The sequence below is a fragment of the Schistocerca gregaria genome, chromosome 4 (genome assembly GCF_023897955.1).
Source record: "Schistocerca gregaria isolate iqSchGreg1 chromosome 4, iqSchGreg1.2, whole genome shotgun sequence".
NCBI classification, from domain to species: Eukaryota; Metazoa; Arthropoda; class Insecta; order Orthoptera; family Acrididae; genus Schistocerca; species Schistocerca gregaria.
In genome coordinates, this window is record NC_064923.1 from 707,686,405 (window position 1) to 707,974,762 (window position 288,358).

Consider the following 288,358-nt stretch of genomic DNA (forward strand, 5'->3'; position numbering starts at 1 on the left):
AAATTTATGACAGTTCCCGATGAATGTGGCAACTCCTCCTTTCTCCATTTCTGATCTACAAAAGTGAGATGGTAACCTAAATCCTGTAACACTTAAAAGTTCTATACCAGTGGTCACATGATGTTCAGAGAGGCAGATTATGTCAGCTGGGTTTGAAGACTCTAATTCATCTATGCAGGTAGTTAATTCATTAATTTTATTTCTCAGTCCTCGAATATTTTGATGCAATAAAGGTAGCTGACATTTCACATTCACTGAGTTAAAATTGGGTAGAGTTAAAATATCTGCTGACTGTTGAAAATTTTGAACCAACAGCTGTTTATGCTGATGTAATGAGCTGTAATCGTTTTTTGATTTCTTTCTCAAACTGAAGGTTTGTCTCAGTTCTAACCTCTCTTAAAATTTGTTTTCTTTCTGTCCTTCATACCCTAAAAAGTGTCTTTTCTGAACCCTATAACACAGGTATTTTACCACTCATGACAGTGCCTCCCTCCTTTAACTTTCCTGCTATTTCCCCAGCCAATTTACCCTTCCTGTTGAGGTGAAGGCCATGGCTAGTATAATCCTACCTACTGAGAGCATCAACAAGAACCACACCAATGTGTGACCCTGCACCCGACATAAGCAGCCGTTCCAGCTCCAAATTAACTCTCTTGACAGAAGAGTTCAAATAAGGTGGATCATGGCGCCCAAGAACAGATACAAACTCAACGCTAGTATGCTTCTGTGATCACTTGTAACAACGCGATGGAAAGTCATGAAAGCTGTTTGTACAATAGTCACGATCTCAGCTGCCTTTTCTGCAGAGTATAATGTCTAGCTGCGACGGCAGCGACGTGTGGCTGAAGTCATCGTGCAGTCGTTTTTGAACTTCCAGGATACTGTAGCTGCAGTATCGTCCAAGATGTGTCAGGTTGACTCTTTCTTCAAGCGTTGCTTCGGAATCCATCATCCTTAATGCTCACGATCACTACCGTCTACGTCTCCGTTGAGTGCACACCCCCACAACATGTGCTTTGGAGTGCCCAAACTGCCGCAGGCGCAACTGTCATTCATCTGCAATTTGATTTTGTACAGATACGTAGCATACGGTACCTGACCGGGCATGAAATGTACCGTGGCCGAGGGGTTCTAGGCGCTTCAGTCTGGAACCGCGGAACCACTACGGTCGCAGGATCGAATCCTGCATCGGGCAAGGATGTGTGTGATGTCCTTAGGTTAGCTAGGTTTAAATAGTTCTAAGTTCTAGGGGACTGATGACCTCAGCTGTTAAGTCCCATAGTGCTCAGAGATATTTGAACCAAGCAATGTTTCAGTCCGCTCGACAGGAGAACAAATCTCATTTTTGTAGTCTCTCCCTGATGTTACAGAGAAAGTCGTGTTTTTCACATTCACTTTGCCTGAGATGTAATGTGCCATCGTAAATTACTTTTTTGTGTCGGCCTCAGTTCCAAGTATCCTTTGCACTTCCATTTGATTGCCTCTCTTTACCCGATAAAGGGCTCCCCTTTTACTGACTTTCAAGTGCAATGGGCATATTCCTAAAATGACTAAGAGTGTATCGCTTGGGGCGTACAGTAGGCGCCCGTTAATCTTAGTAGCACTCCTCGTTAAACGCTTCTCACTAATGAGGCTGGCTTCATAAGCTGGAGTCTATGAACCCAGAGCGCTCGCTCATGTCCAACAACAGCTGCTAATATAGATTGGTAACATACTATCACTGTTTTCAAGTGAAGTCGAAATTGCCTATTTTCGATAGTTATAATTTTCTGCATCACTTTTGTGACTTTTCTGCCTACCTCAGCTATCTAATGTACAAAATCACGACATTAATCAAGGAATACCCCTAGATATCTCCTTTCTACGCTTCTTCTAATCGTTACATTGTTTAATTTTATTTTAATACTTCTTGCTAGGTTCGCTTTCAGCAGGATGTACGTAGTTTTGTGCTCTTCGACACCATGACGTCATCCTTCTCACGCAGCACTACATCAAATTTGTCTTCTACAATTCTTCTGGAGTCACCGCTTACGACGAACAATATGTTAACTTCAAATATTAACAGTCCGCTTACGACGAACAACATGTTAACTGCAACTACTAACAGTCCGTACGTTACCGCTGTCACGTAAGTTCAATAGTACGCACTCAAATCTACAGGAGTCGGCTGAAAAGTAATGCCCCTGAATTTTTTATTCAGTTCTCAGTATCTGTTAAATGTTCAGGTATTACAAGTGACATATATTAATCGGTCGACTTTTCCGTTTGGCTGGACAAGTTGCAACCCTTTTCTGTTAGAAAGCTACGAATTATGGCGTGTAACACGATATTGTGTGACGTAACTATGTCGATACGTGAGAAACAGCATGCTGTCATCGGATTTCTAACAGCAAAAGAGTTTCTCCGCACACGGGGAGCCCTCTTCTTCAGCATCACAATGCCAGACCGCACACAAGTGCTGCGACATCTGCAACAACCCAACATTTAGTGCGATCTTGTCGTTTGCTTATTTTACAGCATAACATCAAACGTAAGTTTCCTTTCTAGTGGGTCCTAGACGCTCGTTCGAGACTTTTATTTCGAGCTGCGCATGATAGAACCATTCCCTTGGCTTACTATTTTTTCCTTTCTTCTTTGTTTGTAGAAAATCTGATGATGTCCTAAAAATGATAATTATTGGAAGCAAGACTGTTTTTCTTGAAAATAATCTTTATATGGTTGCTGTACCAGTCAGCATGACGGAGTGGCAAAAGTTTCAACGTCTTAGGTTCACTGGCGTCGATCATACTCCATACTGTCCCGACTTACCCCCATCCGATTTTAATCTGTTTTCAGAACTTCAATAATATCTTCGAAGACTTCACCTTGATCATGGTGAAACGGTGCAATCAGAGATGAAGTTGTGACTCAGTCAACAAAGTCAAGCATTCTACAGTGAGGGTATCAAGAAACTGGTCTCTCGCTGGGGAAATGTGTACGTCGTCAGGGTGAGTATGTTGAGAAATAAAATATGTAGATATGAAGAATAAATATGTAGAATGTTAACAACGTTTTTTATTTAAAAAACTTTAAGAGTTTTCACATAAAAAGTTCGGAGGCATTGCTTTTCAGCTCACCCTCGTATATCTCAAAAGTCTGTACCCCACACTGATCCCTGTGGACAGACTTTTGGCTTGGTTTTCATTATTTCCCTTCATGGGCATGCTGAAGATGTTTATCCCTCGCCGCAATAGTCTCTCAGGCGGCTGTACAGCGTCTCTGGATACACCAACGCCCTAAAGTGATCAGAGAAAGACGGCTACCATAGGTTATTGAAAGCGCCAGTAATATCTGTCTCCAGCTGATTTGCTTCTTATAAAACTGTACTGAGGAAGGCACATCCCCTGTAGCAGTCTATGGTCTTCTTTTCTTTTACATAATAGTTTATCAAATATCTTTCCGAAAAGGCTCAGAAGGCAAACTGGTCTGTTGAATATGGGTATCATCGGATCCTTGATTTGCCCTATCAACTAATAATCACCACCTTCACCAAATCAGCGTTCTTCCATGGCGTAAGGACCCTTCCTTACAAGAGACATCATTGTACAGTTCAAATTGATAGATATCCAATTGATCACATAAGGCTTTTAGCTTTTACTACTAAGGCAGGGATCGCATCCTGTCCTCGAGATGTTTTACTTTTCAGTCCTAAAATTATTCTCTAATTTCTTCTTGTGCAAATGGCTACACAAGCTTATTGCTTGTGTAGTCTTCTCATTACATTTTTCGTATCCTACTATGATTTTCTGTCTTGTCTTCATCGTCAGAAAGCAGTGTTTCCATTACATGGCCAGCTGACTGTTCCCAACATTCTGCTATCGCCTTTTTTAATTTTTGTGTATTTATGTTTTTATGTATTTTTATGTATTTATGTATTTTTTGCGTATACAAGATTGTTCGTATTATTGAAGACTCTTATGTATGGTATTCCAAAGAAATAGATTTATAAGTTAGTCTCCACGATGTCTCTGTCGTTCCAGTTTTGTTTTCTATAGCTCTTCCTTAAAACGTTCTCCTATGCAGCTTTCAGATTACTTCTACCTTGCTCAGGCTCTTCTGGTATAGCTTCTTGGTTCTTCTTGTTCCACATCTTAATTTCCGCAGCACTCCGGTCCAGATACAACGTACACCTTCCGTGATAGATATCGACGCTTCCATTGCTATACGGATGATTACTGTCATGTTAAGTATAATCACCCAGCAAAGAACTTCTAGACAATGAAACACCCTTCTCAGTTTTTCCCCCCAGTTAGCCTACTTGAAGTTATATTTGGGTCTTATGCGCACGTTTTCCGTGATGTCTTAAATTTTCTGATACAGTGTATGACATTGAGATCACCTGATGTCACTCCACTCTCAACTTTCCGGTCTTTCATACGGCGTGCCACTGCCGTATTGGCTTCAATGACTGCCGTTGAGCCTTAGCATATACTTGTCGATCTCATCACTAAACTGAAAATAAATGGAGAGTTATCGCGGATACGAAGTCTGCTTTGCTGCAGTTAAGTAGTCGGGCTGTCATGTTCCGAGAGCAGATGATAGTTAATGAAGATCCGTAATGATAGGAAGGCCACATGGAAAATTGTTTCCTATCAGAATCATGTAGAATATTTAAATTAAAGTCACCAAAGACTATTAACTGATTGCAGCTGACTGACAGATACCACACTAAAGAATCCAGATTCGTCATAAACAGTTCGAAATTTCCTAGTGGGAATCTACACTCCTGGAAATTGAAATAAGAACACCGTGAATTCATTGCCCAGGAAGGGGAAACTTTATTGACACATTCCTGAGGTCAGATACATCACATGATCACACTGACAGAACCACAGGCACATAGACACAGGCAACAGAGCATGCACAATGTCGGCACTAGTACAGTGTATATCCACCTTTCGCAGCAATGCAGGCTGCTATTCTCCCATGGAGACGATCGTAGAGATGCTGGATGTAGTCCTGTGGAACGGCTTGCCATGCCATTTCCACCTGGCGCCTCAGTTGGACCAGCGTTCGTGCTGGACGTGCAGACCGCGTGGGACGACGCTTCATCCGGTCCCAAACATGCTCAATGGGGGACAAATCCGGAGATCTTGCTGGCCAGGGTAGTTGACTTACACCTTCTAGAGCACGTTGGGTGGCACAGGATACATGCGGACGTGCATTGTCTTGTTCGAACAGCAAGTTCCCTTGCCGGTCTAAGAATGGTAGAACGATGGGTTTGATGACGGTTTGGATGTACCGTGCATTATTCAGTGTCCCCTCGACGATCACCAGAGGTGTACGGCCAGTGTAGGAGATCGCTCCCCACACCATGATGCCGGGTGTTGGGCCTGTGTGCCTCGGTCGTATGCAGTCCTGATTGTGGCGCTCACCTGCACGGCGCCAAACACGCATACGACCATCATTGGCACCAAGGCAGAAGCGACTCTCATCGCTGAAGACGACACGTCTCCATTCGTCCCTCCATTCACGCCTGTCGCGACACCACTGGAGGTGGGCTGCACGATGTTGGGGCGTCAGCGGAAGACGGTCTAACGGTGTGCGGGACCGTAGCCCAGCTTCATGGAGACCTCGCCGATACCCCAGGAGCAACAGTGTCCCTAATTTGCTGGGAAGTGGCGGTGCGGTCCCCTACGGCACTGCGTAGGATCCTACGGTCTTGGCGTGCATCCGTGCGTCGTTGCGGTCCGGTGCCAGGTCGACGGGCACGTGCACCTTCCGCCGACCACTGGCGACAACATCGATGTACTGTGGAGACCTCACGCCCCACGTGTTGAGCAATTCGGCGGTACGTCCACCCGGCCTCCCGCATGCCCACTATACGCCCTCGCTCAAAGTCCGTCAACTGCACATACGGTTCACGTCCACGCTGTCGCGGCATGCTACCAGTGTTAAAGACTGCGATGGAGCTCCGTATGCCACGGCAAACTGGCTGACACTGACGGCGGCGGTGCACAAATGCTGCGCAGCTAGCGCCATTCGACGGCCAACACCGCGGTTCCTGGTGTGTCCGCTGTGCCGTGCGTGTGATCATTGCTTGTACAGCCCTCTCGCAGTGTCCGGAGCAAGTATGGTGGGTCTGACACACCGGTGTCAATATGTTCTTTTTTCCATTTCCAGGAGTGTATATACAGTTACAATTAAAAGTGAACTATTTTTCAAAATTAATTCACAAGCACACACTTCTATATGCTGATCATTACATTATCTACTTGCCTCAATGTTTCTGAACTTGTGCTCTGTCTCAATGTACGTAACAATTCCTTCTTTTCCTATGTCACCGAGCGAGGTGGCGCAGTGGTTAGCACACTGAACTCGCATTCGGGAGGACGACGTTTCAATCCCGTCTCCAGCAATCCTGATTTAGGTTTTCCGTGATTTCCCTAAATCGTTTCAGGTAAATGCCGCGATGGTTCCTTTGAAAGGACACGGCCGATTTCTTTCCAAATCCTTCCCTAACCCGAGCTTGCGCTCCGTCTCTAACACTAACCACCACCATCCTATGTCATTTCTGCATGAGTAAGCTGCAACAGTGTATCTAACCCAATGATTATGTAGTGCTCAGACAGGAACAGGATGTCTATTCATTCGGAGCTCTGTTTTCCACACGGACAAGATGCTCTTCTACCTTATTACCCAACCCTCCAACATTTTGATGAAATAAGCTAACCTTACTTTTCTGTGCATCATTAAACATTCTGTGGGATTCTTCTGTTATTTTCATTTCTTTCAAACCAGGGTGCCTGAATACTGATTATAACCTAAAAAAGGCGCCCGTCTGACACCAGTAATCACCTCCACAAAACTCACATTAGCGTGTGTAGTTGCTTCTCCTATTTCATCCAGGTCATCCCTCACGCTGTAGCTACTGTTCCTAGTCAGGCTGTTACCGGTTCCATCAGCTATTATAATGTGATCCTCTTTCCCAAAATCTTTGCACAAATTCCCTATGTCCTCTGTCACCTGGCTGAGGTTAGCAGTTGGCTTCACAGTAGGTGTTGTAAGTAGGCTGTTTAGGTTTTTTTATTGGTAACGCCACGTAGCGCTCTGTATGAAGATCACTGGCTGTCCTGTGTGCAGTCTGTGGCTGGTTGACATTGTTGTAATACTCGCCATTGTAGCGTTGGGCAGATGGAGGTGAACAGCGCGTAGCGTTGCGCAGTTGGAGGTGAGCCGCCAGCAGTGGTGGATGTGGGGAGAGAGATGCCGGAGGTCCGACATTTGTAAGACTGGATGTCATGAACTGATATATATATATATAATATGACTTTTGAACACTAGTAAGGTAAATGCATTGTTTGTTCTCTATGAAAATCTTTCATTTGCTAACTATGCCTGTCAGTAGTTAGTGCCTTCAGTAGTTTGAATCTTTTATTTAGCTGGCAGTAGTGGCGCTCGCTGTATTGCAGTAGTTCGACTAACGAAGATTTTTGGTGAGGTAAGTGATTTGTGAAAGATATAGGTTAATGTTAGTCAGGGCCATTCTTTTGTAGGGATTACTGAAAGTCGGATTGCGTTGGGCTAAAAAAATATTGTGTGTCAGTTTAAGCACAGTCTTGTATAATTGTTCTAAGGGGAAGTATCAGTGTGATCTGGTACCCTGTCCCTAATGTGTCCTGTACCGTCTCGCCTACACTCCTTCTGTGATTACTATCTGCCAGCAAGACTCTTTTCTTCCTACATTCTTTCAGTACCGACCTACATTAAGTTTCTTTGCTAGAAGTCTGCAGCACCCTACGGTGACCTGCAGCTGGATGAGACTCTTCCCCCCTACTTCAGTAACAAGTCAAATTTATTCGTTACTGGTAAATCAAATGTAGATAAAGTCGAAGAGCTGTTCTCCTTTCGCCTATTACTTGTTACCTTTACCCAGTTCTCAATATCTTCTTTCCCCTTTAATCTATCTAGTTCAAATTTATCTAATTCAGCCGGAAGAGCACAAATCTTTGCCTCCCCCTCAGTGATTCCCTTTTCTTGTTTGCAAAGCCTACAGTTCCAGGGAAGAGCGTCACTGAGTTCCAGATTCAGTTCCTTACTACAGTCACCCCAATGAAATTCGAGCCCACAGTCTACACATACGACTCCTTCTTTGACCGTCCTGCGGCAACATCCACACTAACCATGTTTTGGAAGACAGATTACGTGCTTGGAAATAGGATAAATCACTTAACGCACTTTACCCCACACGAATTTTCATTACTCGTGCGCGGCAAGAATTAGTGCAACAGGTTAGTGCTGTAGGTGTATCATATAACATACAAAGTTACTCATTTCTGCTTACAATAAGAACTTAGCGCTCACTCAACTGCAGTATCCATTAAATTATCTTAATCATAATATGGTTCAAATGGCTCTGAGCACAATGGGACTTAACATCTGAGGTCATCAGTCCCCTAGAACTTCGAACTACTTAAACCTAACTAACCTATGGCTATGTAAGGGATCCGTGATCCCACGAACATAGATACTAGTATCCGACGCGCAGGTCAATAGTAGACAGGAGTCGATTGTCAAGCGCTGCAGGAGGCAGTGAGACGAATGTTGAGTGCGTAGTAGTACTGGAGAATGTCGAGTGACAAGTGGTGTTGGAGAGACGGGCAAGAATGGTGATCGAGTGAGTTGTAAACGGTAAAATTCACCGGAGTATGACGAGTGAGCACGTCCCCCTGATCACCGTGGAATTGACACTCACTAATACCGATTCGCGAGTGATATGAAACAGAAAGTGACAAGTGCCGAATTACGTGTTTCGCGTCAACCGCGCCGGCCAGCAACAACCATGGATTGCAGTGAGGATTGTTGTGAATGTTAACCATCATGATTGCGTGTGACGAAGTACTGAAAATCAGCAACCAATAAAAAGATATAACGGTAATTAGACGAGTAAGGCGAATGTAGCAACTGCCTCAGAATTTGTGTGTTCGTAGAAAATACAATACAGTTTGTACATAGCAACCTTTGTGGTCCTTAATAATAGACTAACTTTCAATCATTCCACTATTCAGCTACAAAACAGCCGCACTCGGTTGAAATACCCCCGAAACCACAGCAAAAAACCGATAGCCTTTCATCCATTAAACACACGGTCATATAAACATAATAATTAACTGTTTGGCGGCTTCGGTAAATTACATAAAACCCAATAAAAGGAATTAAACGGGGGTGTTTCAGATATCACTCACATCCATGCCCGAGGCAGGATTCGAACCTGCGACCGTACCGGTCATGCGGTTCCAGATTGTAGCGCCTAGAACCGCTCGGCCACACCAGCCGGCTTAATCACAATAGGATGTATCTTTATTGTGCGCAAACTGCTAATAAACAACAGACTAGTGCGAAAGATTTTAAACCAAACAAATTAATATTTACGCTACTTTCCGGAAATATGAACTTAACAGTGAATGGACACGCTTAAATTAAATTGTGGAATGCAAAACAGAACAATTAAGTCGGATTCTGTGCCAAAACGTAAACAAATGTCCCACTACAACTCGACCATACAATTTTTTCGTCTTTTCTGGACTAATACATAAAAGAAAGTGATACCTTTAATAGAAGGCTTAAAAATCGCTGATACATGTACTTAATGAGTAATTTGTACTAAAGTAACTTTTATTACAATTTAAATAATTTATCTTTAGGAGAGCGCAAAAACTCGGATGTCTCGCCTGATTCAGGGCAGGGCATTATGATTAATAAAAGTGACTATATTTTACGTCTTCTACATATAAGTTGTGTGATGTTGGCTCTTGTAATTGCGGCATGAACCTAAATTGATTCCTGCTATCTTGTGAAATCATATTGAACTTAACTGTTACAAAATCTGTTACGGAACTGTAAATATAGCTCAGCAAAATCTGATGACAGTCAACATTATTGTGAATACTGTTGCTCAATCTATGCCGCGTTTCATATTGAGAGTAGCTAATCATAATTGGTTGTCACTGATTCTGAAGTGTACAGCACAGTGACATTTAAATTTCATTCGTGTCACTAGCATGGAGATTTCTTGTGAGCTTCCACGTGTGCAATTCCTGTCGTCGCCTAAGCGCATGTCAGTAATTTTTAAGTAATACCAGTTTCAAACAAATCTACCAAAATTCTCACCTTTTGCTCAAACACGAGCTGGCGACCGTATATTGTTGTTCAATAATTAACATTTCGCGGAATTTCAGTTACATAATTAACTAATTTCGAGACTGACAAACTACACATTAGCAATTAACTTGATTTCGCAGTTTGTTTTCGATCGTTTTTGTGCATTATAATTATCCGTGCTTTGACGACCAGTAGCACTATCGCCGGCATTTGTTTGGTCAAGTTACTCTTCGGAATAGATGCCTTTTCTGGAAGGCACAGAATATCAGGCCATACATGTCTTTAACATACAGGAGGATGCTGCACGCGATACACGATCAACGTGTCTTCTGGTTATTGTTTCACGTATATAACTCACCGATTCTGCCGAGAACCCATTTGTTTTCTTATCAGCTCACTTAATTTTCAGTATCTTCCCTTAACATGACGTCTCAAACGCTTAGATTCTTTTCTTTCCTTATTTGCCCATAGTCCATGATTTACTCCCTTGCAATACTGTGCTCCAAACGTTCATTTTCAGAAATTACTTCCTCAGATTAAAGCCGATATTTGATACTAATAGGCTCATTTTAGCGAGCAGTGCCTCTGTCAGTCTGCTTGGTATCCTCCTTGCTTCCTCCGTCATGCCTTATTTTGCATATAAGGTAGCAGAATTCTTAAATTACTTTTGCTTCGTTTTTATTGTAAGTTCGTCACTGATTTCGTTTCTGCTGTCCCTAGTTTTGTCTGTAGAAACTGTAACCTTTCTCACGTCCGCTGAGGACAGCTATTTCATCAGTGAATCTTATCGTTGATATCCTTTCACCCTGAATTGTAATCCCACTCCTGAACCCTTTTTTTTTTTTTTTTTACTTACATCATTGCTTTCTCGATGTACATTTAAACTGCTGAGGAGAAAGAATGCATCCGTACCTTACGTCCTTTTCAATCCGAGAACTTCTCTCTCCCATTATTATAGTTCCTACTTGCCTTTTGCACATATTGTCCGTCTTACCCTACACGTTATAACTACTTTTCTTCGAATTGCAAACATATGACACCATTTTACGCAGCCGAACGCTTTTTTCTGGGTAGACAAATCTTGCGGAAGTGCCCTGATTTTTCTTAAGTGTTTCTTCTAATATCAAGGGCAATGTCAGGAGTGGCTCTCTGGTGTCTTCATGTTTTCGAAAGACAAACTGCTCGTCATCCGAAGGACCTTCAGTTTTCTTTTCCAAACGCCAGTATATTATTCTTGTCACTAACATCGATGCATGAACTGGTAAGCCTATTATGCAATAGTTTTCATATTTATCTGTCCTTGCTACCTTTGTGACTGTATGGAAGATATTTTTCCGAAAATGTGATGGTATGTTCCCAGCTTCATACAGCCTATACATTAACTTCAGTGATCTCTTGGGTGCGACTCCATTTCTCGCAAAGATTTTAAAAATTAGGAGGGAATGTTGTCTACTCTTTCTGCGTTGTTTGATCACTTTAGAATAAGAAAATGTTCAAATATAAACCAGAGCGTGTTTGTTCTATTTTTTCAACACATATAGGCAAGTAATTTATTCTACTCCTCTCAGAAAGACAGCTGAAGACCACGTCTTCGAATATATGAGTCGCAATAACGACATACCAATCTATTTTCGACTAACTCGAATGAGAAGCATATATAAAGTAAAACGACTAATGACCAGCATGTGTGGAGATAGTACGCGTTTCTTACGCGGTGAACTGACAGAAATATTTCGTTTTCGTGTTGAACTACTAAAACAATGTCGATTTCCATGAACAATCAATTTCCAGCCACGCAGGGAAATTTAACATATTCGCATATTATTGAAAGCTTTTAATTGGATTCAAACATAATACGGACTTATATGACAAATGTTTCATACCATATGAAAAGTGAGAAGAGTTTCAAAAATGTTCAAATGTATGTGAATTCCTAAGGGGCCAAACTGCTGAGGTCATCGGTCCCTAGACTGACACACTACTTAAACTATCTTATGCTAACAACAACACACACACTCTCATCCTCGAGGGAGGACACGAACCTCCGGTGAAAGGGGCCGCGCAATCCATGACATGGCGCCTCAAACCGCGCGGCCACACGGCACGGCGAGGGGAGTTTCACCAAAGATTAGATTAGGGTAGATTAGATTAATACTTGTTCCCTAGATCAAGAATACCACACTTCGTAATGATGTGGAACGTGTGAGGTTAATAAAAGATGTCTGTACAAGATATTACATTACACAAAATATTGAATGACACTAATGTTTAGTTTTTTCCCCCTTAATTTATATCTAAAAATTCAGCCAATGAGTAGAATGAGTTGTCATCTAGAAATTCTTTTAATTTATTTTTAAATGTTAGTTCGCTTCCTGTCAGGCTTTTGATGCTGTTTGGTAGGTGACCTAAGACTTTTTTGGCAGCATAATTTACCCCTTTCTGTGCCAAAGTGAGATTCAACCCTGCATAGTGAAGATCATCTTTTCTCCTGGTGTTATAGCTTATCACACTGCTATTGCTTTTGAACTGGGTTGGATTATTAACAACAAATTTCATAAGTGAATGTATATACTGCGAGGCTACTGTGAGGATCCCTAGATCCTTAAATAGATTTCTGCAGGATGACCGTGGGTGGGCTCTAGCAATTATTCTGATTACACGTTTTTGAGCAATGAATACTTTTCTGCTCAACGATGAATTACCCCAGAATATGATGCCATACGAAAGAGTGAATGAAAGCAGGCATAGTAAGCTAATTTACTGAGATTCTTATCACCAAAATTTCCAATAACCCTAATAGCATACGTAGATGAACTCAGACGTTTCAGCAGACCATCAATGTGTTGCTTCCAATTTAACCTCTCATCAATGGACACGCCTAAAAATTTTGAAAATTCTACCTTAGCTACAGAGCTCTGTTCAAAGTCTATATTTATTACTGGAGTTGTGCCATTTACTGTATGGAACCGTATATACTGTGTTTTATCACAATTTAAAGAGAGTCCATTTGCTGAGAACCACTTAATAATTTTGTGAAAAATATCATTCACAATTATATCGCTTAGTTCTTGGTTTTTGGATGTTATCACTATACTTGTATCATCAGCTAAAAGAAAGAACTTTGCATCTTCATTATGTGGAACGGTAGGTCATTAATGTACATCAAGAACAGTAAAGGACCTAACATCGAACCCTGTGGGAACCTATACTTGATAGCCCCCTAGTTTGAGGAATCATCTGTTGTTTTAACATTACATGAACTACTTATTTCAACTTTCTGCATTCTTCCAGTAAGTATGAATTAAACCATTTGTGCACTGCCCCACTCAAACCATAAAGACTTAGCTTATCTAAAAGAATTCCATGATTTACACAAACGATGTATGAGTAAAGCGCGAAAGAAAATCACTGAATAAGTGCACAATATTACTACGCATACCCACGTAAAAATGCAAACGCTTCCCACTGGACAAAAAAAACTGTATTTAAGAATGAGGAATAACTATCTCCTCGCTGAAACAGTTACAACGATTTTAAATTTTCGCTGTGTGAGTAAGAATCAAACATCCTGACTTTATCAGCGCTCTGCGCCAAGCAGTTTCGCCACACTGCGCTTACGTTGTCCTGCTTCCTGACTAAGAGGACAGGAAACGATTCTGCGGAAAACTACCGGCTCTCGCGTACCGGAAACTTGATAGTGATAACGGTCTGTCCCGAAGTAGCTGGCTCACGTTCCACAGTGATTCTTTGCACAATAGCTCACCAAGAACCTCATTTGTCATCGCAATCTGTTATCTTTTACTGTAGCGTCAACGTATCAGTATCAAGAGTTTCAGTCATAATGCTGCAACTAATTACAAATATACACATTAGTAAGATTAGTTTGCAGACATTGAGTCTACAAGATTAAAATTCTACTAAACTATTCTTAATAGCAATCGTAGCATAAGGAAAAATTTCTGAATAGATGTACTTACAAATTCAGACAGTCGTATCAGGACATAAAACATTGTCCAATACGTGAAACCTTTTCTCAGTTTGCATTAAATTTATTGATTTTAAGTTTGCTGCACTATATAAACACGGGAAAATTAGCTGTAAAGAAAAACTGAGTAGCGGATACAATCCACAAAGGTTAGGTAAGTGTAAAAGACTAATATTTAATCCAGAGACACTCTCACACTAATAACTGAATAATGTTAATCATTGCCCTGAAGATGAATAGGCAAAAATAGCGTAATTCACAAAAGTGGAACTAAAAGAGTTTTCGATACGGTATCTATTAAGCCTACACTCCCTAACCTCGACGAAACGTAAATTATTGTGTACCTCTGGGAATGTATTCTACTAAGAAAGGTACACTATTTGCAGGAGCCATTGGAGATAATGTATTTGAAACAAACAGAACGTGACACACGTGACTCATTAGAAAAATATCGCTTGAAATACACAAATATTTGTAACCAGCTACTTTTATTGAACTTCCCACTACGTATTTCCATGAATTATATCTCCATCAAGTGGATATATGAATTGACAGAACATAGGCGCTTTGCACCTAATTGTATTTCAGGGAAACTAGTTGCATTGCCTGGCTGCGGAGAACAAAAATTGTTTCACTCCATGCCTAAAAAGAAAAAAACCGTTTAGTGGCCACAGTTGGTTGGTTGGTAGTATGTATCAGTGATCTCCACCTATTTTACAACTTGTATTTATGTTATGTACAAGAGAATTTAATTTGCACTCGTTGGCTCGTACCACACAAATTTATATCATTTCAGTTTATAAAAAGTGTGTGTTATGTAAAAAGACTGTATTACTACTCACCTTTAAAATTAAGGCGTTCCCATATCTTCGAACCACGTATTAAAATTGCTTTTTGTTCTTCCTGCCAGACAGTGTACCAGGTTGCCCAGAAAATATACAAATCGTCCATGCCTCGTTAACTTAAATAAAACTATCTGATGACGGAGGTAAATCGCACGAAAATCGTAATGATAGGGCAATAAAAGCGACTAGTTACAGTTATTTGTGTATTTCAGTCGATATTCATAACAGTGATGTTTAGGTCCAACTTAAAACGTTATAACGCAAAAAAAATTCTGTAAACAGAAATTTCCAGCCACCAGCAACAACACTAAAGGTGGAAGGATCTGACAAAAACCTGCTTTATTATGTCAAAATGTTTATTGCGGATAGGTAGTGCAATTTTCTGTATAGTGTTTTTTGTTGAACGACGGAGCAATGGATGCAACAAAATTTAATGTTGATTTATCATACACAACACAAAACAATACAATTATAACTACGTAAGTAACAACGATGTCTGCACCATACGTGGACACAATTAAATATGATTTATTCGCTCACAACGTTTCAAGACAAATACGACTGATGCCAGTTTCCTGCAGAATTGTTAAACTTGCATTTTGCTCTCGTGTGTATACTTCTTTGGATTCCGATCAGATTCAGTATAGGCTCTGAAGAAAAGAATCGTCTGAAACAGTGATTGCCCAGTCTTTCAGAGCCACCGAAAGCTTCAGCTGATGCTTCTACATCTGTATCTGAGCTCCGGGGTACCAGTATCATTTCCCATCTTCCGCTTCCATTCGCAAATGGTACGTGGGTAGAAAAACTGTGTCCTTCTGTATGAGCCTCAACCGCTTTGATTTTAGGGTCGTGGCCACTACGCGATACATGGAAACACCGCGATAGATTCATGTTTGAACATAAATGCAAATGCTAGCCAAGCTTGCACGTTGCGCTGTTATATTTGACCACGAACGTCATCTGTGCAATGTCCAAGAGAAGAAAAGGAGGTCAGTATGATTCAGATGATGCTCAGTATCGTGCTTGAAAATATTTTGGTAAGAACTTCCCATCAATAACTGTACTAGAATTGCAGTATTAAACTTTAAATGGATTTTTCTCAAAACTAATTGATAAACTAATGGAGTTAGAAACATGAAATATGGTCAATTTGTTCTGGAGATGGTAATAAGTTATTATAAGTAAATTGAAAACCGCCAAACAATCAGAAACTGTTTTATAATAATTAATGTACAAAATAGTTAAATTTTACTAGTGAAAGAATAAAATTTTTTCTACAAAACCATAAGAGGTATTATGTTCATTTTACTTGTTATCTGAGGTATATATATTGTATGTATGCTGCAAAAATTTCATTGTTTTATCACTTATAGTTCCTTTGAAAAGTGTACCTACTCAAAGGGTAAAATAGCATTGGCAGAACAGGGATAAAAATTGCCTCCGTCTCCCATTAAAGTTTCTACTTCTAGAATGTACAATTAACCAAGTAAAATTGGGGATGGGACGAAACTCCCTATAAGAGAAGATAGTAAATTATTACATTTAAACATACGTATGTCACTCAGTGCCTTTTCTACTAAGAAAGGAAGGAAAGAAGAGAGACGCATTTTTTTTACTAGCATTCCAAATTGCTGTACCAAGGAAGGGCGCGTGTTACTCACATGCATACACACACATACACACACCATGTTGAATAGCTGTGTAGTGACAAGCCGGTATAAAAAAACACTGTCCTCAGGTAATCGCTTTGTAATGTAACCGTGTCAAATTTCTGAATATTCCTAAGGAAATATTACTGAAAATAAAATTGTTACTGAATGTATTAAACGGGTGGCATGTGTTTCTTGATAATAAATGAGTGCTTAAATGTTAAACTCTTTACAGTGGAAAAAAGGCTTTATTGTCAGACGTAAGGACATCTGAGACAGACTATAGTTTTCTATTCTGCTCCTTTCTTTACCTACTTTCGTATGACTGAACTGCTGTGAAGATAAAATGAGAACACTAATATAAAGATTTAACAACAAAAAATCGATGCCCGTGACGCTGAACTCATTCGATACCGATACTAGTCGATTCCTAGAGAATCGGCGATTCTTGGACTCGTGGAATTGGAATCGGAACTTGGCTCATCCCTAATAAAATCATTATGGATAAACATTATTACCCTAGTCTTTTGCAGTCGTATAGTATGAGTAAAAATACCACCCACAGACTACGTACTTAATATAAACTATACTTTGTTCAAGAATTACATTTAAACTTGAGATTTTTTTCCTTTTTTATTATGTACTATCCCAAGAACTGGCTTCATTAAAGATGTATAGTTGTTTTTACAGTCCCATCTGTTTCCCCTAATAACCGTTCCCTAACTCTCAACCAGCTTCTGCAATTGGTTACTCAACCACTACAGAAGCAGTGTTGCAAAACACCATTTCCAACACAAAATATCACTTTAAATTTCTTTCATAAGCGCTGCTTATCAGTCTGATGTGTATGACAGCTGAAGAAAACTTCAACAGCTAAAATCGCTAAAAAAAGCAATTTATTGGATGACCTGTTTCGACAGACCTATGTTTTCGTCATCGGATGCTTTAAAACTGAGACAGTATGTTGATGGACAACATGTTGTAAAAATTTTAAAGCATAACATCCGACGTTGACAGCTTAGCACTGTCATCCAATAAAATGCCATTTTAGCTATCTTGGTTTGTGAAGTTTTCATTTTCATTTATTACCACCACATCGCATTTTTGTTTCATAATCTGCCTGTCTTGATCGGGTTCCTTCTTATTTAACTGTGTCGCAACGTTGTTTCTTTTTATTAATGTGTTCCATTAAACCCACTCTGAATATAAATTTTAAGTTATGTAATGAGTTTTAAAATTAATTGGCCTTTTGTGGTACCGGGAGGTGTTCTGATATCTGGTGCATCTTGTCAGATGATCTGTTGATTGAAATTACTTTAGTGGCCAGACATGTGCACAATTTCTGAAGTAAGTTCCATGTAAGAGTAATTACAATTATTGTTAAATATCGTTGTGTTCAGCCCCATGTTCCTTGCACATTAATACTTTAAATGTACTTCAAACTGTTTTTGGTACGGCTATTTTTCCTGGCTGCCGATGAGCAATTTTCACAATTCAAGAACTTGTAGAATTATTGATGGACTTTGTTGTTTTTGTGTCTTAAGATTATTTTGGCATACCAGTGGTGTGTTGTTAAGCACTGACAGACCTAAGAAAAAACAAGGTCCCGAGTGTAGACAACATTCCATTAGAACTACTGACAGCCTTGGGAGAGCCAGTCCTGACAAAATTCTACCATCTGGTGAGCAAAATGTATGAGACAGGCGAAATACCCTCAGACTTCAAGAAGAATATAATAATTCCAATCCCAAAGAAAGCAAATGTTGACAGATGTGAAAATTACCGAATTATCAGTTTAATAAGTCACGACTGCCAAATAGTAAAACGAATTCTTTACAGACGAATGGGGAAACTGGTAGGAGTCGCCCTTGGGGAAGATCAGTTTGGATTTCGCAGAAATATTGGAACACGTGAGGCAATACTGACCCTACGACTTATCTTTGAAGCTAGGTTAAGAAAAGGCAAACCTACGTTTGTAGACTTAGAGAAAGCTTTTGACAATGTTGACTGGAACACACTCTTTCAAATTCTGAAGGTGGCAGGGGTAAAAAAACAGAGAGTGAAAGGCCATTTACAATTTCTACAGAAACCCGATGGCAGGTATAAGAGTCGAGGGGCATGAAAGGGAAGCAGTGATTGGGAATGGAGTGAGACAGTGTTGTAGCCTCTCCCCAATGTTATTCAATCTGTATATTGAGCAAACATTAAAGGAAACAAAATAAAAATTAGGAGTAGGAATTAAAATCCATGGAGAAGAAATAAAACTTTGAGGTTCGCCGAAGACATTGTAATTCTGTCAGAGACAGATAAGGACTTGGAAAAGCGGTTGAACGGAATGGACAGTGTCTTGAAAGGAGGATATAAAATGAATATCAACAAAAGCAAAACGAGGATGATGGAATGTAGTCGAATTAAGTCGGTTGATGCTGCGGCAATTAGATTAGGAAATGAGACTCTTAAAATAGTAAACGAATTTTGCTATTTGGGGAGCAAAATAACTGATGATGGCCGATGTAGAGAGGATATAAAATGTAGACTGGCAATGGCAAGGAAAGAGAAATTTGTTAATATCGAGTATAGATTTAAGTGTCAGGAAGTCGTTTCTGAAAGAATGTGTATGGAGTGTAGCCATGTATGGAGTGTAGCCCTGTATGGAAGTGAAATATGGACGATAAATAGTTTGGACAAGAAGAGAATAGAAGGTTTCGAAATCTGCTGCTACAGAAGAATGCTGAAGATTAGATGGGTAGATCACGTAACTAATGAGGAGGCATTGAATAGAATGGGGGAGAAGAGGAGTTGGTGGCACAACTTGAGTAGAAGAAGGGATCGTTTGATAGGACATGTTCTGAGGCATCAAGAAATCACCAGTTTAGTATTGGAGGTCAGCGTGGAGGGTAAAAATCGTTGAGGGTGACCAAGAGATGAATAGACTAAGCAGATTCAGAAGGATGTAGGCTGCAGTACGTACTGGGAGATGAAGCAGCTTCCACAGGATAGAGTAGCATGGACAGCTGCATCAAACCAGTCTCAGGACTGAAGATCACAACAACAACAGTGGTGAATTACTTTTTTTTTAATAGTGACATTTAATTGTGGCCCCCCTCAGTATTGAACTGTGAAATTCATTACGATGTATAATGCAAATTTACACTGAACCATATAAGTTTGCTAACCTTTTTTAAGGGTAACAGACCACTCATTGCCAGCCCAGTCCCATCACGTCCCGTAGTGGCACACAATACAAGAAGATCTCACGCAAAATACAGGTACATACAACAAACGATTAGTGTAAAACACCCAGTACCCATGCACGGCACTAGAGTGTGTTACTGCTGCTGGTTAATGCCCATTCTGATACAGGATAGAATAAAAACCTCTATAACTATTTTTACCCCAAGAGGTGTGTCCCAACGTCAAGCTTCTAAAATAGACCAAAAGTAGTCAGAGTCGTCCTGAAGAGTACTCATATTGTTGTATGTTGGAGTGGAGTGCAATAGTCGTTGGTATCACAACATGAATAGTCAATAACGTATTGTTTAATTTCACCACTGTAAGCAAACTACAGCACTGACACAGCGAAGCACAACTTGGTCTTACACCAGGTTACATTTATTTTGTAACTGATCGTCTAACCACAGAAGTTACAGAACAAGGTAACGAACGCCAAACAGATGTCAGGTCTAACCTTTAACAGAATTTTATTTATTCGCAAGTTCCACGAAGGTTAATCAGAAGTTATCGATGAACAAGAATAATTGAGCTACAAAATTATAGCAACAAAAGTGATGCTAAAATTGTGGGATGTACACAATAAAAGGAAGACTGCATGGAGAATGATGTACCAAGATAACTTTATTTGTATAGCTCACAGATTCAAGATTAAAGCAACAAAATACAAACTGGAATCAAACCAACAACTCAGATTGCGTACTCAAACCTATAAGAAGTGAGGTGCTCAGATTACAGACCGCATTACTATGAATTATGAAAACCTACATGTTCTCCATATCAACAAAGTGTGCCAGAGAGTCTCAGATGGCGGTCAGCTTTTAACTCCTCCAACGGTCCATCCCCAAATGCCGCAAGTATTGTTCCACCTGCCCAACTACAAACCACTCAAAAATTCAACTTGAAGGGACAACTCCAAGCTATAGGCGATGTGGGAGACGAGAAATGTAACAAAATTTTCGAAAACTCTAGGGAAGGACAGCCAGCTTCCCACTTTTTACGTACAAGACGCACGTTTTACCACAATGAGATTGGAACTGGACTGAAGCACTGTTACCTTGATTGCTCAGTCCACGCACACCATGTTTATTGGGTAAAACACAATTTCACAGGAGAAAGCAAAGTTTTGGATCAAATGGGAATCGACGCACGTACACTATGCTGAGATGCCCCGCGGTGTCTAAGCCTTAGCAGAAAGGCAAAAATGTCAGCTCAGTTTACTCCGAAAGCATGGCAAGGTAGGTCCAGTGTTCAGTCTCCAATATGTGTACTGGTGCCGGTAGTGTTCACACAAAAACCTTGATCCCTCAAATGTAGTTCAACACTTCAGGGAGACGTGATTGGCCTAATGAAATACGCAGACTGCCCTCTGTCGACAAAAGAGACCGGAGGCTGCACCACGGTCCATCTGCACCGCTAGGAGGCCGCAAAGCTTCCTTTCCAAGTGCCCATTTCCAGTGCTCAAAAATGTGGTCACGAAATGGTAGCCAAAAAAATGAATTGATATTGCACAGCGATATGTGACAGTCATGTCACAGCCCTTAGAAAATAACTAGACTGCACTGTCATGCCGGCCAAGGTGGCCGAGCGGTTCTAGGCGCTACAGTCTGGAACCGAACGACCGCTACGTCGCAGGTTCGAATCCTGCCTCGGGCCTGGATGTGCGTGATGTCCTTAGCTCAGTTAGGTTTAAGCAGTCCTAAGTTCTACGGGACTGATGACATCACAAGTTAAGTCCCATAGTGCTCAGAGCCATTTGAACCTTTTTTTTTGCGCTGTCCATATAATAGTCCCATTCATTAATGTTACTGCTACAAGAGATATGATAATCATGCTACAGAGCAGAAAGCTGACACTGTTTCATCGAACAAAACACTGATATGAAGATAACATAATAAATGATATGTTAGTCATTCTTAAAGTATTGCCAGTAGATTCACGCAGCTTCACAAAACTCAGCAAGAGGATTTGAGATTTTAAGAAATAACAACAAAATTGTCCGCGCTCGTGGTCTCGAGGTGGCGTTCTCCCGTCCGGAGCACGGGGAGCCGGATTCGATTCCTGGTGAGATGAGGGACGCCAGAGGAGAACGGACGTTGCACTATTGCAAGAAGTGGTTACGACTAAAATAAACCAAATACCAGGATATGCGACAATGACAAACATAGACCCAGAAGCCCAATGCGCTACGACAATGACTGTAAGGAACGGGATCGACTTTGGAGGGACCAAAATGTTGTCAAGCGGCCGAGGAATAGCGCTAAACATAGAAGAGAAGCTCTTTATCAACATATATGCACCGTCTGACACAGACAACAAGCAAGCAAGAAGCACCTTCTATAATGAAGAAATAGACGAATTGCTGATACAAAACAATAACAACATCCTCTCGCCGCAGCTCAAGACCAAACGTCCGTACCAAACATATGGCCAGAACTGCAAGAACTATTCGACGACTGAAAACAGAAGATTCGTGACGCCTCCTCCATCCAACGTACACCGAATTTACATACTACCATAAAAATGGTAAAAGTAGACTGGGCCGTAAATACACTCTTGGAAATGGAAAAAAGAACACATTGACACCGGTGTGTCAGACCCACCATTCTTGCTCCGGACACTGCGAGAGGGCTGTACAAGCAATGATCACACGCACGGCACAGCGGACACACCAGGAACCGCGGTGTTGGCCGTCGAATGGCGCTAGCTGCGCAGCATTTGTGCACCGCCGCCGTCAGTGTCAGCCAGTTTGCCGTGGCATACGGAGCTCCATCGCAGTCTTTAACACTGGTAGTATGCCGCGACAGCGTGGACGTGAACCGTATGTGCAGTTGACGGACTTTGAGCGGGGGCGTATAGTGGGCATGCGGGAGGCCAGGTGGACGTACCGCCGAATTGCTCAACACGTGGGGCGTGAGGTCTCCACAGTACATCGATGTTGTCGCCAGTGGTCGGCGGAAGGTGCACGTGCCCGTCGACCTGGCACCGGACCGCAACGACGCACGGATGCACGCCAAGACCGTAGGATCCTACGCAGTGCCATAGGTGACCGCACCGCCACTTCCCAGCAAATTAGGGACACTGTTGCTCCTGGGGTATCGGCGAGGACCATTCGCAACCGTCTCCATGAAGCTGGGCTACGGTCCCGCACACCGTTAGGCCGTCTTCCGCTCACGCTCCAACATCGTGAAGCCCGCCTCCAGTGGTGTCGCGACAGGCGTGTATGGAGAGACGAATGGAGACGTGTCGTCTTCAGCGATGAGAGTCGCTTCTGCCTTGGTGCCAATGATGGTCGTATGCGTGTTTGGCGCCGTGCAGGTGAGCGCCACAATCAGGACTGCATACGACCGAGGCACACAGGGCCAACACCCGGCATCATGGTGTGCGGAGCGATCTCCTACACTGGCCGTACACCTCTGGTGATCTTCGAGGGGACACTGAATAATGCACGGTACATCCAAACCGTCATCGAACCCATCGTTCTACCATTCCTAGACCGGCAAGGGAACTTGCTGTTCCAACAGGACAATGCACGTCCGTATGTATCCCGTGCCAACCAACGTGCTCTAGAAGGTGTAAGTCAACTACCCTGGCCAGCAAGATCTCCGGATCTGTCCCCCATTGAGCATATTTGGGACTGGATGAAGCGTCGTCTCACGCGGTCTACACGTCCAGCACGAACGCTGGTCCAACTGAGGCGCCAGGTGGAAATGGCATGGCAAGCCGTTCCACAGGACTATATCCAGCATCTCTACGATCGTCTCCATGGGAGAATAGCAGCCTGCATTGCTGCGAAAGGTGGATATACACTGTACTAGTGCCGACATTGTGCATGCTCTGTTGCCTGTGTCTATGTGCCTGTGGTTCTGTCAGTGTGATCATGTGATGTATCTGACCCCAGGAATGTGTCAATAAATTTTCCCCTTCCTGGGACAATGAATTCACGGTGTTCTTATTTCAATTTCCAGGAGTGTATGTCAGCAGAGCAGCAACTGAAAATGTAGCGCACGTCGAAGTCTATTCTGTCATCTTTTCGGATCACTGTAGCTACGAATGCAGTTTGCATCTCCAGAAAGGAAAGACCGTGGGCACAAGAAGCACGTGGAAGCTAAATACGGAGCACCTGCAGGACGCGGAACTGCGCAAGCAAATAGCGAAACCGTGGCAGGAATGTCTGGCGCAGCGCGCACGCTACAGCAGCGCGACTGAGTGGTGGCTGGCACGAACGAAACCGACAATGCGCAGCCTGTTGATAAGATACAGCGCGGAAAAGCCATTCTGGAAGCGAACCACGTCCGAGTTCTATCAGCAGTGCCTGAAAGACGCACCAGCATAATACCAGCAATACCTGCCCCGGGTAAGGAGAATCGAGCCAAAACTCCTGCAAATAAAAAGAACATCAAATGACGTCCTCACTAGAAGCGAAACATACGGCGAGGTGGAAGAAGAGCCACTCACCATGCACCACCTAAACAGGGAAAGGGAGAGAGCCGCAGGGAAGTGCGTAAGTGAGTTGCAGGACAAGCGGGGGAAGACGCTTAAGATTAAAACGGAATTGACAAAACACATCGAAGACTATTTCCGAGACATGATCCGTCGGGAAGCGACAGACGACGCAGCAACTGCTGAAATTCTGCAGGAGACGAGCAGCGTGCTGACAGAAAGTGTCGACGAGGAGGACGTCAAAGAAAAGCTGAAGACCAGCGCCAGAGGAAGAGCACCGGGCCCCAGCGGCCTCCCGCTCGTGTTCTACCTGGCGTACTGGGACGTTCTAGGAGTGCAATTCATGGAGATGGTGAACGAGGTACTCAATGTCGCGAAAATTCCACCTGGGCTGACAGACGGGACCCTAATCCTCATCCCTAAGAAGAAAGCCGCCCGCCGCGTTGAAGAGTTTTGCCCAATTAGGCTCCTCAACGGCGACTATAAAATAATAGCGAAGTGCATCGCAAATAGCCTGGAATCGGCGATGAGGAAAGTCATCAGTCCGTGGCAAACGTGTGCGGTACCAAGGAAAAATATATTTGACGCCACATGCACCTACAGGGACATGATAGCACAGAGGGACACCACCAGAAGCGCAGGTGCCATAATTTCGGTGGACTTCAACAAGGCTTTCGACAGGATCGATCGCAGACACCTTGTAGAGAAACTAAACAGACTCGGGTTTGGGCAAAAATTTATCACAATGGTACAGAAGATACTAAGCATTGAGAGATTGACAGTGACAGTCAATAGTTGAAAAAAAAAAAAAAAAAACTGGACGGATCCGTGAAGCAAGGTTGTCCATTGTCAATGGCTCTCTTCGCTACAGCACTGGACCCGCTGCTGCGGAAACTCACAAATGACATCAGAGGTTTCTCCGTAGGAGACAAAGCAGTAGCATGTATAGCCTACGCTGACGATCTAGGCATGTTTACTGAAGATCAGGAGGTACTGGGCGAGTAGAAACCATCATGAACTTATTCCAAAAACCAACCCCAGAAAAACAGTACTACTGCCGATACGGAATCAACGACTCAAACCAGACAGGCAGTGGTACAAAATAGCAGAAAGCCATATACTTCTTGGAATATTTACACAGTCTTGTCCACTTAGAAAGGCCACACACAACTGGAGAGATGTGCTACACACCATAAGAGGACTCTCCAGACAGCAAGCGAACCGGAAACTAACAATCCACCAGAAAATAGACCTGATAAACACGACGATCCTGTGGAAAGCATGGTACCTGGAGCAAATCCTAAGCATCCCGATCGAAAATGCGCGAGCGCGTACGAGCATAGTGTACTACCTGCTGTGGCGTCGAAATATATTCAAAGTGGCGCAAGCAACATGCTCGCTGCCAACGAAGGAGGGGGGACTAGGTCTCGTTGAATAAAGACCAAATGTGCAGCATTTCTATTAAAACGCTCGCCATCCAGAACAAGAACTCTGACAGCGTCACAGCCACGATGATTGCAGGATACAAGCCCGCATCAGAAGAAGCGTCGGTCGACACGAGGCACATCCCCTACAGAATGCGACACGTCAGGCTGCACTGCGTTAACAAAAGTTACGCTCTGGACGCCGTGGCGAGCCCCGGCCACAGAACAGCCAAGAGAATATACAGGGCCCTCAGGGGAAAGCCAGCGAAAAACAAAATTGAAAACAAACTCTCGTGTACAACTGGAAACAAATATGGTTAAATATCTCGGAAGACGTGTTGCCTAAAGATGCAAAGGAGGCATGGTACAAAATCGTAAACAGAATGGTACTAAATAAACAAAGACTGGCGAAGATAAAACTGGTCGCAAGTGAGAAGTGTGACGTATGTGCCATGACCGACACCCTCGAGCACCATTTCACCTGCGGGAAAGCCACCAACATATGGGAAGCGTGCCAGCAATTGGTGGCCCACATCAACAGAACAGCACCGGGAAGCATCACAGTGGAAGCAATCACCACCCCAGACTCCAACCCATTTCCACGACCCAAGCGACTGACGTGCGGTTCTAGGCGCTCCAGTCCGGAGCCGCGCTGCTGCTACGGTCGCAGGTTCGAATCCTGCCTCGGGCATGGGTGTGTGTGATGTCCTTAGGTTAGTTAGTTTTAAGTAGTTCTAAGTGACCATAGCAGTTGAGTCCCATAGTGCTCAGAGCCATTTGAACCATTTGATGCACCTCTGGGAGGAAAACAAGATGGCCCAGCAGCAAATGCACTACCGAGAGAACTTCTAAAACTTCTTGCAGATTCCACTGCAGACAGCAATCGGCCCAGTCCTCCCCAGCCTGTGACCCTCAGCACCTCCACCAGCCACCTCACCAAACTCACCGCAAGGAGAAAGTGTGCCGCGAAAGTGAATAAGTGCAAATAGTGAAGTATAGTAGTCTGAAGTGTTTCCTCTTAGTGAAATCAATCCTACAAAGTGCTTCTCACTAAGCATCTGTCATGCTCACAGCCAAATCAGAGTCAAAAGTATGCCCAATAGTACTACCAGTGTTTTTCATTACTTGTACTATATTGTCTAAGATACAAGCAGTACTTAGTGAAAATTGCCAGCTTCTCATAATTTTTTTGAATGTTTTCCTTTACTATGTGCTTTATAAAATTTATCTGATTTTTGACTGATCTGGCCTTGTAACACTAACCAAAACAGCCTTGCCCTGCTGGTACTGCGAACGGCTGAAAGCAAGGGGAAACTACGGCCGTAATTTTTTCCGAGGGCATGCAGCTTCATGATTAAATGATGATGGCATTCTCTTGGGTAAAATATTCCGGAGGTAAAATAGTCCCCCATTCGGATCTCCGGGCGGGGACTACTCAAGAGGATGTCGTTATCAGGAGAAAGAAAACTGGCGTTCTACGGATCGGAGCGTGGAATGTCAGATCTCTTAATCGGGCAGGTAGGTTAGAAAATTTAAAAAGGGAAATGGATAGGTTAAAGTTAGATATAATGGGAATTAGTGAAGTTCGGTGGCAGGAGGAACAAGACTTCCGGTCAGGTGACTACAGGGTTATAAACACAAAATCAAATAGGGGTAATGCAGGAGTAGGTTTAATAATGAATAGGAAAATTGGAATGCGGGTAAGCTACTACAAACAGCATAGTGAACGCATTACTGTGGCCAAGATAGATACGAAGCCCACGCCTACCACAGTAGTACAAGTTTATATGCCAACAAGCTCTGCAGATGACGAAGAAATTGAAGAAATGTATGATGAAATAAAAGAAATTATTCAGATAGTGAAGGGAGACGAAAATTTAATAGTCATGGCTGACTGGAATTCGTCAGTAGGAAAAGGGAGAGAAGGAAACGTAGGAGGTGAATATGGATTGGGGGTAAGAAACGAAAGAGGAAGCCGCCTGATAGAATTTTGCCCAGAGCACAACTTAATCATAGCCAACACTTGGTTCAAGAATCATAGAAGAAGACTGTACACATGGACGAAGCCTGGAGATACTGACAGGTTTCAGATAGGTTATATAATGGTAAGACAGAGATTTAGGAACCAGGTTTTAAATTGTAGGACATTTCCAGGGGCAGATGTGGACTCTGACCACAATCTATTGGTTATGACCTGTAGATTAAAACTGAAGAAACTGCAAAAAGGAGGGAACTTAAGGAGATATGACCTGGACAAACTGAAAGAACCAGAGGTTGTACAGAGTTTCAGGGAGAGCGTAAGGGAACAATTGATAGGAATGGGGGAAACAAATACAGTAGAAGAAGAATGGTTAGCTTTGAGGGATGAAGTAGTGAAGGCAGCAGATAATCAAGAGGTAAAAAGACGAGGGCTAGTAGAAATCCTTGGGTAACAGAAGAAATATTGAATTTAATTGATGAAAGGAGAAAATATAAAAATGCAATAAATGAAGCAGGCAAAAAGGAATACAAAACGTCTCAAAAATGAGATCGACAGGAAGTGCAAAATGGCTAAGCACGGATGGCTAGATGACAAATGTAAGGATGTAGAGGCTTATCTCACTAGGGGTAAGATAGATACTGCCTACAGGAAAATTAAAGAGACCTTTGGAGAAAAGAGAACCACTTGTATGAACATCAAGAGCTCAGATGGAAACCCAGTTCTCAGCAAAGAAGGGAAAGCAGAAAGGTGGAAGGAGTATATAGAGGGTTTATACAAGGGTGATATACTTGAGGACAATATTATGGAAATGGAAGAGGATGTGGATGAAGATGAAATGGGAGATACGATACTGCGTGAAGAGTTTGACATTGCACTGAAAGACCTGAGCCGAAACAAGGCCCCCGGAGTAGACAACATCCCATTACAACTACTGACAGCCTTGGGAGAGCCAGTCCTGACAAAACTCTACCATCTGGTGAGCAAGATGTATGAGACAGGCGAAATACCCTCAGACTTCAAGAATAATATAATAATTCAAATCCCAAAGACATCAAACCAGCATACACAATATTCCTGTGGCATCACATACATAAATTTGAACTCATAATCAAAGTGTAGACGCGAAATATAAATCATTATGCCTGTCCTGCAATGGTTTATCCACAAAAAAGACGACAAATAGAAATGGAAAGAGTTCGAGGAACAACAATAAGAGAAAAATGCAAATGAAAAGAATATACAAACGAAAACCTATAAAACGACAGTAATGTTAACCAACTGTAGGAATATAATGGCTTAATAGACAGAAATGTTTAAAAATGTATCGTTCTTAATAATTAGAATAAGTATGGACGGTTGCAAAAAAAAGATGACTGGGTGTTGTTGTGTCGTCTTAATCATCATCACTCATCCCTACTACGGTCGGAGGAAGGCAACGGCAAACCACCTCCATTAGTGCGTTGCCTAGTAAGGCGGGTTTCCCGCATCATTCCCCTACGCTCTGTCAAGCAGCATGGGACTTCACTTCCAACAACAAAATTACTGTAGTTAGTGGTTAATCACCTTCTTTATGTCAGGTTCCATAGCCACTTTGAGCGTGTTAAGCATTAAACCTACGGCAGCAGGCTGCAAGCTTTTTGGTAAAAAATAGATTTACTGGTACTCTCGACTTTCAAGTAATAGCACGAAACTGCCAAACATACCAGCTGATGAAGTTTATCAATGCAACCATGGCTGGAAGCTTTCTAAGGAAATTGTATACGAGATGCTTGTGCCACCACTTCCAAAGAGCTGTTCCGGAAATGTCCGGAAAACATAAATAGCAATCCTTGGAAGAAAAACGATGGCGTAGTTTTCGCGAAAACGTGTTGGCTAAGTTTAGGGAACCTATATTCAAAGAACACAATTCAACCATAACGCTGCCACATCAAATGTTTCGCGTAGGGATCATGAAATAAGATTAGAGAGATTAGGGTGCATGAAATAAGATTAGAGAGATTAGGGTGCGAACAGAAGAGAATAGTTATTTCTTCCTCGCTCAGTATGCTAATAGAATAGGAAAGAAGACACATCATATTGGTACAATATACATGTAATGCGCATGCTGATGTGTTGTACTTGGAATGCTTTGCTCAGAGTTTAGAAACAGGTCCACTTGTTTACCTGTGAAGCATAACAAAATTATCGTCGTTGGATCATAATAGCACAAGGCAGAACTACTTGGATAATATTTCCTCTCGGCACTCTATGGTAGTTTTTTCATATACAACTTAAGGCAAGATGACACCCGTAATATCGGGACATATGCCGAAATTATGTGATTATAAGATTAGTAAAAAGCATTAGAGTTTACCGTCCTAAAAGATCAGTGCTGAGCTTCTGGATCCTTTCACGCTAATTATGCAACTACAGATAATGATGTGGTGTGAAAAGAGAAAAACGCGAGATCAGTAGAAGATAAAAAGAGTGGGAAACACAGGTTTTCTGGGAGAGTTATGGGAAGAGCAGTCCATCTATAAGTAAAATTGCGTAGAAGAAGCTAGTACGACCAATTCAAAAGAATTATTCTATTGTTTGGAGTCCTTATCAAAGAAGTAGATTAGGAGATAAGCTGTTAAGATCGTAACATGACAATAGGGCTTGTATGAAATGTATCACACATGATCGGGGAACTTAAATGGGAAGCCATCAAGAAGGACAAAATGCTCCTCGCGAAACAATGTTACGTAAATTCAGAAAAATTTGACTCGAGGAAGACGTGCAACTCCGCTGATACTATCGTATAACGCGGGTAGGGATCATGAGATTAAAATGAGAAAGATTAGGACGTGTAGAGAGGTATATAGACAGTATAATACAGGAATTGAAAAAAGACAAAAAAATCGTTAATATTGGTATAAATAAAACTCTGTCTTAAGGGAGCGAGTGAAATGGCATGGCAACTGGAAACTTACTGCAATGTTGGAGCATGCAGGACATTGCGGTTCTTGTGGGCAAAACGTCTACATTTCAGATTCGCCATGAAATTCTAGCAGTATATGGACGAAATGCAATCTTGCATTCAACCGTAGTAAAATCTGACGAAGCTCGAACAGACGCGGTTAATGCTGGTAGTGAAGTCCAGATCTCATCCATGCGATTTCCATCTTTTCAGCAAGCTGAAAGAACATCTCTGGGGGAAAGAGATTTTCCAGTAATGAGGAAGTTCACAAAGTGGTTCCCGAATGGATCCTTGACGGAGAGCCGATTTGTGTCGTAGAGAAAGTGAACAGATTACTAGAACTTTCCACCTGTTCTTTACAGAGAACTGGTAGCTATGCTGAAATTTATCAATGTCACTATGAAGTGCAATGCAGCATTCAGTAAAAGTTACTTGATCTGCGATAATAACGTGTATCTTATCTTTTGAAGTGCCCTGTATATAGAGGACGGTGTTGGTGTAAGTGTAAATGTTGTAAGAGGTCCATGACTAAGGAATTTATTGCTAGCGCATTCGAGCAGATGTAATTTCGATGGACTGCTCAGGCGCTGGTTGCGATATGTAAGCTATAAGAGAATCTCAGACCAGAGATCAGTGTTGGCTGCAGTAAGAGCAGTAGTAAGACTAAGTAGTAGCTAGCAGTCGGGTGTATGGAGTTGGCTGGGCCGGTCCTGTGGAGCGATGACAGTGCTTGAGCGATGTACACTCCTGGAAATTGAAATAAGAACACCGTGAATTCATTGTCCCAGGAAGGGGAAACTTTATTGACACATTCCCGGGGTCAGATACATCACATGATCACACTGACATAACCACAGGCACATAGAGACAGGCAACAGAGCATGCACAATGTCGGCACTAGTACAGTGTATATCCACCTTTCGCAGCAATGCAGGCTGCTATTCTCCCATGGAGACGATCGTAGAGATGCTGGATGTAGTCCTGTGGAACGGCTTGCCATGCCATTTCCACCTGGCGCCTCAGTTGGACCAGCGTTCGTGCTGGACGTGCAGACCGCGTGAGACGACGCTTCATCCAGTCCCAAACATGCTCAATGGGGGACAGATCCGGAGATCTTGCTGGCCAGGGTAGTTGACTTACACCTTCTAGAGCACGTTGGGTGGCACGGGATACATGCGAACGTGCATTGTCCTGTTGGAACAGCAAGTTCCCGTGCCGGTCTAGGAATGGTAGAACGATGGGTTCGATGACGGTTTGGATGTACCGTGCACTATTCAGTGTCCCCTCGGCGATCACCAGAGGTGTACGGCCAGTGTAGGAGATCAATCCCCACACCATGATGCCGGGTGTTGGCCCTGTGTACCTCGGTCGTATGCAGTCCTGATTGTGGCGCTCACCTGCACGGCGCCAAACACGCATACGACTATCATTGGCACCAAGGCAGAAGCGACTCTCATCGCTGAAGACGACACGTCTCCATTCGTCCCTCCATTCGCGCCTGTCGCGACACCACTGGAGGCGGGCTGCACGATGTTGGGGCGTGAGTGGAAGACGGCCTAACGGTGTGCGGGACCGTAGCCCAGCTTCATGGAGACGGTTGCGAATGGTCCTCGCCGATACCCCAGGAGCAACAGTGTCCCTAATTTGCTGGGAAGTGGCAGTGCGGTCCCCTACGGCACTGCGTAGGATCCTACGGTCTTGGCGTGCATCCGTGCGTCGCTGCGGTCCGGTCCCAGGTCGACGGGCACGTGCACCTTCCGCCGACCACTGGCGACAACATCGATGTACTGTGGAGACCTCACGCCCCACGTATTGAGCAATTCGGCGGTACGTCCACCCGGCCTCCCGCATGCCCACTATACGCCCTCGCTCAAAGTCCGTCAACTGCACATACGGTTCACGTCCACGCTGTCGTGGCATGCTACCAGTGTTAAAGACTGCGATGGAGCTCCGTATGCCACGGCAAACTGGTTGACAATGACGGCGGCGGTGCACAAATGCTGCGCAGCTAGCGCCATTCGACCGCCAACACCGCGGTTCCTGGTGTGTCCGCTGTGCCGTGCGTGTGATCATTGCTTGTACAGCCCTCTCGCAGTGTCCGGAGCAAGTATGGTGGGTCTGACACACCGGTGTCAATGTGTTCTTTTTTCCATTTCCAGGAGTGTAGTATAAAATAAAAGCAGCTGCGCGCATGTATAGTTTGTTAGAACCAAATTTGTACTATTGTTATATTGAGTCCCACGTATATCTTTCAAAAAAAATCTTTTAATAATAATTTTTATATAATTAACTTTTTGACAATCATTCATCTGAATTCAAAGAGTTTACTAATTTCTACAATCCACAGTCATCCCGATTATCAGTTGTTTCTTTTTATAGATGACAAACCTAGCGGTCAGCATTGCACTGGGCTGTGCCACAAAAATTTCTTATAGGAGCGGATATATATGCATTATCTAGCATCTTCGTTGAGGTAAGAATTTTTAATTTATTCAGAATGATCTTTCAGGACCATGACGCAGCACTGCTGACGTCCAAATTTACCATTTTATATTAACAGTCAGTTAATTATTGAAAGGTTGCATATGAGTCACATTTTTTATTGGCAGGTTAGTCACATTTTTATTGCGAGATTACAGAAGTAAACAGTTGGGAGGTTACACTGAATGGGAATCCTGGCAGGGTCACCAAATGTAACCTTCGAACAGAAAAAATAAAGTGTAACGTTCACATTCAGTGTAACCTCCCAACAGTTTACTTCTGTAATCTCGCAATAAAAATGTGACTAACCTCCCAATAAAAAATGTGACTCATATATAACCTATCAATAATTAACTGTCTGTGGATATAAAATGGTAAATTTGGACGTCAGCAGTGCTGCGTCATGGCCCTGAAAGATACTTCTGAATAAATTAAAAATTCTTACCTCAATGAAGTCGCCGGTTAACGCATATATACGTGGTCCTATAAGAAATTTTTCTGGCACAACCCTGTGCAATGCTGGCCGCTAGGTTTGTCATCTTTAGAAAGAATCAATAGATAATCGGGATGACCATGGATTTCAGAAATTAGTAAATTCCTTAAATTCAGATGAATGGTTGTCAAAAAGTTAATTATATAAAAACTTATTATTAAAAGATTTTTTTAAAGATGTACATGGGACATGATATAACAATAGCACAAATTTCGGTGCAACAAACTACATATGCGCATGGCTGCTTTTACCTTATACTACATCGCTCAGGCACTACCATCGCTCTCCACGACCGGCCCAGCCAACTCCATACATCTGACTGCTAGTTACTACTTACTCCTATTACTGCTCTTACTGCAGCAAACACTGCTCTCTGGTCTGAGATTCTCTTATAGCTTACATATCACAGGCAACAAGTGGGCAATCCATCGAAATTACATCTGCTCGAGTGCGCTAGCAATAAATTCGTTTGTCATGGACCTCTTACAATGTAGAAGTAGATGCTGTGCCATGACCGTCACTTATCGCTGTCCAATATTTGATTATTTTTCTGCTCATTCCTTGGCGTTCTTTGAGGTGGGTGCAAGGCTTGCTAACTCAGGAAGAAGACTTCAAATTATCTTGTTAAGAAACAAGCTTGACCACAGGAGGTCACTAACAAAGGCTCTAGAGAAGGGAAACGGATGCCCACGGTATTGCAGTTCGAGGAAGCAGTTGCAATAATCCTCTGCTCCTCTACTGCAGCGAATGCGGTAGTCTCAAGGCAGTTGCCGCTAAACCACTGCAAGTCCTTAGAGTATGATTTTGCATGATGAATTCACCTCCCTGTACTCAGATTTAAGAATAGGCTGGAAAGGTGCTGCTTGGACACTGTGAGAAAATTCGTTGCCTTTCCCTCCAAATCTTGTTATCCAATTATCTGAGTCTCGCTTGCCACCGTATTTAGGTTTGAAGGCCTCAATCAACGAGTGAAACATTTCTAGCAGCAGTTACCAACCTGTAGGGAAGCAGCACACTCACGCCTTATAAAATTCGCATCAGTCTTTCCATTGCGTGCCAGCCTAGTCCGCTGTAACTAGCTCTGACGTCATAAATATTGCGCAATACTTTAAAATGAAGTAAATAACCTGAAACGTTTCTAACATGTAAGGAGTAATACAAAATCAATATGTGTTGGATATCAGTTCAATAACTTTAACCATTTTCGAAATTTAGACGTTTTTCTGTAAAAATCATTGGCGCAACAGCAAAGAGCTAGAAACTTAAAAAATTATATTTAGATTCCTTTTGCATAATAATTTAGTAGAAACAGTATTCTGGATCTCACAAATTAAAATTTTAGTTGAAATTCATGATTTTCTGGTTTTTACCTTAGAAATTAAGGAAGCAAGATAGATTAAGTAGGCGAATAAATAAAGCTAGGATGTTTAAGTAGAAGGGAGATCCGCTATAATCATAAAAATGTGAGAAGTTTCAACAGAATAACTATAAAACTATAGGTACAGCGTATCTCCAAAGAGCAAGTTCAGAGCTCGTCTACTGCGTGTAGTGTAATTAAATTAATTCTCTCGCCCAAAATATTTGACTTAGCCACGTCAGACTTTAATTATGATTACTTACGTGTGTACTGATTGCACACTTAAATTGAAAGCTTCATCGGCCATCAGCAAAGGAAGCAATGATTTATTCGACAACTTGAAGTGGTGCATTACTAGCCCAGCGGCTAGTCGGGAGAGCAGATTTGATCAGGCATTCCCTTAGCCGTCCGCACTGGGGCTTTATATGTAAGAACGCTGCGCGAAAGAAAAAGGCCCCAGTTCTCTCCAGACGCTGATTAGCGCACCACCTGTGCCGGGAGTCGCGTCGCGTCGGTATAATTGATATAAACAGCCTCGGATGCAGTAATAAGTTACTCGGGATACCCGTAACCATGAAATCGTTTTCGAGTGAAGTGTTAATTTTGGGATGACGTTAATGATCTATCTTTAGTTTGCGTATGTCGTATTTTCACGTGCCGCCGCAGGACAGACATTCTACCATTATTAGCGTGGCGTTTGATGAACATTATCATCAAATTATGTCGAGCATTCACTTCAACATTTAATTTGAACAGTTATAGTTGCATCAGCACATTATACTCTGAACTGCTCTGGTAGTTGGATTATGTGGTTTCTTTTTGGTCTGTGACTTTCAGAATATAGTGAACATTTTAGAGAGAATGGTTTTTGATTATGAATCCCAGACAATCTCCTAATTCCTCAGAGCTATAAGCTGTAGCTATAAAGGTATTTCTCAGATGAAGTGGGCACTAGGAATTCTAATTACAGGCTTCACGTTTTGCAAATCACTTTCTCGTTGCCAATATTGTAGTTAGAGAGCCAGTGTTGAGAACGACAAACAACAGCATTAAATAAATAATAGGAACATTAACAATTATTCCACCCGCCGCCCCACAAACCTCTTGTATGTTACGATGCATTCTGTAATCCAAGAACGGGAAATTTCCGCAGTGCTCCCGTTTTTGTTTTCATGTAAATAAAACTATTGCTGAGTGTCCTCTCTTCCGTGTAGACCTTCTTAAATAGTCGGGAGATGGGAGTATGATGGAGGAAAATTTGGCCACTAGATATCCGGCCGTGGAGGGAGAGAAACTTGTGGCCCTGATGCACAGGGAAAGAGAGTTCTAGTTCTTGCGCAGATTGGGACGCACGTCCGCCGACATTTGAGTAAGTGTCGCATTTCGCATTACAGATATTCACTTTCTAAGCAGCTCACAGATTGCGGGATTTGGTACGCAACTTGAATTGACTGATTAATTGTACTGTGTCGTATGTCTTGGACTCGTTTATTTTGCATTTGCGAGTTGCACCGATTAGGAAAGGTTGTAGCATTTCCCTAGCAGGCTTCCACACAAATGATGTATCTCCCCAGAGTTAGCGGAACATTCATGATCAAATTCACCATCTAGAAAACTTAGTATTTCATTATTTTAGGCTACTGTGCCTATTGTGCTGGAGAAATTACTCAGTCAACACAACTAGACTTTGTTTATTTCGTAGGAAAGTTATTCACTGTCACTTTAACATGGTATGTGTCGAGTGACTAAATGACTTATTTAAGCCTGAATTAATTTGAATCTTAGTACCAAACCTTTGGCCTACAATTGATCCTGGTTAGGTGACCCTCAAAAACCAAATATCACCACTGCATTCCTAATCTGTTTGTTTCACTGTGGAGCTTGATGCTGTACCATTGGAAAGCTGGTGTCATCATTTTTTTTAATGTTACACATGGTAGTATTTTGATCTGTGATTATGATGTTTCATTTACGTACATTGAATTGAGCTCGCCACCGATGTGTTAAAGGCTGGTCACAGAGAGATACAAGAAATATAGGCTGGGCAGGTTCTGCTCATGTCAACCTGAACAAGTTAATGATCATTCAGTAGAGTCAATAGTTTGTGTAATTCATGAAACAGGAAAAGCAATGAGTACTCATCACCTTAGAAATGGACTTCCCGTAGAAAGTGGCTAATAATACGAGAAGCTGTACTGTACTGATAAATGCAGCTGATACATAGAAGTTCTCTCGAAGGTGTGTGTGTGTGTGTGTGTGTGTGTGTGTGTGTGTGTGTGTGTGTGTGCGTCATTCAGACAGGACAACCGTCTGCATTTATGTTACTGTTGTGTTCTTCAGTCCGAAGACTGGTTTGGCGCAAATCTTTTAATCTGCAAATAACTACTGCATTCCACCTCCATTTGAACATGTTTACTGTATCCATCACTTGGTCTCCCTTCTGCATGCTCGTGGAGGCCTACACAATATTGACAGGTGTACTGGTTTCTTTGGCTCTTCAGTGTAGTTCCTAACACTTAAACCTATATTCGATGATAATAAATTTCTCTTATTCAGAAGCGCTTTTTTTATCATTGCCAGTCTGCATTTTATAGACTCGCTACATCGGCCATCATCAATTATTTTACTGCTCAAATAGCAAAATTTGTCTGCTGCTTTTAGTGTCTTGTTTCTTCATCTAATCACCTCGGGGTCGCCTGATTTAATGCGACTGCATTCCATTACCCTTAGCTTGCTTTTGTTGATAATCATCTTCCAACCTCCTTTCACCGAGTGATGTGGCGCTGCGGTTAGCACACTGGGTTCGTATTCGGGAGGACTACGGTTTAAATCCGCGTCCGACTATCCTGATTTAGGTTTTCTATGGTTTCCCTAAATCGCTTCAGGCAAATGCCGGAATGGTTCCTTTGAAAGGACACGGCCGACGTCCTTCTCCGTCCTTCCCTAATCCGATGGGACGGATAACCTCGCTGTTTGGTCCATTCCCCCCAAATCAATCAACCAGCCCATCCTCCTTTCAAGACACTGTCCATGGCACTCAACGGCTCTTCCAAGTATTTGCTATCATTGACAGAATGAACTGCAAGCATAGCCGGAACGGGAAGTATGCCAGCCGCGAAACGAAACCATCCTGAGCATTAATGATGTGGGGTCACTGTGTCGGCCAGCGTGGATGTAATATTTAGGCCGTTTCCCACATCCCACAAGGCTATACCGGGCTGGTTCCCATGTTCCGCCCCAGATACACACTACACATTTAGAGCAGTTTCCTACAGCTGCACACAGCAATTTACTCCATACACAGACAGATAGGGTACACTGCTTCTGTAATGCACGGTGAATAGGAGACTGATGACTTACCTGATTTTTCTCATTAAACACTTACTCAGCATCTGAAAGAATACTTACTTCACTTTCCATGTCAGAGTGAGAACACCTAACCTCTCTTCCTCCAAAACTCCGTAGTTTTAATGGCCTTATCATTGCACAAAAATAGATGGTTCAAATGGCTCTGAGCGCTATGCGACTTAACTTCTGAGGTCATCAGTCGCCTAGAACTTAGAACTAATTAAACGTAAGTAACCTAACGACATCACACACATCCATGGCCGAGGCAGGATTCGAACCTGCGACCGTAGCGGTCGCTCGGTTCCAGACTGCAGCGCCTAGAACCGCACGGCCACTCCTGCCGGCACAAAAATAGATCTGTCGCAATATAGACAAACTCCATTCGTGAGTACAGGTGCAAATGTTCATTCATCTGTGTTTCTCCACATTCACAGTGATCACCTTCAGAGTAACCCCACTTAACAATGTCTACTATGCGTTTTGCAACTCTTGTTCTTAAGCTACTCAGTGGTCTCCGTGTACCACAATGTAACTGCTGCCCTTACGTAATTTCCCCTTCGGTGTGCACGTTTGTATCTTGCAGAGTCCGACCATAAAGATAGCCTACGGGTCTCAGGTCGGCCGTCTAGCCGTTCTGTCCGTTGGATAAAGCTCTTCTTTAACTTAAGACGAGTTGAACTGTTTGGTGGATATATATTAAATGCGGTGGATCGATTTACTGCTTTTCCGTTTCTATTTCACTGACCGCTTTGCCTCTGATATTTAGTGGTGTTATGACCGCAGGTGTGTAAATTTGTAAACAGTTGTACGCCTCAGGTATCTGTTTGTCAATCCTGACAGTCTCATTTGAAACGACGTCTACTTGTTTAGAGGGGCTAGACGCTTCTTGCGCTAGTGCCGCATACTCTCCGGCTGCAAAACAGAGTCCAACCGCTGATGGCTGAAGAACTTCAGGTTGAGCTCCCCACGTTGAACCAGTCAGATTATGCATAATATTATCTCTTGCCTGTATTTTTCCTTTTAGATCAGTGCAAAGTTTTTTAAATGACACTGTACGGTCTAGGGTGATTTCCAAGTATTTTGGTTTGGTGCACTGTTGTAATGTAACCCTTCTCCATTGTATTTCCAACTGTCTGAAGGTTTCTCTATTACGCAGGTGTAATGTGCATATTAGCGATTTTTTCTGGATGAGATCGCAGCTATCAAAGGCTGTGTCAGTTCTCTTTCAATCTCTTCAAATATTCTTCTTTGAGCAGTAATGGCAGTGTCGTCCGCCTATATGAATCTCTTTATTTCCGGCTGGTCATTTGTGTACATATTGTGTAAAACAGGGGCACGAACCCTCTCTTGCTGTAATCCATTCTTGGAGGGCTACGTAGAATCTTCGATTCTCAACATGTCTCTTACCAAGTAAGCCAGTGGAGTGTTTTATGTTACTTCGTAAACTTTAGTGAGGACTGGTGGGTACGTCAGATATAGTATTGACTACAATATACTTTCCCTGGTCTGAATCCAGCATGTTGAGGAAGTTTTGTATCGATTTTGGCTGCTTTTCTTACCAGATTCATTCTTTCAATTAGCTTATATAGGTGAAAGGTTAAGAAAATAGGATGGAAATTTTTTTGGTTCAGTCGGCTCTCTGCCAGGTTTTAGTAATGCTAGTACTTGTGCTTTCCTCCACAGTTCGGGAATATGAAATCCTCACTAGCCATTCACTATCTTTTAGACCAAACTGCTTTATTTGTTTAGTTTGCGTATAAACAGTGCCTGCTGCTTTATTTTCTTTCGGTTCTCCCACTGCTCCTCCTAGTTCTTGAGGTGAGAATGGAATTTCTGGAAATTCGCTCTCTGCTGCTATGTTTCGCTTGAGATTCAACCTAGTCGCCTTCTGTCTTATCTTGCCATTGAGTAGCCGTCTGTGACCAACCTGGTTCGCAGTAGACTTCGTACTCAACAGCGGGCACGTAGATTCATTGCTAAGATTTTGTATCAGCTTCCTAGCTCTTCGACTGTTCTGTTCCATGTCCAGATGGGATAGTAATTTAGCTCATTGGTCTCTTCTTTGTTGAGCTAAAATTCGGAGTAGTTCTTCCCCTGCTTCACTTGTGTCTGCTAAGAAAGGATTCGCTCAAGAGGTCTTGTGAGCTTGAGTCACGGCCAAATATAAATTGGTTCCTGCATTTACGAGGAATATGCCTCCCTGATGTTTTCTTTACAAGTTCGATAAATTCTTTGTAATTTTTTGGATCTGCTTCTATGTTTTCAACTTAGAGTTCCAGTTCTTGTCTGAAAATCTTTCATTTCAATTTTTTGAAATTAAAATGGCGTTAGAAATGTACATTTTCTACTCGGGCAGCCCCAGAAATTACTCAAGATATAGGGCAATGTTGCGTCTTGGGCAAAGAATTACAATATCATAGGCAAACCTCCAAGTTTTTATTTTTTATCTCTGAACTTTAAATCCTTCTTCAGAATTTTTTTATGTCCTTTACTGCTTGCATAATGTACAGATTGAATAACATACTATGGAGGCTACAGCCCCATCTCACTCCTTTCTCAACCACGGCATCCTTTTCGTACCCCTCGATTGTTACAAATGCCGTCTGATTTCTGTACAAGCTTTAAACAGCATTTTGTTCCCTACATTTGACTTCTGATACATTCAGAACTTCAAAGAGTGTATTTCATACAACATTGTCTAAAGATTTGTAAAAGTCAACAAATGAGATAAAGTATGTTTGTCTTTCCTTAACCTATCTTCTAAGGCAAGTCGTAGGGTCAGTACTGCCTCGCAGGTACCTACGTTTCTCTGGAATCCAAACTGATCTTACCTGAAGTAGGCTTCTAACAGTTCTTCCCTTCTTCTGTAAAGAATTTGTGTTATTATCTAGTAACCATGACTCATTAAACGGATAGTTCGGTAGTTTTCACACCTGTCAGCAACTGCTTTCTTTGGAATTGGAATTATATTCTTTTTGAAGTCTGAGGGTATTTCGTCTGTCTCATACATCTGGCACACTAGATTGAATAATTTTGTCACTGCTGGCTCTCCCAAGCATATCAGCAGTTCTGACGGAATGTCACCTACTCTATGGGCCTTGTGTCGACTTAAGTCTTTCAGTGCTCTGTCATATTCTTCTCACAGTATCATATCTCCTATCTCATAATCATCTACGTTCTCTTCTCTTTCTATAATATTGCCTTCAAGATTGTTTCCCTTTTGTAGCCCCGCTATATATATATTTCTTCCACCTTTCAGCTTTCACTTCTCTGCGTAGTACTAGTTTCCCATTTGAGCTCTTCATATTCATACAGCTTATTATGTTCACCCAAAAGCCTCTTCAATTTCCCTGGGGAGGTACACATATCTTACCCCTTACCAGTTATATATTCTTTTATATCCTTGCATTTGTCCTGTAGCCAATCCTGCTTCGCCATTTTACACCGCCTCTCAGTCTCATCTTTAAACGTTCATATCCCCATTCAACAGATTCTTTTGCAACATTGTTATATTTTCTCCTTTCATTATTACATTCAGTATATTCTGTAATATCCAAAGAATTCTGCTACGTCTTCTCTTTTTTAACTATTTGATCCACTGCCGCCTTCACTATTTCCTCTCTCAAAGCTAACCATTTGTCTTGTAGTGTATGCCTTTACCCTATTTCAGTCAATCGTTGCCTTATGCTTCCTCTGGAACGCTCGACAACCTCTAGTTTTTTTTTCAACTTATCCCGTTATAATATTTTTAATTTCTTACTATTTTGCAATTTCTTCAGTTTTAATCTGTAGTTCATCTGTAGCACCTACTGCTGCACCTTCACGTGCACTGACAATGTTGAGTGTTTATGGAAAAAGTTCAAGGCAATCGTAAAATGGGTTTTAGACAGGTACGTGCCGAGTAAAACTGTAAGGGACGGGAAAAACCCACCGTGGTACAACACCAAAGTTAGGAAACTACTGCGAAAGCAAAGAGAGCTTCACTCCAAGTTTAAGCGCAACCAAAACCTCTCAGACAAACGGAAGCTAAACGATGTCAAAGTTAGCGTAAGGATGGCTATGCGTGAAGCGTTCAGTGAATTCGAAAGTAAAATTCTATGTACCAACTTGACAGAAAATCCTAGGAAGTTCTGGTCTTATGTTAAATCAGTAAGTGGCTCGAAACAGCATATCCAGACACTCCGGGATGATGATGGCATTGAAACAGAGGATGACACACGTAAAGCTGAAATACTAAATTCCTTTTTCCTAAGCTGTTTCACAGAGGAAGACTGCCCTGCAGTTCCTTCTCTAAATCCTCACACAAACGAAAAATTGGCTGACATCGAAATAAGTGTCCAAGGAATAGAAATGCAACTGGAATCACTCAACAGAGGAAAGTCCACTGGACCTGACGGGATACCAATTCGATTCTACACAGAGTACGCGAAAGAACTTGCCCCCCTTCTAACAGCCGTGTACCGCAAGTCTCTAGAGGAACAGAAGGTTCCAAATGATTGGAAAAGAAAAGAGGTAGTCCCAGTCTTCAAGAAGAGTTGTCGGGGAGATGCGCAAAACTATAGACCTATATCTCTGACGTCGATCTGTTGTAGAATTTTAGAACATATTTTTTGCTCGAGTATCATGTCGTTTTTGGAAACCCAGAATCTACTCTGTAGGAATCAACATGGATTCCGGAAACAGCGATCGTGTGAGACCCAACTCGCTTTATTTGTTGATGAGACCCAGAAAATATTAGATACAGGCTCCCAGGTAGATGCTATTTTTCTTGACTTCCGGAAGGCGTTCGATACAGTTCCGCACTGTCGCCTGATAAACAAAGTAAGAGCCTACGGAATATCAGACCAGCTGTGTGGCTGGATTGAAGAGTTTTTAGCAAACAGAACACAGCATGTTGTTATCAATGGAGAGACGTCTACACACGTTAAAGTGACCTCTGGTGTGCCACAGGGGAGTGTTATGGGACCATTGCTTTTCACAATATATATAAATGACCTAGTAGATAGTGTCGGAAGTTCCATGCGGCTTTTCGCGGATGATGCTGTAGTACACAGAGAAGTTGCAGCATTAGAAAATTGTAGCGAAATGCAGGAAGATCTGCAGCGGATAGGATCTTGGTGCAGGGAGTGGCAACTGACCCTTATCATAGACAAATGTAATGTATTGCGAATACATAGAAAGAAGGATCCTTTATTGTATGATTATATGATAGCGGAACAAACACTGGTAGCAGTTACTTCTGTAAAATATCTGGGAGTATGCGTGCGGAACGATTTGAAGTGGAATGATCATATAAAATTAATTATTGGTAAGGCGGGTACCAGTTTGAGATTCATTGGGAGAGTCCTTAGAAAATGTAGTCCGTCAACAAAGGAGGTGGCTTACAAAACACTCGTTCGACCTATAGTTGAGTATTGCTCATCAGTGTGAGATCCGTACCAGATCGGGTTGACGGAGGAGATAGAGAAGATCCAAAGAAGAGCGGAGCGTTTCGTCACAGGGTTATTTGGTAACCGTGATAGCGTTACGGAGATGTTTAGCAAACTCAAGTGGCAGACTCTGCAAGAGAGGCGCTCTGCATCGCGGTGTAGCTTGCTCGCCAGATTTCGAGAGGGTGCGTTTCTGGATGAGGTATCGAATATATTGCTTCCCCCTACTTATACCTCACTAGGAGATCACGAATGTAAAATTAGAGAGATTAGAGCGCGCACGGAGGCTTTCAGACAGTCTTTCTTCCCGCGAACCATACGAGACTGGAACAGGAAAGAGAGGTAATGACAGTAGCACGTAAAGTGCCCTCCGCCACACACCGTTGGGTGGCTTGAGGAGTATAAATGTAGATGTATATATAGAATTAAAGTTAAGTCATTGTATACGTAACATGTTAGGGGAAAGCCTAACATTCATAGTAAGTATAAATACCATGCAACAGATTATCCGCAAAAGAGGCGTGTGTCCTGAAGGTTTACAAGCAGTGTGTCAACGAAATTAGACTGCATTGTAAGTGTTCCCACTACAACGAATAACTGGTAGGCGCCGATGTGAGGAAGTGCATACCAGAATGCCAACGCATATAATAGTGATACGAGGTGTCCCGCACCACGCCTCATAAGGTGGCTTGTGAAGTATGACGTAAATTTAGACGTAGAACTAGAGCAAAATTCTCCCTGAGCTTTCTGCCTGGGTAACAATAGCGACGTGTTCTAGAGTGGGACAAGACTTACGAAAAGGCAGAGGATTACTGACTGCAGGACTGGTCGACAGCCAGGTGTCGCCGGCTTCCCGACAGTGAGGCTGGGACACGTGTCGTTAACGTGGTGTTTCCGACCACAAATGTTTGAGTCGTGGGTTTTCCGACCATTAAAGAAAGCAGGAACAATGGGTGAGGCATCGCCGACCGTTTTTTAAAAAGAACATCCTTTCACATTTCATCCAGACTTAGGACTGGATATGCACCTTGTACACAGACAGGTTTTAATGCTTTATTTATTTACTTAGTAGCTGGCGTACCCGGCTTCATTCCGGGAGTTGACATGAGATTGTGTGGTAGATGGAATAAAAGGATGAACTTTAAAGTATAAGAGGTGAGAAAATTATTGAAAACATATTCTATTTACAGTACTTGTTTACAAACAGCATTTTTCACTTTGTTATGCGGGGTACATTGCACAAATTTTTCGAAGTTCCTACTCGAGAGAAGCAGGAATCTCTGAGGTTGATGCAGCAATATATTTAAACTTTGCCCTTGCCCTTTGTTAACTGTAAAACTATAGGCTAATTAGATTGGAAATTACAGTCTTTTAAAATGGAAAGACAGTTCAGCAGAGATCAGTGGTATTCTGGAATCTCTGAGGTTGATGCAGCAATATATTTAAACTTTGCCCTTGCCCTTTGTTAACTGTAAAACTATAGGCTAATTAGATTGGAAATTACAGTCTTTTAAAATGGAAAGACAGTTCAGCAGAGATCAGTGGTATTCTGGGGATAAACAGTGTGTGCCCTTTGTACTTTCCATTCGATTATGTTATCCAATAGCTGTTTGATAGTCGTCCTTGTTCCTTTACACAGCTTTGTTGAGTTGAGATTTCTGAGTAGTATGATCGTATATCCAATTTTATGTTGAAGGTAGTGTAATGACATTCCTGGTACTTCGGAAGAGTTTTGAAATTCTTTAGGGAAGTTCACATTTTCTTAAACGTTTAGCACCGTGTCGATCGATTTGTATATTCTCTCTTCGCAGGGAGTTTTTTTTATGTTAAAGTTGATATCGTCGACAATACTATTTTTAGTTGCCAAAATTTCCCTTTGAAATAGCCAGTCCGGATTAGTATAGTTGTGAACAATATAAGGAAAAATTTGGTCGCTGAGTTCGTTTTCGGCAATAGCTATGTTGCAGAAATCACTGTTGAGTTTAATGGCCGATCGTATGGTTAGTAAGATATGTGCCTCCGCCTATTTGTAAAAGTTGTTGAGCAAAATGTGCTGTTGTTTCGTCTGTGAATAGTTCAAATTTCATATTTTTTTGTTAGTGGCCAGAGATATGATTTTTTTAAGCATGCATTGATTTCGTCTGCTGGTGTTGACTTGGGGATAACTGCAAGTGTTTGTCGAAAATCTCCTGAGAGCATTAGTGGAGCTCCTCCCATCACTTCAGACTTTTCTCATAGGTCTTGTAATTTTCTGTCTATGGCTTCGAGTGACCTTTTTTTTGTGCCACTGTGTATCCCTCCCAGAAGATAATTTTAGCTTGCTTCAGAAGTTCACCCTGTCCACCTGCTCTTGAGATTTTACATGCTGGGAATTGTTTTTCGGTTATATTCAACGGTAGTTGTAGAGCGGAATGTGCAGTTGGTCTTCCTTCCGCAAGTGTGGCTGCAATGCCAGATGATACCAATGCAAGTGCGATGTGTTGTTTAGCACGTATTACCGTCAGCAACAGGTTTCTTAAAAACGTTTTCCCGGTGCCGCCTGGTGAATCCAAGTTAATAATCCCGCCAGTGTTGTTGTCGATCCGGTCCATGATAACGTTGTAGATTTCTTTTTGATTGCCAATGACGAGTGGTCTGTTGTGAGCAACGTTTTGGAGTAGTTCGTTGATGTTGTAGTTTTTTCCTTTGTAATATCGAAGTTTGGCACACTGATAGCATCTTTTCGTAGTGCTTGCATCCCAAGTTGTACAAAGGTCTGGTTATTTATTGCTAAACATTTACCTTCTAGGTGAATGAGTGTTTCATTGAAGATGTTGTTGAATTCAATGGTCAGTTCAGGGTGAGCTTGTCGGATTTGGTACAGTATATCATTACTCAACTCTTTTTGAAGGAGTCCCATAGCTGTTTTGGATTCGATGGGTTACATGTTGTTAGAATTATGGCGAATAAGTCTCTTCTTGTAGTGTTAATTCTCACTAGTTGTCGTTTTCCAGTAGTCCCAAGCACTGGCTTGCTTCTCTGTACGTCTAGCATAGGTAGCAGTCAAAAGACTTGAGATTGTGGAACTCGTTGGTCCCCGTATTTTCCGTAGCAACATCCGGAGATAGAAACATTCGGCTTTTTCGGATGTACGGTGAATATATACTCGGTATAGTGCGCAAATTTTCGTAATTCCTGGATGATGTTCTGCTGGAATTCCTTATTTTCGTCGCTAAAACATTTTCTTATTGTGTTCCACGCATAGTAGGTAGGACGTCGACATACGGTAATGTTTTCGCGAATGGAACCGTTTAGCACAGCTGGTAAAAAGCTGTTAATGTTGTGTTCTGAGGAGGTTCGCTTCAATTTTTTCTGGCGGTTTCTTTAGTGGACTAAACTGTCTGTCCATTCTCCATATGTACTGCTAGATGTTGCACAGTTGGTTCGTGTTCGTGTAAGGGAAAACCGAAAATCCGCCACGTTGCTTTGTTACTGTTGATGTAGGTTCCCATTTGGTACATGAAGATTCTGTTTTGTTGTTCGCTGTCTTTGGCTATTTGAAATACTGCCATTATTCACATACTTACAAACATATTTGATGGATTTCACTAAATTGCAGTATTCTACGTTTATGTGTGCTTGGAACATTTTGGAAAGTAGTGTGTCATATGGTACTATCCATTCCAGTTCGTTCTCACCGTATTCGTATTTTTGCTGCTAGCCCACCATTGTTGGGTGATCATCTTCTGTATTTGGGATAGCTATCAGCTCCGGTTTGTTTTAGGTATTTTTTTATTTTTTTACATTATCCATCACTCACACCTGGGGAACAGGAGTTTAATGGCCCGCATGGTCCGTGAATCACGTTTTTTCACTACTATATCGTACAGTTCCGGATCTTATTGTGGATTGGGAAATTCAGCTTGGACGATTTTCTCGATATCCGTAGGATGAATTCTGTCGTGTAGCCATATGAGATCGTGTGACTGAAGCAGTCCTCGTTTTTGCCATTCGATTGTGTACATACAGCACCTAACGGTTCCAAAGATGTAGTATTTTGTGATGACTTCAATGAATGTTACTTGTTTTTGTCGGAAAACTCGGGCTATTATGCCCGGCCTATGCATGGGGGCTTGTCCGTATCTTAGTTGTTCTTTGATTTCTGGTCACGAAGAGTTGCGTCTGAATGTTATGAAGAGGTCGGGTGCTCCATATTTTCTTACGTAGGTCACGGGATCCCGAGTGGATTCGTGCAAGTGTCTCGGACTTTCTATGTACCATAGTGCTAAGATTACCATTCTTCCAATGTCGTCAATGCTTCCGTCATTTATGACTATGTCTCGAAGGTGGATGTACTCTTCCGTGTGTAGTTCTGATTCAGCCCTATGCAAAGCAGCCGTTCCGCTTCTATTTTTGCGTATATATATCCACGAGGAATTGTTGGAATAAACGGAGAGTGTTTAAAATTTAGCTGCCTCTGATCGTTAAGCGGTAAGCACAACTCCTTGGAAGCAACTTTTGTTTGTTTTTTACGCCTGGTTCATGTGGATTTATTTCACATGAAAATGATATCTGTCCTCACCGTGAGGACACATTAATGGAAATTGGACGACATCATGTGAATGGTGTGTATCTGCGATGCGTTGTAGTCCTTCTCTTCTTCGTTGTACAATTATGTCACGGCTTGTGTTTTTGTTGTTACAATTAAGATGGCGACTTCGTCTATCTGAGGTGCATGAAATCGACGTTCGTGTTCTCCGAGTGGTCTTTTGTCGGCTCGAATTATCACTTTATGGTCATCAGAAATCATTAGGATCATTGCTGTTTTGAATATCTGAATCAATTGATTGTATTTGTGCAGGATCCTCTGCACACCTTGGGCTACTTCTCGTCTCAATACACTAATATTTGTGCATCGTTGATCAATTACTGTTTCTTCATTCCCGATGTAATATACTTGCACTCATGGTCTTCTTCGTTGGGTAGTGGTAATAATGACCCCATGTTGTGAAACTTTGTCCTTGTATGGAAAAAACATAATGGTTCATCTGTGTTGGGGTTGATCGAGGTGAACTGAAAGAAGTAATTTAGAAGCAGGTGTTGTACGCTTTTGTATTCTGAAGAAAGTGTTTTGATTCTGGAGTTTCCCCAGTCATGTAATGTAAAAATCCCTTCGGAGGTGTTTCCAGTGGGGGTAATCGAATTTTTCCATTCATGCAACAGAATCCTGATGTTTCTCTACTGATTTTTTTCGCTTTGCAAAATTGGCAGATGTTATCCATTTTTCCGATTTGTCCCCTCCCCAGAAATCAAGTCGTTTTAAAGTGAGTGCTAGGGGTTACTTCTTGTTGAACCATATACTGCTGTTCCTTTTTGTGTTATTGACAGTGGAAGCGTGAGAAGTGTGATTTCCTATATGCCTCTTTTGGAGCTCTTATTGGAGTAGTTTTTGTCTTCACCATCTCTACGGCATGAGTTTGCAAAATTGTTGGAAAAAATTAGTAGTTTCAGTAATGACCACTGACTTTTAGGAAATTTCTGAGCAGTTTTCGCGATTTCCACAGCATCTTCCTTGGAGTGGATGCCGACAGACATTGCAGCACTATTTTTTACTCATTCACGAAACAAGCCTATGACCATTTCCACTGTTACTTTTTTCCGTTTTACATTCATTGTTCTCTGTTAGGTCACAGTGATATGTAACCAACAAACTTGAGCAATAGTCCAGTGAGGAGCGTAAATGTGTTTTGTAAGCGATATCTTTCGCGATCAAATTGCAGTTTGGCGGTATCCTACCAGTAACTAAAAATCTTACGTTTGCTTTACTTATGACACACTTTATACGACAGTTCCAGTTTATATCCCCAAACAGGTTGTTGTATGAAACGATTTACTTTAGTTTTATCTCAGAAACTGTGTAGTTAAAGGTTACTGCATTTTTATGTTCCGTGAAATGTGTAACTTGACATTTCACCGTTAGTTACAAGTATCTGTACTAAACCTACACTTTGCTAGGTGTAAATGAGGGTAACGAGGCCGAATGCTTTTATTCCATGTTTTTATAATACTTTGCTTTTAACAACAAGCTGTCAAAGCTACGTTTACACAGTCGACGTTCTGATAACGCACGTTCTGAAGTAGAAATTTATCTCGCAAAGATAACATACTTTCACCATAACGGAATGTTTAACTTTACTGATAAATGCCAAATGCAGTAACTTTAGTGTTTCCTGCAACAGACTGTTACGTTTCCCTCTGTAAGGTCTGACTTATTTACATCATTCACACTCACGTCCACATCAATAGCAACAACCAGCATTTCTCTCTGAATAAAAACGCAAAGCAGATAAGGAAGTGCTACAACACCACTTCTCAGTGAGATTTTATGTGTTATTGTGTTTCACATTTCCGATAATTTAGGATCACTAGCTGATTGTTATCTACAATACTCAAGAGTTAGTACAGAGCGGTTTGAAACTGCTACTTACGATCGCCGCCATTTTGCGGTGGTGAGAGAAAATGTTCGACATGAAAGCTTCTCTTTCTTTCTTTTTTCCGTCATCAGTCTTCTTATAGGTTTGATGTGCTTGTCACGACTTTTTCCACAGCTCAGAGCAGCACATTCAGCCAACAGCCTCAATTATTTGATAGATATATTCCAGTTCTGACTTCCCATACAGCTTCCTCTATTACCATGGAAGTTATTTCCTGGTATCTAAATACGTGTCTAACCATTTCCCTTCTTCCAGCGCGTGTTTTCCACATATTCCTTTCCTTCTCGATTCTGTGGATATCCATTTAATTCTTCATAATATTTCCTGATGGGAACGCCCTTTTTTTTGCTTCCTCTGTGCAACAAATTCCCTCTTTACCCTCTACTAAGCGGATCAACATCTTTAAGCCCTTAGTGTTTAGGCGTGATCCGTTCTAGTCTAAAAATTGATCCTTTGGAGATACTACCATGCTTCAAATGTTCTAATTAGATGATGATTTGAATAAAGCTAAGTTCCGGGAAGAATTTTGGTTCACTTCCCACTAGAGTATAAACCGCACTGAACCTTGCTCCATAGATGTATAATAAGTGATGGACCGGAGCTCAAATCAGTTTCTTTCGAAGGCAACGATCCGACATCTGAATTATCAGATAGTTCTACACAAATCTTCTATATGAAATAATTTATCTCAGACTTTCCGAGAATTTTTGCGGACTGTTGTACATTCTTTAAATTTGTGATGTAATGTCATCGAATCAGTCAAGTAATTTCATCGAAGCCAATGGTCTTGCCATGTTAAATACACAGGCCCGCGCCCATTCACCGAAGTTAGGTATCGTCGAACCCAGTAAGTAGATGGGTGAATGAAAGGCTCAGAACAACGAATGCAGTTGGTTCAGGTACTTTCCACGACTCTATCCATTTATCATATATAACAAAATGGTTTGACGATAAGCGGGCTTCTTGGGAAACAATGCAATTTTGCGGACTAATGTACTAGGCTAACCTCAAACTTTTATCACTCTGCTGTCGGTTTAGGCAACGTCATTCAGTAAAAGCCGGCTTGTGTGATCGAGCGGTTCTAGGCGCTTCAGTCTGGAACCGAGCGACCGCTACGATCGCAGGTTCGAATCCTGCCTCGGGCATGGATATGTGTGATGTCCTTAGCCTAGATAGGTTTAAGTAGTTCTAAGTTCTAGGGGACTGATGACCTCAAATGTTAAGTCCCATAGTGCTCAGAGCCATTTGAACCATTCAGTAAAAGAAGGTGATACATTAGCATTTTCCTCTATTATTTCCAAAGGTCATATTATAAAACGTACCCGACTGGAAGGAATGAAAGTAATCTGTTAGCAAAGAAGTAAGAGTACCTGTAACCTCAGACAGATATGGATCTTAGCAAGGTAATTCGGTAACTTTGTTACATATCCCGTAGATAATTTATACGATTGTTGTCGAAATGATGTGGAACGAACTTAAGTATGCAAGGTTTGTTTTTATGTATGGCTGGGTGTTGGTCATTTACTGATAACAATGTAGCACAGTACTTTACGTCTAATAAAAATGAATATATGTAACTACCAGTTTGACAAGTGAAATACACTTTGGAAATAGAGTTAACCTCATTTTGTCTACTACGATGCACATGATATCGATGTACAGTTAAATATTAGTATATAGATTAGCAGGTCCCCATAATAAATAACTTCAGAAAACGTTCAAAATGGCTTTACTACGTATCATGTTTTAGGCTACTGGACAAATGATTAATGATTGTTGTGTTTCCATACTGAACTCCTTGCTGAGTCACAGGCAGATTTAGTAATGAACAACGAAGGTAATTTTTTTCTATTGTTATAATTACAGACATATCTATTCCTTTCAAAATGCGGTGGATTATTTATGACGAATATCATTAGCAAGTATAATTATGGTGAAGGTGAAATTAGAATTCGAAGTCCCTGAAGAGGGTTCCTACAAGAATACCACATTTCACTCTCACTGCTCGCTTTTTTTCAAGAAGTACGTTCTTCCTACGTGATGAATTACATCAGAAAAATTTAGCTAACAGACGTTAACGAGTGAAAAGATATTAAACACCCACACAATTTCGCTGTTTTGCAATGTTCGTTACAGTTCAAATTTTCAGATAGCCGCTTAATAATTCTATGAACAATATTTTTAACAAATTATTCTGTTCCGAATTATTTGCACTGAAGAGCCAAAGACACTGGTACACATGTCTAATATCGTGTAGGAGCCCCACGAGCACGCTGAAGTGCCGCAACACGACCTGGCATGGACTTCTGGAGTAGAGCTGGAAGGAACTGACACCATGAATCCTGCAGGGTTGTCCGTAAATAAAATAGATAAGAGTATCCGGAGGGGGGGGGGGGGGGATTTCTTCTGACAACACGTTGCAAGGCATCCCAGATGTGCTTAATAATGTGTTCATGTCGGGGGAGTTTGAGTTTGGTGGCCAGCGTAAGTGTTTAAACACAAAAGAGTGTTCCTGGAGACACTCTGTAGCAAATCTGAATGTGTGAGGCGTCGATTGTCCTGCTGTAATTCCCCGCCGCCCGCCGTAATGCACAATGGACGTGAATGGATGCAGGTGATCAGAAAAGACGCTTACGTACATGTCACCGGTCAGAGTCGTGTCTAGACGTATCAGGGGCCCATGTCACTCCAACTGCACCGCCCCACACCATCACAGCTTGAAGAGTCCACTGCTGACATGCAGAGTCCATGGATTCATGAGGTTGTCCCCATACCCGTATAAGTCCATCCACTCGGTAAAATTTGAAACGAGACTCGTCTGACCAAACAACATGTTTCCAGTCATCAACAGTCCAATGTCAGTGTTGAGGGGGCCAGGCGAGGCGTGCAGTATTTAACGATACACGAGTGGGCCTTCCGCTCCGAAAGCCCATATCGATGATGTTTCACTGACTGGTTCGCACGCTGACACTTGCTGATGCACCAGAATTGAAATTTGCAGCAATTTGGGAAACGGTTGCGCTTCTGACACGTTGAACGATTCTCATCAGTCATTGATGATCCCGTTTCTTTTTTCCGGCCGCAGTGATGTCGGAGATTTGATGTTTTACTGGATTCCTGACATTCACGTACACCCATGAGATGGTCGTGCGGGGAAGTCCCCACTTCACCTCTACCTCGGAGATGCTGTGTCCCATTGCTCGTGCGCCGACTAAAACACCACGTTCAAATTCACTTAAATCTTGATAACCTGCCATTGTAGCAGCAGTAACCGATTTAACAACAGAGCCAGACACCAGTCTTATATATGCGTTGCCGACCACAGCGCTGCATTCCGCCTGTTTACATATCTCTGTATTTGAGTAGCGTGTCTACAGCAGTTTCTTAGGCGCTTCAGTGTATAACACTTATGTCCTCTGCAAACTAGTACCAACTATTCTTGATAGAGGTTACGTGGGAACTCTTTCATATAATTATATGGACTCAAAATTGGACTCTGGGAAATTCAGTTTGTGATTTCAAACGTGTCAATAACATTTTCTCTTCCTTCGTGACATCTGAATCATTCAACAGCACAATTTTTCGTTCCTTCTGTAAATACTATTCAAAGCAGTTGTCTTTAACATCATAAATGACAGTAATTTTATATTTATGCTATTCCCTTTGAATCCTCCAAAATAAACCAGAGATGTTGCTACCCTTAACAATGTATCGCTCTGTTGAGCTGAATATGAATGGAAAACATATTCGTGATTACCTTTGGAAGGCTCTTTTACCAATCTCACTCGAAGTGTTTCAAATTCTATACAGGAAAATTTGCACAATTTTGAAGATCTGAGACATGTTAAATCTGTGGGCTAGACGGAGAGTCGAACCCGGATCGCTGACTTCAGCGGCCAGCGCTCTTGTTACGCTGTCCTTCCATGAGCCGCGCACTCAGTCTGAAAATGTAGAGGTTCGAGTCCAGTTTGTGCACGAGTTTTTAGTTCGTGTTGAAGACAAGTCAGCAGCCCAAAAATCGAGTAGCCATATACCCACCATTGGCTTGAACGCAGCAGGACAATTACTATTTAATATACAATTTTAAGATTTTTACATCATAGACCATAAAAAATAGACTTTTTAGGACCGGAACAGAATTACAGTTTCGTTGGGTGGGAAGTGTGAAGGCGTGGGGAAGAAGGGGGGATACTCACGAATGCTACAGATTACTGACAAGCGAGATGATCCGGCCAAAAATAGAGGAGACTTACTACCATTGCAAGGTATGGACCGGTTGCTTGGGACAGAGTCTGTGCTCCATTCACAATAGGAATAAAAGTTAAATAATCCTTAATATAATAATTTTATGTTTGAGCCCTACGGAAAAAAAAAGTCAATTTATGTTTTGTCCTATTCGCGTTTCGCCTTTCTACAGTAACTGAAATATGATTATATACATATTTTCAACTCTGCCTTCCTCCTGGTCTGCTGATCACAGAATTCGAAATAAATGACTCTTACAGAAAGCAGAGGAAACACTGTTATTGTCCCGTTGCGCCTTTCGTTGCCACCTTCGTCTCATTTCATTCGGGCTTCGTAAGATGACGTGGATTCACAGAGACCAGTTGCACGTCATATTTTGTCATAGAATGAAATTTTCACTCTACAGCGGAGTGTGCGCTGATATGAAACTTCCTGGCAGATTAAAACTGTGAGCAGGACCGAGACTCCAACTCGGGACCTTTCCCTTTCGCGGGCAGGAGCTCTATCACATGTCCGCGAAAGGCAAAGGTTCCAAGTTCGAGTCTCGGTCCGGCACACAGTTTTAATCTGCCAGGAAGTTTCATATTTTGTCCTATTTATCCAATTTTACACGCACGCGTTTTGTAGAGTGCGGCGTTGGTCAGCAATAGTATTAGAAAACGATGTAATTGCCGCAAGTTGCATGGACTAGTGTATAGAATAGAAGAAAAATACTTGACTGGAAAAATACTGAACATTTACAAGTTTTGGTTACGAAAACAGAGGAAGCTATACATTCTGTTACAATTTTTGTATTTGATGATTAAAATGCAGACAACAGGAGCTGAGCGAATATGGTACTGACGAAAAATATTATGATTAGTTGACTTGATTCAAAATCACAGGATTTTGAGTTGTTCAACGTGTCAGTGACGAACGTGAAGTACTTCACACAAAATGTGGTATTCTGAAAAGTTCCGGGTCCTAGAAAGGCCTGGATACACACATCACTCCTACCTGTGAGATAATGGCCGCAGCCTAGCAGCGGCAACAGTTATGAGCAGCAAAGCTTCAAGAAGGGCAGTAACGATGAGAAAATTGCTTAGACTGCACAAACGCGCCACGTTGGAGATTACGCTCTGTTTAGCGACGTGGAACAGCAATAAGCACGTTCCAGTGGATTTCGTTATTCTAAGAATGACTGAGAACGAACAGAACCAGACGTGGCGAAATGCTTGCCTGAGGCACGTGGAAAGTCCCCAGGAGCGGAAGCACACAGGCTGATGATCTGGGGGCGATAACGCATCCCGTAGGCACTTTGACTGCTGACCAGCCGGGAGACTTTCCGACGGCAAACAGCCCGTAACAAGCAGGCGCAGTGCTCTTCTGGGGACCCGTGAGTCAACCGCCCGACACCGAACCCTCGCCAGCGCGATGACGGGAACTCAGGCACTCGCCGAAACAAAGGTCCACGCCGCAAAAATCCATTACTACAAAAGAAATATTTTCAATGTTTTGTTTTCTCTCTAACCTCTACAAGTTGTTTTAGGACTGCTAACATAATGTCTATGCGCAGCAGCCACTCCAAAGATATAAAAAATTATTTATTAGTCGCAGTCGCGATTTAATTTAGGTGGTTTCTGATTTCAGTCGTCATATGCCATCTTCGGATCCTTTCAGACTAGTCACATTATACCGCGCCAGTTCGTAACGTTTATAGTTGTCTCAATACCGAAATTTTTAAACATATTAATGCTGAGGCAACCACATACGGTCACGAAGTTGTGTTACACTGTAACTAATTTGAAAAGATGGCGTATGAGGGCCGCAATCGGAAATCGCCTACATTAAGACCTAACTGTGACATTAACAAATAATCAGTTATAGAACATTATATGATGGTACAACCAGTTACCTAAATGAGACGATCATTAACTTTTGTTTTTTGACAGCTTGTTCGCCATTTACTTCATAAATTTATTATTAATGCCACAACTGCAATTTCGACTTTGAGTGTCTATCAAGTGGTTTAGATTCTCAGACTCAGCAATCGTCAACATGGGCAAAAGAAGTAAAGTGGATGTAAGAATTTCGACAAGAGTTATCCTTGCTACATCCATTTTATTTCTTTTATCCAAATTTATAGTTGTTGGAAATCAGCGATAAGCAGCCAAAAGCCACACATGTTCAAGTCTATTTTATTTCATTCTTTTTTTTTTTTACTTATGTACACAATTTCTGTAGCTCAGAATCTAAACCACTTGATAATCGCTTAAAGTAGAAATTACAATAATTGCAGAAGTTGCAGTAAACATGTGAAGTCAAAGGCGAAAGTGTAGTCAATCAAAAAATTCATCGAGGCTGTGAACCCAAGTCAAATGCTATGGTGATAGAATTGTTTGTTGGTGGCTATATAATTTTCAGTGGCTACAAATTGTAGGACGCTCAGCTGTTTAATTGCTTTTTGTGTAGTTGACATAAATTTTTCCACACTTCTAGAAAATGAGCACAGGAAAAGTACAGTGACTTGTGTGTCTGTGTTCATCTGTAAATAGGTCCCGTTTTCATATATATATTAAAAAAAAAACAAGGCAAAATATTTGTCCATTATAGTGCACAGCCAATGAAACTTCCAGGCAGATTAAAATTTCGTGCCGATCGGAACCCGAACCCGAGTTTAAGTCCAGGTCAATCCAATGATTTCCAGTTTCAGCCGTCTTATCTGAAGCTTCTCAGGTTTCCACTAACCACTCAGGCAAGTGCCCGGATAGTTTCTCCTATAAATCGATAACCTATTTCTGTTTCCCTTCTTTGTTAGCTGAGTTGTTTATTCCTACTTACTAACGTCACTGTCGTCAAAAGGTAGTAGGGGAGAAAAAAAATCAGATTTAAACGGAATCCATTGCGTTACGGTAAATATAACGCTTATTAAAAACGGAAAAGTTACAAAAATTCTTTCTCCGATTTTCAATTTGTACAAAACACTTACAGCTGTGAATGGGGCAAAACATATTAATAAGCCTGTTGGTGAAGTGTTAGGATATTAAAGCATTCATCTGACATTAGAACCAAGTTGATATATGATAATCACCCGGAATTTATGAATTTTGTTTCTCACAAAGTGAAAATGCCGTGTTGTATTATAGTTTGTAATTCTTCTTAAGCTGTAAAGTCCGGCACATTAATTTATAGATATTGAGCTATTTGTCTTGGTTTATAGGTCAAAGTACAATAAAAGAATTTCGTTTGTTCATCAAAGTCCGTGTAGAAATATACCAGGAACATTACTACTCGAAGCAAACACGCAGTCTCATTAATCCCCTTATGCTTCACATTTAAGCATATATCTTCATTATCATATATTTTACAGAGTTCCAGAACTCAAAATCTGATAAAGTGTTACTAATGTTCCTCGTACTATCACAAGTATATTTCTCCACAGGCTTGTCTTCTAAATGAAATTCTTTTATTGTACGTTGTCGAGTTACTGTGTAACACACTATTCAAATCCTTTGATAATAACTTGTTAGAAATTAAACACAGGTTGTGGTAGCATTTGTGAGACCTAAAGCTGCAAAACAAAATAAAAAATATATATTTATACCTTGGTCAAACTCAAACAGGTTTTCCTCTTTCGATTAATGGAAATGACCAACGTAGGAGATATATACACATTAGACAACTGACACAGTTTGTGGAAAACATGCACATCCCACTATACGTCGCGCTAATGAAACAAGTAGCTTATTACATTTACTTTGTGCACACTCTTACAGAATCACTTTACTGTAAAAGTATGACTATGACTTGCGAGTTGGAATTAACACAAATGAATATCTGCAAAGTGCAAGAATTTGCGACTTACATAATATAGACCTTCAAAACATTTTATCCGCTGTTGATACTACATAAACTTCGCCATGATAGCGAGACTTTCCGCTAGGCTGCAACACAATGAAGGCGGAACTTGTTCTCATCCTTCGCGAAACCAACTCCTACGAAAGCGAGTCCAGTGTATCGCATGTTGAGAAGCACACCATTGCCCCAAATGTTTTCATACGCACTTAAATTCTCTACGTAATTGATCAAATATAATGGTCCAAGCCAAAACAAGGAGAAATACATGCAGACCAATATCCCACCTCCACCCAATTTCCTGCCATCACGACGGGTTATGACATAATTCTCATGAATCAGCCGTTCTTAGAATTCAAACATCGAAACAAGCACTCGAACGATATCTGATCAGCTGTTTCTGACTAAAACGTTACTAGTTTTCTAACCTAAATTTTCACCTATTAAAAGTTCGTTCTGTTCATACACTTTACAGCACAACACAATATTTCTTTAAATTTCTACCTTCTTTGTATATCAATAATTTTACATACACTTACTTTATCAGCTGTCACCTTATGGCATGACGTTTAGGTTCCCTATTTCGAAGTTGTGCCTAACACTACTAAAACTAACCGACAATTAGGCCCACCTTTTATTCGCAGTGAAGTAATGTATTTTCTGATGGTCAACTTGGATGATCTACAGACATCAAATCCGATATCAAAACATAAACATTCTATTGAAGTAAGTGAACGATCTCGATCGAGACAAGAGATCGCAATACCCCGTTTAAGACAGAAAATGGCTACACGAAGAAGATATACTAACTAAGATAAATAATTTAAAATATTAATATGAAAACAAAAATGTTTTTTTTTAATATTACCAGGAGAATATCTGATCCCATTCACATATTCCCTACATCAAATGCTATTGTTTCATATGCATTACAGTGACATACCGTTCACTTTTTATTTTGGTAAAACAATGGTAATTTTGTTTTTATGTTTCTAACACTTCCGTTCTCATGTAAAACCAGTTCAACCAATATATCACAATTTTTTTAAGAAACTCTGTTTTACATTTTGAATCGCCAAATAAATTACACAGTAAATTAGATATCAGCCCACATTACAGGTATCCAAAATTCCAGTTGGATCGAAAGTCCTGCCCCTAGCTCGTTTGACGCTCTAATAATGACTTATCGTGTCCTGGTTAAAGAGAAGGTGTCTCAACTGTAAGACGAGGGTCTGGTTTTTTTTTTTTGGGGGGGGGGGGGGGGGGAGGTATATAGCAGGTACCGGTTTAGACATAATGGATGCCTGGCGTGTTATGTGTGTATTTTTCCATGAATTCACTAACCGTCTGGTCTCACAGCGGGATAAATGTGTTACCAAATATAGCGATAACTTTTGTAATTATTAGAGGTTTTCTTATTTTTCCTGCATCTGTCTCATTCGTTTGATTCCCCCTTGTATTATGTTTTGTTTGAATTCGCCAAGTTGTCTTCTTGATCTCACCAAATGAGTAGCTTAGTTTCACACTCACCACGTTATGATGTTTTTGGCCATAGAGAGTATGTCTAAAGATATATTATTAAGTTTTGACTTAGGACTTCATTCGTCCATATGAACAGAATTTTATGAGACTTATTATCGTGCAACACACTTATGTTCTTTTTGTGACAGAGTGGTTTAAATCATTCGAAGGTGTAACTACCACTGCCTGGTTTTATGAGAACGTAATTTTGTTTCACTGAATGTTATTGTGTATGCTCTATTGTGTTTTACATTATTTTAAGCCTGTAACCTCGGCATCTTTTCTTTTATAACTCCGAAGACGGCAATTTATGTTGTCGGAACACGTAATTCACTGGTGTGTTAACATAGTGAACTTACTAAATAAATGAAAGCTTTTATAAGGAGAACACAGTAAAACGTGATTTACGTATTTAAAATGTTAAGTATTTGTGTATGATCGATGCATACTCTTTCCTTAGGGCGAAAGATAATATTCAGTTCACATTAATCGCATTTCTTACGTAGTAAGGAAGATTAAGATTTTTTGCTGTGTATTCGATTATGTGTTCATATTACGTGTTTCAATCAGGACGGATTTAACAGAGCGAGGGTACAGGTTTTTCTAGTTTACTTGTGCTGTAGTATTTTGGTGCAATTAAAAAAAAAAGTAGCTTTTCTCAGTAAGCTGCAACAGCAGTCACGCAATCGTACTTCGCAGAAGGTCAACTACGTTTCTTAAAAACTTACATAACGTAGTGAAGATACAGGAATTCAGACATGTTGCCCTTCCTTTTTACGTTTTCGTGATTATGTTCTTGTTTACGAGTATAAGTTGTCGAAATATAGTTACTGCGTGAAAGGCTGAGTGTAAATACAATACAGTTTTCGTTATTTATCACAATTTTTATCATTATAACCACTATTTCTTGCTACATCTTCAACTTGTTTTGTAGTGTCCATCAATCGGAATAATTGTATTTGTGGGAAGTTGTTTGGTGAACAAGGTGGTGAAACAATAATGCTTTTATATTTTGCATAGGCGGTACCATACAGCTCAAACGCATTTGAAAGCGTCATAATTCAAAACCACCAAGAGCTCTTCAGAAATAATTATTTATTTATAAGCGCTTTGGGTATTCGGATCATCTACAAGTATCTTGAAGTTATAACTGCACACATGGCAATATTAAAGCTATGATGTCAAATAACATAAAAGCATACTGCGCCACTGCCGTCGATAGCAAAATACACAACATAGCCAACTGTAAAATGTACTGACACTGTTATTCCTCCTCTGCAGTTACAATCTGGTTCCACCTTTTTGTGTGGAGACTTTCTACCTATTCTGAGTATTAACAGTGTTTGTATATTTTACAATTGGCTGCGTAATGCATTTTATTATCGACGGCAGTGACGTAGGATGGTATTTTATGTTAGTGCCATGTAATATGTTACTGATAACTTTACACTACCTGCAGATGATCTGAAGATCGAAATCGTGCTAAATAAAGGCTTCCACAGTCCGTCCCATAGGAAAGGTGATTGTTATGAAACAGAATACAAGATGTGGTTATTTTAGTTAAGATGGCTTTTTATTCAAAAAAGGTTCTTTATGAATCGAAACACAACTACAAGTGTAGGGAAAATTCTTGGAAATCATTCTCAGTGCACACTAAAGATGACTATGTAATAGTTGAAATCTAGATCTACAGTAATAAACCCGACGGATTTCGCGATCGATTGCTATTCTTTTCTCCATTTCTAAACACCATATTCCTTGATTCCATATTCAGATCGAAGCCGAGCATTTGTCGACCACAAAAGATTTAAAACTCATAAATAGTCATCTGAATTCACCATTTGATCTCCTGGAGTGAATTCTTTACGGATAACTTCCTTTTAATCAAAGTAAACAGTGAGCAGCGTCTTGACACGGCTTTAATGCATACGCATTCTTTCCGCTCTCGCCGATTCGGAACCTTTCCATTCTAAGTGGTTCGTATCGAAAACATTATGTTTCATCCTGCCTTAAGATGCAAGACATGAAGTCTGCCTCCTCACTGATTGATCTTTTCAGGTCTCTGCAGTGCTCCACTCTTCAATCTTTTTGATCTTCACTGAGGGTGGGGGACACAAAGCAAAAATAGATATTCCTTGTGTCCGAATTTTCATTTAGAATTCGATGCAAAGTGGTTTCAGGAATTCCGAAGAGCTCTTCAGTCAACCTCATAGATGCACAGTGATCATTTCCAAGGATTTCTGCGACTCTATGAAAATTTTCGTCAACTCGACCTGTCGATGATGCTGCTGAACGAGGTTCATCTTCAATGGTGTCTCTACTGAAACCTTGCGTTTGAATACCATTCAAAAACTTTCTTACGTCTCACTGCTTCACTAGCATAAACAGTTCGTATCATTTCCAAAGTATCTGTGGCACTTTCAGCCAATTTCAAACAAAACTTAATGTTCGCATGTTGCTCCGTTGCTCCTTTCACGGCCGAAGCTCAAAACATATTGTTGAAGTTTCGGTTAGTACAAACAGCCTGTGGCCCCAGCGCAGTTAAATGTAAAACGGAAGGTAGTCGACATATCAAGCCAGTTAACTCAAGCATCCGTTCAGATGTCGATATCGGCAACAAACAGTAACAGTTCAAAAAAGTGAAGAATCACGACTTAAAGAATCAATTCTGTAAAACTTATATCGTAATAGTATTTGCAAGCTTCCTTTATATTTCAAGAAGTATTCTTGGCAGTAAATTCAAATTATATTTTTTAGGCACATTGGAGCATTTCATAAGTACTTTTCAGTGACTAAACTAAAAAATTTTCTTGGCGGCGTGCGGTATGGTATTAATAGTTACGCAAATACAAAATCAGTCACCCTTCCTATGGGACGGGCTGTGTATTTATTAGTAGGTCTCCATAGTAGAAAAATGACGTTTTGCTAAGTAATGCTTTTCATCCATGCTCTAGTTTGCATAGCTATATCGCAAGTACCGATGCCAATGTTGAAGATTATGATGTTGCGTACCTCAGGTTAGAACACAAGTTTCTTTATTTTTGTTACGCTTTACCACTATTGCTTATTAAGTGTGTGAAACATTGACCTATTTACGACTTATATAGAATGTTAATCAATGTTTCATTCTGGAGTTACAGTTCTGCATTACATGCATTTTCTTTAATATCAGGAGTAATTTGTAATTCGAAGTTCACAGTTACTTCTGTGTATGTCTACAAACATTCGCTAATGAAATTCGTCGTAAATAAGTCATCACAATTTGAGAAGAACAGTGGCGTCCATATCTACAATAGTAGAGGAAAAAACGACCTTTACTACCTATTATTAAAGCTATCAGTGGCTCAGAAAAAGAGTTCAGTATGCAGCAACAAAAATTTTTGATAATGTGCTCATGTCTGATAGGTAACAAAGCAAGTTTTAAATCGAATTTAAAATTATTTCACTTGTACAATTCATTCTATTCGACTGGCGAAATTATATTTAAAACAGGCAGAAAAATAAGAAAAAGACCTGTTTTAACTGTATTTATAAAGGCAGGACTACAAAAATTATGTATTCATTAATATTAACGCTAATCATGTATGCATATCTTGTAAAGTAACTCGTTCCACATTATTTCGCAGACGACAACATAATGCACTCCTTATTTACAATGTCACTCTGAAACTGAGTCACACATTTGTCACTCCTGCAATGTCAAGGGCACGCCATAAATGCTGTGCGTTCTTCCCCACCTATTAATGGGTTATATGCTGATGTTTCTAAATAATCCAGTAGTGATGCTATGTGGCTGTCGTCTCCAGGCGTACAACCCGGAAGCAAGTACAGATAGCGTCTCGACTGTACAATAGTGAATAGACTACGACAGCAGCTGCGTTCAGTTTTGCTCAAAGCGCCTCAGCTTTTTGTGTAACCTTGCAGGAAAGGTGGGGGGATGTGGCTGAAAAGTCGCCGGTATGCGACCACGCGGTGACTGCGTGGTGGTGGAGGGGAGTGCCTGCGGCCCGCCCCTCTCTCCCCACCCCTCCCTTCCCCTCCCGCCACGGCATGAGCAGAGGGTGCGCGCAGGGTAGCTCCGCCAGAAGCTCGCCGACGCCAGCCGAGTAGAGTTGCCCGCCATGCCTTCTGGAAAGTTCACCAAGTACTCCTCCCGCTATGGGTCCTCGAACCGCCGATACCACTCCGGGTACCGCTACACCCCGCAGGTGAGACGCCGCAGCTCCTTTCAGCTGTTTTCTTTCTTCCTTCCTTCTTTTTTTAAATCTCACATCTTTGTAATATGTACGGCGAAGGGTACAACCGCTTGTACTTGTACTTTTCACCTAAAAAGATTATCGATTGACTCCAAGTACTTTAACTTGAACGGTGAGGATTCGTCAGAAACAACTGGTTACTTCGCTACTGGGCTAAGGAAACTTAATAGCACCAATCGCCTTTTCAGTATTTGACAGTCTGAGTATCATCCTCTGCTTTCATTGTTGAAGGCTAGGAAGTTCAACAATTAAGTTACTACAAAGAAATTCAGAATGATTTACACATTGTATCTACGTAACAGTGGAAACTTTCAAATGCTATTAAGTGGCACATAATACTCAAGAGCAGGTGGAAAAACCCAGAAGCTTCTGAATGCCTGAGTAGAGCAATGCTAATGTGTCACTGCGTTTAATCACTTACTTACATCAGTTAATTATCTAAGCCGGAAGAGTTGCAGGTAGTACATATCGAAGAGTTACATTTATTGGAAGAAACCTGGGAAAATACAGTTGAGTTACAACGGCAATCTCGAACCTAGCCCCATGCACTGGGTACTCTTAGCTATTTTTTGGGTATATAACTTTCACATCAGCTCGGATTACAAAAAGAGATCCGAAGGATATCGGTATATTTGTAATCGGACGGTTTAGACAATACAAAAGCCTTAAAAATGTATTCGGAATAAACATTATTCTTGCGGCGAAACGTTACTGGGTACATTTAATGAACCAGTATTCAAGACCGCCTGTAATGCGACTCTGCTACCTCCAGCGCAAATTTCGTGCAAGAATGGGAGCAAGTGGAGAACAATTATTGTGCTTTTGGAGGCATACTTTCCCCGAATCCCATTCTCGAATGAAACAGAAACGGACCGACAGGTAATAGATGGAAGAACTCTCCACCATGCACTTTACAGCAGCTTGTGGAGTGTTCGTGTACGTGTAGATATTACAGGACAGTTGTTTCATTCCATCCAAGGATGAAGAAGTACTATGGTACTTAACTTCGGAGGTCATCAGTCCCCTAGAACTTAGAACTACTTAAACCTAACTAACCTAAGGACATCACACACATCCGTGCCCGAGGTAGGATTCGAACCTGCGACCGCACCGGTCGCGTGGTTCCAGACTGTAGCTCCTAGAACCGCTCGGCTACTCCGGCCGGCCAAGGATGAAAAGTCACAAGTTTTTCGTAAGAGGTGCGACATTACCAACAGTGTCCCTTTGTAAAGTACCTGTGTATCTACCGTCTTTAGTGAACAAATGACTATACGATATTGTTCACAGAGTTACGTCGGTGTTTCTAGACGATAAATTTCGAATCATCTGCCACTTTACGCAAATCAGGAAGCAGACTTAGTTTATTTTGCGAATGATGCAAGTTATTATTGTCAAAGCCAGCAAGCAAGTACCAAAACAGGAAATACTAAATGGTGAAATGTTGAAGTTGTTGATTTGTTGTACATAAATCGACTTGCTTTATACTTTTCAAGAATTACCATGACACTGATAAATGTTATGTGATGTGATAACAAGAAATAGTAAAGGATGAGACTGCCTCTCTGGCCATCCTGAGTGTCCGCCAACGGACTTCCACGGGCTTCCTACACTTACTCCTCGTAACTGATTCATAGTTTCTTCAACAAATTCAAGACAGATTTCTTCGCTCACCGCTATTCATCCAAGCTCGCGCTTCGTCTAAAACAGTCCCGATTATGACGTAACATTGGGTATAACCGTCTACTTCTGCAGGTCTCCTTTTAATGCAACCTTAGGGAGTTCCTTTTGGGCGGCATGTAGTGAATGACATTATGCACTTAGTTTATAGATACTCGTAAGCTGTTATGATCAACCTGTTTTTCTACTTTCTGCTAATTCCGACTGATGGTCATTCTCATCAAAAAACGCTGTAGCTATCTGTGCTGCCCCTTATCTCACGCGTTCGATATCCCATGTTAGCGTAACCTGATATGAATGCTACACGCCCATGCAATATTACGTGATAGGGGGTCCAAGAGTTTTGTAAACAGCCTCTTTCAAAGCGATTCGCGGGTTCTCAGTACTCCGCTAGTGAAAAGTAATCTACAACTTGGGTTTAATAGCAACCGAACCTAACTGGTCACCCACTTCGTATGCCGACATAAGGAAGGAAGGATGATTAGGGTTCAGCGTCTCGTCAGTGGCGAAGTAATTAGAGATAGACTCTAACCTCGAATTGGAGGAGGGTACAGGAGGACATCGGCCGTACCTTTTTCAAAGCAACCATCAAGGCCTTCAGAGTTTTTGAGAATCCACGGTAAATCTCGTTCTGGATGATTGCACAGAGATTTATTGCGTTGTCCTTCCCATTGTGAGTCCATGGTCTTACTACTACGCTACCTCGTTCGTCGTTTTGACTACATAACAGTGCAGATAAGAGGAGTAACATTTTCACATCTAGTGAATTTGCAGTAAGGTGCATTCACAGGCAGATGCGATCGAATACATAGAATCATGCGTACTTCCCCTTTCTCGACTCTGTCACCTGTAAAATGTATCAGCACAGTTTTGTTCTCTGCAACTGATTAACACACAGTAAGCAGAAAATTGGGCTTACGAGCCTTTGCTGGTATGAATTCGGAGCTCCTTCCGTGAAGTTGCCCGATGACAGAGAGTCAAAAATGCGGCAACTCTACCTTATGAAAGGAAAGTACTACATTGTGGTGCCGTTTTCAATCTTGTTGAGGAATACTGCTATCGAATATCACCCTGAAAGATCTATGAGGAAGAACTTATACTTTCACGTCCACATATAATATCACCTCATTCTCAGGCCTTGGCTTTTAAATACAAATAGTATTCAATCTCAGACATCCATGTCCTCTTAATATCCTGTTCGTTATGTGGTACTGTACTTGGCAGAAGACCACGGATATCGAGAAAAGGATATACTGGACTGCTTTGAAGTGCTCGATTTCTCATATGTCTGTTGAATATGGAAGCTTTCGAAGATGTGTCTAAATAGTTGAGACACCGAGTAGTTTCGGTAGTACTTCGCTCCACACACAATATTGGTTCACTTGCTGGTGTTTTCTCCTTTATCGAGCTCTTCATGCTCACGTATTTTCCTGTGAGCCTTGTTTTCATCCATAGACGAAATTCGCTGTCATCTTCCCTTCATTGTTCCCTAGTTCAGGCATGACTGGTTGAATAGATGACTAACAATGTTGTTTCTCCAAGCGGTGACTGCTCTGGACAGAATCTTTGTCAGTCATTAATTCCACATCATTAGGTCACATTTCCTTAGTTTGGCCTGACATTTTCTTCATCCTTTGCTTAACAGTTGATGAAGCTACACACATGGACGACATACTATCTGGTGAGCACACTGCTATCGAGATGGCAACTCACTGCTGAGAGAACAGGAATTGTTTGCTCCCCAGAAAGTTAGTCCTCTTCACGAGTTTTGAGAAGACGGCTCTTTCCCTGTGTCTACAAACATTATATGTGAAAAGTATTTGGTTCCACATCACTTGTGGCATGAAATATTGCGTGTTTCTCAGGAGCGGCCAGCATGCTTGTTGCATAATCGAGACGTGGGTCAATGTCCTCAATTGGAGAGCGATGTTGTAAACGACGTTGTGAGCTGGATTTCTAATGTTTTGATTTATCATGTTCTTGTTTTCTACCCTAGGATTTGGTTTCATATCAATGACAATTGTACCACTCAAAGAGGTGATTTTTTTCGGTCCGGTTGTGATGGATTTGTAAACAGACTAAATCTACATTCAGCCGCATTGAAATTCTAATGCGCGAAAATGAAGTTCTGCCACGGCAAGAGACTACGCAGTGAGCCGTCGATGGCTACTCGGCGACACCGTTCTTTATCTACCACAACTTCCGCTCGCACACTGCCCGCCATGGCAGCTGAAAATAGTAAATGCTATACAACCGCTCCTTCCACTCATTCGGACGCTCTCTTCATGTCAGTAACCGTGGAAAGGAATTTCTTCATTATCGGGGGTTATTAGAGACTGGGTAGAAATGTATTTGAACGAAGATGGGAAAAAAGCGTCTGCAGTGACCCGTTACATAATCGTCTGGGATGCGCCTCATTTAAAGAAATAATTGAGAACCTGATGTCAAATGACCGAAGCCAGTCCTTCACTCACACGCGTCACCACTCTTCATCATCGCTCCATGCCGCTAGGTAATAAAGAGCCCCTGCAAATAGTTTTGCTGAAGCCACTGATCGTTTTCACATTCGACAGGGCGTAGCATGGAAAGGAGCGGAAAAGAAAGGGTTACGTTTTCTTAGGTTCGTCTCGCTCGTGGGGAGAGTGTTTTTCAATTTCATCTCATACAAATATCAGAGCCTCAAAAAATGATTACGTTGTTACATGAATTACGACGTAACAAGTTTCGGGCGAAGCTATTCTCTTTTCAGTTGGTTCAGCGTGGTCAGGAATCAAAAGCAATTACACAAGCAGGCAAATGAAGACACCTATCAAATTACGTTCAAGGGGGAATCGGTAAACGTATCTGTTAACGAAACAGTCCTTCAATATGCTGGAGACTGAGACCTGACATATTCCAACCAGGGATATCCATCCAGGTGAAAATTTTGTATGTCAATAGCTTATCTTCAATAATGACTTGAGATAACAACTTTTACAAAAGACGCAGCAGAAAGGCAGGTGCACGATCGAAGGAAGTAAGTTCCTGTAGTTCATAAAATGTCCAAAAAAAAAAAACGATGCAACGTCTCCTTCCTCAAGGATAGGGCTGATCCTCCGACTGTGTAGACATAGACAACATGCCGATATAAACGACACACAACACGTTTTACTGCTGCCACCTTATGTTGAGAAACCAACGAGGACTTTATTCTACTTTCGCTGAATTCGTTGATAATCATTTGATCCGCACGGATAGACGTGCGGGTTAAAGCGACATTTCTGGTGTGGGAAGCTGCGCCGGTTCCGGATCGAATCTGTCCGATGGAGTAGCGACGGGGGTCCGGTATGCGGGCCAGCCTGAATGTGGCTTTCGGGTGAAAAGAAGGGCATCAGGCAGCCCCTTAAATTAACCACGACAAATCCTTTCGTAGCGCGCTGTCCGGAACCGTGCGACCGCTACGGTCGCAGGTTCGAATCCTGCCTCGGGCATGGATGTGTGTGATGTCCTTAGGTTAGTTAGGTTTAAGTAGTTCTAAGTTCTAGGGGACTGATGACCACAGCTGTTAAGTCCCATAGTGCTCAGAGCCATTTGAACCATTTTGTTAATCTTTGTTACCCTGAGACTTTTTTCGGAGAGTAAGTACTAGAAAACTGAGGCTCTTATTGGATGTGGAGGGGAGGATTCGTGCAATTGATCCCAAGTATTCATCTCCATCCATAAGAAAACATGTGTGATTTCGCTTTACTTATTGTCACGCCTATAAAGCCATGCCGTCTTCATTTATTCCATAAATAAAAAAGTAAGTTCTCATACCCGTCATTCACTAGGGACACAGTCCCTAAGAATACGTTTAATGCATTCTCCGGGCACCCTGCTCGTGTAGTAATGCAGTTCCCCAGCTGGCTTCGTGAGGCTGGAATGTCCCAGTTAGTGTGTTCCATTAGAAGCTGAGATAGTCATAAGAATTATTTTCAAGCATTTCGATATTAACTGCCGGTGATGTTTAATCACAAAGGTTTCTCATTTTCATGTCTCTTCTGTCGTTATAAAGCGTGAAATATAATGTTGGCATTATCTTATGATATAAATCTCATCTTCGCGACTAAATGAGAGGTAGTTTGTTTGCCTGACACATTTCGCTTCTTTTATTTTCGAATTGTCTTCAATGCCCCATAATACTCATTTCGTCTCTTACTACATTTATAGGTTATATATGTGATGAAATGATTATGAATTTACTTCTACGTTAGAGTTTTTTGGCTGTTTTTAGGTTCAAAAACATGTCTTCGTATCAGGTTACTTCAGGCTTTTAACAGCTTTTCAATGCGCTTGCTATTTCGTGTGCCGCAATGGAGCTGTGTCCTCGATGGAGTGGCATTGGAGCATCGTAGAAGTTGAGAACACTACAAGTATGTACACATAGCGTAAATACACGATTTTAAATGATATACTAGCAAAAAAAAAAAAAAAAAAGAGGGATCAATTGTTGTGAAATGTGTACCTCATTTTCAATAAAGGGACATACAGACATAGAACCAAAGTTATTTTTATGAGAGCGTCACTCGTGCCAACGGCATTAAAATCATACAAAATATTCGTACATGGCGCAGTTTCATCAGATGCCGAATGAATCGCCGTACCACCCCACACTGCCCACATTTGCAGTAGTTGCGAAGGTTTCGGCACGAGCTGGGCGTTTGTGGTGTCATTCTCTTTGGATCGAATATTTAGGCACTGAAATACGATTCAGTTTGCGGACACGTATTGAGTCCCTACGTCGATATTCGAGGGGTCACGTTCCACCCGCGCAGTGCAGATTGTCTGGAAACCACCTATGTAGTACTGGAATAAACTTTCATCGCTCCTTCTTCAAACGACAGCGCTGTGTCCATCTTTAGCAGAGCTCTTGAGATTTCAAATTACTTCAGCAGGCTCTATAACTCTTTTGCATGCGAATGTTCGTCTACGCATCAAAACTACAAGCATGTCACATGTGGCTCGTGGATGCAAGGCATACGTCGTCAATTGAGCAAGCAGCTATCTCCAATATCTGGTATTCTGTAGTGCGTCAGCATGTTGAGTAACGAGTGTCCAGCTGAAGTCAATGGGGCAGCAAGATGCGCAGAGGGACGTCGGCAGCAGAGACCGTGGACTGGGAGAAGTCCAGAGAACATGATAAGGGTCCGCTCTCTCATTAATTACGCACACAGTTTAGATATGATTGTGTCTTTCTGCGCCTGCTATTCTCGACGTTGGAGGAGTAAGACATGACGTCATTGTATATCTGGTGAAAGACAAAAAAAAAGGTCGATAAGAAACAGAAACAAGAAACGCATATAAACATGTAATGTAATGTGCGCCTCACTGCTTTTTTTTTAAAACTAATTTGTGCCTGATTTTATTCTGAGAAGGTCAGTAATGTATGTAAATATTGTAAATGTAAATGTGATTCAGAAAGTACTTGAAGTGAAGTGAAGCGCAGCAGGACAGCAAGAAACTCTTTAGCGCACAATCCCCGCAACGATAGTAGCTGTGAATCTTTGAATATGGACACTAAAAACAAAAACAAAATGATTTACTAAAAAAAAGAGGGCGTGTTGCTGGGCCGTCGCTCAGAACGTACTGTTAAATTTAATGAAAATTGATATTTTAGTGATAAAACCGAGTAAAGTATGTGTAAGAGTTGCCAAACATTTATGTATACAAATTTTATGGAAGTGAAGAATAGACATATCTTGTCTTTGGAATAGGAGGTGAACTTCATTGTTGTCGCCGTCTATCAATCGACAAAACTGAAAGTGTATGGTTCAAATGGCTCTGAGCACTATGGGACTCAACTGCTGTGGTCATTAGTCCCCTAGAACTTAGAACTACTTAAACCTAACTAACCTAAGGACATCACACACATCCATGCCCGAGGCAGGATTCGAACCTGCGACCGTAACAGTCGCACGGCTCCGGACTGCGCGCCTAGAACCGCGAGACCACCGCGGCCGGCTGAAAGTGTACAAAGTTCACCAAAATACAGGAAAAGATATGCACTCTCTATAGATTTCATTCAGTAAGTAACAACCTCTCATAATTTCTTAATTACAGTAAATGGATTATGTTCTTGTGCAATAGTATGGTGCTGAACTCCACTGACCAATTGTGATGTAGCAGAACTTGTAGTTTGAAGGAAGTTTGTGCGCCAAGCAATCTCCTTTTCTCACGAAAAGCAGATTGCTGTTTGATCTTATTTACTTACAACAGTGGTCCCTTAGGTATGAAAAACTACGAAAACTTGGGCTAAAAGCTATCCGCAATATGGCCTTGTAACTAACACAGTCGTATTTTAAACCTTAAAGAACAATAACTTCCTCCAAATTGTAATACGTCACCAAGTGGTGCAGAAGATGATCATTCAAGGAGGCAGCAACCAAAATTCAGGTACCAGTTACTACTTAAGGTAAAAAATCTCAATCAAAAATGAATCTCTCTCTCTCTCTCTCTCTCTCTCTCTCTCTCTCTCTCTCTCTCTCTCTCTCCAAACACATATATAAATATTCATATTATTAACATAAAAGTCATTTTATAAACATACCGTTATCAGATAAGAAGGGGCAAAACAGAAGCTTCCTCGTACTAGGACCAAAACTTGCTTACCAGTATAATGGAAAGGTTTGAAAATGCATAAAAACATATTAAGACACAAACTTACAGCCAGGATTTTTACGTACTGTCATCTTTACACTATAATAGTTATTTTTAACGACTAATAAATGCATGATTCCAAGAAACGTCAGAAGGATTTGCAATTAACGTCCCATTGACGTTACTGCTATTAGAGACGACTTTGAAGCTCAGGTACCACAGGGGTAGTGAACGAAATAGTTCACGCCCTTGTTTCGAAGCCGGCCGGAGTGGCCGTGCGTTTCTAGGCGCTACAGTCTGGAACCGCGTGGCCGCAACGGTCGCAGGTTCGAATCCTGCCTCGGGCATGGATGTGTGTGATGTCCTTAGGTTAGTTAGGTTTAAGTAGTTCTAAGTTCTAGGGGCCTGATAACCACAGCAGTTAAGTCCCATAGTGCTCAGAGCCATTTGAACCTTGTTTCGAGAATCACCCCAGTTTTCACCTCAAGTGACTTAGGGAACCGTAGGAAACCAAAATTTGAATTGCCGCACGGGAAGTCGAACCTAACACTTCCCAAAAACAACCTAATCATTTCAACTCTTTGCTAGGTTAAACAATGGCTTGTGTTAGACCTAATTTTTTCGTAGACTTTAGACAGTGCAGTTGTCACGGACAGCGGACATGGCTTCACAATAATGTTTGACTGCACCATCGAAGGAGGCAGCTTACAAAACTATCGTTCGGTTGATTATTGAGGGATGGCTGCTCTTCTAGGAACAGTTTACCCTTGATATCCGTTATAACGGAACATCTCCTATGAATACAAAACATCAGTTTTGCCAGTTTTTAAGAATGAGCGAAGACAGATCTGCAGAGCTACACGCCTACATCACCGACGAGAATCTGTTATTATGGAAGAAACATTGTTATTTTACATGGTAATTGTTGTGTTGGCGAAGAGCCAACACCGTGTTACTAATGGAGGCCGAAATACACGCGTTTTAGCTCACGCAGGCTGGCCTGAGGAGGGAAGGACTATACTGGCGTGAGGTCTGGAACATGACAAGGAATTAGACTTCAGAAAGTGGACGTAATTAGTTTGATACTTTAATCCATTAATGATGAACGTCGCTCTTGAAAGTACATGATTCACAATATCAGTATCAATAGTAACTGAATATGGCGCCTTGCTAGGTCTTAGTAAATGACGTAGCTGAAGGCTATGCTAAACTGTCGTCTCTGCAAATGAGAGCGTATGTCAACAGTAAACCATCGCTAGCAAAGTCGGCTGTACAACTAGGGCGCGTGCTAAGGAGTCTCTCTAGACCTGCCGAGCACTGCACCTCATCCACTACTTACGTATTGCGAACCTAAAACAGAAAAAAAAACTTTGATAGTTGTAAACAATTCGACAGAAGTTTCATATTTGTATCTTATTCTAGCCTGAGTTATCAATTTATGTAATCAGGGAATGTCTTTGCGGACACCCTGTATGTTACTTTTTCACTCAGTCCTCGATTTGGTACGCATTTTGAATCTTTTGTCGACGGTCAGTGTTGGTCGAGACACCAACCGAAGTATCTTAGAAAACTTCTTGCGTGTCTTGCTTAAATAAGAATACTACTTCTGACACGTCAACAACACGATAAGGGTGTGTCGACAGAATGAGACAAAGTAACAACAACAAGACGTACGTCTTGTTTAGAACTTCCACTGTGCTTGGATGAACGTAAACACCAATTACGTTTCAGAAGAAACGGCTAGCTGCTTATTTCCAGTGATTCTCTCGGAATAATCGGTAAGTTTCCTTTATGCAACAAAAAAATGGCTCTGAGCACTATGGGACTTAACTGTTGAGGTCATCTGTCCCCTAGAAAGAACTACTTAAACCTAACTAACCTAAGGACATCACACACATCTATGCCCGAGGCAGGATTCGAACCTGCGGCGTAGCGATCGCGCGGTTCCAGACTGTAGCGCCTAGAACCGCTCGGCCACTCTGGGCGGCCCTTTATGCAACAGCGGAAAATTGTAGCTGTTGAAGTTGCAAAGCACAATGTCGCCAGCTGTCATGCCTTCTAGTGACGCCGATCTTGATGAGCAATATCACGACAGAGGCTAAGATCATGGTGCAATTTCAACATTTGTGCGTCTACGTTAATGACTGTAGAAGTAAACAGCAATTGAATTACGGGACAATGCAGAAATTCTGCGTAAATCTTCATAACATTTTCTTTCTCCTCCCCCTCCTCCTTCATTTTTACGATTCTCTGCACCGACACTTTGAAAATTGAGATTATCTGTGATTCTGTGATAGCGACGAATCGGTTAAATCCCTCACGATGAAGTTTTTTGTAAACCTGCATGATTGATTTTGGTCTCTGTATGGAAACACAACGGATGACAACTTTATCATCCCTCCCGGGTTTTTTTATTTGCGAGCAGTTCAACGTTTGTTGTGGACAATCCCTAACAGCCATATTAGGGGTAAACTGTACCAGAATAGTGGTGAAAATGCAGGACGTTTGCGTAACAAGTGAAACTTCTGGCAGCTTGTGGCAGTCGCTACTTTCTCTCCTCATTGAGCGACTGGAGGTCACTGACACGAGGGATTTATCTTTTATGTTGTAGGAAAAATAGAAAACACAAGTCGCTTAAAGCGTTTATTTGCACTGACATGAGGAGTGTAGCTGCAGCATAGCACCTTAATCCAGCACTATCCACTTTCCTGAACTGCTTCTTTCATTTATATTTACAGTCACCTCCCAACGAAAAAAGGAAGCTGATAGGGAATTACAGCACTCGTCCATACTATAAAAAGTTCTATTATGCACAGAATACTGATGACACTGAAGAGTTTGATAGCTGATCAGAAGCGAGAGAACCACTAGTGAACTGATACCTTGCACACAAGATCTGCCAGGCGTAACTTCTTGAGTAACATAACTTAACATTCAGGTGTGCTGCCCAAGAGTAATATTCATGCGCCAGAAATTGACTTAAAAATCGGCTTATTCTCTAGCGTCAAATTCTAAAACTCCCATAATGGTAACGTGGATAATTAGAACCACAATATAAACCAAACCACAAAATACGCTTCTTCGAAACCAACCCTCTACTTTTGTAATGTAGGAGATGAATTAGTAGCAAAGAAAGGAATGAAGTGTTGGCGGGAATTCGACTAATTATAGGGAAAACAGACGCCAGTGTGAGATTTATTCCGTAAATGCTAAGCATCTGTACTTGGTTTCTCCCAGGATTTGTGTAGTAAACGCGAAAGCGTCAAGAATTAATAGAAAGTATAGAGAAGATTCATGGAAGAGTGATGTGTTAGGTCACGGGTCCGTTTAGAAAGTGCAAGATCGTTAGGGATTTGCTCGTCAAACTCCGGTGGCAAATGCTTCTAGAAAAGCGATGTGCGTCACGGAGAGGTTTATTGTTAAAATTTATGGAGCTTACGTTCCGAGAAGAGCCAAGCGGCACATACTGCAGGATTAAAGATTACTCAAATATTCTGTCCTGATAACCGGTCGTGGAATCTTCTAAACATTTATTCTCGAGATACTAAGAGTCTTTCGTTGAGTATTTACCAATTCAGCATTTCTGTCAAGCACTCTCGCGTAGCAGAAATGCCTGTAAGGTTTGTTTCTTCCTATGCTTATTTGTAAATGATCTGGTTCCACCAAAATCCAGTCTACTTTGGATCACACCCTATTGAAAGGTGCTTCTTTTTTATGTGTGTTTTTTTAATCGTGCCCAAATTACGTGTGTGCGTGCAAGTAAGTCTTCATCTAGGATAATATGCAGTGTCGTATCTCCTCAGAAGTGCTCATTCCACTTGCAAGGGTACAGCCTTCGTCCCCACCCATGAGATTTGCATGCTGACTTTCCGTCAGGACACTGATGACCATGATGTCGAGCACCCCTTCAATCCAAATCATCATCATCATCATCATCAACATCATCCACTTGGGTACTAAATCAACAGTTTGGGCAAACCAAATTCATCGTGTCACCTTCAGTGCATTATGCATGGAGAATGTGAGTACAAGTTCGCATAATTATTATTTCCAGAATCCTTGTCGTTTGCCATTTAGAGGGTCGGTCTGCCTCACATAGGTCATTATATTAGAATGCCGATGATGCTGTAGGATTTTGCTAGACTGAAGTTGGTGATGAGAGATGGTGCCTCTGTGGACCACTTCTGTCATCTTTTTTCGAAGGGGCGTGATCTGTGCTACATTTCAGTAGCTAGGAAGCGTTCTGTGCCCAGGTGATTCTTTGTAAATTATGGTTGAGAGTGGATTTAAAACATTGGTTAATCCCGTAAAGAACTCATCGCAGATTGCTTCAGGATCTGTTGCGTTTTGGAGGTTGCAACTGCTAGGCAACATAAGCGGTGCTGTGCACCACCGTATACGGTAACTAAATGTTGACAGTTATCTATTTTTATCTCAGTGTCATCGACTCGAATTACCGACTGATTTTAACCGAGTAATCTTGGTCACCGTCCTGTACAATATCTCAGTTATTTCTGCTTCTGTTACCGTTGCACCTACCAGCATAAAGGTTGATGTGATGCTGCTCTCAACGAAAAAGGAAGGAAGGAAGATAAGGGTTTCACGTCCAGTTGATAACGAGGTCATTAGAGACGGAACACAAGCTCGGATTGTTTTAAGGATAGGGCAGGAAATCGCCCGAGCCTTTTCGCAGGACCTATTCTGGCATTTACCTGGAGCAAATTACGAAAAAACCTAAAAAGAATGGTCGGACGCGGATTCGAACTGTTGTGCTCTCGAATACGAGTCCACTGAACTCTCAACGCTACTCTTGTCTTTTCATGTGTAACTACAAGCAGAGTACATTCATTTGAACTTTTTACTGTAACCAAGCCTTGATGTCTCACTCCAGTTTTTACCCCCATCCCCCTAGTCAATCTATTGCATTTATCTGTTGCGCCACATTTCAGAAGTTTCTATTTTCTTCTTGTCCATATTCCATATGAGGCTACATTATAAATACGAGGGCGTGCTGAAAAGTAATGCCTCCAAAAATTTTTATTCTGTTCGCAAAATCAGTTGAGGTTTTACAAGTCATGAATAGTACCCGGCCGAATTTTCCTGATTCAAAGTTGCAACCCTCTGTCGCTAGAGGACTCCGAATTGTAGCGCGAAATTTGGCGGTCTGTGACGTAAGTACGTGAGAAACGGGGTGCTGTAATCGAGTTTCTAACAGCAGAAAATGTGCCTCCAGTTGACATCCATAGGAGAGTCAACGCTGTGTACGGTGAAGATTGTATAGACTTCAGTAATGTGCGACGGTGGGTTATCCCTGCTCATAATGAGGAAAACGGTGTTGCTAACATCAGCGTCTGTAACACAGTTGCATCTGTTGATAAAACTTAAAGCACACATTCGAGGACCTCTTTTTGATGGCGATGAAGCAGTGCAAGCAGAGGTAGGATGTGGCTCCGTTAACAAAGTCAGATATTCTACAGTGATGGTATCAACCAACTGGGCTCTCGTTAGGAGAAATGTGTTCATCGCCAGGGTGAAATGCTGGGAAATAATTATGTAGGCATGAATAATACAAACACAGATGGTTAATAAAGTCTGTTTTATTTAAAAAACTTTACGAGTTGTCATATAAAAAATTCCTTGGTATTACTGTTCAGCATGCCCTGGTAAATACTTCCAAGAACAAAATTCCTAAAACATTTGCATTAGTATTTCTGTTATTTCAGCAAAGTTTTTATTGGTATTGCCAGTACACATTTTATATCCTCTTTACTTCTACTTTCGTCCGTTTTTTTACGGCCCGAATACTGAAAATCGCCCTCTACTTTGAGTCACACATCTTCTAATCTAGTTCCATAATCAAATTCCCCATTTTCTTCGACAACACTCCATGACCCATGTTCCACTTTTGTTGATGTAAGTCTCACAACCTCCACTCGACACACTGTCCACCCCTTTCGAGTGATCTTCCAAATCCTTTGCTGTCATCGGTTACCTCAATTATTTTATTTAATCTTCTGAACTTTAGTTCCCTTTCCACATTTCTTACTTTCCACAGTTAGAAATTTGGATAACATATGATGACCCACTCCCTTTGCCACTGGCCGTTATTTATTGCCCTTGAGCTGTCAGTAGCGCTGTCTGGTTCAGTACCTCAGAAGGTAGCTGTTTTGGAGTCGTTTAGCTCCGTCAGGCACAGTGGCGGCTGAGCTAGCACAGCTGCCGTGAGTGTTTCGCAAGCGCTGTGCTGCGCGGCGCTAGAGTGCATGCAGCCTTCCAGCGCGCTAGCTGTGCAGCGGCGGCAGCAGCAGCGACGTGGCCGTGCCGGTCCCTGCGAGTGGAAGTTTCCACTGCTGCGGGCGCTGGACACACGCCGCGTCAGGCAGCTGTCTGGCGCCGGGGCTCCCGGTGGAGGGGGGGCCGAGGTATGCCAACACGGGCAGCTCGGCGCTCTCTGCCCGCACGTGGGAGGAAAGCCGATGCGAGACCGAGGAGCAGATAAGTGGGACGGGCCACGGGTGGCTGGCGAAGGACCGCGCCCTCCCGAGAAAGCGTCAGCGGAGGGCGGCTGGAGGACCGGACGTCCAACAGACGCACTCCCACCGGGCTATTTCTGTCCGCGCAAAAAAACTGCACGCCGCGTGCAGTTCAAGGCCTCGCTGGGGCTGTGAAGGGACGCCCGGCGCCTTTCCAGCAACAAACAGGTTGTCGGACTGCTGCTTTTTTCTGAGTCGGGCGTAGGGGGCTCCAGGTAGACTGACATAATAATATGCCAGTTACTGCAACTTCCCATTTTGCCACGGAGGGACGAGTTGAGTAAGTTACTAAAGTTGACATGCGAAGAGAAATAGCTCCCAAAAAATGGAAGACGGAAGCAATACCAACTGAACCCATCCTCTGTTTATTTTACCAGCAAGCGCGTTCACGACTGAAATCGAGAAAGAGTTTTAAAACACTTACAGCATTCACAGTATCACAACAGCAAATGAACGTGCAGAGGGGGTGTGCTAGAAGCCAACATCTTGAAAGATAGACAATTCCTGAAGGAATTCCTAATGACCACTCAGAAAAGTCGACTGCATGGAAGTTACTCAGACGAATCCATTCTGGTTTCACAAGATGTAAAACTAATTTCCAGACATGAGAGCTCAGTGCAGAAACTATGTTTTGTGAATGGTGGTCTGCCGAGCGGGATTAGCCGAGCGGTCTTGCCGGCACGGTAGCTCAGCGTGTTCGGTCAGAGGATTAGTCGCCCTCTGTAACAAAAAAACTGAGTTAATCGATCAACAACGAACTTAAAACGGATGTCTTACGACGTCCGCCCAGAGCAGATACAACGAACAAGAGCGAACACAATGAGATTAAAATATAAAAAAAAGAGCGTTCTAAGACGCTGCAGTCATGGATGTGCGGCTGGTCCCGGCGGAGGTTCGAGTCCTCCCTCGGGCATGGGTGTGTGTGTTGGTCCTTAGGATAATTTAAACTAAGTAGTGTGTAAGCTTAGGGACTGATGACCTTAGCAGTTAAGTCCCATAAGATTTCACACACATTTGAACAATGTTGGTCTGAACTGATTCTAAATTCATTTTTTAACTGTTGTTTACGCAAACTTCCGTGTACCATTACAAACCTTAGCGACAGGTACCTTCAGACCTCTTGAGGTAGCCAACTTCTGATCCGAAGTCGGATTAAGATTCTGAATACTCATATTTTGTTTTAGGCAATAAGCAGTTCATGTTTTTGTTTTGAGTCGTTTGATTCTGATACGATAAATAAAGCTTTCTTCCTCAATACACTCACCATGTCTTTAACGCTTGTGTCGGACTGTACTATCTCGGTAAGTGTTTCCAGTCGCCAGTACGTCTGTAGTCGTTGAAGGACAACAGCTACAGCATCTAGCACCACAACAGCATGTAGAGTTCTCAGGAAAGTTTCGCCTGCGTAAACATAGTAGTGGAAACAAAACTGTGCGTTACAGTGTTTTAGCTTCAGATAACTGCCTCAGAAATCATTACTATAATACATATCTAGAAAATACGACGCCAGCGAACTATCCGAACACTGAATCGAAGGGTTACTGTGGAAACATACATACGATTTGTGTTGACCATGTCCATTCCATTGCACAGCGTTCCAGGCAAGGAATGACCTTACCAAGATGATAATGGCATATTCACACGACTGGCAACGTTCAAGTTTATTTTGATGAGCTTCGGAGTGAATTAACAACGTCCCTGGTCTCCGTAATGGCACGATCTGAATAATATCGAGCAACTGTGGTCAATATTGAAAAAAATGATGAATCAAGGGCCCGGTGCTATCATGCACTATCTAGTAAGCGTATTAACACAGAATTACATTCAAGAAGCGGTGCCACTTCTTTACCTCTGAAGCACAAACAAAAGAAATGTGTTGTCGCTGGAGAATTGTAGGTCAATATTTCCTCTATGAGCAGTGAATGACAACTATCTTCAAATGTGACTTAACGCACGATAACACACACAACAGATAGATATACGCGGAGAGTATTCGATTATAAGATTAGTGTTGAACTGCCGGATCCTGTCACGCCGTTTATACAACTAAGAGTGTGAACTGAGACGATCACATGAAATCAGTAATGGGGAAAGACAATAGGAGATTCATGTGTGTTGCGAGACTTGTAGCGAAGTGCAGTTAACCTGTAAAAAAACGTCTGCAGAACTGCTTTTGCGTTGGAATCATTATCTAGCAGACGTGTCATCAGATATGCGAGGAATTCAGAGATACGTTGATAGGAATGTAACTGGTTGTTACTGCTCACGCGATACTGGGGATCTTAAATGTATATCTTTCGAAGACCGGTGACATTGTTCTCGCGGAACTGTGTTAGATAAACTTGGAGTATCGGTATTCTGGGAAGACCGAGCCATAATTCTGTTGTCTCAATCGTATAACTGGAATCGATAACATAAGAATAGTATAAGAGATACTACATATTTTTCTCTTGCTCCATGCGCGATCCGAATAGGACTTAACAATTGTTAACGTAGGTAGGAAGTACTCTCCTCCACGCACTTATAGGAGTGCTTTGCAGAGTACATCTGCAGAATTAGATGCAGATAAAACGATACAGAGCTGCCAAGCATACAGCTTTAGGACAAGAAAAAGGTCATGAAACTGCGAGTGCTCGGCTAATGTACATTTATTTCACTTACAAGGCCAACGCCTGAGACGACTTTGCACGTCGAAAACTGGATCGCAGAATGGAAAAACAGTATTAGAATTTTACTAGTTCTGCGTTTCTTATTATTAAATTCTAACCTTTCTACCAAAACGAGAATGAGAAACGCTTTTACATAATGGTAAGTACTATTGCTGGTAATGGCCTTGTAATTCGAAATCTTATTCGCGAAATAAACTAACAGCTCTAGAAATTTACCATTTTATGTACTATATTTTTAAATGTTACGTTGCTCTGCGAAGAACAAATATAAATCGGGCGATATGATAGTACTGAAAGACGAACTATTATGATATTTAAAACTTTGGCGCAAGATATTTGGAGTACTTTCTTTATCTTTACTAATGACAAAGAATAAGCTACAAGATATTGCAAGTCTCTCCTTCATGCTGATATCGCGTTTCGGGATCAGTATTTACACGTCTCCCCTCTTATTCCTATACGTTCTACAGGGTTAGCACATGTACTGGTTTATTTTTTCTAGGGTGAACAAGTTAAAGATTTAAAACCTTCTATTTATTTGCGTTGATTAAGAGCAGCGGTTCATTGGCCATTTTTGTTGTTGTTGATACTATTGTCCTCTGCATTGTTTTGGTTTTCCAGTTTGTCTACAACAAAGCACTTTATCTATTCACGTTCTTGTGTCTCCCTGGTCTCATCTGTGTTTAGCCTGTATGAGGTGAGAAATTATTCTTCTATGGCCTTTCCATTGCCAGTTATTCCGTTGTCGTTATTGCTGTTATGGTCGTGAGTCCGAAGACAGGCTTGATGCAGCTCTCCATGCTACTCTATCCTGTGCAAGTTTCTTCATCTCCGAGTAACTACTGCAAACTACATCCTTCTCAGCCTTCTGAATATGTTTTCTGTTTTCATCGCTTGGTCTCCCTCTACGATTTCCCCCCCCCCTCGTTTCCCCCCCCTCCCCTCCACCGCGCTTCCCTCTTCCCTCCAGTACTAAATTGGTGACTTGATGTCTCAGAACACATCCTACCAACTGATCCCTACTTCTAGTCAGAATGTGCACAAATTTCTTTTCTCCCCAATTCTACTCAGTACCTCCTTATTAGTTACGTGTTCTACCCGTCTAATCTTCAGCGTTCTTCTGTAGCACCACAGTTCAAAAGCTTCTATCCTCTTCTTGCTTACACGGTTTATAATCCATGTTACACTCCCCTACGTGGCTACACAATATACAAATACGTTCAGAAAATATTTCCTGGCACTTAAATCTATACTCGATGTTAACAAATTGCTCTTCTTCAGAAAATCTTTCTTTCCATTGCCGGTCTACATTTTATATCCTCTCTGCTTCGCCCATCGTCAGTTACGTTGCTGCCCAAATAGCAAAACTCATCTGCTACTTTAAGTGTCTCATTTTCTAATCTAAAATCTTCAGCATCACCTGATTGAAATTGGCTACATTCCATTATCCTCGTTTTGCTTTTGTTGACGTTCGTCTTATATCCTCCATTTAAGACACTGTTCATTCCGTTCAACTGCTCTTCCATGTCCTTCGCTGTCTCTGACAGAATTACAATGTCGTCGGCAAAGCTCAAAATTTTTATTTCTTCTCCCTATGCTTTAGTTCCGACTCCAAAGATTTTTTTCCTTTACTGCTTTCTCAGTGTACAAATTGAATAGGCTACAGCACTGTCTCAATTCCTTCTCAACCACCGCTCCCCTTCCATACCTGCCATCTGGTGCCTGTACAAGTTGTATATAGTCTTTTGCTCCCTGTACCCCCAGAACTGGAAAGAGAGTATTCCAATCAACATCTTCTCTAAGTCTAGAACCTCTATATCCTCCTTCCACCTTTCAACTTTCCCTTCTTTGCTTAGGACTGGTTTTCCACCTGACCTCTTGACATTCAAGCAGGTGGGTCTCTTTTCACCAACTCTAAATTTTCTATACGCAGCATCTAACTTTCCCCTAATGATATATGCTTCTCAATTTTTACAGATGTTCTCTCGATATTTCTGCTTAGTCGTTTTCCATTTCCTATCAATCTTATTTTTTAGACGTTTGTATTCCCTTTCTCCTGCTTCATGTACTGCATTTTTATACTTTCTCCTTACGTCAATTAAATTCAATATCTCTTGTGCTACCTACGGATTCCTACAAGCCCTCATCTTTTTACATGCTTGATCCTCTGCCGCCTTCATAATTTCCTCTCTCAAAGCTACCGTTTCATCTTCTACTGTATACTTTTTCCCTGTTCTTGTCAATCACTCACTAATACTCTCTCTGAAACTGTCAGAAACCTTTGGTTCTTTCAGTTTATCTAGGTCCCATCTCCTTAAATTCCTACCTTTTTGGAATTTCTTCGGTTTTAATCTACAGTTCATAAGCAATAAATTGTGGTCATAGACCACATCTGCCCCTGGAAATGTCTTACAAGTTACAATCTAGTTCCGCAATCTCTGTCTTATCATTATATAATCAATCTGTAACTTTCCTGCGTCTCCAGGTTTCTTCCATGTATACAACCTTCTTTCATGGTTCTTAAACTTTGTGTTGGCGATGATTAAATTATGCTCTGTGCAAAATTCTACCAGGCGCCTCTCTCTTTCATTTCTTTCCCCCCCCCCCCCCCCCTCCATATTCACCTACTATTTTTACTTCTCTCCCTTTCACTAATACGAATTCCAGTACCCCATGACTATTAAATTTTCGGTTCCTTTAACTATCTGGATAATTTCTTTTATCTCATTGTAAATTTCTTCAATCTCTTCATCATCTGCGGAGCGGGATGGCGTATAAAGTTGTACTAATGCCGTGGATATGAGCTTCGTCTCTATCTTGGCTACAATAATGGGTTCATTATGCTGTTCTTAGTAGCTTATTTGCGTCCCAATTTTCTTACTCATTATTAAACCTACTCCTGCATTACCCCTATTTGATTCTGTACGCATAACACTATATTTACCTGACCAGAAGTCCTATTCCTCCACTCACCGAACTTCACTATCTCCCACTATATCTAACTTTAACCTATCCATTTATCTTTTTAAATTTTCTAACCTATCGGAATTTTCTAACCCATCGGATCTGACATTCCACACTCCGATCCGTAGGACGTCAGTTTTGATTCTCTTGATAACGATATCCTCCTGAATGGTCCCCGCCCGGATATCCAAATAAGGAACTATATTTTCTCCGGAACAAGGCCAGATTTGTCATTCATCCAGGAACCACACGTTTGTCTGGCCTCTCTGCAGATACCCATCCGTTGTGGTTGTACCTATCGTAAGGCTATCTGTATCGCTGAAGCACGCAAGTCTGCCCACCAATGGCATGGTACGTGCTTCATGGGTGGGACCATAATTTGTGATGGATACTTTATACGTCCTGCAGTGGAGGGTCTATTTCCTGATCTCCAATTTTCTCTTGCAGGTTTTTTTCCCGCCAGTTCTAGCGAGAATGGTCCTTGTTCTGGCCCACTCGTGTGTCCGAAATTAACTTTATTACATTTCTGTTGCTAGATAAGCTTCCGTCACCACAACATTATTTAACTTAAGGCGACAAGGAAACTGCCGTACACCCTGTATCTGCGAGTTGTTTAAATATCTGAGTTTTTCGTGTGATTGTTTGCGAGCCGTTTTTTTTTCTGATTTCGACGTGGTAGTCCTGCTCCGTATATGCCTAGACGGATGTGGGAAACAGCATTCCGCCAGGCTGGCGTAACAGAGCGGCGGTCGTTGACACAGCGCGTAGATTTTGTCGACGCAACTCTCTGACTCGCAAATTTTTCGATGTGTGAGCTTGTCAGAATACAGTCGTTAATTAGAGCAAAATTGCCGATGCATCACCAATATTACTTTCATAATTGTTGTCCATAAAACTACAACTAAACTCCGTACGAACAGGCCTTGGAAGGCCCAACGGTACCGACCGGCCGCCGTGTCATCCTCAGACCACAGGCGTCACTGGATGCGGATATGGAGGGGCATGTGGTCACCACACCGCTCTGAATCTTCCTGGCAGATTAAAACTGTGTGCCGCACCGAAACTCGAACTTGGGACCTTTGACTTTCGCGGCCAAGTGCTCTACCAACTGAGCTACCCAAGCACGACTCACGACCCGTCCTCATAGCTTTACTTCTGCCAGTACCTCGTCTCCTACCTTGCAAACTTTACAAAAGCTCTCCTGGGAACCTTGCATAAGTAGCACTCCTGAAAGAAAGGATATTGCGGAGACATGGCTTAGCCACAGCCGGGGGGATGTTTCCGCTCTCCCGGCCGTATGTCAGTTTACGAGATTGGAGCAGCTACTTCTCAATCAAGTGCTGAGTGCATCCTGCTTGCCAACAGCGCTCGACAGACCGGATGGTCTCTCATCCAAGTGCTAGCCCAGCCCAACAGCGCTTATCTTCGGTGATCTGACGGGAACCGATGTTACCTCTGCGGCAAGGCCGTTGGCAGTTGTTGTCCATGATAGAAGTAAAAAGAAAAGTTGTCCTCATTCTGACGGTTGTTTTCTTCTCATGTTAATCCTGGTAATGGTATGCACATCCCTTCCTCCGACATCTGAACTGACTTACAGAGTCATTTCCAGAGGCGTGGAGGTTGGGGAGGGGGAAGGAGAGGGGGTGACTGCAGTTCAGTGTACACATTAGAGTTTTCCGTTATCCACAGTAAATATCGTAAAGAGCCATCCACTTTTTACGACAAATTTCTTTAGTGTGAAATTACATTTACATCCATTTTTTGGTATAGTCTGACTAAAATTGCTTGATAGTTCGTGTTGGTCACTTGCCGCTAAAAAGTTGCTACGGTGACACGGAAACACGGCGGATGACTTCACAAATACTGTTAATGCAGGAAGTGGCCGCCGCGAGGTATGTCGGAAGTGTGAGGTGCTCTGTCGAAAGATGGTTTTAAGTGACCAAAGACTAAATTGCGGCGGACGTCGCGTGCTGTATCCCTGAATTTAAACTCATGTCCTAACCTAACCACAACCTCGTCATGCGCCATGTATCCGAGAAAACGACGGTCAACTTTCTGCGGTAGAACTAATTCACTAAAGGGCCAGATCCAGAATTCGGGATGCAAACACAACAAGAAAGAAAGCCGGTAAAGGTGAAGTTACCAATTGTTGTGGCAGTCTGGCAACGGCGAAGGGTGGGGGCGCAACGTTGAGCGCCCTGATTGCATGGAACCAGCTCCAGCCCGTGAAATGTCAACTACCATGTAATTTTAATCAGACTATAGTAACTCTCGTCTACATTGTAAACTTTCTGCATGCTTGTAATTACTCTTATACTAACTCTTCCTATATAGAGCAGCGTTACTTTTAGCACACACCGATTCAACTGGAAGCTATTCGACGCAATCACAAAACGTGTGATTGCAAACACAGAAACTAGTGTCTGATACTGACAGACTTAACAGATTCTGAAATTAATCTGTCGGTCTCTGTGGTCGCCAATATGAATTAAATGTTCGTTTGGATAGCAAAATTCTGAAGATAGTACCTAGACAGACATACGGGACCTAAGACCATTAAAGAATTATTCGACTGATCAGCGGCTCTGCAAGCAATTCGGAAAAGCAATATGGTTCACGTTACTCGTGTTGTTACAGCTTAATGTCCCATTCACAACAAGGCCAATAGAGATTTAATAATTGAATATGGAAATGCAGCGCCATTGTTCGCCTATCGTTATTAAGCTGATTAAAAAAACAGTAGACAGTCAGTAAACAAGATGGTCCAAGGCAAAGGGAAAGGAAACAGTTTCCAACACACTACTATTTCCACAGGTGACTTGAACTAATTTGGAACACTATATTTTCCATTGTACAGCTTTCGAGAACTGACCTAATCGAAGTTTAGAATCCAACGTCATTCCAGTATCTTGAGTGTCTTTGTCAAAATCGTATAGCCTACGAATAAACGTTCAACACAGTTTAAACTAGCGTCATGGTACCTTCGAAGACCACAAACTTTTCCCATGAACACGTCCACCTATCGACTCCAGCTAAAACACTTCATTAGTTCTATCGATACACACTATTATCTAAAGAAAAATATTAGAGACAGGTACCTAAAAATGTAGTAACATCTGCAAATTGAAGTTCCGCTTTCATTCATAGAAGAGTGTTGCCTGAAATTACATTCAGCTTAGTTTCCATCGGCAGATACTTTTGAGTTTTGTAGCTGCAAGATGCTGGTTATAAAACAAGTGTCAAAAACCGCCACTATAAAAACACAGAAACATTACACGATATAAATGAGGAAAACAAAACTCTAAATCAGCACTAGTTCTCGTGGATTTGAATCCCAGTTCTTCCCAGTACGGGTCCAATGTTTCGCCCCATCTCGTCCTGTGTGTGTATTGCGTGCATCCCCATTGACACAAAACACAAATTTTGATAACAACGTTTTGCTGTAGACAGTGAGTTTTAATTCGTTTTTTATTTTGCGTGTTTCTGTTTTGCAACTCTAAAATCTTGCGTATTACAATGTCAGGTGTCAAGTATAAATATTTATTCGTTTTTATACCCTCAATGCAAGAACATTCATCATGTACAAGAACAATTTTGGCGCACTATCTATCGACAGATGGTACAAAATTTCTGACAGGCGTAAATTATATCATTTCCTCTGCAAAATTATCTTTTATGGGGAAAAATTTTTATACTCCACGACGGAGAAATTTCGACACTGTCATTTTCAAGTGCACAATCATTCATTCGTATGTCCAATCAAGCAGGTTGTCTTAAATGATCGTATGTAGTCAGAATGAGATTTTCACTCTGCAGCGGGGTGTGAGCTAATATGAAACTTCCTGGCAGATTAAAACTGTGTGCCGACCGAGACTCAAACTCGGGACCTTCGCCTTTCCCTGGCAAGTGCTCTGCCAACTGCAGGAGAGCTTCTGTAAAGTTTGGAAGGTAGGAGACGAAGTACTGGCAGAAGTAAAGCTGTGAGGACGGGGCGTGAGTCGTGCTTGGGTAGCTCAGTTGGTAGAGCACTTGCCCGCAAAAGGCAAAGGTCCCGAGTTCGAGTCCTGATCGTATGTAGTGTTTGTAAGACATTCCACACATACGGTATCTTCACATTTATACGTATTATAGAAGGCCATCGAATCGAAACCACTATATAAACATTTCAAATGGGGTACATTTAAACCTATAGAGCACAGTAACGTACGTACAGCGAACATTTATACCTAATAGTCTTCTGGAATGTGTGTGTGTGTGTGTGTGTGTGTGTGTGTGTGTGTGTGTGTGTGTGTGTGTAACATACCATATCTGTTTCGTTGGTGTTTTAGTGCAAAGTACTATTTCAAGATTCAAAACGCGTCGGTCTTCACGGTCGTAGTCAAGTTACACGTGTAACAACACGGTGTTTTAAGTTGTTCTTTTTTTCAGTTTGATGATTTTGCCCTAATTAATGGATACTAAAGTATGAAACAAACGGCTATTCCAATGTCGATATGGCTAACATCGGATTATAATTAATTTGTACAATATTCGAAGTCTGGAATACAAGAGAGCAGTTACCTCTTGAGGTAGAGAGCAAATGAACTTGTGTTGTCCTGCAGATCTCGCTGCTGTGATTCCGATGTAGGTTCCCATACATCTACTTTATGTTCACACACTCTACAAAGAAAGGAAACAGAAAGAACCTGTTCAAATGTTTCATCGCATGTGACTTGACTGTCGACATCACGTTAAGCAAAATGAAAACAAAACAAAGGATTCAGACAGACTGAAGGCGCGTGTCAAGCTTTTAGAACGAGGCATGTCGTTTTGTGTACTATACCTGCAGACAAAAGAAAGAGTAGGTGTGATCTTTGTTCAGTGTTCTCACCTTGGACTTAACCGCTTCCCTGACACATTGCGGCAGAAAACCTGTATACTGTTTCGACACATCGTGATTGATTTACATACTTTCGAATGCATACCAGACGTCACAGTGGATGAATTCACTCTCCGTCCTTGAACTTGTGGCTTTCCTTATGTGTGAAGTCAAAGAGACAGATAAGAGAGCGCATTCTCGCACAGACAATGACTACAAACAATGACGAATGCTTTTTCAGTGGACTCATGCTGTTGTCGTCCAGTTGCGTTTTGTGTGACTGGAAATGTCTGCTTTTCACCATAATCGTTTTGGATTTAGACTTTAGAAAGGCAGAAGTTACTCCATGATTTCTTTTAATTATTGTCCCAACCATTCAAACCTTTGCGTAGTTACAGTTCACGGGTAGTGAGTATAATATATCTATGTTTTTTTTCGTTTTGTTCTTACCATGATGATGTTCATTTGGTTTTGCGATCCAGTCGACAGCTGTGCAAAGTTCCATGAAGAACATTCCTTAGGCAGGAGAGCCGTGAAACCACTGTTTGCGAAAACGAAAGACGCATACAAAAGACGCGAATCAAAGAGGCAGAGCATTCAGAGCAGGCTGTGATATGTAAATGATTAGAATTTAAAGTGCTTGTGCGTACGGCAGCTGAATGCTACCGCTGAACTATAATGCCAGGAGTAACATCGGTGGCTCTGTAGCAGTGTTGAATGTTGCTACCCGTGGTCAGCTATGCATGGTAGACTGACCACTAAGCCTCGTCGACACCGGAAGATAGATGTTTTGACTTTCAGTTGAGGTATATGTCCTACTTTTGAGAATGTAATTCGGAATGGTTCAAATGGCTCTGAGCACTATGGGACTCAACATCTGTGGTCATCAGTCCCCTAGAACGTAGAACTACTTAGCCTAGCTAACCTAAGGACATCACACACATTCATGCCCGCTGCAGGATTCGAACCTGCGACCTTAGCGGTCGCGCGGTTCCAGACTGAAGCGCCTAGAACCGCTCGGCCACACCGGCCGGCTGTAATTTGGAATATAAGCATTTATAGGACAGCACTCGCCCACTTTTTGCAGAGAATGTCGCTCGCTTGTATGCACAGTTCCATTCTCTAGTCATCCCATATCACTCCCATTTCGTCCGTTGTACATGTCTGGAGTAGCGCCACTCGGTGTCTCACCGTCGAAGCTAATCCAGGAGTGAATGCAGCTCAGCTCTGTTCTCGGATAAAAGCTACCTCTGTCCTCAGTCCTTGGGAACACATTCGAAGCTACTTTCATCCTCCTCCTTCCTCCCCCTGTCCAGGCTCTTATCACAATGTGCTTCCACCAACTGATTACTTTCGGTCAACAGTACTGCGTTGTTGCCCCGACATCACAATCATCTTCAAGCAGGCTAGATTGCAGACATGTTCCAGTCACCCATTCTAATGCTTCCTTGGCCTTTCAGGTACTTATTTGCTTGTCGATTTATACCCAGTAGATTATTTTTCGTAACCATTCATTTCCCTTTCGATGGGTACTGCTGTGCCAATTTTGCAATCTATTCTTCGATTTATTCCGAATCGACAAGGAATTCTATTACGTTGGAAGAAAACTAACGCATGACGGGATACGCAAGGAAAACGTAAGAATCGGACTAACACGAAAAGAGAGTACACTTCTCCAAATGTAATCTACTAGTATCAATTTTAGGCCTTAATTAGACAAAGAAATTTCTGAGAAAGTAAGTCATGAACACAATTTTGTATGAGAGTGAAGTATGGGCTGTGAGAAAATAGGAAAGAATAGAAGCATTTGAAATGTGTTGTCACAGAAGGACTCAGAAAATTAAGTAGACTTACGATAATATATGAAGAGGGAATAACTTCGATGGAACAAGAGGGTCCGCAGCGAGGAAAAATTACAAGGCAAGACCAATTACAATATATAGAACAAATGAGTGAGGATCTGAGATGAAGTGATTTGCATAGGAGAGGAAAACGTGACATGACACATCAAACCAGTACATAGTAATTGCTTTCATAAACAGTAGGTATCTTCACTATTCAATAATTCCATAGCTTGTGACCCGTATACGGCTGGGATGGCAGTGCTTCTACAGTAGAGAAAACGGCTGCAAACAAATGGCGCATTCCTGGTCTGCAGCAGTTGGCAGTTGGGAGTGTCAGGAGCCTTATATGTGAACAGAAATGTGAAGAAAAAAGGATTTGACAGAAGAACAGCTGTAGCCATGTTGTCATGCAAATGTTGAGTTCGTTAACGAGACTACTGGACTCTTAATGAGCAGGAGACAAAACAGTTTGGCGCGGCGTGCGTCATTCCGACGGGAACGCCTTGGCCTTTCACACGAGGTGTTATTGTAGTCCCAGTGGCAGGTTACACGCAACACGAATATTCTGGGAGCGACGCTGTCGCAATGGGTGTCATACACTGTCCCAGTGTTTAATGATAAACTCGGTTTAGATGACTGTATGTATGTGATGAATTTGTGGCACACTTGAGATCAAAGTTCGGTAAACGCTACGGTTTTCGGCGGCCAGTATGTTTCTGTGGTACTCAACGCGATCCGAGAGACGACTATTGCTTTCTGTCATTGCTGAAACTGCGGAAACAACCTTCACGTACGTACGGTCACTACAGATAACACCTGTGCTGTTACGACGCAGCGCCGTATCAATGTTTTCCTGGCAAGTTATTTCTGAGGTAAGCGCAGTTTTTAGCATTCCTTATAGTTGCCTTTCTGCTGTACATTCGACACGGGCCCCTTTAAACTCTCGGTATACTTAAAGTTTGGATGTAAGGCTAAGAACTAATGTCCTGCCAGAAACGACATGATGTATATGTAAAATTACGCCGCAGATTCGGTTTACGGTGGAGTTCTTATAAGAGTTCGCGACGATGACTTTAAACGTAGATAAGCGCACGAGGGTAGAACACCTTCGTACGAAGATGCTCGTAAGGCCGGGCGCTTCGTAGCAACTGTGCCCTACTGATGTGTATACATCTGTCTTTCTTGTCGAATTACTTTTACGAACTTGCAAACACCGTCACTGTTATAACTGCTTACCAGATAGACGTAACGCCTGATGTTGAACTTGTTGCTGTTTCAGTGCCTGATGATCAAGAGCAGTATCTTCTACAACAGTTGCTGGCACTAGATCTGAGAACCTGATAACTGTAAAAGACACTAAGCAACGAGTCGAGCTTTGGTGTTTTTTTTTTTTTTATCTGTGCGAACTTGGTAATGAAAATAACGCCATTGTGTTATATAAGACGGGATCATCAGTTAACTTAATAACAATTTCAGTTATTATAAATACACTTCACACCATAATTGAAGGAATACAAGTTATATTTTGTGCGTGGCAAAAAAACTGTCACTATTGTAATTATGAAATACACGCTTTCAAATTCATTACAAAATACTGCAATCCATCAGTTGCGACATCAGAGCCCCACATTGTGGTATGGCACAAAGCTTCATAGCTGATCAGTTGTACGTGAATTCCTACATAATATCAGAACCAGCCTCAAACGTTTGCTCGCTAGGTTTTTATTCGATGTATTCTGCAGGGGCAGACTTGGATGACTGGAAGCTCGCCAAAGACATGTTGACGTCCCGAGGTCGATCGCTGTTCGTCGATCAGATAGAACATGAAAGTTCCAGAAGGTCTCTCGGTGGAGGTCGACCACTTGGAAAATGGGCCACTGGACGGACGATACATTCGCCCGGTTGCTTGAAGTAACTGGCACACTGTATAAAGCCAGCTGTACGCACACCTTGTATTCATCTCTGTTAGCAAATGCGCTTCGTATCTGGGCGACCTGCACACTCGAAGTGTATACTATAAGTTACCCTGCGCCAAGGTACGGAACCCCCGTCGAAGAGCAGAATATATATGAACTGAACTGTACTGTCTAAAAATGTCTAAGGAACATCTTGATGTGCACAGACCTAGAGAGAATTGATAATTCTGCCACTGATTCAATATTACTGAAAGAGACGTATCATGAAGCGCAGGTATACCTCTTTCATGTGTCATTCTCTCGCTCCCTCTGTAATTCCCTACTAATAATCGATACTGACCATGGTAGCAACATTCACCACTCCACTCCCCTCCCCTCATTCAACCATCCCACCCCCTCTCTATCCTTCCTCTCTAGGAAGCCAGCAGGTAATAACGTACATTATTTTACATATTGCCTTCCTAATCGTCATTACAGACAAATGTCCGCCCCCGGTAGCTGAGTGGTCAGAGGGCTGCTAACCTTCGGCAATAAAAAAAACTGAGTAAAGGAATCAGCGATCAACTTGAACGGATGTCTTGTCACGTCCGTCCAGATCAAACGCAACGAACAATACCGAACAAAATGAAGAAAAAAAAGTGAGCATCGCCACAGAATGTCAATCCTAAGGGCCTGGGTTCGAGTCTCGACTGAGTCGGAGCTTTTCTCCGCTCAGGGAGTGAGTGTTGTGTTGTCCTAATCATCATCATTTCATCCCGATGTGCAAGTCGCCGAAGTGGCGTCAAATCGAAAGACTTGCACCCGGCTAACGGTTTACCCGACGGGAGGCCCTAGCCACTCGACATTTACATTACAGGTAAACAATTTCAAACTCAAACAACAAGTGAACTTTACTGTTTGCTGTAATGTGTACTATTGCAACAAACTTCGACTTCCCCGAAAGGTGAATAAAAGGAACGCAGCCGAAACGTCACGGGAAGACTGAACTTACGTTTGCTGAATTGGAAAAGAACTTCTCCTAGAATAAATTCCACCTACTTAATACATTTCTCTATAAATTTTTTTCTTTCAGCACATACCGTCCACAGGAGTAAAAAATCTGCCGCTCTTTCCCCAGTAAGACCCCGGATACCCTACTGAACATCGAAATTACCAGGTCGGAAACCCTAAGGACACAGGGGTAACATTCTCGCCTGTGGTAATTCACGCCTCAGATCGAACAATGGAATACAAAAATTATTTGCCCCTAAACTTAACAACATAAATGGTATCCAACAATTGTGGTTTTTCCCATCCTTTGCCATGATTCGTAAACAACAATACACTAAATATTTTTCCTGAAGTTCCTTTGGCTACTTTAAGTTCTTCCTTAACTTATCTCGATAAGTTTATTTGCAACGCTTTTTAGTTATAAGCGATTAAAGTTAACATTTCCTATCTCCGTGTCGTGTGACACCCTCTACCCAATTATAAATGAAACAGTTATCTTTGAGGAAATTATCTCGTGTAAAAATTTCAGTAATATCCAGTTAGAGCTAGATAAAATGTCAGTCTGGTCCAAAGATAGGCATCTGACATTTTATGTAACGGAATGAAAACTTCACGAAACACGAAAGCACGGTATTATTTGAGTGCCTGATTAACGAGTCGCAGTCTATGGTCAGTCACGTTAATCTACATCCACATCTACATGACCACTCTGCAATACACAATTGAGGACCTGGCAGAAGATTCATCGAAGCACCTTCAAATTCGAAGATCGCATGGGAAAAACGAACACTTAAATCTTTTCGTGCGAGCTCTGATTTCTCCCAGTTTATTACTACGATTATTTCCTGCTATGTATGTGGGCGCCAACAAAATATTTTCGCGTTTGTGGGAGAAAGTTGTTGATTGAAATTTCATGAAAAGATCGTGCCACAACTAAAAACTGCTTTGTTTTAATGATTGCTAACCCAGCTCGCGTATCATACCTGTGAAACTCTGTATCTTACTTTAAGATAATATAAAGCAAGTTGCCCTTCTCTGAACTTTTGCGATGTCCTCCGTCAACCCTACCTGATATGGATCCCAACACCGCACCAGCACTCTAGAAGATGACGGACAAGCGTAGTGCAGGCAATCTCTTTAGTAGACCTGTTGCATGTCTAAGTGTTCTGCCAATGCATAACAATATTTGGTTCGATCTCCCCACAACACTGTCTATGTGATCGTTCCAATTTAAGTTATTCGTAATTGTAATCACTGAGTATTTAGCTGAATTCACAGTCCTTAGATTTGTGTGATTCATCGTGATGTAAACTGGGGACAAATGTACAGATATGAAGTGTGAAGACCATGTAGACTCAGTTGTAGCTAAAGCAAATAGCAGGATACGATTCATTGTTACGATACTGGAAAACTGCAGTTTGTCCACAAAAGAAATAGCGTGATAAACACTTTTATTTCACGTATTTGAATACAAAATTGTAAGGTACTCATACCAGGTCGGACTAACGGGAGTCATCGAGCGGATACAAAGAAGAGCGGAACACAGGCTTGTGTGACTGGTAAGAAAGTGTAACACGAATAATGAAAAATGTTAAATGAAGTCATTCGAAGAAATACGTCGCACATCGCGCGAAAATTTCTTTAGAAAACAAACCGTCTCTCAGGATAGGTACTACGAGCATTCTTACGTCCCCTGTGTATCTATTGAGTAGAGATCCCGTACATAAAATTAACCAAATATAGCTCGCACAAAGGCGTATAAGACCTATAGTTCCCACGCTCTATCCCTGACTGAGACTCAAAGAGACCGTGACATACGATGGAATGAAACATTCTTCCTGCCACAAACTCGTAGAGTAGAAAGGTGTGTGGAGATGCAGATATTAGTTTATAGGATTTTCAACATAGATATGCTTCGCCTCTCTGGTTTCCTGTCGTGGCTTAGACCAATGAAGTATGAGGTCTGTGTACCCATTCGCGACGCTATACATTTCATGCTCTGCATACCAGAGGTTTCACAAATGTAGCTCGAATACCTCACTGTCTCTTCTCCGGAATTTGTGCCCCTTTGCATGCCAATAAAAAAAAGAGAGACTTTCCCACACAGTTTGCAAACTTACAACAAAGCAGAGGAAGAATTACTAGAAAACGCGAAACTGGAGTCTCCATCAAGTTCAGATAGTCTTGAATAACGTCATGGAGAGGATAAATAATCGCAAGCATAAAAGCGAACAGGAAGAAGAGTACATCGTCTTCCACAGCGGTCGTCAAGAACTTACCTTTTCAGGGAGTTAGGTATTTTCACTGCACCATCACAATACATGCATTTGCTAATGCAATCCGTCATAAATAATCCATCAGAATTTGAGAAGACTAGTGATGTACGCACATACAACATTAGAGGAAAAAATGTCATTTATTAAGCTGCCAGTGGCTCAAAAAGAAGTTCGATTTGCAACAACAAGAAGTTTTGATCATTTGTCCAATAACATAAAATTTCCAACAGGTAGCTAAACGAGTTTTAAATCTAATCAAAAATCATTCTCTCCGAGGTCCCTTTCTATTCCATGCACGAATTTCTATTTATATTCTAGCAGCCTATAAAAAAATGAAAAAGACATCTTTTTTAAGTGTAGTTGCATGATTAGGATTAAAAAATTATTGTTAATACTAATGATGAATACATATCTTGTAAATTGACTCGTTCCATATAGTTTCAATAAAAGAATCGTTCAAATGATCTATGAGACACGTAACTGTCTATAACTGTCTTTCTGAGAATTACGAAGTGCACACTTATTCCAAGCAGTATTTCAGAGTTAAGTCTCCCAGCAGGAGCGTCCGATAGGTGAAATATATACCTCGACATTAGTTACGAAAATTTAGAGACTTATTATTGTTACCGTTTTTGGAGCGAAAGAATCCACCCTGACTACAAGACTTTCAAGGAGTGATCCCGATTCCGCGGTTTTGGGACGTGTCTGATGTTCTGAACATTAGCCAGATATTAAATCGAAAATTTCATCTTGTTCACGGCTTTTAGCGGATACTGCAACCCAGTTTTGCAAACCCTGTTTTAATGTAAATCAGGTTATATAAGTTGTTATATTTGGAGAACAGAATAAAAAGTGGAATATGTAATATACATTACTTAGCAACCACATGCAACAGACGTACAGAAACTAAAATATAAGATACTGAGAAAGTAGAAAAACGAGAGTCAACATCTGACAAGGAGAATGAACAGCAATGGTTGCGGTATCAGGTAATACTGACGTTATTTTGCTTCGTGTTCTTGTGCTTTACTGACTCCCCATGGTAGCAAAAATGGAAGTTGAAGTGGTTTGGCTATTACGTGCTGTTGTTAGAGAGACAATGACTAGCATCTTTGAGTCTAAGTACACTGAAAGAGTTAATTGGTTCCTAACTGTCGCAATTCCGATAACTGTGTCCAATAAGCTGAGGTGAAAGGTTTCATAACTGGAAGTGGCATGGAAATATCGCACTGTCATCGCACCCATTAAAGAGAGTGCCGAGGTACTGAGGAGTAGAAACAGCAAGAGGGAGGAATTGATTGATCATCAGTAGTATGAGTCAGCCAGTTAACGCTGGCCATATTAAGCCACAGCCATTGTGCTTGTGAAGGTTACTTTTTGGCTTCCGCCTGATTTCTGGTACAGTCATTATCAAGAGCGATGATATACTTTCGGTTGGTTCTAACCTGTCTCCCTTAGTTTGTGAACTTCTAAAGGAATTATCATGAGTCACAAAGATTTGGCTGCAGCCTCGCAGAAGTATGATGACATTACCTATCACATCAGAGGTTGTCCGTGAATCTGATTTCTACCATTTTAAAGTGACAGTTACAATAGGTTAATACTTCCAGAAAAACTATTTCACATTTTTACAGAATACTTCAAAGACTGAAATACTGATCAGAAAATTGAAATCCAGTTGATCTATCAGAAATATATATCTCTTATCCTTCTGACACGTAAGTTACTTCATTCCGAAAACACAGCCAGCAATATCTCTGGCAATCTGACCTGAATCCGTGATTAAGGCATGTGGTGATGAATCACCATTTGTGTTAACAAGACAAAAGAAGTGGAAAATTTCCCTGAAATAGCACCATCAATTATACACACATTTCAATTACTGTCCACCAACCGACTCGACGCAACTGTGGATTTAGTCTAGTGCTCACAAAATTTGAATCGCCCATTCAGCATGGGTGACGCAGCGCTCAGTCACTAACAAATACACCTGACAAGCAGGATTTGTCAGATGCGATTAACAGAGCACTTCTATAAAATTACATCAAAATGAAATGCAAAAGCTATGGCCCATTTAAGCTACGACACATTCAAATGGTAGTACAACTCATGTAAGTCACTATCTGGCGATGGTAGGGTGAGTCATTCGTTGTGTCACAGGATGCAAAACGTGTATTCATCACATGAGTCATATTAACGGTTGTTTCTAGCTGATGAATCGCTTCAGTAATGGTGCTGAGACCATCCCAGCTGTTTGCCACCAAACGTTGTACACATGAACGGTGATTTCCCGCACGTCCATTATGTTTTCGGCTAAAGTAATTTGTATCCAGAGGTTCTACCTACAAAGACCAGGGGCTGGAAACTACTATGTAAGTTTCGTTTCTCTTTCACATAATTCATAGGTTGGTAAATTTCTTCAGAATAATTCATTCGCCCGTAGGGAAGAATTTTCTACAGTGATTCAGGCATTATCACGGCTGCCGCTTTGGCCTAGTATGAAACCAATCAAGCATTTATGGAGCGTGTTGGTGAGATGTATCTACCTGGGTCGCCAACTTGTAAATAAAAATGACATGTAAATGTCACAGGAACTTGTTATACTTGCCTCGAGATGCACGGAGTCATACATAAATTAGGCGATCTTCTCCAACATTACAGTGTTGACTGAACTCTTACTTATGGTGAGCAATAGAAACTGTGCTTATGTCAGAACCGAAAAGAGATCAATATCTCTGGAGGTGTTGTCCCAGTCTGCTAATTTCTGCCGCTACTATTGGACTGATTTCCGAACTGCTCTCCAGTAAATATAAGTGACAAATCAAATCTGTGTCAGATCACAGTTCGAACCCGAATACTTGTATTTTCGGGCACGCTCTCACGGACTGGCGCAAAACTTTTAACTTCCGACAGTTCCATACTCCACATACGTTCTTCCACCATCCTGCGGACGACAAGTAGGCAATTGGAGTATCCTTCCGACCACAAAACTTTTCACAGTCCTTGCTCGGTCTCTACAACAGCATCACAAGATAATAACGCTCCTCTGAGAAACCAACTGTAGTCCATGCTTTTATCAGAAACCCAGAGGCCACTTGTGATTCGTTTCCGTAGTTCAGCTGTCCTGTAACGTATGGTGCAAGGCAAGTTATATTTTTTTTCGGTACAATATGTAGTGTAAAAGCAAGTGCATGCTCGAACATTGAAAACTAACGTCATGGTACTTGGAACAGATGACGTTACAGTATGGAGATCTTAGCTGATGGTGAATACGGAGTAACGTCGGTTTCTCAGACTACTTACTTGACATTTGAAAGTTTCTAGAAGTCAGTACACGTTGTCGATTTTCTCACTTTGATTGCAGAGAAAGAAGAACTGATGCACCGAAGGCATTGCACATGGAAAAGTACTTCGGTTCGAGGAAAGTCTACGAGCAGTGTTTTGGATTCCTTCATGAATGCAACGCTAATGACTCAGAACGCAATGCCAGGAACACAGAAGTGTCCCTCTCACCCTTCTTTTGTTCTGTGCGCGTTCCTCCATAATCCACTTGAAGAGCCTTCTTACTTTAGCAGCAGCTAATCAGTTCGCTGCCCTGGGAATCCCTAACGTCCACAGCACTTTCTATTGGGGTCTCTCGCGCTGTCTGGAAAGTACAGGCACTGATATCGAAAAGCCTATTTACACCTACAGTGAAAATGTACTTAATTCATTAAATAACAAGTTATAAGCACCAGGTATTTTCTGTGGTTTGTCAAAGGCATTCGATTGTGTAAACCACAACATCCATTTAAATAAATTAGAATTCTATGGTGTCACGGGCAGTGCTGCAAAATGGTTCAAGTCATGCCTCGCTAACAGGAAACAAAGGGACTAGTGAATTAAGTCATCAGTCATCATCAGAATGGGAAGAAATTACATGTGGTGTCCCACAAGAATCCATCTTAGGGCCATTGCTTTTTCTTGTGTACTTTAATGATCTCTCATCAGTTACACTGCCAGAAGCAGAGTTCGTTTTGTTTGCAGATGACACAAGTATTGCAATAAATAGTATGTCGAGTGTAGTTCTAGAAAGATCTGCTAATGATATTTTCATGGATATTAATAAATGGTTTAAAGACAACTCATTGACATTAAACTTTGAAAAGACTCACTACATGCAATTCAGAACCTGTAAGAGGTTTCCACCCAGCATATGCATAAAGTATGAAGAAGAGCAGATACAAGAAGTTGACAGTCTTAAATTCCTGGGATTACAACTTGATAATAAATTCAGTTGGGAGGAGCACACCACAGAATTGCAGAAACGCCTTAACAAATCGGTATTTGCAATTCGAGTGTTAGCAGACATAGGCGACATAAAAGTGAAAAAGTTTGCATACTTTGCCTACTTTCATTCCATAATGTCATATGGTACAATATTTTGGGGTAACTCTTCAAGTCAAACAAAAGTTTTCGGAGTCCAAAAGCGTGTAATACGTATTATTTGTGGAGTAAACTCACGGACGTCTTGTAGAAACCTCTTCAAAGAACTGGGTATACTAACTACTGCCTCTCAGTATAGTTACTCCTTAATGAAATTTGTCCTAAATAATATATCTCTTTTTCCAACAAACAGCTCAGTTCATACATACATTACCAGGAACAAAAATGATCTGCACACGGACTTAAAAGCACTTACTTTAGTTTAAAAAGGGGTCCACTACTCAGGAGCACTCATCTTCAATAATTTGCCAGCAAACACAAAAAATTTAGTTACAAATAAAGATCAGTTTAAAAGGAGCCTGAAAGACTTACTAGTGGCCAACTCCTACTCCATTGACGAATGTTTTAATAGAAACAAATGATGTGTTGTATATATTTATACTATTAGTATTGTTATTTCAGCTTTAAAAAAAAAAGTGACATGTTCCACATCCACGAGGATCTCCTCAACACGGATCTATGGAACGAAAAACTAATCTAATCTCTAATCTACTAAGCCTATGTTCCGCGCAGCAGATTCCGGGGTCGCTTTGGGCGGCATTTAAGTATTTTAGATCACGTCACTTCCGCGAACATGGCATGTATGTCTACACGCAAAGCCCTCCTCACATGGAACGTGAGAAGTAACGTGGACGTGGAATGGGGCGATATCTAAGACGTCAGACGGTGGAACTTCACGTTTCGGAACATTCCCGAATGTGGCATACAGAATAATACACATGAGATACTCAGGACGTGTTACTAAGTCTGAAATAATGTGATGCAAGATCGCCTTCCACGTCATAGGCGGATCGAGTGGACGCCGTGGCAGGGTACAGCTTTCCTCAGTTTCAATGCCATATTTATTGGTTTTCGTAATTTAAAGGACAGTCAAATGAAAATTAGACAGATGGGAAAAAGTATGTAAACTTTTTATTATTTAAAAGTAATTGTCATTTCTGTTAATACATTATCCCCCTGCGAGACACGATGGTCGATGTCTTCATGGAAAGACATTTGCGGTTGCCTACGAAACTATGATTCTACCCAGGAGTGCACCTCTTCGTCCGAAGCAAAGCGACGGCCATGAATGTCTTTCTACACGGCTACAAAAATACAGAAATCGCATGAAGAGAGATCGAAACTCAGTGGAGCATGTGTAAGGACTTCCTAGCGAAACTTCTGCAGCGTTGTCGAAATAACCTTGCCAACATGTGTACCCACTTCGGACGAACTACAATCTTGGTTCCGTAGGTAACCGCTATCATTTTTCCGTGTAAGCGTTGACCGTCTCGTCTTACTATGGCATGTATTACCAGTCATGACGATCACTTTTGAAATAATAAATTTTCTTTGCTTTTTTTCCATCTAAGATATGGGACCAAACAACTCTGGAACATAAACTTCGATTATGAAAATTAGTAAAAGTGCAGACCGTATGGTTCCCGTTAGTCAATGTGGGAAATGAATATTGTTAAAGCCCTCTTTTCAATCTGTTAGGCGCCTTTGAATCCATTATTCGAGAATTTCTTCGCGCATCATTGAAAAGTTGGTAATGATGTTAACGCATCTATTTCACGCAAGTTCAGTTTGAGAAGGAAAATCAGAGCGGTTCGAGCACCAGACGTAGCCAACTACAGCTGACGAGCGATGTAGCAGCAGATCAGGCACATAACACGTCTCGTGTGTCCGCCTCTGAACGCTTACCATCCATCGTCATTCCACGGTAGTCTTAAGGCCTCGTGTGAGAGTGGAAGTCAGTAATCTCTCCACAACAAACTCTACAAACACGAAGTTGGCGACACTTGACGTGAGCGTATTTCCAGAACCACACCCATCTGCGGGGAGAGAGAGAGAGACGCACGTGAAAGGCCTCTCGTTACCTGGATACCTTTCCTTTCGCTCGCAGCTTACACTGTCAACAAACAACAAGATTTTTTTCTTTTTATCTGACAGTCTGCCGTGTGACTTACGTCACCACATTTCACACATCTGTGACAACCATTCTTCGATTCCACCTAGTCTGACATTTCCCCCCAGTAGGCAGCGCCACCCTGGAAATGTTAAGTTTTCACTCTGGCGTGACAGTATTAAGTAAATAGTTTCACACGCTGACGCTTAGTCTGCGTTACATGTTTGTTTTCAGCAATTTTTTTTCACGCAGTGATAAACTAATTGTAAAATATATACAAAAAAACATAGACAGAGAACTTGTGAATGCCTTTTAACAAACTTATGATGAGTCTTGTATAATAAGTTTATTTTGTGAAGTTAAACGCAGTGCTGTCCGTACGCCACTGTGGGAAGAAATGGATTAAACTGTGGATTTCCCTGTAGTTGATTGAGTAACACGTTTCTCAGGCCGGTTAAAAGCAGTCGCGCAGCATCTTCAATGGGACAGAATACGTCGAAGGACAGCTGTTTGATGAGTGGCCCAATTGTGTACTTTTGAAGTACTATGAACACGTTGCGTGAAATACTGCATAAATGTCCAATAATTTGCTTTTCCTTCCTACTATGGAGTAAATTAAAAGTTATTAATAGCGTATCTTCGTTTGTCAGTGTTACTGGGGCATTTATATCAGTCTTTTCGTTTCATACAAATCCTCCAAACGCAAGAGTTATGAGAGGCACTTCAACAGTTATACAGGTCCTGACGATCTAGGAAATACTTATGAAAGATCTATACATCAATGCATATAAGATTAGAGCTGTGATCAACCCGAAGGTTAATTTGACGACCGCGTTGCTTAGCTATGAACGGTCCTTTTGGATGTGGTATACACTTGAGCCAGTCCGACCATTAAACTAAAGTAAAACCTGCCAGTTAATCAGGTGGCCAACGGTTAACATGGTCTACGAACCATGAAACAGCGTGAAATTTTTCAGATATTCAAATCATTGTCATAAGTGGAAGAAGCAGTAACTAACAGATAGAATCCTAGGACCTTCGTGCTCGAAGTCTGACACACTTTTATTTTTTGTTCATTCTAGCCTTTTTATGAACTTACATTGTAAACGGGTCTGTTGAACAACAATAAGTAAGGGCGACAAATAAGCATTTCGTGTAACTAACTTACTGAGAGAGACGCCATTATTTAGTTACATAACTAATGAATTTCCATTGCGTAAGACGCGTTAGGGAAAACTACATCCATTTTAACGGCGAATATTTGTAACAAATATAGTCAGAGCTCTCAAAAAAAAGTTTTTGATCTTAACGGAGGACTCATATTACGACACACGCTTCGAATCTGCGCTTCCCTGACAACAGATCGCAGTTAGCTACGTGTATTCAGATAAAGAAATGGAGCAACAACAATGTTGACGAGTCTATTTGAAAGAAACGACAAATGTACATATTTTCTGTCTGTTAGATATCCTCATACAGCCGATGACAACGTAATCCTGATAATGACTCGGTAATATTACTGCTGCATCAAACCAGTCTCAGGACTGAAGACCACAACAACAACAACATTACTATGGAACTTCTGGCTTCTGCGTGTGCTATGACTATGAGTCAGTCTTCTTGGAGAACTTTTTTTAATAACCTTGACTGTTGATACTCTGGAATTCAGTCTACCATTGAGATTGCTTAGGTCAACCTGAGAAGAGCCGCCGTGTCCTTTCACGCATCGATAGGTCTCTTCTCCTCGGAGTGTGATCTGCGTTATGTATATCGACTTTGGAGAGGGAAGATTCGACTTTGGAGAGGGAAGACTGGATCGAATTCTAAACATGGAATGCTGGTACTAACATTAGACTGGTAGGTTTTTCTTACTCCACCCTCAATGACCAGTTAGGAAGAATCGGTTATTACGTTAGAGACGTGGACAGAATTTGGGGAGGTTGGGAGGGGAAATCGGCCATGCCGATTCCAAGGCATCCTCCTAGGGATTTGAACCACAGTATTCCTAAATATGAGGCCAACAGTAGTGAAGACGGTGAGAGAGAAAGCAAACACCAGATGCCGTTATGTATTGTTTTCCTCCCACACAGCCCACATAATCGTTTTGAAACGACTAAGGCTCACCATTAACACTCTCATATACCCACACCCCTACGAACACCTTCACGTCATTGACTGTCAGCCTGGTGTGCAGAAATACTAAATAACCGTATTATTGCTCTTCACAGGCCAAATGGCAACGGTGAAAATTTGCTCAATCAGCAGTCTTTGAACTGGTTATCCCTGAGTCAAGTTCCACCAAATAGCGTGTGTTAATGAAGTCGGTTGAGGAGCCAAGTGTACACCCTCCATCAAGCGTTGTAGGATGTTTTCTATTACAGGTACCTAGTGGAACAGCTTTCACCTGAGGAGGATTGGGATGCATTAATGGCATCGCTCGATTAGATAAGGTACCAGCAACTTAAATGATCAATATTTGTTCATTTTATTGCTCATTGCCAGTTTCGCATTCGGAATGAGATAATTCGTCTTCAAATGGTTGCAATACATTGAAGCATTTATGGAGATGAACAACAAAATTATGTAACTGTTGCAGGGATCTTGTAGATTGTAGATGTATTCATTTTATCATACAGGCACGGTCATGTGCAACATGTCATATGTTGATGGAACAGTCTTGCTTGGTGTGTGATTGTAAATTGGGTAGTAGACGAAATTTATGCGTCTTCTTTGTTTGTGTGGTTTGTTTTGAGGAGCCCCGATTACGGGAATAGCTTACAGCAGTGTTGCGTGCGATGGCCACAGATGAAGTTGATGCGTAGGTCAGCGCTCCCAACGGCCTTGACCCAGAGCATCCCTACCCCCACCCTTGACTGCGGGGGGCGGAGCTCCCAGCAGCTGCGCGCGCCGTCGCAGTGGAAAATCCCCGGCGCCGCTATCTGCCTCCCCCACCAGCCACTGGTTGTCTCTCCCTCTCCTCCCCCTCCCCCTCCGCCGTTCTTAACTGAACAACACGTAATGACCCCCCAGCTGCCACCACCTTTTACCTGCAGGAGGCAGGGTGAGGGTTAAGGAATGCATGGCGAGTCCAGTGACCGGTTCTGCAAATTCTATTAAGGCACTGTCTGCAGCTAAGAACGCGCGCGGGAGGACTGTGGCTGCGAGTGGGATAAGTGGTGTGGACCAGGCAGAATAGTACGCGCTGTAGTAAAAACATTTTCATCAATGTAAATACCTGGAAATTTTAAGTGTAACTGATTTATAGAGCTTCGAGCTTCGTAAATAACTGTACATTAAACTGTCTCATGCCTTCAGTGCACTGACATTTCCAAAATAATGTCAGTTAGACACTCCATTTGTATATATGGTAGCTGTTGCAATAATGTATGTAACTGCTAAAATGTGTCTTTTCGTTACGATGCACGTTTCGTTTTATTCAGTTAAAACATAGCCAATACTAGGATTTCCTTCTCTGTTTATTGCTTTTTAATAAGGATGTGATGCCTGAATTCACGTTTCACTTCAATTTTACCCTTTGACAGTCAATAAAAAGAAAATGAAAATAAACGTGAGACGATATACAGACTACAATGACACACAACAAAGCTGGCAATCAAGTCTGCTTGTAAGGCAATACTTTTCGGACTCCCAGTAACACACATTGTTGGCAAACGCGTGGCGGAAGGGAGCGAGGAGGGAAAGGCCAAAGGACTATTCCGCCACTTCCCTTATCTCCCCTCGCAGGCATTTTTCCCAGCTGTGTCGTGTGCAGAGCCAATGTCGTGACCAACCGATGTGCTGCGGGACAGTTCATACTCATTTGTCGTGGGACGACTTTTTGATTTCTCCCACTACAAAAAAACACAACAGAATTACATTAATGTGAACATTTCTCGTTAGAGAAACAATAACAAATCGATTCGCATGCTTTTAATTCGCCCGACACATTTCGAAGCTAAATTCTATTTTAAAGTGCTGCAATATGGGATTTTACACATGTTGCACCCTCTACCCCGTTCCCTCCATTTCAAATTCGCTCAGTCTTGAAGTTATTTAACTTTAGTGTCAGTACACAAATATCTCTAACTGGCCGCTTTCATTTCATGGTCCCAATACGTGTTTCAGAGCATTGTTCTTCCCTCACTTAATGTACTAATTTGAAACTGACCGTCATAAATGTTGATAATGATACATAACATTACGCGAGCAACCTTCGGCGTGCTCTTACATTGTTCATATGACAGTTTTCAAAACTGTATGCACTTTTCATAAACTGAAGTTGTAGAAGTGAAATGTGCGACATGTGTATGATTTTGAAAAGTAGTCTGTGACTAAGAAGTGACGTAGAGAAGTAATCCTTTCCTACAGAATCAAAATTTATAGAGCACAAATTTTAACTCAGTCCATCTGAGATGTGGTATTGTTGTCCGAAATGCGTTGAGAAAGCTTATGCTACAATTTCCTAAAGTCATATGCCGTGTCTCTCTGGTTGCTAGCGTTTATCCCGTCGAACGTCGTCTGCTGTTATTTGGCAAATTTATTTCAATTTTGTGATCCGGTGCCTTTTTGGTCGTCACAGTCGTAAGTAAAGCTAAAGTAGAGGAGTTATGTGCGTCATCTCTCAAGGAGACGTGTAAACTATGTTCTGTGTGTTACCGTGTTTTGTTTGGGTATCATGTGTCAGACCGGCCCACCATTTGCCTAGACGATCGTGGGAACCGCCTTAAAGCCACACTGTGCAGCAGACGTTAATCCGCTCCTTGTCTGGCTCACCTCCCGGTTTCGCAAGATAGCACATTGCAATGATTAGCATTTCAGTCACCTCGGTTCAGCATGCGTCCTGTTGTCTACTAGGCACAGGGTCCGCCATGGGCTCTGATGACTTGTTGCATGTGTGATGGCATCGACACGTATAAGGCGCGAACGGTGTCCTATGGTATAGGTATCCACGCTGCATTCACCTGGATCCAAAGTTCATCTGTAGTGGTTGGCATTGTGTCACAGCGCTGCACCTGTCGTTTGTCCATAAACCACACATTTCCGATTGGCGACAAGTCTGGAGATCTGGCGGGCCAGAGTAAAAGGCTGACATCCTGTGACACCAAGAAGGCATGTTTTCGTGTAGCGACATGTTGTCTTGCTGAAAAATATCGTCTGGGATGTTGTGCAGGAAGGGTATGGCTGTGGGTCGCAAATGTCATTCACGTAGGTCACATTGGTCACAGGGGCCTGGACACGCACCAGTTGTGATTTGTGGTTGTGTCCAACAGCACCCTACACCATAAAGCCTAGAGTTGGCGCTGTATGTCTTGTGCGGATGCAGTCACTGATACCGCTCCCCCTGTCTGTGGTGAACAGAAATTCGGCCATCATTTCAAACAAACAGAACTTTGATTCGTCCGAAAATACTATCTGATGCCATTCCTGTCCCCAATGACGTCGTTCCAGACACCATTGCTGTCTAGCATGTTTCTGCACATTCGTCAGAGGTACGCGCAGAAGTGGACGGCACACACATAACCCATGCCGTGATAAACAGCTACGTACCGTCACCCTGATAGTTATTATGTTACACTGTTTACTGTTGCGTCGGGACTGAGGAGGACGCAGATCTGTCGTGCAATGCCATTCGGATGAGATGTTGATCTTCTCGGGGGGTGGTCTGTGTGTTGCGACCTGAGCCATCTCGTCGTGTTCTACGGCTTTCTGTGAACCATTCTGCATACACCGTTGCACTGCCGATACACTACGTTCCACACAGGTACCAATTTCCCGAACGAATGCCTCACATTCTCTCATGCCAATAATGCGCCTCTTTCAAAGTCTCTGATTTGCTGGTACGGTCTGCGCATACGTCTGCGAGGCATCATCAACGTCTGCTGAAGTCACACTGATCCCTTACCTTCGGTTTACAGCTACAACGAGAGCCGCAGGCACATTTTACCGGTAGATGGTGCTGCACCGTGATATCGATGTTGATCTTGAACCCGCCGACCGACATGGTTCAAATGCCTATTATTTCTACAGAACACACTAATGTATATGTCCTGTGAATATGACGTCCTGTCTCTAGTCGTTCAAGGTGATTTTTTTTTCTGAACATGAATGTATTTAAGAAAATGTATCGGGTAAACATAGTGAATGTTTCCAGAATGTGTGTGTGAATATCCTGTGCTTTCAGGCATGAAGTCTGCTTAGAGAAGCTCTTCTCCAGCCCCTTCTCTGAGCGTCCTATGTCAGTTTAACCGACTGGGAAATCCTACGCAGTCAGTTCAGTAGAGCTGCAGTTGGTAGATTGCTCTGGTTCAAAAATGGCTCTGAGCACTATGGGACTTAACATCTATGGTCATCAGTCCCCTAGAACTACTTAAACCTAACTAACATAAGGACAGCACACAACACCCAGTCATCACGAGGCAGAGAAAATCCCTGACGGCGCCGGGAATCGAATCCGGGCAGCGAGAACGCCACCGCACGACCACGAGATGCGGACAGATTACTCGCTGTCGATACTCGTGGATATAGCGGCAAGTACTACTAAATAAGGGTGTCCCAGCAGGAATGGTCAGTATTCAGTGATAAGAGAGGAACGATGACGTGAAGCAAAAAAGGCAAGCAAAAAAGTCTCTAAAATGCATACCTTAAGAGCTACAAGTACGCTTCGTCTTCAGTTCAAATGGCTCTGAGCACCATGAGACTTAACTTCTAAGGTCATCAGTCCCCTAGAACTAAGGACTACTTAAACGTAACTAACCTAAGGACATCACACACAGCCATGCCCGAGGCAGAATTCGAACCTGCGACCGTAGCGGTCGCGCGGTTCCAGGCTGTAGCGCTTAGAACCGCTCGGCCATCCCGTCTTCAGTATTGTGAAAAACATCTCTTCTACTGAACAAATGCTAATAGCTCTTTAGATATGCATTTTAGAGCCCATGTTTACTAGAAAATTTTTTCTTGTTTGGTCCACACTACCTTCTCCTAAAATATGGAAACCAAAGCTCTTGCAGTAAAAGAGATTTTTTGCGTAGCGTCAGAGATAAAGAAGTGCTCATAGTTCTAAAAGTATGCATTTTAGAGCCCATATCTACTAAACTTTTTTGCTTCGAATGTTCATTCCTGTCACATCCCTAAGTATTGACCATTCTACCTGGGACACCCTGTGTATCGCTGCAACACATCAAACAAAAAACGTTCAAGGGCAAGCATTGTCTATTAGAAAGATCGTGGTTCCATCATCAGAACTTGCCGCAATCAGGTCAATTGCAATGCTCCGCAACATAGGGCGGTAATGTACTTGTAGGTTGAAGATTAATACCCCATCGTCTCTCGATCATTAGGCACGGAGCACTAGCTTAGTTGGACAAGAACGTGGCAGAAACATGGCTTGGCCTCGCTGAAGTAACAGTTTCGGATTTCAGTTAACGTGATTTATGAAAACCTAAGGAAAACCAAACGCTTTACGGTGCCCTCATTCGAAGATAAAGTAATTTTTGGCTCATGCGACGTTGTCTGTAAACATTTATATGTACACGATACTTAATGAACATCAACAACATATCGATCCCCGCAGGAATGGCATCAGATAGTATTTTCGGACGAATCAAAGTTCTGTTTGTTTAAAAGTGATGGTCCAGCAGACAAGAAGTTAGCTTCGACGTATACGAAGCGTGCCGTCAGCTCTCATACATTACCACAAACTGTAAACAGTGACGTTCCGCTGCAGTTTTCAAGTCTCAATCTGCCTTCCATGAAATGAGTTCGAGAAAAATTACGAATTAAATTTTTGGCTTTCTTTGGAAGGAACAATCGCCCCGTCTCTTGGCATACTGGAGTTTGTAGAAGTACACGTCTAACCGAAATATGAGTTACATTGCTGAGGATGTTAAATTTCTGTGCCAGACTCAAGATTTTTATACACTCCTGGAAATTGAAATAAGAACACCGTGAATTCATTGTCCCAGGAAGGGGAAACTTTATTGACACATTCCTGGGGTCAGATACATCACATGATCACACTGACAGAACCACAGGCACATAGACACAGGCAACAGAGCATGCATAATGTCGGCACTAGTACAGTGTATATCCACCTTTCGCAGCAATGCAGGCTGCTATTCTCCCATGGAGACGATCGTAGAGATGCTGGATGTAGTCCTGTGGAACGGCTTGCCATGCCATTTCCTCCTGGCGCCTCAGTTGGACCAGCGTTCGTGCTGGACGTGCAGACCGCGTGAGACGACGCTTCATCCAGTCCCAAACATGCTCAATGGGGGACAGATCCGGAGATCTTGCTGGCCAGGGTAGTTGACTTACACCTTCTAGAGCACGTTGGGTGGCACGGGATACATGCGGACGTGCATTGTCCTGTTGGAGCAGCAAGTTCCCTTGCCGGTCTAGGAATGGTAGAACGATGGGTTCGATGACGGTTTGGATGTACCGTGCACTATTCAGTGTCCCCTCGACGATCACCAGAGGTGTACGGCCAGTGTAGGAGATCGCTCCCCACACCATGATGCCGGGTGTTGGCCCTGTGTGCCTCGGTCGTATGCAGTCCTGATTGTGGCGCTCACCTGCACGGCGCCAAACACGCATACGACCATCATTAGCACCAAGGCAGAAGCGACTCTCATCGCTGAAGACGAAACGTCTCCATTCGTCCCTCCATTCACGCCTGTCGCGACACCACTGGAGGCGGGCTGCACGATGTTGGGGCTTGAGCGGAAGACGGCCCAACGGTGTGCGGGACCGTAGCCCAGCTTCAAGGAGACGGTTGCGAATGGTCCTCGCCGATACCCCAGGAGCAACAGTGTCCCTAATTTGCTGGGAATTGGCGGTGCCGTCCCCTACGGCACTGCGTAGGATCCTACGGTCTTGGTGTGCATCCGTGCGTCGCTGCGGTCCTGTCCCAGGTCGACGGGCACGTGCACCTTCCGCCGACCACTGGCGACAACATCGATGTACTGTGGAGACGTCACGCCCCACGTGTTGATCAATTCGGCGGTACGTCCACCCGGCCTCCCGCATGCCCACTATACGCCCTCGTTCAAAGTCCGTCAACTGCACATACGGTTCACGTCCACGCTGTCGCGGCATGCTACCAGTGTTAAAGACTGCGATGGAGCTCCGTATGCCACGGCAAACTGGCTGACACTGACGGCGGCGGTGCACAAATGTTGCGCAGCTAGCGCCATTCGACGGCCAACACCGCGGTTCCTGGTGTGTCCGCTGTGCCGTGCGTGTGATCATTGCTTGTACAGCCCTCCCGCAGTGTCCGGAGCAAGTGTGGTGCGTCTGACACACCGGTGTCAATGTGTTCTTTTTTCCATTTCCAGGAGTGTATATTCACTACGTCCAGTGGAAATCATTCCCCACATTGCTGTTTACAACGACTTATAAAGTTAGCGATACACTTCTCGCAGAAATATTAGCGGAAGCAAGAAATGGATGAGCAAAGACGCGATGACAGCAAAGTGACAGTTCAACTGGCGCTATGAAAGAAGCTTTTACTTCGCGAATGTTATAGTGAGCAGGAAAGCGGAGCAGAAGTAACTCCGGCTACACCCACAGCTTGGGCTGCACAGCGACGGTTTACTTCACAGCTGAGAGCGGCATTCGTAAACACGAACAGTAAACAGAACACACAGCTCGATCAAGTTTAATGCTTGCCTGGCGGCCAGATCAACATTCTGCCGTGCTGTGCCTTTGAGGGAATGGCTTGGAAACATTCGTTCACTCGGGCCAAATGTCATTCCGTAGTCTATGTTTTTCTTCTGTATGGAGAAGTAACAAAAGAGAACAGACCACTAAGACGCTCGTAGTATATTGCACCTGAGCTATTTCTGAGTAGATAAAGCTGTTATCAGCACGAAGTTTGGTTTGAACACTATAATACTTTAGAAGTAGGCATCGCCCTATTCGAGGTGGTATGCTGTTACGTTCCTCCCACCTATGAGCTGACTTAACCAGTCAGTTATAAGGGAGACTACAGTTTTATGTCGACTGCGAACGTGGGTCATTTTTCACATCACCAAACTTTGCCAGAGATGAAAGAAGTTATAAGTGACGGACAAACATCCCAGTACTGACGGGGGATCGAATCCCAGACCTTTGGATTCAATCATATTTTTTTACAAAAATAACATTACAAAAACAAAATATTTCACACAATTACATTAAATAACATAACGCAGTCTCGCTTTGTAGATAATACTTTTTACTGCTTGTTAAGCATCTTGTTTGTCTTCTTTTGGAAGGGCGTCTATTAACATTGTTTGTAGCATGTGTGTGCTGTTAGTGTCGTCTCCTTTCTGCTGTGAGTGTGCTATTTCCTTTCTTTGCTGGATTTCTTTAGAATTTGGTAATTTAATATCGCATAGCTACTATCAAGAATCTTGAGAACTTTTCGTTGTACATCTGATGTTCCTGTATTCTGTTATGCTCCGAAGTACCGTAGTATTTATAGATCGTCAGTAAACGCAATTTAGCCTGCCTGGTTAGCCGTGCGGTCTAACGCACTGCTTCTGGGCGGGAAGGCGTGTCGGTCCCCGGCACGAATCCGCCCGGCGGGTTAGTGTCGAGGTCCGGTGTGCGGGCCAATCTGTGGGAAGGTTTTTAGGCGGTTTTCCATCTGCCGCGGCGAATGCGGGCTGGTTCCCCTTACTCCGCCTCAGTTACGCTATGTCGGCGATTGCTGGGCGAACACTTTCTCCACGTACGCGTACACCACAATTACTCTACCACGCAAACATAGGAGTTACACACGTCTGGTGTGAGACGTTCCCGAGGGTCCACTGGGGGCCGAACCGCATAATAACCCTGGGTTCGGTGTGGGGCGGCAATGGGGTGAGTGGACTGCTGTAGCCTACTGTGGAGCCGGCCGGAGTGGCTGAGCGGTTCTAGGCGGTTCAATCTAGAACCGAGCGACCGCTACGGTCGCAGGTTCGAATCCTGCCTCGGGCATGGATGTGTGTGATGTCCTTAGGCTAGCTAGGTTTAAATAGTTCTAAGTTCTAGGGGACTGATGACCTCAGAAGTTAAGTCCCTTAGTGCTCAGAGCCATTTTTGAACCTATTCTGGGGTTGCGAAGCACTGAGGATTACGGCGGGGACGAAGCCTTTCCGTTGTTTCTATGTACGCAGTTCCATACACTGCAATACAAACACAGTTTCTTGTCGGAGCCTCTGTGGTCATTGTGAGAGCCGATACCTACACTTCAACAGCCAATTTTTCTTTCTATAGTATGTTGGTGCAGTGCCTGTGTTGTTAAGGAGAACGCTACAATGCAATGCTCGGTCTGCATGTCGTATTTCTCTTCCGTTACCAGGCAGGGACTTTCAGCTAAAATATCCTCCTCTGTACCGATGACGTACTGTAGTACGAGTACAGGTTGTGACGCAGGAACGACGAGATATGTAAATTTGCGTTTGGCCGTGGGACGCGTACTGATAGCCAAAGCTTTCAAGGCGTCCGTTCGCTTAAAGCGGAACATCCGGGTTCACTTCCCGATCAGGCACAAAATTTCATTGTCCTCATTCCCTATATAGCTGTTGGTCGTTCGTATTCGCAACTGCGAATACATTTCATGAATTTTCCTTTTGTCCATTTTCATATTGTCGGTGTATCACAAATCAGTCGGTGCTCTGTTCTATCTTACAATTTATACGACTGACACAAGGGCGACACCCTGAATCCTACATTGGAGAGTTTAATATATGTTGTCATTTTGCGATGCACCATTCTGCAGTACATCAAGCGAGAATTACAAACGATCAATGGGTTGTGTATTTTAAGCCTTACATGTCTCCAAGTTCTGTTTTTGTTACTATTTCGCATTTTTTGAATAATCTGTCGTTTTATGCCCTGCACAATTTTATAGGTGTTTGTCATACAACGGCCGGAAGGGCGTTGTGCTGGCCACGTGCCCTCCAATCCGCGACCAATGGCGCCAATGCAGGGGATGACACGGCGGTCGGTCGGTTCTGATGGACCCGCCACGACATTTGGACAGAGTTTACGTTCACATTTTGTTTATGGTTCGACAGATATAGTTGTGTTCTACAAATCACATTCAGAAATGATGCAGATGGTTCACATACTTCCGGATTTTAGAGGTACCAAATCCCCTCAAATCAATTTGTATCAATTAGTGCAGGCATCTGTCATTTATTTTCATCTGGAGCCCACGATAGTACCAAAAGTAAACTCCGCGAAAGGTGCTTGTGGCATATGCTCAGTGCCGGGTTCAAAGTGCCTCACATCCATAAAGGGTTTTAAAAAAATGGCTCTGAGCACTATGGGACTTAACTGCTGAGGCCAACAGTCCCCTAGAACTTAGAACTACTTAAACCTAACTAACCTAAGGACGTCACACACATCCATGCCAGAGGCAGGATTCGAACCTGCGACCGAAGCGGTCGCGCGGCGCCAAACTGTAGCGCTTAGAACCGCTCATCCACCCCGGCCGGCTAAAGTGTTTCTCATACTTTCCTGAACCTACCTTGTGAACAATGGACGGGGCCGGGGGAGGCTCATAGTCTTGCTGAGGGTTCTTTCGTCCTTTTTCACAATGGCGGTATTTCACAAGTTATTAGTCTGTGCTCTGTTCCATTTTACAATTTACATGACTGACGCATGGGTGAGACTAAATTCCTCTTCGAAGTGTTTGTTATTTTTTGTTATTTTCCGATGCACCACTCTGCACCACATAGAGCGAGAAAAAAACTGATCCATAGCTTGTTTACATTAAACCCTACACATTTCCAATTTCTGTTTTTGTGTTGTGTGTGTGAAATCTTATGGGACTTAACTGCTAAGGTAATCAGTCCCTAAGCTCACACACTACTTAACCTAAATTATCCTAAGGACAAACATACACACCCATGTCCGAGGGAGGACCCGAACCTCCACCGGTATCAGCTGCACAGTCCATGACTGCAGCGCCTCTGACCGCTCGGCTAATCCCACGCGGCTTTTATGTCTTTATTTTGCACTTTTTGAGGACTCTCCTTGACAAGCTTTGTGTCCCTCCGAGTGCTTCCCCGTTGTTGTTGTTGAGCACTGAACACATCGTGGCATTTATGGAAGAACGAAAATCGATTCAAAAATATTAACATGGATTCCGTATCCAGAAATCTTGTGTAACGCAACTCGTTCTGTCTGCCTAAAAACCCAAAGCACCATAAATACAAGCGCCCTGGTTGATGCCGTGTTCCTAAATTTACGGAAGGCATTCGATAACTGCCTGTTAGTGACCAGACTGTTGCACCCCAGAACTATCACGGAACCCAAGGAGTTTCTAGCGGATCGCTGTTCTTAATGGGACGAAATCGACAGATCTGAAGCTAATTTCGGAGTACTCTAAGGGAGTGTAAATAGGGTTGTTGCTGTTCGCAGTGCACGTAAAAGGTTTTGTGGGTAACTTCGGAAGCTCTGTGAGGATGTCCGCAGACAATACCTTTGTCTACAGGAAACTTGCAACGCCAGAACGCTGTTGGATGGGTCGCTACCAACAGCAAATTGTGCCTTAGTCCTTGACCTAAGTCAGTTATTAAGCTAAGGATGATACGGCAGTTAAGTAGTGTACCAGGAGACTGTTTCTTCCTGCCAGGCAGAGAACAACGATGAAACATTTTTCCGCGACGGAATTAGAACCGGCTAACCTTGGGTCGAGAGCCGCTGTATCCACGGAATTCTGTAAACTTGGTATCGCTACCGACCGTGAACTTACGTTGGCTACGAATGTTACTTAATCGGCGCTGTGAATTACATTTCTCAGAACTACATACTAACTCCAATGACGTCTGTAAATCTATTTGTTCTAGGCTACATAGGCATACAGTCAATGCTTTTATCCTGTCGGAGTGGCCGTGCGGTTCTAGGCGCTACAGTCTGGAGCCGAGCGACCGCTACGATCGCAGGTTCGAATCCTGCCTCAGGCCTGGATGTGTGAGATGTCCTTAGTTTAGTTTGGTTTAATTAGTTCTAAGTTCTAGGCGACTGATGACCTCAGATGTTATGTCGCATACTGCTCAGAGCCATTTATCCTGTTGATACGAAGACCAACAAACTGACCTACGTTTTATTTAAGTGAATTGGAGATAAGTCTGAAAAGTGTTTGACGAAAATATTCCCTCATAATATAGAGAAGAACCCACAGCAAAACAACAAACTTAAATTTTAAATGCACTTCAACTTCGTTATTTGTGCCATACATGTAAAATAGCCTTGCCTAATCGGATTTGTCTCATCAATAAGAACATTTCAAGCTTCATTATTCGCAAATTCGTTTATTCGCAAAAATAATTTTACTGAAACATATTGAGCATAAGTGAACAGAAAGAGAGAGAGATAAATGAATTTGGAAGACTTAGATTTTAAGTACAAGCAAAATCTTCAATTTGCTACTTGTAAGAAGAACCACGTTCGTTGGTGTAATTATCATTTCCAATCACATTTTTTTGCAAAACGTGACTACATCATCTACTTTGTACTTGAGTTATAGCTTCCACATCTCCAAAGGAATTTGTCACAAAATTTTAATTAATTACAAATATATCTTCATGCAGTAGTTAACATTTAACACTAAATTTAGACGACAGCTTTAATCATTATTTACAGAAATTATTCTTTTTTGTATTATATCTGAATAAACGTGTCAAAGCGTACATTTGGGTTTTTAATTTGAATCGCAGATTATGAAGTATGGTGCCAGTGTTGACAAGCAGATTCCGCATCTTTTTAAAAGATGGCTTTATTATGGTATTTTATGCGCCCTGTCTTACCTCCAAAAAAGTAAGTATATGGACGCCCATGTAATTTACGAGATGCTGATATTTCTAGTTTCCGAGTCTCACCACACGCGAACTAGAGGCAAACTATTCGCAAATCGTGCTCTTCTGCAAGGCTGCTAGTGGCAGTTCCTACTTCCACCGCTAGAGGCCACCGCAGGCTGGCCACACACGTTAGCGCCTCGCGCCTGCGCAGCCGCTATCTGGCGTCGTAATTTTTCGGCACTGAATATCCCCTCAGTTTCACCGCAACAACCGACTACTGCGGCCACTTGTTCAGCGGAGTCATTATTCAGTTTCTTCTATGAGAGAATCAGATGTTTCTGCAAGCCGTTCAAATGATTTCCTTAGTGAGGAAGCGGCAAAGTAACTATTGCTTGATGAAATTAGTCGGTTACTAATGGCCGTTGTTTCAGTGATTGGTAACATAGAGTTAAACAGAATTCATTGGAAACAGGATCATTAACGGGCGTTTTAGGTAGTGCATTGCCCACTAGCATTACATATTAACAGTGAAGTAACATGGGCAGCAGAAGACGACGAAGCCTAAATTCGACATCTTGAAATGTGGCTTTATACTGATAGTCTGGCCAAAACTGTCACCGAAACCAGTTGAAAATATGTCAGAAACGAGGATTATTAGTAATTGTGTGGAAAAGGACTTAGCCAAGGAAAAGGACTTAGGCATTGATGATTCATTTCCAAACTGTTGTCATTTTCTACAGATACTGGTGAAGCAGTAAGTATCTAAGTAATGGGATCTGAAAGTACTTTAAGCTCTACCCCTTCGCCAGAACTCCGTGGAAACTATGTTTCAAGTGGACACTGGATAATCCCCACCGGCCAAGACAGTTATTGAAATTGTTCGTCACAGGCTCCTTCGTATACGAGAAAATAATTTTTTACACAACTTTTGATTTTGAATTTGCGCTGCGATTGTTGTATGTTTTACTGCAGAGCAATAATTGGTTGGAAATAACAAGTACACTCATTTAAAGAAAATATGTTTAGCTGGTTTTAAATTACCGCTGCGTTTATAAGACAGAAAAATTGTTCAGACAGCAACGGCTATGACAGACGTAGAAATTATAATAGTTAGCACAAAATGCAGAGTAGCGAAAGAATAAGAACCGCTTAAGATACAATTATGGCTGGGAGGACTTCTCTGCAGTAACATTACGCAATTTGCTCCCGAGACCAGTTCGCGGTACTGCAGAGGGACGTGTGCAAGACGAGTGGGCGTTTCGCACTTATTTGCTGCATGCACGTTCCAGGAAATATGCTGTGGTAGCTTTCCTCTGCCCTATCTTCTCCAGCAACAAAACGTCATGCTATGCTTTCTGCGTTTCGGTAAATAAAAAAAGCAAACACTGCACTAATAGTAATCAGAGTTGTATCTGAGTTGCTCTTTAGGCCGTAAAAATCAGTAAGACAGCAAATTGCAAATAATTATTGCGATTTTTTTCTCAGGAAAGTCGACACCATGTATCCTGCCTTCCAGAAAGCCTTCGCTATAGTTTCGGAGCGTCTCCTAGCAAACAATACAGGTGTATGCGAAATACCCGAAGAATATACTATTGGAGTGAAGAGTTCCTATCAGGCACTGTCAGTGTTCGGCGTACCTCAAGGTATGGAGACAAGATCGTTTCAACATACAAAAAAAAAAAAAAAAAAAAAAAAAAAAAACTTTCACAACACATTTTTAGTTCCAGTGGTTGTTCCCAAACGATGCAGTATCGTACAGTATCACGTGTTTAGAAAATGGATACGAAAATCTTGAAGACTTGAAAATGACTTGTGCTTGGTGCGCATAAATAGGCGAAAGTACCTAATTTCATTTCAGTCACTTCGACCTGTCACAACAGCCAAAGATATGGGAATATCTGTTCCGAGTGATGCATCTAGAACAAAATCTAGACTTGAAGAAGACAAATGTCTCATAAATTTACTGCAAGGTCCTAAAGCGTAATTCCTCCAAGAAGACGCTTACAAAAAGCTAGATCTCCTAGAACTGAGTATTATTCATCGGTATGGGTCGCTTACATATTAACGGACTAGGTGAAGTAGATCCGGAGAAGAGCCGTACGATTCGTCATGGGCTTTTAAGTCTGCGCCAAAGAGTCACAGAAATTCTCTTCCACCTCCATTGGCAGGCACTACAAGAACTTGCTGTTAACTGCATACAGACTTTCTCTCCATGTTCTGAGATCACACGTTCAAATACAAGTCCATAAACATATTACTTCCTGTGATACGCATCTTGCTAACGATAACGAAGGAAAATTTAGAGGAATCGGGTCGTATACTGAGGAACACCTATAATATTTCTTCCTGCTCACTACCAATGAATAAAAGAGTAGGAAATTGGAAGTGCAGGATGATTCTCAAGCACCATACACCCTCTTCCACACACTGTGCGGTACCTTTTAGAATAAACACGTACATGCAGTGGCGATATCTATGGTAATGACTTACGTTAGCGTGATATATAAACATTGAAGGCTTCACTAACGGAGTGCTACTTTCAGATGTACGGCTTCATCTGGATGAAAATGGTATGTTTTGTGCCTGTAACCAGCGGTGCATCTTGAACCTGGTTTTCAGTAGGCAGTTATGTGCAGACCTTGGTAACGCATTTATTGTTGCAGGGGGATGATTCTTTACTGATGTAGCAATAAAATAACTGCTAACGTAATCAGCTTCCAATATTTTTATCTGATCATCGATTGTGCAGACTTTGCTACGCAAACGAGGTTGTAGATCTATGTTTCTATGCTTCTGATGACTTAGTCTGCCGTCCCGTTGATGGCCGTCGTTTTTAGACCGTGTAAGCGAAGTACAGTTGCTCTGTGGGGTCAGAGCCTATGTATTGCGTTTTGTGATTTGCGCAATTCAGTGGAAAGCTTCTAATTGACGTCAATTCTGCCAAGGTCAAATGCGGAAGCCTTATGACGCATGAATTTATGATCTGTTGTAACCATCAAGTAACAAGTCACCGATGGATAATTGCCAATTAGGGTACTCCTAAAGCAGCATTCCCCCTGCCTGAGTAGTTTCTTTCTGGTTGTTGTTCAGCAATGAATATGGGCACGTAACTTTTCCGTATCTGTTCCTAGCTACACTTCATCTAACGTTTTCCACCTGAATTAATAAACTTAATCGAGAATCGAACTGTCTTCCTAATAGTAGATTAACAATTACTAGTTTAAGGCGTCGAAGTAATAACAATGTTATTTCCGACTGAGAACCTCCCTGTGTTATAAAGCGGCTGACATCACTGTACCGCGGTGGTCTCGCGGTTCTAGGCGCGCAGTCCGGAACCGTGCGACTGCTACGGTCGCAGGTTCGAATCCTGCCTCGGGCATGGATGTGTGTGATGTACTTAGGTTAGTTAGGTTTAAGTAGTTCTAAGTTCTAGGGGACTAATGACCACAGCAGTTGATTCCCATAGTGCTCAGAACCATTTGAACCATTTTTTTTTGACATTACTGTAGACCGCACTTGGCATTACATGGTACCAGTATCTCTATTGCAAACGCTGATTCGACACTATTGAGATTTTTTGCACGGATCCATAGCCTGTAGTGAAAGTGAATGATAAGGATTGTGAAATGCTCCTATAACGGACGACACTGGCCTCAGGCGCCGAGCCTTCTGTCGGTGAGAATAGCTCGCTAATAGTCGCGAATTGCTGCGACCTCTAGGCGCTAGATGTTTAACGCAGTAGGGCAGACTGAACTTCCTGGCAGAGGGCAGCTGAAATTTCAGTTGCTGTCTGGCACCATAGCTATCTGAGTGGAAAATTTCACAGAACTAAACATTCTGTGATGACAAAGAGGTCTACGAGTGTTTATCGCCAGTAGTCGCCTTAACAATAAGGCCCTCTGAACGCGTCTCTTGATGGCTCACAGTTCCGCGGTCACCAATGTTATCTGCATCGACCCGTTTACTTCAGCGTTTTAATTTTTCGTAATGCACCTTAAACTCGTTTAACTCCCTTTATAACTGACTGAGAAAGTCATCTCAAAGATCGGAGAAACACACTGGGCTACCATCTCCATTGGTAACACGCCTAGCAAAGAACTGTAGTGTTCGAATCAACCTTTCGGTTGATGACAACTTTACTTTGTTTTCTTATTCCTTTGCTAGAGGTATACCACTGCGAATTCAAATATATTGTTCGTAATACAACATGAAGGCACTATGATGTCGTTGCCAGCGTGTATGTGTATCACAATGTCAGGTCCTCAGAGTTACAAAGTAAGACCCCTCTGGCCCAGCCTTCCAGACTCCATCTCTCCACACTCCAATACTAACTTGCTATCCATATTTTTCCTTGCCACAATATTATCCACTAAGTCTCTCATTTATTACACATTTCCTAATCGGTACCTACCTATTCTCATTCCTCTTTCTTCAGCCACAATATTCTATCAGTATCTTTCCATGGTTAGATTATCAGGCAAGCAAGCAATTTCGACAGTTTCACTAATGTCCATCGTCTTTCTGTTAAGAGTCCCTCAATTTTCGTAAAATCAAGTATCATGATTCGTAGACAGTGAACAACATTCTGAAACATAATTACGGCGAAGTGATAAAAGTGAAGTTGAAAGCTACCTGCACACTTCATCTTATTTTTTAAGATAATATCGCAGCCAACTACATTAAAAAAGTTGAGAATCTTAATACGATACTGAAAAGTGCCCTCCTCGTTACTTACTACAACTTACTAACAGCTTTCCTTTTAAATCATGATCTGATTGTGAAATGCCTTGTCCCTGAACTGATGCTGTACACACATAGTTGCCTCGCATATATCACGGATTTGTGGATTTGATTGGAGCGATTTAGCACAAATACTTGAAACATAAATCACGTTGCATGGAACGACTCTGCTACCAGCAAGGTGTTTTTCTTCTAATTGTACGGTTTTGTAACGATACCTTTGCTGGTTAACTCATAATTATTACTTTGCAGTCTATGAAATATTCCATTTTATGTCAGTTGGTAGACCAAAGATAATATTTGGAATGATACAATGTTGCGGAGATTTGGAAGGACCGGAGACAGTCATAGTAATGAAACTGATGTCTACGAGATCTTATGTGTCACTTTCAAAACGCTCAGTATTTGCTATAGCATATAATGTAGCAATTTTTGTAGTGTAATGAGTGGATTCTGAGGCCCTGAACAGGAGAAGGAAAAAAAGGTGGGACAACGACGATAGTTACGTAACATGGCGTGGATCGCACAGCCGAGATGGACAGTGTGAGCTGCTAACACAATCTTGTGCGTTTTGATGCAACTGTTAACTCTTCTTCGTATTACACTGACTTACTTTTCATAGCTATAGGTTATTAACGTTTTACATACTGCCTCCTCCTTAATACAAAATTAGACGTAGTTGTTGGAGGTAGAACGAAAAAGATGTTTCTTCAATAGAAACATACTTATGGACGACCAAAGGATGATTTCACTGACCGGTCGGTAGGATCAGCTAATCTGCTGCAACTGGTTCTGGCTGTGCTCGTGTTTGTCATACATACGTTCAGGGCAGGAATGCTTTGAAAATGCAGAACTCTCCGACATTGGTGTGCAAATGTGATCGAAGTAAAACTGGGTAATCTACCGTCGCCGATTTTGACTGCTTTAATCAAGCTGTAATATGAAGGCTTCGGCAGAAGAAAGTGCTAACCCATGCAAGCGTAGTTTTGAGTTATTGCAATGTTACACATTTGTTTAATTCAAATACAAGATCATAAATACAATAATACAAACCAATTTATATAGTTGACAGTTATTTCCAGAGGTAAATTTAGAATTCCTTGTACCCAGAGCTAATCCTTGTTAAATTGAGAGATAGTATTTTCTTTCGCCGACGCCTTCACATAAGAGAACGCTGAACAAAAATATTACCTGTTGATAATCTAATCTGATCACAAAGTGCCAAACATTGTTTGGTGTATGCAGTAACACTCGTATCATCTGGAAGAAGCAATCACGTTCAGTACGAGTCTAATTCGCAGGCAAAGCTATAAGTTCCGTCCGATGTAAATGAAACGATAGTTACATCATATAATGACAAGAAGGATTACAGGCATTTATTTTTGCCCCTGACAAACTGTCAGGAGACTGCACAAAATATGGCTTGATTTATCATCAATAAAATACTTTGACTTCATACGTTTAATTTCAGTGCGATCACCACATATCATAATCCCCTTCGGACGAGCTTGGGAATATTGAACTTATAAATCTTTTTTAGGTTTGTTACTGATGAACATTGGTCCTTGGAAAAAAGATTAAGTGACAGATTTGGACTATCATCATTTAAATGTCTCATAAGAAGGTAAATAATTTCCTGAAGTATTTTTTTCCCCGCTCAGGAGCCGCAACAATTTTGTGATTCATGTCACTGAACTCGTTAATTTCTCCTCTGTCCTCCCTGAAACTGTGATACTCCTTCATTTATACTGAACTTTTCCAAGTACTTTTTTTGTTAGATGAGTCATAGGAACCACTGTTCATAGACGTCATGATGACCAGCTTTGTCAGGTAACTTGCCAGTAAAGTTGCCCTGTAATATTTTGCAGAAGCTCCTAGTCCACGAATATTCTTGAGTCGTTCATTTCTCTACAGCTGAGGCGCAATGTATTTTGTGTATTTTCAACAACAGGAAATAAACGTATTGTGAATTGGATCGGGAACACGGAGGAATCCGTATGCCGAATTTTTTAATGTGACATTCTCAGTCACGCTGTGCTTCTTCATTCCTTTGTACTAGTATCTTACTCTCTTCCAGTGTAGCCTTCCTTACCAAGGCATATTATTCATTCACTTCACTTCAGCACTTCCGTGGCAACATTTGACTGTTATTTACATCTGATCTCTCCCCGGTCCTGACCAGTAATTGATGACTTAATTTGTTATATTTTATTTACCTTCTGTTTGTTAAAGAACGTCTACTATTCAGTTGGGAAAAACAACTGGCGTGCTTCAGTACATGATGTAACAGTCGAAAAGGATACAGACAGAGACTAACATAGCAATGAACTTAAACAACGTCTATGACACAAAGAGTTACGATTTAACGATGAGGACCATACGATGTATCGCCATGAGAGTGTAAAAGTCGAGAATGGAATCATGAAGACTTGTGATATGCTTCTGAGAAAATATCTCGCCAAAAAAACGACACCCGAAGCCCCAGTTTCCTCTTGATACTAATATTTGCTCGAAAAGTTATCTATGGATAAGTCTGACTCATCACGCTGTATGAACGCAAATGGCCTACTGAGTAAAAGGATTATGGCGCTGCTCCAGTTGAGGAAGCACGTAATGTCATTGAGTTACTTTGGAATAGCTCTGTACTTTCGTGTTTAAGGATCGATACTAAGGGACAGTAAATCGTTTGCAGTGGCATCCAGCACAATAAATCCACCTGTTCTGGCGGTATGATGACTCTCAAGGAATGCCTGATTGTATACTCACAGACGTCTTCTGAAGTGCACCCGTCGTTCGAAATCAAATAAAACGCCAAGTACGTCATCGAAAACTATTGGCCTCAATATAAGGAGCGTGTATGACACCACCTCAGAATAGCACCAACGAATCAAACGTCAGTTGGCTGTGAATGGAAGGAAACTAAAAGATGCACACAACGCAGATCTTACTGTTATTGCGCAAGGTGGTGTGCTATAGTTCTGAATGGGACAGACTGCCTACCTATGGTGCAATTTAGCACTGTCTGGTGGCATCAACAAACTTGTAGCGTAATAAACAAGCAATGGAAAGCGCCTATCATCTGATAGTGCCCATATCTGGTATTCTACTGGAGTTCTCTGAAAAATGGGTGTTCGACCTCATCCCTCCCATCCCTTATGTCGCTCTATGTTGCTACCAGAACAGTCGAAGTGACATCCGCAGCCTAGTCCAAGCGCTTCTTGTTGTTGAAAACTTTGACGAATGTTGCTTTTTGCTCCATCTTTAGTGATTATGGGCTGCTTCTCAGTCATAAAATGCACCTATTCGATAGGAAAACCCAAGTCTCTATGGCCATTATGCCCAAGCAGTTTTCATCAAGATGTAATCAGGGATGCAACCGCCTATGGACATACGCCTAATCAAGATTCTATACATTTCTTAGAGTCTTTCTGAATATTATTTTTCATTCTATGGGAACAAAATATATCACGTAATCAATGAAGATGTCAGCACATTAATAATAATTAAATACATTGCATAACAGTCAAAGCAAGCACCGACTAGTACACGAAAAGACACTTCTAAAATAGGACAAGCCTCTTCGCTAGTTTATAGACCAGGTATGCAATCCAAATACAGCTTACATACTACACGATAGGTCACTCGTTGCCTCGTCGTGTAACGCGGGATTTAAAGTATAGCGTAGGCAAGAGAGTACTTATTTCGAGGTGAGACTCGTTTCTAAATTATCAAAGGTAATTAAATGGGGGTTATGTCATTGTCTTTTGTGCAACGGATGTATGTGAAATAAATTAACATCATTTCCTGATCGGCCTTTTATTTTCAAAAACACCATCAGTGAGATTTTCTCTAAGGCCCTACATTTGTAAGCAGAAACATTCCCTGTTTTCGTGTTGTTGTTGTTGTTGTTGTTGTCTTCAGTCCTGAGACTGGTTTGATGCAGCTCTCCATGCTACTCTATCCTGTGCAAGCTGCTTTATCTCCCAGTACCTACTGCAACCTACATCCTTCTGAATCTGCTTAGTGTACTCATCTCTCGGTCTCCCTCTACGATTTTTACCCTCCACGCTGCCCTCCAATGCTAAATTTGTGATCCCTTGATGCCTCAAAACATGTCCTACCAACCGATCCCTTCTTCTAGTCAAGTTGTGCCACAAACTTCTCTTCTCCCCAATCCTATTCAATACCTCCTCATTAGTTACGTGATCTATCCACCTTATCTTCAGTATTCTTCTGTAGCACCACATTTCGAAAGCTTCTATTCTCTTCTTGTCCAAACTAGTTATCGTCCATGTTTCACTTCCATACATGGCTACACTCCAAACAAATACTTTCAGAAATGACTTCCTGATACATAAATCTATATTCGATGTTAACAAATTTCTCTTCTTCAGAAATGCTTTCCTTGCCATTGCCAGTCTACATTTTATATCCTCTCTACTTCGACCATCATCAGTTATTTTACTTCCTAAATAGCAAAACTCCTTTACTACTTTAAGTGTCTCATTTCCTAATCTAATTCCCTCAGCATCACCCGATTTAATTTGACTACATTCCATTATCCTCGTTTTGCTTTTGTTAATGTTCATCTTATATCCTCCTTTCAAGACACTGTCCATTCCGTTCAACTGCTCTTCCAAGTCCTTTGCCGTCTCTGACAGAATTACAATGTCATCGGCGAACCTCAAAGTTTTTACTTCGTCTCCATGAATTTTAATACCTACTCCAAATTTTTCTTTTGTTTCCTTTACTGCTTGCTCAATATACAGATTGAATAACATCGGGGAGAGGCTACAACCCTGTCTCACTCCTTTCCCAACCACTGCTTCCCTTTCATGCCCCTCGACTCTTTATTACTGCCATCTGGTTTCTGTACAAATTGTAAATAGCCTTTCGCTCCCTGTATTTTACCCCTGCCACCTTTAGAATTTGAAAAAGAGTATTCCAGTCAACATTGTCAAAAGCTTTCTCTAAGTCTACAAATGCTAGAAACGTAGGTTTGCCTTTTCTTAATCTTTCTTCTAAGATAAGTCGTAAGGTCAGTATTGCCTCACGTGTTCCAACATTTCGACGGAATCCAAACTGATCCTCCCCGAGGTCTGCATCTACCAGTTTTTCCATTCGTCTGTAAAGAATTCGCGTTAGTATTTTGCAGCCGTGGCTTATTAAACTGATAGTTCGGTAATTTTCACATCTGTCAGCACCTGCTTTCTTTGGGATTGGAATTATTATATTCTTCTTATTTTGTGTTATAGAAACAAAATGCACACAGAATGAAGCAGCCCTATGTTCACACTCAAATACACTTTGGTACACTGTAAGAGTGCATTGAGATTGGATATTGTGTCACTGACAGAATGTTCATTACAAAGTAATATCAGTACCTCAACAAATGACAATAGAAATCGAGAAAATTTCTGAACAAGAATTTCAGGACCAAATACGTCACAAAGGAAGCAACTTAGTTTTTGACAGGGTTCCACCAGGAACAGTCATTTGTCATACTCACTACTAAGGCACACGAAACGAAACCGAGCGCCGGACACGGTAAACATCGTGAGTGTACACCGAGCTCTGAGATGTGCGCCCTTTCGCAGAACAGGAAGCGGGACCACAAGAGGCACCGATCTTCCTCTGCGAGCGCTGAGTCTTATCAGCGGAAATGCAGCGCCGCCGCGGGCCAGTACTATTCCATTGGGAAGGCGCCGACCCCACGAAGCTAAACCCACCCTGCGACGGTCGCGGACCGTCTGGCAGGGCTGCGGGGCTGTCAGCTTTTTACGTCTGGCCTCGGGCAAGCGCATTATCACAGCACCGCCCCCTCACATCCCCCTCTCCCCCCTCCCCCCTCCCGCAGCTTGACTTGTGCCTGGCTGTACGGACTTGTGGTCATTCCCGTCCCGGCACCCGCAGCTGACACGCGCAACGGAACTACTTGTGCAGACTTGCATCTCGTCACATACAGTACAAACGCGAAAGGTAAGCAACCAACCGAGATCACCACCACTACTCTTAGCAAACAATCTTCTCCTTTTTAATATATTGAATATTGTTATTATTATAAATCATTACTGTTTATTCGAATGCCTTATGTTTAGAAGCTACTATTGTCATGCTTAACAGTGTCCCAGATAGGGCAAACGATTATAACGTTGACAATTTAACTGCACACCTATTAAGCACAAAGTCACATAATAGTTTCAATAATTAGCATTTCTATTTTTTACGAAAAAGTACTTTTTTCTGTCCATCTCTATATTGTAACGAGTCCCACACGGCTGTTGACGATACAGCGGTACTTAAAATTTAACCCAAAGTAAGCTTCTGTTTTCGAGTTCCCGTCTGGCGCAGTGTTTCCGGCTCAAAGTCACGACAAATTTCATTTGCTTAAAATAATGTGCGGTTCAGATTTCTCGAGTCTGAAGAGTGCATTGTCACAGTAGAACTCATTCAACTACAGAGTTCCAGGCTGTATCAAAACACTAATACTTAATTAGGATAATGTACTAAATTACAAGATTTTTCGAATTCTTCACACTGATTTCATAACACTGAAGACTTTTGGTTTTCTACTCGTTTATGCATGAAGAACTTTTGCATGTAGCTAATAGAGCATAATTGCAGAACAACTTTTCTAAAGCCCCTGTTTGTGAGGCTGTATTCAGACGTAGTGATGTCACCATTATTTCTTCATTATACGTCTGTTTCGCGAAAGAGTTACGTATATTCTAAATGAGCTTTTGTTCTCCAGATTTGCCTGTCAAGGTTATATTTGTGAAACCCTTAAAAGGCAGTGATGAGCAATTTATCAGATATAGAGTCAGGTAGATACTCCGCAGGCACCTTCAGTGGGGAATGCATGTGGAACTGGTAGCAATATATTCATCTCGTTTGTTTCAAATAAGGCTATGGCCGATAGTTCTGAAGCACAAAAATTATTAAATTCTGTATTTTTCTCTTTGTGAGTTGTCAGTCTTCTGACTAGTTCAATTTGGCCCACTATGATTCCCTGTATTGTGTTACCCTCTTCATCTCAGAGTAGTATTTTTACCTTAAATACTCAATTATTTGTTCCCTATGTCTGAATCTCTGTCTTTCCCTATAATTTATGCTCTGTCTTCTAAAACCATGGTAGTTTTCCTTGTTGTCTTAACACATGTCTCATAATCCTGTCTTTTCTTGTAGTTATCGTTTTCCATACACGTCTTACCTCGCAAATTCTGCGAACAACCTCCTCAATTATTGTCTTGTTAATCCACTTAATTTTCCGCGCTCTTCTGTTGCATCACACCTTAAACATTTAGATTCTCTTATTTCCAGGCTTTTTCCACAGTCCGTGATTCACGTCCATTCGCTGCTGTGCTCCAGGACATTATCAGAAATTTCATCATCAAATTAAAGCTTACGTTTGACATTAGCAGGCTTCTTTTGGTTAGCAATGTCCTCTTTGCCTTGCTGGTTGTTTTTTTATGTCCTCCTTCCTTCGTTCGTCATGTGTTATTTTGTTTCCAAAGTAGAAGAATTCTTTCACTTCGAATGCTAGTAGACCGCAATTTTGATGTTCAGTTGTCGCTAATCTCGTTTATGCTGTTCCTTCTCAATGCTTTCGGCGTTCTTCGGTTAGCTCTCAGTCCTTATTTTGCACACACCAGGCAGCTCATTCAACATATTCCGTAAATCTTTCTTATTTTCACAGCTGAATCACCAGCAAATACTTTTACTAATGTCCTTTCGACCTGGATTTTAATCCCTCTTTTGAAACATTCTTTTATTACCTTCACTCCTTCTAAGATGTACACCAATAGAGGAGAAAGTCTCATCTTTGCCCTGCGCCCTTCAGTATGAGCCAACGTATAAGATCTCTGCCGTGCTGGAAGATACTGTTCTTCATCAGTCTTCTTTTATTAGGTCATAGTACGCATTTCAACACTGTACAGGTACCCTGAGGGGCCCCAAATCCTTAGACCAACTAACTGCACTTAAATGAGAAGTGGGCTTCTGAGAATAATCTGCAGCCAGGGTCCATAAGCAAGCGGTTAACCATGTCCGTCTTGTCATTGTGACATTGCTTGACTACAGCTCATGGGTGGAGAGCATACGAGAAAAGATATAACATTCCTTCGAAAAAATAAAGCACAGGTGTTAGAGGACCAAATTAAATATTTGACTTCTAGTTGGTCATTACCACTATCAGCTACATAGCTGTTCCTGACTTTTTTCGCATTACTTCAAATATGGAATTACTACACATGCACCTTTTTCATGTCGTTGGACGGCGCAAAACGTAGGCACACCGTGAGACAGACTCTAAATGAAGTGCGGTACTTCCACATCTACTCTTCAACTTTTAGCAGCCGGGAGACAGCTTCATCTGTTACTGACCACAACAATTTAGAACGCAAACTTGGAAACTTAGGGGGAGTGCGGACAGCTGTTCATTAATACTGCGGTAAAGCGATGAGTCATCAGCGAGACGTTGTTTGTGCTTCCCGCAGAGTCTAATTCGAGGCGCACACACTCTAATTAAGTTATACTCTATTTCAAAATTCTCTCACATGGCTCTTCCCTCTGCGACGCAACGGGAGGTGCGAAGAGTCAGGTTAAAACACAATCATGAATTTAATACCATATTTTCCACGTATTTTATTGATACAAATTTAATGCAAAGTACTTTCCTTACAATTTTGTTCATTTTTACGAACTCTCTGGATGTACAAAAAAAAGAAAGAAAAAAGTGCCTCCTGTCAATGTTCCACAAAAGAATCATTGCGCAGTTTACTGGTTTCGGGCAGTTTTGCAATCTCCAAATGACTACTTTTTCTGTTGATACATAACAAGGAAGCTTTACTGTACAACTAACAAATAAATTTTATAATTAAATGAAAAAGAACAATTCGTTAACAGGAAACTAGAAACAGAATTCAGTAATACAGATACGGCGCCTCAGTTCTAAATGCAAACATGAGAACTAAATCACAAGTGTAAGAATTTTAACAGCTCAATAGGGCTTCATTCGTCTATACATCCTTACATATTTTTTTATCTACATCTACATGACTACTCTGCAATTCACATTTAAGTGCTTGGCAGAGGGTTCATCGAACCACAATCATACTATCTCTCTACTATTCCACTCCCGAACAGCGAGCGGGAAAAACGAACACCTAAACCTTTCTGTTCGAGCTCTGATTTCTCTTATTTTATTTTGATGATCATTCCTACCTATGTAGGTTGGGCTCAACAAAATATTTTCGCATTCGGAAGAGAAAGTTGGTGACTGAAATTTCGTAAAAAGGTCTCGCCGCGACGAAAAACGTCTATGCTGTAATGACTTCCATCCCAACTCGTGTATCATATCTGCCACACTCTCTCCCCTATAACGCGATAATACAAAACGAGCTGCCCTTCTTTGCACCCTCTCGATGTCCTCCGTCAATCCCACCTGGTAAGGATCCCACACCGCGCAGCAATATTCTAACAGAGGACGAACGAGTGTAGTGTAAGCTGTCTCTTTAGTGGACTTGTTGCATCTTCTAAGTGTCCTGCCAATGAAACGCAACCTTTGGCTCGCCTTCCCGACAATATTATCTATGTGGTCCTTCCAACTGAAGTTGTTTGTAATTTTAACACCCAGGTACTTAGTTGAATTGACAGCCTTGAGAATTGTACTATTTATCGAGTAATCGAATTCCAACGGATTTCTTTTGGAACTCATGTGGATCATCTCACACTTTTCGTTATTTAGCGTCAACTGCCACCTGACACACCATACAGCAATCTTTTCTAAATCGCTTTGCAGCTGATACTGGTCTTCGGATGACCTTACTAGACGGTAAATTACAGCATCATCTGCGAACAACCTAAGAGAACTGCTCAGATTGTCACCCAGGTCATTTATATAGATCAGGAACAGTAGAGGTCCCAGGACGCTTCCCTGGGGAACACCTGATATCACTTCAGTTTTACTCGATGATTTGCCGTCTGTTACTACGAACTGCGACCTTCCTGACAGGAAATCACGAATCCAGTCGCACAACTGAGACGATACCCCATAGCTCCGCAGCTTGATTAGAAGTCGCTTGTGAGGAACGGTGTCAAAAGCTTTCCGGAAATCTAGAAATACGGAATCAACTTGAGATCCCCTGTCGATAGCGGCCATTACTTCGTGCGAATAAAGAGCTAGCTGCGTTGCACAAGAGCGATGTTTTCTGAAGCCATGCTGATTACGTGTCAATAGATCGTTCCCTTCGAGGTGATTCATAATGTTTGAATACAGTATATGCTCCAAAACCCTACTGCAAACCGACGTAAGCGGCTTGTAGTGAAATTGCTTGCTTATGGAATGTCGTATCAGTTCTGTGACTGGATCTGTGAATTCCTGTCAGAGAGGTCACAATTCCTAGTAATTGACGGAAAGTCATCGAGTTAAACAGAAATAATTTCTAACGTCCCCCAGATAGTGTTACAGGCCTCTTGTTGTTCCTTATCTATATAAATGATTTTGGAGACAATCTGGGCAGCCGTCTTAGGCTGTTTGCAGATGACACTGTCGTTTATCGACTAATAAAGTCATCAGAAGATTAAAACAAATTGCAAAACGATTTAGAAAAGATATCTGAATTATGCGGAAATTCGCAGTTGACCCTAAACAACGAAAAGTGTGAAGTCATCCTCATGAGTGCTTAAAGGAATTCGTTAAACTTTGGTTACACTATAAATCAGTCAAATCTAAAGGCCGCAAATGTAACTAAATACCTAGGAATTACACTTACGAACAACTTAAACTGAAAGGAACATAGAAAATGTTGCGGGGAAGGCTAACCAAAGTCTGCGTTTTATTAGCATGACACTTAGAATATGTGACAGTTCTACTAAGGAGACTGCCTACACTACGCTTGTCCCTCCTCTTTTAGAATACTGCTCCGCGGTGTGGGATCGTTACCCGATAGGACTGACGAAGTACATCGAAAAAGTTTAAAGAAAAGCAACACGGTTTGTATTATCGCGAAATATGGGAGAGAGTGTCACATAAATGATACAGGATTTGCGCTGGACGTCATTAAAAGAAAGGAGTTTTTCGTTGCGACGGAATCTTCTCACGAAATTCCAATCACCAACTTTCTCCTCCGAATGTGAAAATATTTTGTCGACACCGACCTACATAGGGAGGAACGATCGCCACTATAAAATAAGGGAAATCAGAGCACGCACGGAAAAACATAGGTGTTCTTTCTTTCCGCGCGCTATGCGAGATTGGAGTAATAGAGAATTGTAAGGTGGTCCGATGAACCCTCTGCGAGGCAAGTAAATGTAATTTGCAGAGTATCCATGTAGAAGCAGAAGTTGAAGAGGAGTAGCACTTACGGTATTCAGAACTCTATAAGGTTACTGATTTTGCTTACGAAAGGCTGCACTGAAAATATAAGGTTAACGGTCACTTTTAGAACAGCAGCCACACACAGAGAAAAAGATGGCCAGTTTAAAAACCAACTCCATAGCTGTGTACTGAAGTGCGTTAACGTGCTTTTCCATTAGCATATTTGGTTACCGAGATCCGTAGATGCCCACCACCGACAAAAACATGTTACAGTTTGCACAATGTGCGACTACAGACTAGAATAAAAAAGGTTTTGCAACACATTTCCATAAAAATAATTTTCCATCTAGTGACACCAGAAGTTTCTCCTAAGTTTTTTGTTGGATTATTACCGACTTTGACCAGTCATGACCACCTTCTTGTGGCTACATTTTGTAATAATACATTCATTGGAACGTCAGCGGTATGTCCAGGCTGCTGAACTACCGTGCGAGTATCAGTCAAAAGTTAAACGGTGGCAGGTCAACAAATAGTGAGTGATTAACTGTCGGATCGTCTGACTGCACAGATCCGTCTTATCTGGAAGCAAGGCACTTACAGACGAATGTTGATTCTGGATCTAATTTGTGATCAGACACCTTGCTCCTAGTTTCTTCTGCATTACATTTCACAGACGCTGTCAGTGTATGTAAGTGGTATTTATGAACACCACTTACATGCAGAGCTAAAGACGCCAAAGAGATATATTTCTCTACGTGCAATGTTATGGTCATGTTCAAGAAGGGTAGTAGGAGTAATCCATTTAACTACAGACCTATACAGTCTAGACCAAAAGACTTGCTTTTATCAACTGATTTAAGTTGCTTCACTACTCCGAGGACATTTACTTCTACGTTACTCATATTGGCAGTTGTTCTTGATTCGAATTCTGGAATAGTTACTTCGTCTTCCTTTGTGAAGGCATTTCGGAAGGCTGTGTTTAGTAACTCTGCTGTGGCAGCACTGTCTTCGGTAATATCTCCATTGCTATCGCGCAGAGAAGGCATTGATTGTTTCTTGCCGCTAACGTACTTCACACACAACCAGAATTTCTTTGGATTTTATGCCGGGTTTCGAGACAAAGTTTCGTTGCGAACTGCAAAGCAGTGACAAAGTTTTCACAAATTCACGCACAAAGAAAAGAATAAAGACAGTGCTTTAATGGAGTTATTGTCCGAATCAACAATGTAGTGGTGCAGGAAGCTCCTAGAGCCATTATTAGTGTTGTATAAAAGCATGTGAGAGTATCAACCTTTCTTTTTCCACTTGCGTTGGTTCTGTCAAATGAACTAGCATTACTTTCGCCTAAAAAGAATCAGAGATACCAAGAAAATACCTATTCAAAATATCTGGTTTTGGACTGGTGTACAGTTCTGGTTTCTTTACAATATCAACTTTCTCGATTGCTAAGAAGACCACGGTACACAGGCACAATGAAGCTTTAAACACATCGTTTCCAAAGATACGAAATCTTGCAAAACGTTGCAGCGGTCCTATTGGAGGCATGACGACTTAGCTTAGATGAACGATAGGCGTGTGACACTGACGGGAATCATCCAAATGTTCCTTGATATGGATGACTGATTTCTTTAGCCAATATCTCTTCCTCATTATTTAAATAAAAGGCGGTAAATGACCAATTTTCGGCACTAAACAATCCCCCAAGGAAAACTACTGACCGTGAGTGGACTCTAAAGCAAAAGATCATCTGTCTGCTTCTCTGTCCACGTGAAGATTAAAATACTGAGAGGGACAATATAGTGCACACAGAAACGTACGAGAAAAATAAAGCTAATTTACGCAAGTTTAAGTCCAATGTCCTGCAACTCGCATTTTATGGGCGTACATGTTACCTTCAGAAAAGGACAAATATCAGCAAACGTGATTTATACTACGTGCAGTTGTAAATAAAAGACTTGAAGGGAAAGCTGGTACCAGCCAGGCATTCGATTAAGTGAATATGGAAAACTGTCTAAAATCTGCAATCCAACTCCCTGAGGCCTGGGTACTCGCTGAAATCAATTCGAGAACAGCCCTTCTTGTTCTGAGACAGAAAAAAATAAGAATTCTACGTGAATCATTGTTGTTGTTGTTGTTTTTGCTACGGTCTTCAGTCCAGTGACTGGTTTGATGCAGCTCTCCATGCTACTCTATTCTGTGCAAGCCTCTTCATCTCCGAGTAACCACTGCAACCTACATCCTTATTTTTACCCTCCACGCTTGCTTCCAATACTAAATCGGTGGTCCCTTGATGGCTCAGAACGTGTCCTACCAAACGATCCTTTCTCCTAGTCACGTTGTGCCACAAATTCCTCTTCTCCACAATTTTATTCCATACCTCCAAATTAGTTACGAGATCTGCCCATCCAATCTTCAACATTCTTCTGTAGCACCACATTTCGAAAGCTTCTATTCTTTTCTTGTCTAAACTATTTATCGTCCATGTTTCACTCCCATATACGGCTACACTCCATACAAATACTTTCAGAAGACTTCCTAACACTTAAATCTATACTAGATGTTAACAAATTTCTCTTCTTCAGAAACGTTCTCCTTGCCAAAGCCAGTCTACATTTTATATCATCTCTACCTCGACCATAGTTATTTTACGGGCCATTGTGGCCGAGCGGTTCTAGGCGCTTCAGTCCGGAAATACGCTGCTGCTACTGTCGCAGGTTCGAATCCTGCCTCGGGCATGGATGTGTGTGATGTCCTTAGGTTAGTTAGGTTTAAGTAGTTCTAAGTCTAGGTGACTGATGACCTCAGATGTTAAGTCCCGTAGTGCTCAGAGCCTTTTGAACCATTCAGTTATTTTGCTTCCCAAATTGCAAAACTCATCTACTACTTTAAGTGTCTCATTTCCTAATCCAGTTCCCTCATCATCACCTGATTTAATTCGAGTACATTCCATTATCCTAGTTTTCTTTATGTTAATGTTCATTCCGTTCAGCTGCTCTTCCAGGTCCTTTGCTGACAGAATTACAATGTCGTCGGCAAAGCTCACAGCTTTTTTTTTTTTTTTCTGCGTGGATTTTAGTGCCTACTGCAAATTTTTCTTTTGTTTACTTTACTGCTTGCTCAGTATACAGACTGAACAACATAGAGGATAGACTATAGCCCTGTCTCACTTCCTTCTCAACCACTGCTTCCCTTTCGTGTCGCTCGACTCGTAACTGCCATTTGGTTTCTGTGCAAATGGTAAATAGCCGTTCGCTTTCTGTATTTCACCCCTGGCACCTTCAGAATTGGAAAGACAGTATCCAGTCAACATTGTCAAAAGCATTCTCTAAGTCTACAAATGCTATAAACGTAAGTTTGTCTTTCCTTAACCTATGCTCTACGAGAAGCCGTAGGAGAATTGCCTCGCGTATTCCTACATTTCTCCGGAATCCAAACTGATCTTCCTCAAGGACGGCTTCTACCAGTTTCTCCATTCGTTTGTGAAGAATTCGTATTAATATTTTGCAATCATGACTTATTAGACAAATAGTTCGATAATTTTCACACCTGTCATTATCTGCTTTCTTTGGGATTGGAATCATTATATTCTTCTTGAAGTCCGAGGGTATTTCGCCTGTCTCATATATCTTACTCACCAGATGGAAGAGTCTTGTCATGGCTGGCCCTCACAAGACTATCAGTAGCTCTAACGGAATGTTGTCTACTCCCGGGGCCCTGTTGAGACTTAAGTCTTTCAGTACTTTGTCAAATTCTTCCCATACTACCATACTCCGTTCTCATCTTCCTCTACGTCCTCTTCCATTTTCATAATATTGACCTCACGTGCATCTCCCTTGTATGGACCCCCTATATAAGCCCTCCACCTTTCTAATTTCCCTTCTCTGCTTAGGACTGGTTTCCAACCTGAGCTGTTGGTATTCATATAGATGGTTCTCTCTTCTCCGAAAGTCTCTTTAATTTTCCTGTAGGCAGTATGTATCTTATCCTAGTAATATATGCTTCTACATCCTTACATTTGTCCTCTAGCCATCCCAAATTAGCCATTTTGCACTTCCTGTTAATCTTATTTTTGAGACGTTTGTATTCCTATTCGCCTGCTTCATTTACTGCAATTTTATTTCTTCTCCTTTCCTCAGTCAAATTCAGTATTTCATCTGTTGTCCAAAGATTTCTAGTAGTACTCGTCTCTTTACCTACTTGAACCTCTGGTGCCTTCAGTATTTCATCTCTCAAAGCTACGCATTCTTCTTCCACAGTATTTCTTTCCCCTGTTCTTATCAATCGTTCCCTAATGCTCTCTCTGAAACTCTGTACAACCTCGGGTTCTTTCATCCTATCCCAGTCCCATCTCCTTAAATTCCTACCTCTTTGCAGTTTCTTCAGTTTTAATCTGCCGTTCATAATCAAAAAATTGTAGTCAGAGTCGACATCTACTCGTGGAAAAGTTTTACAATTTTAAACCTGGCCGAGCGGTTCTAGGCGCTACAGTCTGGAGCCGCGCGACCGCTACGGTCGCAGGTTCGAATCCTGCCTCGGGCATGGATGTGCGAGATGTCCTTAGGTTAGTTAGGTTTAATTAGTTCTAAGTCCTAAGCGACTGATGACCTCAGATGTTATGTCGCATAGTGCTCAGAGCCAATTTTGAGCCTATTCTGGGGTTGCGAAGCACTGAGGATTACGGCGGGGACGAAGCCTTTCCGTTGTTTCTATGTCCCCAGTTCCATACACTGCAATACAAACACAGTTTCTTGTCGGAGCCTCTGTGGTTATTGTGAGAGCCGATACCTACACTTCAACAGCCAATTTTTCTTTCTATAGTATGTTGGTGCAGTGCCTGTGTTGTTAAGGAGAACGCTACAATGCAATGCTCGGTATGCATGTCGTATTTCTCTTCCGATACCAGGCAGGGACTTTCAGCTAAAATATCCTCCTCTGTACCGATGACGTCTGTAGTACGAGTACAGGTTGTGACGCAGGAACGAAAAGATATGTAAATTTGCGTTTGGCCGTGGGACACGTACTAATTGCCAAAGCTTTCAAGGCGTCCGTTGGCTTAAAGCTGAACATCCGGGTTCGCTTCCCGATCAGGCACAAAATTTCATTGTCCTCATTCCCTATATAGCTGTTGGTCGTTCGTATTCGCAACTGCGAATACATTTCATGAATTTTCCTTTCGTCCATTTTCATATTGTCGGTGTATCACAAATCAGTCGGTGCTCTGTTCTATCTTACAATTTATACGACTGACACAAGGGCGACACCCTGAATCCTACATTGGAGAGTTTAATATATGTTGTCATTTTGCGATGCACCATTCTGCAGTACATCAAGCGAGAATTACAAACGATCAATGGGTTGTGTATTTTAAGCCTTACATGTCTCCAAGTTCTGTTTTTGTTACTATTTCGAATTTTTTGGATAATCTGTCGTTGTTATGCCCTGCACAATTTTATAGGTGTTTGTCATACAACGGCCGGGAGGGCGTTGTGATGGCCACGTGCCCTCCAATCCGCGACCAATGGCGCCAATGCAGAGGATGACACGGCGGTCGGTCGGTTCTGATGGACCCGCCACGACATTTGGACAGAGTTTACGTTCACATTTTGTTTATGGTTCGACAGATATAGTTGTGTTCTACAAATCACATTCAGAAGTGTTGCAGATGGTTCACATACTTCCGGATTTTAGAGATACCAAATCCCCTCAAATCAATTTGTATCAATTAGTACAGGCAACTGTCATTTATTTTCATCTGGAGCCCACGATGGTACCAAAAGTAAACTCCGCGAAAGGTGCTTGCGGCATATGCTCAGTGCCGGGTTCAAAGTGCCTACATCTCTTTCGAGGATATCAGATATGCTCAGGACGATATCACAAACTCCCAACCATAAAGGGTTTTAAAAAAATGGCTCTGAGCACTATGGGACTTAACTGCTGAGGCCAACAGTCTCCTAGAACTTAGAACTACGTAAACCTAACTAACCTAAGGACGTCGCACACATCCATGCCAGAGGCAGGATTCGAACCTGCGGCCGTAGCGGTCGAGCGGCGCCAAACTGCAGTGCTTAGAACCGCCCGGCCATTCTGGCCGGCTAAAGTGTTTCTCATACTTTCCTGAACCTACCTTGTGAACAATGGAGGGGGGCGGGGGTGGCTCATTGTCTCACTGGGGTTTCTTTCGTCCTTTTTCACAATGGCGGTATTTCACAAGTTATTAGTCTGTGCTCTGTTCCATTTTACAATTTACATGACTGACGTATGGGTGAGACTAAATTCCTCTTCGAAATGTTTGTTATTTTCCGATGCACCACTCTGCACCACATAGAGCGAGAAAAAAACTGATCCATAGCTTGTGTACATTAAACCCTACACGCTTCCAATTTCTGTTTTTGTGTTGTGTGTGTGAAATCTTATGGGACTTAACTGCTAAGGTAATCAGTCCCTAACCTCACACACTACTTAACCTAAATTATCCTAAGGACAAACATACACAGCCATGTCCGAGGGAGGACTCGAACCTCCGCCGGTATCAGCTGCACAGTCCATGACTGCAGCGCCTCTGACCGCTCGGCTAATCCCACGCGGCTTTTATGTCTTTATTTTGCACTTTTTGAGGACTCTCCTTGACAACCTTTGTGCCCGGCGAGTGCTTCCCCGTTGTTGTTGTTGAGCACTGAACACATCGTGGCATTTATGGAAGAACGAAAATCGATTCAAAAATATTAACATGGATTCCGTATCCAGAAATCTTGTGTAACGCAACTCGTTCTGTCTGCCTAAAAACCCAAAGCACCATAAATACAAGCGCCCTGGTTGATGTCGTGTTCCTAAATTTACGGAAGGCATTTGATAACTGCCTGTTAGTGACCAGACTGTTGCATCCCAGAACTATGACGGAACCCAAGGAGTTTCTAGCGGAACGCTATTCTTAATGGGACGAAATCGACAGATCTGAAGCTAATTTCGGAGTACTCTAAGGGAGTGTAAATAGGATTGTTGCTGTTCGCAGTACACGTAAAAGATTTTGTGGGTAACTTCGGAAGCTCTGTGAGGATGTCCGCAGACGATACCTTTGTCTACGGGAAAGTTGCAACGCTGTTGGATGGGTCGCTACCAACAGCAAATTGTGCCTTAGTCCTTGACCTAAGTCAGTTATTAAGCTAAGGATGATACGGCAGTTAAGTAGTGTACCAGGAGACTGTTTCTTCCTGCCAGTCAGAGAACAACGATGAAACATTTTTCCGCGACGGAATTAGAACCGGCTAACCTTGGGTCGAGAGCCGCTGTATCCACGGAATTCTGTAAGCTTGGTATCGCTACCGACCGTGAACTTACGTTGGCTACGAATGTTACTTAATCGGAGCTGTGCATTACATTTCTCAGAACTACATACTAACTCTAATGACGTCTGTAAATCTATTTGTTCTAGGCTACATAGGCATACAGTGATTGCTTTTATCCTGTCGGAGTGGCCGTGCGGTTCTAGGCGCTACAGTCTGGAGCCGAGCGACCGCTATGGTCGCAGGTTCGAATCCTGCCTCGGGCCTGGAAAAAAAACCTGGTTCCTAAATCTCTGTCTTACCATTATATAATGTATCTGATACCTTCCAGTGTCTCCAGGCTTCTTCCACGTGTACAACCTTCTTTCATGATTCTCAAACCAAATGTTAGCTATGATTAAGTTATGCTCTGTGCAAAAATCTACCAGGCAGCATCCTCTTTCATGCATTACCGCCAGTCTGTATTCACGTACGACTTTTCCTTCTCTTCCTTTTGCTACTATAGAATTCCATCCCCCTTGACTGTTAAATTTTCGTCTACCTTAACAACCTGAATAATTTGATGTAAACTAGTGCTACAGTGGTAGCGTGGGCTTCGTGTCTGTATTGGCTACAATAATGCGTTCACTATGCTGTTCGTAGTAGCTTATCCATGTTTATATTTTCTTATTCATTATTAAACCTACTCTTCCTGCATTATTGTTATTTAATTTTGTACTTTTAACCCAGTGGAAGACGCTACGACACTGGCGTAGCGCATCACACAAAGGTTTTCTGTTAAAATTGCGAAAGCGTCCGTCCCAAGGGTACTAAAGGCCACGTAATACTTCCTCTCAGGGGCATCTCGCGAAATGACCAAGATAAATAAATTTAAGCAAATTATAGCTCATTTAGAGTTTTATCAATGGTTGTTCTTCCCAAGTACATCTCGCCAATAGGACAGGAAAGAAGGAGAATCGTAAATGGACAGGAAATTTTTTACTCGTTGCAAGACATAATGAAAGATCTGAAGGATAACATATCATATTAAGGGTAAATGACATCAGAATAATATGCTGCAACAACATGGCTACATATTGATGAAAGCTGCAGCGTAAGTAAAAGTGTATAAGAGGCTTTTATCCAGCAATAGAATCAAATGGATGACGATGATGTTCCCAAGAGTGCGTCGCACTCCGCAGGTGAAGCTCAGTAGAGGAACCGAGTTACATCCCCGATGCCGTGTCGGTCTTTCGAAATTCACTCGGCTTTATGGGGAGGAAGGAGCGGTTACATAAAGGAGAAGTTTTTTTGTTTCAGGATCGACACTGAAGGCCAGGAGGATAGATTGCTGATCACTTATACCTCAGGCCGTCAAGTGACGCCTTAGGAAGACTGGGCAATCTGGGCCTGAAGCCAGGCAGTTAAGCAATGTTTGCTCACCTTAGAGTTTTCGATGGACAAGTTGGTAATGAGTACTGGCTAGAATTGTATCTGATATGCTGGATACGTTGGTGCACAATGGTACATGACAGTGAGTCTATGTCGGGCATGGACATCGCGTTGCGGAAGTCTTTCAGTGCAGACGGCAATCGTCCTATCGGAACTTTCCCTGGCACAGATTAACGACAGCCAACAATTTCAGTACTCGACTGCTGAACTTCACCAATTCTGAAAAGGTATTACGTCAAGTTCGCTGCAAGCTGAGATTAGAGCAACCACGACACAGACAGGCTGTAAAGATCGTCTATTTCGTCACCGTACAGAAAGTGTTAAGTATTCGAGCTGTTGGCAATTCGGTCCTCTAAGGAGCTCGAAAGCGCTATAAACCTCTGCAAAACCTGAAAATCCTTGTCCTTAACCTCCCTCCCTGAGGCCAAGGTAACCCGGGGCATAGATCCGACGCCTTGCTTAAAACCCTGATAAGCGCTAGCGGCTTTGTCAAGTGCAGATTCCTACTGTTGAAACCATGCACACGCCAGTTTAAACTGTGTGATATAACGTCATGGCTACGACAGTACCCCGACAAAGGAAAGATGTCATTTTCTTCATGATTATATTTTCACCATATCTTATCTCATTCATTATAAATAAATGTCGGAAACGGTATCATCAACTACTGTCTTTAAATTACAAATTATACTCACTTTTAAAAAGCAAGACGTGTTTTGATAGCTGGAAAGTTATTCTTAGCTATATACCTCGAGCTGGTTAAGCATCTACACGTATAGGCACATACAGGGTGATTCCCTGGTGACGTTACAAACTTTCAGGGATGATGGAGAAGAGTAAATGTATCACTTTGAGGTGAGGAATCCTGGTCAGGAAACGTCCGAGTCGAAAGTTATAAGAGAGAATCGGTCTGATACCTGTTAAAGTGGAATACCTACACCGGTACTGTTGTTACTAAGACTGTAGGGTAGGCCAGAGGTTACAGCACGGACCAAAACAAGGAAAAAGGTCTAGTCAACATAGTCTCCAAAACGCCTAGCTTAGGGAGCTATGAACACGTGTTCATCTTCGACATTGTGAAACATCTCTTCTACTGCAACTTCTTTAATTTCCATATTTTTGGAGAATGTATTATGGACTAAAACAAGAAAAACGGGCTCTAAAATTCATATCTCAACACGTTCATTGTCTTGTGTCCGTTGCCGGCCACTGCAGACGCCTGTGCCCTGCCACAAGCGGTCTCTTGACAGTCAACGTGTTACGAGCTGTGAGCACCTGTTTACCTTCGTTACCGTGAAACACATCTCTTCTAAGTACTGACCAAATGCCCACAGCTCTTAACGTCCATATTGGAGTCCATATTTACTGGACTTTTTTATTTGGTATGGGCCACACTACCTCCTCCAAAAACATGGAAACCAATGAACTTGCGGTATAAGAGATGTTTTCCAGTATCGTAGGTGCACAAGAGCTCATAGCTCTTAAGGTGAATATTTTAGAGTCGGTGTTTACTAGACTTTTCTTCTTGTTTTGGTCCACACTTTCACCTCTGAAACTTACCTATCCTACAATCTTCGGGGACATCCATTATTTACATGAGGGTCTTTCTAGAATTTGGACCCCCTCCTCCGGTGAGATTTTGTGGTATGTGGTCCACGTCTCCGCACTCGATCCGTGGTATATCTTTCACGGCAGCCGTATCTTTACCGCACTTCCGTTACGAAGGGCACGCCTTTTCTTGATTTTAGGTTTCCTTTTGCTTAAAACAGCCAAAGAAACTCATTGCTATTTATGTAGAGTTCAATCTACATTCACCGCCTGCTGCTTGCATTTCCTTCGCAATGCTACCAAATGCCTTGGTTTTTGGGGAAACATCCCATGCCCACAACCGCAGCTTCAGCACATCACTGTGACACAATACACTGCAAAAGCCTAGTGCCGAAACGTACGTCAGTAATCGTCTTATTCGTTGGTGAGTATTTTGTCTGGCTGGCAGAGAGAAGTACATGATCGGTGATAAGGGAAAGGTATTATCCCTGGCTGTTGCAAGAAAATGAGGATGCTCAGCTGAGAATCTTAGTCCGTCCATAATCGAGATATAAGTTCACTGTCTCAACCACTGAACAATCAGAATGCTGAAGAATAGCTTTCAAAAGACTGTCCCTTTCTGTCCTTCAGTTAGACAGAGCCTTGTGTCGCAGTGCTGTAAAAGTAAGATGAGTTAGGTGTTTTCTTTATTATTGGTCGCTATTTATCTCTGTCAAGAGTTAATATTTAGCTGTCGTTGGAGTACTTTCCCCAAACACCATGATTTTGGTTGTCAGTCTTTTTTCCAAGAAACGTTAATAGGAATAAAGCTCCTTGCATCTGCTTCACGAAGTCTTTTAGCAATGTAACCCATACAACGTTACGCAATACACATCTACGAGTTTGGTCATCAATGGTCTTGTTTTTCGTCCTTTGCGTCTAGGTGATGCGTAAAATGCATTTCTCTAACTTCCAGACAACTCAATTTCGCTTTGTATACGATATAATTTTTGGTAGTTGGTAAGAACTGGAAATGGCCCGATATGGCTTCTATTAATGTAATAAACTTCGTTTATTGCACCGCGTAGCTCTGCGCCTTGTGCAGTGACACATGAGCGAACTTTTATGGTATGATGGGAGACTGTGTGGGGGGCAGAGATTTACAAGTCGCACGTGCGACACTTCTTATCAGAGAGGTGTTACAAGCCGTCTTCAAACGGAAGTTAATGTAAGTGCAAACAGAAGTCTAAAGCTACGTATACGTAAGCTCATACGCATGATCCCAAAGTCGCATAACGTGGAAAGCTGTTACTTGTCTGGCATCAGGATACTTAACTGTTTGCGCTCTTCACTTAACCCTGAAGACCAAGATACGGGTAAGTCATGCTGCAGTTAGCTAAATCTTTCAATGCAAGCTGGCTCGCAAATCCACCGTAATCGCCAGAAGCCAGTAAGAAACATTTCAGCGGCATTTTCATGAATCTGGGCGCGTGCGTAGGGTGCTTAAGTAAACTAAACCCTGGAATGCATTCAATTTTAATAAAAATTTGAAATCTTCCTAACCCCATATCCTCAGCAAGGTTCAAAAAGGAGATAGAAAATTCTAAATGACTTACGTAACTGCCCCTTTAGTGTCTTTTTGTTTATTATTTTGCAATGCGCATTGCTGGAAAGTACCATATCATTGATAAATGGCAGACGTTTTTTTTTACTAATTGTTCTTTTGCGTGTATCCTTTTCGAACAAGAGTCAAAAACTTATCACTAATGATAAAAGATTATCACCTCAGTTCGTTGGACTTTCTCTACCAGAAACGGTTACACTGCACTCTTCTTCCCTAGTCTATGGAGGTCTGAAGTCTACCATTGTATCTTTGCGCTCTCGGGAAAGCTTTACCCTTTTTATCTCTTTCATACAATGTGTCTAAACGCGTAGTAGATAATTGTGTTACCACACATCAAACAAAGAAAAGCCCCTCAAGGCGTTAGTTACGATGCCACATCAGCTAAACAGGTCGCTGATATCAGGCCATTCAAGCTAGCTTCTAGTGATCCAATTACGCGCTATCTCAACAGCCGCCTAGTGCTCCCGTCACAGGTCAGCTCAGAAGTCCGCACTCTCGAAACCAACAGAATCCTAGTCAAAAAGCTTACTTCCTCATCCGGTAAAAGTCATGCTAAAATTATAAAAATCTCTTATGTACAATAGTCACCGTACCCAAAGCTGATAATATACTCAGCATTTATCAGGGTTCACAAAACGTTTTTAGGTTAGTCTTAAAACAGCGTTGTTGCAATCATCCAAGGGATCGCTCTACTTATCGGTTTAGTTCAGAATTATAGATTATTCCAGTTACGTTTTCCTACAAAAAGTGCAAGCTTGTTGTCTTTTCGACTTGTAAGACACAATTAATAGGTTAGTTCTATAGTAATGGGTACCAGGTCATTTATACTCAATGCACACAAATTTTAAAATGTCTTCTTACTCACCAAGAAGATAGCTTGGCTAATTCACCACATCTGATGGTGAGCGAACAAAATGTACTTACGTTTCAGTCTACGGACAGGCAGCGCAATTGTGCAGACACTTGGCCTCCATTCGGGAGAAGGGTTAAAATACTCCATTCTATATTAAGCTTCCGGCAGTTTCCCTAAATCATTACAAGTGGATGCCAAGATGCATCCTTACCCATGCCACGGTGGATTGCATCTGTATGAACACCTACAACTATACTCCGCAAATATCTTACGATGTCTAGCGGAGGGTATTTTGTGTACCACTGGAAGTCCTCTCTTTCCTGTTCCATCGCGAATACTTCGCGGAAAGAACGACTGTTGGTAGGTCTTCGTGTGAGCTTGAATCTCTCTAATTTTACACTGATGACCTGTCCTCGGTATATACGTACGGAAAACAATATATTGGTTGACCTTGGAACTTATGCTTCCGAAATTTTAACAGTAAATGACACTGTGGTGCAGAACGTCTCTCTCGCAGCGTCTGCCACTGGATGTATATGCCCATCTCTCTTCTTCTCATTATTCTGGCGCTAGATGTACGATGGTCGTAAGATAGTAGTAGCACAGTCATCTCCGACTACAAGTTCTCTAAGTTTACCCAACAGGATTTCTTGAGAACTTTATCGTCTTTGATAATTTTTGTTTTGGCTGGAGCCACAGTCACGGTAATTGGTTTTTTTAATTATGCTGCCGCCATTTGAATGTAATAATTTTTATTTTATTGCTATACGATCCCGGTTAAATACAAAAACTTGCTCACATGTCAAAAGACATCAGATTAGTATGAAACACTAGACCTTGTCAAGAAAGCTTACCTGGTCATATAGGCCAGATATGTCATTAGTAAAAGTGAAAATATCTCAAAGCGCCTAAATATACTGCAGACGTTCATTTATGGACCCTGTAGTATAGCCGTTATATGAAACTGCCAACCAGTGAACAGGTAAGCGCCGACATATCAATAACATTTTGTACCTGAAAATGGCCAAAGACCAAAATCTGGATCGTACAAGAATACAATAAAAATTATTACAGTCAGATGGCGGCAGCATCAGACAAAATAAAAAAAAATAGGTCGTCTTCTTTCCAAGGTGTATATACGCTCCCCGAGCATTTCTGTTATACTTTCACATATGTTACACTGAACTATCACAATCCTTGCAGTGCGTTTCTAGATACGTTCGATGCCTGTTATCATGTCTACTTGATAAAGACTCCAAACGCGCAACATTACTCCGTAATTCCGTAATTGGTCGCTCTAGTTTCTTGTAGACTATTTCTTTTACAGATGCATTGGTTGATTGGTTGGTTGATTTGGGGGGAAGGGACCAAACAGCGAGATCATCGGTCCCATAGGATTAGGGAACGATGAGGAAGGAAGTTGGCCGTGCCCTGTCAAAAGGAACCGTCCCGGAATTTGCATGAAGCGATTTAGTGAAATCACGGGGAACCTAAATCGGGATGGTCGAATGTGTCTTTGAACCGTCCTCCTCCCTAATGCGAGTCCAATGTACTAACCACGCGCCACGTCACCCGGTCAGATGATTCTAGGCGCTCAGTCCGGAACCGTGCGACTGCTACGGTCGCAGGTTCGAATCCTGCCTCTGGCATGGATGTGTGTGGTGTCCTTAGGTTAGTTATGTTTAAGTAGTTCTAAGTTCTAGGGGACTGATGACCATAGATGTTAAGTCCCATAGTGCTCAGAGCCATTTGAACCATTTTTTGAACCGGTCAGATGCATTCTATTTTCTCAGAACACTTCGAGCAAATCCGAGCCTTCTATTCACATTTCCTGATACTGATATTCACTTCTTGGTATTACCCGGAAATACGCGATGTGACGTGGTAATGACGTCCAACAGTGATCTGCAGAAACCCGCTGTCCAGCATAACGTTTTGGTTTCTCTTAGTCATTAAATGATCGAATCAATTACATATTTCCGAAGTTACTACATATTACGTCGTATCTTTGTCAGCAACCGATGATGCCGTACGGCGTTGAACTCCTTCCTGAAATTAGTCGCTATAATGTGTCTCGATAGTGTGTACCTGACGCCCTGACTCGAAAGTAATTCGAAACTTTAAGCGCTGGCCGCGGTGGCAGAGCGGTTCTAGGCGCTTCAGTTTGGAACCGCGCGACTGCTACGGTCGCAGGTTCGAATCTTGCCTCGGGCATGGATGTGTGTGATGTCCTTAGGTTAGTTAGGTTATAAGTAGTTCTAAGTTCTAGGGGACTGATGACCTCAGATGTTAAGTCCCATAGTGCTCAGAGCCATTTGAAACAACACTACAAGCACGGTGTTTTTTCTTGTTCTCAGGCGGCCATTATGGTGGTAAGGAACAACGCGGCACCGTGTACCGACAACATGTCCATGGCCGTGGTCGTGGAGAACGACAGCCTGCCCGTCTCCGTCATCTCCAAGGCGAACGCAGACACGTAAGTATAGCGCGAAGGCAAGGCGCTCGCAGCTAGCGTAGCCGGCGGCTGTTCTGAGGCCGGCGTCTAACCCAAGCTCGTGTCCCAGCAGGCCTGACGAGCTCAAGGTGATGGGCAGCGACGAGGCGACGCGCATGGGCGAGTCGCAGGCGGCGCTCACTGGTGAGGCGTCTGGTGACGGGCACGCCGTGTCCTCGCATCCTACCTCGTAAGTATTCCTATCCGTGGTTAACGCTGCCACCCAGCAGTGCCCGACACTGCACGACCACATCCTAGCCACCAAACATCTTCCGCAAGACTTCGCAAGCCAGCTACATTCCCCTCACAATCACAATGGAAAAAGTCCTTTGTCGGCTGCAGTCAACCTCACTTTGCCCTCTCAGTAGGGTCGAGCAGTCCACACATAAAACCGCCTTTCTAATGCCACAACCTGTGTGCGGGTGTTATCCTGCTGCTGAAAACTCTAGTGGTGCTGAAATCATCCCAGAGCAAGCAGCCACCACCTGCGACGTACAAATGCCATAAGTCTCCTATCTACTTCTGCTCATGGAGATGTAGCTAGCGAGTTCCACCTGTTCTAATCATACCGTACATTACGAACTCTTCACTATCTGCGAGCAGCACTCGCACCCCCTGGGACCATTCCATCATCTGTGCGCAGTCTTCTAGAATACGATGGAGATATTTCGTGCCCTCGCTACCACCGCCTCTAGGCGCGAGCAAATCTCCAGCTGCAGTCATGCCACGGTGCACTTTGCGCATTCGTAACAACAGAACTGGAAACTACATTGGCAACTTCCTCTCTTCAGAGGTAGCCAGTGAAACCATCTGTTCTAGCCATATCATTGGCTGTTATTCCTATGCTTTCTGCCAAAACTATTTGCACCCCTCTGGGACAATTCCGTGCCCTGCGCACGATATCCGTCTCACATCTTGCGTCCAAGAATCTCCCCATCAATTTATATGAATGGCTTTGAAAACTGAGACACAATCAGAACTGCAAGAAACATAATTTCCACATCATCCTCTGTGACTAAAATTTATTTGGTTTGTTTAAACCAATTCCTCTCCCCACTTGTCTACAATGATGAAATAAGCCGTGATTCAGTTTAATGAACGTAATTTTCAACGGTAACCATTCATTCAGAACAAGAGGCAAAATTCAAATGGGGCTAAAACTCCTGTTTTTGATCTACAAACTCTGAGACCGAACTGAGATTATTTTCTAAAACGTGCGGAGTGAGCAGAAACGGATTTCCAGAGTAGCGCTACCTAACTCTAAAGACCAACTGAAAATCAGTCACAGGCCCAAAAAGTAAGCATTCTGGCCCTTCTGTAATCCTCACGTGACTCCCTTTCTCCTCTTCTTATCGTTTTGAACAAAACTATACTGAAAGTAATTACAAACTGGTTTAAGATGAAAGAGAAATGAATAAGTAACGTATTCAGCTTCCTTATTTGCAAAGTTGGCTATCATGTTGGAATATTTCGAATTTGTTTGCGAAACGATCATTTTGCTTAAGGGGAATGTAGTATAGATATGTAATTACATAATGTACATAAGTATATGTTACTTTTAATGCAAACAGTAAGTGCTAGTGGATCAGAATGGGGCAGATAATGGGGTGTAGACAGCTACCAATCTATTCCTGCTGAATCTCCGTAAACAGTGCACCATGTATGGAATCCATGATACCTGTGGCTTTGGATTTCAGCCTGATCACCAGAAATTGTGTATTGTTACGTACTTGCACTTCACGTCCAATATACTGGTCTCCAGTCTGCAGACCAACATGTAAGACACATGTTGTAAAGAAGCCATCATTTTGAATGTCTGAACACTGTTACCATTTGATGAGCATCAGTTAAAGAACTAACATTCTACTTCATTCTTCAGATATAATTCAACACGTATACCCATTGTCCTCTCAGCCGCTATTCAGAATTTTATTTAACTTAATTCTCAGTAAATACTGTTCGGTACTACAATTTCAATAAGACCTCTTCTGGACTTTGCTTCCAACGTGAGCTAGAGTTCGCTCATCTTCTTCAGCAACTCAAAGACCGCCGTCTTTATGCCTTGTACAAGGACATTTGTATGCGGCCCATCATAAACAGTCTAAGATGATTACCTGTTCCTTTCATGTACTTGTGTCCCAGTGGTCTTCATTATGGATTCCTCTTCGGTTCTCACAATATTTCTGTATCATTCCCAATGTTTGGCCAAATTATTTCTTAGCACATCCCAAAGACGTCCAATGTAAATTCCCTAAGGCAACTGCACAAGTGTCTTAATATTCTATTCCTACAATTGCCACAGTCCTAATGAAATATGAATTGGTGTCTTTTACCTTTCTCTTATGTGTTACATACATCTGTTGTGCATATTTTGCTATTGCCACAACTCACTCCTGCTTCCATATTTCGCCGCAACCTAACTTCTTGAAAATGCACACAATATTTGTTTCTCACTTTTCTTTCTTCAGCACCTCACCAGAGCTCTCTCACAATCTGCCTCAAATGTGATATTGTGTACTTCAAACTGTGTATTACTTCAGTAATGTATTTTTTGTGACAGGATGTTCTGTTTGTCTCTCTTTTTTCCAGGTACTGTAACTATTGACCACAAAATATGGCGACTGGTAAGAAAGACAGCTAGCGCAATGCCATGAACAGTTCGTCAGACTTAGGAGTACGTGAAAAGTATTTCCCTGCCTGAAGCCTGTTGATTTTTGAGAGAAGTTCAGGGAGTTAAATGCAATATGAGGTATACACGCGAAACAAAACTTAGGACACAACAGAGTACAGAAAGAAACAAACCAGTGTTTGTCTGCACTGGCAGAAGAAGTCATTCGAAAATTTCTTTGTATACTTCAAGGAATTGCGAACAACGAAGTGTGTTGTGTTTTAACACGTTTAAAGAAATCATCTGGACGAAGTTTAGCAACGTAAATTTGTTCATGTATCAATTTCCTTTGGTTTACTTTAAGCATATATTATTCACCAAAATTTTCGTCATTTTTGTTTAATGGGAGCATGTAATAAATTTTGTGATCATCCACTTGCTCTAAAGGGAAATTTCAGTAACTTGCTCTAAAGGGAAATTGCAGTAGCTTAAAAAGTGAGAGATCTGAATAATTTTGTTCTTACATTTTGATCAAGCGTCATGCTCACCATCCCAGCTTTCATATAAAGGGGTCCGGTTCAGGGTTGGGGTTCCTTCAGTAGTAGAGATTTGGGCTTTTAAATGCCTCCGGCTACCTGGGGCAATGTGGTCTTGTATGTTGTGTTTTTGTTAAGCGTACAGATGCTGTGGCGCTCGTGAGCTGCTGTGCCGCGGGCGCACGCAGTTCCAGCTCCGGCTGCGGAGAACCCGGCCATCTGCGGCGGCGGCGGCGCGTCGAGGCTCGACATGAAAGTATTACCTCGCACTCAGCAGCAGTTACATCTTACATCTAAAATACATGGTTGCAGTAGTATCGCACTCACACACATGACCAAAGGTAGCAAGCACTCTCTGTTAACGAAGAACTGATACACTTGGACCGCTACTATTGTGTTTATTCGCCAATCACAGAGCGTCTCAGACGCTGTGCAACATCTACAAGTGATGGACGTGACGCATGTTAGCAAAGTTTCGTCTCTGCCACGTGATCTCATCGTAAAAAAGGGTTATAGTTTCGATGCTGTCATTTGTCGAGTTATGATGGTACCTGCGTGAATTAACAGTGGGGGAATTCGAATCTGACATTACATCTGTGATACTGACATGTCTCGTTTGTGATTTTTTTACGATGGTGTGTGTGTGTGTGTATGTGTGTGTTTGTGTGTGTGTGTGCGTGCGTGCGTGCGTGCGAGGACAGAGAGAGCGATATGAGCAGGAGGAAAACACAGGCATCTCCAGCCACCACTGTGAGAGTTGCAGAGAACACAAAGTTCCGACTCGCTCACATAAGGTGTCCAGTCGTATTAATGTGACCACCTGTCAGAAGCCTGAATAACCACACTTTTTGCAGCGTGGTCCGCTGCGAGGCACGCAGGAACAGAGTCAGTCAGTTTCTGAAAGATATGGAGCAACGCCGATTCCAGTGCTGCGGAAAGCTAAGCTAAGTTTTCCGGTTGAAGATCCATGTCGCGAACAGCCTGATCGAGGTGGCTCCACAAATCCATCACTGAATTTAATCCGGGTAGTTTGACGGCCAGGGAGAACGCTAAACTCATCCTAACGCTCTTCCGACCACTGTGAACTGCGCGACGCGTTGCATTATCCGTCTGGTAGATGCCACCGTGCCGAGGAAAAAACAAACTGCATGTACAACTACATCCATACTACGCAAGCCACCTGACGGTGTGTGGCGGAGGGTACCTTGAATACCTCTATCGGTTCTCCCTTCTATTCGAGTCTCGTATTGTTCGTGGAAAGAAGGATTGTCGGTATGCTTCTGTGTGGGCTCTATCTCTCTGATTTTATCCTCATGGTCTCTTCGCGAGATATACGCAGGAGGGAGCAATATACTGCTTGACTCTTCGGTGAAGGTATGTCCTCGAAACTTTAACAAAAGCCCGTACCGAGGTACTAAGCGTCTCTCCTGCAGAGTCTTCCACTGGAGTTTATCTATCATCTCCGTAACGCTTTCGTGATTACTAAATGATCCTGTAACGAAGCGCGCTGCTCTCCGTTGGATCTTCTCTATCTCTTCTATCAACCCTATCAGGTACGGATCTCACACTGCTGAGCAGTATTCAAGCAGTGGGCGAACAAGCGTACACTAACCTACATCCTTTATTTTCGGATTGCATTTCCTTAGGATTCTTCCAATGAATTTCAGTCTGGCATCTGCTTTACCAACGATCAACTTGATATGATCATTCCATTTTAAATCACTCCTAATGCGCACTCCCAGATAATTTATGGAATAAACTGCTTCCAGTTGCTGACCTGCTATTTTGTAGCTAAATGATAAGGGATCTATCTTTCTATGTATTCGCAGCACATTACACTTGTCTACATTGAGATTCAATTGCCATTCCCTGCACCATGCGTCAATTCGCTGCAGATCCTCCTGCATTTCAGTACAATCCTCCATCGTTACAACCCCTCGACACACCACAGCATCATCCGCAAAAAGCCTCAGTGAACTTCCGATGTCATCTACCAGGTCATTTATGTATATTGTGAATAGCAACGGCCCTATGCCTCCCCTCCTTGCGGCACACCTGAAATCACTCTTACTTCGGAAGACTTCTCTCCATTGAGACTAACATGCTGCGTTCTGTTATCTAGGAACTCTTCAATCCAATCACACAATTGGTCTGATAGTCCATATGCTCTTACTTCGTTCATTAAACCGCTGAGGGGAACTGCATCGAACGCCTTGCGGAAGTCAAGAAACACGGCATCTACCTGGGAACCCGTGTCTATGGCCCTCTGAGTCTCGTGGACGAATAGCGCGAGGATAAAGGCATACTTTTATTGATCTATTGTGGCTGCCAGCATGACGAGATCATCCAGGGAATGCCACGAAAACTTCTACAGACCCTAACGCTCCCTCCTCCGGATTATACCTACCAACGATTGTGGCAGGGTGCTTGCTTTCAGAAGTTTCACGCCGTACACACCAACGGCCACGTGTCCGATGGAGCATAAAATGTGATTCATCTGAAAATGCCACCTATCGCCACTCAGTGGACGTCCAGTTGCGGTATTGGCGTGCAAATTCTAGCCTCTGTCGCCAAAGAGCCTGCATCGGTGCATAAATCAGGCGCCTGCTGTGGAGTAACAGTAGCGTTCGCTGAACGATCGATGAGGAGACACTGTTGGTAGCCTTTTGGTTCATCTGGTTTGTCAGCTGTTCAACAGTTGCACCTCTATTCGCCCATACACATCTCTGCAGTCATCGTCCACTCCTCTCATGTATCGTCCGTGGTGCTCCACAGTCACCTCGGCATTGGTTTTGGATTGTGCCATTTTACAAGCACGATATACCTCAACCACGGCGGCACGAAAACTGTTTAGATACTTATTCGTTTCGGAAACGCTTCCACCCTTGGCCCGGTGATCATGTCCTTTTGGACGTCAGATCAATCGTTCCGTTTCCGCATTACCACAACGACTGTACTATTTTCCGCGTCACCCGACTTACTTTACATTCCCTCCACTGCTAGTGTTGCCACCTACCGTCTGTGATTCGTTACTGCACGCTGACGTCGAACACTGGCGATGCTCACATTAATGTCACTGGAGCGTGTACCTTGTAACATCGCCTCTCGCCTTGATAATGGAATTAGTTCGGCAAGAAAGAGAACCACGAGTTCTTCAGGTACCAAGTCCCTTATCCGGCTGAGGTCAATCACAGGCGATTAGATACAGTACAGAATCCAAAATGCTACGTTTCACTCACTGTTACAAACAGTCCCAGATATTATACGATTAACATCATTGATTTACTGAGCGAATCGAGGTGCTATAGTGCGCATGAGTGTTTGTCAAACTAGGAACATGTCTGTGCAGTCCTGTGAACACTGCTGTTCTCATCTTGGAAGGTGGGAGTGTCCACAGCATACTCACCATGGTGCAGAAGAAAGGGCAATACCCGATGACCGAGAATGTTGAAATATCCTTGTTCACGTTCGTACTAACCTGGAGGAGAGGGTACAAGCTATGGTTCGTAAAACCACCTCTGGCCTCACCTACATCTTCCGCACTCATTGGGACGTCGGGCACTCGACTCATTGAATCATTTGAAAGGAGGAAACGTCAGCTACTGTCCAGTTTCGCTGTTGTTTGGCCTACTGCAGACGTGCCACTTAATTTGCCACTGTGAGCAATGGCCTTTTGCTCGGTTCCCGACTCCAAATGTCCGTTGCGTGCCTTCCTTCGCAATATTCGCTCGGAAACTGGTTGCAATAGGCTTGTATTCACCCCACAGCAGCAATTCCTGTCAGTTTTGAAAGCGATTGCCATTGATAACGCGTGGGACTCGTTTCCTGTGCCTGTCAGTAAGCATCTTTTTACGACCACTGCTCTTATGCCGTGTTGTAAGGCAACGAATGGTACACCATCCCTCGTAGACAAGTTGGACGGTCCTTGTTAATTCAACAACAAATTGGACACCTTCATCCACGCTGTGGGAATAGGCACGTCGAAACACGATGATTCCTTTCGCATTTCTTTCTCGTCGACCCAGTTTGCTGCGTTGATTCCATACAACCTACTGGCATATACAAACCACCTCAGTGTCACGACTTCCGTCAGCGATGGAGGGTCACATGACCGCGTGGTACCAGTTCCGTATCATATACAGTGCTTCATAATGATCCCTGTTCTCTTTAAGGGGGGGGGGGGGGGGGGTGACCAACATGTTGTCTGGACTATCATCTTGTGACTGCTACTGCAGTAACCCGACAGGTTGGCAATAGCTGGCGCAGATGTAGTAATACTCGTGGATAGTAGCATGCTCCAGTGTTAAAGTAAGGTGGGGGAAAAGGTGCTCAATCGCATATTTCTGTATCCTAAAGGGATCCATCTGACAGGTTTTATCTGCTGGAATAGGAGGCGGGAACGTTTGTGTTCGTGGCACTTTTGACTTTTAGTTCGCTGGAGGAGAAGAGACATTTATAACTCAGTAGGGAATGGACCGCAAATCTGTTTAAGAAACCATTCTGATAATCGGCTCAAGTGATTTAGAGAAAATAAGGAAAGAACCACTGTTTCCTGAATTAGCATCTTTCACTAGTGAAGTTCCATTGACTGGTGCGACAATCCAATTAAAATGTATTGCAATTGGTTTTCTATCATTTAAGGTCATTAACTAAACGCATACCTGTTATTTAGAAGCTGCAACGAGATCACATGGCAGAAGCTACAGCTTTGGAATTACGTGCTTTGGCGTCACTTGAAGATGGCAAACAACATCGGAAACGCACTGTGATAAAACGTGAACACAACAGTGACCGGTTACTGTGTTTTATTCTCCATTAACAAGTGAACAGTCATATCAGAATAATAGTGAGTTAACTCCCCACACCACACAACGTTGTCTAGAACTAAGCTGTCTAGAAATCATGATACCAAAGTAATGACAGTTTGTAGCACAGGTGCTCACTTCATCATAAGTATACTCTACGTTTTGGATTATGTAGTAATCCCTCAGGGTGTGTATCTGTCGTTCCACATAAACACAGAAGCGCACCTAAGGTACAAATCGGAGATACACCACAGCGAAGATTTTCTTGTAGATACATTGTCACATGTCACGAAATTCCCTTACCGTACTGGATCGACTAATCTTTTTCACTGAAACATCATATAAATGAAGGAATATTCTCGGTATCATCTTCGCGAGGATCGACATGGAACCCCTGAAGCACGTACTCCAGTGACACAATCTCCACCTGTTTCTATTGCATTCACTGACGGTACGCGGCAAGGAAGACAAGACCGTCGACACCCTTCTCAGTGAGCCCGAATTTCTTTTATTTTAACGTCGTCAACATTACAAGAGATGTGTATCGGAAGTAGTAGTTTATTTCTACATCAGTTTTGGAACGTGGGTAATTGGAATTTTTTTGAGCATCCGCGATGCACAACGCCTTTCTTTCGACATTTCCAGTTACATTTTCTTGAGAATTTCTGAGACACTCTTACTCTGACCAAACAAAAGACTAATCGCGCAGTTCTTCTTTGAATATTTTCTGTCTCTTCGTACCAACTCGGTACGGCTCCCAGATGACGAATAACATGCAAGACTTGATCAAATGATAGTTTTGTACGCGGTCTTTTCCTAGACGGTGTGAATACTGAAGACAGCATGTAAAACTTTTTATGTTTGTGGATGTAACTATGCCCTCCAATTTTTGCTTTAACGTGAATAACTACTCCTGAACCAATACCACGATCTTGATAAACGGTACTACGGACCATGCAGTTGAGTGCCTTAACAGTTTTCGATCCATCCTTCCATTATCCTAGACGTGGTCAGAAGACAACCCCACACATAAATAATTCGGACTGAAGAGCTACAGTACGGCGAGAAATATGTCTGGCTTCTGATCTCATCAGTTACACACTTTGCCAGTGTATTTAGAATTTACACAATACGAACAGATTTTAGTAGTTGTCAACTCTCCGTGAAACAACATACACTCCTGGAAATTGAAATTAGAACACCGTGAATTCATTGTCCCAGGAAGAGGAAACTTTATTGACACATACCTGTGGTCAGATACATCACATGATCACACTGACAGAACCACAGGCACATAGACACAGGTAACAGAGCATGCACAATGTCGGCACTAGTACAGTGTATATCCACCTTTCGCAGCAATGCAGGCTGCTATTCTCCCATGAAGACGATCGTAGAGATGCTGGATGTAGTCCTGTGGAACGGCTTGCCATGCCATTTCCACCTGGCGCCTCAGTTGGACCAGCGTTCGTGCTGGACGTGCAGACCGCGTGAGACGACGCTTCATCCAGTCCCAAACATGCTCAATGGAGGACAGATCCGGAGATCTTGCTGGCCAGGGTAGTTGACTTACACCTTCTAGAGCACGTTGGGTGGCACGGGATACATGCGGACGTGCATTGTCCTGTTGGAACAGCAAGTTCCCTTGCCGGTCTAGGGATGGTAGAACGATGGGTTCGATGACGGTTTGGATGTACCGTGCACTATTCAGTGTCCCCTCGACGATCACCAGAGGTGTACGGCCAGTGTAGGAGATCAATCCCCACACCATGATGCCGGGTGTTGGCCCTGTGTGCCTCGGTCGTATGCAGTCCTGATTGTGGCGCTCACCCGCACGGCGCCAAACACGCATACGACCATCACTGGCACCAAGGCAGAAGCGACTCTCATCGCCGAAGACGACACGTCTCCATTCGTCCCTCCATTCGCGCCTGTCGCGACACCACTGGAGGCGGGCTGCACGATGTTGGGGCGTGAGCGGAAGACGGCCTAACGGTGTGCGGGACCGTAGCCCAGCTTCATGGAGACGGTTGCGAATGGTCCTCGCCGATACCCCAGGAGCAACAGTGTCCCTAATTTGCTGGGAAGTGGCGGTGCGGTCCCCTACGGCACTGCGTAGGATCCTACGGTCTTGGCGTGCATCCGTGCGTCGCTGCGGTCCGGTCCCAGGTCGACGGGCACGTGCACCTTCCGCCGACCACTGGCGACAACATCGATGTACTGTGGAGACCTCACGCCCCACGTGTTGAGCAATTCGGCGGTACGTCCACCCGGCCTCCCGCATGCCCACTATACGCCCTCGCTCAAAGTCCGTCAACTGCACATACGGTTCACGTCCACGCTGTCGCGGCATGCTACCAGTATTAAAGACTGCGATGGAGCTCCGTATGCCACGGCAAACTGGCTGACACTGACGGCGGCGGTGCACAAATGATGCGCAGCTAGCGCCATTCGACGGCCAACACCGCGGTTCCTGGTGTATCCGCTGTGCCGTGCGTGTGATCATTGCTTGTACAGCCCTCTCGCAGTGTCCGGAGCAAGTATGACGGGTCTGACACACCGGTGTCAATGTGTTCTTTTTTCCATTTCCAGGAGTGTAATTCAGCACCAATGTAGATGAAACGTTGTCGAAGTGCGAAATTTAGTGATGGCGCTGTCCCCAATACTGTGACTGCAATAGTTTTCTGTTTTTTTTTGCACATCTTTTCACGACAGAATAATTATTTGATATCTTAGTAAACTAACTTGTTACAGGTAGAGTGTGACAATTATTGGACTATATGAAAAAAAGTAAATTAGTTACAAACTCCCCCCCATGAACCATGGACCTTGCCGTTGGTGGGGAGGCTTGCGTGCCTCAGCGATACAGATGGCCGTACCGTAGGTGCAACCACAACGGAGGGGTATCTGTTGAGAGGCCAGACAAACGTGTGGTTCCTGAAGAGGGGCAGCAGCCTTTTCAGTAGTTGCAGGGGCAACAGTCTGGATGATTGACTGATCTGGCCTTGTAACATTAACCAAAACGGCGTTGCTGTGCTGGTACTGCGAACGGCTGAAAGCAAGGGGAAACTACAGCCGTAATTTTTCCCGAGGACATGCAGCTTTACTGTATGATTAAATGATGATGGCGTCCTCTTGGGTAAAATATTCCGGAGGTAAAATAGTCCCCCATTCGGATCTCCGGGCGGGGACTACTCAAGAGGATGTCGTTATCAGGAGAAAGAAAACTGGTGTTCTACGGATCGGAGCGTGGAATGTCAGATCCCTTAATCGGGCAGGTAGGTTAGAAAATTTAAAAAGGGAAATGAATAGGTTAAAGTTAGATATAGTGGGAATTAGTGAAGTTCGGTGGCAGGAGGAACAAGACTTCTGGTCAGGTGATTACAGGGTTATAAACACAAAATCAAATAGGGGTAATGCAGGAGTAGGTTTAATAATGAATAGGAAAATAGGAATGCGGGTAAGCTACTACAAACAGCATAGTGAACGCATTATTGTGGCCAAGATAGATACGAAGCCCACACCTACTACAGTAGTACAAGTTTATATGCCAACTAGCTCTGCAGATGACGAAGAAATTGAAGAAATGTACGATGAAATAAAAGAAATTATTCACATAGTGAAGGGAGACGAAAATTTAATAGTAATGGGTGACTGGAATTCGAGTGTAGGAAAAGGGAGAGAAGGAAACATAGTAGGTGAATATGGATTGGGGCTAAGAAATGAAAGAGGAAGCCGCCTAGTAGAATTTTGTACAGAGCACAACTTAGTCATAGGTAACACTTGGTTTAAGAATCATGAAAGAAGGTTGTATACGTGGAAGAACCCTGGAGATACTAAAAGGTATCAGATAGATTATATAATGGTAAGACAGAGATTTAGAAACCAGGTTTTAAATTGTAAGACATTTCCAGGGGCAGATGTGGACTCTGACCACAATCTATTGGTTATGACCTGTAGATTAAAACTGAAGAAACTGCAAAAATGTGGGAAATTAAGGAGATTGGACCTGGATAAACTGAAAGAACCAGAGGTTGTACAGAGTTTCAGGGAGAGCATAAGGGAACAATTGACAGGAATAGGGGAAAGAAATACAGTAGAAGAAGAATGGGTAGCTCTGAGGGATGAAGTAGTGAAGGCAGCAGAGGATAAAGTAGGTAAAAAGACGAGGGCTGCTAGAAATCCTTGGGTAACAGAAGAAATATTGAATTTAATTGATGAAAGGAGAAAATATAAAAATGCAGTAAATGAAGCAGGCAAAAAGGAATACAAACGTCTCAAAAATGAGATCGAGAGGAAGTGCAAAATGGCTAAACAGGGATGGCTAGAGGATAAATGTAAGGATGTAGAGAATTATCTCACTAGGGGTAAGATAGATACTGCCTACAGGAAAATTAAAGAGACCTTTGGAGAGAAGAGAACCACGTGTATGAATATCAAGAGCTCAGATGGCAACCCAGTTCTAAGCAAAGAAGGGAAGGCAGAAAGGTGGAAGGAGTATATAGAAGGTTTATACAAGGGTGATGTACTTGAGGACAATATTATGGAAATGGAAGAGGATGTAGATGAAGACGAAATGGGTGATACGATATTGCGTGAAGAGTTTGACAGAGCACTGAAAGACCTGAGTCGGAACAAGGCCCCCGGAGTAGACAACATTCCATTAGAACTACTGACGGCCTTGGGAGAGCCAGTCATGACAAAACTCTACCAGCTGGTGAGCAAGATGTATGAGACAGGCCAAATACCCTCAGACTTCAAGAAGAATATAATAATTCCAATCCCAAAGAAAGCTGGTGCTGACAGATGTGAAAATTACCGAACTATCAGTTTAATAAGTCACAGCTGCAAAATACTAACGCGAATTCTTTACAGACGAATGGAAAAACTGATAGATGCGGACCTCGGGGAGGATCAGTTAGGATTCCGTCGAAATGTTGGAACACGTGAGGCAATACTGACCTTACGACTTATCTTAGAAGAAAGATTAAGAAAAGGCAAACCTACGTTTCTAGCATTTGTAGACTTAGAGAAAGCTTTTGACAATGTTGACTGGAATACTCTTTTTCAAATTCTAAAGGTGGCAGGAGTGAAATACAGGGAGCGAAAGGCTATTTATAATTTGTACAGAAACCAGATGGCAGTAATAAGAGTCGAGGGGCATGAAAGGGAAGCAGTGGTTGGGAAAGGAGTGAGACAGGGTTGTAGCCTCTCCCCGATGTTATTCAATCTGTATATTGAGCAAGCAGTAAAGGACACAAAAGAAAAATTTGGAGTAGGTATTAAAATTCATGGAGACGAAGTAAAAACTTTGAGGTTCGCCGATGACATTGTAATTCTGTCACAGACGGCAAAGGACTTGGAAGAGCAGTTGAACGGAATGGACAGTGTCTTGAAAGGAGGATATAAGATGAACATCAACAAAAGCAAAACGAGGATAATGGAATGTAGTCCAATTAAATCGGGTGATGCTGAGGGAATTAGATTGGGAAATGAGACACTTAAAGTAGTAAAGGAGTTTTGCTATTTAGGAAGTAAAATAACTGATGATGGTCGAAGTAGAGAGGATATAAAATGTAGACTGGCAATGGCAAGGAAAGCGTTTCTGAAGAAGAGAAGTTTGTTAACATCGAATATAGATTTATGTATCAGGAAGTCGTTTCTGAAAGTATTTGTTTGGAGTGTAGCCATGTATGGAAGTGAAACATGGACGATAACTAGTTTGGACAAGAAGAGAATAGAAGCTTTCGAAATGTGGTGCTACAGAAGAATACTGAAGATAAGGTGGATAGATCACGTAACTAATGAGGAGGTATTGAATAGGATTGGGGAGAAGAGAAGTTTGTGGCACAACTTGACTAGAAGAAGGGATCGGTTGGTAGGACATGTTTTGAGGCATCAAGGGATCACAAATTTAGCATTGGAGGGCAGTGTGGAGGGTAAAAATCGTAGAGGGAGACCGAGAGATGAGTACACTAAGCAGATTCAGAAGGATGTAGGTTGCAGTAGGTACTGGGAGATGAAGAAGCTTGCACAGGATAGAGTAGCATGGAGAGCTGCATCAAACCAGTCTCAGGACTGAAGACCACAACAACAACAGTTACAAACTACGGCGTGCACACATATTCAACATGTAAACGTCCCTACAGATATTCGGATTTAGGTTATGACATGTTCTATATGCCTGCCATCATTGGCGATGATATGGCGCAGACGAATAGCGAAATTTTGCATGACCCGCTCAAGTGTCGGAACGTCGATGCTGTCCTGAAGGGCTGTTTTCAGTTCAGCAATGGTTTTGGCATTATTGCTGTACACCTTGTCTTACGCCGTACACATTGTCTTTAGTATAGTCCCAAAAAAAGAAGTCGCAAGTGTCCAGATCTGGAGAATAACGCGGCCAATCGAGCACAATGCCAGTGGTCTCTGGGTACCCCAGAGCCATGCTGTCCGCAAAGTCCTCCACCAAGACATCAAACTCTCTCCTGCTTCAAACACTCTCCTGTTCCGCCTTGCATGAACCGCATCTTGTCGAAATCAGGGTCACTTTGGGTGATGGGGATGAAATTAACTTCCAAAACCTTCACTCACTGTTCGGTAGTCACAAGGCCATCAAGGAATATCGCACCGATTATTCAGTGACGGGACATTTCACGCCACACAGTCACCCGTTTAGCGTGAAGATACTTCTCGGTCGCGAAATATCTATTCTCAGTCCCCCAAATGCGCCAGTTTTGCTTATTGAAGAACCCTTACAAATGAAAGTTGCCTTCATCGCTGAACCAAATCACACATGCACATATTAATTCCCATCATGTCCCTCGGCCAGCCGTACATTTTGATCGTCCTAACGCAAACCGTTCAGAAGTTATGACGCGGTAGTTCAATAACTGCCTATCTGTATGCACAAACATAAGAGACCTGTACTTTCGGCATAAGCGAACGAGTAGTGCTTTCGTTACAACAACGATCTCAAGTTCGGAGGGTGGAGGATAATCCTGACTTTTAGATTTTCCTAAATCACTTTAGGAAAATGGAGTCATAATTTCTTTAGCAAGGCCACAGCCGACCCACTTCTCCTCTTCTTATTAAAGAAACACAAGTCCGTATATTTTTATGTCTGTTTATACAACGTTTTTTCTTGTATGGAGCTGATAAATCATTGTAGAAAGACCTTAGAATGAATTAATTACTGATACTAGACAGAAGATACTAGAATCGCGCGTGGATGGTCTTTAGGCCAGAGACCAGTAAAGCCATCCTCATTTGAGACGTGAAAACGAACGTAGTCGTGAACTTGAACGTGGACGTGGTTTTCAATGCAGCTGGTGAGCGCTCGCAAATGATAACATGAGACGTTAGCCACCTAGATCTGCGAATGCAATTATCTCCACCGGCAGTAGTCAGCTACATATCTCCAAAGTAAGAAAGATTAAACTTCCGGAAACGTTTATATTACCGTCGTATACATTGCTCTTATAGAGGTATGGGAGCAGTTTTAACAAGAAGTACATTTTCTGCCAATTTATTATTACGAATCGTATCACAAGTGACCCATTGTTTTCAAATATATCTTTAAAGTACTCAATGCTTTAAAATGACATATCTTTATAGTTCAAAGTTCCTAATACAAAACCATCGAATATGACACTTTAGCTTCGGTTAAGGCTGTATTTCAGTGTAGCGTTTGCTCAGCGTAGACGGAGATCTTGCACTGCATTGGTTCACACTTCATAGCACGTTACCGAAATACGAAGGGACGCTGCCCCTCTGTAAGCACATTTCGTCAGCGCCGGACAGGACTTAACGCGTAGTTCGCACGTTTGGATGTTTCGCAACGTGAAATTCCACGTTATGACGTCACAAAACACGTCCCGCTCTCCGGCCACCTAAGCTTTCGCCTCCCATATGAGGTTATGTCTAACTGTTCCGCTGTTACAATAAAGTTTAATGTGATGGTGTGCCAGTGTTTCATTCTGGTAGTCTCAGACAAACCTCAAAGGCTTTGCTCTATCATGAACACTCCCTCTTAAAGCTTGTTAGTCGATGTCGTTTTGTCACGGTTCTTTCCTAGATAGCACCCTACAAAAAATATATTCACACTCTTCTAACGGCCAGAGACCTTGAACTAACTGAAACGATTCATGGTTCTCACAACTGTGCGGTTGCAGTATTATTCTGATATGACTTCTGGATGCTAATCGTTACACACACACACACACACACACACACACACACACACACACACGCACACACACACACACACGCACACATACACGCACAAATAAAGAAACAAACAACAAACAAACGTTGACAGTAGCAAAAAGGACACAGTATGACATCAGCCTGATCTGCATAGTTCAGCATTACACCAAACAAAAGTTGCAATGGAAGCACAGTTGTTCTGGTGCAGAGAAGATGTGTAGGAAAGCGGCTCACAGATAACCAAATATATTATGCAAAATTGCCTATCACTTATTATTATTGACTTCGTGAATGATATGCTGTATATTTTTCTGACATAATTCGCAAATCATAGTGAAAGTTATGAAGAGTTTTCCGTTTTGCAGATACGTTGACCCGTTCAGCATATGACAATAAGCGATACGCTTGTTCACTTTCGACCCAACTTCTGAATGGACCGGTAGGTCTGAGTCACTGCCGCGCGTACACAGCATGAGAAATATTTACACAAAAGAATAAAATCCCCGAAACGCTAACAGAAATGAGGGAAAAATACCAAAAAAACTGAGCAATACCCCCATAAAGAAAAAAAGGGTCGAAGATAAATTGCAGGAAAGGGGGGAAACACAACTGCTGTCGCTCAACGTTTCTAGAAGAAAATTATTTGTCTCGCAGCGGCAATACAAAATCATAGTTCAAGCAGATGATGTATCGATCGTATGACATCTGAAGGTAATGAATGTGCTTACTCAATCTAAACAAATTGTGATTTAATTTCTTATGTTCGAAACATACCGAGAACGAAAGACAGTTTTCTAGTAGTTGTTAAAATAGTTTCACACTGAAGGAGCAGTTGTATTACGTGTATGAGAAATATTAAAAGCATTTTTTGCTACACATAATTCAACTGTAGGTTTTCAGGGGTATGTAGCATCAGATATCTATGCACAGGTCGCGTTATTCTCGTAAATTACACACCTTTGATTTGGGGGCACGGAGTTGAAACCCGATGGTGTTTTAGTTTTGTACCATCCGTTCAGGCGAATCTAGTGGCCAAGATATAAACATGAGTTCACTATCATGCTCCTCAAACCACAGTAGCACGATTCTGACCTTATGACATGTTATCCTGCTGGAAGATGCCACCGGTGTGGGGGATCAAGCGTGAAGAGATAAAGTGGTCCTCAATAAAGTTCACGTAGTCCATAGGTATCTGGTTTCTTCGATTACTACACAGATCCTACGGAAGGCCACGTGGCTGTCCCCCATAGTACAGCACTGTCCCTAACAGCCTGCTTTCGTGGAGCGGTGCACGTTTTGAGTAACCGTTCGCTTGAATGGCGGCTTATCCGGACACGACCTGATGTAACAACAAACGTGGTTCATCCGACTGGGCGACACGTTTCCATTGATCGAAGGTTCAATCTCCGTGATCCGGTGCCCACTACAATCAATTGGCGATGTTGTTGAGTCAGTATGGGAACATATACTGTAGATGTCGCCTGCTGTGGAGACCCACTTCAACGGTGTGAGCTGAACAGCGTGCTGCAAAACGCTTGTGCCTCTGAACCAGCATTTGCACTATGTCGTCAGATTAGCCACAGATCACCACCTATCCTGTCTTACGAGCAGGCAGGTCACCTGTGATGAAGTGTCGACGCCCGACAGCTTGTCTCCTACTCGCGGTTTCACGGTCTTCCGACCACTTTCCACAGATACTCAAGACAGCAGCACGCAAGCAACCGACCAGTTTCGCCGTTTTCGTGATGCTTGTTCCTAGGCGCCGGGTCAAACATCCTGCCCTTTGTCATAGACGCTTATGTCACTGGATTTCCCCATTTGTGGCCCGTATTGTCTCTACATTGTTTCTCCCTGCGTTTCTGCTCCACAAATATGCTATCTGTATCTATTCGATGTGCTTGCAACGCCATCAAGTGGCATCAGTCTCGCTGTGGGCATTGGTCGTAATGTTTTAGCTCATCTGTGTATATTTCCTTGCCAGAGTCTGGCGATTAACGGAAGAATATAAGTTGTCGTTGCCAAAGACCAGCTCGTACAGAAATATTTAAGTGCTCATTTCTTCTGCGCCACGTTCGAGAGTGGAACGGTAGACAAATAGCTTGAAGGTGGTTAGATGAACCCTCTGTAAGGCACTTAATTGTGTATTGCAGAGCAGAGGTAGGTTAGTAATGTCACTGTTACGCTTTGATGATTTTATGAGACACACAGAAAACGTGCTGCTGATGACATGCCGATTAGAAACGAAAAGTAGAACCGATCAGAGAAGGAAAGCGAGGGATTTGTACAAGTAAAGTCAGCATATAAAATCGCAGAATCATGCAAAAATAACATCAGAACTGTTATTATCTCTGTGCACTTTTTCAATGAGAGTCTTACCTTCTACAATAATCGCAAATATTATAGTGAACGAAATTCAGAGATCACTGAAATGTTTGGGGGAAGCATCGATAACGTCGCATGTCGTAACTGCAGAATATTTTGGATCATCTGTGGGCCACTTAAGAATATTTTTCTCTGCACTACGCGTACGAATAATGTATATATCCGTCGCTGTTGGGAACAAGTAAAATATTACATTAGTTGAAACAGACGGAAACTATTTATTTGTTAATGTCTCTGTTCACACAGAATGAGTAACAAATAGTAAACACTGGAAGTATTCACTGCAGTGCTTTCTACAAAACCTCAAAAGCTACTGACAGGCAAACACTACACTAGTGATAGGTATATATCACAATCTGAAACAAGAATATCGAAAAATGTGGACATTGACTCTAAACGAAATGATTTTTCTTCTTTGTATCTGCATGCTAAATGTCAGACAAAAATGTACATTTCGTGTCACTGTTCTCCTTCAGTACTTTGCTACAATAATTGTCTACTATCGCTGCACGCATGATCTTCCTTGTGAAGACATTATTTGATTTCCATAAGAATTTTTTCCACCCACAATAATCTGTAACAGTCAAAGGCATTGCTCTTTTATTGGCATTGTTTCTTGTCTTGTGTTCTCCTAACCATTTCTTTCAGATCCAGACGTGTTAGTTTAAGTGCCAGAAAGGGTTAATGCGGGTGCATTGGATATGTGCAGGTACCTGGAGTCTTTGATCCATCTTCTCAAGGGCGAGATCGGTTCAGGAATGTTCGCCATGGGTGACGCTTTTAAGAACGCTGGTCTGGTCTTGGGAACAATTGGCACCATCGTCCTGGGTTTCATCTGCGTCCACAGTCAGCACATACTGGTAAGTAGCCGATCCAAGCTCTGAGCCCTTAAACAGTGTTTCAATACGCAGCTGGCCCGACGTGTTGCCATTTGGGTTGACGGTCGTTTAGCGGTTTTTCTGACGTTTGGCCAAGTCGAGTAGCTAATGTTGACAATTATTCTTCTTCCACTGTCCATGGCGGCTGGAGTCAAGCCCACAGCCGGAGTTTGTGTGTACTTGCCGCGGCAACTTCTAAGAGTCTCTCCCTGATCATTGCTGGTATATTTCGCCCCTTTGGTCTAAGGAAAGCCTTTCAGACGTTGGTACAAAAGTACCCAGGTTCGACGGGGACGAACAGGTAATAGTCAAGGAGTGGCCGTGGATGTCTCATTATTGTTACACCTAGCAGATCTGTTGTCAAAGAAAAGATAAGAATCCCATCAAAACCGAAATATTTGGATTTGAGCACAAACTCAGATTGCGTAGGTATGAGAAGAGAATCTAACAGTGGTCTTGTTGAACAACAAACACCGCTTTTGCCATTTAGAGAAACCACTGAAAATTTAGATCAATCTGGCCACATGGACATCTGAAACCATCTCCTCTCCAATACGAGCCCTTTGGAATAAAAAGCTGCATCACGCCGCTCATTTGTTTATTATCGCATCGAGTACTGTACTCTTAGATCGTGGAAACGCGGTTTTTAAAGTCTACGACCTGCGACAATTCGTGTCAGTGACATTTTTAAAAACATCGCGAAATATGGGAGAGAGTATCACAGAAATGATACAGGATTTGGGATGGACATCATTAAAAGAACGACGGAATCTTCTCACGAAATTCCAATCATCAACTTTCTCCTCCGAATGCGAAAATATTTTGCTGACACCGACTTACCTAGGGAGGAACGATCACCAAGATAATATAAGGGAAATGAGAGCTCGTATGGAAAAATATAGGTGCTCATCCTTCCCGCGCGCTGTACGAGATTGGAATCTGAGTACTATGGTACTTAACATCGGAGGTCATCAGTCCCCCAGAACGTAGAACTGCTTAAACCTAACTAACCTATGGACAGCACACACATCCATGCCCTAGGTAGGATTCGAACGTGCGACCGTAACGGTCGCACGGCTCCAACTGTAGCGCCTAGAGCCGCTCGGCCAAACCGGCCGGCCGAGATTGGAATAATAGAGAATTATGAAGATGGTTCGATGAACCCTCGGCCAGGCACTTAAATGTGATTTGCACAGTATCCATGTAGATGTAGAAAATGAGTTTTTATTTTCAAATGCTCAGAACTTCGTGATACGGCGCTGTGGAAACAGACATCGACTTTGAATAAAATTGGGCCAGGAAATATTACAGTTTTAAATTTCTGTGTGAGTGTAATACTGCACTGACATCAACTTCATAAATGTGTACGAAGTAAATATGGCCAAAGGTCAACGGAAGGGTTGTCCCTTGTAAAGATGCGTCGTGTATGCGCATATGACACCCGCATATTTCGACTAGATGTAGGGTATGATGCGAGTATAGACACGGTATCAGAGTAACATGCGTCGTATACACATGTAGTGAACATGTCACTACGTCGCGAGTACACAGTCTTTGAACGTGTGGTGATAATAGACGCAAGACGCATATGTCGTAATGGTCCAGCCACATTAATGTGACCACCGCCTGTGTTCGGTGTCAACGTGCAATAACACTTTCAGACGACAGGTGGCAGCACTAGCAGTGGAGGGCACATAAAACGTATCGGTGAGACGAGGAAACAGTGTAGTCGTGTTGTAATAAGGGAACGGAGCGATTGATCTGACATCGAAAAAGGCGTGATCACTGGCTTTAGAGTCGAGGGTGGAAGCATCTCAGAAACGGCGAAGTTTGTAAACAGTTCGCATGCCGCCGTGGTTAAGTATACCGTGCATGACAAAATGGCGCAATCCAAAACCGATACCGAAGCAGCTGCGGTACACCACGCAGACCGTAGACGGCAGGGGTGAACAACGGCTGCGGGGATGTGCACGAACGAATAGACGGGTAACGCCTGAGCAACTGACTGTCCACATGAACCAAAAGCTCAGCGAACGTTGCTTCGTATGGGCCTTCGTAGCAGTCGCATGGTTCATCCACCCACGTTGACTGCTGTTCATCGGCGACGAAGGCTGGATTTCACGCGCCAATACCGCAAATGACGTCCACTGAGCGGCGATGGGTGGCCTTTTCAGATGAATCACGTTTTATACTCCATCGAACAGATGGCCGTTAGTGTGTACGGTGTGAAACGTCTGAAAGAAAAGGGTCCAGCCCTGAGAATGGAGTGTTATAGTCTGGGGAATATTTCGTGGCATTCTCTGGGTGATCTCGTAATTCCGAAAGGTGAGTGGCTCGGAGACTTCTAAAGTAACAGAACCCAGTACGTTGACCTCGATGGTGAGTGTTCATCGGAGGTGAGGGTATCATCTGGAGTACCCCAGGGAAGTGTGGTAGGTCCGCTGTTGTTTTCTATCTACATAAATGATCTTTTGGATAGGGTGGATAGCAATGTGCGGCTGTTTGCTGATGATGCTGTGGCGTACGGGAAGGTGCCGTCGTTGAGTGACTGTAGGAGAATACAAGATGACTTGGACAGGATTTGTGATTAGTGTAAAGAATGGCAGCTAACTCTAAATATAGATAAATGTAAATTAATGCAGATTGATAGGAAGAAGAATCCAGTAGTGTTTGAATACTCCATTAATAGTGTAGAGCTTGACACAGTCACGTCGATTAAATATTTGGGCATAACATTGCAGAACGATATGAAGTGGGACAAGCATGTGATGACAGTTGTGAGGAAGGCGGATAGTCGTCTTCGGTTCATTGGTAGAATTTTGGGAAGATGTGGTTCATCTGTAAAGGAGACCGCTTATAAAACACTAATACGTCCTATTCTTGAGTACTGCTAGAGCGTTTGGGATCCCTATCAGGTCGGATTGAGGGAGGACATGGAAGCAGTTCAGAGGCGGGCTGCTAGATTTGTTACTGGTAGGTTTGATCATCACGCGAATGTTGCGGAAATGCTTCAGGAACTCGGGTGAGATACTCTAGAGGAAAGGAGGCGTTCTTTTCGTGAATCGCTACAGAGGAAATTTAGAGAACCAGCATTTGAGACTGACTGCAGTACAATTTTACTGCCGCCAACTTACATTTCGCGGAAAGACCACAAAGACAAGATAAGAGAGCCTCGTACAGAGACATATAGGCAGTCATTTTTCCCTCGTTATGTTTGGGAGTGGAACAAGGAGAGAAGTTGCTAGTTGTGGTACGAGGTACCCTCCGCCACGCACCGCATGGTGGATTGCGGAGTATGTATGTAGATGGAAATGTAGCACATGGATCAACACAAGTAAGCATCTATCCTTGGGGACCATGTCCACTCCTGCTTGCAACTTGTTTTTCTTCGGCAAGAGGGCATCTACCAGCCGGACAATGCAACGTGTCACACAGCTCGCAATATACGTGCGTAGTTCGAAGAGCACCAGAATGAGTACACCGCACTTCTCCGGCCACCAAACTCCGCCGCGCGCTATTTGAGGCGCCACGTCACGGATTGCACGGCCCTCCCGCCGGAGGTTCGAGTCCTCCCTCGGGGCATGGATTATGTCGTGTTCTTGGCATAAGTTAGTTTACGTAGTGTGCAAGTCTAGGGACCGACGACCTCAGCAGTTTGGTCCCATAGGAATACACACATTTTTGAACCAACCTTCCGGTATTTAAAGCCAGTCACGAATCTACTCGATCGAGCTGTTCGCACAACGGATTCTCAAACAAGAAATCTAGCGCACTGAAGTCTGCATGGCTCCATATCCCTATCAGTTTCTTTCAAAACCACAATGACTCTCTTCCTGCGCGTCTCGCAGCGTTTCCCGGTGCAAAAGGTGGTTATTCAGGATTACACGAGAATTTCGGCTTCCGAGGTCGGCAGTGTCTAACGTGGATTTTCAGTATCGCAGAGACAACGTTTCCGCAGACGTAAACCACCGCACAGGACGACCACACGTGTTTCATGGACGGACTTCACGTCATCTCCACGGGGCGATCAACTGTCTACTGCAAGTCAGACCACCGCCGATTTGAATGTTAGTCTGTGGCAATCCAATTCTGCCAGGACTGTACGGAGATAAACACACCGCATCGCTTTCCCATTAATGTTAGAAACTCGGTGTTTAATCGGATAACGGGAAGTGTTGTAAATATTGCCTAAAATTTTGAACCAAGAAGTCACGATCGCTAAATTTTGTGAAGTTTGTAAAGGCTTAGAAAAAATAGTGTGATTGGTAGAAATCTCTATCTTTTTGCCGGCCGAGGGTTTTAATTTAGATGCAGAAGCGTCTTGCACACAACACGACCGCGCTCGGTATGATGGATCCAAAAATGTATTCTCGGTACGTGCCTCAGTAAAGGAATTTCTCGTACATATGCACTTTTCTCATGCAGTACTGAAGCAGCTTTTGTTCTCGTATTGCTTTAATCGCTCTAGTATATTTCCAAGCGATTTTAATAAACGCCGATCCTTGAGCTGACGTATTTCATTTGTTTGTTTGCAGATGACCGCGTCGCGAGAGATGGGAGAACGCATGAAGCTGCCCCGGCAGCCTGCCTTCGCCGAGACTGTGGAGTTGTGCTTCCAGGCTGGCCCGCTGCGTTTGCGGAAGTACGCCCGCTTCGCAAGGTAAGGTCCGACAACGTCTCACAATCCGCTTCAACACGCTAACATTAGCACCGTCTTTTCCCTGCCGCTCCAGTCTACTGTGGTGACGAGAGGAAAAAACAACTGTGACAATTTCATCTGCAACTTCCACTTTTAACTGGTTGTTACTGTAATAAAGTTTACGGCCATCCCTCCAAGTAAAGCTCTGAATTGCGATCTGATCCCAAATATAAAAGACTCGTGGTCAGTCGTTCTTTTCTAGGTCGAACGCACCGCATTATCTACACCAATATAAGAGCCAAAGCAGTTGCTAATCCTGTTGTCTGCTATGGGCAACACCTGAGTCTGACTCGATAATTTTTTTCTCATATTTGTTAGCTGTAATAGGCTTGTTTATCCCCAACCGTCACTGCATTCTCTGATCAATTCGGCGGAAGCCTTTGGTGCTGAAGTCCCTGCTTTGCCAAGCTGAAACAAAATTATCTCTTTAAAATAGTTTTATATTGCGTTTTACACGTAAATTTTTGAGAATGCCAAGAAAAATCCTACGCTTGGCAGCCTCATCACTTGGCATTTTTATTGGGTCAGATTAATACTCTCAAGTGGGTGACAAGTCGCATCAGATGGCTTGAAAACCCCATCATTCGGAAGACGTACAATTCAAAATCATTATGTCTCATTTTAAAATTTTCAGAAGTTGGTCTGCCGTAGACTTCACTTTTCTCTCGATGTTTCCTATGAAGTCCGCGGAGCAAAAACCTGATTCCATCTAAAATCGTTCGCACGCGAGGTAGCTCTGCTTCTCGTGTTTGCGCTTGTTGTCTCGCGTACGGATACTTCAGATGTCGTCTGCTTATAATTTTGTCACGTATTATCAGCTGCTCTGTTTTTGTGTCAGCGTCGCATTCAAGATACTTCAAGTCAGTTTCTAAAAACTATCGCTAAGAGGCTCTTAGGAGGTTAAGAAGAGACTCGTTTGTGGCAACAGACTGTACGTCTCTAACGTAAGTGGGAGAGTAGTACTGAGAACATCGGTATGTTTCCTCAAATATTTCACTATCATCTGTCCACTATGGCGTAGCATTCCATCTCCTAGTCATACTGAGAAATTGAACTGATAACAACTAGAATTCATGATTTCAAGTAACCGTACATTGCGATTAGAGTTTTCCGTGTTTTCCCCATAATTACCCTTCATGAATCTTTGTCTAGCCTTCTTCTTTTGATCTAATGCTCACAAATGCCAACAGCAGACTGACCTATGACATTCCTCCTCATTTTATCTTCTGTGGAGAAGGTTTGGACGGGAGTGCTGCGTTCCATTTCTGATGTTGCCAAGAAACGAGATTTCCTAGGATGACTTAGCACTAGCCTATTGTTGTTCCTTAAAAATTTCACAGTTTCTTGGTGACAGTTACAAGATATACGGCAGTATATAATAGTATGAACCATGGTGATGAAAGAACTGAAATGTAACAGAAAAAAATGTGGGGCAGTCTTAGATTTCAATCCCCCAGGTATTTGGATTTGTAGTCTAAACTTGTCCTCTTAGCACTGAATGCTGAAACTGCTTCTCTTAGTCGTTTACGATATCAATCTTTCGAAAAAATTTCGTGCTCACTTCGACAGTAACCTTGTTCAGTTTCAAGTAGGGGTAAAGACCCCCGTTCGCCACTCTTATCTCATTGTAGTATTATCATACAGCGGTTTATGCTATGTTCCTATGTTGTGACTGATTTGATGGCATTTTTAGGGTTCTGTACCTCAGTATTGGATCACTTTGCTGTCCGTCTGCTAAGACCCTTTTTTCTCAGGAGCGGGTAGAGGTATCAAGTTGAAATTTGTGTCAAATACTAACGTCTACGGCCCCTTGGCGGTGCGAAAAATATAAGCTTGTAAGTCAATGCAATTAAAAGATAAGGCCATTTATGACACACAGTTTGATACCCACAGACTCATTCGTCAAACCCTATAAATGAACTATCTATAAACGTTAAGAGCGTAAGTCGTCCTAGCACTCGTCCTTTGCCGGCTGGGGTGGCCGAGCGGTTCTAGGATCTACAGTCTGGAATCGCTACGGTCGCAGGTTCGAATCCTGCCTCGGGCATGGATGTGTGTGATGTCCTTAGGTTAGTTAGGTTTAAGTAGTTCTAAGTTCTAGGGGACTGATGACCTCAGAAGTTAAGTCCCATAGTGGTCAGAGTCATTTGAACCATTGAACTTGTACATTTTTTTTCTGATTCCATATTTGATATGAAGACGCGATACCTAATTTTTGAACATGAAAGATGTCACAAGTCTGTGAAAATATGTGCTGAACTGGTTACTTCAACGTTTGGCAACCGGAAACAGTCGTAGATGCGACTCACCAAGAAACCATACAGCATTATGTGGGGATTTTGGAAGCTGGATATCGATAAACAGCTGTAGGCGGTATATAAGGAATCGTTTTTGTTAGACTTTACATTTCTTGTCAAATGGAGAGATGGTACCGTTTTTTAAATGGTGATTTATTATCCAGATTTGGAAAATCGTCCCACTTGTAACATCGTTCAGGCAGAAACGTGAAACTACCGTAATAACTGTCGAATAGCGCGGCGAATAATTTGTAAAGCAAAGGAACGGATAATCAGGTGCGCGGTGAAACATGACGGACCGGCGTCCATTGAAACGGTTGGTCAGAATATCTAAGGTTGGTATGACTCACAAGTCTTCCCAACATGGAAAGTTGAGAACATGATTCTAGGACAAGGTCGGCAGTTACTTTAGCATGACAGTGTGTTTCCACATATTGAATACAAGGTTGTGCAGTTTGCGACCAACCACTTGTTATTTTCCTTAATCCTCAGATTTATTTTTCAGTTATTGCATCCCTCTTTGAACACAAAAGCTTGTATCGGTGACATTAAGCGAATTACTTAGACTCACAAAGGGGGCGCTGAGAAAGTTAACTGCACAAATGATAAGTGACATCACCAGACATTTGTCAACTGCTGTCGGACAAAGGCCATCTCAAAACTTGGATGTGCACTGGCGGTCTTCATCTACATGCATCCATGTTTGTCTTGCATGTTTTCTAATGTCATCCACCCATAGTTCATCAGAGCGCCGTCTGGGTCTTATATCTCGGAATTTTCTTGTTTTCTTGTGCCTGTGTCCCGCATCAGCGCAGGATCGGCATGGTTATTAGTGAATTTCGCATGGTTAATTTAAGGGATGGCCGGATGCCCTTTCTGTCGCCAGAACATTACTCTGAGAAACAAATACCTCCTTCAGTATGCGCTCAGAAAAAATCGCTGTTACGAAGTGGATAATGGATAAGTACTTGTAAAAATTCAAGTCACAGGCAGTTCCTCCTATACGCTCCATCTGATATAGCTATATAAGTCTACTGCTACGTCCTACAGAATGTATTCCTGCATGTGTCTGCGAAGAATTTGCTTTTCTCACATGAAGCATCAGATTCTCTGCGTGTGATAAAGTTTCTGAAACTTTGTACATCGGTCGTCGTACAGCCCACACGGATAAGTGTAAGAAATAGTCGTCGCCACAATCTTTATTAATAATCTCTTTTGAGAAACTCCATGTTTAAAAGTGTAACCTAGAAACAGTGATATGAGCCATTTACGTGACTGTAATAGCTAGTATGCCCGATGTTTGCGAAATCTTACTATAATGTCCTCGATCAGATTTTAGTTCATTTTTGCATTGACGCAAGAAAGCTACGTAACAGCAATGCAGTGCAACGGAAAGTTGGCGAGTGTGTGCTTCAGAACATGTTGTCTCTTCCTTGGCTCTTCTTAATGTCTGTTGTGACTGTTCCGAAAAAAGTTGTAGCCATGTGGCGCGACGAGCTGACGGCATCGTGTATTTTGTTAGTGGAGAGCTACATGACATAAGCATTCCCTGATTACACAAAACGGGTGAGTAATCTTGCCGAACTAAATTAAACGACACTAACCTTATTACCATGAGTCTCATGCTGCAAGCTCTAATTCAACTGTCGGGGAACATTAGGTAAGTATTACAAAATATTTAGATCCCACATCTCAGTGCTAGTCTTCTTCTTCTTCTTTTTTTTTTTTTTCCGGAACGTGGAATGGAGAAGTGGAGCACCAAACGATCTCTAAGAGCTACACACACTTCCTACAATTGCAAATACAATCAGTCCATTGCTGCTTTTTTATGAAGTCCTTTATGCCATGAGGTAGAGAGGGTCCATATAGCTTTAAAAAACGCAGTAGGTCTTGCAATCAGAAGCCGAATTCGTTACAAATACAAAGAACCTCGGCACCCAAACTTACATAGAAAAAAAAGCCTTCCATATTGTCTAGAACCTGAGGGATTAAGTATTAATTGATCAATTACATCTGCAACTACATCTATACCTCGCAAGCCACTGAACCAATACTGCCTTCCTCTGTCCTATTCCATTCGCATCGCATAATGAGCGAGGGAAAAATGACTGTTCGTATGCCTCTTTACTCGCTCTAATCTCTCTTATTTCCATGAGCTTTATGAGAGATTTATGATGCTGGTGGCAGAACTGTCGCGCAGTGTTCTTCGAATACAGATTCTCTACGTTTACTCAACAAGATGTCATGAGAAACGATTTCACGGGAACCAAATCACTTTTCTTCCATAAATACCAATTGAAGTCCTTCATGCATTTCTGTTACACTTTTGTTTCAGCTCTGAGAAGATCAGCGCGTCTCTGAATTCATTCAATGTCTCTTGTCAAGCCTACTTGATAAGGCCTCCCAAACCCGGAACAAAACTCTAGAAATGGTCGCACTAGCGTCTTGCATGCATTTGCTGTACATATGTGCTTCACTTTCCTAGAATTCTTCTAATATTACATTAGTATTCAATGAAGGGAGTGCCTTAATGATAACGTTTAATAAGATAACTTCATCCACATTCTCAAATAGAGTGATTAACTATTCAGATTTAGATTTACCGTAGTTTCCCTAAATCACTTACGGCAAATGCTAGGACGGTGCCTTTGGAAAGCACATGACCAATTCCCTTTCCCAACCTTTCCCATTAAGAACTCGTGAACCACCTGTGTAATGACTTTGCCATCAACTGTGCATTACACCATAACTTCATTGCCACAGGAAACTATACATACAGGAATGCTGTAAAAAAAAAAAAAAAAAAAAAAAAAAAAAAAAAAAAAAAAAACGGATGTACGAGTGTGTGGACTCAAAATGATGTATGGACACATTTGATAAATTATGAATCTGCAGAATCAGCCTCATTTCTTTGTTGCCATACCTCGAACGAGGCATTTTGCGGTGGACCGCATTTGCACATCCGTAGTGAACTGTTCGTCCACTGGCGATTAATTATTGGATTTTGTTCCTTATTACATCAGACAGTAATGACGCTGTTCAAGATCGAAAAGTAGTAGCGCACTAAGACGCCATCTCAAATAGTTCCTTAGAAACTGATCTTTGTCGTTTCATTTTTCGTCCAGGCAGGTACTTCCGCCTTAGCAATAGTAGATTACCGATAACTAGAGTTTTACCGAAGACATAATAGCAATAACCCATCCGCTTACGCACCAGTAGGCCTAATTTCAGAGGCTGCACTGTAAGTGCTTTGAATATCAGCTAGTGATCTCCATCCAAATTGGGCGTCAAACTGCATCAATCTCTCTGTGCCGACTAGATGTCTTCACACTTGCAATGACGCAACTTGTTGACACGTAGAGTTGGTGCCCCCGCCGATGGCGCAGTCACGGGTAACTTCACTACGCCTTTAATAGACTGTTATTTAATGTAGTTAATATTCTTTCAGAAGAATTTAATTCTGTTTGTCAGTGTTCGTGTTATTATTATTATTGTTATTATTGGTTTTCCCTCCGCGTGAGGCGAGCGAGCGCCTCGGCCGCCTGAGGTTCGCCCGCCGAGTCTTTTGTTACCAAAGATACTGAGAAGGCGCGCTCCACGACGGCCCATAGATACTGCTCTTTTAAAACAACACATTATCATTAATTTTTTCCCCAGTTGATTCGAAACCTTATGAAAAAAGACTTGCATATTAGCTCAGTTGAGAGAAAATTAATATTAAGGAAGAAACATATTATATCTCAGCGATGGAAAACGGACTGCATTTTTCGTCATAGCGACGAGGAAAAAACTGTAATTACGTTTTCTGTGTGAACTGCTTTTTCTTTAATCAAGCCTGCTTGCTGAACGGAAATTACAGGAAAGGAACCATTAGACCTATACACTTCGTATCTTGCCTAACTGCAACATTGCCGACGCGAAGTGTGCTAGAAGGCAAAAGAAAATACTTTTCGATTCTGCTTCAACAAGCGTTCAGTATATCGGGTATTTCAGGTTTCTGGAGAAGAACAAAATTAACTATTTCGAAATTAGTACAAAAATTAGCGACAGTTCTGCTGTACCATTTCAAAATTCTAGTGAGATCGGACACTAACACGCTGATCGGAAAATTTATTTCACTTATATTTCATCCAAACATTTCGTTGTGGAAACGATGCCGAGAGTGCAGCAGAAGTCGGTAAACTGTATACCCACTATATCAGCCAAATCTTAAAATACGTGTAATTCGTAAAATCAAGTGTCCCACACAAAGCAGACGCACCTTCCACAAAGTTGACTTCGTTTGTTCAGACATGCCGCTACTAACTATAAAAAGTACGAATGAACTACTCAAGTACCACTTATGTATAAATTGATATTAAAATGTGTAAATCTACCTGCTTCCTGACCAAAGCGAAATTCAGTTTTACATTTTGTATATAAACCAATGAAATGTGTACCAGCATTTATGTTGCCACTCAGTGTCAAAGACATGTGCTCTAAATATAAAATGGTACTTCTCTCAACAGAACAATAAGTACTGAGTTTTCAGAAAGATTGCCCGCACTTCTGGCTGCTACATAAGGTCTATTTTGACAACAGAGATATATGTACAAAATGACCAGTACCGTAATGCATTTTGATATCACTGTTGCAAATGTTTGTTGACTTCCTGCAGAATATACACACCCAGTAACGATATAAAGCACACAATATACTGCTAGAGTGCTAAATTTTCCGTTAAAATGTGCAGGAATAAAATCATGATAGAGACTGTAAAATTTGTAGCTGATCTGAAGGGGTACACAGTACAGTATAGTTACAGAGATGCTTCAGGAACTCAAATGGGAATCCCTGGAGAGAAGGTGGTGTTCTTTTCAAGAAACTATTGAGAACTGGCATTTGAAACTGACTGCCACTAACATGCATTGCGTATAAGGATCATGAAGATAAGATACAAGAAATTAGGGCTGATATGGAGGCATACAGACAGTTGTTTTTCCTCCCCTCTATTTGCGAGTGGAACATGGAAGGAAATGACAGGTACTGGTACAGGGTACCCTCTGCCACGCACCATATAGTGGCTTGTACCTATGTAGGTGTACATGTAGAAGGGAGAAATTATTGTGAAGTACTGCAATTTTGTGCTGATCTGATAGTTCCCTGTCTATTTCAGTCAATGACATTGGATTTACATAACCAGAAATAAGCTCATAGTCCTTAACCATGTGCAGACAGATCAAAACTTTTTGCCTAACTAGAACATAGAGCATTATGAAAGTGACAGAAATCAGCAAAAAGATAGACCCCTAATACTCACTATGCTCTTATCTGTTCACTATGAATACTGCAGAAACATTGCACACAGATTATAATGGGCTGGCAAAGTAGACTTGTGCCCAAGATACAATACTAAAAAATTGAGGGGCTAAATTGTTGTCTCTCTGTGGATATGTTATGTTGGTTTTACAAGTTAAGCTAAGATTTTGACCCGATCTGGATTCAAATATGTATGCAAGCCCACCAAAATTAGTCCAGTCAATACAAATAGTGCACACACTTGGCATCCAAAAGGCAAGGAAGTAATAGTCAGAATTGGAATAAACACTGTCATCATGACTAAAATGGAAGCAGTGTTTGTTATCTCTTAACAGAAGTAAGAACTAACAGGTGGTAAAAAAACTTAATGCAGCAAGTTGTAGAAACAGGAGATTGAAAGCATTCTTAAATCCAGCAAGTCTTGGTCTCACATGTGATAATGCAAAGTGCTTGGGAGAAAACAGCAAACTTGACTGTGATTGCTATTTTCTTTCTGTAAATTAACAAGAACAAAGTTTGCAGCTACTACGTGACTCATTCAACCTTACGATTTGATTCATCATCCTTCATGTAGTATTGAGCATCAAGCAACACTATTGATATATGACTTCATGATAACAGATAAAATAGACAACTTAATATTATATATCCTAGAAAGCCTAACATTTTAAAATCCAAAATCTCCAACACACTTTCCGAAGTGTACTAAAGCTGTGGACTAAAGCTGTACATTCTGTAGATTCTGTTCATCGTACAATTGCACTGTACATAAATTCAGTGATTCAAATTCTGTAATTGTTGGTACGACAATCCACAGATAATTTACTTTTTTTTTTGCTTGGAGCGGATAACAGTTTACCATTGGAAGCCATTTGATTGTTTGTTGCAGCTGGTAGTCAAGGAATGAACATTAATGTCATTCACTAATCATATATAATGCATGAATATAATTACAGAATGCAATTCTGTAAAAGGAGTTAGGCTATAGATGATATGTATTACTATTTGATTACACAAAACACTGCAGTATCCGGAAATAATATGTTAGATGATTCCAAGATTTACACAATATAATTTCAATCTAAAATGGATATTGGTTACAGGAATTTCATGGGGATCACTACTTCAGTTTCAAATGGCAGATGCGTTTTATCATTAAAAACACTGATAATTTTGAAGTATTTCATTGGTACAGCACTTGCCACTTGCCAATAAAGCTGGGATTTATCCACATCCCACAATGCTATATTCTGTAGCTGTCTGCCACAACAGGCCTACATATAATTATGACCGTAATACACGTTCTCTCCTAAGTAGTGTAAACACATCTATATTCGTGCAGTTATAGGCTTCTACAGTAAATTGTAATGATCTGGTTTCGTTCATCAAGGACAAAAAGCTAAACAATATGGCATAACACTCACAACTGAAATTCTTTGAAACTTTCCTTGACCAATGTCAAATTTGGTCTCATTGGATTTAAACCTCAGAAATTATGAAGAGTTAATTTAGTGGTACTGAATATCCAGAAACAACCCTCTAAGAGGTTTCCTATATGAACGTTGTGATATGAAATCTGTGACTTTAGCACCGCTCTTCCTTGAAGAAATGACTGTAGTGTATGTCAGCATGATGTATTGCTGTATCAGTATGTTTACCATAGAAGGTTTGGTACACAATTCATAGCATTCTCCCATTTACTCAGTAAAAATTTTTCATGATTACATGTGACAGGCAGCAGCAGAAAAATAAATACTTTTTGGCTCATAGATGACAAAGGCATTACAGACAAATGAATGATGGACAACTCCAGCCTGAACAGGAGTGGGGTAGGAAATCGCTCTTAAACTTTTATCCAGAAACTTATATAGTTTCTTATTTGTCAGTTCTTATGAATAAAATAGTCCAAATATATCTGGAGCCAAATGGCACAAAATTAATCCTATCTCACTGATTTCTACGTGTAGAATCACATCATAATTTACACCACAAAACTTTCAAACATTTAAAAATATGCTATCCAAACTTTGTCTTTTGTGGGCATCGGTCTAACCAACTGAGCAGAACTCATGCCTTGACTCAGTGTTTCAGTGTGCAGGATTTCTTGCCTACTTTCAACACTACCAAATAATACTTTAACATCGTGTCCACAATCACAGTAGGGATGATGGACAGCTTTGAACTGCATAAGGAGGGGGTAGGAAATTGAATCTTTTGAGGGAATAACCACAGTATTCACATGAAATGGTTAGGAAAACAGAACACCTAAATCGGAATGGCTGGACCGGGATTAGTACACTCAATTTGAAGCAGGTTTTTCACGAAGTGTTAGGAACATGTAAAAATCAATGCTAAAGATTGTCTTCATAGTAAGCACCAGACATCAGTCTTAATGATGAAATAGATTTTCCTTAGGTGTGAAAAAAAGGTGGTTGTCTTTGAGTTCAGCAGACCATACTGCTGGCGAACATGTTGTGTAAACTGATTGGGGATATCCCAGCTAATGACCCTATCCTAAAGCAACATATTCAGAAAATTCTATCGTCAAAACCCACAGTTCATAATGCATTGTGGTTGCATGCCCATTGTCTCTGCAATGTCAATTAATAAAAACTTTTGTTCACTAAGTTGACAATGAAGTGGAATGGTGAGGAGCTGAGAGATACACATCTCATGCAGTATGGAGTGATGAGTAGTGTGTAACAGATCAGAAATGCACTGTTGATTGATGGCTCACACCTTGAATCCATGCTCTAACCATGCAAATGTTTCAGGTTCAGAACACAGTTCTATTTTTGTCCATGGCACAATACCATCACTTAATAAGATATTATTTATCTGTATGTGGATCAAATCATGAGCCAGGTTGGAGATGTTAATAATAAAGTCAATATGTCATCTTTTAGATAGGATTTTTACTTTACCAACGCACATTTCAAAGCACAGCATCATCAGGGCTTCAATTATTTATCATATGACTGTCATTGTGATGTCAACACTCCAGAAACTTTTACATGTGGAAATAAGTTATTGAGTAACTTATACCCACAAACTTGTATTCAACATGTTACATATCACTGTACAGTCAAAAGCGTCTGTGAAGCTTATTTTGTTTTAGACCTGTTCAGCTTGGGATGAATCTTGTTGCATTGAAAATGACTACTGATAACAGATTAATGCTGTTAGAGTATGGTACAAGTGTAAATGGGAGCTAGTATCTCACCAATAAGCGGTTTACAGCATTGAAAATCTGAAAGAACACATGGATTTTATAAAAAGTGGAACAATTGCTTGAAATGTCACATAATGTTTCTAAATCATTGCCTGGTAATTGTAAACAACTTACAAAGAGGAAAACCCTGAGAGTGCTTCATTATTCTGTTGTTGAAGACCCATTAGAAGAACTAATTCTTGATGAAAGTTCAGAGGAAGATGGGGAATCATATAGAAGAAATTAAATGAAGTGTTAGCAGCATCTACAGAGAAGGAAAAGAGACAATCAAAATCATGGGAGAAACTGAAACCAATAAGCAAGCAGATTAGTGTGTTTGTAGTTACTCTGTATGAAAATAAACATTACCCTAGTGTTATTGAAAGTTTTATCAACTATGGTGCAACCATAAATATCATGATGCTATTTCTTGATAACTGGAAGTGGCCTGTAAATAAAAATATACTTTTTCATAAATGATATGATATAGTCAAAGGTATAAACCCCTCAAGATGGTTAAGCAAAAGAGGTATTTTCCCAGTGCCAGAGCTGGTCGGTGATGATAAAATTGTGCAAAATATGTTCCTGGCATAGTCAATGACATTTTGACACACCATCTTACCTAATGAAGCACTGGTCTTTTCTTTGATAACAAAATAACACTACCTTTGTTCATGTTTGTTACTTTTTTACATTTCAAATAAAAAAAGGTTGCACTACCCTGAATTTTTATTATTTTTGTCCCTCCATTCCCAAAATTACATAAATGTTGATTTACTATGATCTTGTAAGATAACAACTAATTTTAAAGAGGGTAACATTGTCTCAAGCTGTTATCCTGTCTTAAAATAATGTTTATATTGTGGGGTTACTTTGCTCCAATTATTAAAACATTGTAAAATATCAGATATAAATCTTTGGTGTCTTAGTATGTTGATATATGCTTTGTAAATTCTTTCAGAATAGACTAATCTCATTTCCAAAATTCATTTTACAAAACCAGTATGCATTATATGATTATGTTTGATAAAGTCTCCAAAAGTGGATCGAAGTAACCCCACTTTACGTTATATCAATTTTACTGATTTCTGTTGTATATGACATCAAAGTTAGGTAACTTCCATGTGTTGTTGACATTTCTATATGAGCACGTTCATGTAACACTGTAAACAATGTGTGGAAGTTACTTGTGTAATGTGCGAATTTCATCTCTTGGCTAAACTAATGCCAGCAATGTTAAAAAGTGTGCAGCACCTGTCCAGCACTGAAGTGAGTCTTAGTGATACAGTGGGCACAGCACAGCCTTCTCTCAGCACAGGTACTAATGACATGTTTTTAATCCAGGTGGCTTGTTGATGTCTTCCTCTGCATAACCCAGCTTGGCTTCTGCTGTGTCTACTTTGTGTTCGTCGCCAACAGCATCAAGCAGGTACATGTTCACACTTTTTTTTTCTAAAATCTTGTCATCCACAGCACGCCATTTTATCCTAGAAAATAGTTTCTGAAGTACCAAAACTGTTTACTCCATGAACCCACAAAGCTTGAATCCACCCCTGAGTGAGTAAATTACATGCTCTAACACTTTTAGTTAATCTCAGATCTGCACCTGACTAACCTACAAATTGTTCTCTTCTATTGTTCCATTTTAAATCATTTCTGATCGACAATAGTAAATATTTAGCAGTTATAATTATTTCTGCTGATCAGCACTCATGTACTCAAACAATAATGGTTTGTTTCAACTATTTATGTGCTAAACTTTAGATTTATTAATGCTTTGAGTCAAATGCCATTTCCTTCACTAAACACCAATCCCCCGCATGTCTCCCTGCAGGTTTTTCTGCATTTCACAAGTCTTTTAGAGTCACGCCTTCTGGTACACAACAGAATCATTGATGAACAACCTCAGAAAGCCTCCAACATTATCCATCAGATTTTACATATATTTCATATCTTGAATAGAGCAATTATTTCTATTCACTAAAACTCATTCACAAGATGGTGCAATATTCTGTAAGATTATATTTTGAAGTTAAAAGTTATCAGGATTTTGTACTGCATCACTGGGATTTTGTACCACATCATTCTTTCCATGATATCTGAATCAATATGGGAAACATTCTCCTTAAATTGAATTTGTGAAATTCTGACATTGTACCACAGTGGGTGGCCTGTTTCCAGAAGAAGGCCTCAGAAAAAGGCCAGAACTTTAGATAAAAAGATTCTGGAAAGAATGGTGCAGTACAAAAACATGAAAACTTGTAAATAATTGAGAATATCTGCAAAATACTATCTCTTTAAGTTCATATTTTGTTCACGGTAAGACAGTGTGAAACACTATCAAATATCTTCCGGGATTCAAGGAACACAGAATCATGCTGGGCGTCATTACTTTTAACTCTCTAGGCCTCATGAATTAAAAGAAGAACCCAAGTTTCACATAAATTCATTTTGCAGAATCCATGTTCTTTCCAACAGGTGAGATATTCATTCTTTAAAACATTCATACTACACAAGCACATAAGTTGTTCCATAATTCTATAACATTGGTAATGTAGGCCTCTAATAATGTTCATCATTCCAACGAGTTATTCTGTAAATAAGAATGATTCCTCAGTGCACCACATTGGTAAGTGACAAATCATAAACTGCTACTAGGGAGAAGCAATTTGTGTTGGCTAATCATAACAGCACATTTATCTCATTAGATCCATTAGCCTTCTGTCTGTCAAATGGCCTGAAGACGGGGTGCTTTCTTTTTCTATTCTGTTATCATGTATTTCAGCATCTGTCATTTTAACATTTATTTGGTAGCTGAAAGGAATTTTTTGTGCAATTGTTCAAAAGTAGGTCTTTTGTGTTAACTTATATCTGTATGGCTGATCATTGAGCAAATGGTATTTCCTAAGTAAGATCTAGTTGTAAATGGCTCAGAGGTTTAGATAGCACAGTGCCTATTGTAACGTCCTCTTCTCTCTGCAGGTGGTCGACGAGTATGCGACGCCATTGGATGTGCACATCCACATGGCGCTGGCATTTGTGCCCATATTGCTGAGCTGCTGGATCCGCTCACTTAAGTTCCTGGTGCCAGTGTCACTCCTGGCAAACGTGTTCATGGCAGTTGGTGTTGTGGCCACCCTCTACCGGGTCTCCCTGAATCTGCCCAGCATGTCAGAGAGGGAGCTCTTTATCTTTGACTGGGCCAAACTACCTCTCTTCTTTGGCACCACCATCTATTCCTTTGAAGGAATTGGACTGGTAAGAGACCTATTAAATGTGCACACTGTTTATTGATAACATGTTTCTTTGTTCACCTTTTCTGGGAGTAGTTCATGGCAGGAAGTTTGTGCAGGGGTGTAAAAGTTATTGACCACAAATAACGGTATGTGAATCAATATTGCATATCTTTTTTCCCCTGCTGATCTTGCCAGCTAGGGATCATGTGGCAGTTTAAATTCCTTCACACTGGCTCTTTCTCTTTACCTCCAAAATTCTTTTAGCTTTTCATTGTGCCTCTTCCTTCAGTCTTCAGATCACTTCCCAACACTTCTCTTACTGCTTCCACTTTGCAACTCTTCTAAATGTGACACTTTCCTTCTGAAAATCTCTCTTTTTGCTTCTTCTTCAGCTTTTATATTGTGTGCTTCTAAATCTTTAACTTCTTTAACAGCCTATTGTCATTCATCCTGTATAAACATTAAAAGATATCAGTCTTCTTTACCTTATTGTTTCTGTTATTATTTTCAGATGTTGAAGTATTTCCTCGATGTTTCTTATTTTCCAGGCTTCTCTAGTCCTTATTGGACAATTTTTTTCCTTGTGATTATTCCCTCTAACACTTCTAGTTTATCTAACCTATAATTCAGTGCCAAGCGCTGATCTGCATACAAGCATTCAGGTCTGACTAACATACTCCAATTGATTCTTTTTGCAATTTATGATATGTACTTTTTATTGTAAATATTTTTATTCTATCTTTTCATTTATAAAAGATTTTTGTCTAACCAATTTTCTTGGATTCTCTCCTATATAATAGAATTGTTTAAGATTTTCTATTTTACCTATTTCTTTCTGTAACAATTTAGTTGCATTTTTTCTGTAAGCAGTAAATTTAGTACTCTCTGCAGAAATTCTTAAACCTGCTGTGTCACCAACCTGTTTCGAGAGTCTGACTTGTATTTGTGCATCTGCTGGATTTTTCAGGTAGTACAGTAAAATCATCTGTAAATCTCAGACAGTTTAATTCAATACACTGTTTCTTTTTCCCCACTTCACTGATTAAGATATTCTTTTAATTTGTCATTCCAATTTTTATAATTTACATTAACATACATGGGGTTAAGCCTGCACCTGTATCGCCTCAAATAAGTTTTGACTCTTTAAAGATGTTTGTGATTATTTTTCATCTACACAAACACTGACAAGGTGGCGCACAAACAAAGACCAACCTCTTACATGTATCGACTTTTTGTCTTTAAATGGAAGCATGGTACTTTTTTTTTTTTTTTTTTGCATCAGAACAGGCACCCAGATCTTAATGCCACTCTACAAGGAAACTTGTATCGCCAGGTTGAGATGCAAAGTCTCTTGAGACCTGATCTACATGGACAACAAACCTAATCTACATAGACACTGGCTCCACTGTAGTTCAGGATATCCCTCAAAAGGGAAACACACAACTACTGAAGTATCTCTGGCCTTAAGAATACATGTTTTGTTGAGTTACCTCAGCAGTGTTAGATTCCACAGAGAGTGGAGTAAATTTTTGGCTGATGCATGCCATTCAGAAGGCTGGAATAACATATGTTTTTGTAAACATTCTGAATATATAAGGTCCAAATGTGTGGCTCATTGACTAAGCTGCAGACTACCAATCAAAGGGTCTCAGGTATGACACCTGGTCAGTTGTAGGAGTGTTATTTTTCTCTTATCATTTTTATGAACTCTGGCAATGTTTGTTCATGTGAAAAATGGCAAGATGCACCACTGCTTGGATTTATTCCTACTCTGTAGTTCTCCCTACAAGTGCCTGGTTGAATCTGTTTAAGGAGCAGAGGGGGCAAGGGCATACCACCTTCAGTAGAACCATGCCTATTAAACCACTGTGGTGTTCAAACCAATCCTCAGGTTGATGACAGCTTTTTATGGTCCAAATCAGAAGTTCAGTTTGTGACATCCAAAACCCACAATGCCTGAACAATACCTGAGCAACAATGGTACAAACATTCAGCCTTAATCTTTAAAAGGAGACCAACATAATGGCAATATGTCTATTTGTAGCCAAGTCATTGAAATTATTTTGACAGAAATGGTCATTTATTGCCTTCCCACTTTCTGTTTTGATTTCAGATGTTTTCACTTCTGAAGACATCCTGTACAGACAATGTCCCAGAATACTGTTTCTTTAATTTGGTGTACATGAACCAAGTTGTGTGTTAGTGTGTCAACCACACTGACATATTATGTCATATGATAGAGGACTTGAAGCTTTCCATCACAATGATTCTTAAGCAGCATCTACCCATTTCACAGATCCTTCCACTGCAGATGCAGATGAAGAAGCCACACCAGTTCTCGATGCCTCTTGGAGTGCTCAATGTGGGCATGAGTATTGTCTGCTCCCTTCTGGTGGCTGTTGGTTTCCTGGGTTATCTCCAGTATGGTGATGATGTCAAAGGATCAGTCACCCTGAACTTGCCACAAGACGAAATGTAAGTACTGTACATCAAATGCACCTCTTCACTTATTTAGTGTTTTTTTGCTAGAAGACTATTATTTCTGGTATTCGGTTTTAAACCAGGATGCACGGGAGATAATTTGAAGTTCCTTCCAGGTATACAATATATCAAGCGTTTCTTATATCAATTGACCAGTATATGATTAATTACTTCTCTACACAAAATAACCTACTTCTGTAATGTTTAATATTACCATTTCCTTTGTATGTTGTAATTACATTACTCCTTCAAACCAGCTTTGCTGTTACAGTACAGGATTGTTATGTATCACCCAATCTGCTTTTCTACTATTTGTTTTTGCATTTCAACTGTACATCACACAGACTAAGTTTTGTAACATATGGATACATGTAATGTGATTCTTCAATTTCTCTTGACATATCAGTTGATTGAACAGTCTACTGAAGTACTGCAAGTCCATAGTGTCTCATGGACACTGTTGGACACTACAAACTAGCAATGCACCATGGACTTTTTGATTATTCTATGAAGCTCATTATCAACACTATCCAACTGCAGCACTTTACAATCCTTACACTGTACTGCAGTGTTATCCAAACAAGCATTGTGGCCTCCAGATTATATTGGTGCATTAATGTTTGTCTGTAATCTTCCTTCTCATAATTTGTTTTCTTTACATTTTGTAGTCCGAATATCTTAAGTGCGTTATCATCATACAACACTGGTAATTTACTTCAGTGGTAAACACAGACATGCTGTCAATGATTCAGGATTTTAGGGACACATTTCTCATTTTGCTTTTTTATTTTCAGTGCTAAGTTTTGGTAAAATACAAACAGAGATGTGAAAGTCGAGAATGGTTCTTTAATAAGTGGTACATATTTGGGAATGGGGGCAGATAAATAAAACTATGCTACAGTATTTTTGGAAAAATATACAACAGGTTCCTAAATACAGGTTGACTGAAACCTTTTGATAAAAATCCTGCTCATGGGAAATGAGCCCATGAGCCTAGAATGAGAACTTTGAGATAAAAGAGCTAATGGTCAGAAATGAATACATGTATTTTTATTACCATAAACATTTTACACCTTCCAAGAATCCATAGTCTTGCAGCTGTAACATTGAAAAAATGCTCTTGGGCTTCCAGCTGCATCAAGTGGTTAGATGCCACGATCTTATGACAAAGCTTTCCTTGGCCATTGTCACATGAAATAACTGCTGATGGGCTGTTGGTATTCCATTAGATACTCTAGCTGCTGGCTGTGACATCACCGGTATGCATTACATCGCCATATATTGGTATATGTTGGCTCTACATTTGATGCACACACTTTAACTTCACATTTGCTGGATCCAGTGCCACACTGCACTGCAGGTCACTGTTTCTATTAAAGGTGTTGTCAGTGATTTTTTATTTTGATGGATTCTTTAATTATGCAATACCAGAAGCTTTAATGTGAGCCATAACAGAGATTTCATCACATAGGATCCAGTGACAGTTTTCTAGAGCATACTCAACTAAAGTGAGTTTTTCAGGGTAGCTTGCTCGTTCCCACATAGTTCAACACAGCACATTGTTTGTTCTGTGATCTATAAAATACTTTGGGAGCACTGTCAGTCTTATGTTAGATATACAGTGTGCATTCTAGAACAATGTAGGAAGGAGTGTGAGGGATTTTATCAGCTATTCATCCCAAATAAATGTCCTTAGTCTGAGCATGCTCTAGAAATTAGACACTTTCAAATGTGATGAAACCTCTGCCGTGGCTCACACTAATCGCTTCGATGACTATGTGCTTAAGGAAACCATCAAAATAAAAGTCGCTGATAATGCTCTTAATACAGACAGCAGCCTGCAGCTCAGCATAGCATTGGATCCACCGATCACAAGGCTGAAGCGTGTACATCGAATGTGGAATCAATAAATATCCACATGTGGTTACGCCATGAGCACCTACGATGTCACACCTGGCTGCTAGAGGGCACAAGGGCGTACTATCAGCCCATCAGCTGTCAATCCACATGACTATGGCTACATAGAGCTTTGTCGAAAGTTTGTAGCATTCTAATCTCTCAATACGGCTGACAGCCTGAGACCATTTTAGTCAGTTTTACACCTTGTAGCAACAACTAAAGGTTAGGGTAACTGTTCAATGTTCAAACAGCCACAATGTAAGCATTTAACATAATCTGGCGGCAAGATTGAACTCTCAGTTCAACATCATTTAGCCCTATTGCTTGCATGCATTGTTTATGAATGAATTGTTGTTGCAGCTCCATGCTGCATTCTTCAAATTGTAGGTTTGATGAGAAAACTAACAAGTGCTTTTTGATGAGTCTTCCACCATGTGATCCAACTCTATCATCTCAGATTCCACTATGTGAAAATTTTGATAAGAACCTTGGTCATATTTCTGTGGTTTGAGCAACCAAGTTAATAATGAGTTTATATATTACATTTGGTTACCAGTTTTGACATGTGACAGTGAAATATGGCAAACACAAAAAGTTTGCACACTGAACAAAGGAGAATGCACATTGTGAATTAAGTAATAGTTAACAAACAGAAATGACCAGAAAATGTAGCTATGACTAAAAAGAAAATGAAATAAAGGTGGGCAGGACATGTACCCATGAAAATGGACAGTAAATAGGGCAAAGAAGTTCTTTGCCAGACTCCTGAGAGAAGAAAAGGTGGTGACAGTGATCTGATGAAAGAAGATTAAGTGAATAAAAAAGGAAGCAGGGCAGGCATGGATTTAATATAGGTAAAGACTGTAATTAATGGACAAGTCTAGAAATGACCTTTATTCAACTGTGGAGTCAAAATGTCTGCTGACAATGATATCCAGAAAAAAAATAAGAAGCTGGAAACAGTTTGAGTGGAAGAAAGAAAATATGAAAAGAATACTGGAGGTGCAGGGGAATAAAAGGGAAGAGAGAAGAGGAACTCTTCTGCAGAAGAGCTTCTGTAAAGTTTGGAAGGTAGGAGACGGATACTGGCAGAAGTAAAGCTGTGAGTACCGAGCGTGAGTCGTGCTTCGGTAGCTCAGTTGGTAGAGCACTTGCCCGCGAAAGGCAAAGGTCCCGAGTTCGAGTCTCGGTCGGGCACACAGTTTTAATCTGCCAGGAAGTTTCATATGACTGTCATGTTGGTCACACAGATCTCCAGTTGTTTCAACACCCATGGTCTCTGAGGGCTATAGAAGTACTCTGAAATCTTTAATTCTGGTCACTGTCAAGGTGCTCTTTTGTACTGAAAGTTCCTTTTCTTACCACATAAACAATGATCAGCAACCTAACATGTACAGTGGGGCAGCCTTGTCTATATATTCCATCATAAGCCCACTGAATATATTTATCACATAGTATTTTACAAATTAGTATCTCTGTTAGTGAAAGGACTCTTTTGCAAATCTGTTCAAATCAGTGTAACCTTTTTGTTTTTTTTCTTTGATTTATGACATCCAATGTAGTTTTAAAACTAAGATATATAGTTTTGTTGTAAGTTACGTATATCATTGCACATTGCTCTGTGAGAATAGTCACTCTCACATCAGAGTGGTTGACATTGTTGGTCGTACAGATGTTCAGCTAATGATAGATGATCATGCCCACAGGTCAAGAAGCAGCCAACACCAGCTCCTTCTCTTCTTCCATGAAGCAGAACACCATATGGTCCTTTGCTGTTTCAAGTCTACATATATTAACTCTATTTTCCATTTTGTACTTTTTCCCCCTGTAAGTGAGGATTAATGTGCTGATCAGGTGGTGTGCTTCTCACCTTCTGACTCCCTGAATTTTCTGTCAGAGTTATCTCCCTCAGCCAAGAAGTACCACTTCTGAGGTATCAGAAACTCAGTTTTTATCACTCTGTTTGGTGGACTGAATGAGGATATTTTTCAGGAAGTACATGGCTTTTGCTTTCACGGACATCAGACCAAGCTTTTCTAGCAGAGTTCCTACAATGTAGTAGAGGCACTACTTGGACATTCAGCATTCTTGCCAGCTTGGATTCAACTGGTACACTTGATATTGTAACAGCATTTAACCAACACCCCCCCCCCCCCCCCCCACACCCCACCTTTCCCCTGTCTTCCCTTTTTTCAAAGGGTTATAAGAGAACACCTTCCACCTGTGTAACTGCCACAGATTTTTCCTCTGTAGGATGGCTGGAACAGGATCCACTCAGCTTCATGATACCAACTGAGAAGCTATTTGAATATGAAGTAGCAGCTCCAACGTTTGGAAAGCTGACAATGACTAGGAGAGCAGTATACTATACTGATGCCCATGAGCCTTCGTACAGCATCCAGATAATACCATACGGCAGAGGATGACATGGATAGCCGGTCACCATCATGCTGTCCTCAGTGCCTGATTGTGGAGTTTTTTAAATTAATACTTGAAAATCTGAAGTTGCAACATGTTTCAAATTTTATATCACATTGGAGATCACTCATCACTGAGTATGCTGCTTCACAACAGAGTGGAAACAGGATTATACAATGCCAATAGAATCAAGGCTTGTACAGCATTTTGGTTCGATGGGAAATGAGCAAAAAACAAGAGAGAAAATTACAAAGTCTTAAAATGGATGAAGTGAGAGGGAGCAGCACAGTATTGTGGTTGGAGCATGTGCCAAATACAATTATAAATGAAATAATGAAGTTGACAGAATGTATGAGAAACATAAACAAAATAGGGTGCTGCAGTACAGACATTTTAGAAGGATGAAGTAAGAAATGCCACCTGTAAAACTAGGAACTGTGTCCCCTCTGAAAGACAAAGACAAGGACAAGGGAGACTGAGGCAAACTTGAGGATAAGGATTATAGGCAGCAGATGGAAGATAACGAACATAACAGAGGACTTTAGCACATAGATTGCACAAAATGTCAATGGTGCAAACTTCATGTGAAAAGAGGTTTTACTGGATGTACAGAAAAGTTTTGGTTTTAATAGCCAATGTTGTGTAGGTTTTGTTCAAATGAATACTTCATCATCATAGTACCATCCAGTGATAAAAGTATTTGTTTTGGTCAATTTACTGGCAGTGAAAATTCATACACATTTCTGAATGTTAGTGATGAGTCGTCTCCCCCCCCCCCCCCCCCCTCCTCCATCCCCCCCAATCAACTGAGATATATCAAGGGCCAAATTCAATCATGGTAGTAATTCTAGTGCTAATGATACTTATGCAGGAGGCCCTAAAACTGCAACCACACATGAAACACACAGTTTGATACTGAACAATCAGTAATTAAATGCATATGGAATAAAAGACACCATGAGAAAATCAGGAGAATGAGTAAGGTACATTTTGCATTTACCAGGACCTGCCAGAAAGTTTTGTGCAGGATGGGTGTTGGTTTTGTCTCATGTGAAATAGCAGTAAATGAGAAAACAAATTTTTCAGCAATATTTGAGTCATACTGGAAACAATCTAACTGATTCTGTGTGCAGATTTGTTATTGTGGATGAGACATCAATTCATCGATTCTTGCTAGAAACACAACAGCAGTCAGTGTAGTGGGTGACAGAATATATTGTAAACATGTTACAACAAAACAGGATGCTACAGTAACAGGCTTCTTAGAAGGATTGAATTATGAAATGTGACCTGTAAAACTATGGAAATATGTCTCTTCTTAAAGACAAAGACAAGAAAGATTCAGATTGGACACCAATTAAAAGTAATTAAGGAATGCATTTTCTATGGTGAAAGGTTACACTGATTAGGGGCTAGGTAAAAAATGTAACACAAGTAAATAATAATAATAATAAAACACTTGTCATTTCACAGCATACACTCACACTATATATACTCTGCCACAAACTTATGTCATGTCCCTGCAATGGGTAATATTGACACAATATTCTCTTTCTGAGCTCAACATCTGACTCATTATGGAGGGATATTAACTCAGGTTTTTAGGCAAGCAAATGAGAAGCTGCAATCCGCAAAGTCGAAACCAAATGTCATGGTTGTAGTCCTGATATCAGCTGATAGTGTGTGTAGCATGTACAGTGGTTGGCACTGAGACATGAATGAATACTGTACAACTTGCTTTTTACATTGTGATACAAATTTATAAACTGAATGGGGTTTTAGTATTGTAAACAGACAGGCCTTGTATCTGGGAAGAGAATGTCTCTAATTCCCATCCAATCATGTTTAATTCAAGCAAATGCCAGGGTGCTTTCTCCTGTAAGGCCATGGCCAAATACGTGTACCATACTTGTCAAATTAGATCTGTAAGAATAATGTAAATGCCATTTAAGTGAATGATATTCTATTTTCCATAAACTGTATTATCATGACAAGTTTAACCTCCTTGTAAATGTGGTCAAATCTACTGTCACTACCACCACCATCACCCAGTAGAGGACAAAACAATAAGTAGAGGCAAAAACAATAACTAGCAAATGTTAAGCACATTACTTGGAACAACCAAATGACAACATAAATGAGCAGATGTTGGATCGCAAAAGGGGAAAAAAATCATTTTTCATTAGAACAATGTAGTTGCAGGACATAGCAGAGATACTTTGGTACTGGGTACCTCAAGGAATATGAAGTATAGATATCTGGTACCATCTGACTCCCACCTGTTTAACATCTCTTACAAATCTGTTGCTGGAAATGTGTTTGTGCTCATGGATGTAGTTATGGCAACAGTGAATGAGTATTCTGAAGAATTCTGAGAATCGTCTTAATGATGCAGTGTGTTTACCGGAGGAAAAAATTTTACTTTTCTCACATACTTCATTTTACTGTCATGTGCTTAACTTCAGTGGCTACCCTTTGTGTTACTAAAAATCCTATGTTTTTATTCTAGTTATATACTGACACCTGTCTCCTTCCATTTGCAGCCTGTCACAGTGCATAAAGGTGGTGATTGCCCTAGGAATCCTTTTCACTTTTGCACTGCAGATGTACCCTGCACTGCATATAATGTGGTCAGGAGTAGTGAGCCGTTTTGGGCCCTTCCGAAGACCAGTGCTTGTTGAACTTGCACTTAGGACAATGGTGGTCATCTTGACATGTGAGTATCACATAATTCATCTCAAAAATTCAATCCTTTAGGAATGTCAACTGGTAGTCCATAACATAATATCGGTACTGAGTTTTACACTTGTAAAATAATATATTTGATTTCAGTTTCTTAATATTAAACTATATAAAGAATGTAACTTGAGGATGGAACCTTTCATCCCCTCATAGATACTGTGTAAAAAATAAGTAGTGAAAACTCTAACTCTTAAGGTATTCACTTGATATTTTGGTGTCAATGACACATCAAAATTGATCAAAAATATGCCATATTGATGATCTCACAGATGAATGTGATTAAACTTATCTAAACATGTACTTTCATCTCAATCTACATTGCAGTTTATGATCATAAAAGAATGTTTGATTAACACAATTTAGTCCAGCATATTGGCTGCTGAGTGTTCCCCAGAAACAACAGAAACACCAAGAGAGGAATATGGTGCAACTACATCTTCTTCACACATACACAACTTGTCAGATTGTAGGAATAGCACTTCAGGTTGTTTGCTGCTGACAGTGTTGTGCACAGGGAAATAAATCCAGTAGCATCTGAGTTCAATAGTGATAATATGACACTGAACTCAGCCACATTAATTTAGAATCTGTCCATAGTGCTGTGAAGAAACATGAATCAACTTTAGGAAATACAGCTGTGAAAGTCTATTTATTTGTGAATTCTTGGAAAATTATAAATGAGAGCAATTAAAATCATCCAGTGCAACCGGTTCTGCGTCTACATCTATACTCTGCAAATCACTGTGAGATGCACTGCAGAGGGGACATCCCAATGTATCAGTTATTAAGGTTTCTTCCTGTTACATTCACTTATGCAGCACAGAAAGAATGACTGATTGGATGCCTCTGTGCATGCATTAATTATTCTAGTCCTATCTTCATGATCCCTATGTGAGCAACATGTAGGGGCTTGTAATACATTCCTAGAGTAATCATTTAAAGCCAGTTGTTGAAACTTTCTTTACCCACAACTGAGCCTATGTGATCATTCCATTTCGTATCTCTACAGGTATTTGTACGAATTGGCTGATTCCAACAGTGACTCACTGATAATACAGTCAAACAATATTATGCTTCTTTCTTTCTTTTTCATTTTGCAAAGTGCACCATTTTACATTTACGAACACTGAAAGAAAGTTGCACCATGTTGAAATATCATCAAGATTTGACTTTATCTTTATGCAGCTTCTTTCTAGTACTACTTCATTACAGATAACTGCATCATTTACTAAAAGCTTGATGTTACTATTAATATTGTCTGCAAGGTCATTAATATACAACATGAACAGCAAGGGCTGCAACACAATTCCCTGGGGTACGACGGTACTTACTTCTACATCTAACAATGACTCTCCATCCAAGATAACATGCTGTGATCTCCCTACTGACAAGTCCTCAGTCCAGTCACAAATTTCTGTTGATACCCCATATGATCAAACTTTTGACAATAAGTGTAGATGTGGCACTGAGTCAAATACTTTTTGGAAATCAAGAAATACAGCATCTACCCGAATGCCTTGATCCAAAGCTTTCAGTATGTTATGCGAGAAAACTGTGAATTAGGTTTCACATGATCGATGTTTTCAGATTCCATGCTGGTTGCCATTGAGGAGGTCATTCTGTTCAAGATACCTCATTACATTTGAGCTCAGAATATGTTCTAAGATTCTACAACAAATTGATGTCAAGGATAGTGGGAAGTAGTTTTGTGGTTCGCTTTTGCTACCCTTCTTAGAGACGGGAGTGACATGTGCTTTTTTCCAAGAACTGGGCACAATTTTTTGTTCAAGGGGTTTACGATAGATTATGAACAGGAGGTAACTCAGCTGCAAATTCAGTATAGAATCTGACAGGGATTCCATCAGACTGGGGGTTGATTTGGGGGAGGAGACCAAACTGCAAGGCAATCGGTCTCATCGGATTAGGGAAGGATGAGGAAGGAAGTCGGCCGTGCCCTTTCAAAGGAACCATCCCAGCATTTGCCTAAAGTGATTTAGGGAAATCACAGAAAACCTAAATCAGGATGGCCTGACGTGGAATTCAACCATTATCCTCCCAAATGCAAATCCAGTAGGCTAACCACTGTACCATACTCGTTTGGTGATTCCATCAGGCCCTGGAGCTTTGTTCGGTTTTAATGATTTCAGCTATTTCTCAACACATCTGCACTAATACTTATTTCACTCATCTTTTCAGTCATACGAGGATTAAATTGGGGCAATTCTCCTCAGTTTCCCTTTGTAAAGTTACATTTGAAAAGCGAGTTATGTGTTTCAGCTTTTGCTTTGCTACCCTCAATTTCACTTCCTGTCTCTCTGTCTACAGACTGGACACTAACTCAGGTGCCACTGACAGCCTTTACATACAACCAGAATTTCTTTGGGTTCTGTGACAGATCATTTGACAGTATTCTGTTATGGTAGTCATTGAAGGCATCATGCATTGCTCTCTTGACAGCCAAACGCATTTCATCCAGCATGTCTCTATCTATTGCCTTATGCTTTGTGTTACACCTATTACGCAGTAATCTATGTTTCTCTAGAACTTCCTTTATAGTGCCCATGTACCACGGAGATCCCCTCCCATTATGGACTCTTCTACTAGATACATTTCTATGCAGTGCATTGTCGACTATCTTTTAAACTCGAGCCATAGTTCCTCTACATGCTCCTGGCCCAAGCTGAAAGTTTCAAGTTCCTCATTGAGATGTGACTCTATTGAGTTTTTATCTAGTTTACTGATCATGTACATCTTTCTGCTTGTTTTAGTTGTCCTTTATACTTTCATAACCATTGTTACCACAACTGTGCCATGATCACTGATATCAGTTCCAATGTGGACATCCTTAAAGAGGTCAGGTCTTTCTTGAATATTGCTCAAGTTTTCAGTGTGCTCAGGACATTGTGTTAAAGGAAGGGATGAAAGGCATACATAGAGTCATAGGACAATTTGATATCCTAGTTCTAAATACGCTTACTAAAAATGAACTGCATTTTCTCCTGCCACTCCATGGTGAGTAATTTTTTTATCTATCATATTATATTTTCAAATTTTTATTTTTGTTAATTGCACCACATGCCATCTTCACAAGTTTCAGTACAGTGGTAGCATGCTGACTCACAGTTTAGGAGAGTTGGCTAAGTTCAAACAGTGTCGATTGTCAGCATCAGACTTAATCAGTAAAACTATAGAAAAAGGGCCATTGAATTTTGTCTTGTTTCCCACAGAAACAATGAAACACGATGAAAAAGACATTAGACATTCATACTCTCAATCATGTCAGCAGATCCAAGACATTAGACATTCATACTCTCAATCATGTCAGCAGATCCATATGCAATTACACACATGATTCTGAATATCTGAGCACAACATGATAGGGTAATTAGCTGAGAGAATGTTCCTGTTATGAATGTAGTAAGCCAGTTGAAAAATTGCACTGAAAGAATGTTTCAGTGTTATGCAATATTCAATCACCTAAACAGCCAAAACGATTTAATTTAGCTAACTGAAGCTAGTTTTTGAGCCTTCTAGTCAATCACAGACACTAAACCAAGGTAGTCATTTTCTTCCAAATCTTGTATTAAGATTTCAGTTTAGTTGATAGGAGAGTGACCTTTGCATATCTTATACTGCTGGATGTATGGTAGCAGTATCACCTCCCTGCAGCTAGGAAATCAAGGCCAGTCTCACCTTTCATTTGTAGCGAAAGCAGTCCTTGGTCATCCATCCTCCTCCACAGCAAGCACAGAGAATGCTGTTGCCTGAAAATCATGCTCACAGATTATACAAAATACATTTTTTATAGTGAATGCATTATAAATATATCAATACATTACAATGCTCCATACCATGTAGTAAGTTGCATATTTTACAGTATCAATAATTTCAAATGCGACTTAGTGTTTATACCGTTACAATTTTAACAGCAAATTCATTTCTGAGTTTAACAGTAGATACTGGATTGTGGTGCTCTAACAGTAGATACTGGGTTGTGGTGCTCTGATAGACAAGAGTATCGGTCTAGTGACAAAGCCCTGAACTACTCTTGCTACCCCTTGAAGTTCATCAAACAGAGTGCTGAATGAAAAACAGTTATAAATGAATTGCATTCCAATATTTTTTTTACTGGAACTGTAGAACTTTAACCTACCATTATCTGTCAGTACAACAATGTTACAGAATTATTCAGTGACTGTCAGAAGAATGACACTACTGAATATTACCGCAAGAACAAAGATTTGATGTGTACTGTAAAACAATTCTGCTGCTTTCTTATTTTAAACATAGTTTATGTAAGACTCATAAGACCAGAAAAAGAGATGTTGGAGTATTTTTGAGGCATTCAGATAGACATATTTCCCTTATGAAAGGAAAATTAAAACAACAGCAGTTGTCTATTTTGAATTTAATTTATTTATGCAACCAGTTTTGGTGTTCTGTTAGACCATCTTCAGGCTTCTTGACCAACATAAATTAGGAGACGTGTTTAATGCAGTCCCCAACAGTCTTTCCTTCTCATCCCATCCATTAAGTCTCCTCTGACACAGGTTTTTATAAACCTCAGCAGTCCTTTTCCCTCACCCTTCTACCTTCCCATTCAACTCCTGCCAGAAGGAGCCACTGGCTCAGAAAGCTTGCAAACTGTAATACCTTTTCATATGTGCATTTTCCTGCTGCCACTTGGTAAGTAGATTTTTTTATCTGTTCAATCACTTATTTTTTCAACAATATTTCATTTATACTGCATATTTAAAATGTTATCACCTGTAAAATATGCACAGAGCACTGAATTTGCAATGTCAAGTTTTATAATTCCTCCAGTAGCAGTCAAATTATCAGCTGCTTATTATATTAGGAAAGCCCTTGTATACTTGAAGATGTCCTATTAATCTCTGTTTGTTTCCCCACAGTTGTGTTGGCTGAAGTGGTGCCCAACCTTGGTGCTTTCATCTCACTGGTTGGTGCTGTGTCCTCATGTGCTCTCGCCCTGCTCTTCCCTGCCCTTATCGACGTAGTTTATCGCTGGGAGCACGGCATCTCATGGTTTGACATAATCAAGAACACATTCATCTTCTTGGTTGGTCTTGCTGCCTTTGCTACTGGGACCTATGCCTCCCTCATGTCGCTGATTGAATCCTTCGAGCATGGAGGTTTGAAGGAAGTTGAAGTGTGATTGGTAGTGATAATGGGAGAGTCCAGGTGATGTCACCTTCTCCCACTGGTGCCAGGGACAAACAAGGACCTTTTCTGCCTTCTGCTGCACTTGTTGATGGTAATACTACCCCAATTCTTGATCCAGTGGTCTGTCTGTGTGGGGTTTTCTACATAGAATGTCAGGTCACTGGCTGTAATTACCATGCGCTTGCAGCAGTAACCTCAGATACAACATCGACAACAACCACTGCCACAGTGCAGAAGGGACACTGGAATTTCTGAGAAGAATGGCCATTAGGCAGAGATTGATTTGCCCTTCGAGGATACAAATGTACTGCAGCTGTTCATGTGGAGGTGATATGAAGATCAGTGGGGACATCCAAGACGGAGCTGCGTGGAGTGAAAGAAGCACCATGAGATTCTTTTACATTATTTCAAGACTAGTCTGTGCAGTATTCTGATTTTAGCTTTTTCATAGCAGTGAGTTTATTCATATGCTATGATAGTCACTTTTGCGCAGTATTAGCTCTGCTGTGATGTTTACCTAAAGATAAATGTGTTTCTTAACCGGTGCCATAGGTGAGGTTGAAAAGAAAAAAGATAGCCCGAAGAAAATACATGCATAAAAAGTGAGTGTGATGTTATGTAAGTTAGGCATCAGATACAGCTTTTTTTGTAACTGATGGAATGTGATAAGTACCTGTTAGATAATAAATTGAAATTGCTTCTGTATATTTTTACATGGACAGTTTTGGTGCGACAAAGAAGATCTCATACGATGAATCTGTTGTCAATACTGACTTGTATTTGTCATATTGTGCACCACACAGTATTCTCATCTCCAAGGGAGTATTTTTGGATAGTTATTGGACATCCAGGAAAGTGAATGAACTGATAAATAAAAAGTGTTTATTTGTACTGACTTTGCATTATTCATATGTAGGACCAGATCTTAAAACTGCATTTACGCACAATTCTCAACGTCATAATTTTCTATTCCATGGTACATTTGCATACTTCTCTCAGCATTGATATTTTTGTGATAATATTTATGTGGATTAAAAATATTTGTTTTTGCAACACACACTACAAATCTCCAAATTTTCATGTGTTAGTCACTAAGAAATATTTTTATACAAAATTGTTGAGATGTGTTATTAAATAATGATTCTAGAGGTAAGTCACTGCTTGTACACAAATGTCAACAGTAAAATGATTATTAAATATATTTTTTAGGTTTGCACTGAATGTTTTAAGTACATACATCCCTTCCAATTTTCATCATTGATGGTAAATCAAAAAATAAATATAAATAAACAGAAAGCTGAAGGTAATATTACTTGCCATAATTGAAATATTTGTAATGAGGTAAATTGTCAGTCATTCTAGATTTCAGCATACATTAAGCCACCTATATAGACAAAATAAGCAGGTTTTGGAAACCTTGTGAGTAGTATTTTCATTGACTGAATATATACACATCAAAAAAAGTTTTGCAGCAACTTGGTTCCGAGAGTTCCAGATCCTGTACAGAAAATTGGAATAGAGATTAACATGAATGTCATGTCCATCCTTTTTACTGCTCACGAAAACCACACATTGCATGTTGTACCACCGTAAAGTGAGACCTCCAGAGGTGGTGGTCCAGATTGTTGTACACACAAGTACCTCTAATACCCAGTAGCATGTCCTCTTACATTGATGCATGCCTGTATTCGACGTGGCATACTATCCACAAGTTCATCAAGGCACTGTTGGTCCAGATGGCAATTTGGTGTAGATCCCTCAGGGAGGTCGGTGGGTCACATCGTCCATAAACAGCCATTTTCAATCCATCCCGGGCATGATACAGCTCTATTTGAGCAATGTTATCCTGAAGGAAGTCATTCACAAGATATGCATGATGGGGGCACAAATTGTCATCCATGAAGAGGAATGCCTCACCAATGCTGGCGATATGGTTGCACTCTCAGTTGGAGGATGGCATTCATGTATCGTACAGTCATTACGGCACCTTCCATGACCGCCAGTGGTGTACATCAGCCCCACACAACCCCCCCCCCTCCCCCTAAACACCAGGGAGCGCCCCCCCCCCCCCACCTTGCTGCACTTTTTTATGGACAGTGTCTCCCAGGCGTTCAGCCAGACTGGGTTGCCTCCAAATATGTCTCCGACAGTTGTCTGGATGAAGGCATATGCGACACTCATCAGTGAAGAGAAAGTGATGCCAATCCTGGCCAGTGCATTCGGCATGTTGTTGGGCCCATGTGTACTGCACTGCATGGTGTAGTGGTTGCAAAGATGGACCTTTCCAAGGACACCGGGAGTGAAGTTGCACATCATGCGGCCTATTGTGCACAGTTTGAGTCATAACACGGCGTCCTGTGGCTGCACGAAAAGCATTATTCATCATGGTGCCATTGCTGTCAGGGTTTCTCTGAGCCATGATACGTAGGTAGTGGTCATCCACTGCAGTAGTAGCCCTTTGGCGGCCTGAGCGAAGTTTGTCATCAACAGTTCCTATCTCTCTGTATCTCCTCCATGTCTGAACAACATTGCTTTGGTTCACTCACTTTGTTGAGAGCCCTCACTGGCACTAATTACTGCAATGCAGACATGATTGAACTATGGAACTGACTGTCTAGGCAGGGTTGAACTACAGACAACACAAGCCTTTTACCTCCTTCCTGGTGGAATGGCTGGAACTGATCAGCTGTCAGACTACCTCCGTCTAATAGGTGCTGTTCATGCATGTTTACATCTTTGGGTGGGTTTAGTGACGTCTCTGAACAGTCAAAGGGACTGTGTGTGTGATACAATATCCACAGTCAATGTCTATCTTCAGGAGGTCTGGGAACTGGGGTGATGTAAAACTTTTTTTTGATGTGTGTATTTCATTTAATAATTAATGAGAATATTTTTCTGTGAAAATGAATAATGTTTGGCACTGACATACCATTGCATCTCTGAATTAATTTTACAGTTGCTCAGGAAGAGTAGCCACAACAGCAAGGTGCTGTTTACTGCAGAAATGCTAGACATAGATCACATAACTGAATTATATCACAACTTTCAAAACAGTAACAAGAGACAGAAAAGTCACAAATAAGCTAATTTTCATTTAAATATCTCCAACAAATTCATTGCTTTGGAATTGGGGCAGAAGCATACAGGTAAACTAAAAAGTCCAGGAGAGGGCTGACAGTATAGATACGAGGGGGAAAGTCAATGCCAGGAACCAAAGGGTTAAGAGGACTGAGAAGATCTTATTCCTAGGTAATGATCAGGAGAAGAGAGTGCCAGAAGTGGTGTAGCAAAAATTTTAGTGATAATACCAGGTAACCAGAATTTTTAAAATAAGTGCAGGGCTCATAAATGGAATCTCTGAGTAACATTCTGTGCGAAAAGAGATTGGTAAATAACATCATATATTAGCATTCAGCAATTTCAGTCAACAATTTAGATCACAACTTGTATTGCAGAACTGACTATAGGATAAAGCACACCATCAAGAATATTTCTCTCTCTGGCCTGAATATTTGTAACACTCTAGAAGTAGTAGGCCTACAACAAATTGTGAATCAAGTCTTTTGTGGATCATATTGATGCAGGGGTTGGAATACTGTTTATTGGGAAGTGGCTTGCAACATGATGTGACTGGTGTATTGCTCATCACCTGGTTGCACCTTAGCAACACAGACTGCTTCTGAATATTCATGCGAAGAGGCTATTTGTTTGAACAAATATTACCTGATGAACTCAAAACAGAAGCCAGCAGGCAATATGTCAAAGTAACATCTGTTGAGTATTGATGAATTCCAAGGCTCTCACCAGAACTTGTTAGGGTTTTAACTTCCATATGACAGACTCACAATGTAAATATAGTATAAACAGCCACTAATAAAACAAAACCCACAAGTTTGAACAAAAAAACTGGCTCAAAGCAAAACCCACAATTTTGAACAAAAAACAGGCACAAAGAAACTCTCTTTCACTAATTTCTATCAGCACAGGAAACCTTATAGATAAATAAGGATGAATTTCTAATATTTGCACAAAAATAAGAAACAAATGGAATATCAATATATGTTGTCAAACAATGGAAATTCCAGGAGTGAATAACAATATGGAAATGGAAATGAGCGTTTGGCGTTATTGGCTGGGAGGCCCCTTGTGGGGCAGGTCCAGCCGCCTTGGTGCAGGTCTTGTTACATTCGACGCCACACTGGGCGACCTGCGCGCCGGATGGGGATGAAATGATGATGAAGACAGCACAACACCTGGTCCCGGAGTGGAGAAAACCCTGACCCAGCCAAGAATGAACCCGGGCCCATAGGACGGCATTCCGTCATGCTGACCACTCAGCTATCGGGGCAGACAGCAATATGAAAACGGTAGATTGCTTCACACCACATGGGGGGCAGCAATGAGTTATAGACAGACACAGTGAAACAGGATTCTACAAATGTTTCAGCTTCTGAAGAAGGACTTTGTACAAAAATAGTGCTACAAGTACTTCATTAAAATCTGATATATTTCAAGCTTGCTTTTTCAATATATGTGGTATGCTACACTGCAAATTACAGAAATTCAACAATTGTACCTATTCAAATCCACCTAATATTGTATGAGGGAACCCAAAAATAACAAGAATTGTTTTACAAAAAAACTGCATTTGATGCAACACCTTCAAAACAGAGACCATCAGGCATAATACACTTGTCCCAATGTTTTTTTTCCATTGATAGAAACAGTTTTTAAAATTTTCTGAAGATATGCTGCTTAGCGCCTCAAACAATTTTTTGCACTTCTTTTACATTTTGAAAACGCTTTCCTTTCAGTTTTCTTTTCATTATTGGGAATAAAAAACATCATAGGGGACAATATCCAATGAGTAGGGTGCCTGAGAAATTTTTGACATTTGCTTTATGGCCAAAAACTGCCTGACATTCAATGCTGTGTGTGCAGGGGCCTTACCAAGGAGAAAAAGCCAATCTCCTGATTGCCATAATGTGGGTTTTTGTAATTATTGCTTCTTTTAATTGTTTCAATAGCTAAAGCTAGCAAGGCTTGTTAGCTATGGTACCCTGGTGCATAAATTCATGATGGATTGATTATCCCCTTGATGAAAAAAAAAATATGAAAAAAAAGCATTGTTTTCACAAAGGATCGCACTTGCCTTGATTTCTTTGGTCTCGTTGGTGAAGGAATCTTCCACTCAGCGGATTATTGCTTGGCTTCTGGGTCATATCCATAACACCACAATTCATTGCCCATGATGACATTTGCACGAGAATTCTGATCAGTTTCTGACAGTTCTTTCAATTCCTGGAACACCTACAAATGACTCCTCTCTGCCAATAAGAAAGCACACGAGGAATGAATTTTGCTGCAACATATTTCAACTTCAGATCTCCAGTCGAAACCCGTTGGCATAAACTTCAGGATATTTCAGTCATTTCCACCAATTCACTCATTGTTGTTTGACAATTGAACATGATCACATCATGGATTTTTTTCAATGTTCTCACCCAACCTGAAAGTCAAAGTATGTCCCTGATGTTAGCACACTGGTGTTTAATGTTTGCCATTGAAAAATCATCAACATCGAAACAGCCCTTACAAAAACAATCAAATTGACCACAATGATGTTTCCTCACTAATGCTGCTAGTCTCCCAATTGGAGATTCGAAACTAATGTTCTGCCAACTGCCAGAGAAAAATTCTCTTTATTTTTGGGTCCCCTCTCCCTTGTATTATTTCAGAACCAATAAAAAGAAAGTTTCAATGACTAAGTACAATCAAAGGCACTAAATCATCATTTTTACAGACTAGTGATGATATGTTTAGTAGTAGTTTGAATGCTGTGCCATACCAGTAGAGTCAAAAAGAGCAGAAGTTAGTTGTGCTGATAGGCACATGCCACCAGTGAAAAAGCCTTCAGTTTTACCGAGCAGTTAGAAATACAAGTAAAAGTATTATACAGAATTATTTGTATGGGATTCAATAATTCTTTTTTCTTGTCATGCAGTACTGCCAGAGAACATATCTAGTAATTAACATCCAGCTTCATATTATTTCCCAGAGAAGGTTATTAACAAAGTTGTAAGACTGTACAACAGCCACCGACAATTAACTTTCAGATGCAATTATCTACAATGGTGTGGATGTAAAGTGTTCATCATTACTTAATCTGACAACAACAAAATGAGATGTTCAGTATGATACAGATAATAAAAGAATACTTCTGTGTAACAGAATTATGCCTAATGAATTAGTGACAACTTCCAAAAAGAAGTTACTAGAAGAACAGTGGATAGACATTTCCAAAGCATATAATGTGGATGAAAAAGTTAACTCTCTCTGAAAAATATTCCTGCTACACCCAAAACGACAGAAAAGGGAGGAACCTTGTAAAACCTCTTTCAAGGAATGAAAAATAGTGTGTACCAGTATGTACTATAGGTGTCACAATATGAAGCTGTTACTTAACAACCTTGAGGAACCCATGAAAAATTTTCTGCTTCTTTCAAGTAAGTTCTAATTTTTCATTCATTAATCGCCCGTGACTGGGGAACTACAAGCAAATTTATTTTGTAGTACATTTATAGTTTTTATGCAGCACTGACAAGGATGTGCCAGAACTTTATGATCACTTGCATAATAGTGTGTACATCAGCGTTTGAAATGCAATACATCAATGACTCTGTGTGGCATGGATTCAACAAATCCTCACTAGGTTTCAGGAGGGATGGGACAGCAGATGGCCATGCACAGATCACACTGTTACTGTAGAGTACGGGCTGCTGGTTTGCAGGTGTAGAGCTGGCACAAAATAGTGACCCACTTGTGTTCCATTGAGTTCAGTTCAAGAGAATTTAGTAGCCAAGATATCAACATGAGTTCACTATCAGTTATGTGATGAAGTGTGGATGTCCAGCACCTTAACCACCTACTTGTGGCTTCAACGTCCTTCAACCACTTTCCATAGATTCTCAAGGCAGTAGGGTGTGAGCACCAAACAGGTTTGTTAATTTCAAGGTGCCATTTCCCAGGTGACAAGGTGTAAAAATCTGCTCTTTTTGAAAATCACTGTTGTTAGTAGATTTCATGATCTGTGATCCAGATCGTAAATACAATGAGTCCTCATTCACATCTGCTTTGCTTTCATACCCTCCTGACTGCACCACATGCCCATAATGCCACCAGCTGGCACTGTGTCACATAGTGTGCAGTGATCATAATGTTTTGGCTCATCAGTACCTATGTGTTACTTTCTGTATCAGTATGTCCCTGGCTGTTGATGTGTAAGCAATAATGATGTTCTAATTTCAAAACTTTCTTGCTTCTTCTGATTTCACAATTTTTTGTTTGTATTAACTTAGTGTGTTTCATGTGCAAAGCAAGTACTGTGTTTGGCTTTGTGTGTGAAATGATAACACTTTAGGCAGGCTCCGAGCCCAGCAAGAGGGGTCTGTCTATAGGGGTACTGGAACCTTAGCAATGCCACAATAGTGCTTGTCTTGTGCATGAAAAATCCTGTTTTACAAAATTAACAGTAATTGTAGCAAGGAATTTGAAACATATGAAAACAAGAAGACTTGAAAGTAGTCATACTGAATACTTCAAACTTTGCCATGAAACACACTAATATTACCCTCTGAGAGGATTTTGAAGGTTGACCGCGCATGTGTCTAATGGACAAAGGTATCAAACTGTAATTTTGAATTTGGTGAAATTAATGGAAAAACCAAATGGACTTTAACCTTGGGAGTCAATAAAAGTGGTAAAATCATAAATGAATGAAAAAAAAGAATGGTCACCAGCCTAATTAGGAACATTAATTTGGAAATATATGTTTAAGAAATATGAATATTGGTTGTTGAAGTTACTTTTGTTGACATTTTTCTTTGAATAGAAACAGGATACAAACTGACACAGTGCACTCTGAATTGTGTGAAGCAGCACTTGCCAATAACGCACACACCAGTAAATTATAGGAAGTAATTTTGCACCAAGCTCATATAATGACAGCTACACTCAAGAGCATTACTTAATCAAATACTGAAATGTTATTGCATGTAGTGCAGAACTAAATTTGGACATGAGGGGCTTTTATCTTGACTGACTTGAAGAGAAAAAAAGGAAAAAATGCAAATAAAGATGAATAATATCATAAATACACTGTTGAAACCACTCTACATATATCAGTTTTCCTTAGTAACAGTAATAGTTCAATTTTTTATAGGTGCAGAATATGATGGGGTCTCATAATAACTGGTATAGGTTAAGTAGTCAACACTCTTTGATTATTACAGTAGAAAAAACTAATTCAAAAAGATAATAATTCACTTCACTAGAAGTAGTTCATTGTTTATTTTGCAGACAATAAAATACAACACTGGGCTTAATTAACTTCAAAAAAGGAACCATTCACGATAGAAATCGAAACCACACTATTTTTGAAAATGAGCACGATTAATCTGCCTTTTTATCACCTGTGAAGCAGGTATTCTAGACAACAATATTTACACAATCTTGCACTGTAATCCTACAAAACTATATTTTGTAATAAACTAAGAATACTTTACAAAACCCTATCCAACTTCACTTTTGTGATTTTAGCTTTAACTTTTACTACTCCAGTTACATTAGGCAAAAAATTACTTTTAAACACTTGAATGCAAGAATTGTTCATTTCAATCAGGATACTCAGCTTTAGTAGCACGTAAGTGAGGACACTGCATAGGTTCGTGATCAGGATAGAAAATGTGGTTCTCGACACAAATTAATGTTTTAGTGATTATTATTAAAACAACACAGAAATTAACTGGTCCATGCCCATATACATTACTGAATGTATGAAGTTAGTGAAGCAGTGGCGAAGATTGGTAGCAAGTGATATGACGGCTAACTGTACTCTCGCTTCTTGATCTTCAAATGCTCTATAAAACTCTTCTTGACATCAGATTTTCAACATATTAGAGCCATTCCTTTATGCTGAGAATACCAAATAATAGCTAGATCCACATCCGAGGCAAACCCTTTATAAAGCAGCTTCCAATTGAATCTCTTAGCACCGTCGAAGTATACCATGTTACAGATAGCCGCATACTGCATGCCATTCTCACAAAGGGGCCTCTCAGTTTGACCACCAAAACCACCTTTTACATTGCGCAATGCCACTTCCATTGTGAGGGGACTTTCCTACAGCTTTTTCAAGTTACAAATAAAAGTTCCCTAAGTATGAATCAGCTTTCAATAAACATTTTCTTTTTTTGAACATACACATATTAAAATAACTTATCATTTAAACATATCCTTTTGCTTTTTCATATATATATTACAAAACTCTAATTTTTGTGCCACAGATCAAGGAGTTTAAGTAACACAGAATACACACTTCATAATTTCTGATAGACAGTAACATGTCTGCTTGTGTCTGTATATGTGCGGATAGATATATGTGTGTGTGCGCGAGTGTATACCTGTCCCTTTTTCCCCCCCAAGGTAAGTCTTTCCACTCCCGGGATTGGAATGACTCCTTACCCTCTCCCTTAAACCCCACAGCCTTTTGTCTTTCCCTCTCCTTACCTCATTCCTGATGAAGCAACCATGGGTTGCGAAAGCTTGAGATTTGTGTGAGTGTGTTTGTGTTTGTTATTCTCTCTATCAACGTACCAATGCTTTCGTTTGGTAAGTTACAGAATCTTTGTTTTTGGATATAAACCTACTTCTAATTGATACAAGTGTTACAACCAGAGAGATGTCACAGATTGAGTTGCATAATGTTCAGTTTTGTGCCCAATCCTATTTCATACAAATTTGGATGAGCTGCTAGTTAAGATAAATCATGCAATTGCATTTATAAGGTAAAGAGACAGCAACTGAATAAATTTTTAGCAATGTTCTTCAAATAAATAATAAACAGTTCTGTGCAAATAAACTTTCTCGTAATTTCAGTTCCATCCAATGAAAAAAACAACTCAACAATTGATGAAACAAATTAAAGAGAGTCAGTGAATAAGGCAGAACACATTAAATATTGTGTGCACACCATGTTGAAAATCTGAACTTGAAGAAACATGTTATTGTGCTTCTAAAACAGCTAAGTTCTGCAATATGATTTCTTCATAAGCCTTCCCGGTTCTCTAATGAACAAATTGGCATATTGATATATTTTCCATATTTCAACTTACTGATGTCTTATGGATTATTTTCTGGAATAATTCATCTGTTCGAAAGAACTGATTCCATAAAAGTGATCAGTTAGAATAATATCTAGTGTTCACTCGTATTCGTCATGTGTATGTCTTTTCAAGAAATAAAGCATTCTACCTGAACCTTCACTATGTTTCACTACTGAAATTAGTCATAAATAATCTATCACAATGGGAAGAATAGCAGTGTCCATGGCTACAATCTATAAGAAGAAATTACCTTTGTTATTTGTTACTTAATCTGTCAGTGGCTCTGAAAGGTATTCAATCTGCAATCACAAAAATATTTCACCAAGAGCATAAAATGTGTGACACATAGTACAGTCAGTTAAAATCAAATCTGAAAACATTTCTTCTGGAGAGCTTCTTATTTTACAAAGATAAATATTTATCTAACAATAAAAACATTTATAATATAACAGATCGTTATGTAGCTAAATTTGCATTCATTCATGAGTGACAACAGAGGCTACTATTTTCATATTTCTTAAAGTAACCCTGTGGAGTTTTGTAAGCGGCCAAGACAAACAAATCAAGCATATAAAGCTTGTAAAATGACACTTTCCACATTATTTTGACAGGTTTGTGAAGATTTAATGCAAATTATCTGTGAGACTTATAAGTAATTAATTACTGGTGTCAGTAACATGACAAACAGTCAGCAATGTGTGCAAAGGTACGTGGATAGATAAAGTGTAAAGTAAATTGATACTACAATTACTGGTGTCAGTAACATGACAAACAGTCAGCAATGTGTGCAAAGGTACGTGGATAGATAAAGTGTAAAGTAAATTGATACTACATACCTGTATCTACATATGCATCTATACTCATCAGTTCACTATGAAAAGCGAGGCAAATGGTACTTACTACTCTATCACATATTAAGATTTCTTCCCAATCAATAAACATCTAGAGTGTGCAGCTCAAACATAACAGAATGACCTCCTCATGCCAAAAAGACTGGCCATATGAGACCCAATTCATGCTTCTGACATGACATCTTGAAAGTTGTGGATCAAAGTAGTCAGACTGATGCAGTATTTCTTGACTTCCAAAAAGCATTTGATTCAGTGTCACACCAATACTTAGTAACAAAACTATGATCAAATGAAGTTTGTAACCATATTGGGGATTTCTTGGTAGGCAAGATGTAGTACATTATTTTCAATGCAGTTGTGCCCTATGTGGAGGTAAAGCAGACTATGGACACTGTCAGGATACTGGGAGTATGCAGTCTGTCTACAAAGGAAATAACTTACAAAATATTCATGTGACCTATTCTACACTACTGCTCAGGTGTGTGGAACCCTCACCAAATAGAACTAACAGGAAATATTCATTATAAACAAAGAAGTCCAGAGGGAATGGTAACATGTTTGTTTGACTCTGGGAGAGTCTCGTGGAAGTACCAAGAAATGTGAATCAACAAATACTTGGAGACATATGCCAATCATTATTAAATGATGAATCTAAGAATATGTTTGGAGTACAGCACTGAATGGCAGGGAAACACAGACTGTGGGAAAATGAGAATGGAAGAAAATTAAAGCATGTGGTGCTACAGAAGATTGTTGAAAATTAGGTGGACTGATAAGGTAAGAAATGAATATGTTCTCCACATAATCAGCAAGGAAAGGAATGTATGGAAAACACGAATAGAAAGAAGGAACAGGATGGCAGGATATATGTTAAGGCTTCAGAGAATAACTTCCACGGTACTAGAAGGGGCTGTGGAGGGTAAAAACTGTAGAGGAAGTCTGAGACTGGAATATATTCAGCAAATAACTGAGGACATACGTTGCAAGTGCTGTTCCATTCTGGGAATTGAGGATCTTGATGATTTTCACCTTTTACAGACATTGATACAGGCAAGATATTGATCCCTGGGATTGCAAGACTTTCATGACTGTTTTAATTTCAAGTCAGAAGTTGGATAACAAACAACAAAAACTTCTTTTTGTACATTACAATTACAAATTAACAATTTTCAATTTTTTTCTTTTGGTTACACTGTGAAACCTTGCTTCTTGACAAATTTAATGATTCTAGGTTAATGGGAAGTGCCCCTGTAGATCCTGATTACTTGAGTTTGCAAATATCAAAATATGTGACACAACTGGCCATATCTTTAAATTGCAGTGACTTAGAAGCTTCACTTTTTTTACATCCCCAAGGGACCATGGACCATATCTGACATAAATTTCAACTTGATATACCCATTCCTGAGAAAAGGAGGTTCTGAACAGCCTGTCAAACAGACAGACAGAAATACAGGTGGATAATCAAGTAATCCTATAAGAGGACTGCTTTTACTGACTGATGTAAAAAAAAAAAAAAAAAAAAAAAAAAAAAAAAAAAAAAAAAAAAAATTATCTGTGCAAAACAGGGAAACATGTTACTCTTAGAAAAGGCTGTTTACTCTTTGAAGTTCAAACTGTATCATATTTGCAAAAAAGCTTTTACTGATTGATATATTCTATGTAATATGATTCAATGTAATGAACACAATGCTTATAAATCCTCAACGTTTTTAATTCATACTAATGCTGTTAAATGCAAAAGTAGCTCTGCCTGTTACATTGTCACAACTCAACTGCTGAACTGGTTTGGATGAAATCTGGTGTGGAGATATATTGATCCCTGAGGAAGAACCTTTGCATCTTGGTGCTCTTCTGCTAACCCTGAAAAATTCATGAAATACTTGAGGATGATCAAAACATCAGATTTGCTTCCTCCTCAGGTGAACCAACATGAAGAAACCATAAATGCCTCATTTATATAATTTTGCAATATATCACCTAAAGATGATAAAACACATGAGTAAATAGAAACTGTACACACCTTGGCAGTCATTACCTCCACATCTAAATTTATACTCTGCAAACTACTGTGAGGTGCATGTAGAGGCTATGTCCCATTCTACCAGTTATTATGGTTTCTTCCTGTTCCATTCGTGTATAGAGCACAAGAAGAATGATTGAATAAATGCCTCTGTGTGTGCAGAAATTATTCTCATCTTATCTTCATGATCCCTATGTGAGGGATGTAGTATATTCCTAGAGTCATCATTTAAAGCCAGTTCCTGAAACTTTGTTGATAGACTTCCTCAGGATAGTTTACATCTGCCTTCAAGTCTTCCAGCTCAATTCCTTCGGTATCTTTATGACACTCTCCCACAGATTAAACAAGCATGTGACCATTCATGCTGCCTTCTCTTTATACATTAGGTATATCAAATTAGTGTCACCTGGTTTGGGTCTCGCCTGGTTTGGGTCTCACGCACTTGAGGATTTCTCTAGAACTGGTCACACAAGTGAATTGTAAGCAATCTCGTTTGTAGATTGATTGCATTTTCCCAATATTCTACGAATAAACCGAAGTCTATCACCTGCTTTTCCCATGAATGAATCTACGTTATCATTCCATTTCACATCCCTAAAAAGTGTTAGACACAGATATTTGTGTGAGTTGGCCAATCTCAAGTATGACTCACTGATATTATAGTCATACAATAGTACTTTTTTTTCACTTTCTGAAGTGCAAAATTTTACATTTCTGAACATTTAAAGAAAGTTGCATTCTTTGCACCATGTTGGAATCTTATCAAGATCTGACTGAATATTTATGCAGCTTCCTTCATATAGTAGTTCATTAAAGATAACTGCATCATATGCAAAAATTCTGATTTCACTGTTCATAATGTCTGCAAGATCATTAATATACAACAGGAACAGCAAAGGCCCCAACACACCTCCCAGGAGCACAACATCTGACAATGGCTTTCTGTTCAAAATAACATGTTGTGTCCTCCCTACCAAAAAGTCCTCAATCCAGTCACAAATATCAGTTGATACCCCATATGATCATACTTTTGAGAATAATCATAGGTGTGGCACTGAATCGAATGCTTTCTCGAAATCAAGAAGTACAGCATCTATCTGATTGCCTTCATCCAAAGCTTTCAGTATGTCATTTGAGAAAACTGAGAATTGGGTTTCACATGACTGATGTTTTTAAAATCCATGCTGGGTGGCACTGAGGAGGATATTCTTTTCAAAATACCCCACGATGTTTGAGCTGCTTAGAATATGTTCTAAGATTCTTCAACAAATTGATGTCAGGGGTATTGTACGGTAGTTTTGTGGATCGCTTCTACCACCCTTCTTGTAGACGGGTGTGACCTGTGCTTTCTCCCAAGAACTGGGCATATTTTTTGTTCAAGGGATCCGTGATAGATTCTAGTCAGAAGACGCACTAAATCAGCCACAAATCCAGTATAGAATCTGACAGCAATTCCATTAGGCCATGGGGCACATTACAACATAGATACAACTTAATAAATTCCATACAACGCACAACCAAAAGTAAAATGGTATTTTCCTGTAAGTCTGGTGTTCAAATGAGTAATTTTTAATTTTAATTCTCAATAAATGGTGGCTGTGTTGTATTGTATGGCAACTAGCTCCTCAGATGATGAAGAGATTAGAAAAATATACACTCCTGGAAATTGAAATAAGAACACCGTGAATTCATTGTCCCAGGAACGGGAAACTTTATTGACACATTCCTGGGGTCAGATACATCACATGATCACACTGACAAAACCACAGGCACATAGACACAGGCAACAGAGCATGCACAATGTCGCCACTAGTACAGTGTATATCCACCTTTCGCAGCAATGCAGGCTGCTATTCTCCCATGGAGACAATCGTAGAGATGCTGGATGTAGTCCTGTGGAATGGCTTGCCATGCCATTTCCACCTGGCGCCTCAGTTGGACCAGCGTTCGTGCTGGACGTGCAGACCGCGTGAGACGACACTTCATCCAGTCCCAAACATGCTCAATGGGGGACAGATCCGGAGATCTTGCTGGCCAGGGTAGTTGACTTACACCTTCTAGAGCACGTTGATTGGCACGGGATACATGCGGACGTGCATTGTCCTGTTGGAACAGCAAGTTCCCTTGCCGGTCTAGGAATGGTAGAACGATGGGTTCGATGACGGTGTGGATGTACCGTGCACTATTCAGTGTCCCCTCGACGATCACCAGAGGTGTACGACCAGTGTAGGAGATCGCTCCCCACACCATGATGCCGGGTGTTGGCCCTGTGTGCCTCGGTCGTATGCAGTCCTGATTGCGGCTCTCACCTGCACGGCGCCAAACACGCATACGACCATCATTGGCACCAAGGCAGAAGCGACTCTCATCGCTGAAGACGACACGTCTCCATTCGTCCCTCCATTCACGCCTGTCGCGACACCACTGGAGGCGAGCTGCATGATGTTGGGGCGTGAGCAGAAGACGGCCTAACGGTGTGCGGAACCGTAGCCCAGCTTCATGGAGACAGTTGCGAATGTCCTCGCTGATACCCCAGGAGCAACAGTGTCCCTAATTTGCTGGGAAGTGCCGGTGCGGTCCCCTACGGCACTGCGTAGGATCCTATGGTCTTGGCGTGCATCCGTGCGTCGATGCGGTCCGGTCCCAGGTCGACGGGCACGTGCACCTTCCGCCGACCACTGGCGACAACATCGATGTACTGTGGTGACCTCACACCCCACGTGTTGAGCAATTCGGTGGTACGTCCACCCGGCCTCCCGAATGCCCACTATACGCCCTCGCTCAAAGTCCGTCAACTGCACATACGGTTCACGTCCACGCTGTCGTGGCATGCTACCAGTGTTAAAGACTGCGATGGAGCTCCGTATGCCATGGCAAACTGGCTGACACTGACGGGGGCGGTGCACAAATGCTGCGCAGCTAGCGCCATTCGACGGCCAACACCGCGGTTCCTGGTGTGTCCGCTGTGCCGTGCGTGTGATCATTGCTTGTACAGCCCTCTCGCAGTGTCCGGAGCAAGTATGGTGGGTCTGACACACCAGTGTCAATGTGTTCTTTTTTGCATTTCCAGGAGTGTAGGCTGAGATAAAAGAAATTATTCAGAAGATAGTTAAGGGAAATGAAAAGTCAATTGTCATTGGGGACTGGAATTTGATAGTAGGAAAAGAAACAAAAGGAAAAGCTGTAGATGAATATGGATTGGGGGAAAGGAATGAAAGAGGAAGCTACCCAGTACATTTTTGCACAGAGCATAACTTAATCATCAGTAACACTGTTTAAGAATCATGAAAGAAGGTTGTATATGTGGAAGAGACCCGAAGACATCAGTAGTTTTCAGACTGGTTATGTAATGGTAAGACAGAGATTTCTCAACCACATTTTAAATTATAATACACTTCTAGGGGAAGATGTGGACTCTGACCACAATTTATTGGTTAAGAACTGTAGATTAAAACTAAAGACAATATAAAAAGGTAGGAAATTAAGAGCTGCATAGGCTGAAAGAATCAGAGGTTGCTGAGAGTATCAGAGGGAGCTATAAGTGATGACTGATGGGGACAGGAGAAAGGAATACAGTAGATGAACGGGTAGCTTTGAGAAATGAAATAGTAAAGGCAGCAGAGGATCAAATAGGTAAAAAGACAAGGTCTAGTAGAAAAATATAGATATCAGAGGAGACACTGAATTTCACTGATGAAAGACAAAAATATAAAGATGCATCAAATGAAGTAGGTGAGACACTGAATTGCACCGATGAAAGAAGAAAATATAAAAATGCATCAAATGAAGTAGGTGAAAGGAAATACAAGCACCTCCTCCCACACAGGCCATGAAGGCCCAAAGGTACCGACTGGCCACGGTGTCATCCTCAGTCCACAGGTGTCACTGGATGCTGATATGGAGGGGGATGTGGTCACCACACTGCTCTCCCGACCGTATATCAGTTTCTGAGACTGGAGCCACTACTTCTCAATCAAGTAGCTCCTCAGTTTCCCTCACAAGGACTGAGTGCGCCCCACTTGCCAACAGCGCTTGGTACACCGGATGGCCACCCATCCAAGTGCTAGCCCAGCCCGACAGCACTTGACTTCGGTGATCTGACAGGAACTGGTGTTACCACTGCGGCACGGCCACTGGCAAATACAAGCATCTAAAAAATGAAATTAACAGGAAATGCAAAATGACTAAACAGGAATGCCTAGAGGACAAATGTACGGATTTAGAAGCATTCCACTAGGGGAAAAATAGATACCACCCACAGGAAAATTAAAAAGGCCTTTGGAGAAAAGAGAAGCAGCTATTTGAGTATCAAGAGCTCAGATGGAAAACCAGTCCTAAGCAAAGAAGGGAAACACACAGGTCATACAGGTAGATGAACTTGAAGGCAATGTTATAGAAATGGAAGATGAGGTAGATGAAGATGAGATGCTCAGTATGATACCATGAGAGGAATTTAACAGAGCACTGAAAGATTTAAGCAGATAAAAGGCCCCAGGAAAAGACAACATTCCATCAGCACTACTGACAGCCCTGAGACAGCCAATCAAGTCAAAACTCTTCCATCTGGTGTGTAAGATCTATAAGACAGGCAGAATACCCTCATACTTCAAAAAGAATGCAATAATCCCATTTCCAAAGAAAACAGGTGCTGCCAGGTATGATCTACCAGTTTAATAGGTTATGGTTGCAAAATACTAACACGAATTCTTAACAAAAGGGTGGAAAAACTGGTAGAAGCTGACCTCAGGGAAGATCAGTTTGTATTCCAGAGAAACATATACAGAAAGCTTTTGACAATGTTGACTGGAAGATTCTCTTTGAAACTCTGAAAGTAGCAAGGGCACCATACAGGAAGCAAAAGGCTATTCACAACTTGTATAGAAAACAGATAGCAGAAGAGTTAAGGGACAAGAAAGGGAAGCAGTGATTGAGAAGGGAGTATGACAGGGTTTCAGCCTATTGCTGATACTGTTCAATCTGTACAGTGAACACGCATAAGGGAAATAAAAGAAAAATTCAGAGTAGGAATTAGAGTTCAGGGAGAAGAAATAAAAACTTTGAGGTTTGGCAATGACATTGTGATTCTGTCAGACACAGCGAAGGAATTGGAAGAGCAGTTGACCAGAATGGACAATACTTGAAAGGAGGATATTAGATGAATATCAACAAAACCAAAACAAGACTAACTGAATGTAATCAAATTAAAGCAGGTGATGTCAAGAGAATTAGACAGGAAATCACACACTTAAGGTAGTAGATGATTGATGTTATTTGGCCCAAAATAGAGGCTATAAAATGTAGATTGGCAATGGCAAGAAAAAGCATTCCTGAAAAAGAGAAATGTGTTAACATCAAATATAGATTTAAGTTCTGGGAAGTCTTCTCTGAAAGTATTTGTATGGAGTGTAGAGAGGTATGGAAATGAAACATGGATGATAAACAATTTCCACGAGCACAGAATGGAAGCTTTTGAAATGTGATGCTACATAAGTAGGATGACGATTAGGTGGATAGATCACATAAGTAATGAGGAAGTACTAAACTGAATTGAGGAGAAAAAATTGGTGCAATCTGAGAAGAAGAAGGTATCAGGCTGACAAGAAGAAGGTATCAGTTGATAGGATACATTCTCACACATCAACGGATCACCAATTTAGTATTGGAGGCACTGTGGGCTGCAAAACTTGTAGAGGGAGACTAAGAGGTAAATATAGGAAGCAGATGCAGAAGTATGTAAGTAGCAGCAGTTATTCGGAGATGAAGAGGCTTGCACAGGACAGAGTAGCATGGAGAACTGCAGCAAACCATTCTTCAGACTGAAAACCTCAACTTGTATCTCTCAATAAAGATGTATCACAGAACGGCAGTTCCATTCACTGTGTGGATTTGCACATAAGGAAATGATAACAAAGAAAAAACATGTTATGTTAAATTGAATTCAGTCATTAATTGCAAGCAACTCAAGAGTCTCATAAGCATTTTCTTTTTTAAGTGAGATCCAAACGAGCTCAGAGCAGTAAATTATTGTGAGTTTATGATCCGTGCAAAATTTCATCTATGGCAGACAAGTTTAAGATCTGACTCCATAGCATATTATTCAGACAAGGTCTGCATATTTTTTATCTGAGGTATTCTAATGTGAGAGTGTCACAAAGATGCTGAATGAATTGAACTGGCACACACAGTAGACGCAAACTATTCCGAGAAAGTTTTTTACTTAGTTTCAAGAATTAGCTTTAAGTGCTGAATCAAGGAATGTACTACAATCCTTTACATATTACTCCCCTAGGATTGTGAGGACAAAATTAGACCAATTACAGCACTGTAGAGTTAGCAGTGTGTGACTCTCTGGTGGCCAGTGAAGCTGGCTATAATAGGTCAGGATGTATAATAGTTCACCTTCTAGGGTATGGCTGCAGGAAGCAGTTGAAGGTGTCAGGCAGAAAACTGTCAAGGAAACAATGCAGGTTGAATTAGTCCTTTTATTCCATAACAATTACAGCAGTGGGGACTGAGCTGGAAAGGCAATCAGTGGCCTCCATGATATAGGTGGCCATGACCAGTCAAGTGGCCCAGTGTCATCTGTAGCCCACCAAGAGGACGGTGCACTGCATGTCCCCACAGGTGATGATGGCAGATAGCAAGATGCTGCCGTCAGCACAATGGAACTAATGACAGTTCAGAAGTGGCACCATGTGGTCCATGGCAGACACACAGTGTGTGACCTAAAAGAGCTGGCCTGGCCCCTTCCCTCATTATCGTATGTGCCAAGCCAGGTGGGATCAAACCATGACATCCAGTATGGATGATGATGGTGGCATGCACTGGGTGATGTACAGTGAGAGTGTTTGCTGCCCAAGTGCTGATGGCTGGGTAGCTAGGTGATCCAGAATCAAACACATGGTCTGCCTGGAAGGGGACCAGCAGTAGATGTTAGTCGAACAGTGGTTGTCCGAAGATGGAAAGGCATCAAGTCAGCAGCTTTCAGACTAAGGACAGGCTGCAGCCTGTAGCTATCGTCTGTCAGTGACAGCTAGCTGGTACAACTTAGAGAGCAGAGGGGTGTAGGTGTCTCCTTGTGACTAGCAGCTGGTGATGACTGCATAACTGGAAACATCTGTGTGAATTTGCAGTACATATGCAAGCTGTCTCTATTGACCCATGGTGGATGTAGGACAGCAACTGGCCAAAATTTAACAAAGAAATTTGCCAAAGAGCCATGCAAATTGTGAAGTTATTTTATTTTTGCTAACAGTTCCAGCAATTCAGTATGCCATCTTTAGGCCCCATCTGCACCTCTCAAAAATTACTGATATTGGCATACTGGAGCCATCTGTTACTGGATGTCCTGAATTCTCGAGCACTTGAAAATTCACAACATCCAGAAACAGATGGCCCCAGTACACCAATATTCAGTAATTTTTGAGAGGTGTATGTGGGACCTGAAGATGGAATACTCAATTGCCAAAGCTGGTAGTGAAAATAAAATAAAATAACTTCTCAATTTACATGGCTGTTTAGCAGATTTCTTTATTAAATACACACACTGGGTTGGCTAGTGTTTCTGAAATGGCAGCAGTCCTGGTGCTAGGTTTAAACAGATCTGAGGTCCACATACAATAACTAGGCAATTATGACATCATCTGCCATACCTTTACCATCATGTCAGCACCTCCCCAAACCCAGTTACATGCTATAAATCAATGCCTCCTTTCAGAAGAGCTGTCTGACATTCTCTGCATTGTCAGATCACTGAATACTTATTATTGCATCAGGATGCCTCATTACTGAGGCATATTGCAATACTCTCCTTATGACATCATTCTGCTGATTTGGTCACAAGAGCCATTTGCTACACCAGGCCGAACCATGGTGTAAAACTTCTCTCCCCTTTGGGAAATGCAGTCCACCAAATTGGCATGCATTTACATTTCTGGAGAAATCTCACAAAACATTTCATGGGAGACATATATGTCCAGTGACATCATTTCCACAACTTTGTGCGGCCCCTGAGATCACATCTTACCCTTCAGTATAAAAGGGCTACTTAACATCACCCAGCTTACTCTACACTCTGGCTATTTACCACTATGCCATCTCATTTTCTTCTGATGCTCTAGTGCCTTAGTGTTCACCTTTTACACTTACTTCTATGCATCCTTTAATGTTCTAGAAAATTTCTGTAGGGTTTCCCCATTTCTTCCTACTTTTTGCTTAATATCCTCAAATAGTGATGGCCTGTACCTTCCATATACTAACTCACGTACTAATTTACATTATTAAGTAAATTTCATAGAAGAGTAATTTACCCATGTAAATAAGACAAAAATAGACTAAAATTGGCTCTTTGTTTTGGTTTGCTTTGTTAAAGTGTTGCTGTCAGATCGAAGGCAGCACCAGGGTGGCAATGAAGGGTGGAGCTGAGGTGGCAGTGTGATGGCAGGTAAAGGGTGTCGACTGGGCAGCAGTTGCCTGGTTCACAGCAGTGCCTAGGCATAGCAATGGGGGGCTGTGGTCAAGACCTACAATGCTTGTGCTACCCAAAGAACAGTCAGCAAGTGTGACAAACAGGACTCGCAAAAGACTACAACACTCAGTGAAGGACCTTTATGAGCAGAGGTACATATGAGAAAGTCAGGACAAAATGGGAGAAACTTTACAGCTAATAGCACCACAAACTATTTGTAGGTTTCAGTAAATTACTAAATAGCAGTTGTGTCACTAATAGAATTGCACTCTAACAAAACTACTGTTTGGTAGTTTTGGTACTGAATATAAAGGATGTAGTAAATCACAGGATTGGTAGCACTGGTATGAAAAGAAACATAAATGTATGTGTCAGAGAGAAAATGGGTATCAGCAATTGATTGATTGGGGGAGATTATGGAACTAAATGGCGGGGTAATCAGTCCCACAATTCAGAAATTACTTGCGTAAGATAGAGGAGTCCGCTAAAAGTGGGCTGATTCAGACAGAGGGGCCAAACTATTAATCTAAGAAGCTAAAAACACACACAGCCGAAGGTATAAAAGGATAGGCTAAATCTAAAAACTGGAAAAACAGAGGAACAAAAGAGTAGTCTTTGCAAGGGTGTTGGTCATCAACCCCAGAGCCAGACAACATAAAGAGAAGTCCCAACCACAACCACCCTGCCTGTGCTCCAGGAGTAAAGCAAAACCTTGTAAGTGAAAATAAAAACCACCTTCACACAGGAAACTGAGGACCACTTCAACCATCCATGAATCTGGAAGGCTATACTTAGTACGAAGGGCCAAAAGAAAGGAACAGTCAACCAATATATGGGATACCATCAGTCTGACTCCACAGCCACATTGTTGGGGTGGCTCGCTGTGCAAGAGAAAACAATGGATGAGCCAACTGCAGTAGTCTCCTTGATTGTGCGGAGTTTATTACTGAGTTCAGTAGAGCACCAGATGTCATTCCACTTTCTGGCAAAGAGAGATTTGATGTGTATCCGTATATCTTCATCTGGAACAATGAATGGAAATGGGGGTAAGTGTCCGCTTCTCTAGTCAAACAGTCAGCCAATTCATTTCCTGGGCTGCCGACATGACTTAGGACCCCAAGAACAACAACTGAATAGGAGGCATGGCCAATGGCCAAAGAGAAGGTCATGGATAGCTGAGACTAAAGGGTGAAAAGAGTAGCATTGGCTGCTCATTGAGTCGGTACACAATAAAACGTAGTAGAGAGGAAGGCCTGGGTAACAAACTGGATAGCAGCTCTGTTGTGAACACAATACATGATCCAAGCAGTAAATGGTGTTCCGCACCAGTAGGAGATGTAAAAGCTTATCCTGCCTTATCTATTATTTAATAACCATATGTGTAGAATATAGTAGCACCCTGCAACTCTTCAAAGATGGAACATACAAGATGCCGAATATCATAGGGACGGCAGAGAACTTAGGACTCTGGAATAACTAAGTCCTAATTTGTGGTCTAGGCACCATCCAAGGGGTGGGGAGGAAATACTTGGGGCACATTCCTGTGAGCTGAGATGGAGATCCCAACAGAGGGACGTGAGATGCATTCCAGCCGGCAATCCCAATGAAGGACGGGTATCAGGAGGGAGACACCCCTCATTTGTAAAGAGGATGGAGTACACGGGATTGCAAAAGAAACCAGGAGTTGGCTTCATCATACTTGTAGAGGGTACCCCTCTTCAGTGGGGAGATTGTTGATGTAACTAGTGTGAAACGCACAGACAGCCAGATGCACCCTATAATGATGAATAGGGTCACATAGTTTCAGAGTGGAAGGAGCTGCTGAGCCATAAGCCTGACAACCATAATCCAGAGTGCAGTAAAAATGGAGAAGAGTAGCACAGTCTGCACCCCAAGATGTGTGGGCCAGCAGGCTGAGAGCATTAAGTTTCCGCACACAGGCAGTCTTCAGGTGGAAGATATAGGGCAGCTGCATCAGATTTTTATTAAAAAGAAGGCCCAAGAAACAGAACTGTGCTACAACATCCAGTCGCTGGTTGCCTAAATAAAGTTCTGGATCAGGATGTACTGTGGGTCGACAGCAAAAATACATAACCCACGTTTTGGAGGGAGGAAACAGGAAGCAATGGAAAAAGGCCCGTACAGAGGCATGCCGGATGGCATCTTGAAAGTGGTGTTCAGCAGATGCCACTGAATGGAAGTTGCACCAGATGCAAAAATCATTGACATACAATGCTGGGGTAACCAGAGGCCCAACAGAGGTTACAAGTCCACTGACAACAATGAGGAAGAGTGTTGCACTTAACACAGAACCCTGTGGAATACTGTTCTCCTGCATCCGAGGGGTGCTGGGTGAAGTGCCAACTCTTCCCCTGGAATAGCTGGTGGGGGAAAAACTAGCAGATAAAAATTGGAAGGGGGCCACGAAAGCCCCAGTCACGGAGGGTAAATAAAATGTGACGGCACCAAGCCATGTCATATGCCATATGTAGGTCAAAGAAGACCACAAAAATGTGTTAGCATTTAGCAAAAGCCTGTCGGATTGCTGTTTCCAATCTGAATAAATGGTCAGTCATAGATTGTACTTCCCAAAAGGCACACTGGTGTGGGGACAAAATGCCCCAAGATCTGAGTACCCAACATAATAGGAATTAACCATCCTCTCGAGCAGTTTACAACGTTAAGTTGGTCACGTTAATCAGTTGGTAGCTGTCAAGGGACACAGGTTTCTCCCCAGGCTTAAGTATGGGGATAACTATGCTGTCTCGCCATTTCAAGGGGAAGATAACTGTGAACTAAATGTGGTTGAAGACCCTGAATAGATGTTGCCTCTGGGTAATGTCCATGTGTTGAATCATCTTGTTGTAGATGGAATCCGGGCCGATGGCTGAATCATGTGAAGAGGTGAGAGCCCGCAAGAATTCCCTTTCAGTGAACAGTTCATTATAGGCGTCAGCTTGGCAGGGGCTGAAAGAGAGGAGGGGGGTCTTCAACTCACCATTTTCACCAGAGAAAGGTAGCAGGATAGGGAGAGGATGTCGATGCTATCACAAAGTGTGTCATGAGGTTTTCTGCAAGGACCAGTGGATCAGTACACAGAGCGCCCTGTAGGTAAGACCCTGGACAGTTGATTTACACTGGTGGCCCAAAAAGGTATTATAATGGGTCACCCTCCTCTAACACTATGCAAATGCATCTCACACACACAATCACAGTCTTCGTCTGCAGAGGCCAGACTGCGAGCAGCAGCGCATGATGGGAGAAGCTATCTGGGTGGTGAGGGTAAGGAGGAGGCTGGGGTGGAGAGGGGGAGGGATAGCAGAGTAGGGGTGGGGGCAGTAAAGTGTTGCTTGTGGGAGCATACATGGATGAGCTGTAGCAAGGGTAGGGCAACTAGGTGCAGTCAAAAGGTTAGACAAAGGTCAGGAGGAGGAGGCATCAGACAAGGACAGAAGCAAAATGACTGTGGATGCATTGGTGTAATAGAGGTCTGTGTACTGCTGGAGTAGGAACAGGGAACGGGATAGGTAGGTGTAGGGCAATAATGAAGGTTTAGGCCAAGAGGAATACAGGGTATACTATAGGGAGAGTTTCCACAGTTTCAGTTCAGAAAAGCTGGTGCTGGTAGGAAGGGCCCAGATAGCACGGGCCGTGACACAGTCATTAAAATGAATGACATTGTGTTGGGCAGTGCGCTCAGCAACTGGGTGTTCCAATTGTTTCTTGGTTACAGTTTGTCGATGGTCCTACATGCAGGCAAATAGCTTGTTGGTTGTCATGCCTATGTAGAATGCAGCACACTGGTTGTAGCTTACTTTGTAACTCACATTATTGGTTTCACAGATAGCCCTGCCTCTGATGGGAGAACTGATGCTTGTGACTAGAATGGAGTAGGTGGTAGTGGGAGAATGTACAGGACAGGTCTTGCATGTATCACAGATATATGAGCCTGAATCAAAGGATTATGAGCAGGTGTTGTGTAGGAATGGACTAGGATGTTGTGTACATTTAGTGGGTGGCAGAATACCACTTTGGGAGGTGTGGGAAGGATAAGGGGTAGGACATTCCTCATTTCAGGGCTCAGCGGGTGGTAGTCGAAACTCTGGCATAGAAGTTGATTCAGTTGCTCCAGTCCTGCTTGGTACTGAGTCATGAGTGGAATTCCCCTCTGTGGCCAGATGATGGGACTTTCAGAGGTAGGTGGTGGGTGACTCGAGAGATAAGGTACAGGCGTTCTGTTTAAGTACAAGGTTGGGAGGATAATTACAGTCTGTGGAGGACTCAGTGAGACCCATGGTATCTTTTGAGAAGGACTGCTTCTCACTATAGATGCGATGGCCATGGGTGGCTAGGCTGTCTGGAAGGGACTCCTTGGTATGGAATGGGTGGCAGCTGTTGAAGTGGAGGTTTTACTGGTGACTGGTAGGTTCGATATGGATGGAGGTACTGATGTAGCCACCTTCAAGGTGTAGGTCAACAAAGTCGAAGGTGGATTGTTGGGTTGAGGAGAAGGTGTTCAGGTTCTGGAGGAATGTGGGTAGTGTGTCCTCAACAACGATCCAGATCACAAAGATGTCATCAATGAATCTGAACCAGGTGAGGCATTTGGCATTCTAGGTGGTTAGAAAGGATTCCTTTAGATGGTTCATGAATAGGCTGCCATAGAATGGTGTAATGCAGGTGCTCATTGCCATAACCCAGATATGTTTATAGGTGATGCTGTCTAGGGAAAAGTAATTGTGGATGAGGATAAAGTTGGTTATGGCAACTAGCAAAGAGGTTGTAGGTTTGGAATCTGCCAGACACTGGGAAAGATTGTGCTCAATAACAGCAAGGCCATGGGTACCAGGAATGTTAGTGTAAAGGGAGGTGGCATCAATAGTGACAAACAGGGCACCATGTGGTAAAGGAACAGGAACTGTGGAGAGTTGGTGGAGGAAATGGTTGGTATCTTTTATATAGAAGGGAATTTTGTGGATAATGGGCTGGAGGTGTTGGTCAATGAGAGCATAGATTCTCTCATTGGGGGTACAGTAACTGTCTAAAATATGGGATCCTGGGTGGTTGGGTTTATGAACTTTAGGAAGCATGTAGAAGGTAGGATTGCAGGAAGCAGTAGGGGTGAGGAGAGAGATGGACTTCAGGGAGAGGTTTGGGTATGGGACTAAGGATTTGAGGAGAGACTGGAGATCCTGCTGGAGTTCTGGAATTGAGTCACTGTGGCAGGGTTTGTAGGTGGATGAATCTGACAGCTGGTGGATTCCTTCTGCCAGGTAATCCTTGTGATTCAGCAGGTGAGATTAGAAGGTTGGGACTTTTTTTTGTGGTGGATTGCAGTTCTTTCTGCTGATGTAAGGTTAGCAAAGAGGAAACAGATGAAGTATTGGAAAACAAGATGAAACCTGAGGAAGCAGGTTGATAATGAAAGGCAAAAAAAGTTAAATCAATGTGAAAACATAATGAGATCGAAGAAAAAAATAAATAAAAATACTATAATGCGAGTTGCAGATCTGTGGGCAGATAAGTGTGAAGGAGGGGGACAGCAGAGCAGATGTGACTAGATAATGTGACGTTAGTACGTGCAAAATGGAATAATACGGGAGAATGAATGGGGGGCAACAATGGGTTGGCAGTATGAAGTACAAGTTTGTGTAGCATTGGGCGGTGCAGAAACACAGGTAAATACATGAGAGTGATGCAGGATAAGTGATCAATTTGAAGGTCTAAAACTAATTGTATTGGTGGGAGTAATGTGGGGCATGAGATCTGCACCAACAATCAGTTGGGGTATTGCAGCTGTCTCTTGTGTGCAGATGAGATGATTGATATAAAGGTTCCACCACTGGTTATGAATCACAGTGACTATGTGGAGAGCTGGGGGGGGAGTACGCCTATGCCAATTGTGACTCTCCCACCTACAAACTCTGCCAGAGTGATAGCATCTCAGAAGTCCAAAATGACTTCCAGTCCCTTCTTAAAGACTTAGGCCCTTCCCAGAAGTTCTCCCCTGAACCACTTCTCTCCTCACCTACTGACACCCCACACACCCACCTTCTACATGCTTCCCAAGATCCACAAATCCAAGAGTCCTGGACACCCCATAGTAACTGGTTACTGTGCCCCAACTGAAAGAATTTTGGTCCTCACTGACCAACACCTCCAACCACTTGCCCAACATCTAGCCTCCCACTTCAAAGACACCAACCCACTGACTCTCCACCATCCTCACCCTATACCTCCTGAATCCCTCCCTACTCATCACTGTTGATGCCACTTCCCTATACACCAACAACCCAAACGCTCATGGTCTTGTTGTTATTGAACACTACTTATACCAATATTCTTCAGAATTGAATTCCACAACCTCATTCCTCATACTCTGTGATAACTTTATGTTAACATGTACCTACTTGAAGGGAAGGTATAAAAATAAATCTGTGGCACAGCAAGAGGTGTCCATATGGCACTCTCCTATGCCAACTTGTTTATGGGACATCTAGAGTAAATCATCATAGCCTCCAAAAACCCCAAATTCCTAATCTGGTTCAGGCTCACTGACAATACCTTCATAATCTGGACCCAGGGCCAACCCTATCCTAATTCCTTCACGACCACAACATCTTCTCCCCCATCTGCTTCACTTGGTCCTTCACAGCCCAGCATGCCACCTTCCTGGACATTGACTTCCTACTCTCTGATGGCTCCATTCACACCTCTGTCCACATTAACCCCATTAATCACCACCAGTATCTGTGTTCTGACAGCTGCTATCCCTTCCATAACAAAAAAAGTCCCTCCAAAACAGATTGGCTCACCTACAATGACTAGACTCCCTTGTCCAGTATGCTCAAGACCTCACAAAGACAGGTACTGTCCCCAGACCTAGTCCATAAAAAGATTTCTGTACCATATCCCACACACCCCCAATCCTCCACCACCCCCAAGAACCAGCTACAAAGAAGTGCCCCCTTTGTTACCCAGTAGCACCCTAAATTGGAACAACTGAATCATATCCTTAGTGCTTTGATTATCTACCACCACGCCCTGAAATGAGGGACATCCTACCCAGGATCCTTCTCACCTCTCATAAAATGGTTCACCATTGTCCATTCAACTGCCAAAACTTCCTAGTCCTTACCTATGCCACTCCCAATTCCAACCCCATGCCACAGGGAACATTTCCCTGTGGAAGACCCAGATGCAAGACTTGCCCAATACACCCATCCAGCACTTATTCCAATTCTGTCACAGGCTTATCCTACCCCATCAGAGGCCCAGGCACCTGTGAAAACAGCCATGTCATATGCCAGATATGCTGCAATCATTGCACAGCTTTTTATGTTGGAATGATTAGCAACCAGCAACCAGAACAAAGCACCCTAGATTTCAATGGCTGCTTCACAACCCAGGACATCTGCTTCCTCCCCTCCACTATCAGCTTCTCTGAACTATGCAGATGGGAGTTCTTCTTACAACACAGTCTCTGCTCCCAAAATTGTCCCAGTCTCAACCTACGGTAAGCTACTGTCCTCTCACGGCCCACCCTGTCCCCTGTGTCCTATCACCTCCTCCCAATTCACACCCCCCACTCTCATTGTGGTCCATCCTCTGCCAGTGCCACCAGTCTTTTCCCCTCTCAGCTGCTTTCCATTTTTGCTCCCCACATCTCTGCCCTCCCTTCTCTCAGCCTCCTGAAGTCATGCCAAACAGCCTTGTTTGGTCACCATCAAGTCACTGCACACTCTATAAGGCAGTGGTGATTCCTTTCTTCCACCCAAACCCTGATACCAATCCCTTTTCTCTGCCACCACTCCAGACTGCTGCTTCTGCTTGACCTGGTACCACTGCAGTCTGGCCACAGTGGTCAGAGAGAGTGGTTATGTATAAATGAGATGTGCTTGCTTGTGTGGCTGTTTTCTTTTCTGAAGAAGGCTTTTGCTAAGCACATAACAGGCCTTTCATTGTACCTTTCTCCAAATCCATGTCATCTTTATGGTAAGCAGCAATTTGTCCTTTTTGTGATATTGTTGATATTCCAACCCAGATTTTCCACTGATTAAGTTAAACAGTCTTGCATTCACATTGACAGTCTTGTCCTACACAAGTGACATGCACACTAGAAAAACTGTTTACCACAGCTGCTTTGACTGTACTGTCAGATAACAGAACAATTTTTTGTGGGAATGCAAGTAGTGTAAATAGGATGTTATTACTTTAAGACACTATTATTAGAAATAGTGTAATATTAAGCCTAGGGATTTATGTCTCCCTTTATTCAGGGAGCTATGTATTTTAACTATTGCAAGCATTTGCATTTATTAATTGTTTATCTTTACACATAATATTACAGAATTACTTATAAAAGCATTTTCAACACATGTATACTACAAGGAACAAAGATGATTTCATGCTACTATCTCATAGATTAAAACTTTACTCCCAAGACTCCTCAGTACATGGCTATGAAAATTTATAATTACAAGAGAAAAACTTTCACAATGTGGAACTACGTTTTCTGAAAAGAAAATTTCATGTCATTCTAGTGCAACAAGGTTTTATTCAGTCATTGAATTTTTAAATGATGATACAGATTTCTCTGTAGAGCAATGTAATAAACTTGTACAGTTCATTTGTAAATTAATATTAATTTCAGGTTGTTTTCACACATTGTATGTATCTCATGTATATTATTTATACTGAGAAGCCTCCTGTACATTAAATCAATGACTTATGTATGTACATAATGAGATACTAAAATTCTGATTTTGATTCTGTAAACGTCCCACTCCCACAATGGACTAACTCTTAGTTTTTGAATAAGGGCACAGTTGTTTAATTAACTCTGACACGAAGTTGGTGCCCTGATCCATGATTATCATTTCAGGGACACCAAACGTCAGCAACCAATTGTTTACATCACATTGCTTAATTGGATTAGCCTACTGCACTCCTTGCTAATTCAGAATAGCGATCATTGGGACATAGCACGAAAAATTGTCTGTAATAGTCATAACGTAGTGGTTACCCACTGGGGCCTGTGTAAATGGACCTAAGATATCTGTCCCAATCATATTGAATTGCTGATGACTCAAACCTGCAATTTCTCAAATTCCAGTCCATATCCTGTTTCCGTGTCCTCGATCAATAACATTTGCCTTTTCTATGATCCATCATCATATGCCCTCCATGTCTAGATAACACATGGTCATGTGCTTCATTCAATGTTTTGTCCCACAGTGCAGCAGGCACTGCAATTCACATCCCAAGCCTCACTGTGCTACAAAAAACCCATCATGAATGGCAAACTGCAGCTGTGTTTTGAGTAGCTCATAGTCTGTGTCAGCAGGCTGTGCCTTCTGCCATTCTGCAAGGTTACAGGCAAGTAATAATTCTCATTCTGGAAAGTAATAGCACGACACCAACTTTCCTGTTCAGTTCATCTATGTTACCATGCTTTCTACGTGGACTGTGAATCACTGCAAAGTTGAATTAGTTTAATTTCAAAGCTCATCGAATCAGCCTGCTTCAAGGGTCTCTTAAACCTAATAATTATTTTAACACTGTGCGGTCCATAACTACTCTGAATCTCTTGCCATACAGATAACACCATTAGTGGATAATATCATATATCAAACTTAGTATTGCATTTTCCATGGTCAAGTAATTCTTCTCAGCCTTATTTAATTGTTGTGCTGTGTTAGTCACTGGGTCTTCTTTACCCTCCACTTCTTGGCTTAGTTCACACCTTACTGCCTGGTTGAAAAGCATCACATGAAAAAATAAATTACTTTTCATGATCTCAGGATACCATTACTGGACTAATTGTTAGTGCCCCCTTCAACTTCTCAAACACAACTTGATATTCAGCTGTCCACTGGAACTTTACACCTTTCTTCAACAGCCATGTCACTGGTCTTCCAATATCAAGAAAACACATAACAAATTTTCTATAATAATTAGCTAATCCTAAAAATGACTGTAGGGCTCCAGTCATCAGTGGTACTGGGAAATTGCACACTGCATGGTATCAACACTGCATGGGTTTTTACACCAGCCTGGCAAAACACACATCATGGCAGCTATCTTCTGTTAATGGAAAGTGGAACTTCTTGATTTTCAACATCAGCTGTGCAGAGTGCACCTCTTCAAAATTTCTTCTAGTTTTCATACAAGTTCCTTCATATCCTTTGAAAACACGGTAATGTCATTCACGTACATGATGTGCTGATGTGGTTTTAAACCTCTTTACACACGTCTACCAACTTTTGAAAACAAACATCATTCACTGATAACGATGATGTACTCAAGGGACTTAAATACAGTCTTTGGCCAAATCTGTGGCACTATTAATTGATGGTAACCATTCGTCAGGTTTATTGTGGAAAAGTATTTGCACTGACTCGAGTTTTCCAGGGTCTCTGTAATATCTGCTATAATATATGCAGCCACAACCATTTTAAGATTTAATTGGTGGTAATACCAACAGAAACTATACTACTTGTACTGTATGACAGCTTTTTGAGTACAATAACAACTGGTCCTTCCCAGAAACTTTACTTTCTTCTATTAAGCCATCATTCAATTGCTGGTTAAAAAATCCTCCATTACTAGCTCCAAACTATACAGCACTCTACATGGTTACCTACTACCAGTCAGAACATCCTATGCTATGTTATGGGTGATACTAGCAATCGTCCAAGAGGATTGAACAAATCCATAAATTTTACTGATGGCTAGCCTGTCATCTCCTTTCAAATGCTCAATTTTTGTGTGTAATGGAGTTGTACTGATTGTCTGCTTAGTTATGGATGAGCTCCCCACTTGACCGGACTTCACTGCCCTCATCCGGAATGTTCAAACTGGTAACTAACAATCTTTTTGCCAAAGTCACTTCATAAGCACTGACATTATCCACAATGCTAGGAACCTCATGTTCCCCATCTGCTTCCTGTGGGTGCACAATGCTCCTCCATATAACGCATTGCGATATACAGTCTCTAATTCGCCACTGTCTACCAATGGCTCTCCCACAAACAGGAATTAATCAGTAGGTTTGTATCTACTCTCACCCAAAGCTACTGACTGTGCCCAGCAGCACCTTATCTTAAGTTTTAATGATTTTGCATGCACTTTAGTTTGTTCTATCTTAATGATAGGAGAGTCTTGCAACAGTGCATCACGGGTAGCAGTATCTCCCAGCTTGAACAAGGTTTCTCTGATTTCCATGGTATGCACCAAAATATCAGTTTTTGCATGATTTCTGTTTAAGACATCCAACCTCAGGATTGCACAGTAGCCTTCATCTACAAAGGGCAATACTTCTATTCTCTTTCAGAACTGTTTTGCTCCTGTACAAAAACCCAGTATCGCCTAACATAGCAATGGCACATCATTATTTGCTACCCCACATAATCTACAATGTGGAGGGTTCAATCTCCTCTTATCCAAAAGGTCCAGATTCACCACAGACTTGTGAGCCCATGTTTCTAATAATATCTTACGATTTTCACCACTTATTATGGCAACTAAGAAACATTCTACCTTTGCATACATTTTCTAGCATTGAAACTTGTTGAGAATACAGCACAGCTAATTTGCTAATTTGCAGTCCCTGTTGGTGCTTAACAGCTGATCTTATTGCCACTTCCCATTCTGAGCCTTGTTTACTGTTATCACAAACAAAACCTAAATTTGGAGTTGAAGTCACTTAAAGTGAGTGCGTAAATCAGTTGGGATCACTGGTATACAGGGTATGAGAGAGACTTCTCCAGATACTACATCTGTGAGGAGAGTAGCTTCTACAACAGTATTTCACATAGTTTTAATCTGTGAGTGAATAGGATACAAAGTTTGAGATGATTTAGGTTCTGTAGTAGGATTATAGACAGAGCTGGTAAGAACAAATATAGCTTTCCTGTTTTATGTTAAAACCAAGGAATAAAACAAAACAGCAGATTTTAGTGTGTGTCTACACACACACACACACACACACACACACACACACACACACAACACGCGCGCTCGCACGTGTGTGTGTGTGTGTGTGTGTGTGTGTGTGTGTGTGTGTGTGTGTGTGTGTGTGTGTGTGTGTGTGTGTGCATTTTCTTTCTCAGCAGACAGCTTTAATAAAAAAAAAACCTATGCATTGTTGTTTAAAAAATACATAGCCAGTGTCTGTCAGAACGTTTATTAGATTATGATGTAAAAGTTTTAAATATGTTGGTCAAGAACTTTTTCAGATTTTTGCTAACAAGTTTCCCCTTTATAAATTATACTAGCGTCTTCCCCACAGCTTCACTCACAAACCTGTTTGAGATATATGTCACACATCTCCTCCTCTGCACTCTTTGTGTCCACCACTTCCTATCTATCTGTCTCTCTACCTCTTCTTCTCATCTCTACCTGTCTGCCTTCCTCCCTACTCCCTCTGTCTCTTCACTTCCTCACCCCCTCTCTCTGACCATAACTTCCTTCCCCTACCCCTGACTATATCCTCCTACCCCTCCTCTCTTTCCATTTCCATCTTCCCACTTCCTTTTCCACCTGCCTACTACCTCTCTACACCTTCCACTTGCCTCATGCACTTCCCACTCCTCCCCGCTCTCTGTCCATTTCCTCTATCCTTCACTCTGTTCATCCTTCCTCCATCCGTCTCAACCTGTCCCCAGCCGTATTCATTGGAATGTGTAGGACCTGCAATACAGTTCAATAGAGCAGAGCGATATTACTTCCACATCACATCTGTCATGCAGGGCAGGCTACATGATGGGGCCCACAAAAATTTTTTCTTGCACCTGACATGTAGGCCACACTGAAAAGCAGGATGATTTGTTAGGACAATACTGTTCCCCACAACATGCCTGTCATGCAGGGCAGCCTATATCCGTTTTTGCCTGCCCCTATTGGAGCGACAAATTTATAAACCACACAGTGTTCATACTAAGGAGACCTGATGTTTCTGTACTAAATTTGGTTCAAATGGGGGATTTGGGAGGAGCTCGTGGACATACACACTAAAACAGAAGAGATACAGAGTGTCCCCAAAGAACATGGACAAACTTAAGGGACAGGTTTCTTACACCAAAACAAGAGAAAAAGTCTAATAAACAAGTTCTCTAAATCATATACCTTAAGAGATATGAGCATTTATTGATCTTCAATACTATGAAACATCTTTCCTACTGCAAGTTCTTTGCTTTTCATATTTTTGGAGGTGGTAGTATGGATCAAAACACGGAAAAAATATCTAGTAAATGTGGACTCTAAAATGCATAACTGAAGAGCAATGAACATTTGTTCACTAGGAGAATACGTTTCTCACTAGTGAAGATAAACAAGTTGCTGATAGCTCTTAAAGTATGCATTTTGGACCCCATGTTTAGCAGAAATTTTTTTCTTGTTTTGGTCATTATTTCCTCCTCTCAAAACATGGAAAGCAAAGACTTTACAGCAGAAGAGACATGTTTCATATTGTCGAAGATGAACAAGTGTTCATATCTCATAAGGTATGCATTTTAGAGTCCATGTTTACTCAACATTTTCTACTTATTTCTATTCAAGAAACCTGTCCCTAAAGTTTGTCAGTGTTTTTTTTTTCAAACAGACTGTACATTTATATACCACATATATTGAAAAAATATCTAGCCTATGTCATCCGTATGTTTCTAAAAGTATTGTGAAAGAATTAGAAGTAAGTTGGTCAAGATATTTTCGAGGTTTTTGGAAATAATGTCTTATCTTTATATAGTAGTATACAGGCTGGTGATAATTAAACTTTTGCTACTTGAGAGGACCCTCATGAAAAATGAGAGAGTGCAGGACAATGAAACTTTTAGGAAACATTTCTAAGGGCATGCGAAAGATAAATAATGAATAAACTATTGCAAGAAACATGTTTTAATTTCCACATGAGAGAGTAACATTTGTTAATTGTGTACCATGTTTACATTCCACATTACAAAATTTGCTCAGTGTAATGACCAACTGCACCCACGACAGTCTGGAACCACACCAGGGTTTGCTCTACTGCTGCTTTCGAATGGTGGACTACGCAATGTTCAGGCATCACAACACAGCCCGTGCACTGCGTGACAATCACACATTGCGTCCATGTGGGAGGAGATCGTTTTGGTCCAGTTACGGATTGGACACTGCCGGTTCAGCCACCACCATCTGCTGACGACTGCGCCGGCACCGCTCTGCCCATGTAGGCAATTGCTGGTGGTACGCCACATTTTAACGTCCTGTCCGAATTTTTATACACTGTGCATTGATCTTGGCCTGCCATGTACTCTGGGTGAAATTTTAGCAGATGGCCCAGTAGCAGCTGCTCGCTTTCTTCATTTTATGCACTTGACAAACCTGTCTGAGGACATTTGATTGTGCTTTTTTCTTTTAATCCCTACACACTCATGCAAACGCAACTCACACATACAACTGCCATGTAAGTTGTGTTTGCACGAGTGTGTTTGTCATCTAATTTTGACGAATGCCTTACTGGCTGAAAGCTACATTTGTGACAGTCTTTTTGCTGTGTCTGTCTACAACTCAGCATCTGCACTATATGGTGAGTAGCGACTTTCCTTTTCAAAACAGTGTTACATTCCATCCTAGATTTTCCACTGTTACACATGTTTAATAAATATACAGCTTATGTCTGTCTGAATGTGTATGAGAACACCATGTAAAAGTTAGAAGTAAATTGGTTGAGAACTTTTTGAAATTTTTAAATATGGCATTAAACAATGACTCAGCTTTATGTGGTTGTATAGATATAAATGTTAACAAATTCCTGTTTTTCATAAATGGTTTTTCTGCTATTGACAGTCTGCAATTAATATCCTCTCCATTTCAGCTATCATAAGGTTTTTGCTCTCCAGATACCAAAACTCACATAATACTTTAAGTGTCTCAGTATCTAAATTTAAATGTTTGGGCATTGCCTGATTTAACACAATTAAATTCTATTATCCTGATTTTACCTTTGCTGATGTTCAGTTTATAACCACTTTTTGGAACACTGTCCTTTCTATTCAGCTGTTATTCTTCCCACCTCTGACAGAATTACAATATTTTTGTATATCCATCCTTTTGGCTGGAAGCCTTGGGGACCATGGTCATTCACTATTGTAAGAAAATGAAATGCCTACAGCCGTCCTTATGATCTTATTTATTGTGTAACTACCAGTTTTGGTGCTTCAATGCATCATCTTCAGGCACTATTTGATGTTGAAGGGGTTATCACAAACCATATATATGCAGCATCAGTAGCCAACATAACTGGTTTATGCAGACTATCTGTAACCATGATGTCAGCACACCAACAATCAACTGCCAACTCATTGTCAATGTTGTCGGCAAACCTCAAAGTTTTTACTTCATCTCCCTGAACTATAATTCCCCTTGCCACCATGACTTAAATAAGTTTGGTAATATTCACTGCCTTCTTTGGCATTTAAATTATTACATTCTTCTTCAAGTCTGGGGGATTTCGCCTGTTTCATAAATCTTGCACATCATGGAATAGTGTTTTTATGCCTGGCTCTCCCAAAGATTTCAATAATTCTTAGGGAATATTGTCTAGCCCAGTGGTCTCATTTTAACCTGGGTCTTACACCCCCCTCTCAAATTATCACAGCATTGTATCTCCCATCTAATCTTATCTACTTCCTTTTCCCTTCAGTTTCATTTCCCTTGTATATCCCTTAAACATTTCAGGTTTCCCTTCTTTGCTCAGTACTGGCTGAGCTCATGACATTCATGCAGAACTTTTCCTTCCTCCAAAGGTCATTTTAGTTTTCCTGTAGGCAGCATTTGTCTTTCCCCCAGTCATGTACACTTCTACAGCTGCACTTTTGTCCTCTGGTTCTCCCTGTTTAGACATTTTGTGCTTTTTGTTAATCTCATTTTTAAATGTATTTATTTCCTTTTTGGTGCTTCATCTACTGCATTTTTAGATTTTATCCTTTTGTCTACCAAATGCAATATCTCCTAAATGGACAGGTAAAAAATATACTCGCCGAGCAGAAGCAGGGGAACACACACACACACAAAAAGATTTAGCTTTTACAAGCGTTTGGAGCCAGTGGCTCCTATTCTGACAGAAAAGTTCAAGAGTAGGAAGAAGGGTGAAGGAAAAGGAATCTAGAGGTTTAGGAAAAGGGGAACAATTTAGGAAGTCATCCATAACTCTGGGTCAGGGGAGACTTACAGGACAGGATGTGAAGGTCCACTACGTCTCTGAAAGCTTGTAAAAGTTAAATCCTTTTGTGTGGGTGTTCCCTTGCCCCCACTTGCTGAGTAGATTACATTACATTAACAATAATTGATTATTTTCTTTGCTAAATTCAATATCTTGTGTGTTAGCCAAGGATTTTTACAAGGTATTGTCATTTTGCCTATTTGCTACTCTGCTGCTTTCACTATTTAATCTCTGAAACCTACCCATTAATATCCTGTTGTATTCCATCTGCCTTTTTGAGTCAATTTTTGTCTAATTTTTTATTTGAAATTTTCAGCAACCTTTGGTTCATTCAATTTATCCAATTTAATTTATGAACTTTCTGCAACTTCTTTAGTTTTCATCTTCATAAAAAAATGCAGTAAAACTTCACATATAACCACAGAAATGTTTTTTAATTTAAATATGATTTCAGAGTCTCTATCTTACCATTATATAATCTATCTAAAACCTTCCAGCTGTAAGCTCCCCCTATTATCTTCTTGCTGGATAAAATTCTGATTCTCCTCTAAAAGTGTGGGCTGTATGAGGATTGAGCACAGATATTTTAATTTGGGGTATGATCATGTTCTGCCAGGTTGGTTAACAAAGAAGTCATCAAATACAGAACAAAGGCTGTGTTTGTTTTAACAGTTCTACCCCATTTGCATAATATACCCATTACAGCCATCATTAAATTCTTTAAAGGCCATGCCACTAATATACTGACAGCCCTACATCTAATCATACTAATACATTCTACACAGTAAATGCATCAGACGAGTGCAGTTTGTTCCAGCTACGAGCAGTGAAACAACTGCCTGAAACTTTCTTATACGACCTTCTTTCATGATTAATAACAATAATAAAGGGATACATTGATACTCACCACAAAGAGGAGTCATTGAGTGGCAGGCAGGCACATTGAAAAAAAGAGTGTTACATATTAATAGCTAACAGACTAAGTCCTTTATCAGACATAGGCAAAACAAAACACGCACACATTTACACATGACACTCACATTGAAAGAAAGAGTGCTACATATTATTAGCTATCAGACTGAGTCCTTTATCAGACATAGGCAAAACAAAACACGCACGTGTGTGTGTGTGTGTGTATGTGTGTGTGTGTGTGTGTGTGTGTGTGTGTGTGTGTGTGTGTGTGTGAGTGAGTGAGTGAGTGAGTGAGTGCGCGCACACGTGCACGTTTGCACCTGGGCACACACATGTACTCTAGCTCATAGATTGTTAAAGAACGCAAACGAAAGCTAACAAAATGTTCATTCTCTTTTGTGTTCCTGATGGCGACTCCACACTTCTACCATTCTGTGAGTTGCATAGTTTATCTTGAATTATGTATGTTCATCCAGAATTTTCCTAACCATATTTACTATTTTCTTATTCTTTGTTAGATCTACTTCTGTATTACTCCTACTTTATTTTGTATTTATAGTCCTGGACTCGCCTTACCGGAAAGTCTTGTCAGCGCACTTCACTAATTCACCCTATATGTAACTTCAGCCTATCCATTACCCTACTGAAACACTCTAATCTACCACATTAGAGTCTAACATTCCACATTTCAACTCATAGAGTTCTAGGTGTTTTTTCTTGCTGATAATGTCGATCTGAGTTGTTCCTGGCTGGAGATCTGAATGGGGCAGTAATTTACCTCCAGCACATGTTACCCAAGAGGATGCAATGCCATCATCATTAAGCCATACAGTAGAGTATAAGACTTTTGGAAAAATAATGGCTGCATTTCTCCTTGCTTTTTGTCATTTGTGGTACCAATGTAGCAAAGCCACATTTGCTAATGTTACAAGGCCAGATCTGTCATCCAACCAGACTGTTGTCCCAGCAGCTACTTCCAGGAACAAAGGTTTGTCTGGCCTCCATTGAAAGTGCACCTATGGTACAGTCACCTGTACAGATTAAGCACTCATGACACCCCACTGCATTAAGCTGCATGGGTTGTGGGGCTCATACATCATAGTATGAAAATAGTACCTACTTCATTATGTGTAACAAGTGTAAATAACCTGAATTAGTCATCTCTAACTGATAATGTATTACAATTATTGACATGATTATTATCAAGCACTGGCCAAGAAATACAGGAATTCTCTGAGAAAGCATTTTGGATGACTAGCTGCTGCCACAAGGAAATATATCACTGCACCATGAAAAACTACGATGTGTGCACCCACCACTTACTGTTGCCATACACATTTACCTCATTCATTAACAGTGTTCTATATTATATCCGACTAACTGCTGGAGTGCAATTAAAAAAAGTGTAGTAGTTTTGTTTCATATCCTCAACTGGGGAAAAGAATGAGAAGATTTGGTTATGTTGTGCATCAAAGTAAAAGAGCAATATGCAGTCACAGTAAGATTGTAACACTCAACTTTTTGATTACTGGCAACCAACCTACCTGGTATGTTTTTCTGGCACTTGCATGTCAAACACTCACAGTACAAAGTCCCCTTCCAGAAAGGACGACTATAGCTTCATCATCCAGCATTTCTTCTCTGTTCATCGTGATCCGAGAAAAAGTGGATGTAAATACCATACTTCATGCTGGTCGGCCAGGCAGTCAAATAAAGGAAAAAGTAATAAGGACAATGGCTTCGCAAGGCATAAGACTACAGCCAACAGTTGGTTGGAACTATCAACAGTAGACTGACTTGTAGCAGATAAAGGATGTCTCCAATGTGGAACCTCATTTAACTGTAGCTCAAATACCATGAGTTTGTGATTAACAGATTGCAGTGATAAGGGTCACTGTTGCCAGAATGCAGCCAGCCATATTCCACAAGCTCTGCATGTACTTATAAAACTGCAATATCAATCACAAATATTCCATTACATGTCAGCTCAAGTACACAACAGAAAGAGTGCCAAAACTGTAACCTTGCACGAAGGGGAGGTTTGAAATTTAGACATCTTAAGATATTATTTTAGTGTTTTTCTGCACACTTTAAAAGTGTGAATACAGCATTTGTAATGGTATAAAATCAAGTTCTACTGTACCACTGCTCAAAATCTGCAGTTCTGATTTTTTCTTTTTTGTCCGAGGTACTGGTTCAGAGTACCAGTGGGTACAATCACAAATTAAGCACTGGTACTGAGTAATCATATGAAATAATTTTGCTCCGGCACATTTCATTTTAGTTTTACAGCTATGCCAATTTTCAGCAAACTTGCATTTTTTGCTACGCCCAGGCCATCCTTGTTCACTGGGCTGTTGTTTCTTAAATAAACTTACTACAGTGAAAAATCACACGGTCATTCTTAATGATATCATACTTTTGAATTCTATGTGATGGTTTTATAAAAAATACTACCAATTTCAGAATAAGCATTTTAAGTGATTAAAAATTTTAGCAATATATTTTTGCCTTTTTTAAATTAAAATAATACCTCAAAAAACATGAATTATCAGCATAATGAAAATGTACTACAACGACAAAATATATTTAAAACAAAGCTAGGACAAGCTGTCAAGAAAAATAATAAAATTGATGGCTTATGCATCCCTTGTGGGAAAAATATTTTTTTAAAATTTTGTTTGTGTTAAAAGTTAAATTAAAGTATAATTGAATTTATACTTTGAAACAATTACCAATTACTGTACATTTCTTTGAGGATGATGAAATACTTTTTCCAATGGCGCTATCCAAAACTGGCGCTGGGGCAACTGCGGTGAACATGGGTGAACAATGGCTGCAGTGGTGTGTATGGGCCAACAGACATGCAAATGTTGAGCAACTGACTGACCAGATGATGCAAGGGTCTTCCAACAGTGTCTGCTCAATGTCCTTTCACCAAACGTTGCTGTGTATGGGTCACAGTAGCAGCTGCCTGGTTCATGCACCCATACTGACTGCCTTTCATCAATGCTGAAGACTGAAATTTGCACACCACTGCTGCAACTGGACATCCACTGAATAGTGACAGATGGCCTTTCAGATGAATCACATTTTATGCTGCAAGGACAAATGGCTGTTGGTGTGTATGGCACGAAATGTCTGAGTGTTAATATCCTGCAACAATCATCGGAAGGGTCCAGGCCAGAGGGCATTCCCTGGGTGATCTCATTATTCTGGAGAGCACAATGGATCAACATATGTATGCTTCTATTCTTGAGGAACATGTCCAACCCCATATGCAGTTTGTTTTTCCTTGGCATGATGGCATTTACCAGCAGGACAATGCAACGTGACACAGCTTGCAGTGTAAGTGTACTGTTTGAAGAGTATCAGGATGAGTTTACTGTACTCCCCTGATCACCAAACTCCCCAGATTATAACCCAGTCAAGATTCTGTGGGACCACTTATATTGGGCTGTTTGTGCCATGCATCCTCAACTGAGAAACATAGCACAGCTGGACACAGCAATTGAGTCAGCATGACTCCACATTCCTGTCAGAACTTTCTGCAACCTCACGGGCTCTTTCCACCATGTCTTGCAGCAGTCTGCACTGGAAAAAGGTGGTTATTTATACTTTTGACAGGTGGTCACACTAATGTGACTGGACAGTGTAGTTCAGCTGTTTACTTTTGGAGGATCACAGATGGAAGAAATAAAGTGATGTGTTGGACAATTCACTTTAACAGAGTTTCACAAATTTACATATGTGTTAAAAAAAAAGGAACTGAAAATGTAACTGATATTACTGAACATAAAAATCCTTAGAGGCTGAAAACAGAAGCTACTGAATATTGGCAAACCATTAGCCCATATGATAAAAAATTATACCCAGAAAAGTTAAAATTGCTTCAGAGAGTATGCTGTGCTCCAATAAGGAAACACATCTCGTGTGAAATATATCACTAGGAACTGTAACTGTAGGGCAGTGTTAAAAATACTTAAAAGAGAATAAAAGTGAAATTTGGTTACAAACAATGTTTGCTATATAGATGTAAGGTATTTAAGTTCAGTGAAGGAGAGTGTGTTGATAGGAGTGACAATGTTTCTGAGACTGCAGGTGCTGACTTACCACAGGAAGAAATTTACATTGTACTGAGGAGAAGTATTGTTGTTGTTGTTGTTGTGGTCTTCAGTCCTGAGACTGGTTTGATGCAGCTCTCCATGCTACTCTATCCTGTGCAAGCTTCTTCATCTCCCAGTACCTACTGCAACCTACGTCCTTCTGAATCTTCTTAGTGTATTCATCTCTTGGTCTCCCTCTATGATTTTTACCCTCCACGCTGCCCTACAATAGTAAATTGGTGATCCCTTGATGCTTCAGAACATGTCCTACCAACCAATCCCTTCTTCTGGTCAAGTTGTGCCACAAACTTCTCTTCTCCCCAATCCTATTCAATACTTCCTCATTAGTTATGTGATCTACCCATCTAATCTTCAGCACTCTTCTGTAGCACCACATTTCGAAAGCTTCTATTCTCTTCTTGTCCAAATGATTTATCGTCCATGTTTCAGTTCCATACATGGCTACACTCCATACAAATACTTTCAGAAAAGACTTCCTGACACTTAAATCTATACTCGATGTTAACAAATTTCTCTTCACCAGGAACACTTTCCTTGCCATTGCCAGTCTACATTTTATATCCTCTCTACTTCAACCATCATCAGTTATTTTGCTCCCCAAATAGCAAAACTCTTTTACTACTTTAAGTGTCTCATTTCCTAATCTAATTCCCTCAGCATCACCCGACTTAATTCGACTACATTCCATTATCCTCGTTTTGCTTTTGTTGATGTTCATCTTATATCCTCCTTTCAAGACACTGTCCATTCCATTCAACTGCTCTTTCTAGTCCTTTGCTGTCTCTGACAGAATTACAATGACATCAGCGAACCTTAAAGATTTTATTTCTTCTCCATAGATTTTAATACCTACTCCGATTTTCTTTTGTTTCCTTTACTGCTTGCTCAATATACAGATTGAATAACATTGGGAGAGGCTACAACCCTGTCTTACTCCCTTCCCAACCACTGCTTCCCTTTCATGTCCCTCGAGTCTTATAACTGCCATCTGGTTTCTGTACAAATTGTAAATAGCCTTTCGCTCTGTTTATTTTACCCCTGCCACCTTTAGAATTTGAAAGAGAGTATTCCAGTCAACATTGTCAAAAGCTTTCTCTAAGTCTACAAATGCTAGAAATGTAGGTTTGCCTTTCCGTAATCATTCTTCTAAGATAAGTCGTAAGGTCAGTATTGCCTCACGTGTTCCAGTATTTCTACGGAATCCAAACTGATCTTCCCCGAGGTCGGCTTCTACTAGTTTTTCCATTCGTCTGTAAAGAATTCGTATTAGTATTTTGCAGCTATGGCTTATTAAACTGATTGTTCAGTAATTTTCACATCTGTCAACACCTGCTTTTTTTGGGATTGGAATTATTATACTCTTCTTGAAGTCTGAGGGTATTTCGCCTCTCTCATACATCTTGCTCACCAGATGGTAGAGTTTTGTCAGGACTGGCTCTCCAAAGGCTGTCAGTAGTTCCAATGGAATGTTGTCTACTCCGGGGGCCTTGTTTCGACTCAGGTCTTTTAGTGCTATTAGAAAAATTTAATTCATATTTTACAGACACAGGCTGTCCTTCATCAAAACTACATTCTGTAAGTCATTGTAACATCATAAGGAAAGAGAAAATTGGAAAACTTGGAGAAAAATGTGAGAAGCAAAACTGAAATTATTCTTAATGTCATGCTTCTGTGTAGGGAAGATCAAGTACCTTAATGAGCCAAGGATATGGACAAGCTCGTTAACCTCATAGTAGATAAAATAGGGTCTGAAAGTGGAATCTGCTGCTTCAGCTCCTGACCATTACTGCCTTGATAGGATGGAAACACAGTAAAATAAAGGGAACTTTCAATATCAGTGATTACTCTTTTGCAACCATAAAAGAGAACTGTATCTAACAGCAAGAGGGAGTACTGACCCCGAAATTGTTCAATATTATAAAAACTATTGTGTGGTACTAAGAAAAGTTATTAAAAAGTCCAGAAGCATGTGTATCATGTCTGAGATCAGTAACTCTGATAATAAAATTAAAGCAATTTGGAATATCATTGAAAGGGAAACAGGGCAACCAAGAGCACAGGAAGACTTTAGTGCCATAAAACTGAATGACAAGTGTACTAACAAACAATCTGAAATTGGAAATATTTTCAATAATCATTTTTAAATGTTGTGGAGAAAGTAGGATCTAGATCTTCACTAGAAGAGGCAAGGCTTCTAATAGAAGAGGCCATACCTGTGCAGTTTGAAACAACTGTATTTCTACGAACCTCTCCCTCTGAAATCAGTAAAATAATAAACTCACTGAAAAGTAAAAGCTCTTATGGAATTGATGGCATTTTCAGCAAGATACTTAAAGCTTGTTCCCCACAGATAAGTAGGATTCTCAGCCACGTATGTAATACCTCTTTGGAGCAGGGTGTTTTCCCCGGTAGACTGAAATATGTCACTGTAAAACCATTGCATAAAAAGGGGGATATGTCGGATGTCAACAACTATCGCCCAATCTCTCTTCTGACAGCTCTATCAAAAATTTTTGAGAAAGTAATGTATTCAAGAGTAGCCTCCCATATATGTAAAAAGAAAGTACTAACAAAATGTCAGTTTGGTTTTCAGAAAGGCTTTTCAACAGAAAATGCTATATACGCTTTCACTGATCAAATATTAAATGCTCTGAATAACCGGACATCACCCATTGGTATTTTTTGTGATCTCTCAAAGGCCTTTGACTGTGTAAATCATGGAATTCTTTTAGATAAGCTAAATCATTATGGTTTAAGGGGGGCAGTGCACAAATGGTTTAATTGATAGTTAACTGGAAGAATGCAGAAAGTTGAAATAAGTGGTTCATGTAATGTTAATACAACAGCTGATTCCTCAAACTGGGGGGCTATCAAGTATGGGGTCCCACAGGGTTTGGTCTTAGGTCCTTTACTGTTCTTGATATACATTAATGACTTACCATTCCACATTGATGAGGATGCAAAGTTAGTTCTTTTTGCTGATGATACAAGTATAGTAATAACATCCAAAAACCAAGAAGTAAGTGATGTAATGGTAAATGATGTTTTTCACAAAATTATTAAGTGGTTCTCAGCAAACGGACTCTCTTTAAATTTTGATAAAACACAGTATATACAGTTCCGTACAGTAAATGGCACAACTCCAGTAACAAATATAGACTTTGAACAGAAGTCTGTAGCTAAGGTAGAATTTTCAAAATTTTTAGGTGTGTCCATTGATGAGAGGTTAAACTGGAAGCAACACATTGATGGTCTGCTGAAACGTCTGAGTTCGGCTACGTATGCTATTAGGGTTATTGCAAATTTTGGTGATAAGAATCTCAGTAAATTAGCTTACTATGCCTACTTTCATTCACTGCTTTCGTATGGTATCATATTCTGGGGTAATTCATCGTTGAGTAGAAAAGTATTCATTGCTCAAAAACGTGTAATCAGAATAATTGCTGGAGCCCACCCACAGTCATCTTGCAGACATCTATTTAAGGATCTAGGGATCCTCACAGTAACCTCACAGTATATATATTCACTTATGAAATTTGTTGTTAATAATCCAGCCCAGTTCAAAAGTAATAGCAGTGTGCATAGCTATAACACCAGGAGAAAGGATGATCTTCACTATGCAGGGTTAAATCTGACTTTGGCACAGAAGGGGGTGAATTATGCTGCCACAAAAGTCTTTGGTCACCTACCAAACAGCATCAAAAGCCTGACAGATAGTCAACCAACATTTAAAAATAAATTAAAAGAATTTCTAGATGACAACTCCTTCTACTCATTGGCTGAATTTTTCGATATAAATCAAGGGAGGGAAAAAACTAACTTAAGCATTAGTGTCATGCAATATTTTGTGTAATGTAATATCTTGTACAGACATCTTTCATTAACCTGACACGTTCCACATCATTACGAAGTGTCGTATTCATGATCTATGGAACAAGTATTAATCTAATCTAATCTAATCTCTAATCTACACAGCACATCAACCAAGTAAAGTGGGTAAAGAAAAGGGATTCCTTGAAGAACCTAATCATTCATATGGGAAAAGGCTGACAACATAAATAATAAATCTTGTGAAATTTTTTTATTAAAGTGATGAACAGCCTCGAGTTATGCCAGGTATGAAAGATGCACTAATCATACAAAGAAAGCAGTACAAAATAAGATTTATTTTGTCTAATTTTCATTAAGGTAGCTTGAATTTCAAACAGGAATATAATGATGGTAAGGTGGGTTTTCTAAATTTTGTGAACTACATACAAAGTGATGTGTGTTAGCTGATGATACACACTTAGGTGTCACTGCATAACCCACCAAAATGCTATGTTATTACTTCAGGGTGCACATGTTACATGCAATCATAATGACATCATGAAGCATGTTAATAACATGAATATGTTAACAACCAAGTAGTGAAAGCATTGCAGTAAATACCCTCCAAAACAAAATCTGATGGCTTTATTTATAACAAAAAATTGATTTCATTTATATTAATATTTTCTCAAATTTTTTCTGATAAGTATGATTACCATTCTTATGTTTCTACATCGGCAGGCATAAGAAATCAATAAGTGAGTAATGGTATGTAACAATATTGTGAGAAGGAAAGTTGATACTCACCATATAGCAGACATGCTGAGTCGAAGACAGGCACAACAAAAAGACTCTCACAATTAAAGCTTTCAGCCATTAAGGTCTTTGTCAACAATACACACACACATACACACACACACACACACACACACACACACACACACACACACACACACACACACACACACAGACGCAACTCACATACACGACTGCAGTCTCAGGTAACTGAAACCACACTGTGAGCAGCAGCACCAGTGCATGATCGGAGTGGTGACTGGGTGAGGGTAAGGAGGAGGCTGGGATGGGGAGGTGAAGGGATAGTATGGTGAGGATGGCAGACAGTGAAGTGCTGCAGGTTAGACAGAAATAGAAACACGGGGTATGGTGGTGGAATGATGGCTGTGTAGTGTTGGAATGGGAACAGACAAAGGGCTACACACACACACACACACACACACACACAGACAGACACACACACACACACAGACGCAACTCACATACACGACTGCAGTCTTGGGTAACTGAAACCACACTGTGAGCAGCAGCACTAGTGCATGATCGGAGTGGTGACTGGATGAGGGTAAGGAGGAGGCTGGGATGGGGAGGTGAAGGGATAGTATGGTGAGGATGGCAGACAGTGAAGTGCTGCAGGTTAGACAGAAATAAAAAGACGGGGTATGGTGGTGGAATGACGGCTATGTTGTGTTGGAATGGGAACAGACAAAGGGCTGGATGGGTGAGGACAGTGACTAACTAAGGTTGAGGCCAGATGGGTTACAGGAACATAGGACGTATTGCAGGGAAAGTTCCCACCTGCGCAGTTCAGAAAAACTGGTGTTGGTGGGAAGTATCCATATGGCACAGGCTGTGAATCAGTCATTGAAATGAAGGCTATCATGAAACATCATGGCAGATTAAAACTGCATGCCAGACTGAGACTCGAACCCGGGACCTTTGCCTTTCGCAGGCAAGTGCTCTATCAAAGGAGCTACCCAAGCACGACTCATACCCCGTCCTCACAGCTTTAAATCTGCCAGTACCTCATCTCCTACTTTCCAAACTTCACAGAAGCTCTCCTGCGAACCTTGCGGAACTAGCACTCCTGGAAGAAACGATATTGTGGAGGCATGGCTTATCCACAGCCTGGGGGTTGTTTCTAGAATCAAATTTTCACTCTACAGCGGAGTGTGTGCTTATATGAAACTTCCTGGCAGATTAAAACTGTGTGCCGGACCGAGACTCAAACTCGAGACCTCTAGAAACAACTTGGGGATCTAAAATTTGAAAACCTCTCTCACGCCAGCCTGATTTAGCTTCACATATCTGGATAGTAAAATCATGCATATGTTAAGGGAATTTTCATTCACAAAGCAGGCTTATCATATTCACACAGTTCAATACTGTTCTATCCTGATGAAATTAAGCTTAACTTAAATTCCATAAGGCAGTGAAGCAATTTTGAAGTCTCAGTGTGACGAAAATTGTCAGTCGATCACCTGAAAACATTTGTAATAATTATTAACTTTTGGTGATCACATGGGGAAGACCGGAGAGCTGGTAAGACCATGTTAGCCTATTTTTTTATACTGGATATCTTGAGCATACAAAACGGCAGGTTCTTCCAGTGTAAATCAGACGTTCCCCACTGATCTCGTGCAACACAGTGTTGTAAGCAGACACTATCAATAATAATCAGTTAAATAATACACGGACACACTTACTTTAATTTAGTTCATGTATTAAATTCTTCTCATACAGAATCTCATCAAGATGGCAACTAGCTCAACAATACATACATATACCTCCTCTTCTTTCACGGCTAATCGGCAAGATCTCCCTCATTCTTTTCTTAAGAGAAAACAGATAGCAGAGAAGCTATTCCATGGAGTAAATGGACGCTCCAAGGAATAATAGCGCTTGAAACTACTTTGCATTGATAATCATCGTATATTAAAGTTTAGGAATCGGTAAGATAAGAAGAGATATTTCGCTATATGTACTGAGTTATATAATTTATAAAATTTCTGATAATATCGCAGAGAGACCACTGCAAGAGACATTACACACTCAATACCAATGATAGGAAAACTATTTAGTGCATTTTAGGGTTTTAGAAAAATAAATATTCAAGTAAGATAATTTTTCCATTCAAAAGATTCCAAACAACGCAAAATATGGTAATATGCTTTCACACATGAATTAATATCAAAACATTTTATTTACTGATTTAATAAATTTTAAATTGATATGTAAAATTCATATCTGTATCTAATTTTTAACACACAAGCCTATAAAATAAAAAAGTTCGATTTTCCCCACAAGGAATAAATAGGCTCTCAAAATTTCACTGTTTTCCTTGACACATCTCATGCTAAGGTTTGGTTTGAAAAAATATTTGTCACTGTAACACATTTTCCTTGTTATAATTTGCTTAAAAAATATGTTGAAAATCTTTTTCTGGATTAAAATAGATATAATGAATTCAACGGCATTTGTTAATAAAATCTTCATGTATTTGCTAGTGTGAAACAATTCATAATTATCTCACAGTTTTTGAATAAATCATAATTTTGTAAGCAAAAGAGCGTAGTGAACTAAGGACCAAGGTGCAGCAAAAACAGCAAATTCGAGGAAGTTTGGAATGGCTATAAAATTAACAAAAAATGATAAAGGAATTAACACTGTAGGAAAAGATAGATTGTTACTTACCATAAAGAAGACTCATGAAGTTGCAGACAGGCACAATTAAAAGACACTTATGTAAAGCTTTCAGTCACAGCCTTCATCAGCAGAAGAGAAACACACACCATTCACATACACAAGCAAGAACACCTTATGCCCAAGGATGTGGCCAAAAGCTTTATGTAAGTGTCTTTTAGTTGTGCCTGTCTGTAATTTAACGAGTCTTCTTCATGGTAAGTAGCAATCTGTTTCTTCCTACACTGTTGATATCCTACCTAGAATTTCCATTGTTTGATAAAGGAATTATGTATACCATGTTTCATCAAAATCTAAGATGGTGGGCGTCAAATGCCTTTTTTATTTGTATTGACATTGGACAACCCAAATTTATTTTAATTGACATATAGTGTGTAGTAATTTCTATGTAAGGTGTCACTTTATTGTGAAGCAAGAGAAAGCTTAACATTATGACTTTATTAGAAAATCAAAAATATCCCTAGAAATGTGTGAGATGCCTCAGTAAAATTAGTAAAAAAGTCTTTGTATCTGGAGTTTTCACTTTACAAATACTGGCATAGACAGTGAGGGGTATGGAAAGGCACCTGCCTCCCCTACACCCATACAAATCAATTATGATATTTGCAAACTGAACTCACATCTTGGCCTGCCACTCAAGCAGACATCAGTCAGGTATCAGTTCGAAGAGACCAGAACATTTAAGTGATTTTGAATAGCAGTAAGTATACCTGAGGTATCAACATTCGGTACCACACTTAGGGGTTGCAGTTATCAACCAAGGTCCGTATTAGAATTGTTCGACCTGTGAGTAGCGATCAGTGGTGCTAGCGCCGCTCCGTGGCTTGTATCAAGTTTCTAGTGAGCTCTTGTCCACTCTTGCTCAGGACATCAAGTGGTAAAGTATCCTATCCTTCAGCTGATAGGAAGCAACCTCTAACAAGGTGCTAAGTAATGTATGGCCTAAGTGAGGCCTCAATAGCTATCTGTTTATAATTATATGTATGCAGCCAAGAAGAATCCTGTACAACCAGTTAAGTACAATATATATTATTTTTTAACAACAACTTCTAATTAATTTAGTCGTTGCAGATCCAGACCATGCAGCCAGCACCTTATCGATGTTACTGACAAACTCGTTGTGATTTATATGTTTCTATTTAGCATTGGCCACAGTCAACATTGGCAACGACTCGTTCGTTATCATCATAACAATACCCACAACTATTAGTCATAAAACTTCTGAACTACTTCAGTGCCTTCCTCCTTGCAGCAGATTAATCTTTGAGTAACATTCTACTTTCAATCATGAAGCTTTTTCTTATGTTACCAGCAAATGTCAAAAAGTAGTAAAATATGAATATAGAAAGTATTCAAATGTATCTGAAGCTTACCTGCCAGACAGCAAAATAATGTGTACAAATCTCATACAAATGATGGTCTCTCATTTAACTAAACGGCAGGTAATAGGTATCTATTATAAAGTGGTGGCATTAATACACCTAAATATTAATAAACACAGTTTTCCAATAGTTTTGAGTTTTATTCCATAAGAACTTATGCCTCATTTCCTGTGCCCCTCCTCCTTCCATAAAACTAATATGATTTGCCTCCTGTTCCCCCTAGCACAGATCCTGTGTACATTTTTTTAAAACCTCCAATTTTGCACAGCCTAACCAACTGAACTGCTCTATAATGTATTAAGAAATGCACTTTGTGCCTTCACTATTCCTAGTATTTATTTAACTAAGATTTGGTTGAACAAGGTAAGAAGTATAAAATATGGACCTTTGGAAATAATGAAAGAAATTTAAAATGGTATTCAAGTGTGTTTTTCTACTGAATAGACATATAACAACAAAAGTAAGCTATTTGCCTATTATTTGTGCTGCACTAAAAATATAAAAAATTAATTGGGGATAAAATGTGAAATCAAAATTTATGAAATTGGGTATTTCTGACAAGTATTCTATTCTATACTGAATTATATCTTTTGTACTACTCTATATTGAATGGTATCAAAAAATGTAAATGGTTTTATACAAAAATTCTGACAGGTAGTTTTTAGACACATAGTAATCACAGCTTGCACATGGGAAGGATACTCCTTAGCAAACTGCAGCAATATTGCATCTACATCCTGTTAATAAGTTACATGAATCGCCAAGAATTATGTTCTCGCCAGCATAAATGGATAGGGAGCTGTTCCATTAATTATAAGCATATAAAGAGAGCTATGTCACTTACCAACTTGACTGTAAATAGCAGTTCTGGAATACAGGTAGCCCTCTTTAGTACGGAAATGAGCTACTACCTATTCTGCGACAGTCACTCCACCACCTGAAAACAAACTGTGAGAACTCACTGAAATCTTGTAAAAGTAAGGCTGGCAGTTGAGGACATTATTTGCCATTCAGCTGGATCTTTCTGACAGATCTTAACTACACGTTCAAGATAGAAATTTTCATCTACTCTTCATGTGGTGAGTGGTCTACCAACAAAACCATCTGAACATACATATGTGACTCAAAGCTTAATTTTAGTGCAAAGGCTTTTTCATGGTGAAGCAGTGACAGCACAGAATGATATTATGACATTAAATAAAAACAATCTCAGTTTCACTTGCAAGCCCTTTACTGTATTACTACCAATGCACATTTAATGACATTTCTGTTGTTTTTAACAAATAACATTGTTTCCACCAGGCTGTTGTTTTAAAACAGTTCTTCATTAGATTCAGAACTCTGTAGGTCTTTGTTATGTGGAAATATGTCTTGGAGAAAGTTTTATTTTGCCAAAAAGTGCCACTGATCCTCACTGTTCAATGTATATTGCCTTGCTGGAAAAGAAGTGTACACACAAGCTTAGCCATTACAGTATTGTGAGGTACCTGTTGAAAGTGACTTCTTCTGCATGATTTTCTCTTTCATATTCAATTTTTGCCAAGAGGGTAATTGAGTTCAAATTTGGTCAGGACAGCTTAGATGATGATCCACTTAGTGGTCAATCAAGAAGCATCAAAATCCCAGAAATTATTGCAAAAGTGCATAAAATGATAGTGGAGATTCATGGATAAACAGCACAAGAAATTGCTGAAGCTGTAGAGATGTCATCTGAATACGCATATCACATTTTAACAGTGAAATTGTATATGAGAAAATTATCTGCTAGATGGGTGCTGGGACTCTTAATGCAGGATCAGAAACATATCAGAATGAATGCCTGAATAATGTTTAACCTGCTCTCAAAGCAACAAACAAGATTTTTTCCACATGTTTGTGATCACAGATGAAACCTGGCTGTATCACTATACCAAGACAAGACAACAGCAGAAGCAGGGCAAACACGTAAGAAAGCAAAAGCAATATGATCAGCTCAAGAGGTCATGGCATCAGTTATCTGGGATGCGAAATAGATTCTATTGACAGATTATCTTCCCAGTCGTCAAAAAATTACAGGACTTACAATGCTAACCTCCTGGACCAACTACAGCAAAAGATACGCACAAAACACCATGCTTGGAAAGGAAGAAAGTCATCTTTCATTGGAACAATGCACATACACACACAAGTGTTGCTACCAAGGCAAAAGTAAACACAGTATATACATGCAAATTGGTGCAACACTCATCTTTTTCACCTGATTGAACCCCATCAGAATCTCATCTCTCCTCCAAGCTCAAAATTTTCTTCAGTGGATGGAGATTTTCTTCAAACAAAGAACTGACATCTTAAATTGATGGGTATTTTGCTCACTTGGAGCAATCTAATTTAGGAGACGGGATCAAGACACTGGAACATTGCTGGACTAAGTGCACTTGTGTACAAGAAGACTACACTCAAAACTAAAAAGCTTTGCTGAGGTAAGTTGTAGCCTATCTTTCTATTCCATTCTGAGAATTTTTCAGACTACCCTTGTAAAATAGGAATTACATGCCATGTACAGATACGCATACTGGGGTAGTCAATGAACTCAGCCTTGGAACAGTTATCCACAAATCACACGTACAGTGAGGATAGCCATTCTGAGGTCATGTACTCTGATAACCATTCTACCTGTAATAATGCATGGAATGTGATACATGTTTTAATTACTTATGAGGGTGATGTATCCGCATCTATTACACACTTAAAAATGGACAATGCTCAAAACTAGCTAGTAGTGCTTAATAAGTATTTTAAAATAACAGCAGATTGAAAACAATATTGTTGTTTAAATTTATCAAGGCTTTGGTGGCCACCCAGAAGTTAGTTTCAATTGTTATCTCACTAATATTGTGATAACTAAGTTTGTATGTACACTTTATTGCCAGCAAGGCAATACACATTGGATTGTTGGGAATTACAGTGGAATTTTTAGAGAATTTAAAAATTTCTCCAGGACTGATTCATATAACAAAAACCTACAAGTCATGAAACTACTAAACTGTTACAGTAAATGCATTTTAAGTGACAGGACAAGCAGATTGAAACAAATAGGCTGCTATTAGCTTGGTCATTCCATGGTAACTCACATTACAAAGTGATGTTTATATTATAAGTTTTGGACAGTTACCAGAAGGAAATGTTTCTATTAAATATTTTTATGCCTCAAAACATAATTTATACAAAATGCTCTAAAATAAATACTAAAATATAATGAACAGGTGACTCGCGTTACAACATATGGTAACTCACGTTGCCACAGATCACAGTCAAACTTGAAATAACCACAGGAATTTACAACACTTGGAGGGTTCGCTTTTCTTTAGTGTAGTATATCTCATCTTTAATTTCAGGCCACTTTCAAAACTTCCAATCTTTCATCGTAACATAGACTTTAAACTCACCATTTTCAATTTTAGTAACATTACCAGGAAAATATGAATTGTCATCTGCTTGTATAATTAGAGATTTTTCTGTTCTGTTAGTGTCTCCCTCTGCAGCTGATGAAGTGGTGTGTCCTACAACTTCATTATTATAGAGTTCCAAGTGATGAATTTTAGAAATGTTCAAGAAAGGCTTGCAGGCTTAAGGCCGAGAGATGTAGTTTTTGCTTCTTTGGCTAAAGTCTTCTTCACCCATAAGAACTGCTATCACATTAGGAGAAGAACTCAACAATGCTTTTACAAAATCTGTTGCACTGTTTACAACACATTTCCTGCTTTTCGCACCAGACCAAACTTGGCATTTGACAGCCCCACCAATTCCATCTACTGGCCACTTCCCATGAGAAGTTGGAAAGTACTTCCATGGCATGACTCTTACTTAGAACTCTTATAGCCTCTGCAATATATCTGTTTTCAAACTGGGAAGCAGGACCATCTGACCAGATTGTAACTTCTCTAATATTTTTTGGTAGTTCTTCAAGATGAACATTCTTCATAGTTGATGTACTACCTAGGCTACATACATAATATGCACCACAATATCTACTACATAATGTAGGTTTTCTGAACTCATCTCTGAGTTTCAGTTTTTATCAAGAAAAGTCAGCTAATACAGTGTCTTGCTATACTAAAAGTCAGATACAGGCACAAATAAGTATCCAGGATTTGTGCTTGTATGGGGGTGGTTTCAGGTAATTAGTTTCATGGAAGGGGTTTGGTTGGAGGTAACAACATAAGGTTGAAACCTGCTGAAAAAGCTGTGTTTATTAAGTACTGAACTTATTAACGTTATCATTTTATAAAAGATACTTACTAAGTTTACCTGTAATGTACTTAACTAAGTGGGTATTATTTGTATGATGTTTGCACACATTATTTTCCTTTCAGGTATGTGCCAGTAGCATTGAGATACAAGTGACCAACATACATTTTTATGAAACTTCCTGGCAGATTAAAACTGTGTACCAGACCGAGACTCGAACTCAGGACCTTTGCCTTTCACGGGCAAGTGCTCTACCATCTGAGCTAGCGAAGCACGACTCACGCCCGGTACTCACAGCTTTACTTCTGCCAGTATCTTGTCTCCTACCTTCCAAACTTTACAGAAGCTCTCCTGCGAACCTTGCAGAACTAGCACTCCTGAAAGAAAGGATATAGCAGAGACATGGCTTAGCCACAGACTGGGTGATGTTCCCAGAATGAGATTTTCACTCTGCAGCGGAGTGTGCGCTGATATGAAACTTCCTGGCAGATTAAAACTGTGTGCCCAACCGAGACTCGAACTCTGCAAGGTTCGCAGGAGAGCTTCTGTAAAGTTTGGAAGGTAGGAGACGAGATGCTGGCAGAAGTAAAGCTATAAGTACCGGGCGTGAGTCGTGCTTTGCTAGCTCAGATGGTAGAGCACTTGCCCGCGAAAGGCAAAGGTCCCGAGTTCGAGTCTTGGTCGGGCACACAGTTTTAATCTACCAGGAAGTTTCATATCAGCGCACACTCCGCTTCAGAGTGAAAATCTGATTCTGGAAACATCTCCCAGGCTGTGGCTAAGCCATGTCTCCGCTATATCCTTTCTTTCAGGAGTGCTAGTTCTGCAAGGTTCGCAGGAGAGCTTCTGCAAAGTTTGGAAGGTAGGAGACGAGATACTGGCAGAAGTAAAGCTGTGAGTACCGGGCATGAGTCGTGCTTCGCTAGCTCAGATGGTAGAGCACTTGCCCGCGAAAGGCAAAGGTCCCGATTCGAGTATCGGTCGGGCACACAGATTTAATCTGCCAGAAAGTTTCATATCAGCGCACACTCCGCTGCAGAGTGAAAATCTCATTCTGGAAACATCCTCCAGGCTGTGGCTAAGCCATGTCTCCGCTATATCCTTTTTTTCAGGAGTGCTGGTTCAGCAAGGTTCGCAGGAGAGCTTCTGTAAAGTTTGGAAGGTAGGAGACGAGATATTGGCAGAAGTAAAGCTGTGAGTACCGGGCGTGAGTTGTGCTTCGCTAGCTCAGATGGTAGAGCATTTGCCCGCGAAAGGCAAAGGTCCCGAGTTTGAGTGTCGGTCGGGCACACAGTTTTAGTCTGCCAGGAAGTTTCATATCAGTGCACACTCCACTGCAGAGTGAAAATCTCATTCTGGATGCATTTTTATGTTTACATAGAATTAGTGGTTTTACCATTGATTGGGTACACGAGAAAAAATGTCCTTAATTTTAGTTACAATGACACTAGAAGCTTTTAGAACTCAATATTCATTACACGTTCTCGCCTTGCAGGTAATTCCTCGTCGTTCGACCAACAAATATTTTTCAAAATGGTACTTAGTAATCGTAAACCATCTGCATAGTTTCGATCGAGAAGACACCCAAATACAAAATATGCTATGTAAAAGATTGTACAGGGTTTATTTGACTGAATTGGTGTCTTTGTCTGTGTGGTGAGCAGGTTGACAACTCTGTATGAGAAATTTTTGTCATTTTTTCCCTTCATAGGTTGGGGTGGCAGCTGCTTCCCCTGCAAGTTTGCCTCATTGCTTCCCCTGCCGCTCACTGAGTGCAGATAACGCCCGTATTTCATGGGACATTATCATTCTACCAGATGTAGCGGCGTGTCTGTACTAGATTGTTGTTTATCAGGGACACACAGTTTGTTCCTTTAGGTAGCCTACTTGACTAACAATGCTTCATAAAAGTTTCCTTTATAGCTTTCAATTCACTTTTTATCACGTCTTTGATGTTGCACAAAGATCTGTTACAACAGAATTATTGTGAGTTCATTCTGTCAGAGTAATTGTCAACACTTCCTGCAGAAGGGTCGTTGAAAACTTGCATTCTCAACTTTGAAATAACTTAAGGAAAAAGAATAATTCCCAAGCACTTTTTGAAATAGTTACCAAAAGTACAATGTTACCCATCGCATATTTGTGTCTTGTAATAAACTTGAGTCAAATACTGCACTGTAATAAATTTATTCGGATACGCATTCAGAGTTTTGCTACAGAATAATAATTGCCAATAACTTCACTTTTACTCAATGACTATGAGAAAATCGCAAAATGAGACTAACATGAATAAACACGAAAACGAAGCCGACATAATGTTATAAAAAGTTATTTGACTGATATCCTATTCCAACATGGCGCTTTAGTATTGTGCGATAATTATGAAGATTGAAAATGGTGTTGTTCTATTTAAATGCTTGAACTGTCGCTAAGTATGAGTGTCTTCATTAATTCAGCTTGCAAGTTCTGAGTCGAACTATATTATTACTACAAATTTTAAAAAAATGTTTACAGACATCACGTAAAATTAACAGTATGTGCAACAGGTCATATTCTACTTACAGCATTGAATTTCACATTGTAGTTAAGTCCTCCTCGTTTGAGTCCACAGATATGTTTCAAAATGGCACTTAGCAGTCTTAAAACATCTGCAAAGTTTCAATCGAGAAGATGCCCAAAGACAAAATATTCCGCGTAAAAGATTGTACACAGTTACTTAACTTTTACATCGACATTTGATTACCAATACAAACAACAAAGATAATTATGATATAACTTCCATGACAACTTCAGTTACAGAAAAATAAAAAATTAAAAAAATAAAGAAAGAAAGAATCATAGTATCTTCTAGAGACTCCGCACACGGAGCTACTCAAAGCAAACTGGTTGTTGACGAAACTCGCTAACGAGTCAGTGACGAGTCACAGCCCACATAGCATGTTTTATCAGCTTCTGGGATAACGGTACTCGAGAAAGGACGAGACTGAAAAGGCGTGAAGTGAAATTGCCAAAAATTTTAATATGCCAGTACCGAAATCTTTCATTTGAATGTAGCTAAAATTCAAGGGCGTATTTCCATTGTCAGGGCGGGGCTGCTCGTAGCGCACTAAAATAGCTTGCCAAATAATTCCTGAGATGATTTGCAGGAGACGTTCTGTTTATTGTCAGGTTTTGCGCTTTCTTTTCTGATGTGAAGCGAAAAGCGCTTGGTGGGCCACTGGTATTTTCCTGTTTTCGTGTTCCAGTCGAGAATGTTTCGCAGTTAAAGAACGGTTACTGCTAAGCTTCCCATGTGAGCTCGATTCTTACCAGTTTTTACACTCGCGGTCTTTCCGCGTTATATGCATACAAGGAAGGAATATATATTGGTGGATCGCCTGAAGAGAAGTTGAAATAAATCTGAAATTTATCACATGTCTCTATTATAATCTCACCAAATTGTTTGAAATCAATTCAAAAATTTGGGGCACACAAGACTAAGAAGTAGAAATAACTATTTGAATAAAAACCTTCAAAAACGGACTGAAAGGTATTAAATAATCTCTCCTACCTCAGTAGAAAACGCCATACAGATTTAAATTTATTGTAACTCTCCCTCTTCTCCCCTCAGTTAGCACCCATCAACAATAATTCTGTTTCGGTAAATGCTGAGGTGACGTGAACAAAATAAACCACATACCGGTACGATATAATTATTTTTATTGGTGACTTGATCAGTTGCATTTTAAGCGTATTCTGACACTTGTGGGAAGTATCTTTCGCGAAAAATACTTGTCATCAATCGTTCATTTTTTTGCATTTCTTGAATTAATATAGTTCCATATTATTAATCATCCCTCTAGATATTGTATATCGCATGAATTTATCTTTAGAATTGCGTCTTACTCAGTCATATGATATTTCCATTCATATGTATTACTCTAATTCATATATAAACCCACACACACTGAAGAGCCAAAGAAACTGGTACACGCGGCTAATACCGTGTAACGCCTGAAGTAGTGTTGGAGGGAACTGACACCATGAATCCGAAATAGTACGAGGGCGTGGAGATCTCTTCTGAACAGCACGTTGCAAGGTATTTCAGATATGCTCAATAATGTTTAAACTCAGAAGAGTGTTCCTGGAGCCACTCTGTAGCAATTCTGGGCGTGTGGGGTGTCACATTGTTCTGCTGTAATTGCATAGGAACGCACAATGGACATGAATAGATGCAAGTGATGAGACAGGATGCTTACGTACGTGCCACCTGTCAGAGTCGTATCTAGATGTATCAGGGGTTTCATATCACTGCAACTGCACACGCCCCACACCATTACAGAGTCTCCACCAACTTGAAAAGTCCTCTGCTGACATGCAGGATCCATGGATTCATGAAGTTGTGTCCATACCCATATGAGTCCATCTGCTCAACACAAGTTTAAAGGAGACTCGTCTGACGAAGCAACACGTTTGCAATCATCAACAGTCCAATGTCGTTGTTGGCGGGCGCAGGCGAGGCGTAAAGCTTTTTGTCGTGCAGTCATGAAGGGCACACGATTGGGGCTTCGTCTCCGAAAGCCCATATCGATGATGTTTCGTTGAATATTTCGCATGCTGACACTTGTTGATGGCCCAGCATTGAAATCTGCAGCAATTTGGGGAAGGGTTGAACTCCTGTCACGTTGAACAATTCTCTCCAGTCGTTGATGGCTTCTTGCACGATCTTCTATCGGCCACAGCGATGTCGGAGATTTGTTGTTTTACCGGATTCCTGATATTCACAGTACACTTATGAAATGGTCGTATGGGAAAATCACCACTTCATCGCAATCTCAGAGATGTTGTGTCCCATCGCTCGTGCACTTCTATAACACCACCTTCAAATTCACTTCAACCTTTATAATGTGCCTTTGTAGTAGCAGTAACGCATCTAACAACTGCGCCGCTGGTATCTAGTAGCTTCCTATGGTCCGAATTAGGCGACTGCTGTTCCTTTCTCGATCTTTTCTGGTTGCTGGTGTGGCATCTCTGGTGGATTGTCCTAAAGCTACTTCTTCAGATTTTTGAGGTAGTTGACGGCTTCCATGTCCACATGAGCAGGTATCTTCCTGCCTGACCGCCATTTCTCCTTCATCCAATTTTCTGAGACCCAACAGATGTGTTTCCAGTTGTCAGGGGGTGCATAGCGGATTGGCATTGATAATCCGGAGCTCCTTCCCCGACTCTACTTCATACAAGATGCCACAAGGTCGTATGGTCTGTGTGGAAGGGATTTCCTCTAGGATGAAAGGGGTTGTTCCTATGAGGGTACGTCCCATCCTGAAGTGAAGCTGCTATCTTCTTAAAGACAGGCTGCACGCTGCGCTCGTCAGGGAGTGGCAGACACTCGCACAGTTCTTCTTCTTCCGTCTCTTCTTCGTCGTGTGAGGAAGTCTCGGTGAGCGACTCTTCTTCTTCCGTCCGCTGGGCCACTCAGCTGCTATGGCTGGCGGTGGACGGCAGTGAGCTGTTTCCGCATGGCGGCCCCTCGGCCGCAGAAGCCGCTTATAAGAAGCCAGAGCATCATCGCTGGCGGCTTCACGGTGGGGGGGATGGGGAGGGGGGGGGGGGTAGGCGGCCATCTTGTCGCCAAAGATTCGACGCAGGGCGTAGAGCGGCATCCTGACGTCTGAAGGCTTTGATGTAGCTCCAGCTGCGTGAGTTGGCGGCGTGGGCACCGCCGCAGTTCAAGCTCTTGGCAGCCAGACCACCCGGCTTGGTACAGGCGCGCGTATCGTGCGCCTGTGCGCACTTCAAACTCGCAACCGTGCCCCATGCGTTGGCACTTAAAGCTATCCCGCAAAGTGTTCTTCGCCTTCCGTTTGCGGCCGTAATCGTTCCCGACGATTATCATATGAAATTCAAGCGCGGCAGCAAGCTTGCCTCCCTTTCCACATCCGGCTGGCGAAGTGTGGATGACGTAGGCGATCGAGTGACGCAGTGATCCGCAGCGCCCGACACATGTTGTCTTATGTAGGCGTTGCCGACCCCAGCGCTATTTTTGTATTTCAATGCCCCATATGGAGCGGGCTGGCAGCAGCATAGGCGCCGTTCTTTAGCCGAGAGGCAGACAGTAAGTATAGAACACGGAGACGTGTAAAAACAACAGAAAGGAAGAAATACGGCGAAACAGACATATGAAAGGGAAAGCATAATGGAAGATAGCGTAAAAACGGGAGTGACTGGAAAAATGGCGATAAAAAGCTAAAAACTGCACATAAAAAACCGCACACTGTGATGATTAAAATGTAATATCTCTTTATATTCGATGAATTATTCTGATACAATTCTACCCTTGAATGACGTTTACAAATTTTCTATCTCCATACTCGCAGAATCCATGTGCAAAATAGTTTGATACAATACCTATGCCATGAGCGCATAATTATTCTTTGTAGTACTCTCTCTGGTGGTTGTTAGAAAAAAAAAAGCTTCCGAGATGGTCTTCGTGCCTATTAGCCTGAGCTTTGTTTGAAGAACTGTAATCTGATTATTGACATTTATGACAGAAGATAACTGATACGAAATTGTACGATTAAAAGGGATATATATATATATATATATATATATATATATATATATATATATATATATATATATATATATGGGTGTGTATTTGACATTTGAGAATTAATGATATTCATCGATATATTGCGTAGTTGTTAATCAAAAAGGGAACTCCCTACAGACTGGATACGAACGTGCAATTAATAATCCAAGAGCTCCATTACTTCTTCAGAAGGTTGAACTTCATCAAAGTCAAATATCTGCTTGATCTGAGGTTTCCCGACTGATTATACAACGCTCCCAAAAATTACGAGGCATTTTATTTGTACAGATTAGCAGACTGCCGCAAAGCACGAGCCTCCAGAGAAGAAGAATCATCGCCTGATTTCATTCTAACAAGTAAAATTTCTGAATCATTTTGAGTGAATGAGCTATGACTGTGTTTCATATTATGAATGACTGATTGCTAGAACGAATTGAGAACTACATAGATAGGAGGAAAAATTACAAAAAGAAACGCAAGGCGAGGTATGGCCGGAGCATAAAAGTAGCGACGGGTGGCGTAGCACATAAGTCACTGACAGCAACATTATGTAAAGTCCACCACACAATTAAAATCACACATCTTGACGTCATGGGAGAACAGCATGAAACATAACACTGACATAGCACACTGATGACGATGAACAAATTGAGAGGATCTGCCAGGGGGATGGAGACGAGAGAGAAAGAAAGAAAGGGGGAGGAGTGATGCTAGAAAGGGGGAGAAAGGCGGGGAGCGTTCCGAAGGGGGCTGGGGAGCGAAGGACGTGGGAGGGGAACAGTCGAGGAGGGGGTACAGAGACTCAGGGGGAGAAGGGGGAAAATCTGCTCTGGGAGAAGGAGGGGAGAGGAAAAATCTGGGGCCATGGGGAGGGGGGGGGGGGCAAGGCCAGGCTACAGTTGGTAGGAAGGGTAGATGTCACAGCGAAGTTCAAAATCCGTGAGGGGGAGGTGCTGGAAATTGCCCTGATGAAGGAGATGGAGGGTGTGGATGTGGAGAGAGGGAGGGAGACAGCGATAAAGCTGCAGCAATAGGTTGGGGGGGGGGGGAGAGGCAAGAGGAAAACAGGGGGTGGAGGAATCAAGCCTGCGCACAGTGCAAAGGATGCAGATACGTTGGAGGAAAAGGAGGAGGTGGGGGAAGGGGATGAGGTTATACAGGAGTCGTATGGGTGAAGGAAGTCGGATACGGAAGGCAAAGCAGAGCGCATGGCGTTCAAGGATTTGGAGGGCCTTATAAAAGTGGGGGGGGGGGGGGAGAGATCCAGGTAATGCTGGAATAACAGAGGATCGGATGGATGAGAGATTTGTAGGTGTGGAAGGACGCAATCCCCATGACCAGCCAGGCAGGAGTTTCAGGAGGCGGAGGCGGGAACGGGCTTTCTGCTGGATGGTCAGGAGATGAGGGATCCAGGTGAGGTCACAATTGAGGGCGAGGCCAAGGTACTCAGGATGGGGGTGAGCTGCCCAGCTCAAGACACATGTCTTACATAGGCGTTGCCGACCGCAGCGATGTACTCTGTCTGTTTACATATCTCTGTACTTGAATATGCTTGACTATACCAGTTTCTTTGGCGCTTCAGTGTATATTTTTGGAATAGTTAAGGCTTCTTTGTTTTCATCAGAATCACGTGCAGTATTATTTGTTTCCATTTAAGTGGTGCAAACGAACAAAATACATGTATAAATTGCAAACTTTTCAGCCTGTTACAACAATCGAAACATTGTAACTTTGACGATGCAACCCAAGGTCAACTCTAAAGGTAGTCTTATGTGTGTTGAAATGTGTGTGCATAATAGCATTAACATGTAAATATGTTTTTCATGTTGTAAGCGTTTGTGTATCATGTAAATGAGGCTGGAATGGTTAATCATCCCAGCACTCGCCAAGACACGTGGGGAGAAACAGTGTAAAAAATTACACTCAGGCTGGCTGGCAAAAGCGATTCGAAGCGACAGAGAAACAAATCAAGACATCTCCCGCCTTCCCAAGTATTATCACACAGCAATCAGACACACTTTTAAAATAATGCCTTAAAATTAGTCAATTGAATTAGGTTACAACATCTTGTGACCATATTCTAATAAGCTGTGAGCATACTTGCTCGATGTTACTACGAGCACAAATGTATTTCATATAATGACCTTAGGGGAACGTCATAATTTTCCAACATTGGATCTTTAGATACTTTTGGTTGATTTCATAAAACACAAAATGCATAGCAGTGCTTAATGAAAGCGGAAGATATTATTTAAACGTATTTCAGGTACAAGAAAAGTCTTAACAATTTAACTAAACGTCAGAGATGGTGACACTGCAGATTGTTTATTTAACAGTGTACTTTTGATTCAAGTTTAAAAACATTATCTTCTCCATATTCTTCGATTTTAGCCGGTTCCTCCTCTCAGTACAAACGTGTGTGGCCTTCCAGAAAATTCGCTCCGGGGGGCCGAAATGGACGGAACACAAATACTTTAAGGCAGCGCCAGACAAATGTGGCATGGACTCGTGGTACTTCTTCCAAAAAATCAGTGGATCAGGTTTATTCTCTACGCATAGGTGCTTTTCGGAGAAGTAGAGCCGCATGTCCTCTAGAAAGTTTGTAAGTTTGCTGATTTTGTTTTTCTGCGCCATGAAAAAGATCGATATATTCTTCTTCATAACTTGTGTTTCACTATCTTCTACTGGAGTAACCAAACTGTCAACCCAACATTGCGATTGCTTGGAGTTTGCCTAATCTCCACTGTTAGCTTACTCACGACCTTTTGAGAACTTTCAGCTACTCAAAAACCACGCTTCTGAACGAAAGGTCAGCACTAATTGCTTTGGCACAGATGTCGGTCCTGTCTTCTTCATAAGGGATCATCTTTTTTGAAACGGCCTCCAGTAGATGTTCTCTCAACGCAGTGCCTACCTTAGTCATTGGGGCTGTCTCTGTCACTACTCTTTGGCAACTTTTAACTGTTGGAACTACAATGGTGGCTGATTGTGACTGCTCGCCAGACTGTTTTTCTGTTATCTCGAACAGAGGTTCCAGTAGAGGAGGGCAACCTTCTAAAACGCCACACACATCGGCAGTCAAAACTTCACAGTTAACACATGAAAATGTCATTATTAGGGCGTCTTTACCAACACTAGGCGCTACATTGGAAGAAGCGTAGATTTCCACCTGCTAATGATCTCCAGTTTCAGCTTTAACTGTTTTTTGTTCAGCTGAACTAGGCAGTCTACCAGTTTTACTTTGGCTACCGTACTGCTCTTGAAAAAGCCGGTGGTCCTGCGATGTTTCTGTGTCATGGAGCTTAGTGCTGCTGATTCAAAGTGGTTGGACACATCTGACACTGCAAAATTTTATGTGTGAGTAGCACATCCCAAATGAGCAACATTCATTTGCTAAAACTTTCTCGCGCTTCCAGCCACGTCCAGTGGTTTAAAATCCACGAGCTTTCAGTCGAGTTCTCCTCGGCCATTGTCAAGTGGTGACTGTCGAACGATCGCTGCATCCGTCCTTATATAGCCGCACTGTCTTCGGTGACGTCACTGGTGCTCACTCATTTATTTTCCTCGTTACAACCACCGTAACACTTGCGTTGTCAGCGACAAGAGAAAACACTTTATCACCTAATACCCATTTAAAGACAATTGTTTTAACGCTCTGTTTTCCAAAGTGTGCCGATCGATGATGCGCACTGTGGCCAAAACAGCAAACTGCAGCTTGTACTGGTCAATAAAGTGTGCTGTCACTGTTGAAAGCCCTTGTGTAATTATGTTGGTCCACATGCCCTCAGTCAGTGCGACATCTTTGGTTTCAGCCAGTATATTGCCAAAAACCTACCTGATTTCGAGACAACTAACGGTTTGTTAGTCAGGGTCTTACTGGATGGCAAAGAATACCGCCATTCTAGTGTCTTAACTAGGTTCATAAATTTGATATCATCAAGCAAAGAAAACAGGTGACACTTAGCCACAGTATCAACGAGCTGGTTGTCAATCTCTTTAATTTTACTACTAGGTAGTTCTTTTAGCTTAATGGTACCAAAAATTGTCGCCTGCTTTGGTTTTTCTCTAGAAATTTGACGGACTACAGTACTGGACGATTAGAGAGTTGGTTTGCCACTGTTGTTTTAGTCATAATACTTTTTGTGTGTAGGGTTGTATACTTGAAACACCTGCTATATCCGTGAACGTAGCAGTGCCAACAGAGGATAGGGCGGCGCACATAAGGCAGCCAGAGACGGAAGAGGTAGGCGTGCTGCCAGCAGCGCATCGGACGAGTTGACTGCCTGTTACATTTTTTGACATGTTATCATGAGACGCAATGTTTAAGAACTGATAGCACTACCTTTACAAGTAGTCCATTAGGTTATTGGATGAACAGTGAAAACGCATTTCCTTTTTTCCAGATCGTACAGACTACAATGTCTCATTCAGTTTTTGTGTAAAATTTGCAATGAGCGTTTCGGCATTATGATCTAGAAGGCAAACACAAAGCTCGGTCGCTATAACGGGCCACGCCATTAATAAACACGGACGAAAAAGTGAACTAAAAGCTTGTGCAAACATCGGAACGACAGTTTTACCGACGACAGGCTCTAACAACCCTACCACAACAAAGGTTACAATTTAATAATGATTGTGGTGTTGCTCATGCTGCTAAATACTGCATTTTCGGGCAACAACAAAGTTATTATGTGGCAGGTGTCATTAGAGCACAGTTAATAAAGTCATTTCATGTAATAATGAATAAACTAGGCACTCATCTTTCCGTGTTTCTCACGCTGGTCTCGTTGTAAACTCATGGCTCCATCGTCGAAAATCTAGGATGTGATGATTCTAAGCTCGGGTGCAAAGAGGCCTAGGTTTTATTCTGCGATATTCAAAAGTTTTGTAGATGCGCTTCACAAACCATTCTTGAAGATTAAACCTTTGAAAGTTAGCACAATGGTGATGTAAAAAATAATCAGCACTCCGAATTTAAGTTACACTTCCTTTGTATTGCTTTTGTTGCAGTATCGCGTAACACACAAAACATCACTTCACAACACAAAATATACTTGAAAACATCTTCCTCGCTCTTAAAGTTCACATTTTATAAGCTGACTACGTCATGCGTCTTTCCTACATGACGTCCCAAACTTGAATTTCTCAAGGTCCGACTATCTAACTGTCTAACTAATAATCGCTTACGCGCCCAAAAATCAGAGTTACAAGTACGACAAAGATCATAGTGACAAAACAAAGAATACACATAAGAATAATATCATTGCAACATAAACATATCGATGTATCAAAGTACCTCTACATTAATGAAATCAAATCTGAATGTTGTCTCAGAAATATATCAATTACTTTACTGAAACACAGTAAAATATTGCTAGTATCGAGAGGTTCAGGTGAGGTGCCGTAATGGTTACGTAATTCAAGTACCATTACAAGGCGTTAACAGAATCCAGTCAACAATAATGATTTGACAGCACCAAAGCGATCTATTTTTTGCTTTAAGAACTGAATGCATCGGCAGTGGGGCGAGTCGCTCCTAGAGTGTTAGAAGGGTACGAATGTGGTTACACTGTTACAGACTCCCACAGTACTAACTTCAGATAAGCCGAAATGTGAAACTGAAGTACCATTGTGGGGATCAGAGTAGTACTTCTTCATAGCCGTGAAATACCTCACAGACTGTGAAATGTAAACAGCATTGTGTGCAAGGGTGTAATTTGTACGTATGTAGCTGGTGACGTAATTTTCTGTATAAAATACACTCCTGGAAATTGAAATAAGAACACCGTGAATTCGTTGTCCCAGGAAGGGGAAACTTTATTGACACATTCCTGGGGTCAGATATATCACATGATCATACTGACAGAACCATAGCCACATAGACACAGGCAACAGAGGATGCACAATGTCGGCACTAGTACAGTGTATATCCACCTTTCGCAGCAATGCAGGCTGCTATTCTCCCATGGAGACGATCGTAGAGACGCTGGATGTAGTCCTGTGGAACGGCTTGCCATGCCATTTCCACCTGGCACCTCAGTTGGACCAGCGTTCATGCTGGACGTGCAGACCGCGTGAGACGACGCTTCATCCAGTCCGAAACATGCTTAATGGGGGACAGATCCGGACATCTTGCTGGACAGGGTAGTTGACTTACACCTTCTAGAGCACGTTGGGTGGCACGGGATACATGCGGACGTGCATTGTCCTGTTGGAACAGCAAGTTCCCTTGCCGTTCTAGGAATGGTAGAACGATGGGTTCGATGACGGTTTGGATGTACCGTGCACTATTCAGTGTCCCCTCGACGATCACCAGAGGTGTACGGCCAGTGTAGGAGATCGCTCCCCACACCATGATGCCGGGTGTTGGCCCTGTGTGCCTCGGTCGTGTGCAGTCCTGATTGTGGCCCTCACCTGCACGGCGCCAAACACCCATACGACCATCATTGGCACCAAGGCAGAAGCGACTCTCATCGCTGAAGACGACACGTCTCCATTCGTCCCTCCATTCACGCCTGTCGCGACACCACTGGAGGCGGGCTGCACGATGTTGGGGCGTGAGCGGAAAACGGCCTAACGGTGTGCGGGACCATAGCCAAGCTTCATGGAGACGGTTGCGAATGGTCCTCGCCGATACCCCAGGAGCAACAGTGTCCCTAATTTGCAGGGAAGTGGCGGTGCGGTCCCCTACGGGACTGCGTAGGATCCTACGGTCTTGGTGTGCATCCGTGCGTCGCTGCGGTCCGGTCCCAGGTCGACGAGCACGTGCACCTTCCGCCAACCACTGGCGACAACATCGATGTACTGTGGAGACCTCACGCCCCACGTGTTGAGCAATTCGGCGGTACGTCCACCCGGCCTCCCGCATGCCCACTATACGCCCTCGCTTAAAGTGCGTTAACTGCACATACGGTTCACGTCCACGCTCTCGCGGCATGCTACCAGTGTTAAAGACTGCGATGGAGCTCCTTATGCCACGGCAAACTGGCTGACACTGACGGCGGCGGTGCACAAATGCTGCGCAGCTAGCGCCATTCGACGGCCAACACCGCGGTTCCTGGTGTGTCCGCTGTGCCGTGCGTGTGATCATTGCTTGTACAGCCCTCTCGCAGTGTCCGGAGCAAGTATGGTGGGTCTGACACACCGGTGTCAATGTGTTCTTTTTTCCATTTCCAGGAGTGTATTTACCTTCCACACAAATAAATGGCTGAATAAGCGTTTAAGGGCGAGATTAAAATGAGTTTTAATGTGTGGACATCATAATTTTCTGTAATCCGGATGGTAACTGTAACTAAAACGAGGCAAGGTTCCTTTGTTCTTCATATGTATATGAACAATTACGCCCTCTTTTGCACCCCTAATTAAGGCTGCAATACAACCGGTTTTCCTCGGATTGGTCCTGGTTTTGAGGGCATCCAGAGGCACACTGACGTGATTTTTATACAATTTTTCGCATAAACCCCATATTTTTTGGTGTCTGAGGAAATTCAGTTGTGCATTAAGTTGTTCCAGGTGCCGTTATCGCATAGCTAATTAAGCTGACGTATTGCTGGGGTAGACCTGAAACCCATTAAATTGCCAGCTCCAGACAAAAGCTTCGAAATACCCGGACATCTAGGTCAAATCGGATTATTTTGCCCGACACACACAGGCCGTAGACGATAAGTTGTAGACGATGTATCACGAGGAGTGAGGACATGAAAGGGGAAATGTTTCCACGCTTGCGTTTCAGTGCTGACAACGACAGCGGACGCGCCTCCTCTAAGCAGATACAAATTATACACGAAAGGATTTGTGAAAGCGCGTTATAGAGACTTTCTTGTTCAAACGTAGTATTCATTTGCAGTAAGGAATATGAATGAACATTAACTCAATTCAGTTGTCTAGCGGGCGGTGTGCAGTCGCAGCGCATGCGATCGCCGATTGTCGGCGGCTTCTTATTGCCTCAACAAAGAAGTATGGAAAATACAAGGTATTCCAAAATGACCTGTACCACTTTTATCACACGAATTTCAGAAACGGGGAAAGACGGAACGGTGGTTTGCGGCGTAATGTTCATACACACCTAAGGTTCTAGTAGCCGCTTAACAGAGTTCAAAGGTGAGCATACGTCCTAGATCTAAATTCGCGAGACATTAAAAATTATGGTATTGCAAAAAAGTGTTAATTAAATTTCATAAATGCAATTTAATTTTTACGAAGTGTACTTTAATGTGTATTTTATTAGTAACTTCTAAGACGAAAGACTGCCAGCAGCATTTTAAAACATTCAACTCAATTTTCATCATAATTAACTCTAGTCATTAACACTGCTTACGTAGTTTCTACAAAAAATTGTTTTGTCACTGTTCCATACATTACTCATCTGAAAAATACCCTCTCAGCAGCCTACAATATACTGATACAGTTACGTTATGGTGCTCTGTCTTTTATGTAGGGCTCATCGAAATTTTGTCTGTACTGGCTCTCAATAAATTTCCTAGTTTTATCTATAATCACTGCGAGTTATCCCGGCAGTCTCCACATATGACAACGAATCACTGAATGACATGTCGGTTCATATATGTGCTTGGTAAATATGCTTTAAGGGGGGTAGGACGTCAAACGGGTCGACTTATAGGAAGCAGGAGAGGCAACACAGGACATTTTAATTTCCAGTGTCTATATTTTTACAAATAAATTCATAAAACTTTGTCAGCATCACCAGGAAGGATTCAGGATTCACATTCATTGCAGTGGAAGTTCGAAAACATAACAAAATAATTTTTTTACGTGTGAAATTTCATCATTTTTTCACTGCATTTGTTGCTATAGGTACAATTTTCTTCATAAGTTAGAGAGATTCTTCGATGAATTTTGCACAGCATACATACCATACTTACAGGTGTATGAAACTCTAGAATTTATTGGAATTTATTTAATTTATGGAAAAACGAATGATCTGTTGTATTTTAAACTTCATGTTTAGAAACAACACAAATTTTGTAGTTAATTACCTCAATTTTTAGCACAGTTTTTAATAGATTTGGAAAATTCTAGAGTTTCATACACCTTGAAGTATGGTTTGTATGCTGTGTAAAATTCATCGAACCCTTTCTCTTACTCATGAAGAAAAGTGTACCTATAGCAACAAATGCTGCCATTAGTAAGTGAAAAAACCGATGAAATTTTACATGTAAAAAAATTACTTCGTTATGTTTTTGAACTTCCACTGCTATGAGAGTGAATTCTGAATCCTTCCTGGTCATGCTGACAAAGTTTTATGAATTTACTTGTAAAAGTATAGACAGTGGAAATTAAAATGTTCTGTGGTGCCTCTCCTGCTCCAAGTCGGTCCGTTTGACGTCCTACCCTCCTTAAATTCTGACGGTCCTGTTTGAAAGTGATAATAATGTTTGCCTCACTCCAGACTAACTGCTTCAGGATGCACTGCAAATCTCCTGCAATAGCCGTAATTTTGGCTGAAAGAGAGTTTTTGGAAAAATACATACATGCTCAAAGCATCCCTCAGCGTGTGTTAACAGTGTTAGAACAAGATAAGCCTTCCCACAACCTGAAAACCCGATGCGTAAAGCATGTATATTATTGGGAAATACTGGGACTTTGGCCTTCTTCTTCCAATTTCCAACAAGATCATCATTGCAGGATCCGTTGCTTACTACAGGACTCTTGTGTCAGGTTTGTTTCAACCACTCAGTCATGGCGTTAACTGTTTATTTACAGTAGGATGCAGGGTGAACATTTTATATTCAGACATTGCAGGGAGGTGAAATCTGCCGCTGAATGGCGAGAAATGCTGTAACAATAATAGTAAGACTAAAATTTTTTAATATGGAATGATCATGCTTTGTGCAGGTGGGACAGAAATCATACTCATGATCCATATTCAGTACAAGAGTTAGGGAAAAAATTAATGAGGAATTCAATAAAACAGAAAGCTAGCGATGGTATCGATGAGAGCCTGGCAAAAATCATTAATAAGGAGCTGGAGAAGCGATTTGCACAGCATGTTGGCTCATCGAAGTACAACATACATAAGAAACCGTATCCACAGTACAAGACTTACTTGTTAGATACCACCCGAAAAGGCCCAGATTAGCTTATGAGGTACACGTGGCTGTCAGTTCTAAGAACACGAAGACAAAAAAAAAATTACTGAAAAATGATCTTGACAGAGGTGTGATAGTTATCCAACGGAATAAAATGTTGTTGCTTGTGTGAAAAGGAATAGTTTCGATTGATTGCACTTTCATTATGGTCCAAAATTTTTCGTGTGGTTGTTTACAGTTCGTGAGAATGTATACCCCACTGCTTTCTGTCTTTTGAAGAATAACAAGATGGCAACTGACGTTGGTGCTCTGGACTGTGTCAAAAAAGATAGTGCAAACAGAGAACTGTGGTTCGAAACGAAACTTTCGTTATTGATTTTGTGGTAGCAATCCGCAAAGCTGCTCTTTCAATCTCTCCTCAGAGAGAAATAATTGGCTACAGGTTTCGTCTATCCCAAGCTTGATAAGTTTTCTTTCTTTTTTCTTCTTTTTATCTTATACTAGCAACATGCCTTAGCATCGCTCGGTATCTAAAGAATATTCTGTGTGCAATGTTGACTGTTCTCTTCCCGAAAAAAACACAAATTATTCTCTGAAAGTCAGACACTTAAGGTTTACTCATATCCGTCTGTGAAAGGTTCTAATGCTTAAATCTACTTCTGTCGCATATATTGTTTATCATTGAATTTTGTTATTAGCCATATCAAACGACAATTTTCTACAGACCGTGAAAATCGTGCACTCCACCAAAATGACCCTCACATTCCATTAGAAAACTTCAGTGGATTAGGACTTCTTGGCAATATAATAGGTGACATTCCTCATAACACCGGGAGATTGTAAAAAATTAAAAATGTGTGTCAGATAGTGCACATTTTCATGGAGTTCCCCAGACAGTATTCTTACGTTCGTTCAAGGATTTTAGAAAGAATATACACTGATCCCAATCCAAACAGCAAGAAATACTTAATATAGAGTAATCAAATTTACTTGGGTAACTGTTTCATAGTTTAATGGAAGCGCGAGAAAAGCCTTTCCAAATGTGAAATGCTAGTACACTAATAACCCGTGTAACCGCCAGAATGTTGAATATAATCATGCAGACATGCATACATTCTGTCGCACAGGTGTAGGATGTCAGTTTGTGGGTTGGAGTTCTGTGCCTGTTGCACATGATCGGTCAATACAGGAACTGTTAATGCTGCTTGTGGACAACACTGGAGTTGTGCATCTCAATTTTTTCGTGGCGCAATGATTGTTCATAAAATTTCGGATTTGCATAAATTTATGTGGCTGCACGCTCGAAATTTTATGGAATGATTTTGGAGTTGTCTAGTGATGTGATAAGGTACGACAAGGCAACATGTCGAAAGTAGTAGAACAAGGGTGGCTTCAGAGCATTTTCTTACTGCAGGTGCCTGCATCAGGGGCAGGTATGCACTTAGGGGCAAACCTATTGTTCTCCTTTGATTGACAGGCACTTAACCTATTGTTCTGCTAAAAGGATCCTTCCTTTTGATTGACAGGCACTTAACTTATTGTCCCCCCACCCCCTCCCAGCAACCTCCCCCTCAGGAAACCTTCCCCCTCGCTGCTACAGGTACACTTCCATGTCCCAGTTATTGGAATAGCCCCTCTCACTCTTAGCAAATTGATTGACTACTTAATGAAATTTATCAATTAATCAACCTCACCCCTCTGGTAAACCCATCTCAACTGCCACCCTCCTTCCCAGAAACTGGAGGGAAAAAGACTCGGTTGATCGGTCATTCAGAGGGAAATCGATTGCTGTGTATGGAACATTGTTTAAACAATTTAGACAATGTGTGGAATATTATTTGTTTCAGCAATTTAGGGGATTCAAGGCAGTGTATGGAATATATGGAAATTGGTGGCTCTTTGGTGGAGAGGAAGGAAATTCTAGGGTATATTGTTTATTTATAAAAAATTCACTTTTTGGTGGTTGGATTTCTCTTGTTTATCATTCTCTGCTGTTTGGAAACATGTAGGTCTTGTAAGAAGTAATTACATGGGGCAAACATGTTGCATAACCTAATGTTCGGCACTGTACTCTGGATGTCTTACCCTAATGTTCAGCCCTTAAATGGTTCAAATGGCTCTGAGCACTACGCGATTTAACTTCTGAGGTCATCAGTCGCCTACAACTTAGAACTAATTAAACCTAACTAACCTAAGGACATCACACACATCCATGCCCGAGGCAGGATTCGAACCTGCGACCATAGTGGTCGCTCAGCTCCAGACTGTAGCGCCTAGAAGCACACGACTACTCCGACTTGCTGTTAGCACTTAACCTGTTGTACTGTTAAGTGGTCTTCCACGTCACCCCAATTTCTGTAAACTATTTTATCGCCTTTGATACTGTTGTAACCGTGACAGGACTGAAAGGGAGCGGCCTGCGAACAAACAAGATGGACGAATGGGAATAGAAAGACAAGCACAATGACAGACAACTGAGCGAGACACCAAGATCAACAAGAAAGTACTGAGGAATGGGGTCACAAGATAGAACCTCATGAAATCAAAACAATGTCCACTCATAAACAGGAAGTAAGTACACCCAATGTAAACACGATGTCTGTTAGCGAGATGTCAACCAACTCAATGCAAATACCAGACTGCTCTGCTGAGTGAGAGGCAGCCGCATAAGTAAATGACAGGTTATGTCGATATTGGCCGCTGGGACCACATGCTCCACAGTGGCGCCCTCACGTTAGACTCGGGACCAGGAGTGCCTGCAATCTAAGCGCACTTTTAAGTTCATGTTGCTAAGCACCGTGCCTGTTTAACACTTTGGAACAGGACAAGGATCACCGCGAGACGGATCTCTTGTTTCAACTGGCAAAATTGAGTTTGTTACGAAAAACAAAATAGCCTGTTGGAGTATCATGGGGATGGGGTGGGGTGGTTATGGGAGCTGATTCTGATGTAGGGTATGAGGTGGAGGCGTAACTCACGTACCCTATTAGTTTTCATGATGCACACGCCAGTTAACAGTGTGTCCAGATCAACTAGTTCCGCTAGGAGGCTCCATGCCAAAACTGATGACAATTCTGGGGGATTAGTGGAGATACATTATTCATTATCGTAACCTACAGCAGTGTCTCAGCTTGCGTATGGAGCTAGTTAGAATCACACGTGCTATCTCCTTCAAGCAGTCCTCCTGGTTGAAGGAGTATATTGATTTGAATACGAGACAGAGAGCTTCCCCAACGTGTGGCTTTGAGGAATATTTTTATAAATTAATGAATAATTCAATTTTCGGTAAAAACTATGGAGAATGTGAGGGAACAACGTGAAATTTTTGTTAGAACCAAATGGGATGGGCGTTGTGGCGTAAGAAAATGTACTGCCAGACCAAATTTTAAGCGGGTCACCATATTAATAAGAACTTTGTTGCTGTGCAGATGGCGAAAACTGCAGTAGAGTTTACGAAACCTATTTAAGTGGGGATGTGCATACTAGATATGTCCAAGCTCCAAATGTACCGCTTTCATTATGAGCTTGCGAAAACTCATTTCGCAGATGCTAAATTACTTTATAGGGATACAGATAGCTTCAGCTATTAGGTGAAGAACTGCGATCCACATGAAGTAATGATGTTCCACGGTAATGAATTCGAAACGTCTCTATACACAGCCGATAATCCTTATGGTATTATCCCACAGAACAAGAAGGTTATTGGTCTTATGAAGGATGAGGCAGATGGATTGTTGATTGTGGAGTTTGTAGGTCTACAGTCAAAAATGTATGCATATCGGACATTGGAAGGTGCCACCCAGAGGTGGGCTAAGGGTGTGCATCGTATGGCATTGAGAGCCCTCTCTATCGAAGACTATTTGCGGTGCCTGTGTAGTGGTGTTCGTGGTGCTGCACCACAGCATTTGGCATGGCAGACCAGTATTCAAGAGAGAGGACATGTGATGTACACTGTGGTGCAGTCTAAACTCGGCCTGTCACCTCATGAGGATAAAAGAATAATTTGTGATGATGGGATTGAAACTCTCCCATACTCACACTACTCACTTGTAGCGAGAGAATGGGTAGGGAACTCTGATTGAGTGAATGAGAGGGAGAGGAAGAGTGAGTGAGAGAGAGAGAGAGAGAGAGAGAGAGAGAGAGAGAGAGAGAGAGAGAGAGTCTGCAGAGTAGTAGTATGACTCTTTTATCATACTGTAACAAATTTTGTGTGTGTGTGTGTGTGTGTGTGTGTGTGTTGTGTAAATATTTTTGTGTACTATGTACATTTGTGTATACTTACATATAGAGAGAATGTGTGCAAAAGAGAGGATAAAAAAAGAAAAAGAACAAAATTTATACATATATATGCATACCATGTGTGTAAAAGAAAAACAATGGTTCAAATGAAAAAGTGGTTCAAATGGCTCTGAGCACTATGGGGCTTAACTCCTGAGGTCATCAGTCCCCTAGCACTTAGAACTACTTAAACCTACCTAACCTAAGGACATCACACATATCCATGCCCAAAGCAGGATTCGAACTTGAGACCGAAGCGGTCACGCGGTTCCAGACTGTAGCGCCTAGAACCGCTCGGACACTACGGCCGGCTGTAAAAGAAAGAAAAAGCATAAACAAAACTAAAATATTTCGTTTTTCACCTGCCGCTAGTCATCGAAGTCAGAATAATTTTTAAGTGTATGTAGCTCACAATCGATCAGAATTGTTATTCGGACAGTTGAAATCTGATTCTACGCTTACACAGTCCAGTAGAATTACTGTAAAAGTTATGCTACTGGGGCTGTGGAATTTAGTTATAGTAAAAAAAAAAAGTATCTCCACATTAGTTTTTAGTGTAGATTTTTATATACATAAAAATTCCTACCATTGTTACTGTTGTAGGGTGTAATTTAAAAGTATTTCTGCATTGGAATAGCAGAATTGATTTATACCTCAAGAATACTATATTGTACCTCAAAAACTACAATTTACCTCAAGTATTATATTGTACCTCAAGAACTATATTGTATTTGTGTGAACTGAATAAACCAAGAAAAAAATTAGTCACCATACGTCTTTGTTGCTGTTGGTTAAAAAAAAAACCTTATTGCCTGTTGCATTATGTATGTATAGTGTATGAAAGCTGTGCAGGTCTCAAATGGTATTAGTTTTGCTGAAGATGAGGGCTGTTAAGGAGGTGAAGTTTATGATGGAAGATAAAATATATAGAATGGTTGCACGGAATTATACCTGTCGTGCAGCACAAATCGGGTTACAGGAGCGGGAGGCACGTGACTGTGTCTGCTTCAAAAGATATATACAAACATGTCTAAAATTATATCTCCTGTGCTTAAAGAAAACCACAGACATAGCTTGTGGTTAAAACTGTACACTGCCAAAGCGGGACGAGAGTTGAAGAAAAGAACACAGAGGTTGTGAGGTAAAAATTCATTTATTTCTCAAAGTAATTTTACATGTTTATAAGCAGGTGCAGTAACTATATTTTCACACATATTCTTCATGTGTCGATGGAGAGAAGGAACCTGTAGAATTCCAGGTCTTGAATAGCAGCAAACTTAAAGATTCGACCCATCCATGAGATCTTCTCCTTCACCATCATGTAAATGATGGTATTTGTGTGATCGAATAATTTAAGTGCAGTCACCATATCTCTATAGGGTATGCCAGGATAAACCCAGTGAATTCCATGGCAGGAATGTGTTAACCACTTTGCTCTCTTCCGTGTCTTAGCACACTCACATGCTTGAAAGACCTCAGTGATGCAATGTTTGCTTAGAATGTCTCTATCATTCCTGCATCATATTATCTGTCTACACTCATCATCACAGAAACCATGAAGTAAAGAAATAGAAACAGAAATAGATCATTAAAAAAGTAATAGTATCTTACTTGGCTACAAAACATACATTATTATTATTGATAAAAATCAATAATAATAATGTATGTTTTGTAGCCAAGTAAGATACTACACTCAATACAACACGTTTTAATTGACGGTGACTCATCAGTTTGGTATTGCGGTATCGAGTCATAGTGCTTAAAGCGTGGCTCATACTTTGGAAATAAATTAGGTGACAAATAAAATATGTACCACATAGTAATTTTATAAGTTGTGTAAGGAACATGTAATAATCAAAAGCGTTCACGTGGGGACGACTCTTTATCAGTGTCATATAAATATCCAAGAGCACATTGCATGTGAAATGTCCCCTTAGAAAAATTAATGAATTACTGCGCTTAAACTGACACACAGTATTTTTTAGCGCAACGCAATCTGACTTTCAAAAATCCCTACAAAAGAATGGCCCTGACTAACATTAACCTATACGTTTCACAAATCGCTTACCTCACAAAAATCTTGGTTACTCAAGCTACTACAATACAGCGAGCGCCACTACAGCCAGCTAAATAAAAGATTCGAACTACTGAAGGCACTAACTACTGATAGGCATAGTTAGCAAATGAAAGATTTTGATAGAGAACAAACAATGTATTTACCTTACTAGTGTTCAAAAGTCATAATGTATATAGCAGTTCATGACATTCAGTCTTACAAATTTCAAAAGTCCGCCATCTCTCTCCCCACATCCACCACTGCTGGGGGCTCACCTCCAACTGCGCAACGCTACGTGCTGTTCACATCCAGCTGCCGCTGCCCAACACTACAATGGCAGACAACAATGCAAACCAGCCACAGACTGCACACAGCACAGCCAGTGATTTTCCTAGATAGGGCTACGTGGCGTTACCAATAAAAAAAAACCTAAACAGCCTACTTACATAGCCCCCATGCTCCCCACAAAAAATTTTACAAGTTTTTTTGGGCACTGGCTAATACATATTTGTTAAAATTTTTTTCACAATTACAATAACAAAGAAATCAAATGCACACACTTATTGATACAATGTTGGTCAAAAGATAAAATTTTCTCACAGTCCATAAAGACAGTCCTGATCGTTCATCACAGTAAAATTGCAGTGTTTTTCTCAAAGTCTGAGCAGTAAAAGACAATGCACACAGAAGTAGTGGATTTCAATGCAGTCTTGAAGAAGTAGTGTTGTCCTTCCAACAGAAAGACAGTGCTGACTCTTGACATGCAGACAGGTATTGGTCCACAACAGAGCAAACCCACAGCAGAGTCAGTCGATGTTTTGAAGAGTATTGGTAGGTAGGTCATCACAGAGCAGACCCACTGTAGTCCTGGTAGAGATTATGGTATTGGTGGGCTACCAGAGGTGCAGACCCACTGCAGTCCTTGTAGAAATAATGGTATTGGTGGATCATCGAAGATGCAGACCCACTGTAGTCCTTGTAGAGACGGCCAGCAACCATCTGTTGCGACTGTGCAGGTGCACAATGACCATCGAAGAGTCTTGCGGACAATATAGCAAGTCCATAAACCACCACTTGTGCACTCACAAAGTTTTTTTTTAATTGTCCTTAGAACCAGCAATGCTGTTACCCAGTCCCTTGCTGAATTATAAATGCACGTGCAAACACTATGAGTCCCTACTTCTCACATATTGTCCATATACTATGACCAACAGAAAGGTGTGCAGTGAAATGTAACTTACAAGTTACTGAATTTGATGAACTGGTGTCAATTACAATTTTATAACATAAGAATACAATAACAAAGGTACAAAGTACATCATTAAAGAACATAACAATACAGATAACATTTGTAGTAATACAGGCTTTACAAAAGAATAGAAATATACATACACATCAGTATTACAGGAATTATGACATAAGTTCATACATAAAAGATGAGAATAACTTTTGAAACATCAACTTCACACATAAGCATTAAAACAAAACAGAATAGATAATGTCTAAACCTCTTTACAAAGTAAATAACATATTATTAATGCAAATTATATTTGAGGATAACAGTATTCCTCATCATAGTACATGTAGCTGAGTATTGGAAAAATTCTACAACATAAGTCTGATCAGATAAACATATAAAGACAGGAAGAACATAAGTACACAAGGGTACACAAACACATAGTGGGATAAGACAAGGAAAGAACATGGTTTGGTTTACTGCAGTATTTTGCAAACAATACTTTCTTCACTTCTCGGAGATCTCCCTTCGTTCTTCATTATTTCCAAAAAGTCCTATCTATACCTGCTTTCTGTACTTTTCTCGTATAACCTCTCAGTGCATTTCTTCAAATTCATCACAACTCATTCTCTTATATAGTCTACCCCCTCTTATGCTAACTTAAATCTACTGAGCTCAGATGCTAAACTAAGGGACGAGGCAATTCAGCAGCACAAAACAATTAATACAAACAGCAATGAAAAGAATGGAAATTGTCAAAGCAAGCTACAGTAAATCTAAATTACCAAGCAATCCATTACAACTAATATGAGCCAATGTGTGGCAACAATAAAACTAAGTTAGTAGTAAAACTGGCTTAACAGAGTAATACAAAGTCAAATTCAGTAACACTATGCCTGGCAAACAGCAGCAGCAAATGCAGTAACTTATATCTAAACATGACAAAGCTCAAGCAGAAAGAATATGACACTAAAGACAACAATGCAGATAAGGGAAATCTATAATCACATCTTAATGTCTATGTAAATAAATTGGTGCACCACAAAAACTTATTCTATGAAATAAATTACCAACAACTTGAAAAGAAAATTTTGTATGCAGTTCCTGTGAAGGGAAATGTCTTTCTGTGCTCCCTCATTTTTTGGGAAGTATATCACGAAGTTATTCTTTACTGGGTCTGTAGGCATAAAATATTTATATTAGTAAATTTATAAAATTTTATTTTAACCAATGCTACAGGGCAGCTAGAAACTAGATGTGAAACAAAATGAGTAAATAAATACGTAAAACAAATCATATAGCATTTCTCTCAACTATCAAGCCAATAGCTGTAAAATGTTTCTCATCGTTTCATTAGGCATTTTAGTAAATATCATAAATTAAGAGCTCCACAGTGTAATCGTATGTTTTCAAGTTTGAGCGTGTCGTATTTGCGACGCTTTCTACAAAGAAATGTCAATATCGAGGGTAATGGCCTTCTTTTTTTTTCACCTGTGCCTCTGAAAGGCACACACTAATGGCTTTTTTCCAGGTGACTGTCGCGCAGTTGGGTGCCCACGACGCATTACGTGAAGGTGGTCACTTAACTTTCTTACCGAAATATTTACGACAGCAGTTTCCGCTACAGTGGCAGTCTCATAAAAATAAATTTCACAGGTTGAGAATTTGCGTTACAAATGTGTGGAAAACAAAATCCTGTAAATATAACAGTGTCCAAAAAATTTTCGTCGGCATTGTGGGCCATTCACGCATTTATAACATTTCATAACTCTTACAGTACGATTCTTGGTTTCCAACATCCTTTTTCACAAGTCAGAGTCCCTAACCACTACTAATTATTCCTTACCTTGTTACACATATAAATATTCGTCGACACTTCTTCAATATTTCATCATAATAAATATGTAGCATAATCAAATTTCTCATATAGCATCAGCTTATTGATGATAAACATACCTCAATAACATAATAAACATTGTCATCGTAATAACAACATCATAAAAACTCAGCCAAATCTCAAAAACGTCGTAGCTTTCTGCAATAATTTCAAAACCTAAAAAAAATTCTCTGCTCATTTCAATAGTGTCATCTACCTCAAATGTACTTTAAAAATCATGACCCCATACCAAATGCGACATTCAAAGCTCTCATAGTATCACAATGGTTCCGAAAAAATATGAACAGTTCACAAAGTACAGACGAAATACAATTTCGTAAGTGTGAAGTTATCCAACTGTCTAATTGCGTAAACATCTGTCACTGATGTAGTAAAAAAAATGTTTGTTTTTCTGTTAAAAAAATCAGATAGCTGTGTAATTCTGTGTTAGAGGAATATGGTACCGATGTGTAAAGTTGTATAAGCAAATACTATATTAGCTAGGGCTCCTTGTGCTTGCCAAACACATGGTACACAAAGTATGCGTGTACCCCTCTGAGGATTAATGTAATTATACCCTCAGGTGTTACAGATTACAGGAATGGAGTGAAATGTATCACGGAAAACTTTCTTTGTAATTCAAAAAGCTTGAAAAATAAATGGTTCAAGTACAAAATTAATCACTCAAATGTGTGTCCTGTAGCGATAAATGTGCGTCTTGCTGTAAGATAATTCTGTGGAAGTGTCGTAGTTATCGTTCTCCGAAAGCTAAGTTCTGCAGAAGTCAATGTACTTACCTCATGGTAAACAAAAGTGAAATGCTTTGCGTATAGATATCGTAGTTACTATGCTCATTGCCGTGATGAAGTAAGTACTGTACTGTAACGTATTGTTGTGCTACAGAAAAGGCTGTCTCATTGTAGCTATACCACAAAGTTACTACTAAAACATGTTTTCCTTTCCACAAGAATTCAGAAAAACTGTGCAGATATAAAACAGATACACCGCAAAAGCACAATGTAAATTGTGTCACACATTAGTAGCGTCGTGATATAATTATGTAGCTATCAAAGAAACCTAATGCTAAGTCATCTTTAACCTCACAGAAAGTACTTCAAATAAAGAATGTATTTTCAACTGAACCAGAATGTTGCATTAAAATCTCATTCACAGTATATGTTCTAAGTATGTAAGCCTTATAGTCGTTACATAATCGTGCAACTAACAAGCAAGAATGTACAAATAACAACACTGTGTCGTCTGTTCACTATAACAATGCATTCGTAATTTCTGTTTAAAAATGTTCAGTAGGTTCTAGACTGGATAGTTAACTTCAAAACATTGTTGCATGTTAACAGTTTCTCAGTGTGACAAAGTATACTAGAAATGTGAAGCGAAATGTTTTATGGCAAAGACAAAGTTAAAAAGCAGACTATCTTTCAATAAACGGTTTTACATCTGAAATGTGGTGCGAGTCTTTACACTTCCTAGTGTTCAGAGTTAACTTCGAAGCAATTATAATGTTGTATACATCGGTAAGGAATGCTAAAATGTTTCTAAAGGTTAGTGTCTGTGTTATTTTTCTCTGAGCCAGCCGGCGCACGCGGCTGCCTGCGGTGCGAGTCATTGTCTGTCTCTTTGTTGGCGCGCGCCGTTATTGGGATTAGGAGACCTAACTTCTACAAATTCACCTTGCTGAGAGGGCCCAGCTCTGTTTGAATCCCGGCAGTTCTGATGAAATTCCGGTCTGTCGTTATGATTATATCGTCTGTCGTCATGTCGGTAGATTCCATAGTTTCTTTCTTGTCGGTTAAGTGGTGGAAAATTTCTCCCTGAATTATCACTGCGCGGTGGACCCTTGCGTCTGAAATTATTCTGTCTCCCGTGATAATTATAGTTCTGGTTGCCATATTGTCTGTTTCTATGATTGTCTGTGTAGTATTCATTACTACGGAAATGCGATCTTTCTCTGTAACTATTACTCTGCCAGTGGTTGTCATATGGGTGGTGTCTGTTTTGGTCACGATTTGTGTTGTGAGAATAGCCTTGTCGTGTCCAGTTATTGTTTCTTTCTTCGCGGAATTGCGACGGATGTGACCTGTAGTGATTGTTTTCCTGTTTTCGCATCCCGCGACTGTCTATGTCAATTTCTAATTCTTGTAAGAGTCCCTGAAAAGCTTCAATGTCGTCTTTGCAACGCCCTGCCAAAATAATATTCCTTAAACGTTCCGGCAATTTCATTAAGCAAATGCGGATGAGTTCTGAAGGGCTGTATGGGTTTGAAAGATATTGATTCTTATGCAACATGTCTTCAAAATATTTGAAAGACTGGAAAATTCAGATTGTTCAAAGTGTTTCATCATTATGATGCCATGTTTCATTCAGTCTTGTGTAGCTTGAGACCAATATGCTGAGAGGAAGGCATTGTAAAATTCTCCTTCACTGTGGCAATCGTGAATGACCGATCGCATTCTTACAGCTGGTTCATTCTCCAAGTAGCAACACATAAATTCTAATCTGTGTTCTAATGACCAGTTGGGAGGAAAACAATGAGAGAATTGATGGAGCCACGCTTGTGGATGAATGTCGTTGCCAGAATTCTTAAATGTTTTGAATTTACGTGCAGTAATGAACAGCTTATAGTCAAAATCATCGTGTCGGCGAGTAGCATATCGGTCATTGTTACGTGGCGTCGGCGGTTCCATCTCAAAATTAGGTGCACCTTGCCAATTTCTTTCATGATTTCCGAAATGCCCTGTGTTATTATTTTGTGGCTTTTCCGTATTTCTAAGTTCCTCTTCCCGTGTTGGAGCGCCAGTGTCCTCTGAAATATGTAATTTTTGTATTATCTGCACCAACTGATCTTGTACTTCCCGGATTTCTCTTTTGTATTGCGTATTAATTTGATTCTCATTTTGTTTGAATTTCTTAATTTGTTCATACTCTTCTGTGTCAGTGATGGCTACAGGTCTTGTGTCATTCAGATCATCATCTACCTTTGCAGATAAATTAGTGAACTGATCCGAAATTTCGGCTACTTTCTCCGACAGTGAACATATTTCCTCAGTGTGTTTTTCTGAACCAAGTTTCAGAGTGTCCATTTGTGTTGAAATCGAATCTACTGTGTCCTTTAACTTTTCCTGAGTTCTTGCAAGTTGCGTAACTGAATTGGTGGATGCAACTGAGTCCATTTTAGCTTGCAAGATGTCGTGATTTTCACGAACAATAGTTTGCAGTTCTTTTATGGCTGCTTCGTGATTCTGTAATGCATTTTCATGACGCGAAAAAATAGGTTGAAAATGCTCACAAATTTGTGTTTTAACGTCATTACAGATTTTTTGACATTTCGATTCAATGTTATGTAACTCAGTAGTTAAATCTTCACGTGTTTGTTCAAGTGTGGTGTCTAACTTCCGAAGATTTTGTTCCATTGTGACCTAACTTTTGAAGCTTTTGTCCCATTTGTTGCATTAATTGTAATAACAATGCACTGGTGTATGAAACATGTTCCTCAGTTCTGTTCGGCAATGCATTTGAACCAGCAATATTCACAGTTTGAAAAGCAGAAAATGTGTCTTGACTTATTTGAGAAAACGGCGAGGACGCAATACCTGAATGTACAGTATTTGCAAGATTGTGTCCTGTCATTTCGGATTCCTGAGGCAAGCTGTTGCCGACCGATCGATCGATAATGCTTCCCTGTTCACTAATTGTTTCACTGTCTACACCATTGTTTGCAGCCTGCTCCATTTCACTATGTACAATTAGCAAATTAATGCTTTGAACATTAGTTAATTCATTACATGGTGGCGCTAACACACTGCTTTCGTCTTCACTGTCATTTCTCAGTTTACTTTGGAGCCTAGTATTACGTTTTTCACACGCCATTATTGTCACAATTTTTCATATGATAACACAGAAAAGCACAATTTAAAGAGCAAAAATAAGAGAACACATTAACGTACCACTGAAAATAATATCTCATTAATTGCAAGTGCAGTTGCGAAATACTTGCTGCAAATCTACATACATGCCACAACTGTTTTACTGTACAACCATGAAAAACTATAACTACAAAGGAAATTCTCTCTATAATTACGCACTAGGAATAAACAAAAGCTACACTAATCACACAAACTACAAGAAAAAATCAGAAGATTCCAGTGAGGTATCCTGGCAGGGTAGCCATATGAAACGTCCCCTTAGAAAAATTAATGAATTACTGCGCTTAAACTGACACACAGTATTTTTTAGCGCAACGCAATCTGAATTTCAAAAATCCCTACAAAAGAATGGCCTTGACTAACATTAACCTATACGTTTCACAAATCGCTTACCTCACAAAAATCTTGGTTACTCAAGCTACTGCAATACAGCGAGCGCCACTACAGCCAGCTAAATAAAAGATTCGAACTACTGAAGGCACTAACTACTGATAGGCATAGTTAGCAAATGAAAGATTTTGATAGAGAACAAACAATGTATTTACCTTACTAGTGTTCAAAAGTCATAATGTATATAGCAGTTCATGACATCCAGTCTTGTTGTTGTTGTTGTGGTCTTCAGTCCTGAGACTGGTTTGATGCAGCTCTCCATGCTACTCTATCCTGTGCAAGCTTCTTCATCTCCCAGTACCTACTGCAACCTACATCCTTCTGAATCTGCTTAGTGTACTCATCTCTCGGTCTCCCTCTACGATTTTTACCCTCCACACTGCCCTCCAATGCTAAATTTGTGATCCCTTGATGCCTCAAAACATGTCCTACCAATCGATCCCTTCTTCTAGTCAAGTTGTGCCACAAACTTCTCTTCTCCCCAATCCTATTCAATACCTCCTCATTAGTTACGTGATCTATCCACCTTATCTTCAGTATTCTTCTGTAGCACCACATTTCGAAAGCTTCTATGCTCTTCTTGTCC

The 288,358-nt window shown here is 41.3% G+C and overlaps 1 protein-coding gene, 1 non-coding gene and 1 pseudogene across 4 annotated transcripts; 2 read left to right on the forward strand and 1 right to left on the reverse strand.

Annotated features, from left to right (window-relative positions):
* The first annotated feature begins 63,791 nt into the window (after window positions 1-63,791).
* LOC126266686 (proton-coupled amino acid transporter-like protein CG1139) lies at window positions 63,792-202,926 on the forward strand. 3 transcript variants are annotated; one of them, XM_049971114.1, is made up of 10 exons: window positions 63,792-64,028; window positions 148,695-148,813; window positions 148,905-149,021; window positions 168,077-168,227; window positions 172,781-172,905; window positions 185,095-185,179; window positions 186,733-187,008; window positions 189,283-189,461; window positions 196,328-196,500; window positions 201,440-202,926. In XM_049971114.1, the coding sequence occupies exons 1-10, from the start codon at window positions 63,942-63,944 to the stop codon at window positions 201,700-201,702; spliced, it is 1,575 nt and encodes a 524-aa protein (XP_049827071.1). In that variant the 5' UTR covers window positions 63,792-63,941; the 3' UTR covers window positions 201,703-202,926. The 3 variants fall into 3 exon arrangements, with proteins under 3 accessions (XP_049827071.1, XP_049827073.1, XP_049827072.1); XM_049971116.1 differs by lacking the exon at window positions 63,792-64,028 and adding an exon at window positions 92,018-92,092; XM_049971115.1 differs by lacking the exon at window positions 63,792-64,028 and adding an exon at window positions 128,171-128,284.
* On the forward strand, window positions 192,490-192,564 carry Trnas-cga (transfer RNA serine (anticodon CGA)). The gene has a single exon. It is a non-coding gene; the product is annotated as a tRNA-Ser (tRNA).
* Window positions 202,927-218,767: 15,841 nt separating the features above from the next.
* LOC126268425 (5S ribosomal RNA) lies at window positions 218,768-218,885 on the reverse strand (annotated as a pseudogene).
* Window positions 218,886-288,358: the final 69,473 nt, after the last annotated feature.

Bases quoted from the DNA above. Each gene is read 5' to 3' on its own strand.
- LOC126266686 (XM_049971114.1), top strand. From the start codon at position 63,942: ATGCCTTCTGGAAAGTTCACCAAGTACTCCTCCCGCTATGGGTCCTCG. The intron at 187,009-189,282 runs GTAAGAGACCTA...CCCATTTCACAG, and splicing joins CCTTTGAAGGAATTGGACTG to ATCCTTCCACTGCAGATGCA. The intron at 196,501-201,439 runs GTGAGTATCACA...GTTTCCCCACAG, and splicing joins AATGGTGGTCATCTTGACAT to TTGTGTTGGCTGAAGTGGTG.